General features: G+C 44.3%; 3 protein-coding genes across 10 annotated transcripts; 1 reads left to right on the forward strand and 2 right to left on the reverse strand.

Moving 5' to 3' along the window:
- The first annotated feature begins 6,953 nt into the window (after nt 1-6,953).
- LOC143764561 (membrane-spanning 4-domains subfamily A member 4A-like) lies at nt 6,954-51,064 on the forward strand. 2 transcript variants are annotated; one of them, XM_077250237.1, is made up of 7 exons: nt 6,954-7,067; nt 26,442-26,602; nt 28,098-28,229; nt 39,635-39,691; nt 41,504-41,677; nt 43,000-43,119; nt 48,599-51,064. In XM_077250237.1, the coding sequence occupies exons 2-7, from the start codon at nt 26,459-26,461 to the stop codon at nt 48,668-48,670; spliced, it is 699 nt and encodes a 232-aa protein (XP_077106352.1). In that variant the 5' UTR covers nt 6,954-7,067; nt 26,442-26,458; the 3' UTR covers nt 48,671-51,064. The 2 variants fall into 2 exon arrangements, with proteins under 2 accessions (XP_077106352.1, XP_077106350.1); XM_077250235.1 differs by lacking the exon at nt 6,954-7,067 and adding an exon at nt 25,773-25,870.
- A 7,406-nt stretch (nt 51,065-58,470) lies between these two features.
- PRDM2 (PR/SET domain 2) lies at nt 58,471-187,253 on the reverse strand. Of its 7 annotated transcripts, none has more exons than XM_077250238.1 (9): nt 187,102-187,253; nt 174,208-174,284; nt 162,175-162,292; nt 147,616-147,719; nt 134,445-134,597; nt 120,108-120,237; nt 74,464-74,568; nt 67,890-72,075; nt 58,471-60,213 (listed from the first exon to the last, which is right to left on the reverse strand). In XM_077250238.1, exons 2-9 carry the CDS (start codon nt 174,214-174,216, stop codon nt 60,201-60,203), a joined length of 4,818 nt encoding a protein of 1,605 aa, XP_077106353.1. In that variant the 5' UTR covers nt 174,217-174,284; nt 187,102-187,253; the 3' UTR covers nt 58,471-60,200. The 7 variants fall into 7 exon arrangements, with proteins under 7 accessions (XP_077106353.1, XP_077106354.1, XP_077106357.1 ...); XM_077250239.1 differs by having other exon boundaries at nt 67,884-72,075; nt 187,102-187,240; XM_077250242.1 differs by lacking the exons at nt 162,175-162,292; nt 174,208-174,284; nt 187,102-187,253 and adding an exon at nt 139,117-139,225 and having other exon boundaries at nt 147,616-147,693.
- An 8,168-nt stretch (nt 187,254-195,421) lies between these two features.
- Nucleotides 195,422-241,689, reverse strand: LOC143767854 (uncharacterized). The gene is made up of 5 exons (XM_077256376.1): nt 241,452-241,689; nt 210,092-210,174; nt 201,529-201,658; nt 199,236-199,344; nt 195,422-197,179 (listed from the first exon to the last, which is right to left on the reverse strand). The coding sequence occupies exons 1-5, from the start codon at nt 241,687-241,689 to the stop codon at nt 197,173-197,175; spliced, it is 567 nt and encodes a 188-aa protein (XP_077112491.1). The 3' UTR covers nt 195,422-197,172.
- Between the last annotated feature and the right edge of the window lie 46,669 nt (nt 241,690-288,358).

Consider the following 288,358-nt stretch of genomic DNA (forward strand, 5'->3'; position numbering starts at 1 on the left):
CACCAAGCTGCCTGTGTATCCATGTAACCGATGTAAAACTGCCATGAGCCTATTGTTTGTTATTTTAGGCCTTTGATAGCCTATCTGCGGTCCCTACTTTAAATACTCCTCCACTGACCACCAAGCTGCCTGCCCGTGTATCCATGTAACCGATGTAAAACAGCCATGAGCCTATTGTTTGTTATTTTAGGCCTTTGATAGCCTGTCTGCGGTCCCTACTTTAAATACTCCTCCACTGACCACCAAGCTGCCTGTGTATCCATGTAACCGATGTAAAGCTGCCATGAGCCTATTGTTTGTTATTTTAGGCCTTTGATAGCCTGTCTGCGGTCCCTACTTTAAATACTCCTCCACTGACCACTAAGCTGCCTGCCCGTGTATCCATGTAACCGATGTAAAACAGCCATGAGCCTATTGTTTGTTATTTTAGGCCTTTGATAGCCTGTCTGCGGTCCCTACTTTAAATACTCCTCCACTCACCACCAAGCTGCCTGCCCGTGTATCCATGTAACCGATGTAAAACTGCCATAAGCCTATTGTTTGTTATTTTAGGCCTTTGATAGCCTGTCTGCGGTCCCTACTTTAAATACTCCTCCACTGACCACCAAGCTGCCTGCCCGTGTATCCATGTAACCGATGTAAAACAGCCATGAGCCTATTGTTTGTTATTTTAGGCCTTTGATAGCCTGTCTGCGGTCCCTACTTTAAATACTCCTCCACTGACCACCAAGCTGCCTGCCCGTGTATCCATGTAACCGATGTAAAACTGCAGTATTTTGCTTATAAAAAAGAAAATACTGGAGAGATATCAAATGCAGACATTTTAACATTAAAAACAAAAACACATACAACAAAAAACTGGTACAGTACAAAAATTGTCCACCAGCTACAAAAACTTTCTCCTGCAAGTAGTTAACTGAAAGGTTTTTTTCCATTGAAAACACAGATATGGCATCCACCGAGTGTTGTCCTGTCGCGTCTTCTTTATATTATTGCCAAGAAGCTGCAACTGAATAAAGCTGTGCTTCAACCTTCTGTTCCAAATTACGAATTTTAAAAATGAAATTGGCTGTTCCGGCCTACTAAAGGTGTCTGCCCCTGCCTGGTGTTGTCCTCAACTGAATAAAGCTGAGCTTCTACCTTCTGCCTCTTATTAACTGCTTTTTTTTTATAAAATTGGCTGTTCCGGCCTACTAAAGGTGTCTGCCCCTGCCTGGTGTTGTCCTCAACTGAATAAAGCTGAGCTTCAACCTTCAGTTCCAAATTACCATTTTTAAAGATGCAATTGGCTGTTCCGGCCTACTAAAGGTGTCTGTCTGCCCCTGCCTGGTGTTGTCCTCAACTGAATAAAGCTGAGCTTCAACCTTCAGTTCCAAATTACCATTTTTAAAAATGCAATTGGCTGTTCCGGCCTACTAAAGGGGTCTGCCCCTGCCTGGTGTTGTCCTCAACTGAATAAAGCTGAGCTTCTACCTTCTGCCTCTTACTAACTGCTGTTTTTTAAAAAAAATTGGCTGTTCCGGCCTACTAAAGGTGTCTGTCTGCCCCTGCCTGGTGTTGTCCTCAACTGAACAAAGCTGTGCTTCAACCTTCTGTTCCAAATTACCATTTTTAAAAATGCCATTGGCTGTTCCGGCCTACTAAAGGTGTCTGTCTGCCCCTGCCTGGTGTTGTCCTCAACTGAATAAAGCTGAGCTTCAACCTTCAGTTCCAAATTACCATTTTTAAAAATGCAATTGGCTGTTCCGGCCTACTAAAGGTGTCTGTCTGCCCCTGCCTGGTGTTGTCCTCAACTGAATAAAGCTGAGCTTCAACCTTCAGTTCCAAACATACAACCAAAAACTGGTACAATACAAAAAGTGGCCTCCAGCTACAAAAACTTTCTCCTACAAGTAGTTAAATGACAGTTTTTTTTCCAGTGAAAACACAGATATGGCATCCAACGAGTGTTGTCCTGTCTCGTCTTCTTTATATTATTGCCAAGAAGCTGCAACTGAATAAAGCTGTGCTTCAACCTTCAGTTCCAAATTACCATTTTTAAAAATGCAATTGGCTGTTCCGGCCTACTAAAGGTGTCTGTCTGCCCCTGCCTGGTGTTGTCCTCAACTGAATAAAGCTGAGCTTCAACCTTCAGTTCCAAATTACCATTTTTAAAAATGCAATTGGCTGTTCCGGCCTACTAAAGGTGTCTGTCTGCCCCTGCCTGGTGTTGTCCTCAACTGAATAAAGCGGAGCTTCAACCTTCAGTTCCAAATTACCATTTTTAAAAATGCAATTGGCTGTTCCGGCCTACTAAAGGTGTCTGTCTGCCCCTGCCTGGTGTTGTCCTCAACTGAATAAAGCTGAGCTTCAACCTTCAGTTCCAAATTACCATTTTTAAAAATGCAATTGGCTGTTCCGGCCTACTAAAGGGGTCTGCCCCTGCCTGGTGTTGTCCTCAACTGAATAAAGCTGAGCTTCTACCTTCTGCCTCTTACTAACTGCTGTTTTGTAAAAAAAATTGGCTGTTCCGGCCTACTAAAGGTGTCTGTCTGCCCCTGCCTGGTGTTGTCCTCAACTGAACAAAGCTGTGCTTCAACCTTCTGTTCCAAATTACCATTTTTAAAAATGCCATTGGCTGTTCCGGCCTACTAAAGGGGTCTGCCCCTGCCTGGTGTTGTCCTCAACTGAATAAAGCTGAGCTTCTACCTTCTGCCTCTTACTAACTGCTGTTTTTTAAAAAAAATTGGCTGTTCCGGCCTACTAAAGGTGTCTGTCTGCCCCTGCCTGGTGTTGTCCTCAACTGAACAAAGCTGTGCTTCAACCTTCTGTTCCAAATTACCATTTTTAAAAATGCCATTGGCTGTTCCGGCCTACTAAAGGTGTCTGTCTGCCCCTGCCTGGTGTTGTCCTCAACTGAATAAAGCTGAGCTTCAACCTTCAGTTCCAAATTACCATTTTTAAAAATGCAATTGGCTGTTCCGGCCTACTAAAGGGGTCTGCCCCTGCCTGGTGTTGTCCTCAACTGAATAAAGCTGAGCTTCTACCTTCTGCCTCTTACTAACTGCTGTTTTTTAAAAAAATTGGCTGTTCCGGCCTACTAAAGGTGTCTGTCTGCCCCTGCCTGGTGTTGTCCTCAACTGAACAAAGCTGAGCTTCCACATTCTGGCTTTCGCCCTATACTATCAGATATTAAACTGCATTTGGCCTACTAGTGTGGTTAGGCCCTTGAAACAGTGTCTGCTGCTCTTGGGTTTGCTACTCCACTGAACAAAGCAATGCTGCCTGTTTAGTCCTGTTACCAATTTTGAACTGCATTTAGCCTACTTTATTCTTTGGCCCTATATCTGTTTCCTCCTCATCCTGCCCATTGCCCAGCCACTGCTAGATGAGTCTGCTGGTACATTGACCTAGACCACTACATTCCCCTTGCACTCTACACAGCCAGAATCTGACCCTGCTTAAAGTAAGGTTCCCCTTCCCGCATGTTATACCACCTTACACAGGGACAGAGAGGAAGGTGCAGATGAAAGTGCAGGTTCCTTCATCAGGTGGGGGGGCATACTCGTTGGCGACGTCACTGGCACAGGGCCCCTCAGAGTACGCAAAAGTGTCGCTGCTGGTGGGAGGCGCCCCCGCCATGCAAACACACCGCTGTACTTTGAGGGGCCCTGTGCCAGTGCCAATGCGAACGAGTGGGCCCCCCCTGCTTGCTCAGGATCACAGCACTTGCAACGTTGAAATACTTACCTTTCCCTGCAACACCGCCGTGACGTAGTCCGCATTTCCTGGGCCCACGAAAAACTTGAGCCGGCCCTACTCCCCCCACAACTTTTGCCAAATGACCCCCAATTCCCTATGCCCAACTATTATTATAAAGTTAATTAAGATTGACAAGCTTCAGAAACAAGAATGGATGTTTTTGGCATTAAAATGGGCACTGTAGGTGTTTTCCTGGCCTCCACTCACTGCCGACTATGCTTCCCCATTGACTTGCATTGGGTTTCGTGTTTCGGTCGATCCCCGACTTTTAGCGATAATCGGCCGACTGCACTCGACTCGACTCTGGACAAAATCGGGTTTCACAAAACCCGACTCGATCTTAAAAAAATGAAAGTCGCTCAACTCTACTAACCACACCTCTAACCCAGACACACCCCTAACCCTAATCCCAACCCTAATCCCAACCGTAAATGTAATCCAAACCCTAACCCTAACTTTAGCCCCAACTCTAGCCCTAACCCTAACCCTAGCCCTAACCCTAATGGGAAAATGGAAATAAATACATTTTTTACATTTTTTTAATTTTTCCCTAACTAAGTGGGTGATGAAGGGGGGTTTGATTTACTTTTATAGCGGGTTATTTAGCGGATTTTTATGATTGGCAGCCATCACACACTGAAAGACGCTTTTTATTGCAAAAAATATTTTTTGCGTTACCACATTTTGAGAGCTATAATTTTTCCATATTTGAGACCACAGAGTCATGTGAGATCTTGTTTTTTGTGGGACGAGTTGACGTTTTTATTGGTAACATGTTCGGGCACGGGATATTTTTTTGATCGCTTTTTATTCCGATTTTTGTGAGGCAGAATGACCAAAAACCAGCTATTCATGAATTTCTTTTGGGGGAGGCGTTTATACCGTTCCGCGTTTGGTAAAATTGATAAAGCAGTTTTATTCTTCGGGTCAGTACGATTACAGCGATACCTCATTTATATAATTTTTTTTTGTTTTGGCGCTTTTATACGATAAAAGCTATTTTATAGAAAAAATAATTATTTTGGCATCGCTTTATTCTGAGGACTATAACTTTTTTATTTTTTCGCTCATGATGGTGTATGGCGGCTCGTTTTTTGCGGGACAAGATGACGTTTTCAGCGGTACCATGGTTATTTATATCCGTCTTTTTGATCGCGTGTTATTCCACTTTTTGTTTGGCGGTATGAGAATAAAGCGTTGTTTTTTGCCTCGTTTTTTTTTTTTTTTTTTACAGTGTTCACTGAAGGGGTTAACTAGTGATATAGTTTTATAGGTGGGGTCGTTACGGACGTGGCGATACTAAATATGTGTACTTTTATTGTTTGATTTTTTTTATTATTTAGATAAAGAAATGTATTTATGGGAATAATATTTTTTTTTTATTTATTTATTTAGGATTTTTTTTTTTTTTTTTTTTTTTTTTTTACACATGTGGACATTTTTTTTTTACTTTTTTACTTTGTCCCAGGGGGGGACATTACAGATCGATGATCTGATAGTGTGCACAGCACTCTGTCAGATCACCGATCTCACTTACATCGGTGCAGGCTTACCAGTGTCTGCTCTGAGCAGGCACTCGGTAAGCCACCTCCCTCCCTGCAGGACCCGGATGCCGCGGCCATCTTGGATCCGGGACCTGCGGCGAGGAGGGAGGTAGGAGACCCTCGGAGCAACGAGATCACATCGCGTTGCTCCGGGGTTCTCAGGGAAGCCCGCAGGGAGCCCCCTCCCTGCGCGATGCTTCCCTATACCGCCGGCACACAGCGATCATGTTTGATCGCGGTGTGCCGGGGGTTAATGTGCCGGATGTCAGCTGCGATAGTCAGCTGACACCCGGCCGCGATCGGCCGCGCTCCCCCCGTGAGCGCGGCCGATCGCGTATGACGTACTATTCCATCCTTGGGAAGTAGGGCCCACCCCACATGGACGGAATAGTACGTCTAATGACAGAAAGGGGTTAAAAACATGAAAAAAATAAAACAACATAACAATTTGAATCACACAATTTTCCCCAAAATAAAAATAAAAGGAATGGGAAAAAAACATATTTTGTATTATTAACCCATTATTTATGCATTAGATAAACTATGTATAAAAAATTTGAAGTGCAAAAACTCCAATTTTTTTTCGTTGCCACGCCCCTGCCAAAAATGCAATAAAAAGCTACGTACCTCCAAATGGAAACTCTAAAAACAATAGCTCAAAAAGCAAAAGAAAAGCCACCACAAAGGTCGATCGACAGAAACATAAACAAGTTATGGGACTCGAAAAATAGCGACACAAATGAAAAAAAAAATTTTTTTATTTTTTTTTTACAAATTTCAGAATTTTTTTATGCCACTAAAATAATTAAAAAAAATATAAGTTTGGTATCACCATAATCGTGGGGCATCACGGTGGCGCAGTGGTTAGCACAGCAGCCATGCAGCGCTGGAGTCCTGGGCTCAAACCCCACTAAGGACAACATCTGCAAGGAGTTTGTATGTTCTCCCCGTGTTTGCGTGGGTTTCCTCCAGGGTCTCCAGCCTCCCCCCACACTCCAAAAGACACACTGATAGGGAATTTAGATTGCGAGCCTCAACGGGGACAGCAATGATAATGTGTGTAACCTGTAAAGCGTTGCGGAATATGTTAGAGCTATATAAAAATAAAGATTATTACTATTATTATTATTAATCATATGTACCAGGAGAATCCCATTGCCAGGTCATTATTACCATACATGAACGCTGCAAAATTAAACCCAAAAATACAATGTTAGACTGCATTTTGTTTTTTTCGTAATTTCAAGTTACTGGGAATTTTTTTTATGTCTTTATATACATTATATTGTAAAAAAAAAAATTCACTTTATTCAAAACCACAACTCGTCCTGATGGAAAAATAAAAAAGTTATGAAAAGGGGAGGAAGAAACAAAAATTGGCTGTGGGGGGAAGGGGTTAAACGCAACTAATCTAATGGAATTCTGTATCAGAAAAAAAAAGCATGCTGCGATTATGGATCAAGAATTGTATTATATTTTACCAAAATTACGAGATTTAAAAAAAAAAAAATCTGATGCAGAGTCAGGGGCTGTGGGTTTCCGCCTGGAAATGAACATTGACTGAATGTGTAAATGGAACAGATCCCAGAAGAGTTAAAAAAAACAACTCTTCCCCCCTCAGAGAAGCATCACAGATTCCTTTCTGCAGAAAACAGTCATATGATCACGGTCAGAAAGAGGAAATATCACAGCGAAGTCCTGCAAAACGGGCGAGGAGTCACAGCATTAGGTCCCGTGTATCCAGATCTACACATCGAGTCTGTACAACAGATGCAAAAAAAAGTAAGTGTTAAGTTCTTGGCAGCACTTGGAGGAAAGAACTTTAAGACTTTTGTTCCACTCATTATGTTACATAAGTGTAAGATAGGGCAGAGAAGATGTTTACAAATGAACCAGATCTTACTCTGTAATTTGGCAGCGCCGAACGTCACGGGGTTGTGTGATGCTTTACATAGAAATACAAGTAAACATTCTGCGCAATCATAAATCAGATCAATGCACAGGAAAGGGAAATGTATTAAAGGGAATTTGTCAGTAGGGTCAACCCATCTAAGCCGTCTACATGGACATGTAGGTCATAGGAAACTAAGCAAAATGATACCTTGATATCAGCGATCTGATGTTTCATTCCAGAGAAATCCACGTTTTTCTTAATATGTTAACATGCTTTTAAGATCTATGGGTTGGACATAGATCTCCCTGAAAATCTGCTTCCAGAGCTTACTTTAAAGCATTACCAGTGTGAGACATGTAATGATTGACAGACCACTCTCCTAATTCACATCTCTCCCACTGGTAATATCACCTTTCATTTAAAGTAAGCTCTGAAGTCAGATATTCTGGGAGATCTAGACCCGGCCCATGGATCTTAACAGCTCATTTACATATTAAGAAAAATGTGGATTTCTTGGGAATAAGATATCGGATCACAGATATCAAGGTATTATTTTATTCAACTTTCTATGATCTGCATGCCCATGTAGACTGCTTAAGAGGGTTGATCCAACTGACAGATTCCCTTTAAGGCTTTTGTGCCAATTTTTGGGGGGTCAATGTGTCTCAAATATTGTGGAAAAATATCTGGCTTCTTGCTAATTTACACCACTTTGGACACTTTGGAATTGTGGGTGTCAAAGTGGACAAAGATAGCTTATAGGGGATGAGCAAACATGCTCGGTGATACTCGGATGTCACTCGAGTATCCGGGTGCTTGAATGTGCTCGGCACTCAATAAGCATTGCCTGGGGCTCGGATTTGAAGCTTGAATCCCCACCCCGCATGTTTGGCTCCTGTTGCACAGCTAACGGATTGCCTGTGAGTCACTATAAAGCCATAGCCATCTAGGGAGTGGTATTACTGTGATTAGCTGACCGTATTACGTTAGAAAAGGACAGCCACCATCACGCCCGGCTCACTGACGCCATTGCACAGCTCAGGGGCAATTCTGATTGGTGGGAAAGAGGAGTTATCCTGGACTGTGTGTGCACAGTTTAACTAATCAGAGTCCTCTAGTGGTGATACTGGTGCTGATGCTGAACCATCATACTTAGGCTAGGTTCAGATTGCGTTAGGGCAATCCGTTTAGCGCTAAGCGTGTCACGGGAAGACTAGGTGGGCAAGAGCTAATAACCCGGGCCCCTGCAATTTCCCTCAGACTAGGGAAATCCTGACTGACCCTCTACCTAGAGTTTACACTGATGGTGTGCATGTCTAGGCCTCAACCCTCACCCTGTCTCCCGTTTCAACCCTAGGCTGAAACCACCGCCCACCACCCAGTGAAAAGATTATACACCAATACCCACAGTTAGCACAGACAAGGATAACGGAAAATATACACCATGCCGCAGTCACTCAGGAATACACTAAAAATGCGCAGGGCAAAATAAATACAAATATAGGAAGGAGTAAATAAGACAAAGGGAAATACACCACCAGCAACGATACTCCAACTACTAGCTCACCACTCCAGACCGAGATAACAACGCACAAGACAGAAGCTATAATCGGCGACGCCCAATGTTCAGGAGGACTATTTAAAGGCAGTGGGCATGGCCCAGCTTCCAATCCGAGCACCAGGTAAATTAACCCTGGACCAGCTAGATAAAATCTAGCCGATGCCAATGAGCGCATAGTGGTCAAAAGCGGAATTACCGCTGTCTGTCGAACGACCTGGTCTGAACAGCGTCCGACATGATCCCAGGGCCCTCACGGCTAATAGGACCCAGCTTGTCCGGATGGCGGCGGTGAAAAAACCTGACCAGCTGATCCGCATGAACGTCCGAGGCTGGTACCCAGGACCTCTCCTCAGGCCCATAACCACGCCAGTGTACCAAGTACTGTAAAGTGCGGTGCACTACATGAGAGTCAACCACCTTGGAGACTTCAAACTCCAAATTACCATCCACCAAGACTGGAGGTGGCATAGGCGCCGCGTCCACGTAACCCACCACCTTCTTTAAAAGAGACCTGTGGAACACGTTGTGTATCTTATACTTCGTAGGAAGCTCCAATCGGTACGCTACAGGGTTAATGACGGCGGTGACCCTAAATGGACCAATAAACCGTGGACCCAATTTAAGGGATGGTATTTTGAGTCTTATGTTTTTTGTGGATAACCACACCCAGTCATCCACACTCAGGTCCGGACCTGGCACACGCCTACTGTCAGCCACACGTTTGTACCTAGCACCCACACTCAACAGGCGCTGTTTAACTCTCCTCCAGACTGATGATAATTGTGCTCCTAACTGGTCTTCCTCCGGGACGCCGGAAGAGCCCCCCTGACTCAAAGTACAAAATTGAGGATGAAGTCCGTAAACACAAAAAAACGGAGACTCCCCAGATGACTCCTGGCGGTGATTATTGATGGCAAACTCAGCCAAAGGAAGAAACTTTGACCACTCCTTCTGGTTATCCGAAACAAAGCAGCGTAAGTACTGTTCCAAATTTTGGTTCATACGCTCGGTCTGACCATTTGACTGAGGATGAAACGCCGAAGAATGAGACAACTTGATCCCCAGCCGTGAATAAAATGCTTTCTAAAATTTTGCCACAAACTGAGACCCCCTATCAGAAACGATGTCAGACGGAACCCCACGAAGTCTGACCACCTCCTGCACAAATACCTGAGCCAGAGTCTTAGCGTTAGGCAACGAAGGCAAAGACACAAAGTGCGACATTTTTGAGAACCGATCAACAATTGCGGCGCCCCCACACCGCCGCAGGGCCGAGGGGTACCCGGAGCCGGGCCTCTAGTTCTCAGTCTCGGGGTTGTCACGGTGGCTAGACCCGGTCCGTGGCCCTGTCCGTCAGTGGGGGACGTCCGGTGTAATAGGTGGTAGTAATGATAGCGGTGGAGCGGTGCAGTTGTGGGGTGTAAGTCGCGGTAAATAACGAGGACACCAGGTTGCAGTCTCTTTACCTCTTTACTGGAGATCTCTGAGTCCTCAGTCCAGAACACGGTTCACCAGGCTACGCAAGTCCGGCCGGTCCAATGGCACCTCCAGAGTTCTCCTCTCAGGTGGAAATCTGTGCCTTCCTTCTAGCGCTATGTGTTGTAGTCCTTCCCTGCTGTGCTTACGGAAAGTAACCCCACAACGGTTGTGTCTGTTTCTTAAGTTCCCTCACAACTCGATTTGATGTTCCTCTGTAATCCACCCCTTCCCTGTATTCAGGTTGGAATGGCACCCGTTTGTCAGGTAGGCCTGGAGTTCTTCCGGGACCCTAGAGTCGCCCCTCTCCCGCAATTGCCCCCCAAGACTTCATAGGTGATATGTGGTAGACAGCCCGCCTGAGACCGACTGTCCTGCCGCTGTTTGGAGTATGGCTTGAAGCTGTATTCTAATCCACTCCCTCGGCGTTCCGGCCACCGGTATTGCGCCTCAGCAGGGTGCTGCCTCTTTCAACAAAACCCCTGCTGGTATTCTCCTTCTGCTTGATCTCGTTTCTCACTCAGCACAATCTGTCTCGCTTCTAGTCCTTTCCTTGAGTCCCGCCGCTTCCAGGAGCCTGCGCGGACCCGTTACGTTCTTTCAATGCCAAGCCTCTGCCAGGATCCCACCCCTGGCAGAGACCCTACAGTCTCTCCCTTCACAACACCCCCTGCCACAGGGTGTTGCTCCGTTCAATCCCGTCAGCGTTCTCTCTAACTTTCTGCCTGACCCCCAGTTTACCCACTATGGTGGGGAGTGGCCTAATGAATAGCACCCTTAGCTCCCCCCGGAGGCCCAGCTGTGAAACATATTGGTGTCTGTGATACCTGATTGGAGGAACTCCTTCGGTGCCATCGAACGTACCATGGCTCCCCTTAGCGGCGAAGCCACAGTACTGCAACGACCAGAACTCTGGGGCGCTGCACTCCCCCCTGGTTAAACACAGTACTCCGGGACTGGGAAGAAAAACAACAATACAGATTAGTAAACAGACATACAATTTTGTTGAGTGCAAAACAATAAGTATACTTGAACAGGCTTCCCTTTATGGGAGGTGAGGACACTTTTAACGTTACAAACATGGTCAACATTATAAATTACAGGCTATGCATAACTCCTGTTACCCAACCGGGTATTCTACTTAGTGCAAATTCTGGAACAATAAATTAACATTGCCTTTAGGAAACATACACTCTTAGTTTACCAAGGGCCTTCCTATAATCACATTACAGGGTAAGGTAACTTCACATTCTCCTACTTTGAACCTGCAGGACCGCCTGTCCCTATGGCACCAGACCTACTGCCTCTCCTTTCTTTTACAGGACCGCCCTGTTCATCCAGGGCCTACTGCCTTTCTCTACTATACATGGTATAGACATAACATTCCTTTCGTTTAAAGAACTCTGAGCCAGCTCTACTCGGCTCCTTTAAGGACTCACTCTCTAACCCCTACGGGTTCACTCTCTGTCCTTAGTAACAAAGTAACTTTCAATGGGGACGCGGGGTTTACCTTCTATCCTCACCTTCATTATTACTTTGCTTACTTTCAACTATGCAGACCTCTATCTCTACCCCTACGGGCTCTCTGCATCTTTTCTTTCTGCAAAACATTATTTAGACATTTCAACAAATTCAACACATATAACTTAGCATGTAAAACAGTTACATTTCTTTTCAAGGCATCATTATGGCATTACTGTTCTGCAACAGTATCTCTCTCAAGTTCAGTTTCTCACATCCCCTTTAAGAGGGGACCAAGTCTTTCTAAGGTAGCTCGTCTTCTCAGCCTACCGGCCCATGCAAAGGTTCCGGCATGGTATCTTCGCAAAGTGTCTTTGGCTCAAACAAATAGGGCAAATATCTTCGCAAAGTGTCTTTGGCTAAAACCAGTAGGGAGCACCTTTAAGAAGGTGCAAACTATTTACAAGGGAAGTTCGAATCATGCACCGTCCATGATTTCTGCAGTTTGTATAACTTTTGTGCAACAACTTCAGAAAAGGAAAACAAACAAAGAGGATCCCGAGTCAACAGAGGGATCCATTAACCCTGGGCCGGTTTAGCAGCAACTTAAAGGAACAAAAGACAAACAGTAACTATTTACATTTTCAGGTTTCCGAGGTTTACTCTTTTTCAGGCGGCTCGGGCTCCTGCCCCCCAGCCACCGTGGTGCCAGCGTCCGCGGTTCGAACGTGAAGATGAACTCGACTGGCCAACTCGGTGGCCACAACCAGGCGCACCGTTGCGATGGTGACAAGATCGGGTGCTCCTGGGACCAGGTCCGAGGCGGTAAGGGTCGCGGCTCCAGACATACACCGCCGAACATTCCGTGCATACCACCCGAGCGGGTTCTGGTGGCGGCTGTAGGTCACCGAATCCCCCTTTTGCAATGGTTCTCCACTTCGGCCACAGCAGGGAGCCCTCACTTTACAATGCGCAACAAAAACGTCAGTATCCAATCCTGGCTCGTGTATGAGGCCCCACCCTCTTCTTGCATGGTAGGCCAACACAGTGCCCCGCCTTGTCACGTCTCTGTCATCCCATGCCGGAGGGGGTTGTTGCACTTTCGATGGGCCCATCGACTCGGCCTCTTTCCGGCCTTTCCACTGTAGAATCAAGCACTGTCTATATTGTTCCCATGTAAGCACCGCAAGAGTGGACCCGTTCTCCCGGGATCCATCTGCTCTAAACCAGGGGGTGTCCCACCGAAGAACTACTCCATCTAAGCTCACATCCACAGGCTCCCCCACTCCAGTCGACAGCGGTGGCACCATCCTTCCCAGGTCATCGGGGGATAGCACCATTAGCCCTGCCGAGATAAGTCGCTCCCTACTGCGATAGAGGTGGGTCATGGAAGCGGGCTCGCGGAGGGGAGCAGGGACGCCGGCCATACCTGCGCCCAATATGGTTCCATCGGTGTCGCTCCGGTCCGTTAACGAGGACGCTAGAGTCTGCTGCAGCCCGGACCGGGGCTCCTCCAATGGGATGCTCGGATTCGGCTCCGCTGGCCGTGGTTCCTCCTCCTCTAACTCCGAGGTCGGGATTGGTGGACGCAACTCCGCTGTTGGGTCCGCAGGCTTCCGGTCCATCTCCGTTGAAGAAGGGCAGGCCGGAACTGCTTCTTCCTCGCTCAGGCACTCGCCGTTCATCATCGCTGCCTGATAGTCGGTGGCAGTGCATGCACCTAACTCCGCCATTTCTCTGAGGTTGGGCTTCTCCGTCACCAGCCTCTCGCCGTTGCATATCAAGGGGTGTTTCTCTTCTGCTTTGGGGCAGGTCATTCCTCTGCAGCCAGAAGTGCAGGGGGCGGTAGCCATTTCTCGCGCCACACTGGGAGTCTCCGCCCATAACACGCCCTCCTTCCCCTTGGGTGTAGCAATGGCGGCGCCTTTTGGCGGGAACTTTTGGCGGCTAATGGCGCAGCACAGTCTTTGTAATAAAGTACAGTCCAAGCACAACAAATCACAGTCTCTAGGCACACATGACCTGATTCTTCAGGCTTAAGTAGATCCTGTTCGTGACGCCAAGTCTGCGGCGCCCCCACACCGCCGCAGGGCCGAGGGGTACCCGGAGCCGGGCCTCTAGTTCTCAGTCTCGGGGTTGTCACGGTGGCTAGACCCGGTCCGTGGCCCTGTCCGTCAGTGGGGGACGTCCGGTGTAATAGGTGGTAGTAATGATAGCGGTGGAGCGGTGCAGTTGTGGGGTGTAAGTCGCGGTAAATAACGAGGACACCAGGTTGCAGTCTCTTTACCTCTTTACTGGAGATCTCTGAGTCCTCAGTCCAGAACACGGTTCACCAGGCTACGCAAGTCCGGCCGGTCCAATGGCACCTCCAGAGTTCTCCTCTCAGGTGGAAATCTGTGCCTTCCTTCTAGCGCTATGTGTTGTAGTCCTTCCCTGCTGTGCTTACGGAAAGTAACCCCACAACGGTTGTGTCTGTTTCTTAAGTTCCCTCACAACTCGATTTGATGTTCCTCTGTAATCCACCCCTTCCCTGTATTCAGGTTGGAATGGCACCCGTTTGTCAGGTAGGCCTGGAGTTCTTCCGGGACCCTAGAGTCGCCCCTCTCCCGCAATTGCCCCCCAAGACTTCATAGGTGATATGTGGTAGACAGCCCGCCTGAGACCGACTGTCCTGCCGCTGTTTGGAGTATGGCTTGAAGCTGTATTCTAATCCACTCCCTCGGCGTTCCGGCCACCGGTATTGCGCCTCAGCAGGGTGCTGCCTCTTTCAACAAAACCCCTGCTGGTATTCTCCTTCTGCTTGATCTCGTTTCTCACTCAGCACAATCTGTCTCGCTTCTAGTCCTTTCCTTGAGTCCCGCCGCTTCCAGGAGCCTGCGCGGACCCGTTACGTTCTTTCAATGCCAAGCCTCTGCCAGGATCCCACCCCTGGCAGAGACCCTACAGTCTCTCCCTTCACAACACCCCCTGCCACAGGGTGTTGCTCCGTTCAATCCCGTCAGCGTTCTCTCTAACTTTCTGCCTGACCCCCAGTTTACCCACTATGGTGGGGAGTGGCCTAATGAATAGCACCCTTAGCTCCCCCCGGAGGCCCAGCTGTGAAACATATTGGTGTCTGTGATACCTGATTGGAGGAACTCCTTCGGTGCCATCGAACGTACCATGGCTCCCCTTAGCGGCGAAGCCACAGTACTGCAACGACCAGAACTCTGGGGCGCTGCACAATCACCAAGATGACCGTGTTCCCAGCTGAGGAGGGCAAGTCAGTGATAAAATCCATGGAGATTTCCGTCCATGGCTTACTAGGTACCTCGAGAGGAAGTAGTGTGCCAACAGGACGGGAGCGAGGCATCTTAGTCCTGGCTCACGTGGTGCAAGCTGACACGTATGAGACCACGTCTTGTCGGATCTTGGGCCACCAAAACCGAGGTGACACCAACTCCAAGGTACCCCTAACCCCTGGATGGCCAGCCAGGAGAGCATCATGATGCTCCGCCAAAACCTTTAAGCGGAGATGAAGTGGTACAAACGTTTTGTTGACGGGAAGCTCAGATGGTACCTCCTCCTGGGCCTCGGCAATCTCAGCCTCAACCTCGGTAGTGAGAGCCGAAACAACAACACCCTTTTGGAGGATGGGTACTGGATCTTCCCAAGGCTCTCCCCCCCGGAAAACACCTGGACAAAGCATCCGCCTTAGTGTTTTTAGAACCAGGTCTGTAAGTGACAACAAAGTTGAACTGCGTGAAAAACAATGCCCAGCGAGCCTGCCTGGGAGACAGACGCTTGGCAGACTCCAAATAAAGCAAATTCTTATGGTCGGTAATAACAGTAACCTGATGAACCGACCCCTCCAAGAAGTGTCGCCATTCCTCAAAGGCCAATTTGATTGCCAACAACTCTCTGTTGCCGATATCGTAGTTACGTTCGGTGGGCGACAGTTTCTTGGAAAAATAGGCGCATGGACGCAAACCACTCAAGGATGAGCCTTGTGACAGCACCGCCCCCACACCAACCTCAGATGCATCGACTTCAACAACAAAAGGTTTCGATACATCTGGCTGCACCAGAATGGGAGCCGAAACAAACCTGTTTTTAAGAGATTCAAATGCGCTCACAGCAGCCTCAGGCCAAACAGAGAAATTGGTACCCTTTTTAGTCATGTCAGTTAGCGGTTTAGCAATGATAGAAAAATCCTTGATAAACTTCCTATAGTAGTTAGAAAACCCAAGGAACCGCTGAAGTGCTTTTAGGTTATCAGGCCATTCCCAATGCAACACCGCTTGCACCTTAGCGGCGTCCATTTTAAACCCTGAAGCAGACACAATATAGCCCAAGAAAGGCAACTCCTGTACCGAAAATACACATTTCTCCAGTTTCGCATATAGCTTATTCTCTCTGAGAAGCTGTAACACCTGCCTGACATGATCTAAATGAGTATCACGGTCGCAAGAATATATGAGGATGTCATCTAGGTACACAATAACGAATTTCCCCAAAACATGTGAGAACACATCATTTATGAAATGTTGAAACACTGCTGGTGCGTTTGTCAACCGAAATGGCATCACCAAATTTTCAAAATGACCCTCAGGGGTATTAAAAGCCGTCTTCCACTCATCACCTTGACGGACTCTTATGAGGTTGTACGCCCCCCTGAGGTCAAGCTTGGTAAACCACTTAGCACCTGCCACCTGGTTGAACAAATCCGGTATCAGTGGCATAGGATATGGATCACGAACCGTAATCTGGTTCAACTCCCTGAAATCCAGACACGGGCGTAATCCGCCATCTTTCTTCTTCACGAAGAAGAACCCTGCTGCCACAGGCGAGGATGAAGGCCTGATGTGCCCTTTGCTCAAACTTTCAGCAATGTAATCCTTTAACGCTTGTCTCTCCGGACCAGAGATGTTAAACATCCTTGCTTTAGGCAATTTGGCCCTTTGTTTAAACCTGATAGTACAGTCATAGGGATGATGTGGCAGCAACTCTGAACAACCCTTCTCAGAGAACACATCCACAAAATCCTGAAGTGACTCCAGAACGCTTGAAGTCACAGCAGACACACATGTGGCCAGGCAATTCTCCTGGCAGAACTCGCTCCACTGAATTATGTCCTGAGTTTTCCAGTCAATTACCGGGTTGTGCATAGACAACCATGGAAAACCCAAAACCACCTGAGCAGGAAGATTCCTGAGCACCTTACATGTAACCTGCTCGGAATGTAAAACCCCAATGTGGAGTTTCACCTCAGCCACAAATTCAGTAATCTCACCCTGTGAGAGAGGAGCAGCATTGATGGTGACCACGCGGATAGGATGAGGCAGTTTTTCAATCCTAAAACCTGCTGTGCGTGTTTTTAGAATCTCCTCATCAATGAGATTTGTGGCTGAACCACTATCCACAAAAACAGTAATTGGCAGCTCACTGCCAGCGATAATAACCTTAGCAGGGAGCATGCATTGAGAAACCACCATGGAGGATACACATAAGCTCAGATTGGTCTCCTCCACACCCTCTGAGCTTAGAAGTTTTCCGCTGTTGCGTTTTTCTTAGACAGCTGAGGACAGATGTTAATGAAATGACCTGTTTTACCGCAGTAAAAACAGGCTCCCTGCTTCCTGAGCTCAGGGGCTCAACGCTTCACATGTGACACCCCTGCGATTTGCATAGGCACCGTGGGCTCACCTGCAGCAACCTCACGTGAACCTAAACCCTCTCCCATAGGCGGTGTCTCATGCTCCCCCTGATGCAAACGGCGATCAATGCGGACAACCAGACCCATAGCGGAATCAAGAGAAGCAGGAGTCTCGTACATCAGAAGGACTTTTTTAACCCTTCCAGAAACCCCATGAATAAACTGACTCCGCAGCGCTGGATCATTCCACTGTGTATCGATCGCCCAGCGACGAAATTCAGAACAGTAATCCTCTGCAACTCGCTCCCCCTGGCGAATAGTGCGTATCTTAGATTCTGCTAGAGCCATTCTGTCAGGCTCATCGTAAATGTTTCCAAGAAAGGAAAAAAAACTCTCCACAGAGTCAAATGCAGCAGAATCAGATGGCAAAGAAAACGCCCATGCTTGGGGATCCCCGCTTAACAATGACAATACCAGGCCCACACGCTGAGCCTCATTACCCGAGGAGATCGGGCGCATACGGAAATATAGTTTGTAAGCTTCACAAAAAGAAACAAATTTACTGCGTTCACCAGCAAATTTTTCAGGCAAAAGAAACTTAGGCTCAGCAACTCTACCTGTCGCTCCAGCTTGCACATTAGATACTGCTAGTCCTTGTTGCTGCACTGCCCCCCTCAACTCAGTGACCTGCAGGGACAGCGCCTCCAACTGGCGAGTTATGGAAGTCATGGGATCCATGACAAAACAAAAAAAAAGGAAACCCCCCTTTTTTTTTTTTTCTTTTTTTGTTTTAAAGGCCGATTATAATGTCACGGGAAGACTAGGTGGGCAAGAGCTAATAACCCGGGCCCCTGCAATTTCCCTCAGACTAGGGAAATCCTGACTGATCCTCTACCTAGAGTTTACACTGATGGTGTGCATGTCTAGGCCTCGACCCTCACCCTGTCTCCTGTTTCAACCCTAGGCTGAAATCACCGCCCACCACCCAGTGAAAAGATTATACACCAATACCCACAGTTAGCACAGACAAGGATAACGGAAAATATACACCACGCCGCAGTCACTCAGGAATACACTAAAAATGCGCAGGGCAAAATAAATACAAATATAGGAAGGAGTAAATAAGACAAAGGGAAATACACCACCAGCAACGATACTCCAACTACTAGCTCACCACTCCAGACCGAGATAACAACGCACAAGACAGAAGCTATAATCGGCGACGCCCAATGTTCAGGAGAACTATTTAAAGGCAGTGGGCATGGCCCAGCTTCCAATCCGAGCACCAGGTAAATTAACCCCGGACCAGCTAGATAAAATCTAGCTGACGCCAATGAGCGCATAGTGGTCAAAAGCGGAATTACCGCTGTCTGTCTAACGACCTGGTCTGAACAGCGTCCGACATGACAAAGCGCTAGCGGATTGTGCTAACGCAATGTCTTTTTAGGGGTCGCATTAAACGTCCCCGCTAGCGCAGATCCCCGATCTGCCAGAGCGGGGAACGGACCTCGGGCGCGTCGCGGACGCTGCAAGCAGCGTCCGAGGCGCACCACAAGAGAACGGCACATCGCTAGCGCGTGCCGAAAATGTCACACGCTAGCAATGCGATTTACATTGCTGGCAATGGGAGCGCTAACGGACGCGTTGCACGGCATTAATTTCGCCGTGCAACGCTGTCCGGTAGCGCTCACACTAAAACGCAATCTGAACCTAGCCTAACAGTCCTTCTAAGGGCTAATCCTGTGCTTTTCTGTTTGTATTAGGCTTCTTTTACAAATACCGTGTTTTTTGCCGCCCGTTATTGTGGGGTTTTTTTGATAGGGCGTATTGCCGAAATTTTCAAGGTCTGCCGCAATAACGGACCTCAAAAAATTGCAGATCGCCATTTTCCAGGTTCCCAATACTATAGCAAAAGTATTGGGGAAAAAAAACGGCGGTCCGCAAAACCGGAAGTGATGGCGCACCGCAAAAACAACCTACCGATGTTTTTGCGGCCTCATTGATTTTCAATGGGGCCGTGTCCATAAGGCGTGAAATATATCACGCAAGCTTGATATTTTTTCACAGCCGTAAATACGATCCTCATGGCCTTACGGCATACGACGCTCCTACGAATTTTTGCGGCCCCATAGAAATGCATTGGGGCCACAAAAACGGGCCGAAAAAACACAGCAAGTGTAAAACTAGCTTTAGATACGTTCTGCATTTAGCCTAGGATCAGTTGCAGGGGCAGGGAGAGTGACAGAATAGAGCCTTTAGGCAGGGCTTAGAGCAGTGATGGGCAACCTTTTGAGCTCGGTGTGTCAAAATTCGCCGAAAAACCGAGCATAACTTGGGTGGTGTGTCACCTTGATAAAAAAACATAATTTTGCGACATGTATAGTTTAAATAACAAATATGTATAATTAGAATTAACTTACCTGCTTAGTGACTTCTTTGTTCATCTGTCAGTTGGTTTCTTTTGTTGGTCTTGCTATTATTTAACTTGTGTGGGGTGCCGTGAACTAAGATAAGTGAGGGGGAGGGGGAATTCTTCCAGTGATGGCGAACCTGTGGCACTCCAGCTGTTGCAAAACTACAATTCCCATCATGTCTTCACAGCCAAAGCCTTTGCTTTGAATGGCCAGCCATGATGGGAATTGTAGTTTTGCAACAGCTGGACTGCCACAGGTTCGCCATCACTGATGCCTCCCTCTCACTTATCTCAGTAATGGCCAATGACACCCCACAGTTCACTGGATGATGGTTGCTGTAGTAGTCACAGGGCCTCCAGACAGCAATCACAGGGCCTCCAGACAGCTATCACAGGGCCTCCAGACAGCGATCACAGGGCCTGCAGACAGCTATCACAGGGCCTCCAGACAGCTATCACAGGGCCTCCAGACAGCTATCACAGGGCCTCCAGACAGCAATCACAGGGCCTCCAGACAGCGATCACAGGGCCTCCAGACAGCGATCACAGGGCCTCCAGACAGCGATCACAGGGCCTCCAGACAGCGATCACAGGGCCTCCAGACAGCGATCACAGGGCCTCCAGACAGCGATCACAGGGCCTCCAGACAGCGATCACAGGGCCTCCAGACAGCGATCACAGGGCCTCCAGACAGCGATCACAGGGCCTCCAGACAGCGATCACAGGGCCTCCAGACAGCAATCACAGGGCCTCCAGACAGCGATCACAGGGCCTCCAGACAGCGATCACAGGGCCTCCAGACAGCGATCACAGGGCCTCCAGACAGCGATCACAGGGCCTCCAGACAGCGATCACAGGGCCTCCAGACAGCGATCACAGGGCCTCCAGACAGCGATCACAGGGCCTCCAGACAGCGATCACAGGGCCTCCAGACAGCGATCACAGGGCCTCCAGACAGCAATCACAGGGCCTCCAGACAGCAATCACAGGGCCTCCAGACAGCAATCACAGGGCCTCCAGACAGCTATCACAGGGCCTCCAGACAGCTATCACAGGGCCTCCAGACAGCTATCTCCTCAGGCCTCAGAAATGCAGCCTGGGACTTCTGGTCGGTGCAGCCTGGGACGTCTGGTCGGTGCAGCCTGGGACTTCTGGTCGGCGCAGCAGGGAGCAGCGCAATGTCGCCCAAACAACACAGATCCGACGCAGAGGCCTGGGACTTCCGGGAGCTGCGCCTGGCCTACCGGAAGTCCCAGGCCTAGACGCTCTGCACCGGAGCTCTGTTGTTTGGACCCACAGACCTCCTGCATGGCATCCGATCCGATAAAAAATCGGATCGGATGCCATTGTTTAGCATTCCGATACCGCAAGTATCGGGTATCGGCCGATATTTGCTGTATCGGAATTCCGATACCGAGATCCGATACTTTTGTGGTATCAGGTATCGGTATCGAAACAACATTAATGTGTAAAATAAAGAATTAAAGTAAAAAATATTGCTATACTCACCTCTCCGACGCAGCCTGGACTTCAGCGAGGGAACCGGCAGCGTTGTTTGCTTAAAATTCGCGCTTTAACTTCCTTACTTGAAGTCCCGGCTTGTGATTGGTCGCGCGCCGCCCATGTGACCGCGACGCGACCAATCACAGCAAGCCGTGACGTAATTTTAGGTCCTTCAGGATTTTAAAATTACGTTCCGGCGTTGTGATTGGTTGCGTCGCGGTCACATGGGCGACGCGACCAATCACAAGCCGTGACGTCACGGGAGGCAGGAGACGCGCGCATTTTAAAATGGGCGCGCGCCGCCCATGTGACCGCGACGCGACCAATCACAGCAAGCCGTGACGTAATTTTAGGTCCTTCAGGATTTTAAAATTACGTTCCGGCGTTGTGATTGGTTGCGTCGTGGCCACATGGGCGGCACGCGACCAATCACAAGCCGGGACTTCACGTAAGGAAGGAAAACCGCGATTTTTAAGCAAACAACGCTGCCGGTTCCCTCGGTGAGGTCAAGGCTGCGTCGGAGAGGTGAGTATAGCAATATTTTCTATTTTAATTCTTTATTTTACACATTAATATGGTTCCCAGGGCCTGAAGGAGAGTTTCCTCTCCTTCAGACCCTGGGAAAGAAGCAATTTCTATGGGGCCGCGGCCGGCGTGTCACTGAAAATGACTACGCGTGTCAGCACTGACACGCGTGTCATAGGTTCGCCATCACTGGCTTAGAGCTTTGCAGTCCTTTGCTAAATATAAAGCTGCTGCATGTGACCACATTCTTTTTTTTTTATGAAACAATTGACTATATTGTCATCCATAGGTAGACTATATTGTCATCCATACGTGCTTTGAGTTGCATTACAGTGGTATATAAAGTTTAAAAAAAAGCAAAACGTTTTTTCTGGATTGAATTAGCCACTCATAGAGTTTAACGTGGTTACTTAGTGTTACATTACGGTGGTATATAAAACTAAAAAAAAACTGTTCCAATTTTTTTTTTAATTGATTGAATTAGTCATCCATTGTGTTTAACATGGTTAGTGTTAGGCTACGTCCCCACTGTCAGTATTAGGCAGCGCTTTGGACGCAGGACATGTCCGCTCCGTCCAAAGTGCTTCCGGCTTTTGAATGCAGGTGATTCCGCGTGTGTTCATTGAACCGTGCAGAATCACTGCATCCAATATTGCACTGGTGATATTTATCTTGCGGAGACTGGGAGACAGATGTACGCAGCGTCCAACCCGCAGCATTTACTGACCGTGGCAACATACCCTTACAGTACGATGGTATATAAAACTAAAAAAAAAAAGTTCAAACATTTTTTGTGGATTAAGTTAGTCATCCACAATCTTTAATGCATTGCTTAGTGTTACTTTACTGTAGTATATAAAACTAAAAAAAAAAACATTCAAAGATTGTGGATTTAATAAGTCATTCACAGAGTTTAACGTGATTATTGTTACATTACAGTGGTATATAAAACTGCCAAAAACTGTTCAAAATTTTTTCCTAGATTTAATAAGTAAATTCATCAATTGACTTATTTTGACTGCCCCACCGACCTCCTCGTAGTATCTGCCAGAATAATGCTCAGATTTCCCTTGACTTCCATTATACTCGTTACTCGAAATGAGCAACCCAGCATTAGGAATTGCTCTGTTCGAGTAACGAGCATCCGAGCACATCAGTGTAAAATGTTAAAACTACATTTACCTGTTTAGGAGGTGTGCAAGAGGCCTTTTATCTTTTCTTTTTAATCTTGCTTTATATACAAGTCATTTTACAAGAAAGAATGTTTCCTAACATTTTTTCCTTTAAAATCTGTTTTATCTTCGGTTTTGTATGCTTTATTGTCAGTCCATAAAAGTGGTGGAATACTCTGACAGCATTGTTCCCAGCAGTGACCTGGGAGTCAGAGATGAGTCCAGGCATCTTCCCCATGCTGTTCCCATTTCATTTTAGCCCAATTTCCATCCATTTCAGTGATTTTCCTGCCTCCCAGCCCTCCTGTTAGGGCCTACAGGAAAAATGTTTGAGTTTCCCACTGTTTTTCATTATACTCGTTACTCGAGTCGAGCCCATCTGAGCGTCCGACCTGCACGATTCATGTACGGACCTCGCTTACATTTCGGTGTTCGATCATCACTAGCTATTAGAAATGTAATTAAAGGGTTTGTCTGGACCAAAATTATGTCTGTTGTCACTCAGTGTGACGTCAGACTTATGAATCCCCCAATGCACACACTGGATTCACCGGCTTCTGAGCCAGGACCAGCGGGTATATACGTGTTATACATACTCCCGGCCAGAGCCAGACTAGTGGGTGCCGCCTAGCTCTACATAAGTGTATGGAGTGAGGTTGTGCCTGTAGGACGCAATGACACACAGGAGGCAAAGAAAGGGTTAACAGGGTTTTTATGTAACACAATTACAAATCAAGCAGGGGGTGTTGGGTGTCGAGATCCAACCGCTGCACAGGGGAATCTCGAACCATCTCCGCTGCGGTCTCCCATTCTCCTCCAGCCACAGTGGAACCTGCTCAGCAAAGACGTCGGTCCCAGCGTCTGGCTCAAGCTGATACTGTGCGCTTGGGTACTGCTGCCTTTCCAGACTCTGCCATTGTAGCCAGCACTGTTCAGCAGCGAGCAGGCATTTCAGGGACTAAGTCCTGCTTTTCCCACATTGAGCATGCCCACGGGATGACCTCCCATTGGAGCTCGGGGGTCACATGCTCAGGTCCTGTTGGGGCTCCTATTGGACCATCAGGAAGGTCCCGGGGCAGTACTGCTATAAAAGGTTTGCATGGCTGCTCGGCCATGCGCTAGTGTAAACTTATTAACTTGTGTGTGTGGATGAATGCCTGTCGATGGATGAAAGCTCTGAATCATTCCCATCCCTAGTGTTGTTGCCTGCTCGCATATGGTATAGCAACCTAGCGCCTGACAGTGCTATCCTGCACAATTGCACAAGTTGCTAATCCAGTTAGCAGCAACCGCCAGAGCAGCACCGTGCACAGATAGTGTGCTTTCCTAGCCCTACTAAGGGTGGTTAGTGGCGTCCGCCAGGGTGGCGCTGCACGCACTCTGGTGCGGTAAATATTTAGTTTAATTGATTCCCTTGCACCACAGTAGCGGTGTTGAGCGCAAGAGATCTAGAGGGACTCTTACCCTGAGTCTTGGGGCAGAGTTATGTGTCGCCTTGCTTGCGCTTTCAGTGCGGTATCGCGGCCCTGTGACGCAACAGGGTTCGCTTCCTTCATCCCGGGTTAAGTTAACCCATGTGTACTCACATTATACCACCATATAGTCCGTCATTACCAAGCAGCAGGTGTCTTAACTGCACGGTGGACCCCGGACTGCAAACGCACCTTATATCATCTCTAATTATTATTTGGTGCATTCCGTCAGTCCTAACGGGGTATTATTATAAAGAAAATAACACTTCAGCTTATCAGTCTCTGGGCCTTGGTAGGAGGTAGCTGGAAGATCCCTCGGTGGCGCCGCAGGCGGTGTGAGAAGTCTCCAATCCGATCGCGCAGAAAGGCGATGCACTGGCTCCTTGCGGTGGTGAATCCTCTGGGTCCTTTGGCACGTGATCTCCTGCTCTGGGCACGAGATGTTGTAGATGTGTTGGTCCGCAGCACAGCGGACATAGTAAACAATTCAGCAGACAAGGCCGCAGGAGTAATATGCAGTCCAGCGGTCACGGCCACAGGAGCAGGCCGACACTCAGTTGGCACCGCAGGGAAAGGACTCAGTGGTGCCTCTGCGGTCGTGAGCGGAACGATGTTTTGAAGTCCGTACTGGTCACTGTACGGTGCGGGGGTCTCTCTGGGCCCTGGGTCGTCAGTCAGGATGACACTGCTAATCGGGTGAGGAGGCACGGATAGCTGGCATGGGTAAGTCGAGAGGGAGTCAACCGTCTCTGTGCTCTCACGCTGGTCCCCCGCCAAAAGCCCTGTTTTCCCGCGCACACCGCTATTTATGTCGGACCTGTCCCCTTCAGTCAGGTGTCCTGAACTGCTCCAGTCAGAAATCTCTTCCCCTCACGAAAAAATGGTGACAGCTCTGACAGTTCTGGCCCAGACACGTAAGAGGGACCGTTAGCTTGGCTCTCCTCCCTTCGTGCCCATGGTCGGGCTCTGGCTGGGAGTATGTACTGTATAACGCATACATACTCACTGGTACCAGCTCAGAAACCGGCAAATCCCCACAGCACACAGTGTGTGTGATAGGGGGATTCCTAAGTCTGCAGTCCAACAGAGTGACTGCAGTCTTATCATTTGGGACTGGACAACCCCTTTAAGCATTACATAATACCCAATGAAAGCAATGGGCTTGATTGTAATGCATTGACTTATATGCTGGGTCCTGCACAGTGATTTTTTGTAGCAGCTCTTCACTCTTGAAAGATAGTTGATAGAAAGGAAAATCCTTTTCCAAATAGCTGAATCATGAATTATAGGAATGTTCTGTACATTTACAGCTGTTGTTTCCTGGGCTGGCATGTCATTGTGATGAAAAGGAGAAGTTTATAATTTTTGCTAATAGCATGCGTATGGGTGGAAATTTCCTGCTACCAGTAGCATGAAGCGCTGCTCCGGAGCACACACTGCAGCTCTAACAAGTGTAGGAATTCATGCTCTCAGGTAGGCATTAGCCTCTTCTGGGCACAAAGCTATAATAGCAAATAAACAGTTAATTTAGCAGGCACATATAGTGCGGGCTCACCCAAACAGATCACAATCCTTTCTTCCAGAGCAAACTTTACTCAAATAAGAGGTACAATCCTACCATGTCTTGGTTTACCCGTCACTTCAACCCGAGTTCCAGGAGCTTCGAGCGCCACACAGAAGTGTTCAACTCCATGCACAATCCACACTAAATAGGCTGCAGCTTCCAGACAGTTCTTTACAGCTCCAACACACAGACTGCTCAGCTTTCCTAGCTGACCCATACAGTCTCCATTCAGAGAGAGACTCTGGCATGTCTCTTAAAAGCTATATCTCACATTTTGGCTGGTCACTCACCAGCAGCACTCTCGACTCTGCTCAACAAACAGCAGACTGACACAACCCTAGTGAACACAGTCCATGGTTCTTGGTCAAAGCTTGTCAAGTGCATCTAATCATAACCTACAGTGCTAGGATTTAACCCTGTCCTACCTGGCTTTGCTATACAAGTATAATAAGAATGTCTCTGCTTCTTACATTTGTCTAGTTTTTCCTGGCAGAATCATGTCCAGTCTTGTCATTCTGCAGCAAGTCAGTCCACAAAATAATCAGCCTATGGAGTCTCAAGAAGAAGAAAGTAAATGTGTTCCAGCTGAAATGCCCAAACGCTTTGTAAAATTTTTTCAAGGAGAACCTGAAGTCCTTGGGGTGGGTATATTTTTTTCATACTTGTCATTCACCAACGTTGCATCTTGTCCTCATTCCAAACATGGCCACTTATAGATGAATCCATGTCTTCTTCATGAGTCAAATCGAGCAAAATGCATAAGAGAGACATATAAAAAGAAACGTAAGCTAAGAGACGATAACAATACACAAGGTACGCTTTTCAGGGTGGCACCCATAACTGATAGGAAATGCAAACCAGAGCACTTTTATCAGACGTGGACTCAGTGTTACAAACATGGGTCTCCCATAGCAAACCGACTAAAAACACTCCGAAAAATCTGTATGCCGAAACCTTCGTAAGGGTCAAAAGAAAGAAGTGTTAAAGAAGCACTCCTCTTCCCATCAAAGTTTTTATCCTCTTAATATATATGATAAAATGTTCACTTTGCTATCAATTGAATGTAGTGAGAGAATGAGAGTTTAGTATCCATTTGTGAGTGGCTGATAGGTGACAAGTAATTTAACTGAACTTCCTGATGTCACATAAAATAAGTGAATTTCTCAAAATTTGATTTGGCATAGATTCACCCAATTCATCCAAAAAATTCAACTCGCATCAAATAAATTTGGTGTGAATTGAAACTGCCCCTATTGGAGTTAAAAGAAATGTATAATTTTCGGAAGTCTCTCCAGATCCCAAAGCATAATAAATGGAAGAGGTTGAAAAAATAAAATATTATACTCACCTTGCCGTTCACCGATTCTGCCATTCAACCCCATCCCTGCAGTCCTTTGTTTGCTCCCTACTAAGTCTATGACCTCCAGCGCTGACTATTAGGTTTCACACTTGTCTAACACTGAACATTCCCCACAAATAACATCAATATCTATGACGTCTGTTGATGTGGACATCAGTCATATCGGAGGCCTAGAAGTACTGGAAGGCTGAGGGGAGTGAGTGATGGACTGGGTTGTGAGTTGAGGTGGCATGACCGGTGAAGGGTGACATGAGTAGAACAATTCATTATTTTTAAACCTCTTCTTAGCCCTCAAAAGACTCCAGCAAAATGGCATCCAGCCATTTCAAACAAATAGAATCTCAAAAATGGCATATTCTGAGGAATCCAAAATTCTGGGAAAATTTGTAGTGAATTTGATTTGTTCTGAATCGATTCGCTCATTTCTAGTTGCAATTTGTCCTAAAACAGCCACCTCAATAAATCAGAAAGAGGCAACACCGTAGAAGATCTAGGAGACCCCAACCATCACTAGAACGTAGGATGTGGCTCTCTTCCGAGAGTGTTGTCCCTCCAACTGCTGTTGATAACTACCAAATGAAAATTTGTCTGTAACGGCCCATAAGCTTCATCCAGATGTAAACCTGACAATGATAAGACCAAATGGAGTCATAATACTCCATCATAAAAGAGCTGAAAACTTGACATTCCCTATTCATCGCTATATGTTACACGTCAGGTTGCGAGGGTGAAGAGAAATTGAGAAAATTACTAAACTTTGTTCCCTCCTGTTACAGGTGACACAGTTAATCATAGGAATAAATCACATATTCTTCGGCATCATCTTCACAGTCGCATGTCAACAGCGCCGAATGTTTTTTATAAACGGCTTGACTTACACTGGTGTCCTTTATTGGTCTGGAATTATGGTAAGAAAATGTATGTAGAACAATAATTTTTTTTTCTGGTCAAAATGGTGGATACCAGTTTGGCGAATAATAACCATAATGCATGTATGAACTGTTATGGACCTGGTAGTTAGGAGCACCCGAAATGACCTGATGGTTAAAACTGAAAACCTGGGACAAGCTCTGAGGAGGTGGTAACTCTACTGACCGCAATCCTAATCCTATCACACACACTAGAAATAGCCGTGGAGCGTGCCTAACTCTCCCTAGACGCCTCTTCACAGCCTAAGAGCTAACTACCCCTAAAGATAGAAATAGCAGCCTACCTTGCCTCAGAGAAATTCCCCAAAGTAAAGGTAGCCCCCCACAAATATTGACTGTGAGTTAAGAGGGAAGTGACAAACACAGGAATGAAACAGATTTTAGCAAAGGAGGCTGAATCTTCACTAAATAGACAGAGGATAGGAAAGGGAACTTTGCGGTCAGTATTAAAAACTACAAAAACCACGCAGAGTGTGCAAAAAGACCTACACACCGACTCACGGTGTGGAGGTGCAACTCTGCACCCCCAGAGCTTCCAGCTAGCAAGGAAATATCATAATAGTAAGCTGGACTAGAAACATAGCATGTACTGAGAAATATATTCAAAAACCAATGAACAGCAAATGAACTAGCAGGGACTTAGCTTCTGCTGGAGTAGACAGGTCATCTGAGAAATCCAAGAGAGATCTGAACCAGTACTGAGACATTGGCAGCTGGCATGAACTAACGACCTGGGCAGAGTTAAATAGGGAAGCCAACAGAAGCAATAAGCGAGAGCAGCTGAGAAAGCCAACCTCAAAGATCAGCAGTTCCACTCAAAGCCACCAGAGGGTGTCCAAGGACAGAACTCACCAAAGTACCATTCACGACCACAGGAGGGAGCCCGAGAACGGAATTCACAACAGTACCCCCCCCTTGAGGAGGGGTCACCGAATCCTCAACAGAGCCCCCAATCCGATCAGGACGAGCCAAATGAAAGGCATGAACCAAATCGGCAGCATGGACATCGGAGGCAACAACCCAGGAATTATCCTCCTGACCATAGCCCTTCCATTTAACCAGATACTGAAGCTTCCGTCTCGAAATACAAGAATCCAAAATCTTCTCCACCACATACTCCAACTCCCCCTCAACCAACACCGGAGCAGGAGGATCAACGGAGGGAACCATAGGCGCCACATATCTCCGCAACAACGACCTATGGAACACATTATGGATGGCAAAAGAAGCTGGAAGGGCCAAACGAAATGACACAGGATTGATAATTTCGGAAATCTTATAAGGACCAATGAAACGAGGCTTGAACTTAGGAGACGAAACCTTCATAGGAACATAATGAGAAGACAACCAAACCAAATCCCCAACACGAAGTCGGGGACCAACACAGCGACGGCGGTTAGCAAAACGTTGTGCCTTCTCCTGAGACAGCGTCAAATTGTCCACCACGCGAGTCCAAATTTGCTGCAACCTGTCCACCACAGAATCCACACCAGGACAGTCAGAAGGCTCAACCTGCCCTGAAGAAAAACGAGGATGAAAACCAGAATTACAAAAAAAAATGCGAAACCAAAGTGGCAGAACTAGCCTGATTATTAAGGGCGAACTCGTGCCAATGGCAAGAAGGTCACCCAATCATCCTGATCAGCAGAAACAAAGCATCTCAGATAGGTTTCCAAGGTCTGATTGGTTCGTTCGGTTTGGCCATTTGTCTGAGGATGGAACGCCGAAGAAAAAGACAAATCAATGCCCATCTTAGCACAAAAGGACCGCCAAAACCTAGAAACAAACTGGGAACCTCTGTCCGACACAATGTTCTCCGGAATGCCATGCAAACGAACCACATGCTGAAAAAATAATGGAACCAAATCAGAGGAGGAAGGCAATTTAGGCAAGGGTACCAAATGGACCATCTTAGAAAACCGATCACAAACCACCCAGATGACAGACATCCTTTGAGAGAGAGGTAGATCAGAAATAAAATCCATGGAAATATGCGTCCAGGGCCTCTTCGGGACAGGTAAAGGCAAAAGCAACCCACTGGCACGAGAACAGCAAGGTTTGGCCCGAGCACAAGTCCCACAGGACTGCACAAAAGAACGCACATCCCGTGACAAGGAAGGCCACCAAAAGGACCGAGCAACCAAATCTCTGGTACCAAAAATCCCAGGATGACCAGCCAATACTGAACAATGAACCTCAGAAATAACCCTACTAGTCCATCTATCAGGGACAAAAAGTTTCTCCACTGGACAGCGGTCAGGTCTATCAGCCTGAAACTCCTGCAGCACCCGCCGCAAATCAGGGGAGATGGCAGACAGAATCACCCCCTCTTTGAGAATACCAACCGGCTCAGGGACTCCCGGAGAATCAGGCAAAAAACTCCTAGAAAGGGCATCAGCCTTCACATTCTTAGATCCTGGAAGGTATGAGACCACAAAATCGAAACGGGAGAAAAACAGTGACCATCGAGCCAGTCTAGGATTCAACCGCTTGGCGGACTCGAGGTAAGTCAGATTCTTGTGATCAGTCAGGACCACCACGTGATGTTTGGCTCCCTCAAGCCAATGTCGCCACTCCTCGAATGCCCACTTCATAGCCAACAACTCCCGATTGCCGACATCATAATTACGCTCAGCAGGCGAAAACTTTCTAGAAAAGAAAGCACATGGCTTCATCAAAGAGCCATCAGAACTTCTCTGAGACAAAACAGCCCGTGCCCCAATCTCAGAAGCATCAACCTCGACCTGAAAAGGGAGCAAAACATCTGGCTGACGCAACACAGGGGCCGAAGTAAAACGACGTTTCAGCTCCTGAAAAGCCTCAACGGCCGCAGGGGACCAATTCACCACATCAGCGCCTTTCTTCGTCAAATCATTCAAAGGCTTAACCACACTAGAAAAATTAGCGATGAAGCGACGGTAAAAATTAGCAAAGCCCAGGAACTTCTGAAGACTCTTCACAGATGTAGGTTGAGTCCAATCATAAATGGCCTGAACTTTAACAGGGTCCATCTCGATTGTAGAAGGGGAAAAAATGAAGCCCAAAAAGGAAACCTTCTGAACTCCAAAGAGGCATTTACACCCCTTCACAAACAACGCATTAGCACGAAGGACCTGGAACACCATCCTGACCTGCCTCACATGAGACTCCCAATCATCCGAAAAGACCAAAATATCATCCAAATATACAATCATGAACCTATCCAGATACTTCCGGAAGATGTCGTGCATAAAGGACTGAAACACAGATGGAGCATTAGAAAGCCCGAATGGCATCACCAGGTACTCAAAATGGCCCTCGGGCGTATTAAATGCTGTTTTCCATTCATCGCCCTGTTTAATACGCACAAGATTATACGCCCCTCGAAGGTCAATCTTGGTAAACCAACTAGCCCCCTTAATCCGAGCAAACAAATCAGACAACAGAGGCAAAGGGTACTGAAATTTGACCGTGATTTTATTGAGAAGGCGGTAATCTATACAGGGTCTCAGAGAGTCATCCTTCTTGGCCACAAAAAAGAACCCTGCTCCCAACAGTGACGAAGACGGGCGAATATGCCCTTTCTCCAAGGGCTCCTTTACATAACTCCGCATAGCGGCATGTTCTGGCACAGATAAATTGAACAGTCGGCCCTTAGGGAACTTACTACCAGGAATCAAATTAATAGCGCAATCAGAGTCCCTATGAGGAGGTAGGGCACTGGACTTGGGCTCATCAAATACATCCTGGTAATCTGACAAAAACTCAGGGACCTCAGAAGGAGTGGAAGAAGAAATTGACATCAAAGGAACATCACTATGTATTCCTTGACAACCCCAACTAGACACAGACATTGATTTCCAATCCAGTACTGGATTGTGAACCTGTAACCATGGCAAACCCAAGACGACAACATCATGCAAATTATGCAACACCAAAAAGCGAATATTTTCCTGATGTGCGGGAGCCATGTACATGGTCAGCTGAGTCCAGTACTGAGGTTTATTCCTGGCCAATGGCGTAGCATCAATTCCCCTTAAGGGAATAGGACTCTGAAAGGCTCCAAGGAAAAACCACAGCGCCTGGCAAACTCCAAGTCCATCAAGTTCAGGGCAGCGCCCGAATCCACAAATGCCATAACAGAGTAGGATGACAATGAGCAAATCAGAGTAACAGATAAGAGAAATTTAGGCTGCACAGTACTAATGGTGACAGACCTAGCGAACCTCTTAGTGCGCTTAGGACAATCAGAGATAGCATGAGAGGAGTCACCACAATAAAAACACAGCCCATTCTGACGTCTGTGTTCCTGCCGTTCAGCTCTGGTCAAAGTCCTACCACATTGCATAGGCTCAGGCCTCCGCTCAGAGGACACCGCCAAATGGTGCACAACTTTGCGCTCGCGCAAACACCGATCAATCTGAATGGCCAAAGACATTGATTCATTCAGACCAGCAGGCGTGGGGAACCCCACCATAACATCTTTAAGGGCTTCAGAAAGGCCCTTTCTGAAAATCGCTGCCAGGGCACACTCATTCCATTGTGTAAGCACAGACCTCTTTCTAAACTTCTGGCAATATACTTCTGCTTCATCCTGACCCAGACATAGAGTCAGCAAGATCTTTTCTGCCTGATCCACAGAATTTGGTTCGTCATAAAGCAATCCAAGCGCTAGAAAAAATGCATCTACATTAAGCAATGCAGGATTTCCTGGCTCAAGGGAGAATGCCCAGTCTTGCGGGTCGCCACGCAACAAAGAAATAATAATCTTTACTTGCTGAGTGGGGTCACCAGAGGAGCGGGGTTTCAGAGCAAGAAACAGTCTGCAATTATTTTTGAAATTCAAAAATTTAGATCTATCCCCAGAAAACAGATCAGGAATTGGAATTCTAGGCTCTAACATCGGATTCTGAACTACATAATCTTGAATACTTTGTACCCTTGCAGTGAGTTGATCCACACAAGAGGACAAACCTTGAATATCCATATCTACACCTGAGTCCTGAACCACCCAGAGGTTAAGGGGAAAAGAAAGACAAAACAAGCTGCAAAGAAAAAAAAATTGACTCAGAACTTCTCTTATCCCTCTTTTGAGATGCATTAACACTTTGCTGGCCAGCTGTACTGTTATGGACCTGGTGGTTAGGAGCACCCGAAATGACCTGATGGTTAAAACTGAAAACCTGGGACAAGCTCTGAGGAGGTGGTAACTCTACTGACCGCAATCCTAATCCTATCACACACACTAGAAATAGCCGTGGAGCGTGCCTAACTCTCCCTAGACGCCTCTTCACAGCCTAAGAGCTAACTACCCCTAAAGATAGAAATAGCAGCCTACCTTGCCTCAGAGAAATTCCCCAAAGTAAAGGTAGCCCCCCACAAATATTGACTGTGAGTTAAGAGGGAAGTGACAAACACAGGAATGAAACAGATTTTAGCAAAGGAGGCCGAATCTTCACTAAATAGACAGAGGATAGGAAAGGGAACTTTGCGGTCAGTATTAAAAACTACAAAAACCACGCAGAGTGTGCAAAAAGACCTACACACCGACTCACGGTGTGGAGGTGCAACTCTGCACCTCCAGAGCTTCCAGCTAGCAAGGAAATATCATAATAGCAAGCTGGACTAGAAACATAGCATGTACTGAGAATTATATTCAAAAACCAATGAACAGCAAATGAACTAGCAGGGACTTAGCTTCTGCTGGAGTAGACAGGTCATCTGAGAAATCCAAGAGAGATCTGAACCAGTACTGAGACATTGGCAGCTGGCATGAACTAACGACCTGGGCAGAGTTAAATAGGGAAGCCAGCAGAAGCAATAAGCGAGAGCAGCTGAGAAAGCCAACCTCAAAGATCAGCAGTTCCACTCAAAGCCACCAGAGGGTGTCCAAGGACAGAACTCACCAAAGTACCATTCACGACCACAGGAGGGAGCCCGAGAACGGAATTCACAACAATGAACACAGCCGTAGTGTTACTAAAGGACTATATAAACCACCTGTAATCAGACAGCAACACATCTCCTGCTTTTCCATTGTGTTCTATAAATATACTGTGCTTCTGATGCCGGGGCTGCCATTGCTGGCCCTAGACAGCTGGGCATTTCATTGCCGGTCGCTTTATAATTTATAATGTGCCAATTATCTCCTGCCTATCCATTGTATTCTTATAGAGCTATATTGAACTTCTGCTAGGAACCCTATTCTGCACAGGGTTAATAAACCTGAAGCTGCTCTCAAAAAAGCGACAATGTTTGCACATCTTTTTAAAAAGACACCGTTTTTCCCAAAAAAAGGGATAATTTTTGGACTATTTGTAAAAGGGAACCTGTCACCTGAATTTGGTGGGTCCATTTTTGGGTCATATGGGCGGTGTTTTCGGGTCTTTTATTAACCCCTTTTTTTCCCGCTGGCCATGCGCCAGCGCACTATGTCCCGGAACACAGCAAAATACTTCCGGGAAAGAGCATTGCGGCTTTAAGTCTCCTTATCTCGACATGTTTAACATGTCAGTCTCTGCAAGGAGAAACGATACTTTTTGGATCCCGGTCAGATGCTTCTCATTCAGCCAAACCAGATCTCTACTTTGCACTGACGAGGGGCAGTACCCCAAAACCCACTGTCTGCAAATTGAGATCTGGTTGGGCTCTTATCCTAAGTCATGTGACAAGGCTCGTTAAAGGGTCGACATTGATTGTTAGGATTGCTACTTCCAATAGGTGGCACTAGTGTTCTAATCTTCTTCCTCTCTGAAGAGACAATTTGTGTATTGGAGTTTGAAAGGGGATCCGTACAGTCCTCAGGGTATGACACACGTCTTTTTAGGGCAAACGGAGACTTTGCAGTGCATGCGATTTGCTCTAAGATGAATTTTTGTAGAAAATTTGGCAAAGCTTGCAAATCCCAGTTTTCAAACATTGCTGATCTCTATGAATAACCACTTAAAATGAATACAAACCTCCATTCCCCAAAACGAAGAGAGGGCATATGCTGATCTGAGTTCCTAAACACTGTGAGCATGGGTGAATCGATGGGTCTTGTGTCATAGTTAAATAATAAATTATTGATTAGTGGTACCTACAGTATGTGTATCAGGATCGGACATATAGCTGATACAGCCTGTGCAGCTGCATCGGGGCCCAGAGGTGGAGGGGGGCCCCTGCAGGGCAGCTAATAATGAGGGCAATCTGCTCATGCCCAGATTGCCCTCATCATGTGCGGTGTGTCGGGCAGGGTGCGATCCTGCAGCTCTGCTGCCTACAGGACAAGATGGCAGCGGAGCTGCGGGAACACATCCTCAGCTTCTTGCCCAGCCCTTTCTCAGTGACACAGGTACACATGGCTTGATGACATTAGCATGTAGCTGAGTCACCCGCCAGGGCCTAGGGGTACTCGGTACCGGGTTCGGACGTTATTAAAGGGGAGGTCACGGTGGCTGTGACCCAGTCTTTAAAAGGGATGTGAAAATAATAAAAGTTCGTGACTCCACCTGTGGTTCTCGGTCAGAGGCGACCGACACTGCTTAAAGGGGTCCTCTGGGGGTGATGGTGCTGCAGCAAAGATGGTGTCGCTTCCCACAGATGAAGCGGGGTCCCCAGGGCTCCTGGTGTGTTTGGCCAGAGTGGTGTGGTGCCGGAAAAAAACAGAGGACACATGGTTACAGTCTATTTACCTGGTTTACTGGTTGTAGTAAGCCACAGTCCAAGGTACCAGCAACAGGTGGTGATGTGGTCTGGGCGGCCTGGAGGCAGTGATGGATCCCTCTCCCAGGTGAGGTTTGTAAGCCTTCCTGCTCGCGTTCTTATGCGAGGTCCTTGCTGCCTGTGGCTCCCTTACAAAGTCCTCTCTCTCATGTCGTGGGACAGTACCCCATATGGTGGGCAATGCGAGCCTTGCAATCCTCTGTCCTTCCGGTTCTGCTGTGAGACCTGGAGTGCGACCCAGCCTCGGGCTCCCGGTGCCTGGTTTCTGCGCTTCAGCTCAGAGGGTCACAGTTCCCCTCCAAGCTCCTTTCTTCTCCTTTGCTTCTCCCCTCAAATGCTCACTATCACTGCAACCCTTCTGGTTCTCTTCCGTCCTGGAGCTGCAGCTTCACACGTGGTTGCACGGCCCCACTCTCTGCTCTCACTCCCCTCTCTTCCAACTCCCTAGATCAACTACCTAACTCTTCCTCCAGACCAGAATATATATATTTGGGGAAGATCCAATGAATCCAGGTTCAGAGATCCCCTTTCTGGCCTGGATTCAGAATGTGTTGCATGTAGGTGCTTTACCTGGTAAAAGGGAATCCTTCTTGCCTCCAAGCATGACATTACCCTCCCCGAAGGGAAGGCAACATCACTGTAACAACCGGTTACCTGGGGTGTTACACTGCATATGACTATCATTTAGTTGGCAGCGACAAATTAAGAAGCGATGCCTGAGGGGAACGGACGGAAAGATGAGGACAATGAGGGATGTGGGGGAGAAGACCATGATGGATGTAGGGGAGAGGGCAATGATGGGGGCTGAGAGAGGAAAATGATGGGGTGGGGGAGAGAACTATGCACAAAAGTACCTGATAATGTCTTCTCCCACCCCCATATTCATGATCATGCTATCAAGGACTTATAACAAATGGGGGGTACACAGGACAGGGACTAAGGCTATGTGCACACGTTCAGGATTTGCAACAGAAAATTCTGCTGCATGTCCTAATGTGTTGGCAGGAAGAACGCTGTGTAAAATACATACATACGTACAAAACAGGGTTCTGTGTGATCCGATATGTAAGGGACAGTGCTGTCCATAACAAGAGAGGGCACTGTGTAGTAAGGATATATATATATATATATATATATATATATATATATATATATATATGTGTGTGTGTGCAGCGCCCCAGAGTCCTGGTCATTGCAGTAATGTCGCTCTTCCACCAGGGGGAGTGATATTACGTCTGATGGTACTAAAGGAGTTCACCTGACCAGGTATCACAAGTCACACACTACACTTCACACTCCAGTCCACCAGGGGGAGCCTTGCTTCTATCTATTAGGGCACTCCTCACACACGGGTAAAACTGGTGGGTTGGATAGGAAGTTAGGCAGAAGCTACCTGGGTTTGACCCAGAGAGGACCTGTCAGGCAGACAGGGGGAGAAGGAGGAACATCTGAGCTGCAGACAGAGGGTCCCTGTCAGGGGTGGGATCCTGACAGAGGCTAAGCACGAGATAAAACGTACGGAGCTGCGCCTGCACCCATTGCGGCAGCATCCTAAGAAAGGACACGAAGCAAAGTATATTGTGGAGAGTGAGAAACGAAGTCACAGCACAAGGAGATAATACCGGGAGGAGTTCTGCCCCAAGATCGGCAGCCTCCTTCTGAGGCGCGTAGCCGGTGGCCGGAACACCGAGGGAGTAATTGACTCTACGTATTACTTCAGAGACCGGCAGGACAGTCAATTCCAAGTTGGCTGCCCGACCTTAATACCTAAGAAGACACGGAGGCAAATTGTGGGAGAGGGGCGTCTCTAGGGTGCCTATAAATAAGCTCCAGGCCTACCCCGTCATATGGGTTGTCCTATCCATACCATCTGGGGGACAGAGAGAGAAGATCAGAAACATCCACGAAAGTTGTGAGGACTATCCCGTGGTGCTCAGCAGGGAGGTACTACAACACACAGGCCCTAGTAGGAAGGCTACTGATTTCCACCTGTATAAGGGAACTCTGGATGTGCCTTCGGACCGGCTGGACTCTGCCTGCCCTGTGAACGGTACTCTGGACTGTGGACGCCGAAGTCTTCAGTAAAAGATAATGAGACTGCAACCTTTGTGTCCTCGTTATTCATTGCGCCTTACAACATCCACCATCACCACCTATACATCTGGGAAGCCCTGGGGACATACTTCACCTGTCTAGCTGCCATTCCATCACCCCAGCAGACCCCTAAGCAGCGTCGGTCACCCTGACCAAATACCACAGGTGGCGTCACGAACACCGTACAAACTTCACCTTTAATTGGACGCCCCTCAGAAGGGCCATGGACCGGGTCGGGCCACCGTGACATCCCCAGAAGAGAGAGAGAGATAGACCCGGTACCGAGTACCCCATTGCCCTTACACGTGGGGGAGCTCCATATGTATGTATGTATATATCTGTAGCTTGGTCGCCATAAAAGGAGGGAAGCCTAGACACATTTCTTGCACAAGGGCCTCAAACTGCCAGTGTCCACCCCTGGTGTGAGCCCCAGTATGCCAATACATTGAACACAATTTTACCACTAAAAAAACTAATACCTATATTTGTTGCCCTATGAAAGCAACTCAATTATACTAGCTGCAATTTACAAACTAATAATACATTATCAAACTTTATTATTGTAAAAGAAATCTGCAGTGCCTTCAAAAACTTTCAGACCGTCATCTAATACTGTGTTAGAGTTGGCGGATTGCACTAAATAAAAGAGTAATGAAGAGCAATCGCAACCCGGGGTCCTCTGTGCAGAGATGGAAAACTGCTGCTATAAAGCAATGGTGGAAACAGGCAGCAAGGTGGAAACTTAAACGTACAGTGTAAAAGTGACACACCGCGTGAACAGAACACTACGTGTCCAACTCTGTTACCGCACAGAGAGGAACAGCGTGTTCCTCTGAGAACCTTCTATACACTAGGCTCATGTCCAGTAAGACAGGACCGTGCCCGTGGACCAATCCGGCATTGCCACATCACCAGAGCAGCTGACGTCTGACCACCAATGAAAAGACAGCACGTCACGGACATGCTCAGTACGGCGATCTCCGGACTTCGACTCCAGAGTGCCGGAATGACCCTGAATATTACTGGTTACCATAGGCTTGGCTGAAGAGCCAGCAGTAACCAAACGTACACCACGAGCCTGAGCAAGACACTGGGACTGACGTCTATGCTCCGCAGCAGCCGAACCTGAATGGGAGACCGTAGAGGCAGATAAGGCTTGGGGTGAATCCCGGCACCTAACGTACTGTGTATAATAATTTACATATATGATCAACTTAGAGGGAATTAAGAGTCCGAAAATATATTACAGTAAATTAATAGAAATGAGCAAGCTGTGCGCCACCTAATCAATGTTAAATTGATCACTCTGAGATGATTAGTAATAAGTTTGCCCACCCGTCATGTTTCGCCGGTAGAGACCGGCTTCTTCAGGGGAGAAAGGATTAGCCTACTTCAGTCTCATTTTTCTGCATAACCTCAATATAAAAAGCAAATATGCCAAGTTATAAGGTGGTATATTACAGAGGAAAGAATAGCTGCATTAATCTGACCGTCTCCACATGCTTAATATATTTATTAAACTATTATAAAATGATTGTCTAAATACCTAGAACAGTTTTGACTAATTTTCTGTTCATTTGACAGAATTCTGTTATTTTTTTTTCTAGCATGTAATTTCAGGATCTCTATCAATTGCGGCTTCCTACAAACCATCTTTAAAAATGGTAAGCTGTTAAGTCAATTTATAAAACAATACTCGGCTGCTAATATTTTATGTTTTGTAATTATTTATTCCAAAATGATTGCATAGTTTTAGTTAAAGGCATTCTGTCAATAAGATCAACCACTGCATGTATGGGCATAAACTGTAGGTCTTTGAAATGTAAATCCATGGATATCTTTACACATTTTATCTGTTGCTGCCTTCTGAGAAATTAGCATTGTAATTCATATGCAAATGAAGTGTTTAGTGCTCTTGGTGTGATTGAGCGCTCATCAAACCTCTGCCTTCCAATCTTGTTTCCTCCCAGCACCAGCCTTTCTAGCTTGATCGATAATTACTTTCTGATTTTCTTGGCTGGCTCCTGCCATCACACAGATACTAAGGCCACGGTCACAAGTTCAGTATTTGGTCAGTATTTTACATCAGTATTTGTAAGCCAATTTTCCTCAGGATAGAGGTTGGAAAGAAGGAGTTCCCTTCTCGCCCTTATCCTTTATATCCTCTCATGACCCTGCCTCTTTCCCCTTCCATCCCCAAGTCTGTTTGCACCTTCATGACCAGGCCAAATTGTACAATTCTTACTGCTATAACTTTATAAAGTGATAACTCTGGAACGCTTTAATTGATCCCACTGATTTTTCACCCATCAAGGTGCTCAAAACCACATTCAAGAAGTTTATTAACCCTTCAGGTTCTTCACAGGAATTTTTGGAATATGGACGAAAAAAATTAATTTAACTTTTTGTCACAAAAATTTTACTTTAGACCCAAATTTTTTATATTTTCACAAGGGTAACAGGAAAAAGTAGACCACAAAATTTGTTGTGCAATTTCTCTCGAGCACATCGATACTCCATATGTGGGGAAAAACTACGGTTTGGGTGCATGGCAGGGCTCGGAATGGAAGGAGCATCATTTGACTTTTTTAATGTAAAATTTGCTGGAATAATTAGCGGACCGCATGTTGCGTTTTAAGAGCCCCTGGTGGCCTTAAACAGTGGAAACACCTCACAAGTGACATCATTTTGGAAGCTACTGTTGCTAAAAATAATCACATTAAAAATTGTATTTCTTGGTCTACAGAGCTCTGTGATGGCGTGTTTTTGCGTGTAATGTGCTGTAGATTTTATTGCTACCGTTTTGGAATATGTTAGATCTTTTGATCACTCTTATTGAAATTTTTGGAAGTTGAAAAAAAAAACAGCAATTCTGGTATTGTTTTTAATTTTTCTTACAGGGTTCATGTGCGTGATAAATAATTATTGTATAGTATCTGTTAGAAACACGGCGATATTAAAAATGTATTTTTATTGTGACGTTTGTAGTTTTCCCAAAATAAACCATTTTTTTATTATTAAAGCTCGGCTTTTGTCAGTTTTTCTTTTTCACTTAAAATATATATTTTTCTTTTTTACAAAAATGATTACTCTTATACAGGAACTTAAACATGGAATCCTTCAATCTCATAGATAATACCCGGCACTGCTTATGTAGCTCAGTGCGTTATTCAATCCCTGAGTTACAGATCTCTCATTAGACCAACCCCCTCTGGTTGGATTCAATCGGCTTTTGAACATTCCGGATCTAGAGGCCTGTAATTACCATAGTAGCCCACCGGAACGCTAAAATCTCGTCACGGCAGTAACGATTGGTTGATATAGAGATTGATCCCCCTATACCATGGTCTGTTTTTATGATGGCACACCTTTCACTATTATCTAGTAATCAATAATTTGCCTTTAAACAATATCCAAATGTATATTTTATATGAATTCATGCCCTTATTTTTTATTTTTTTTCTATTTTATTGCAGGTGAACGCGAGCTTAGGGCTAAACATAATCAGCGCCGTAGCAGCAGGGATTTCGGTGATAATACTTGCCTTCATGATATCTGAAACCTCATATCACGGTCATTACTTTTATTCCTCTTACTACTGTGTATACAACAAGCAAAGTGAAACGTGCGAAGGGGAATTCGAACAAATGGTAATTTCCAAATATTTCTAAAAAAAAATTTAAATTGGTATTTTAATCTTAAAGAGAACCGGTCTTCAGGATTTTATACCCCAAACTAATGGCATGTACATAAAGATGCTTTAATGCGGAGTCAATCCTTACCTTTCTTGTAGAAATCCGATTTGTTCTTTTAGAGAACTCAATAGTTGAAATCATATGCTAATTAGTTACAAGTGCAGTGGGCGGGCAAATGCACTTACAGTTCTCCTGCCCCTTCCCACTATTCCCCACCCACTACCTGCCTCATGTCTCCAGGTTTTAAAAGTTAAAACATAAAATAAACAGAATGCATATTCCAGGGCTATGAAAAATATTTGGATATGTATACTCCATGATTAACACTGTAAAAAAAATACCCAAATTGCTGTTTTTGGTCCAATAAAATGGAAGGAAAAATATGTAAATATCAAAATAGTACCAAAAGATTATATGACTATTGATGGAAAAAAGAATGCTATGGATCTCGGAACACAAACAATAAACCACAATATTTTTTATAAGAATTGTATTTTCAAAAAATAGTAAAACATAAAAAAATCTACATTTTACCATATTCACACATGTCATGTTACATGTTATAGACCGGTTTCGATGGGTCTTTTTCATGCAGGCCACTTTTGGAAACAGTCAGTAAACTTTTTGTCAGCTTATCTGAGTTTGTATAATGCATGCGATTGATTACCTCTTTCTATAGCAGATAGATTTCTGTAGGTTGTCAGACAGAGGAAAGGATTTGCCATCTATTCTGAGAGCAGTATAATGAAGAGGTAGAGACCCCGATTGTATCGATGTGTCACTTACTGGGCTGCTTGCTGTAGGTTTTATAAAATCTTGGTTTTATCAGCAGGAGATTATTATTACAGGACTAGTAAACCTGCTTCCGGGTAGTCCAGCCACACCCCCATCACACAGAAAGCTGCCAATCAGTGGTGTGGGCGGGGTTATACAGAGCTCAGCATTGAGAGAACTGCTTGATCTGCAGCAGGGAAAACAATGATGTTATCAAAACTGCATCAAGCAGCCCAGTAAGTGACACATCACTGGAATCAGGGCCTTTGTCCCTATGTCATGCTGCTCTCAGATGAGGCATCAAAAACCTGGTCACGGATTCCCTTTAATATTTCACAAAATGAAAATCAGTAGACCAAGTAAAAGGGAATGCTGGGAGATTTCAGCTCTGAAGTCTGTAGACTTGCGAATGCAGTTCTCTGTTGTGAAGTCTCGAATGATGGATTTCTCCCAATTTGTATGTCCTGTAGCTTGCATCTTATTGCTGTATTTTGACATTGTAGAGTCTCTACCAGGGCATCGGATCAACTCTTTTGCTCCTCGCGGTTTTGGAGTTCTGCATCGCCTTGTCTACATCGGTCTTCGGATGCAAAACTACGTGCAGCGCATCACACAGCGAAGTGGTGAGAATCGCCCGCAATGTACAATTTACACGCCATCCTACTTACTATGCCCACGACAAAGGGCTGAATGTGTCACATGGAGGACGCCGCTGGCATCATCGGACCGTATTGACTAACAATGGGGTCTGTTCGGTCTTGCCTTCATTTTTTGCAGCGCTATTTTTCCCAACCGAATAACATTGATTCTACAATGAAGATTAGAAAGGAGCAGAGACATGTCCTCAGTTACAGATCACTGGGGGGCAACGACAGTGGGGGAAAAGGCAAGGGAATGAGACTGTGTATAGGTCACAGGAGAAACGCTAAAAGGTGGGGTCCATTGGTCTTAACATCATGGCGTATCCTGGAAATATTCCATTGCTTAATGATGTAGGTGAGGTTATATATTTTCAGTTTTTTATTATTTTTATAGTTTTTATTGAATAGTTTATTTTTGGGAGAAATTTTTGATTAAACATTTCTTTAGGTGTATTAAAACTTTTTGCACTTTTTATTTAGCTCCGCTAGGGGATATGAAGCTGTCGGAAAGTTATATACTGGCAGCATATTCCTAAACCATGGCTTTGTTAGGCCCCCGATAGTCAGTTATCCATTGCTATCCTGCAATTACATCATGGGGATACCAATGGCACAATGGGAGCACCTTCTCTCGATCAAACCATTTAAGGGCAGCATAATATATATATATATATATATATATACACTGGAGGACTGGAGTCGATAGAGCTAATAAAATATATTACTTATTGACATACCAGCAAATTTATATTCAATAGCATTTACCGTAACAATAATGAGTACAAATAAGAATCAGTAAAAAGATACCTGGAATAATAGGACATGGATCAGGTCAGGGTACAATAAGATAAGTAATATCACAAGAAAAGTAATTTTATAACTGGTATTTTTGTCGCAGATAAGGAGAGGGCATGTATATCTATCTATCTATCTATCTATCTATCTATATCTATCTATATCTATAACTTACATTTTTCACTCTTTGTTTTATTGCAGCAGCCATTTGTTACATTAAAAAAAAAAAAAATCATTTTTTCTCATTAACCCCTTCCCGACATGTGACGGTATAGTACGTCAGATGTCGGGTCCCCTGCTTTGATGTGCGCTCCGGCGGTGAGTGCACATCAAAGTCGCGACATGTCAGCTGTTTTTTACAGCTGACATGTGCGCGCAATAGCGGCGGGTGAAATCGCGATCACCCGCCGCTATTAACTAGTTAAATGCCGCTGTCAAACGCAGACAGCGGCATTTAACTACTGCATCCGACCCCCGTCACATGATCGGGGGTCGGCGATGCTTGTACATTGTAACCATAGAGGTCCTGGAGACCTCTATGGTTACTGATCGCTGGTGGCTGTGAGCGCCACCCTGTGGTCGGCGCTCACAGCACACCGGCATTTCTGCTGTGTAGCAGCGATCTTATGATCGCTGCTGCATAGCAGAGCCGATCGCGTTGTGCCTGCTTCTAGCCTCCCATGGAGGCTATAGAAGCATGGCAAAAGTAAAAAAAAAAAGTAAAAAATGTGAAAAAAATTAAAAAAAATATAAAAGTTTAAATCACCCCCCTTTCGCCCCAATCAAAATAAATCAATAAAAAAACCCCAACCTACACATATTTGGTATCGCCGCGTTCAGAATCGCCCGATCTATCAATAAAAAAAAGCATTAACCTGATCGCTAAACGGCGTAATGAGAAAAAAAATCAAAACGCCAGATTTACGTTTTTTTGGTCGCCACGACATTGCATTAAAATGCAATAACGGCCGATCAAAAGAACGTATCTGCACCAAAATGCTATCATTAAAAATGCCAGTTCGGCACGCAAAAAATAAGCCCTCACCTGACCCCAGATCACGAAAAATGGTGACGCTACGAGTATCGGAAAATGGCGCAATTTTGTTTTGTTTTTTGCAAAGTTTGGAATTTTTTTTCACCACTTAGGTGAAAAATAACCTAGTCATGTTAGGTGTCTATGAACTCGTACTGACCTGGAGAATCATAATGGCAGGTCAGTTTTAGCATTTAGTGAACCTAGCAAAATATGCAAGCAAAAAACAAGTGTGGGATTGCACTTTTTTTGCAATTTCACTGCACTTGGAATTTTTTTCCCGTTTTCTAGTACACGACATGGTAAAACCAATGATATCGTTCAAAAGTACAACTCGTCCCGCAAAAAATAAGCCCTCACATGGCCAAATTGACGGAAAAATAAAAAAGTTATGGCTCTGGGAAGGAGGGGAGCGAAAAACGAAAACGGAAAAAGCTCCGGGGGTGAAGGGGTTAATGTACACTCTGCACCCCATCTTGACTGAATAAAAAAACAAATTTTGCAAGCGCCATGGGAAGCAAAATGTCCCCACAATATGCTAACTTATGGCAAAACTGGGGGAAGAATTTCTAGAAAATTCATTAAAAAAAGTTATAAGGGTCATAAGTATTCAGACCCTTTGCTCAGACACTCATATTTAAGTCACATGCTGTCCATTTCCTTGTGATCCTCCTTGAGATGGTTCTACTCCTTCATTGGAGTCCAGCTGTGTTTAATTAAACTGATAGGACTTGTTTTTGAAAGGCACACACTTGTCTATATAAGACCTCACAGCTCACAGTGCATGTCAGGCCAAAAGAGAATCATGAGGTCAAAGGAACTGGCCAAGGAGCACAGAGACAGAATTGTGGCAAGGTACAGATCTGGCCAATGTTACAAAAGAATCTCTGCAGTACTCAAGGATCCTAAGAGCATAGTGGTATCCATAAACCTTAAATGGAAGAAGTTTGGGACCACCAGAAATCTTCCTAGACCTGGTCGTCCAGCCAAACTGAGCAACTGTGGGAGAAGAGCCTTGGTGAGAGAGGTAAAGAAGAACCCCAAGATCACTGTGGCTGAGCTCCAGAGATGCAGTAGGGAGATGGGAGAAAATTCAACAAAGTCAACTATCACTGCAGCCCTCCACCAGTCCGGCCTTTATGGCAGAGTGGCCGGACGGAAGCCTCTCCTCAGTGCAAGACATATGAAAGCCTGCATAGAGTTTGCTAAAAACACATGAAGGCCTCCCAGACTATGAGAAATAAGATTCTCTGATCTGATGAGATGAAGATAGACCTTTTTGGTGATAATTCTAAGCGGTATGTGTGGAGAAAACCAGGCACTGCTCATCACCTGCCCAATACAATCCCAACAGTGAAACATGGTGGTGGCAGCATCATGCTATGGTGGTGCTTTTCAGCTGCAGGGACAGGACGACTGGATGCCATTAAAGGAAACATGAATGCAGCTAAGTACAGAGATATCCTGGATGAAAACCTCTTCCAGAGTACTCTGGACCTCAGACTTGGCTGAAGGGTCACCTTCCAACAATGCAATGACCCTAAGCACACAACTAAAATAACAAAGGAGTGTCCTCAGAACTCTGACCGTTCTTGACTGGCCCAGCCAGAGCCCTGACCTAAACCCAATATGTCATCTCTGGAGAGACCTGAAAATGGCTGTCCACCAACATTCACCATCCAACCTGATGGAACTGGAGAGGATCTGCAAGGAAGAATGGCAGAGGATCGCCAAATCCAGGTGTGAAGAACTTGTAGCATCATTCCCAAGAAGACTCATGGCTGTACTATCTCAAAAGGGTGCTGCTACTCAATACTAAGCAAAGGGTCTGAATACTTATGACCATGTGATATTTCAGTTTTTCTTTTTAATAAATTTGCAAAAATTTCTTCATTTCTGTTTTTTTCTGTCAAGATGGGGTGCAGAGTGTACATTAATGAGAAAAAAAATGAACTTTTTTGAATTTAACAAATGGCTGCGATGAAACAAAGAGTGAAAAGTTTAAAGGGGTCTGAATACTTTCCATACCCACTGTATATATAAGATATGAAGTTAGAGACAAACTGCTGCTTATATGTTAGACAACAGAAAAGGTGATACCAAGATTCTTACTTTAGTAACTATGGTTGACATCCCCAATGAAGTCTACACCAGGGAAAAAGAATCTTGTGATAAAAGTATAATCAGTAAAAGTAATTACCCATTGTACAGATCTTGCCTGTACCGCATCCAAAATCCCAAACATGCGTTTCGCATATCATCGCTTCCTCAGGGGCCGACGATATCTCATATATATATATTTCTTGTGATATTAATCTTATTGTACCCTGACCTGATCCGTGTCCCATTATTCTGGGTATCTTTTTACTGATTCTTATCTGTACCCATTATTGTTAGGCCATGTGCACACGTTCAGTATTTTTTATAGCGAAAAAACGCGAAAAAAACGCTTACATATGCCTCCCATTATTTTCAGTGTATTCCGCATTTCTTGTTCAAATGTTGCATTTTTTTTTCCTCGAAAAAAATCGCATTGCGGAAAAAAAAGCAACATGTTCATTAAATTTGCGGAATTGCGGGGATTCCGCACACCTAGGAATGCATTGATCTGCTTACTTTCCGCATGTGGCTATGCCCACCATGCGGGAAGTAAGCAGATCATGTGTGGTTGGTACCCAGGGTGGAGGAGAGGAGACTCTCCTTCACGGACTGGGCACCATATAATTGGTAAAAAAAAAAGAATTAAAATAAAAAATAGTCATATACTCACCTTCTGATGGCCCCCAGAGTCTTCCCGCCTCTCAGCGGTGCATGCTGCCACTTCCGTTCCTATAGATGGTGTGTGTGAAGGACGTGCAATGCACGTGACCGCGACGTAATCGAAGGTCCTGCACACACACACCATCTATAGGAACGGAAGCCGCTGAGGAGATCGGCTGTCTGCAGGTGAGTATAACCATTTTTTTATTTTTTTTATTATTTTTAAACATTCTATCTTTTACAATAGATGCTGCATAAGCAGCATCTATAGTAATATGTTGGTCACACTTGTCAAACACTATGTTTGACAAGTGTGACCAACCTGTCAATCAGTTTTCCAAGAGATGCTACAGATCGCTTGGAAAACTTCAGCATTCTGCAAGCTAATTACGCTTGCAAAATGCTAAAAAAACCGCGAAAAAAACGGGGAGAAAAAAACGCAAAAAAAAATGCGGATTTCTTGCAGAAATTTCCTGAAGAAATCCTGACGTGTGCACATACCCTTACTGCAAATATTATTAAATGTGAATTTGTTGATATTTTAATAAATAGTACATTTATTAGCTATATGGACTCCCGTCCTCCAGTGTGTGTATATATATATATATATATATATATACACACACACACACATACTGTGTATATATATATATATATATATATATATATATATATATATATATATATATTCGTATATATATATCTCACATTGAGTTGTCAAATATAGAGGTACGCTTCCTAAAAAGTTGAACTGGTATATGATTAAAATCACTGCTTTTTACTGGGGTTAAAAACTTGACATTAAGTTTGATGAACAAGACTTTAACGTAGAAGGTATCTTTTCCTATCTAATAAGTATATCTTCTTTTCCAGGCTGTGGTCATCTATCACGCTTCTTTGAATGACCCGAAATCCACATTGTCATCAGAGGTCAAAACATGCTGATAGATTTATATCGGACTCTTATACATAAAATGTGAAGTCAATATAAGACATATACACTATACATGTACCAGTTTACGCCACATGTTGCATTTGGTGGGTTTACATTCTACAGTTCTTTGTCCAATACCATTAACCCAAGTAGCCATAATCACTGCATGTAAAAAATCTTAATTCAACTAATAACTAACAGTAATGTAAGTTAATGTGACATATGAAAAAGATGTGTCCTCAAACTGGAATTTTATTCAGATGATCTCTTTATACTGCTTATTGTTTTCCCACCTATAGCAAAGAAGGATTAAAACAGGGCTAGTCCGGGACAGCCGTCGCGGAGTGGGGGCGCCAAACAACCGTATCTATCAGGGTGCCAACCTCCACTGCTAGGAAGGGGTAGCAGTCTAGTTTAGGGAAATTGTTAGGTCTTTGTTATAGACCGTATTGCATTTTAATGTTTGCACTGGGAAAGGGTATTTTTATAATTATTATACATCAAAGTTTTTGTGTTGAGAAGACACCAAGGAGAGTGGACCTATTCTGTACTACTGCGTTTTCAATATTCAGGATCCAAGACGAAGATTGGAGGAAAGTGGCTTATTGTTAATGCGTTTCAAAGTCAATCTGACTCCATCAGAACAACCACATGAAAAACGACTAGTAAGAATGAATGCAGTTAAATACCTAAAAAAAATTTGAATGAACGCTTTTGGCGCAAAGTCATTTTGGACTTTGAAACGCGTCATCAATAAACCACTTTTCTCCAATCTTGGTCTTGGAGGAAATCCAGCAGCACAGAATAGATTCCCCCACCCTTAGGATATAGGGTACATATAGTAGCTGTATACAGTCAACACATAACTATCCAATGCTGTGTACAGATAGTAGTTCTGTACACAGAGTATACATAATGCCATACAGTGAACACCTAAATACCCCATAGAGTGTACACATAGTAGTTCTATACAGAGTACACATAATCCCATAGTGAACACCTAAATAACCCATACAGTAGTTCTGTACAGTGAATACATAATTCCATACATCATGATTCTATACAGTATATACATAGAAGCTCTATAAAGTGAACACGACAATTCAACACAGTGCCTAAAGCTAAATATACACCACAGCTGTCATTATCGTGTAAGTTTCAATGTAACCTGTCAGAAGGGAAGTGTAGTACAGTCCATATGTCGTAGCGGTCCTTTGCCAATTTGTGACATTTATTTCCACAAGAGATAGAAAATCAATTTTACTGATAATCCTGGCTTATAAAATATTAACCTTAGCTTTTTAGGTTCACCTTTACTAAAGGCATCCTTAATTCTCCATCCATAATGAAATCTTACTATGGCTGTGTACATGAGGCTCCTCTCTGGCAGGATATCAGAAAGGTGTTGCAACTTTACACATTGTACAGGTTTTATACTATTCATGTTCTGACAACTTGTATTGACTTGCACCAGTGAGATAGATCTCAACAGCAAATTTGGGGGTGGAACACTCATGGTGAAGTCAATGTGTGACCTCAATGGTTCTCCATGGAAAGTGACACCATCACAAGAATCTTAACTAAGGCTCGAAATCCTATGTTTTACCTGGCAAATCCAAAAGTCCATGTGGAGACTTAACCTTATGATCCATTGCGCCAAAGAACTAAGAAGAGGATAATTTTCCCACCAGAGTAGACCTCGTGGACAAAAGTATAAAATGGAAGTGGAAAAAAGGCTGGTCCAGGAAACCTCCTGGGACATTTGGGTCTCGCCTTTGTTTATAACCCCAGTTTCCAGTCCTTTGCAAGACACATGGATGCCCTGACCCATGAGACCGTATTTAGCTCTTGTGTTTGCCGAGATTGCGGTGACAACGCAGAGAGGGAGTCCTAAGCTGGTTGACTTTCTCCTCAAGCTAATAGGGGATGAGACCACGCTAAGCTAGGTTCTTCTCCACTGACCCCATTAAAAAAAACTTCCTAGCCACTCAATGTGGGTCATACCCACAGACAATGACGGGTTCGGCTGACAGTCTAATATATAGGGGCGCCGGACAATTGTCGGCAGGTCCAATTTCAGACTTCTGAACATTTTCTTCTCCTGGAGGTAAGAGATGTCTCGCAGCCGCTCTCTCATAGAGAACATCGGAGCGCTCAGCCGAACGAGCGCTCCCATGTGCGTGACAGACAGCCAAGATGGCGACCAACCAAACCATTATTGGCCAACATCCATCTAATGATTATGGCAGGCTTGAATCCAGACAAACTGGTTGGTTACATACCTACATTATAGTAAAGTGTTTAGATTTATACGATTTATATTTTTATATTTTTTTTTAATGAATGATTAATGTGAATATAATTCAGTTTCTAAATCGAATAAATGAATCTGAAAACCAAAAAAAGTGTTTTCTAGTCCTGTATTTTATGTGATGAAAAACAGTCGCGGTCACTGCAATCTATTTGGACGCCTCACAGATGATGGGACAGTTAGAAGAACTTCCATCGACAACCCGCCGTCAACATCACACTAAATGTTCGGTATCACCCGTAGAAAGACTAAAGAAGGATGTGTGGGCTGTAATGAACAGGAGTTAGATATCAAAGATGATCACAGGGAGACTGGGCAGTGATGGGTGCGGCAAACTATACGTAGGGTCATCTGTACATACTGGTCCACTCCAAACATGGAGTGGATGTTGCAGAGTGAAAACACCAGTGGGACCAGAATCGTAGATGTAGAATGTAGATTAATCGAGCAGTATCATTTAACTTTTTGGGGTTTCTCTGATGCTCCGGCACCTCATGGGCTCTACAGATGCAGTCTGCAAACATTTCTGGCAAAATTTGCTCTCTAAAACCTAAATAGTACCCTTTACTTCTGAGCCCTGCCGTGTGGTTAAACAGTAGCTTCCCACGACATATGGTGCATCAACAAATTTGGGATAAATTGTGTAACAAATGGTGGGGTCCATTTTCTCCTAATATCTTGTGAAATAAATTAAAATTTGCAGTGAACATAACATTTTAGTGGTAAAAATATAAGTTTCCATGTTATAAAATTCTGTGTGGCACCCGTAGATTCAAAATACTCACTACACTCCTAGATGAAATCATTGTGCAGTGTAGTTTCCAAAATTGAGAAAGTTTTCTTTTGCACCTCAGGGGCTCTACTAATGGCACCCAGGGCCGGCGTTTGGCACAGGCAGACGCCTGGGGCCCCCACCTAGAAAGGGGGCCCCCACCTAGAAAGGGGGCCCCCTACCTCTGGAGCCCCTGTATGAAGTGCCCAGAGGGTGTACAGCAGTGGCGTCTCTCCCAACCCCCCCTTGAGACCCACTCAGTGCTGTGATTTACTCACTGTGGTCCCAGAGCTCTGTGCTGTTTGCTGTAGGATCAGGTTTCACAGTCACGTACAGCAGGGATCAGCATAGGCTCTGACAACAGTCACTAAATCACTGCTTGTAATCGGACAGGGCAACCTGCTGTCACTACTGTCTGGATGACACAAGACAGGAATATTGTCTGCTGAATCAGGGTATTTATTATATAGAAATAAATGAATTCCCACGTGAAATAATAAAGGTAAAACCATACACATATATAGTACAGGTGTGCATAGGAATCAGCGTTTTTGGGGCATTTTTTTGCAGCCAAAACCTGCTCTCTTGGCAGTAAAAACACTGCTTTCAAAGCACCCATTTTTTAGGGTATGTGCAGAGGATCCGGAAATGGCAGCCCTTTGGATGCAGCGGACATGTGCTGCGTCCAAAGTGCTGCCATCTTTTGAACACAGGTGATTCCGCATGTGTTCATTGATCTGTGTGGAATCCCTGCGTCCTATACATTGCAGGGGTGAGATTTCTCTTGTGGAGACTCGCGTCTACGCCATATAAATTGGCATGCTGCAGCCTGGACAGACGCGCCGCATGTCCGTCTCTGTGGATGTCGGTGCGCGCATAGTAGAGATGGAATTTGTTGAAATCCCATCCACTATACTGTAATATCTGGCCGCTGTGAGTTGGACGCTGTACAAGTACAAAGCAGCTGACCCGCAGCGTTTACTGATTGTGGGCACATACCCTTAGAGCTTTTGCTGTTCGTTTTTTACAGTATGCATTTTGTCTACAGTACATGTTTAATAAAGTTAAGGTACCTTCACACGAAACGACATCGCTAGCGATCCGTGACGTTGCAGCGTCCTGGCTAGCGATATCATTTCGTTTGACACGCAGCAGCGATCAGGATCCTGCTGTGATGTCGCTGGTCGCTGAATAAAGTCCAGAACTTTATTTGGTCGTCCGATCGCTGTGTATCGTTGTGTTTGAAAGCAAAAGCAACGATACCAGCGATGTTTTACACTGGTAACCAGGGTTAACCTGGTTAATCTGTGGTGTTACATAGGACTGCATGTGATACAGTTAGGTCCATATATATTTGGACAGAGACAACATTTTTCTTATTTTGGTTATAGACATTACCACAATGAATTTTAAACAAAACAATTCAGATGCAGTTGAAGTTCAGACTTTCAGCTTTCATTTGAGGGTATCCACATTAAAATCGGATGAAGGGTTTAGGAGTTTCAGCTCCTTAACATGTGCCACCCTGTTTTTAAAGGGACCAAAAGTAATTGGACAATTGACTCCAAGGCTATTTCATGGACAGGTGTGGGCAATCCCTTCGTTATGTCATTCTCAATTAAGCAGATAAAGGGCTGGAGTTGATTTGAGGTGTGGTGCTTGCATTTGGAAGGTTTTGCTGTGAAGTAAACATGCGGTCAAAGGAGCTCTCCATGCAGGTGAAACAAGCCATCCTTAAGCTGCGAAAACAGAAAAAACCCATCCGAGAAATTGCTACAATATTAGGAGTGGCAAAATCAACAGTTTGGTACATCCTGAGAAAGAAAGCACTGGTGAACTCATCAATGCAAAAAGACCTGGGCGCCCACATAAGACAACAGTGGTGGATGATCACAGAATAATCTCCATGGTGAAGAGAAACCCCTTCACAACAGCCAACCAAGTGACCAACACTCTCCCGGAGGTCGGTGTATCAATATCCAAATCTACCATGAAGAGAAGACTGCATGAAAGTAAATACAGAGGGTTCACTGCACGGTGCAAGCCACTCATAGGCATCAAGAATAAAAAGGCTAGACTGGACTTTGCTCATAAACATCAAGACTACAAAGGCTAGACTGGACTTTGCTAAAAAACGTCTAAAAATGCCAGCACAGTTCTGGAAGAACATTCTTTGGACAGATGAAACCAAGATCAACCTCTACCAGAATGATGGAAAGAGAAAAGTATGGCGAAGGCGTGGTACAGCTCATGATCCAAAGCATACCACATCATCTGTAAAACACGGCGGAGGCAGTGTGATGGCTTGGGCATGCATGGCTGCCAGTGGCACTGGGTCACTAGTGTTTATTGATGATGTGACACAGGACAGAAGCAGCCAAATGAATTCTGAGGTATTCAGAGCCGCCATACTGTGTGCTCAGATCCAGCCAAACTGATTGGTCGTCGTTTCATCCTACAGATAGACAATGACCCAAAACATGAAGCCAAAGCAACCCAGGAGTTAATTAAATCAAAGAAGTGGAATATTCTTGAATGGCCAAGTCAGTCACCTGATCTCAACCCAATTGAGCATGCATTTCACTTGTTAAAGACTAAAGTTCAGACAGAAAGGCCCACAAACAAACAGCAACTGAAAACCACCGCAGTGAAGGCCTGGCAGAGCATCAAAAAGGAGGAAACACAGCGTCTGGTGATGTCCATGAGTTCAAGACTTCAGGCAGTCATTGCCAACAAAGGGTTTTCAACCAAGTACTAGAAATGAACATTTTATTTAAAATTATTGAATCTGTCCAATTACTTTTGGTCCCTTTAAAAGCAGGGTGGCACATGTTAAGGAGTTGAAACTCCTAAACCCTTCATCCAATTTTAATGTGGATACCCTCAAATGAAAGCAGAAAGTCTGAACTTCAACTGCATCGGAATTGTTTTGTTTAAAATTCATTGTGGTAATGTTTATAACCAAAATTGGAAAAATGTTGTCTCTGTCCAAATATATATGGACCTAACTGTATATACTAAATTATCTGTACTCAGAGAATTATCTCTGCTATCTCTGGTGTTACATAGGACTGCAGTTGATATCTACTACATTATCTGTTCTCAGAGTTAAGGTACCTTCACACTAAACGACTTTGCAGCGAGAACGGCGACGATCCGTGACGTTGCAGCGTCCTGGATAGCGATATCGTTGTGTTTGACACGCAGCAGCGATCTGGATCCTGCTGTGACATCGCTGGTCGGAGCTAGAAGTCCAGAACTTTATTTCGTCGCTGATCACCCGCTGTCATCGCTGGATCGGTGTTTGTGACACCGATCCAGCGATGTGTTCACTTGTAACCAGGGTAAATATCGGGTTACTAAGTGCAGGGCCGCGCTTAGTAACCCGATGTTTACCCTGGTTACCATTGTAAAAGTAAAAAAAACCACTACATACTCACCTTCTGATGTCTGTCACATCCCCCGCCGCCGGCTAACCTGCACTGAATGTGTCAGCGCCGGCCGGCCGTAGAGCAGAGCACAGCGGTGATGGCCCTGCACTTAGTAACCCGATGTTTACCCTGGTTACCCGGGTGCTGCAGGGGGACTTCGGCATCGTTGAAGACAGTTTCAACGATGCCGAAGTCGTTCCCCTGATCGTTGGTCGCTGGAGAGAGCTGTCTGTGTGACAGCTCCCCAGCGACCACACGACTTACCAACGATCGCATCGCTGGTCGTGATAGTTGGTAAGTCGTTTAGTGTAACGGTACCTTTAGCACTGCTTTATCTGAAGAGATAAAAAAAAAATAAGAGGGGGTTGGGGGCAACTCTTTGTCTTGGGCCCCCAATCTTTTCTGACCCTAGCAACGCCCCTGCGTACAGCTAATAGTGGCAGACCCGTTGGCCGATATAAGGCCCCTAAATCCCTAAATATGGGGGCCACAGTGCAATGTTATTATTTGGGGCCCCCACTTTAAATTTTTGCCTAGGGCCCCACTTTGTCTAAAACCGGCCCTGATGGCACCCACAATCTAATCAAACAAATTTTGTGTTCCAGTAGCCAAATATTGCTCTTTTCTTTCCTTCAGATCCTCATCGTGCGCTCAAACAGTACTATACAATCCCATATTGGGTTTTGCCATTTTTGATAAAAAGTACATAAGAAATTGTGCGGTCCATTTTCTCCCATTATTTCTTGTAAGAATTAAATATATATGGGGCTAAAGTAATATTTTAGCAAACTTTTTTTTTTTTTTTCCCCATTTTGACAGCCCAATCGTATAACAGTTTGGATGCATTTGGGTATGGTTTAAAATGCCCACCGCTCTTGTAGATGAATTTCCTAAGGGGTTTCGCTTTTATGGCACCTCTGGAGCTCTGAAAATTCAACATAGCATCTACAATCTATTCCTGCCAAATTTGTGCTCCAAAAATTACATTCCCCTCAGAACCATTATGTTTTCGACCACATGTGGGGTATCAACACATTCGGGAGAAATTGCATAACGGATTATTGGGTCAATTTTCTGAGAAAATTACAAATCTAGGGCTAAAACATCATTTTGTTTGGGTTCATAATCTCAACACATTACATGTTAACAACTCATATTTCAGTTCATCTTGGTTTAGCTCTAGATTTTTTGCACTTTTTTTCTTTTTTAGCTCGTCATTACTTTTTTATACCTTACCATTGGTGGGTGTCCACAGTTAGGCCCCGATCCACTTGTCCCTTATTCCCATTGAGGTCATTTCTGACATATGGTAAGAGGTTAGAACTGTTCCGACTGGGTACACCTTGGCGCTGGCGAGTATCTGTTCCACTTTCCAGTCTTTCAAAGTCGAGAGTTATGGCTGTATGTATGGGTAATGGCTGAATAATACTGCAAGTCCATGAGGTACTTGCTCACACATCATTTTTAATGACCTTATACTGCAGGTTTAACTGAGTTTTTTTCTTTAAATAATTATACTAAGGAAATGCAAGAAAATAATCAGCGGTAATCTACAGGGACACCCGACTGCAAGTTATTTCCCTGCTATACCACCACAGGGCAGTGACAAGGGGCATCCCCTCTAATAACTCAGGATTCACCAATATGGCGTTTACGTTACATCATTATAGCACAATATTTAATAAGGGTAAGTTCACACTACGCATTTTTTTTCTGTAGCAAAACCTAATCTCTTGGCAGGAAAGAAGCTGCAGAACAAAAATGCATGTTTTCCTTTTTTTTGGGCATTTTTTTTTGCTGTGGTTTTGGCATGCTAGATTTATCGCTTGTGCATGCTGATAAAGTTTAGTGTTGAAAAAAAAATCCTATTCTATGGAATCAGGTTTTGGCCTACTTGTTCTCTGCTCTTTCCTGGCTCCAGTAAAGTCAGAACTGGCAATCAAGTAAAAGGAGGGCAAAACAAGTAGATGGGAAAGGTCACTGTACTGTTTATACACCCCAAGGGTGCGCCGAGTGCTTGGTTGCACAGTCATTTTGTGCTGATCCTATTTAAAGGGAGTTTGGCAGCACGGAATGACTGTTCAAACAAAGTACAGGTGTTTTGGTGTACCCTTGGTGTGGCCAAATAGTTCAGTACACTTTCCCACCTACTCTTTTTCCTTGCAGCCGCGGGGACTTGAACATATTTTTAAAGCACGGATTAGGACCCGAGCACGCTAAGATAACACCTTATCCCAGCATGTTCGCTCATCACTAGCTGTCACGCAGTTATGTTGTAAGAAAAACAGCCAAAGTCCCAGTCGTTTGCGACTTGCATCGGTCTACGGCATTGAAGTCTATCCTTTATAAGGAAGCAGTAAATGAGCTATTGTTTAAATTGAGATTTGGGGGTTAAATGTATTCTTTAGAAATATTTGGCAATTTCTTCTTTCCTGCATCACAATCTGTATTAACAAGAAATAAGCGTGTCATAAGTGGAGGGCAGAGATGTTATCAGTCATTGTCCTCATCAGCCTCTGCTGATGAGGAGTCTGCTGAAAACTGTTCCTGAAAAGACCAGAAGTACAAAACTAAATAAATGCACCAATGGCGAGTGTGAAAATCACAAGATTACTGATTTAGCTTTTTAATAAATATTCTGATCCTGATCTGAAAGAGAGACATTTTTTCTTTATAAAAAACATTATTAAAATATGATGCATGTGTCAGCAGGTTGTGTCTTAGCCATGGCCACCGGCCAATTGATTGAAACAAAAGGTCATTTTCTGATTATAGTTCCCCTTTAAAGGGAATCTGTCAGCAAGTTTTTGCTACCCCATCTGAAAGCACCATTATGTAGAGTCAGAGACCCTGATTCCAATGATATATCTCTTACTTCACTGCTTGTTTCTGTTTTGATTAAAAATAATTTTCTCTTCGGCAGATTTAGCAGTTCTCTGAATGCAGAGCTCTGTATAACCCTGCCCACACCACTGATTGGCTGCTTTCTGTGTACACTGTGCATAGGCAGAAAGCTGCTAATCAGTGGTGGGGGCATGATTGGATTACATTGAAGCAGTTCACTATTGACCATCTTTTTTTTCTTCTATGAAACTGTGATTATACATACATATATATATATATATATATATATATATATATATATATATATATATATATATATATATATATAAACTACACTAAGCAGAACAGTAAGTGACATCACTGGAATCATGGTCTCTGCCTCTACATCATGCTGCTGGTATAAAAAAAAAAAAATACATTTTCAATTTTAAAAAGTTAAGATTTCCAAACATGTTTTCATAAAGTTTTTTTTTTTATTGATTACAAGTATATAAAAGGTATCACGATAGCCCCATCTATAAGGTTAAGTGCTTGAAACAGCATAAAAGTAGTTTTTTCCCCCCATTTTAAAACACATCTGACAATCACAGGATTTCATGCCAGAGTAAAAAATAGCATAAACCACATCTTATGTTGTGTATACCTCTAAGTAAAATATATTTGTCAATGTCGGAACGTTTAAACGCAGCGACAGCCTTAACTGTTCTTCGCAATTTTTGCAAACAGTAAATAATTTCAATAAAATATATTTAAAATCACTTATCAAAACAAAAAAAAACAATAAATGGAGATAACAGCAAACTCCAGCACATGAACATTTTTTTTCTTCTTTTTTTTAAAGATTCACATCCCCAAAAATATAAGAGAACAAAACAAAAAAAAAAAAAAAAAAACACATAATACAACTGACAAGTTCAAAAACAATTTAAATAAATTTTAAATATTTTTTTTTTTGCCTTTTTATATTTAAACTTACTAGAAATGCTTTATACAATTTCTGAACATAAAGTCCCCCGTAAGAGAATGGTAACAAAAAAAAAAAAAACAATAAAAAAGACAAAACTAGGAATGATAGAAAAATGCGAGTGGCACAAATTCACCAAAAACAAGTGTGAACTACAGTCTAGGAGGTAGATTACTTTTTTTTTTCTTTTAGAACTGATAACAGAGGAGAATATTATAGTTGATACTAGCCAGGTTAAATAACGTGAAGTATTACTGCTCTGAATAGTAGTGAAATAGCAAAAAAAAAAAATAATAATAATACAAAAAAAAAGAAAAAAAAGGAAAATAATACAAAAAAAAAAAAAAGAAAAATAATAATAATACAAAAAAAAAAAAGTATATAAAAAAACCTCAAATTTCTTAAAGAGGCAAAACAATGACTTTAGGCTACCCAACAGTACTACGGAAACAGATGAGTGCAATATATTTAATCTCTTACTTACAAGACCATACGTGTTTTCAAAGACCATCATAATAAAAATTGTGGTTTTTTTTGTGGGATGGGGGAGATTTTTTTTAACATTTTACACACCTTTAGACTAAAGTTCTGTGCGATTATAAAAATGTAAAATTGACGTTTTTAAAAAAACCAAAAAACAATTGAATGATAGTCAATAAATACCATTTCCTAGCGCTGGAAATCCTAAAAAGTTAAGAACTGTAATTGAATTTATTCAATATTTATTTATATTTTAGGCTTCAATTGCAGGATTTATAGAGAAAAAAAAGTTTCCAATGGGTTTGGTACTTTTCGGCAAAGTATTTGAGTGAAAACGCAGCAATGTTTGAAAAACCCTGAATTGCCAATTTTTTTTTTTTATTATTATTTAACTTTTTTTTTTTAATTAAAAGTTTTTTTTTTAGGGCAATAGATAAAGTCTATATTCCCTGTATAATATCTCCTTTGTTCCAAGAATAAATCGAACAGAACATCCAATGTGCTCCTGGCAATCGAGCGGCGACGTGTTGAATGTACGGAATCCTCGCGGAATGAACGGTAACGTATTAGCATGCCAAACGTGGAGGAAGCGCAGGAATCACAATGTTACGGTGGATTTTTAGGCGAGTGCGAGATCTGAGTTGCATTCTCTTGCTTCGACTCTGTAGTGCTCATTTTATCTTGATCATGCTACCGTTATGTCAGGTTTTGATGGTCGTCAGAAAAAAAAGGAGGCAAATTAAAACAAACCCCTGCAAACAGAAAAAAAAATAAAGTTATGGTTACTTAACGATATTAAAGTTCATGACTAGTGATGAGCACGCGTGCTGGGATAAGGTGTTATCTAAGCATGCTCGGGTGCTAACCGAGTGTCTTCGGCATGCTCGAATAATATGTTCCAGTCCCTGCAGCTGTTAGACAGCCACAACACATGCAGGGATTGCCTGACACACATGCAATACCAGCATTTCTTGCGGCTGTCTAACAGCCGTGGGGACTCGAAAATATTTTTCGAGCACGTCGAAGTCACTCGGTTAGCACTTGAGCATGCTCAGATAACACCTTATCCCAGCACTTTCGCTCATCATTATTAATGACCAATTAACAGCTACTGTAAAATGGTAATCCAGAGAATTACATTAGCATGGAGTGTTGGAGTTAAAGGGAATTTGTCACCAGGATTTAGCACCTAATCTGAGAGCAGCATAATGTAGAGAAAGAGACCCTGATTCCAGCGATGTCTCACTTACTGGGCGGCTTGCTGTAGTTTTTATAAAAATCATTGTTTTATCAGCAGGAGATAATTAAGGAGGACTAGAAAATCAGCAGCCGGGTAGTCCAACTCCGGGCCCCATCACTGAAGTGGTGTGGGCGGGGTTATACAGGGCTCAGCATTCAGAGAACTGCTAGAACTGCAGCACAGAAAACTGTAGCAAGTGACACATCGTAGGAATCAGGGTCTCTGTTCCTACACCATGCTGCTCATGCTTTGGGTACCAAAAACCAAGCACTGCTCATATACGAGGGTGGTGGCCACTCCTGCACAGCGGCCCACTGGAGGACTCACCTGTTCTCCTGTGGGCCAGTCCAAGCCTGCGAACATGAATGACTGACATCTGAATGTAGCCTAGGAAGCTGAACTATAGCATCTGCTTCTTCTCTCACTTACAATTTTGTGACATGGAAGGCTTATTCTTTTAACTGTATGCTTTAATCTACTTTTTTTTTTTTAGCCTTTATTGTAAGATTTACGAAAAATAAAAAATAGGTTTTTTTTTTCACTGCTGCATTGAAAGAGCTGTAACATTATTTATCCTGAGGGCTTTTTTTTGCAGGCCGAGATGTGTGTATCAGTGACATCATTTGGGGGTAGATTTAACTTATTATTAACCAACTTCTATCACGTTCAAGATAACTGCCATGAAATCTTTTTTCTGTGGTTTTTTTTTTATGTGTGGTTTTTTAGGTTTTACTTCTTTTGTACAGAAAAACTTTTCTCTAATAACCCCCCACAACAGCGCACAGGAGGATGTCATCTCATCCTAATAGGGACAGGAAGCACAAAAGAAATCAAATTGGCCCTCACCCCCTCCTTTCCCCAGTGTTTTTTCCTGTCCCTATAGGGATGAAGAGGTCATCGTATGGTGCTCGGAGCCGGCGGCAGACACCAGGGACTACAGATAAGTCGGATAGCAGGAGATCAGTCGGCTTACCTTCCCTTTCCATCTCCGTGTGCTGTTCCAGGCTCCGGTGGACCCAGGACCTGTTCCCGCAGTCTGCGCCTCCGGGGACAGTCTGGGGGAGTTCTCGGGCGGGACGCCTCTCCGAGTTTTCCAGGCCCATCTCCTCCCTCAGCTCCTGCTGCAGCCGGTAAGCGTATGCTTCCAGCTTCCCTCGTGGCGGCCGGATATGACTTCACTTGCCGGCTGGTCTGCATTGGCGTCACTTCCGGTTTTGCGGTCCACTGTGGAATGCACCAGGAAATTTGAACACCATAGCAGGTGGACACCATCTGGAGATCACTACAGCCGGAATGAGCAGGGGAGGTGTTCATCTGACTGAAGGGAGGCGCTGGTCCAGTCGCCGGGCATAAAAGAGCCCAGGATAGAAGGTCAAGCAAGGTAGGACGAACTGTATTGTAGCATGGAGTCTGGACCTTCCCGCTCTGCATCTGTGGAGCCCAGCGCTGTCCCGGTACCTGTAAGTATACATACCTGTAAGTATACAGGCATTGGATCCCCTCCAAGGTGCAGGTATAGATTTTATAGATTCTTTTTTGCCTTCTCCCCTCTCTTTAAGGGGGACAAGGAACCCGCACCAAGGAGTAAATCCAAGGACACCGGCCGTAGGTGTGCAGTTTGTCAAAGAAGCTTCACATAGGAAGCCCTATGTCAGGACTGTGTTGAGAAAATTCTTAAGGAGGAACAGCCCTCCTTCAGGAATGAAATTAAAGGGATAGTCTGCCAGGAGATACAGTCTTCTTTGGCATCTTTTTCCCAGGCATTACCTGCTCCCAGCGCCCCTCCAACTGCCATGAAGAGAAGGATCTATCAGGAGGAGGATTCCCAGGAGTCCATGCTGGAAGAAGTCCTGGAGGAGGGTGAGCCGAGTCCGGGTCCTGAAATACAGGATAGGAGGTACTTTTCCTCGGAAAACATGAAGGAGATTCTCATGGCTTTTAGGAGAACCATGAAGGTGGAAGACGAAAGACCTACACGTTCAGTGCAGGAGGAAATGTTCTCTGATTAAAAAGGAAGCTTGTGTCCCAGATACACAAAAACATCCGAAAGCTGGTTCTGGAGGAATGGGATTCTCCAGATAAAAAGGCTAACCACCCCCTCAGACTTAAAGGACAGATTTCCGGTTGATGAGGAGACTGTGAAATGCTGGTCCGAGGTACCTAAGGTCGTCCAGGTCATTCATGTCGCATGCATGGCCAAGACTAGGTTGCCATTCGAGGATTCCTCCCAGTTGAAGGATCCCCCTGAGCGCAAGATGGAGGGCCTCCTAAAAGTCATGGGGTGGTGATGTGGCATCCAAGATAAAGCTATGCTCTTTTCCCTTTAAGGGGAAGTATGTGTTTGAGCCGGCCCTAGACGACTTGTTGGAGAAGGCTTCGGACACGAAAAAAATTCCCTGACTGAACCAAAAGGTTCCAGGAAGAAGTCCTTTCAGCCCCCTAAGGAGCAACCTTCCCAGGACAGGGGTAAAAGGGAAGACAGGAAGGTGGAGCTACCCCAAGGGTGGCCGAGGCAAAAATGTATTTTTCTCCCAGGACCAGCATCAAAGTAAACCATGATGCTCAGGGGAGAGTAGAAGGTCACATCTCACATTACCTAATACAATGGCGAGAAATATGCACCAACCAGTGGGTCCTAGAATCCATTCAGGAAGGGGTGAAGATAGAGTTTACCTCCTACCCAATAATGAAATTCTCTGCACAGATGCTCCAGGACACCCTGAAGTCAGGTCTGATAAACTTACTGGCCTCAAGGGCAATTTCACTAGTCCCGGAGATGGAGAAGAACAGGAGTCACTTCTCCCATCTGTTTTTATTAATAAAAAAGCCGAGCGGATCCTTCAACATCATAATACATTTGAAGCCACTGAACCAGTATATCAGATACAGAAGGTTCAAGATGGAGTCCATCAAATCAGCAGTTCCCCAGATAGGGAAGTACTTTGCCATGGCGACAATTGATCAACAGGATGTGTACCATCATGTCACGATTCATCCCAACCATCAGAAGTTCCTAGAAGTTCTCCTAGATTCTCAGGCGAAGACATCTTTTTTGCCCAAACAAATGCAGATCCAACTCAGAGCAAAGATAAATATCTTGAGGAGCAGGTGGTCAGTGTCTATGAGATTCACAATGTTGGTCCTCTGCTCTATGACATCCTGCATCCAGTCAGTAGCCTGGGCCCAGGCGCACACCAGGAACCTTAAGACTAATGTTCTGGCAGAGTGGGATGGATCCCACAGATCACTGAACTAGTAGATGTCGATACCTGTTCGGATAAGGATGTCATTGAACAACCCAAGGAAACTGAACAGGGGAGTTCCTTGGATCCAGATCCCACTGGTCATCATAGAAGTGGATGCCAGAAAGAGCATGGGGCGCCATAGTTTCCCAGACATCCTTCCAGGGTCACTGGTCAGCCAAAATCAGCAGACAGTCCTCGAATTTTAGAGAATTGAAGACAGTGGAAGAGATCCTCAAGGCAGCAACGTCATGATCCGAGGTACCCACGTAAAGATCTATTCGGACAATATGACCACAGTTGCACACCTTTGTCACTAAGGAAGCTCGATACACGAAGACCTGAAAGGCATCTCAGCGAGAATATTTTCTTGGGCCGAAGAAAATCTTCTCTCCGTGTCAGCCTTTGTTATTATTAAGGGAACAGCCAACAAGCGAGCCAACTTCCTAAGCAGAAAGGATTTCCATACAGGAGAGTGGAGTCTGAATCCAAAGGTGTTCCAGATGTTGACCAAGAAATGGGGTTATCAAGAGGTCGATCTATTCATGGGACGTCAGAATGCAAAGGTGACTCGCTATTTCTCACCGAACCCAGACGACATGTGTCTAGGCATAGACGCCTTCGCCCACCAGTGGCGGTTCAATCTGGCTTACACCTTTCCTCCAATCCCAGTCTTACCAAAAGACTCTGAAGAAGATAAGATTGGAGCAGACCAGAGTCATTCTGGTGCTACCCCTATAGCCGAAAAGAAGCTGGTATGGCACCATAACCAGCCTGCGTGTAGACGATCCTCTAATCCTTCCACTAGTCAGAGACCTTCTGCACCAAGGGCCAATCTGCCATCCAGACAGAGAACTTGCATTTGACAGCCTGTCTTCTGAGTTCTCGATTCTAAAAGCCAAAAGGTCTCTCTGAGAGTCATTGACACCCTACAAAAAAGTAGGAAACCAGTAACAAACGCTATATACCAAAAGACCTCGAGGATGTTTGTATCATGTTGTGCACCGGACTGTCCAGATCCTCGACAGCCCGACATCGCCCAAATCCAGTATTTCCAAGAAGAAGGCTTGGAAAAAGGATCCAGTACCCTTAAAATACAGGTGGTGGCATTGAGTTCATACTTCGACCAGACCCTTGCTGAAATCGTTGGGTGAAACTGTTCATGACAGCAGCCACCTAGCTTCGTCCCAGACCAGTCAATCTGGTCCCCAACTGGGACCTGAATATTGTCCTTAAAGGATTAACACTTCCACCATTTGAGCCCCTACCATCAATAATGCTAGACAAGCTGACCTGGAAGATAGCATTCCTCAAGGCAATCACAACAGACAGGCGAGTGGGGGAGTTACAGGCTCTATTTTGATAAATGAACCCTACCTGAGGAGATTAGAAGACCGGCTGGTGTTCCATCTTGACCCTTCATTTCTACCTAAGGTAGTTTCAGATTTTCATAGAAATCAGGGCATAATACTACATTGTTTCTGCCAAAACCCAAAGAACAGAAAAGAAGAAGAGTTCCATTCTCTTGATGTAAGGAGAGTGGTCCTACATTATCTCCACGTAACCAAAGAGTGGAGGAAGGATAACCTCTTCGTTCAACCCTATGGTCAGAATAGGGGAAAGAAAGCATCCAAAGGTACAGTGGCCAATTGAATAAAAAGAGCAATTGCTGAAGCTTAGGTTGATTTGACATCCGTTAAGGATTTATCATTTGGGAGAAAGATTCTCCAGGCGGTTGTCCCTCCCTAGACATTAGTCTTCGGTATTTTTCCTGTGTGCGGTCGTGGGGGGTTACTAGAGTAAATAGAATTAGACTTACTGGTAATTCGGTTTCTAATTACCACAACAGCACAGGTAATTCCATCCCCTTGCTCAATTATTGGATCCTGTAATAATAAATATGATTTAAAGCATTCATACTATTGTGGTCCTTAATAATAACACTGGGGAAAGGAGGTGGGAGGGGTTATTTGACCTCTTTCGTGTTACTTGTCCCTATTAGGATGAGTTGACATCCTCCTGTGTGCTGTCGTGGTGGGTTATTAGAAACCGAATTACCGGTAAGTCTAATTTTATTTTTTGTTTTATTGGTGACAATATTCTTAGACCTAAAACTTTAATTTTTCTGTAGACTGAGGCATTTACACCTTTTTTTTTCCTTTCACGACAAACTGTATTTTTCACTGGTATCTTTTTGGGTAAATACAACATTTTGATCTTGTTCCATTTGTACCAAGTATGAATAACTAACAAATCTAAAAGTTTTTTTTTTTTGTTGTTTTTTTTTTTTAAGTTGGTGAAAACAAATTTGAAAATTATAAAATATTTTTGTTTGTGTCTCAATTTTCTGAGACCCATAACATTTTCAATTTTAGGCATATAGGACTGTGTGAAGGCTTATGTTTTTCCCCTGAGCTGATGTTTTTACTGATACCATTTTAGGGTATATGCAATGTTTTAATCACCTCTTATTGCATCTTAGCAGTGGACAAAAAAAATTCTGGTGTTTACATATTTTTTTCTCATTACACTGTTTAATGATCAGATTAATTTATTTCATATTTTGATAAGTCAGACTTTTATGAACGCAGCTATACCAAATGCCAGCTAAACGCTGGCCTTGACAGGAAAATCTTTATGACAAACTCGGAGGTCTTCAGCAGGCCCTAGGCTGTCATGGCAATCCATTGGCGCCCAGCAAACACATCACGGGCATGTGGAATGATGCAGCCCCCTGCTGGCGCATGTTGAATGCCGCAGTCAGAGACTGACAGCAGCATTTAACATATCACTCCACCCGTATCAGTTAGAGGCAGATGATTCAGCCATCATCTGTCGGGAAAGATCCAGGCTCAGCTTGCAATCCAGCATGAAAGTCAGGGACAGGACATATGATGTATCTGCAGGTCATATGTTGGGAAGGGGTTAAAAAAAAAATCAATATCGCAGACTTTATTAAAAATAAAACTAGTCATCTTGTAATTTTCACACTGGTCACTGGGGCCATTTTAAATACTTTTATTGTTTCTTTTCTTTTTTTTGAAGAGTTTACAGCAGTTTCCTTGTCATCAGAGGCAGGATTACAAAGGGAGGTAACACCTCTATATGCAGCTGATAACACAGGTTCCATCAATCACAATAGTTGATGTCACAGCTGACATGCTCCCCTTTCCTTCACAATGACCTCTGCACAAGCTCTAGATGCTTCAATACAAAAGGTAGGGTCAGATTCTGTTCTTTACTCCTAACGTACATGTTAATGTGGATTTCCTGAAACAGGATGTTCGCATCTAAAGACGCCCTACTGACCAGTGTGAAAATTAGAATACTTCTAATTTTTATTTTTAATAAACAATATTAAAAATTGTGATATTGGGGAAAAAAAAACAACAAAAAACATTAAGACCGAAACCTGTTACAAACAATAGATCGATTTCTGATGGCAAAAAGCTTTTATAAAACTTAAAGCAGTATTTCATCCAAAATGAAACAATGGCCAGAATCTTACTTTTTTTTTTTTTTTTAACAAACCTTGGATTTTTTTTCACCACCTAAATAAGAGAAAACCTAGACATGTTTGGTGTCTATGAACTCGTAATGACCTGGAGAATCATAATGGCAGGTCAGTTTTAGCATTTAACGAACATGGTAAAAAAAAACAACTGTGAGACTGCACTTTTTTTTGCAATTTCACCGCACTTGGGTTCCCCCCCCCCCCACACACATTTTCCAGTACATGACATGGTAAAACCAATAGTGTCATTCAAAAGTACAACTCATCCCGCAAAAAAGCAAGCCCTCACGTGGCCATTTTGACCAAAAAATAAAAGAGTTATGGCTCTGGGAAGAAGGGAAGCAAAAACTGAAAATGTAAAACCAAAAATACCTTTGTCGTTAAGGGGTTAATAATAAGATAATGAAAAACATCTTATGGACTCACATTTACCTTCCATCTTCTCTTTTATCGGAATTGTCTGCAGAGCTTCTTGTTCGGGGTCCACTAACCCTCTCTCTGGACTTCATGCTGAACTTGCCCTTTTTTTTCTTCTTGGCTAGATGCTTGTCTGGTAACTTGCCCTTAGGCATTCGCATATGGAGTTTTCTTTGTGTTTTTCCAAAAGTCTGATGTAGGCCTTGGAGTGTGGCTTTCTTGGTTTTCTTTGCCTCATTAACCATTTGACCCTTGGGTAGTCTTACAGGGCTTGAGTTCCTTACAACAGGCATGGTCTGCTTTTTGGATTTCACTGGCGGAGTAGATTTCACATTCTGCTTAGATTTGATGGGTGCCGTTGGTGGAGGAACGGGGACAGGTGCCAAGCTCCTTGCTCTAGTTTTACCCAAATTTAACTCTGTGCTTTGCATTTGTATCTCGGCATCTGCTGTTCGTCGAACGACGCTGGATTTTTTCTTCTTGTGAGAAGTTGGCTTCTTTGAGTGTTTAGGACTTGTCTTTTTGGTAGGTGGAGAAGCTGGCTTTTTAGGACAACTGAACGAAGCATGTTTGTTTAAGCTTTTAATATAAGTAAACTCTCGATTGCAATAGGGACAAAAATGCGGTGCAGAGTCAGTAGATCTTTGTCTCGCCTTTCTGTTCTTTTGTAAAATTGCCTTCTGAACTAGCTGGTTTTTCCGTTTTATTGCACCCAATTTCAGCTTACCTGAAGACATTTTGCCGATTTCAATAGTAAAATTGAGTTTTTTAGGTTGACCCATCCGCCTAAATGAGTTCTTCTCTGCAGCTTCCAAAACGACCACCCCTACCCCATTTTTAGGCTGCACAATCTGTTTCAAGGGTATGGGATTTTTTTTCGGAGTGTATCTTTTTTTGTCACTGGCAGAAGCACATACTAAGATATGCTTGTGTAATTCGGGCATATTGTCAACACCCTTTCCGCATTTAGTGCAACGTATAGCAGTAGTGAAGGTTTGAGGAATATTGTGGGTGGTAAAGTTGGTTGCCGTAGCCCCAACACCCATGGAATTTTTGTTGTGGTATTGAAAGGGGGGTGGCTTAAAGCTTGGGTAGTGCTGATTAAGTCCCATACGTACATCTGGGTCTTTAGATTTTTCTCCAGCCGCCATAATTTTAATTGTTGTATAAAGTTCTTCAGAAGAATCATTTAGTTCTCCATCATCCTCTGGTGATGGGGTCATGGGGTCCTCATCTATTTTTTCGCTTTGGATTAAATTTGCCTTATTGGGGTCTGTGAAATTCTGCGGCCTAAGTGTCCCGTTTTCAAACTCCCTATGACTGAACTCCTTATCTGCATGCAGGTCCTGCTGATGTTGTTGCAAGTTACAAAGAAAAGCAAACTCCTTTTTGCACAGGGAACATACAAAAATCTTTCCCACCCCATGAAGCAAAGAACGGTGTTCTGAGAGATGTGATACATCCTTAAAAAGTTGCACACAGAATTCACATTTGAAAGGCCATTCCTCGGCATGCACAACCAGATGCTTGGCAAGGTCTTTAATTGACACAAACGGAGAGTCGCAAACATTGCACACGAAGGACCTACTAAAATTTTCACAAACAGAGTCATTTTGTTGACTCAACTGCAAAGAGTCTTCGGCTGGTGCTTCTTCATCATGCTTTTCTTGCTTAAATACAGGTGCAGAGGATTCAGAATTTAAAGATGGAGATACGGCCGAAGACACTATGGACAAAGGTGGAGGAGACGAACAAGATGATGAAGATGACGACGATGAGGATGATGAAGTGGAAGAAGAAGATGATGAAGAGGAAAGGGTAGGTGGACCAGGGGATGTGCACTCGGATGGATCATCCGTTGTGAGAGAAGGAGAAGGAGATACTGTGCGAGAAAGAACTGGAAGTGGGGACTGTGTGCTAGCAGAAAGAGGTGAAGTGCAAGATGGAGTGGGAGGTACACTGCAGGATGAATCTGGGAGTGAAGGAAAATTGGTTGTAAGAAGAGGAGGTGGCAATGAAGGGTCTGTTAAAAATGTAGGGCAGGGGTTAGGCGAATGAGCTTCAGATGGTGTTAGTATAGGTGGGGACTGGCAGACTGATGTGCATGTGCCATCAACTAAAGCAGAAAGGTCTTCTTCCATGGGACTAGAAATGTCTACACTTGAGCCGACATCGAGTTCTGAAACAAGTCTGAGCTCATCTGTTCTGCAGGGAAGAACCAGACATTCTGATTGCGCAACACTTTCCTCTGAAGCCTCTAATCCATCATATTCATTTAACAGAACCTTTTTTAACATACATGTTGTAGGCTTCTTCTTCTTTACACCAATGGTATTCCCTTTATATTCCTTTGCTTCAGTGTCACTGAAGGGCTTCCTACTTATGCTGAGATCAAGTACAGATTCCCAAGGAACCTGCGATCGACTCTTGCTTTCACATTTTTGCTTCATTCCACTGGATAAGTCCAATGGCTGCTGGTTGCACACATTCCCAAAAGAGACATTAGAACTCCAGTCTTTATTGACCTTGGTGTCTTCACATGGGCTCAAATTATCTCTTTCTTCTGGACCAGATAAACTCCAGACAGGCGAGCTGCTTTGACTTTCCAACTTTGGTAATTTCGGGACAAGTCCTTCACTCCAGGTAGTTTTTACTTCTTGCTTGACGTATTCTTTAGGTGCTGGGCTGAGTTGTGGCGAACTGGGAGGAGAGCTGGTTCGCCTTTTGAATCTGTTCGGATTAGACGTCAAGGAAGACACTACTGGGCTCAACTTTGGAATTTCGGCAAGTAGTGATGGGCTTATCTGAGACTTATTGCTTTCTTGCATCTGAAGTAGCTGCTTCAGTTTCGAAGATAAATAAACACTTTTTTCTTTTGGAAAGGGCAGATTATCGCTTACAGAAACACTTAAAGGAATAGTCAGGGAGCAGGAAGGTGTAACCGGCTCAAGCTCCACTTCCGTTTTAATTTTGGATAGTAAAGGAGGGCTTATTGTTCTTCTCTTTTTAGGATCCAAGGTTCCACTGTTCGAAGAGTCACTAAGTGGATTTTGATTATCAGGAACAGTTTGAAAGGTTCTTATATTTTGAGAAACTTCAACCTTGATTGGGGTAAGCAAGCAATTAATTCCTAGTACATCAGCAGTGCTGGTCTCTACCTCTATCACCTCACATGTGCTACTTGCATTGCATGTTGGCAATTTACCATCAATAAAGTAGGTGAGATTCTCAGATATATTGTTGGAGATATCCATAATATAGACATCATCCGCTTCTCCATCTTCCTCAATTTCTGTGTTTGCTACATAAATGTTCTCAACTGGTGGAGACTGCTCAGATTTTAGTTGCGGATCTTCGAGCAGGTGCCCTTTTCGTCTTACACCTTTTGGCATAAGGTGGCGCTCGTGAACTCTGCGCTGGTGTCTTCGCATGTTTGTATGGGTTCCAAAGACTTTCTTACAGTACTTGCAGGGGTGCAATTCTCTGCTTGATTCACCATTTTCCTCCGAAATTACAGAATGAGAAGTTTCTCGGTCAGAATCAGTCATTTTACTTTGTGCTCGAGAACTGCTGTATTCGTCGGTTGCTTTGAGAGAATCTATTATGTGTTTGTGAGCATGACCAAATTCAGCAGAAGTGGACAACACTAAAGATTTCCTTTTAGGGCCGGATTCATGACGCCTTTCATGTCTTCTCCGGTTAATCTGCGTTCCAAAAGCTTTTCCACAGTATCGACACTTAAATGCATGATTAACTGTAGAAACGTGAATATGCATATGTCGTTCTAGCCCTTGTTTAGTAGTGAACTTCCTCTCACAATGCTGGCACGGGAACATAAAAGCCTCTGGAAAATCCCCATTAACATCCCCTTTAGTTTTGGGGATTTTAATAGGTTTCTTTTTCGGCGACCCTTCAGGAGTCTCATCGGATGTACTCCGTAGGTCATCAAGCATCTCCGCACATTCTTCTTCCTGATTTATTGACTCCCTCTCTGAACTTTCTTTCTGTGAGTCATCAATTGGCTCTTGCTCGATGAAGACATCCTCCACGGTCTCGCTGTCTGTTAACTTAGGTAGTTCGGTGGTAGGGATGGAAATCCGATCTGGAAGGACATTGTGATTCACCAATTCTTGGATCACGGCTGTCTGTTCGAGAGAGAGGACCGGAGAGCCTAGTGGCTTTATATCCTCTTCATTTGGAGCTACAAGTAGAAAAGAGATGGTTTGAGACAAACTCAATTATAAAAGTACTATAAATTGAAAAAACTGTAGAAGAGATTGGCAAATCGATTCACAGGACTCCAGCCCATCATTCAGGTCAGTAGTCTGTGGCCGTTGGACAGGAGGCTCGTGAATCTCTTACTTTCTGGGATCCCCGACGCAGCTTTTGATTTGGCTGTTGGCGGGTCATCCTTGCGGAATGACGCACAGATGACGTCACTCCAGCCCAGCTAATCAAAAGAAGAGTCAGGAATGTTGGAGGTAAGGAGTTTTGCACAGCTCCTGTCCAGCGGCCATAGACCACGGACCTGGCAGATGGACAGGAGTCTTGCGAATCGATCCATCCATCTCTAAACTGTAGTGTAACATTGCACCATCAAGTAATAAATAAAATAAGAGACTAAATCACCATCCATTTGGACACATAAGAAATAAGAAACAATGAAGTGTCCAAAGAAAAACAGCAAACAATTCAGAGAGAAACATTAACCCTTTCCAACAGTCCATTATCAATTTCATTTTTCGTTTTTCTTTTTCTCAACATCTTCCAAGAGCTATAACTTTTTTATCTTTCCATCGGAATGGCCCTAGGAGGACAAACTGTAGTTTTAATTGACCATTCACTTTTCCACAATGCACTTATAAAATGGGAAAAATAAATACGGTACATTTATTGTGGAGTGAAATAGTGAAAAAAAAAAACAAAAAAAACAAATTCTGGAATGTTGCTCAGGACTTGTTTTTATGGTGATCACTTTGCGGTAATAATAACCTGGTAACTTCACCCTGCAGGTTACTACAATTACAGCAATACCAAATTCATATATACGGTATATATTTTTTGTTGTATGTCTTTTAAATAGATATAAATTGGGTCCGTGTCACCATTTCTTTGAGACCTATTTTAAAGGGAACCTGTCACCTGAATTTGGCAGGACCTTTTTTCGGTCAGATGGGCGGTGTTTTCGGGTGTTTTATTCACCCCTTCCTTTCCCGCTGGCTGCACGCTGCCCGCAATATTGCCTTGAAGTTTATTCGCTTTCCTCCATAGATCACGCCTGTGCATGCGCCGGCGCACTGTCCCGGAACACAGCAAAATACTTCTGGGACATAGTGCGCCAGCGCATGCACACTAATGCTTTTCGGCTTTGCCCGCAATTGGGCAAAGCATACTGCGCGTGCGCAAGGCAAGATTGCCTTGCGCAGGCGTGATCTACGGAGAAAAGTGAATCAACTTCAAGACAATATTGCGGGCAGTGTGCGGCCAGCGGGAAAGGAAGGGGTGAATAAAACACCCGAAAACACCACCCATCGGACCGAAAAAAGGTCCCGCCAAATTCAGGTGACAGGTTCCCTTTAATTCTCCGCCAACGGAGTTAGGTGAGGGATTGCTTTTTGAGAGATAGGCTGTATTTTTTTTTCAGCTACGATTTTGGGAGACATATGACCTTTTGATTGCTTTTAATTCTATTTTTTATGGGGAGGGGGTGGGAAGATAACTGAAAAATGTAAATTCTGCTTTTTTATTCATGTGAAGAAAGAGAAAAAGATAGGAAATTAAAATATCTAATGTTCAATGTTTTTTATGAAAAAAAAGGTTATTTGAACTATTTTTTAACCTTTTTTTTTCACTAGTTCCCATAGGGGACGTGAACATGCGTTCACTTTATCGCAAGTACACTACAGTGCAATACTTCTGTATTGCAGTCTGATGTACATCTGGCGATCTACTATGGCTTCCTGTGACAAGGCTTCATAGACGTACTAATGAGAGAACACAGAGGCCTAAATAGACCCGGACTACTAAAGCACCCCATTAAAACATCACAGGGGAAGCAATGGGGCGACAGTAGGGTCCCCTCCAGTTTCTAACCAGTCACTATCTTAATCACTGCAGTCAGAAGCAGTCGGCTCAGCTCCTGAGCCTGCTCTATACAGTGGGACTTCCTGACCAGTCACCTACATTTACATCACGTCATTAAGGGTGTAAGAAGATCTGTCAGTTCTCTTGATATGTCGGCTTACAAAATACCTTCGACTACAAGATGGCTTAGTTGAACATTCCCAGGTAACACTCTACACAAAATATTATGCAAATCAGGGCTGTGGAGTCAGAGTCATGGAGTCGGAGCCCATTTTGGTGGAGTCGGTGTCATGGAAATTAAGGAGTCGGAGTCGGATATTTGGCTTACCGACTCCACAGCCCTGATGCAAATAGGGAATGATGGGAGATTTCAGCTCAGAAGTCAGCAGAATTGTGAATGCAGCTCTGGATTCTAATACCCAATGTAAAGCGATAAATTATGGATAACAATGTGAACATATAAAAGATGCAAGAAGTTGAAGGAATGCAATTTAGTTGGTCTTACCGTCGGGTGAATCTTTCATAGCGGCAGAAGCTATGTCTGAGCCACTCTTCTTTTCTTGCTTGTTTAGGTTTAACTTGTTTTTAGCATGGAGTGACCTCCTCCTTCCTGCAATAAGAAACAAGAAAATACATGTAACGTAATTCCTGACATATGTAAACTAAAAAAGAAGCGTGATATGGAAACGTCAAACATACACAGCATGGTCGGGGTAACTTTTTTACATACACGCAGACGCCATATACAGGTCCTTCTCAAAAAATTAGCATATAGTGTTAAATTTCATTATTTACCATAATGTAATGATTACAATTAAACTTTCATATATTATAGATTCATTATCCACCAACTGAAATTTGTCAGATCTTTTATTGTTTTAATACTGATGATTTTGGCATACAACTCCTGAAAACCCAAAAAACCTGTCTCAATAAATTAGCATATCAAGAAAAGGTTCTCTAAACGACCTATTACCCTAATCTTCTGAATCAACTAATTAACTCTAAACACATGCAAAAGATACCTGAGGCTTTTAAAAACTCCCTGCCTGGTTCATTACTCAAAACCCCCATCATGGGTAAGACTAGCGACCTGACAGATGTCAAGAAGGCCATCATTGACACCCTCAAGCAAGAGGGTAAGACCCAGAAAGAAATTTCTCAACAAATAGGCTGTTCCCAGAGTGCTGTATCAAGGCACCTCAATGGTAAGTCTGTTGGAAGGAAACAATGTGGCAGAAAACGCTGTACAACGAGAAGAGGTGACCGGACCCTGAGGAAGATTGTGGACTGAGTCTGGTGTGGAAACATCCAGAGCCACCGTGCACAGGCGTGTGCAGGAAATGGGCTACAGGTGCCGCATTCCCCAGGTAAAGCCACTTTTGAACCATAAACAGCGGCAGAAGCGCCTGACCTGGGCTACAGAGAAGCAGCACTGGACTGTTGCTACGTGGTCCCAAGTACTTTTTTCTGATGAAAGCAAATTTTGCATGTCATTCGGAAATCAAGGTGCCAGAGTCTGGAGGAAGACTGGGGAGAAGGAAATGCCAAAATGCCTGAAGTCCAGTGTCAAGTACCCACAGTCAGTGATGGTGTGGGGTGCCATGTCAGCTGCTGGTGTTGGTCCACTGTGTTTCATCAAGGGCAGGGTCAATGCAGCTAGCTATCAGGAGATTTTGGAGCACTTCATGCTTCCATCGGCTGAAATGCTTTATGGAGATGAAGATTTCATTTTTCAGCACGACCTGGCACCTGCTCACAGTGCCAAAACCACTGGTAAATGGTTTACTGACCATGGTATTACTGTGCTCAATTGGCCTGCCAACTCTCCTGACCTGAACCCCATAGAGAATCTGTGGGATATTGTGAAGAGAAAGTTGAGAGACGCAAGACCCAACACTCTGGATGAGCTTAAGGCCGCTATTGAAGCATCCTGGGCCTCCATAACATCTCAGCAGTGTCACAGGCTGATTGCCTCCATGCCACGCCGCATTGAAGCAGTCATTTCTGCCAAAGGATTCCCGACCAAGTATTGAGTGCATAACTGAACATTATTATTTGATTGTTTTTTTGTTTGTTATTAAAAAACACTTTTATTTGATTGGACGGGTGAAATATGCTAATTTATTGAGACAGGTTTTTTGGGTTTTCAGGAGTTGTATGCCAAAATCATCAGTATTAAAACAATAAAAGACCTGACAAATTTCAGTTGGTGGATAATGAATCTATAATATATGAAAGTTTAATTGTAATCATTACATTATGGTAAATAATGAAATTTAACACTATATGCTAATTTTTTGAGAAGGACCTGTAATGTCTGGCGAGACCATGATGATGCCTGGGCTAGGTAAGTAAGAATGGTGTAGGCACAAGAGGCGAAAGGGAGATACCAGATTTCATAAATCCCCAAACTGTATAAATTGGAAGAGGAAGGTAGTAGGAGATGACTACAGAAGAGAAACACATTCATATGCAAATACTTATAGGTGTGTCTCCATAGCTAAGGATCCTTCCCTGAACAGATCCATGACAACAACCCTTCAAAGTACAGGATGTAAGACTGCGGCAATATTTGCGAAATTCCCCATGAAATATATATATATATATATATATATATATATAAAAAATCACCTAAAAATAAAGTTCTTGACAAAAACAAAGAAAATAAAGTTTGAGCAAACTGCAAATTAGCAAAAAAAAATTATTAAGGTGGGCAAAAGGACAAGGTATCAGATCTCATACTTACCTCTGTACAAATTACTTTGTTTTCAGTTCATTGTGGAGAGCTATTGTAGAGCTACTCCTCTTTTTTTTAACCCTATGTTCCCTCCAGATGTTAGGTTGGTGATTGATAGCAGCGTTTAAAATTATTAAACAGCAGCGATTGGAGCTAACTCAGGTTGCTACTGTTACAGGCAAATGACTGTAACGACGACTGAGCCCACTCAAAACATGCACACCTTGCCAGTGACTAACTATAGGTACGTCAGGGTGTGCAAAGGGGTTTATCCATTGACAAATTAGGTCTATTGTCCATTTTACGATCATATCATCAGCCACCTACCACAAGAATAAATTAGATATTCTCCTGCTTTGTTTGGAGTGTTCTCTGCAGAGCTTGGATACTCCATACTGGAATCCACTGCTATATACATGGTCCTGTATGTATAGGGCTATTGTGACAACTATTATAGTTAAATTAAGCAACCAAAACAGGAGAAGGTTAAGGTCCTCAAAGACAGTAGACTACCATTGATGGGTTCAGCTGACAGTCTAATGTATATGGAGGCACCAGACATATTATGTTGGGGGAGAGAAGGTTTGACAAGTCCGATTTTGGACTGCCGATCCTTGTTTTCGAAGAGATAAGCCCCCAACAGAGATATGTAGCAGCCGCATTCTCACCGAGAACATAGGAGTGCTCCGGTTGTATGGGAGAGATGGAGGAGACCGCTTTTTGCCACATGTTCAGCTGAACCATCATTTGGCTGGATGAAGTGTTCGGGGAGCTTAAGTTGCCTTTCATAAAGAAATATCATGAGGATATTAACGTTACAGAATCTCCAAGGAAATCTCAGATGTGTTGCATAACTAAGTGGAGGTAGCTGTGAGGTGGCCCTCATGAAAACGTCTTAAAACCTTTTAGTCCATGCTTACCTTACTAGCTAGGCCATGTGCCAATAATTCTTCGGTTTCACAAATGTGTTTTTCGGGGCTGCACAGAGCTGGGCTCTACCATATTTGGTTGTCATGAGTAACCCAAACTTTAGAATTACGCGAAATATTTTCGCTACGATACATGTTGCATCAAAATCGAAGAGGATAGTCTTGACATTTTCTCAGGATTGAATAGAAGTATGTGACTTGGAAAAGCTAGCTGCTATTAAAGCAAATACAACCAAACAATGTGAGAAGGTGTGACCAGAGCAGATGTCCTCCTCCCATGCTCCAGATGTCCATTATTATACACCTACAGTGGGGAAAATAAGTATTTGATACACTGCCGATATTGCAAGTATTCCCACCTACAAAGAATGGAGAGGGCTGTACTTTTTAATCATAGGTAAACTTCAACTGTGAGAGACAGGATCTAAAAATAAAAAAAACAGAAAATCACATTGCATGATTTTTACATAATTTGCAATTTATTGCATAAAATAAGTATTTGATCTCCTACCAACCAGCAAGAATTCTGCCTCTCACAGACCTGTTAGTTTTTCTTGAGGAAGCCTCCTACTCTGCACTTATAACCTGTATTAATTGCACCTGTTTGAACTCGTTACCTGTATGAAAGACACATGTCCACACAATCAATCACACTGCAACCTCTCCACCATGGCCAAGACCAAAGAGCTGTCTAAGGACACAGGGACAAAATTATAGACATGTACAAGGCTGGGATAGGTTACAGGTAGGGTTGATTGAATAGCTTCAGATAAGTGATTATCCGAATAGCTGCATTGGTAACCTGGATATCTATAGCACGCCCGATAATCAGCTGTTCGACGCCACACTTGCATGTGTCGCGGCTGTGCGACAGTCGCAACACATGCATAGAGAGGCTGTTTGTTGGGCTATCCATGCATGTGTTGTGACTGTCTCACAGCCGCGACACATGCAGCTGCGGAGCCGAACAGCTGATTATCGGGAGCGCTCCAGGTATCCGGTTACCGATGCAGATATTCGGTAAGCGCTATAGCTATTCAAATAAGCACTTACAGTGGGGCAAAAAAGTATTTAGTCAGTCAGCAATAGTGCAAGTTCCACCACTTAAAAAGATGAGAGGCGTCTGTAATTTACATCATAGGTAGACCTCAACTATGGGAGACAAACAGAAAAACAAATCCAGAAAATCACATTGTCTGTTTTTTTAACATTTTATTTGCATATTACGGTGGAAAATAAGTATTTGGTCAGAAACAAAATTTCATCTCAATACTTTGTAATATATCCTTTGTTGGCAATGACAGAGGTCAAACGTTTTCTGTAAGTCTTCACAAGGTTGCCACACACTGTTGTTGGTACGTTGGCCCATTCCTCCATGCAGATCTCCTCTAGAGCAGTGATGTTTTTGGCTTTTCGCTTGGCAACACGGACTTTCAACTCCCTCCAAAGGTTTTCTATAGGGTTGAGATCTGGAGACTGGCTAGGCCACTCCAGGACCTTGAAATGCTTCTTACGAAGCCACTCCTTCGTTGCCCTGGCGGTGTGCTTTGGATCATTGTCATGTTGAAAGACCCAGCCACGTTTCATCTTCAGTGCCCTTGCTGATGGAAGGAGGTTTGCACTCAAAATCTCACGATACATGGCCCCATTCATTCTTTCATGTACCCGGATCAGTCGTCCTGGCCCCTTTGCAGAGAAACAGCCCCAAAGCATGATGTTTCCACCACCATGCTTTACAGTAGGTATGGTGTTTGATGGATGCAACTCAGTATTCTTTTTCCTCCAAACACGACAAGTTGTGTTTCTACCAAACAGTTCCAGTTTGGTTTCATCAGACCATAGGACATTCTCCCAAAACTCCTCTGGATCATCCAAATGCTCTCTAGCAAACTTCAGACGGGCCCGGACATGTACTGGCTTAAGCAGTGGGACACGTCTGGCACTGCAGGATCTGAGTCCATGGTGGCGTAGTGTGTTACTTATGGTAGGCCTTGTTACATTGGTCCCAGCTCTCTGCAGTTCATTCACTAGGTCCCCCCGCGTGGTTCTGGGATTTTTGCTCACCGTTCTTGTGATCATTCTGACCCCACGGGGTGGGATTTTGCGTGGAGCCCCAGATCGAGGGAGATTATCAGTGGTCTTGAATGTCTTCCATTTTGTAATTATTGCTCCCACTGTTGATTTCTTCACTCCAAGCTGGTTGGCTATTGCTGATTCAGTCTTCCCAGCCTGGTGCAGGGCTACAATTTTGTTTCTGGTGTCCTTTGACAGCTCTTTGGTCTTCACCATAGTGGAGTTTGGAGTCAGACTGTTTGAGGGTGTGCACAGGTGTCTTTTTATACTGAAAACAAGTTTAAACAGGTGTCATTACTACAGGTAATGAGTGGAGGAAAGAGGAGACTCTTAAAGAAGAAGTTACAGGTCTGTGAGAGCCAGAAATCTTGATTGTTTGTTTCTGACCAAATACTTATTTTCCACCATAATATGCAAATAAAATGTTAAAAAAACAGACAATGTGATTTTCTGGATTTTTTTTCTCAGTTTGTCTCCCATAGTTGAGGTCTACCTATGATGTAAATTACAGACGCCTCTCATCTTTTTAAGTGGTGGAACTTACACTATTGCTGACTGACTAAATACTTTTTTGCCCCACTGTATCTGAAGCTATTCAATCAACCCAAGTTACAGGACAATAGGCAAGCAGCTTGGTGAGAAGGTAACAACTGTTGGCACAATTATTAGAAAACGGAAGAAACACAAGATGACTGTCAGTTTTTTTGGTCTTGGGCTCCATGCATGATCTCGCCTCGTGGGGTAAGCATGATTCTAAGAAAGGTCAGGAATCAGCCCAAAACTACACAGGAGGACCTGGTAATTGTCCTGAAGAGAGCTGGGACCATAGTCTCAAACATTACCATTCGTAAGACACTACACGGTCATGGATTAAAATCTTGCAGGGCATCTAAGGTCCCCCCTGCTCACACGAACACATGTCCAGTCCCATTTGAAGTTCACCAATGACCATCTGTAAGATCCAGAGGAGGCACAGGAGAAGGTCATGTGGTCAGATGAGACCAAAATAGAACTTTTTGGTATCAACTCCACTCAGCGTGTTTGGAGGAAGAAGAAGGAGGAGTACAATCTCAAAAACACTGTCCCAACAGTGAAGGATGGTGGGGAAAACATCATACTCTGGGGTGCTTTTCTGCAAAGTGGACAGGATGATTGCACCACATTGAAGGGAAGATGGATGGGGTCATTTATTGTGTGCTTTTTGCCAATAACCTCCTTCCCTCAGTAAGGGCATTGAAGATGGATCGTGGTTGGGTCTTCCAGCATGACAAGGACCCAAAACACACAGCCAGGGCAACTAAGGAATGGCTCTGCAAGAAGCATTTCAAGGTCCTGGGGTGGTCTAGTGTCATGAATCCCCAATGGCTAGGGATAGCACAGGATAAGCAAAGTATAATAAATATCGGACGAGCTCTAGGGTGATGGAACCTGGGCTGACCGCTGCCCTACGCCTGACAAACGCAACTAGAGATAGCCAGGGAGCGTGCCTACGTTGGTTCTAGACGCCACGCACCAGCCTAAGAGCTAACTAGTACTGCAGAGAAAACAAAGACCTCACTTGCCTCCAGAGGAATTAACCCCAAAGATATAGTTGCCCCCCACATGTATTGACGGTGAAATGAGAGGAAGGCACACACATAGAGATGATGTATATAGCTTTAGCAAATAGAGGCCCGCTGAAAACTAGAAAGCAGAATGACACAAAAGGGGACTGAGCGGTCAGCAAAAAACCCTAATCAAAAAACCATCCTGAGATTACAAGAACCCATGTGCCAACTCATGGCACATGGGGAGAACCTCAGTCCACTAGAGCAACCAGCTAACAAAGAGACATTCTAAGCAAGCTGGACAAAAAACCAAACAACTGAAAATCAGCACTTAGCTTATCCTGAAAGATCTGGGAGCAGGTAGGCAGGAACCAAGCAGAGCACATCTGAACACATTGATAGCCGGCAAGGGAAATGACAGAAAGGCCAGGTAAAATAGGAAACACCCAGCCTCTGATGGACAGATGGAAACCAAAGGCCGCAACCCACCAAAGTCACCCAGTACCAGCAGTAACCACCAGAGGGAGCCCGCAAACAGAATCCACAACAGTACCCCCCCTTGAGGAGGGGTCACCGAACCCTCACGAGAACCCCCAGGGCGATCAGGGTGAGCTCTATGGAAGGCGCGGACCAAATCAGTCGCATGAACATCGGAGGCGACCACCCAGGAATTGTCCTCCTGACCATAACCCTTCCACTTAACCAAATACTGGAGTTTGCGTCTGGAAACACGAGAATCCAAGATCTTTTCAACAACATACTCCAATTCTCCCTCCACCAGCACCGGAGCAGGAGGCTCGACCGAAGGAACAACAGGCACCTCATACCTCCGCAACAACGACCGGATGGAACACATTATGAATAGCGAACGATGCTGGGAGATCCAAACGGAAAGATACAGGATTAAGAATCTCCGAGATCCTATAAGGACCGATGAACCGAGGCTTGAACTTAGGAGAAGAGACCTTCATAGGGACAAAACGAGAAGACAACCACACCAAGTCCCCAACAAGAAGTCGGGGACCCACGCGGCGACGGCGATTAGCAAACTGCTGAGTCTTCTCCTGAGATAACTTCAAATTGTCCACCACCTGATTCCAAATGTGATGTAGCCTGTCCACCACCACGTCCACTCCAGGACAATCCGAAGACTCCACCTGACCAGAGGAAAAACGAGGATGAAACCCCGAATTACAAAAAAAAGGAGAGACCAACGTGGCCGAACTAGCCCGATTATTAAGAGCAAATTCGGCCAGTGGCAAAAACGCAACCCAGTCATCCTGATCAGCAGAAACAAAACACCTCAAATAAGTTTCCAAGGTCTGATTAGTTCGCTCCGTCTGGCCATTCGTCTGAGGATGGAATGCAGACGAGAAAGACAAATCAATGCCCATCTTGGCACAAAACGTCCGCCAAAATCTAGACACAAACTGGGATCCCCTGTCAGAAACTATATTCTCCGGAATCCCATGCAAACGAACCACGTTCTGAAAAAACAAAGGAACCAACTCAGAGGAGGAGGGCAACTTAGGCAAGGGCACCAAATGAACCATCTTAGAAAAGCGGTCACACACAACCCAGATAACGGACATTTTCTGTGAAACCAGGAGATCAGAAATAAAATCCATGGAAATGTGCGTCCAAGGCCTCTTCGGGATGGGCAAGGACAACAACAACCCACTAGCCCGTGAACAGCAAGGCTTAGCTCGAGCACACACTTCACAAGACTGCACAAAGGTACGCACATCCCTAGACAAGGAAGGCCACCAAAAAGACCTGGCCACCAAGTCTCTTGTACCAAATATTCCAGGATGACCAGCCAACACAGAAGAATGGACCTCGGAGATGACTCTACTGGTCCAATCATCCGGAACAAACAGTCTTTCTGGTGGACATCGATCCGGTTTATCCACCTGAAACTCCTGCAATGCGCGTCGCAAGTCTGGGGATACGGCGGACAATATTACCCCATCCCTAAGGATACCAGCAGGCCCAGTGTCTCCAGGAGAGTCAGGCACAAAACTCCTGGAAAGCGCATCTGCCTTCACATTCTTTGAACCTGGCAGGTATGAAACCACGAAATTGAAACGAGAAAAAAATAACGACCAACGAGCCTGTCTAGGATTCAAACGCCTGGCAGACTCAAGGTAAATGAGATTCTTGTGATCAGTCAAGACCACCACGCGATGTTTAGCACCCTCAAGCCAATGACGCCACTCCTCAAATGCCCACTTCATGGCCAAAAGCTCCCGATTACCCACATCATAACTGCGCTCGGCGGGCGAGAATTTTCTAGAGAAGAAAGCACATGGCTTCATCACCGAGCCATTAGAACTTCTCTGTGACAAAACCGCCCCCGCTCCAATCTCGGAAGCATCAACCTCCACCTGGAAAGGAAGTGAAACATCTGGTTGACAACACAGGAGCAGAAGAAAACCGGCGCTTAAGTTCCTGAAAGGCCTCCACGGCCGCAGGAGACCAATCAGCAACATCAGCACCCTTTTTAGTCAAATCAGTCAAAGGTTTAACAATACTGGAAAAATTAGCAATGAACCGACGATAAAAATTAGCAAACCCCAAGAACTTCTGAAGGCTCTTAACAGATGTAGGTTGTGTCCAGTCACAAATAGCCTGAACCTTAACGGGATCCATCTCAATAGTAGAAGGAGAAAAAATGTACCCCAAAAAAGAAATCTTCTGGACTCCGAAGAGACACTTTGAGCCCTTCACAAACAGAGAATTGGCCCGCAAAACCTGAAACACCTTCCTGACCTGTAGAACATGAGACTCCCAGTCATCAGAAAACACCAAAATATCATCCAAATACACAATCATAAACTTATCCAGATATTCACGGAAAATATTGTGCATAAAGGACTGAAAGACTGACGGAGCATTGGAGAGTCCAAAAGGCATTACCAAATACTCAAAATGGCCCTCAGGCGTATTAAATGCGGTTTTCCACTCATCACCCTGTTTTATCCGCACCAGATTATACGCACCACGAAGATCTATTTTAGTGAACCACCTAGCCCCCTTAATGCGAGCAAACAAATCAGTAAATAATGGCAATGGATACTGGTATTTGACTGTAATCTTATTCAGAAGGCGATAATCTATACAAGGCCTCAGGGAACCATCTTTTTTGCCACGAAAAAAAAACCTGCTCCCAGAGGGGACGAAGATGGACGAATATGTCCCTTTTCCAAGGACTCCTTAATATAATTCCGCATAGCAGTATGCTCTGGCAGTGACAGATTAAATAAACGACCCTTAGGGAACTTACTGCCAGGAATCAATTCTATAGCACAGTCACACTCTCTATGGGGAGGGAGCGAATTGAGCTTAGGCTCCTCAAAAACATCTCTATAATCCGACAAAAACGCAGGGATCTCCGAAGGAGTAGATGAAGCGATAGAAATCGGAGGTGCATCATCATGAACCCCCTGACATCCCCAGCTTAGCACAGACATTGTTTTCCAGTCCAGGACAGGATTATGAGTTTGTAACCATGGCAGACCAAGCACTAGTACATCATGTAAATTATACAGTACAAGGAAGCGAATCACCTCCTGATGAACGGGAGTCATGCGCATGGTCACTTGTGTCCAATACTGCGGTTTATTCATAGCCAATGGTGTAGAATCAATTCCTTTCAGAGGAATAGGAACTTCCAGAGGCTCTAGACTAAAACCGCAGCGTTTAGCAAATGACCAATCCATAAGACTCAGGGCAGCGCCTGAATCCACATAGGCATCGACGGAAATGGAAGACAGTGAAAAAATCAGAGTCACAGACAAAATGAACTTAGACTGCAGAGTATCAATGGCAAAAGATTTATCAACCCTTTTTGTGCGTTTAGAGCATGCTGATATAACATGAGCTGAATCACCACAATAAAAACACAAACCATTTTTCCGCCTATAATTTTGCCGTTCACTTCTGGACTGAATTCTATCACATTGCATAGTCTCAGGTGCCTGTTCAGAAGACACCGCCAACTGGTGCACGGGTTTGCGCTCCCGTAAACGCCGATCAATCTGAATGGCCATAGCCATAGACTCATTCAGACCTGTAGGCGCAGGGAACCCCACCATAATATCCTTAATGGCCTCAGAAAGACCATTTCTGAAGTTTGCAGCCAGGGCGCACTCATTCCACTGAGTAAGCACCGACCATTTCCGAAATTTCTGACAATATATTTCCGCTTCATCATGCCCCTGAGAGAGGGCTAATAAAGCCTTTTCAGCCTGAATCTCTAGGTTAGGTTCCTCATAGAGTAATCCCAATGCCAGAAAAAACGCATCCACACTGAGCAATGCAGGATCCCCTGGTGCCAATGCAAATGCCCAATTCTGAGGGTCGCCCCGTAGGAACGATATAACAATCTTGACCTGTTGAGCAGGGTCTCCAGAGGAGCGAGATTTCAAAGAGAGAAACAATTTACAATTGTTCCTGAAGTTCAGGAAGGTAAATCTATCTCCAGAAAAAAACTCTGGAATAGGAATTCTAGGTTCAGACATGGGAGTGTGAACAACGAAATCCTGTATGTTTTGAACCTTTGCCGCGAGATTACTCAGGCTGGAAGCCAAACTCTGGACATCCATGATAAACAGCTAAGATCAGAGCCATTCAAGGGTTAAGAGGAGGTAAGAAGCAGCTAGACAGCAATTAAGGGCTAGGCAGCAAAACTCTGAAGGAAAAAAAAAAAAAAAAAAAATTTTTCCTTGAACACTTCTTTTTCTCCTGCTTCAGCCCAAACAATTAACACTTTGTGGGCCGGCTATACTGTCATGAATCCCCAATGGCTAGGGATAGCACAGGATAAGCAAAGTATAATAAATATCGGACGAGCTCTAGGGTGATGGAACCTGGGCTGACCGCTGCCCTACGCCTGACAAACGCAACTAGAGATAGCCAGGGAGCGTGCCTACGTTGGTTCTAGACGCCACGCACCAGCCTAAGAGCTAACTAGTACTGCAGAGAAAACAAAGACCTCACTTGCCTCCAGAGGAATTAACCCCAAAGATATAGTTGCCCCCCACATGTATTGACGGTGAAATGAGAGGAAGGCACACACATAGAGATGATGTATATAGCTTTAGCAAATAGAGGCCCGCTGAAAACTAGAAAGCAGAATGACACAAAAGGGGACTGAGCGGTCAGCAAAAAACCCTAATCAAAAAACCATCCTGAGATTACAAGAACCCATGTGCCAACTCATGGCACATGGGGAGAACCTCAGTCCACTAGAGCAACCAGCTAACAAAGAGACATTCTAAGCAAGCTGGATAAAAAACCAAACAACTGAAAATCAGCACTTAGCTTATCCTGAAAGATCTGGGAGCAGGTAGGCAGGAACCAAGCAGAGCACATCTGAACACATTGATAGCCGGCAAGGGAAATGACAGAAAGGCCAGGTAAAATAGGAAACACCCAGCCTCTGATGGACAGATGGAAACCAAAGGCCGCAACCCACCAAAGTCACCCAGTACCAGCAGTAACCACCAGAGGGAGCCCGCAAACAGAATCCACAACAGTCTAGCCAGTCTCGAAACTTGAACCCAATGGAAAATCTTTGGAGGAGGCTGAAACTGAATGTTGCCCCGCGACCACTCCAAGACTTGTAATATCTGGAGAAGATCTGTATGGAGGAGTGGGCCAAAAGCCCTGCTGCGGTGTGTGAAAACATAGTCAAGAACTACAGGAAACATCTGACCTCTGTAAATGCAAACAAAGGTTTCTGTACCAAATAGTTCTGTTTTTCTACTGCATTACATGCAATAAAAATGCAAATTAAATTATGTAAAAATCCTAGTGTACCTACGATAAAAATTATAGACCTCCATTTTTTTTAGGTGGGGAAACTTGCAAAAATCTGCAGTTTATCAAATGTTTATTTTCCCCACTGAATATAAAGTTGTGTGTGTCTTTTAGCGGCATTGAGATTGGGTTGGATTTTTAGCAGGTGACAATAATCGGGACGGAGTATTTACAGATTAGTTGTGTATATTTAATATTTCATGTTAATCCAACCTTTCAAATGTTATATACGTAACGGAACATATTTGTGCCAACTGATGGATTATTCTATTGTGGGGTTTCAGCTATATTGGTTCCTTTTTTGTTTTCAATAAATTAGTATTTTTGAGTCTAAGCAAAAACAAAAGAATTTGTGAGAATTTCTAGGGTCCACCAACATCCATACATGTAACTGTGCCTGGTACTACAGCCCATCCCAATCTCTGGAAACCTGATAATCAGTAAAATGGATGGAGTGCCATCACTTATTGGAGGGTCTAATATTTTACCAAATACTACGGTAACGGAACGTCCATTAATTTGTCAAGCTGAAGTATCCCTCAAATTCTCTTGCTCTCCAGAGGACTTGGCAAGTCTTTCAATTACACAGACCATCGATTTCAATAGTAATCCATTAAATACATAGTTATTGCCTCCACTGGCGACTGCTTGCTCCCCGGTATTCCAATAGATTAAAGCAGATCGATAGAGGTCTCAGCCACAACACATCTTCTAATTACCTTATCTTTGGAGACCTTTCCAACAAATAATTAACCAATACTTTACAAGTACCAGACAATCAATTCATGCAGCTTGAATTAAGGGCAGCAGGAATCAGGAACCGGCTAAATAATTGCATACATAGAAATCATAGAATGGTAGAGTTGGAAGGGACCTCCAGGGTCATCGTGTCCAGCCCCCCGCTCAATGGTGGATTCACTAAACCATCTCAGACAGAGATATTTAAACTACGGTATCTTCTTCCTTTCAGTTTAATTCCATTGCTTCTCGTGTATCCATTTGCAAATGAGAACAATGATGATCCATCTACACTGTGAAAGCCCTTCAGATATTTGTAGACAGCTATTAAGTCTCCTCTTAGCCTTATTTTTTGCAAACTAAACATTCCCAGATCCTCTAACCGTTCCTTGTAGGACATAGTTTGCAGTCAGCTCACCATCCTGGTAGCTCTTCTCTGAACTTGCTGAACAGGTTTGTTTTATTCTGATATGCCCTGCCATTTGAGAGAAAACCTGCTTTTAGAAACCGGCAAGGGACAATGCGACTATGATGACCAGTCCAAGAGGTGGCTCTTCCCACTCCGTCCCCCATGACTGACAGGTGTTTGTTTCACTGTGTGTATATGAAGAGGCTTATCGGTTTAGAGGAGAACAGGGAGAAGCCGTTGGGGACCTGCCTCTTGGGCTAGTCATCCCATCTCCTGCTCCTGGCGGTTTTTAAAAGTTAACTTTCCCCGAAACCCTAGAGTTTGAGAGTAAAATATACATGACTGCAGAAATGGAGCCAGTCTCTGATTCATATTGCCCTGGGTTAGGCGGCATGACCCACCTGTAAGGTTTTCTTTAAACTTCCAACACAATAAAAGACCCAATTCAATTGACAACAAATGTTACAAACATCTGGTGAACTTGGATTAATCAGGAAAGATGTTTTTTGCTCAACTGTTCAAAAGAAGCATTGAAAAAGATACTTAGGCCTTTTTCGAAGTATATCTATATAAATTTTAAAGAAAGAAAACATGAATCATATTGGTGAAAAACACTTTTGTTTCTTTCAAATTTATACAGATATACCTTGAAAAAGGCCTAATAGGGTCGAAACGTTGGCCATTTGAATTTATCGGTTTTCAAATGGGTCCTTGAATGAAATTTCCTCGAGCTTAACATTTTGAGTGCCCAAGTATCTTTTTGAACTTGGATTGATGTCACCTTTCCCTCCCATAAAACATTTCATGCTGAGAAGGATGGATTAAAACCGCTTCATTTGGACAGATACGTTCTTTCCATAATTCTGCTAGTTCAATATTGCAAGCAAACATCTGCTTGTGACGCACCAATGTACACCTTTATATAACAGATGATGTCGGTGCTCGCACATTATCTAGGTGTCGCGCGGCCCGACTCGCTTGCCATTCATCACACAATTAACCTTGATTGCTCTCTTTGTGGCCTTACAATTCTTCTCTGGAAGATGGCGAAGACAAATTCTAAACAGGTGCTGGATAATATCTCCGCATTAAAAAACATACAGGGACGCGGCTTATTATACAAGCAGCACTTATTTTGCGGTATTTATTTGCTTTACGTAACTATAAGCAGAGTGATGTATTACTTTCTCCTTATTTAACAGAAACACTGAGTATGGAGGAAAGATATCTGAAGTTCATAGTCATCATTACAGCTATAGTCAGGTCTTTACTGTACAGACTGGAGCAGGTCATTTTCACTCAAGGAGGGTTATACTTGTTGAATGATATCCAAGAAGTATTGTTTCTCCTTGTGGAGATTGACATGCTAAGCATGCCGAGATGAGGAGACTTAAAGCCCCAATGCTTGTTGAAAGACAAAGAACTTACTGAGGGGCTACCTAAACTCCTGGCTGATGTAATTACATGATAAAAGGTATGCAAATTGCCTCTTCAGAGAGGAAGAGGACTAGGGTTCAAGTCCACTTCCTCTCTGAAGAGGCAATTCCCATATTTAATTTCCCATACGAGCCTTGCATGGCTTATAAACCTCCTCACACTGACACTCCAGGCACGGCATGTCACTTTCCACAAGGAGAAATGTTACCCCAGTCAGAGTCTCTCATACAGCCAAGTCAAATCTCATCCTTTGCACTGAGGAGGGGCAACACTCCGAAACATTGTGTCTGCAAATTGAGATTCTGGTTTGGCTTTTATCCTAAGTCATGTGACAAGGCTCGATAAAGAGTCGATATTGACTTTTATGATTTCTACATCCAATAGGTGGCTCTGGAGTTCTACTCGTCTTCGTCTCTGAAAAGGCAATTTGCATATTTAATTTCACTGAGGAGCATTGCATGGTTTATAAGCTGTAGCGTTGGGAGTCCCAGCACGCTTCCCATCCTCCTTTCCCTGCAGGGACATCGACTCACTCATTGCCCTGGCCCTCGTACTGAACATCTTCTTCCTATTTCTGACTCCCCGGGGTCTGTACAAGCATGATCATAAAGAGACACCGTCATAAATTGACCTCAACCAATGGCTGGGAGACACATATCATTTAAAGCACCTCCACCTGTTGGGAGGTGCCTGAGCAACTTTAGTCAGTTGTTTGCATGCTTGCTAGTTTCTCAGGTCTCCAGTGCCTGTATTCTCAGTATACCTGTCTTGCCTACCCACGCTTGCCGTGCCTGCTTGTATTTCAGTTTGTATCCTCCAGTATACCTGTCCTGTCTACCAGTACCTGCCTGCACCTGCTGTGCCAGTCTATACACCAGCCATAACTGCCTGCACCTATTGTGTCAGTCTGTCTATCAACCGTACCTGAACTGTCTTCCAGTATACCAGCCTGTACTAGCCAAGTCTACACATTACTGGCCGTTCCAGCTTCCTGCCCCTTTTGGGGGCCAGCTGCTAGGTGTCCAAGGTCTGTCCTGGAGTCCATCTGAAACCAAGTCTAACAACACCTTCAGGGGCTCTATTGAAGAGTCAGTTGTTCGCCTAGTTACGCCCCTTCAGGCTCTCCTCCGTCCACGGAACAGTGGTTCCATCACTATACCCGTTACATAAGCCTCCTTCCACTGCCATGCCAGACCTGGAATGTCACTCTCCACCAAGAGAGACGTTACTCCTTAGACCCACCATAAAAAGTGGTCTGTCAGCACAAAGTGACTGTACAAACCAAGCACTTCCCCCTCCCCCCAAGCGGTTTTGCATCTTTCTCCTATAAAGCCAGAGCTGTCAATCAAGGAAAAGGACAACAAAAAAATGTGGAAAGGAGCATTGAACTGCTTAGCTACACCAAGGATGCGCCTAGCGCCTGTGTTTAATTTGGTCAATTTGTGCTGCTGTGGTCGAAATTCCCACCACCTCTCCAAAGAACGTGGCATGCGTCAGTGTCCCTTTCTCGCGGTAGACGCAGGTGCCATTGGTGGGATAGACCATAATAGTACAAGACTGGAATACTCCTTTAAATAAGTGAACTCTCCTCTTCTTTGCTTACCAGGCATAGCTCTGTACTTTTGTGCAGCTCAGTCTCATTTAAAGGGAAAGGCACAGCCCCTGCCAACAGTGCCAAACCGCACCTGGTAAATTATGAATGGGATGCAACGCTCACTGGAGCATCACTGTCCTTATAAACAGCATAAGAATTGGCTTACCTCCCATACGTTTGGCATGTTGCCTGTACCCAAGCATAATACATGATAAATTGCAGTATTAAAATACACCAGTATATATTATAAATGTATATATATGCATACACACACACCCGGCCTGTAATTTTCTTCTGCAGAAAATAATTATTTTAAACCTATAAATAAAATTTTCTGCCCAGTTTATTTCTGAACATGCAATAATCAAATCTACTTAAGCATGAAAGCTGCGCAGCTCTTTTGATCCTCGGCTGGATGAAAAGCGGCATATTCTGCCACCGGTGTCTGACTGGTTTGATGTGAAAATGAATGTACAAAGCAGCATAATGTATCACCAGCAAGGAGGAGAGAGCAGTCACTGAATATTCATCCCGGACGGCTTTACGACAGCTATGGCTTCAAATGTTCCCAAAGACACAATTCACAGGCCGGTCACTGACATCTGGGTGAGATCGGTAACAACTGCTAGGTCCATTGTTACAGCTCAAGAGGAGTCCGTCGCCCAGCTTTCTACATTTATGAAGGGTGAATCTCAATGGAACCTTAACAGATCCTATTAAAAAAAGGGAGTTCATCGGGTGCCCTTCAGATCTGGCATAAGCCTTCAGAGTAATTAAAACAAATGAATGGAGCAGTCCACCTTAAGGTTTGGGTTTCGCCCTACAAATGAGGCTTCTTCCAGGGCTTGTTTTAATTACTTTTGCGAGCATAATCAATACCTTGTCACTGCTTCTTATCCAGTCTAGCGGATGTACAGGTCCTTCTCAAAAAATTAGCATATAGTGTTAAATTTCATTATTTACCATAATGTAATGATTACAATTAAACTTTCATATATTATAGATTCATTATCCACCAACTGAAATTTGTCAGGTCTTTTATTGTTTTCATACTGATGATTTTGGCATACAACTCCTGATAACCCAAAAAACCTGTCTCAATAAATTAGCATATCAAGAAAAGGTTCTCTAAACGACCTATTACCCTAATCTTCTGAATCAACTAATTAACTCTAAACACATGCAAAAGATACCTGAGGCTTTTAAAAACTCCCTGCCTGGTTCATTACTCAAAACCCCCATCATGGGTAAGACTAGCGACCTGACAGATGTCAAGAAGGCCATCATTGACACCCTCAAGCAAGAGGGTAAGACCCAGAAAGAAATTTCTCAACAAATAGGCTGTTCCCAGAGTGCTGTATCAAGGCACCTCAATGGTAAGTCTGTTGGAAGGAAACAATGTGGCAGAAAACGCTGTACAACGAGAAGAGGTGACAGGACCCTGAGGAAGATTGTGAAGAGGACCGATTCCAGACCTTGGGGAACCTGAGGAAGCAGTGGACTGAGTCTGGTGTGGAAACATCCAGAGCCACCGTGCACAGGCGTGTGCAGGAAATGGGCTACAGGTGCCGCATTCCCCAGGTAAAGCCACTTTTGAACCATAAACAGCGGCAGAAGCGCCTGACCTGGGCTACAGAGAAGCAGCACTGGACTGTTGCTAAGTGGTCCCAAGTACTTTTTTCTGATGAAAGCAAATTTTGCATGTCATTCGGAAATCAAGGTGCCAGAGTCTGGAGGAAGACTGGGGAGAAGGAAATGCCAAAATGCCTGAAGTCCAGTGTCAAGTACCCACAGTCAGTGATGGTGTGGGGTGCCATGTCAGCTGCTGGTGTTAGTCCACTGTGTTTCATCAAGGGCAGGGTCAATGCAGCTAGCTATCAGGAGATTTTGGAGCACTTCATGCTTCCATCGGCTGAAATGCTTTATGGAGATGAAGATTTCATTTTTCAGCACGACCTGGCACCTGCTCACAGTGCCAAAACCACTGGTAAATGGTTTACTGACCATGGTATTACTGTGCTCAATTGGCCTGCCAACTCTCCTGACCTGAACCCCATAGAGAATCTGTGGGATATTGTGAAGAGAAAGTTGAGAGACGCAAGACCCAACACTCTGGATGAGCTTAAGGCCGCTATTGAAGCATCCTGGGCCTCCATAACATCTCAGCAGTGTCACAGGCTGATTGCCTCCATGCCACGCCGCATTGAAGCAGTCATTTCTGCCAAAGGATTCCCGACCAAGTATTGAGTGCATAACTGAACATTATTATTTGATGGCTTTTTTGTTTGTTATTAAAAAACACTTTTATTTGATTGGACGGGTGAAATATGCTAATTTATTGAGACAGGTTTTTTGGGTTATCAGGAATTGTATGCCAAAATCATCAGTATTAAAACAATAAAAGACCTGACAAATTTCAGTTGGTGGATAATGAATCTATAATATATGAAAGTTTAATTGTAATCATTACATTATGGTAAATAATGAAATTTAACACTATATGCTAATTTTTTGAGAAGGACCTGTATACTATATTTCGTTTTATTGGTTTAGGCACCTTATCACCTGGATTTAACCACAGGGATACCTGCTGTTTCCCTACGGATTTTCTACTGGACTGATTACTAGGAAGTCAAGGACTGTTCACATTATCCTTTATCTGTATTAGGTGGTGAGCTTGCTCTCATTTCTACCCAATGTTGTAGCATAAAAAAACATAAAAAAAAAAATCACAGAAGACACCTCGGCAGACGTGCTGCCGAGAACAAGGATTGTTAAGCAAGCGTTTTGGTCGCTCGTCAGGTGTTTGGCAGCTTGTATAGACAGGGCGATAGCATTTCCAGATTATCGGCCAGTGTGAATGCAGCCTTATATTTGCTGTGTTTTTTTTTCCTCTATTTCTAATAAGGGGAAACTTTCCAAAGTGATAAATCAAATGTCTATGTCACTGAGGAAAGGAGCAGATTATCAAAATTACTCAGATAAAGAAGTCAGTATTGTTCTGCTCCTCCTGTGAGATCTTCAGGACAAAGCATTGCTCAGATACAGAACAATGCTTGGGGTCAGTAGCGAGCGGAGCTGTGAAGAATGAGCATTGTCTTTGCTGCATTGTCCTATGATATATGCCTTGATAAAATTCATTGCTGGTTTTATATCTGCATATAATGTGTCACAAGTGAATTACAGAATATAGTGAAGTCCTTGGGCGACCATAGCAGAGAAACAGATATGATGACAATTACAGCATTCAAGGGAACTGGTATTCGGCTTTCCTGGACTCGAACGCCAACTGGACACATGCAAAAATAAAGAGCTGTAGAAAAGGGTTAGTAGAAGAGTTTCCATGAAGGGGTCAAGGAAAAACCACCCAACCACCCCATGAGACAAAATGAAGGCTATATTGACAAACTTGCCAAGTCTCTCGAGATGAAAAGGTCCCCCTAGAGATAGAAAGGCCTTCTCCTAGAAGTAGGTGGAAAGACCTCTCCCAAGATGCAAAGGAATTCCTCTAGACGCAAAGGCCTCTCAAGAGATGGAAAGGTCTTCTCCTAGATGTAGGTGGAAAGCCCTCTGCCGAGGTGGAAAGGGCTCTCCCGAGGTGGAAAGGCGTTCCCTTAGATGCAAAGGCCTCTACCTAGATGTAGATGGAAAGGCCTCTCCCGAGATGGAAAGGCCTCTCCCAAGATGCAGATGGAAAGGCATCTCCCGAGATGGAAAGGCCTCTGCCAGAAAACAGGTGACCTCCCCAACTCTGTAAAGACTGAGAAATCTATTAGTGACCAATGTGAATTCTAGAAACTCACTGCAGATCATTGCATGGGACTGCCCTCAGGAAAGAAGAGAATTATAACTGCAGAGAGAAGAAGAGGAAAGTATCTGCAAAATATGGTTTATATTACTTAAAAAGGTTGTGCAAAGTTTGGAAGTTATCCCTTATCAATTGAATGAGGGATAACTTCCTGATTTCTAGTGACATCCGACCACTGGGAATCCCACCAAAACCGAAAATCTGAGCAATGAAAAGCCTCATGTGAATGGAATGGTGGTCGATCATGTGCATTGCTGCTCCATTCATTCTCCACGACAGTGCCAAAGATTGCCGAGCGCAGCGTTCAAGTGGTCTTTTGGCCATTATGAATGAATGGAGCAGCAGTGCAAGATTGACCACCACTTTAGTCACACGTTCTCAAGGGGGTCAAAGCAGTTGAATCCTCACCTATCAAGAAGTTATCTATCCTATGAATAGGGGGTAACTTCCAACCTGTTACAACCCAGTTTAAGGGAGTCTGGCAAGCGGTCTGAATTAATTTAGGGGGTATGAATGCCCTTATGTGCTCTTGTCTGGGGTAGGGATTACTTTATTGGGTCAACCTTTGGGTTTATACTATATGACGAGACATAGCTGGGAGCTCTTACTTTACAATGTCAGAATTTTTAACAGCTAAAAAAGCAAACTAAGAACTCAAAAACTTACATTTTGCAAGTAACTTTTTGGAGTAGTTGCCCTTTCAAACAGCCTGAGCAAACATCATGTTTGGAGGACACTATTTGCAAATTCGCATATGAAAACTGGGTCTTAGAAGGAATTCCAAAGTCAAATACTGCTTGCTGGAGGAACAAGATAGACCACTGAATACTTTACAGAAACGTCTGGAGGCATTGTCTGCTCATATTACACTACACAGCGGACAGCAAGCATGATTCTTCACTAAAGTACATGTGGCGGGGTTGACACAACCTTAAAGGGACATTGCACCTAAAAATAAATGTACTTGCCCAAAGTATTTGCCAGCATACCAGATTTTCTTCAGTTCCTGAAACATTTATGTTGAAACACTGGTGCAATTTCCTCCTGATCCCCTCCACTTGTGGATGACAGCTGAAGGGTGGGACTTTGCCCATGGGCTGGGTTTTACGGGACTGGTCTAATGTTGCAAAAGAAGTAGTGGAGGATGGTCCCTGCTGCAGCCAAACATAGTTTGTGAGAAGTAGGAGGGAGAAGAGCTGGTTTCTTGGGGATGTTTTTGCAGTTTCTATTTAAATATTTCTCAAATTTTTTATTTTGAACACGAGACATTATATTGTCAAAAGGAAAGCAGGAGAGAGTAGCAATGTTCTCATTATTCAGCCCCTCCGACCTCTCGATTCACAAAGCATATGTATCAGGCTGTGTTTACGCTGGACATATACGTTCAAGTATCATCGACTGTCAATTTAGTGGGCATCTGGAAAGCGACAGGCACTGCTGACTTTGCGTCCATGGCCACCTGTCAGGTAACAAGTGTGCATCTTATTCTCATTATTAGGTCCTGCTAATATCAAGTAGACGTCTCTTAATGCTGCGGTAACAGCGCCTCTCACCTAACAATGTGGAAGGAGCTGGATAAACCCATTAAGGCAAGCAGTTGCCCAAAATTGCCAAAAAGTTTCCCACCAGCAAGAATAGTCATGACAAAAACAAATGAGCTGTGACTTAAGCTAGCCATACACGATGGATCACGGTTGGCCGAACGATGCTTTGGTCGATCATTCTGCCGACAGCCATCTTGGCCATCCCCCTCCCATACATAGGAGTGCTAGCTCAGCCGATCGTTCCTCAGGGAGAACAAAGCAACTGACAGCACAAAGTCAGACATACCCAAACAATAACTACCCCAACAATTAATTGGCCAGCACCCCATATGCATCTTGGATATCTCTGGGTACGGCCTACTTTAATTTAATGTATATGGGCCATTACTTAGTCAATCCCCCTCTGCTCCCGCACCACCACACTGGTGATCCTCCCTGACCTGCAATCCATCCAATCCCAGGTCTCATCGGTCATGTGCTGTATATACAATTATCACCGCTAAGGCCAGTGACTTACTGCAGTGGTCAAGTGACCAATGGACGTGACGTCAACGCTTGAGCCGATGGAAATTAATGAAGCAGTGGTACAGAGAATAGGCATTAAACAAGTAATAGTTGTCTTAACATTTCATAACAATCCTGCTTTTGGAAAACCCCAGACAACTCCAGATAAGATACCGTATTTTAAAATTGCTAGGAGCCAGAAATCTCCCATCGCCGCAAGATATTGAAGTGGTTGTAGACTACTAGGACAACCGAATTCTTGATCAAAATGTTGGACCCGGCTAAAATAATGACATCGATATTCCCCTCCCGTGCCGGCGCCGTTCCAGGGGTGTCGGCACTCGCTGTCGTGTGGTGTTTTGACATGAGATGCCGGTGCCCAATCAGAACTGATGTCACGGTCTCCGTCTTCAGACAAATCGACCATGAAGAGGAAGTCCAGGCTGCAGTTGATCCCTGGCTTCTTCATCATGCTCAATTCGTAAGAAGGCGGGGACAGTGATGACAGCGCTGATTGGACGCTGGCGTCATGTGTCACAACACCGCACGCAAGCTGTTGGGAAAGCAACTGCCGACACCATGGGAACAACACCATCACGGGAGGCCAGTATAAGCTTTATTATTTCGTTTGGGCCAAGCAATGGGAATGAGAAGAAGCTGTCCACGTTGTGGACAACTTCTTTAAGGGTGCATTTACAATGGCCGATTATCGTGAACACTCGTTTCCCTATAATCTTGCCGTGTAAAAAGGCTGCCAATCGCCTGACATACAAGAAAAACTATCGTCAAGTGAATTGGCTTTTAAGCCGGCTCAAAAATCGTCACTCTCGGCAGCACATTGTCCTATGCAGATATGGTATGTGCTGCCGAGAACAATGACAGTCTGCGCATACTGAATCATTTATTACTGCTTATTCTGAGTGCATCGGAAGCACGGTCGACCCATCTAATCAGGCTATTAAACGACCGCCGGTTATGCATGTCATGGTTCAGGTCCATAAATATGCCTACGAATGTCTGGTGGTTTCAACTATCCCAAAATCCCAACCCTATAGAAAATCTTTAAGATATCATGGCCCGACAAACACAATCTGATACAACAATTATTCCAAATCTACGCACAAAGTCCCGACAGATAATTCAGCCATTGACATAATAGAAGCCATGAGACCGTCAGAACAGAAGCCAATCTCCATCTCCAACGTGCGATTTGACCCAGTTACTAAAAACAGCTCAACATATACACGCGACATGGAGGAGGAAAGGAAAATACAGAAAAGGGTAGAGGTTAAACTACGGCACATTGCGTCATGTATGATGATCAACGCTTCATTGTAAGGAACATACAGACGCTTTTGTCAAAGGTTTCCTCTCCTCTATATATAGTCTGCTAAATGACACTTCTTGCCTCCTCCAGCAAGTGCTCAAGACTCAAGAGGAAAATAAATGCAGTCAAAGCCAGCTAAGACTTACGCTGCAGTAATGGCCTTCACCATGTGAAAGAGACAGAACAGCTTCAGACATGAAAGGGGGACGAAATTATGAAACGCTCGTTTTAGACAAATGCGTCAACCTAAAGGATTCAGCATTTACACTGTGCTGCCTTATAACATGGGGGCATATATTATTATCAATGTATATCCATGCCCTCCCTACGTTATACAGTGGCTCTATCCAAAAGCCCCACTGTACAGCCATGTTCACACGCTCAGTATTTGGTCAGTTTTTTACCTCAGAACGTGTAAGCCAAAACCAAGAGTGGGTAATAAATACAGAAGTGGTGACGGGTTTCTATTATACTTTTCCTCTGGTTGTTCCACTCCTGGTTTTGGTTTACAAATACTGAGGTAAAATACTGACCAAACACTCAACATGTGCACATGGCCTAATACTTTTAAAGTTTCACAAATCATATCCTTGAGGCCATGTTCACACACTCAGTATTTGGTCAGTTTTTTACCTCAATTTGTAAGCCAAGACCAGGAGTGGGTGATAAATACAGAAGTGGTGACGTGTTTCTATTATACTTTTCCTCTGATTGTTCCACTCCTGGTTTTGGCTTACAAATACGGAGGTAAAATACTGACCAAATACTGAACATGTGAATGTCACCTATAGTGGACATGCAACTAGTAGTCAAAAGTGGCATCCTAAAGGGGGTCACTATCAGCTTTAGGTCAAACATGCCCCAATAAAAAATATCAAAGGAGAATTTTATATATACCATGGAGGAAGAGTCGGGTGCTAAGAAAGTAGAAGAGCCAAGACATGGATAACTGAAGAGGACTCAAAGAATTTAAAAACTATGGAAATCTCAACTTGCGTAACCACTAAGTTTCATAGTAGCAATCTTCATTCACCATCAGACCTCCTGATATCCATTTTGAAACCTGATCTAAATTTCAGACTTTTCTCTTGTGGGAGAGTCCCTCAAGTAACAGTCTGGAAGTGAGGTCTGTGTATACTCAGGGTGATGCTGTGTACACTGCTGATATATTAGCACAGCTTCTATCCTTCACGTATTTAATCTCCATATCCTTTTCTCCATTTTCTATAATCAGTACAGCTTCTATCCTGCACTTATTTCCTCTGCATATCCTTTTCTTCATTTTCTATAATCTGTAAAGCTTCTATCCTGCACTTATTTCCTCTGCATATCCTTTTCCCATTTTCTATAATCTATACAGCTTCTATCCTGCAATTATTTCCTCTGCATATCCTTTTCTCCATTTTCTATAATCAGTACAGCTTCTATCCTGCACTTATTTCCTCTGCGTATCATTTTCTCCACTTAGTATAATCTGTAGAGCGTCTACCTTGCACTTATTTCCTCTATTTCCTTTTCTCCATTTTCTATAATCAGTACAGCTTCTATGCTGCATTTATTTCCTCTGCATATCCTTTTCTCCATTTTCTATAATCAGTACAGCTTCTATCCTGCATTTATTTCCTCTGCATATCATTTTCTCCATTTTCTATAATCAGTGCATCTTCTATCCTGCATTTATTTCCTCTGCATATCCTTTTCTCTATGTTCTATAATCAGTACAGCTTCTATCCTGCATTTATTTCCTCTGCATATCCTTTTCCCATTTTCTATAATCTATACAGCTTCTATCCTGCACTTATTTCCTCTGCATATCCTTTTCTCCATTTTCTATAATCAGTACAGCTTCTATCCTGCATTTATTTCCTCTGCATATCCTTTTCTCCATTTTCTATAATCAGTACAGCTTCTATCCCGCATTTATTTCCTCTGCATATCCTTTTTTCAATTTTCTATAATCAGTGCAGCTTCTATCCTGCATTTATTTCCTCTGCATATCCTTTTCTCCATTTTCTATAAATCAGTACAGCTTCTATCCTGCACTTATTTCCTCTGCATATCATTTTCTCCACTTTGTATAATCTGTAGAGCGTCTACCTTGCACTTATTTCCTCTATTTCCTTTCTCCATTTTCTATAATCAGTGCAGCTTCTATCCTGCATTTATTTCCTCTGCATATCCCTTTCTCCATTTTCTATAATCAGTACAGCTTCTTTCCTGCACTTATTTCCTCTGCATATCCCTTTCTCCACTTTGTATAATCTGTAGAGCGTCTACCTTGCACTTATTTCCTCCATTTCCTTTTCTCCATTTTCTATAATCAGTACAGCTTCTATCCTGCATTTATTTCCTCTGCATATCCTTTTCTCCATTTTCTATAATCAGTACAGCTTCTATCCTGCATTTATTTCCTCTGCATATCCTTTTCTCCATTTTCTATAATCAGTACAGCTTCTATCCTGCACTTATTTACTCTCCATATCTTTTTTCTCAATTTTCTCTAACAGGTTTGTTTTGCCCTCTGTGAGGCTGGATATTGTTCCCTTCACCCTCTGCTGTTATTTCTAACATCCCAATCACACATCCAAGCTTTGTGGACTTGTTTTACCCTTTTTTATTTTGTGGACAGGACACCTACCAATCTTTGGGCCTTTTCACATGACCGTATTTTGCGGATCAAACTCGCCCATTCTGCAAAAAGACTGGGCAGTACATGGATGACATCCATGTGCGGTCCTTTTTCTGCTGACTCGGAGGCACTTCGGAAGTCTCAAATGTGTCTTCTACTTATACAAGAAAAATGGAACACACGCGGATGGCAAAAAGTTGCCACATAGTCCCACAAAAAGGATCAAAAGCGGATCCAGCAAACTGATGACAATCAAGTGTTTTCCACATAAAAAATAACCCTGACACGCGACTCAGGCCAAAGAGTAAATTCCCATGAATATTTCCTTAGTTTATGAGCAGTAACAGAAGGGACGTGGACTAATTGCAGCCCATGGATGATTTTACACATGGACCTGTGTAATCCCGCATAAACCACTGAGTGGAAGCTGTCAATATACAATGTACACAGAAAGCAGCCAATCAGTGGTGGGGGCGGGATTACAGAGAAGGGGGACTAGAAGGCACGAGACACTTAGTCCTGTAGTGATAATCTCCTGCTGATAAAACACTGATTTTACTGAAACAGTAAAACACAGCCCGGTAAGTGACACATCGCTGGAATCAGGTTCTCTGACCCTACATCATGCCGCTCTCAGATTAAATAGCAAAACCTGCTGACAGATTATCTTTAACACTTTGGGAGAGATCTTTTCTGTACCAAGAAGAACATCTGTAGCCAGAGTTTGTCCCTCAAACGTCATTTTGTAAGACTGTACGTGCATGACGTAGAGGTTATAAGCTTTACAAGAAAATGTCTGAGAAGGGATTACGAAAAACACTTCATAGACAAGTGGTAAGTGACATTAGCCATAATAAGACAAAAAAAAATAAGGACCAATAAAAAAATTAAAAAATCTTAAAAAGGAGTTTTCCACAACAATGTTATTAATGACATAGGCCAAATGTCTGGAACGCCACGGTGTAATCACACTATTTAGTGGCCACTAAACAGAGCGATGATCAGCTCCATATGCCGCTAACATCCAGAGCTTTCCCGCCACCGACCTGACATTGAGGACCTATACTTAAGGGTAGTCCATCAAAATCACTGACGAGAAAATCCCTTTTAATCACTTTGACCTTCAGTGTTAGGTCATGGCAGGAGACGGCTGCATCGACCACATGACTGCCGCTGCCGAGCAAAGATCAGCGGAGGATTGACTATGGGAGTAATGTTTTTATCATATTTGCTGCCATTTATTTTTTATCAAATCCGACATAGTCCTTCAAAGGCTCAATACAACTCGGAGGTTCATAACTCCTACGTAAGAGCAAGCCCAAATCCTTAGAACCCCTTAGGCCATGTTCACATGCGGTTTTATTTTTCTTGATGCACTTTTTTTTAACGCAAATTAAAAACTGCTTTTTAAAGTAGATGCAAAAGCTTTATGCTGTGTGCACATGTTCCGGATTTTTTGCGTGTTTTTTTGCGATACAAACGCATCCTTCAAGCATTCCATTAATAGAATGCAATCCGCAATTCTTGTGCACGTTTCACGGAAAAAAAACGCATCGCGGTAGAAAAAGCAGCATGTTCATTCATTTTGCGGATTTCCAGCTATTTAATGCATTGGGAAGCTCCGGAAAAAAAACGCGAAAAATCCGCACAAAAAACGTGACAAAAACACAATAAAAGTCCGGTTTTGTTTAGGAAATTTCTGCAAAGAATCCTGACGTGTGCACATAGCCTTTAGCTGTCAGAAATCTCATGCACATGTTTTGTTTTTGTTTTTTTTTAATTCCCCTTGATTACATTTGAGAAACCTGCAGCAAATTAATTTTTTTGCAGTGTTTTTTTTTTTTTTTTTTTAACCGATAAAGAGCGATGAGAAAGTGCAAAAAAAAAAAAAGCTGCAAAAAAACAAAACAAATATTTTTTGGGGTGAATAAAATTTACTTTATTAAACAATGTACTGTAGACAAAACAAAAAACTAATCAGCACTCAAAAAACAAAGCAAACAAAAAAGGTGGCAAAAATGCGTTAGCTTCACAATGAAGGTCACATTGTCATTCGCTTTCCCATGAAGGTCACATTCTGTTTGCTGGTAACAAGTTTGGGAAGACAGGAGGTCAAAGGACTATTTTGGACTTGTGTAACGGGAGTAACCGGGTGCCCTGGAGATCTAATGGTGGTCAACACAAAGTCAATAGAAAAGCCTTAGCTCCGACTTCCAGTAAGGACGTACTACTGCACTCAGCATGCATAGGATGTACAAGAAGCGAGCATTACTTATACATACAGGATCTCACTCCATATAAAAACATCATGACCTACATACGATGGATGCTGCACGTCACCAATCCCTTAGTCATACGCGAAACCGAGAAGTTACGACCTCTCGTAACATCACGATTTCTAAGCCAAACAGTGGGAGGACTTCATTCTGCTCTCACACGGCGGCTCCTAATTGTGCAGCTCAGTTAGGACTTTATGACTCAAATGCTTAAAGGAATTGTCCAGGTAAAAAAAATAATAAAGAAAAGTGGTTTTACTCCGTTTACAGTAAAAATGAGCGCAATGTCTGGAACACTCCGGCGTTTGAAGATCCGACCGGGGACTATGAGAAGAGACTGGACTAGTCTGACGCTGCCCTCGTCCGGTTTCACGCATTACTGCAGTTGATTGACAGGTCTCTCCATGTGTGCGCGTGGAGATAGACTGTCAATCAAGTCGAGTTGTGAAGGAAGCCATCCGGAGGCAGCACCGGACTAGTCGGGTCTCCCTCTATGGTCCGCGGCCGGATTGTCAAACTAGGTTTTCTCCAAAACTACTGAGCGTTTCCAAGAAAAACATCCCTAACTGCAATGGAGGCAATCAAGTGACAGGTTCACTTTAAGAAGATGGAGGAAATATCATAAAATAGCAAAATAATCTATACTCTCCCATTAAATCCACCACTGCTCCAGCACCACCACTCCGGTGTGCCCTGCTGGTCTTTGTTGACCTTTCAATTTTGATGGCATTGCAGACTATCCTCATGCCATACACCACTGCGGGCAGTGATTGGCTGCAGGGCTCATACAGAAAAATGGGGACATCATCAACGTAGCAAGGTTGATAAATTTCTCTCTCTCTCTCTCTCTCTCTCTCCTCCGTCCCAGCACAGAAAATTTCGTATTGCACATTCCAAATCCCGTGCAAATCCCTACTGCGCACAAGCGATAACATGACGATAGGCGTTCCCTCCCCTAAGACCTATGTCATCACTCTGCCCACGCTCATTCATTGGCTGAAAAAATGGCGCTAAACGCATCATACGAAACGCGACTTTGCCGCCAAGATCGCGTACCGCATGGCCGACCCCGCACAGGGATCGGGTCGGGTTTCATGAGACGCCGACTTTGCCAAAAGTCGGCGACTTATGAAAATGCACGACCCGTTTCGCTCAACCCTACTCTCTTGTTTTTTATACCATTCCCTACTGGCGGATTTTCCTCGGATGTCGAAAAACTCCTTAAAGAAAACGGCTTCAAGCTTGAAATATCAGCACCGGTCCCGGCAGATGTGTTTCTGGCTGACTGCCTGGCTCCTTTCAATACGCAAGCCAGGCTTCTTCTTGACATCGGCCATGTCCAAAAAATGGGGTTGACTTGGCAATTGAAATAAACCTGTCAGCCAGGCCCTTCATACACATCTTTGACACAGGGAGGAGGCTGTCTCCGGACTAAGAAGCCAGAAGTGGACTTACTAGGATCCGGTCGATATATATCGCCATCCTGCCAACTTTCTTAATTAAAGTACATTAGGAAGTAGGATCTATTTTCCATTAAAACATGTCAAAATTACTTTATATCCAGGGAATGTCTTAAAAATTTGACTCTGATCTACTGGTAAAGTTCTGACTTTGTGGAAGAATTAGTCATTGTGCAAAAAATACGTTTTTCATTAAAGGCATAGATTATTTTAACTCTATGATGCTGGAACAATTTTCGGCATCTTAATTCACTCAAAAATATTTGGAGCCTTGAGTTACCTGCCACTACACAGATACTGAACACCAGCCACTGTTAGCACATGATGCTTGAGCAATAAGGTTGGTACAGTACTAATAGCTCCATTTTTATTATTGGTAGGCTTTGCCAATATTAACGATGAAATATCTGTTGATCCGAGCCATAAAGGCAAATAAAACATAAAAAATTCTAATAGCTTTTCTATACAGCAAAAGTAGGAGAGAGGAATTTATTTTATGTATCAGCACTACAATTTTGGCTGCTCATGACTTTCTTGACCTTAAAGAGGACCCATCAACTTCTCAGAAACTTTCTAGTAAAAGACGACAAAGTATAAATCCCTTGCAAATATGTAGAATTATGAAAATTAAAACATTTCCTCACCAATTTAATGGTGAAAGTCTGGGCCCTTTAAGAGGAGACTGAAGTTAGCTCAAATTGGGATCTCCACTGTCTTACTATTTAACAGTGTGAGATTTCCTGCTTCTGAGCTGGTAGATACAATTGTATGGGGGTGAAACCTTGTAAATACAGGAGTTTCTTACTTCTGCTGAATGTAGTTATGTGCGGCAGTGTAAGATGGATCTCTGTATAATATGGAGCAGAAACAGGAGGATAGAAGCAGCAATACAGGCAAATCCTACAGTCTGCTCTGACTGGTTTGGCTGTTGCTGGCTGGCTCTCTACAGCAGGTAATAGGAGATTCTGATCAACCCTTTACAGGCAGCCGTGTCCTCCTCTTTGCAGATTAAGCCTTTCGAAACAGTTATGTTCCCCTCCTGCAGATTGACTCTTTAGAGGCAACGGTATACCCTTCCTTTATCTTTCCTCCAGTCAGAATCCCCAAAGTCCTTAGAAGTGTTTTTCACTTTTTAAAAAATGTACCCCAACAAATCATAGTAGTAGAAAAACAAATATAGTTGTCAGCCCCACACCCCACCACTGCTATGTCAGCTGTGGCACTGACATCACGACTACAACACAAATCACCACTGCAGTCAATTACCAAGTTTGCTGGCTCATGCCATAAACAACAGAGCCTCTGAACTCAGTGACTGGCTGCAGCGGTGAGGATTGCTGTAATCTTGACATCACAGCACAGGAAGTACACTGTAGCAGTGGTGGGAGACCCTCTGGACTGAGGGACTGTGATTACTCTCTCAGTTTGTTTGTTTTTTCCAAATACTACAGCGGGGAAAATAAGTATTTGATACACTGACAATTTTGCAAGTTTTCCCACCAGCAAAGAATGGAGCGGTCTGTAATTTTTTCTGTCCATACACTCAGGGCCGTATTTAGAGTTTCTGCTGCCCTAGGCACTTTTAGAGCAAACCCCCCCCCCCATCGGTGAGTATGACACTATTGGCGGGGACTTTGGCAAGAATCGCTGATGTGAAAGTCGCCTTTTGCAGCAGATGGGGCAGTTTTTCTGCATCTGCCACGTAACGGATCACTTACGGCAACACTGCGTTCAGCCTCATTCATTCCCTATGGTATCTGCGGCACTTGCCATGATCTGGCAAATGTGGTACCATACCTCCCAACTTTTGAAGAAGGGAAGGAGGCACAAAGTGTGCGGTGCGCGTAGCGCGCCGCAGCAAATTTTAGGCCACGCCTCTGACCACACCCATTTCACAACTAGTCACACCCATATCCACGTCCCAACCACAGCCATATTAGCACTGCTGATCACAATGTTTTATATACAATAATTATAAACGAAAAAATATGGCCACACAGTGCTCCATACTGTATAATGGCCACACATGATGCTCCATACTGTATAATGATCCCACATGATGCTCCATACTGTATAACGGCCACACATGATGCTCCATACTGTATAATGACCGCACATGATGCTCCATACTGTATAATGGCCACACATGATGCTCCATACTGTATAATGACCACACATGATGCTCAATACTGTATAACGGCCACACATGATGCTCCATACTGTATAATGATCCCACATGATGCTCAATACTGTATAACGGCCACACATGATGCTCCATACTGTATAATGACCGCACATGATGCTCCATACTGTATAACGGCCACACACAGTTCTCCATACTGTATAACGGCCACACATGATGCTCCATACTGTATAATTGCCATGGGCCACACATGATGCTCCATACTGTATAACGGCCACACATGATGCTCAATACTGTATAATGGCCACACACAGTTCTCCATGATACTGTATAATGACCCCCCCTCCTGTATGCATGGCTCACACTCCCCCCCGTATGCATGGCTCATATTCACACACCCCCCTGTATGCATGGCTCATATTCACACACCCCCCTGTATGCATGGCTCATATTCACCCCCCCCCCTGTATGCATGGCTCATATTCACCCCCCCCCCCTGTATGTATGGCTCATATTCACCCCCCCCTGTATGCATGGCTCATATTCACCCCCCCCCCCTGTATGTATGGCTCATATTCACCCCCCCTGTATGCATGGCTCATATTACACCCCCCCCCTGTATGCATGGCTCATTCACCCCCCCCCCCCCTGTATGCATGGCTCATATTCACCCCCCCCTGTATGCATGGCTCATATTCACCCCCCCCCTGTATGCATGGCTCATATTCACCCCCCCCCTGTATGTATGGCTCATATTCACCCCCCCCTGTATGCATGGCTCATATTCACCCCCCCCCCCCTGTATGTATGGCTCATATTCACCCCCCCCCCCCTGTATGTATGGCTCATATTCACCCCCCCCCCCTGTATGCATGGCTCATATTACACAGGAATGCAGGACTTGGATGGCGTGTGGGGAGTTTGCCAGTTAGCCAGACCGGGACCGCTCGGTTCTGCTACATCTGCGCAGCACTCACCTTCAGGTGCCCGTTGAAGTCGTGCGGGTCCCGGTCCGGCTGACTGTCATGCGATTCCTCCAGCGTCAGCATCGGGGCAGAGGAGCGGCTGAACTCGTCCATGAAGATGCGAGCGTCAGCCTCCTCCTTCTCTAGCCCCATGCCTCCTCCGAGCTGCAGCGCGAGAAGACACTTCCTGGATGGTGCAGCTGCTCTCCACGCCCCCCCCTCCCTGCTATCCGCCCGGTGTGAGTTGTGACTTGTGAGTATTGTCTTCCGGGAGGGCAGGTGGGACTCGGAGGAGGGGGGCGGGGGGAGCGGGAGGGGGGAGCGGGGGGGGGGCGGGGCGGTCATTCGCTTGTGACCTGGAGCTAAAAAAAAAAAAAACCTTGCTCAGGTGCCGCCCCCCGCAATGTCGCCGCCCTAGGCACGTGCCCTCGAGTGCCTAGTGGCAAATACGGCCCTGCCTGTGAGAGACAGTATCTAAGAATAAAAAACATAATCACATTGTATGATTTTTACATAATTAATTTGCATTTTATTGCATGATACAATAGAAAAACAGAACTTTTAATATTTGGTACAGAAACCTTTGTTTGCAATTACAGAGGTCAGACGTTTCCTGTAGTTCTTGACGTTAATTGCCCTGGCTGTGTGTTTCATGCCATTGTCATGCTGGAAGACCCAGACATAACCCATCTTCAATGCTCTTACTCAGGGAAGGAGGTTGGCCAAAATCTCGTGATACATGACCCCATTCATCCTCTCTTCAGTACAGTGCAGTCGTCTTGTCCCCTTTGCAGAAAAGCACACTCAAAATACGATGTTTCCCCCACTATGCTTCACGGTTGTGATGTTGTTCTTGGGGTTGTACTCATCCTTTTTCTTCCTACAAACCCGGCGAGTGGAGTTGATGCCAGAAAGTTCTATTTTGGTCTCATCTGACCACATGACCTTCTCCATGCCTTGCCTCCTCCGGATCATTCAGATGGTCATTGGCGAGCTTCAAACAGGCCTGGACATGTGCTGCTGTGAGCAGGGGGACTAGTGGGATTTTAATCCATGATGGCGTAGTATGTTACTAATGGCAATGTTTGAGACTGTGGTTCCAGCTCTCTTCAGGTCATTGACCATGTCCTCCCATGTAGTTCTGGGCTGATTCCTGACCTTTCTCAGAATCAGCCTTACCCCACAAGGCGAGATCTTGCATGGAGCCAGACCAAGGAAGATTGACAGTCATCTTGTGTTTCTTCCATTTTCTAATAATTGTGCCAACAGAACAGTTGTTGCCTTCTCACCGTTCTACTTGCCTATTGTCCTGTAGCCCATTCCAGCTTTGTACAGGTCTACAGTTTTGTCCCTGGTGTCCTTAGACAGCTCTTTGGTCTTGGCCATGGTGGAGAGGTTGGAATGTGATTGAGTGTATGCAGGGCCGTATTTGCCACTAGGCACTCGAGGGCACGTGCCTAGGGCGGCGACATTGCGGGGGCGGCACCTGAGCAAGGTTGTTTTTTTTTTTTTTTTTTAGCCCCAGGTCACAAGCGAATGACCGCCCCGCCCCCCGCCCCCTCCCCGCTCCCCCCGCCCGCCTCCCCCGCCCCCCTCCCCCGCCCCCCTCCTCCGAGTCCCACCTGCCCTCCCGGAAGACAATACTCACAAGTCACAACTCACAGGGAGGGGGGGGCGTGGAGAGCAGCTGCACCATCCAGGAAGTGTCTTCTCGCGCTGCAGCTCGGAGGAGGCATGGGGCTAGAGAAGGAGGAGGCTGACGCTCGCATCTTCATGGACGAGTTCAGCCGCTCCTCTGCCCCGATGCTGACGCTGGAGGAATCGCATGACAGTCAGCCGGACCGGGACCCGCACGACTTCAACGGGCACCTGAAGGTGAGTGCTGCGCAGATGTAGCAGAACCGAGCGGTCCCGGTCTGGCTAACTGGCAAACTCCCCACACGCCATCCAAGTCCTGCATTCCTGTGTAATATGAGCCATGCATACAGGGGGGGGGGTGAATATGAGCCATACATACAGGGGGGGGGGGGTGAATATGAGCCATACATACAGGGGGGGGGTGAATATGAGCCATGCATACAGGGGGGGGTGAATATGAGCCATACATACAGGGGGGGGTGAATATGAGCCATGCATACAGGGGGGGGGTGAATATGAGCCATGCATACAGGGGGGGGTGAATATGAGCCATGCATACAGGGGGGGGGGGGGTGAATGAGCCATGCATACAGGGGGGGGGGGTGTAATATGAGCCATGCATACAGGGGGGGGTGAATATGAGCCATACATACAGGGGGGGGGGTGAATATGAGCCATGCATACAGGGGGGGGTGAATATGAGCCATACATACAGGGGGGGGGGGGTGAATATGAGCCATGCATACAGGGGGGGGTGAATATGAGCCATACATACAGGGGGGGGGGTGAATATGAGCCATGCATACAGGGGGGGGGGTGAATATGAGCCATGCATACAGGGGGGGGGGTGAATATGAGCCATACATACAGGGGGGGGTGAATATGAGCCATACATACAGGGGGGGGGGGGTGAATATGAGCCATACATACAGGGGGGGGGGGTGAATGAGCCATGCATACAGGGGGGGGTGAATATGACCCCTGCATACAGGGGGGGGGTGAATGAGCCATGCATACAGGGGGGGGGGGTGTAATATGAGCCATGCATACAGGGGGGGGGGTGAATATGAGCCATACATACAGGGGGGGGGGGTGAATGAGCCATGCATACAGGGGGGGTGAATATGAGCCATGCATACGGGGGGGGGGGTGAATGAGCCATGCATACAGGGGGGGGGGGTGAATGAGCCATGCATACAGGGGGGGGGGGGGTGAATGAGCCATGCATACAGGGGGGGGGGGTGAATGAGCCATGCATACAGGGGGGGGGGGTGAATGAGCCATGCATACAGGGGGGGGGGTGAATGAGCCATGCATACAGGGGGGGGGGTGAATATGAGCCATACATACGGGGGGGGGGGTGAATGAGCCATGCATACAGGGGGGGGGGGTGAATGAGCCATGCATACAGGGGGGGGTGAATATGAGCCATGCATACAGGGGGGGGTGAATGAGCCATGCATACAGGAGGGGGGGTGAATATGAGCCATGCATACAGGAGGGGGGGGTGAATATGAGCCATGCATACAGGGGGGGGGGGGTGAATATGAGCCATGCATACAGGGGTGTGTGTGAATATGAGCCATGCATACAGGGGGGGGTGTGAATATGAGCCATGCATACGGGGGGGGAGTGTGAGCCATGCATACAGGAGGGGGGGTCATTATACAGTATCATGGAGAACTGTGTGTGGCCATTATACAGTATTGAGCATCATGTGTGGCCGTTATACAGTATGGAGCATCATGTGTGGCCCATGGCAATTATACAGTATGGAGCATCATGTGTGGCCGTTATACAGTATGGAGAACTGTGTGTGGCCGTTATACAGTATGGAGCATCATGTGCGGTCATTATACAGTATGGAGCATCATGTGTGGCCGTTATACAGTATTGAGCATCATGTGGGATCATTATACAGTATGGAGCATCATGTGTGGCCGTTATACAGTATTGAGCATCATGTGTGGTCATTATACAGTATGGAGCATCATGTGTGGCCATTATACAGTATGGAGCATCATGTGCGGTCATTATACAGTATGGAGCATCATGTGTGGCCGTTATACAGTATGGAGCATCATGTGGGATCATTATACAGTATGGAGCATCATGTGTGGCCATTATACAGTATGGAGCACTGTGTGGCCATATTTTTTCGTTTATAATTATTGTATATAAAACATTGTGATCAGCAGTGCTAATATGGCTGTGGTTGGGACGTGGATATGGGTGTGACTAGTTGTGAAATGGGTGTGGTCAGAGGCGTGGCCTAAAATTTGCTGCGGCGCGCTACGCGCACCGCACACTTTGTGCCTCCTTCCCTTCTTCAAAAGTTGGGAGGTATGGTACCACATTTGCCAGATCATGGCAAGTGCCGCAGATACCATAGGGAATGAATGAGGCTGAACGCAGTGTTGCCGTAAGTGATCCGTTACGTGGCAGATGCAGAAAAACTGCCCCATCTGCTGCAAAAGGCGACTTTCACATCAGCGATTCTTGCCAAAGTCCCTGCCAATAGTGTCATACTCACCGATGGGGGGGGGGGGGGGGCGCGGCTCTAAAAGTGCCTAGGGCAGCAGAAACTCTAAATACGGCCCTGCTCACAGGTGAAGTGTACCGAATTACCGATGATAAAAAATTACAGAACTCTCCACTCTTTGTAGGTGGGAAAACTTGCAAAATTGGCAGTGTATCAAATACTTATTTTCCCCACTGTATCTGATCAGTTGGGGGTACATGTCTCTAAAAGTGGAAAACTCCTTTAATACTCAGCACAGTCCAGTCATCCTGTGGATACATCTACATTTTACACTATTAGTTTAAAAAAAAAGTTGTGCAAATTAGGTGGAACGTAAAACTCCGGGTAAATTCTGAAAAGTTGAATACCAAGGTCACGCAAATAAATCCTGGTTATAGAGCATGGAACATGAAACATCTGTCACCTCTGAGCTCCAGCTCCCTCCCCATAAGTGCTACTACTTTTGTCATTTTTAACAAAAATGGAATATAGACAAGTTTTTAAGATTAGACGAGTGCCCTCTACTCCTTACACAAAATTCTCATGTTTTATTATTATTGTTATTATTATTATATTCACCCTGCACCCCTGAGCATTTGTTTTTGGTTTCAAATCCACCACCAAGTTCCAGAAATATTGGCCTTTTTGTTTTGTGCTATTTTTTATGTTTTTTTTCCAAGGGGGCATTTCTCATAGGGTAATAATGCAGAGCAGCCTAAAGACACGCCGGTGAACAACATCCCCTTGTAAAGACCATAAAAACTGGCAATAAATAAAAATGTCCATATCTATGGAACTAAATGACTGATTAACAAATAAACAAACAAGGAAAAAGTAGAATACAATACTCTGGGGAACATTGAAAATAAAATAAGAGTAAAAATTATAATACCAAAGTGATAATATGTGGCCAATTCACACAGCAGGACCGGGACGCCAAGTCTTCCTCTGTACTGTGCAGAAATAAGGCGAATGTTCTCACTAGAAGTTTTTTGATACGTACATTTGATCTGAAGCACATACATATTCAATGGGTGGATGGCCTGTCTATAATTTATATGTAAATATAGAAGTTATTGAGAACGTTATTCTGCACCGCCAGTAAAAACAGAGCATTGTCTCCTTACGACACTTGGGCACTCTCCACAGGGAGAGATCTTACCCCTTAGACCCATGTCAGAGGCCTCTCATACAGCCAAATCAGCCCCTTGCTTAGCACTGAGGAGGAGCAAATACCCCCGAACATGGTCTAATTTTTATCCTAAGCCATGTGGCAAGGTTTGTTATAGGGTCAATTTTGACTTTTAGGATTGGTACCTCAAATAAGTAGCACTAGGTACAAGGCCTCAAGACAATTTGCCTACATAACTAAGAAACAGCTAGTGCGCCGCTGGAAAAGATGACGGCTCATAGGTAGAAGCATAGTTACTTTATCAGGATCAAACAGGCGCCCTCATCAGGCTGTATAATATCTGGTCTGATGAAGGCAACCACTGAGCGCAGAAACGGGTAACCTCAATAAAAAAAAAAAAACAGTTCTTCTACCATTGAGTACGGTAAGTAGCACTCCGTGGTTTCTTGTTTTTTTTCTACTCCCCCCCCCCCCCCCATCAAGAGGAAAATGCCCCTGTAAATCAGTATTTTTCCCCCTCCATGAATGCTATAAAAAATAAATCACTTCTATATGCCTTGATATAAAGTCAGCGTACATGGTGGTACAGTGTGGATCCACCGATTTCTAAAGGTGCCCTATAAGAGAAAATGGACTGTTGTTTTTGCAGTGTTGTCAATGCCACCCTTCTTGGGAGAGCGACGCGACATTGTTGTGACACTTCCCAGCTGCAGCCAATCAGCTGCAGCTCATCACTATTCCGTCAGAACGGAAGAAATAGTGAAGACTGCAGGTGACCAGCGGACGCCCATTGGCTGCGGTCGGAGCTTTGGAAGCCACATTGGAGCTCTTCGTCAGGACAGGACACCACAGCTTGGAAGTGTGATTGCCTTTCCAACTTACCTCCGAGCAAAAGCCCAAATCCTTGTAACCATTGGCTTCCCTCTCCAGAAAAGACAGCTGCTAATGGCGGTCATTACATCTCCTACATAGAAAGAAAGTCCGCCTTCTTAGGGTAAGTTCACACAGGGCGTTTTTGCTGCGTTTTTTTCTGCAGCAAAAACGGATCATCTAGGCAGGAAATAAGCTGCGCCAAAAACACAGGTTTAGGTGCATTTTTTGCGGCGTTTTTTTGCCGTGTTTTTTGTGCTTTTTTTTTTTTTTTTTACTCTTGGTGCATGCCAATAAAGTTGAGCGCACACAGAGAAAAAAAAACAACTTCCTGTAGATAGAATGAATAGATTGATAGAATAGATAGAATTATTAGATTGATAGGATAGAATGGATGGATAGATAGAATGAATAGATACATTACCTGTATAGATGCGCCTTTTCTGGGCAGCTGCAGGCAGCTATTTTTAGGCTGGGGGGCCTATATCAATGGCCCCTTACCAGCCTGAGAATACCAGCCCCCAGCTGTGAGCTTTAGCAAGGCTGGTTGTCAAAAATGGGGGGGAGCCCATGCTGTTTGTTTAAATTATTTATTTAAATAATTAAAAAGGGTGAGGACCCCAATATTCTTAATAACTAGCCTTGCTGAAGCTGACAGCTGGAGGTTGCAGCCCCCAGCTGTGAGTTTTGTCTGGCTGGTTATCAAAATCAGGGAGGAACCTAAGCCAGATTTTTATTTTTTTTATTATTTATTTATAGCGCAAGAGCGGCAGATAAAAACGCCCATCCGCCGCTCCTGCTCTCACTGTAATTAGCGGCAGTAGGTGTCAGATGATGGGAGCAGTAGTCCCATCAGCTGACACCAGTGATCGGAGGTGAAGTTTATACCTCCGATCACAGCTAATCGCTCCTGCTGTCTTCTGACAGCGTGGGAACCGCAGCTCTCTGACCGGCAGGGATGATTTCCCCCCCTGATCAGAAGCGGTGTTTGCCACGCTGTCATGCATATGACTGCGTGGGAAACACTAATGTCGGGTAGGGGAGGTCCGCTGCTGGATGACAGGCTGCATGAACGCATCATACAGCCTGCCATCTAGGTGTAGCAGAGCCGGGTGTGATCATGTCACATCCGGCTCTCCTTGACTTCTGCAGCAGCTACGCTGCAAGAAAAGTCAACCTTGCGTATTTGACGCGTTTTTTCACCATCCATTCAAGTCAATGGGTGAAAAACGCTGAAAAAAACGCTGAAAGAAGTGACATGTCCTATGTAAAAAAAACGCTGCAAAGCACAAAATACTGATCACACAAAAACCCAATGTGTGCATGAGATTTCTGAAATCTCATAGGCTTTGTTGGTACTGTAAAAGCAGCTGAAAATTAGCATTAAAAAACGCAGCAAAAACGCCCTGTGTGATCTTACCCTTAAAAGCATGAATGGCACATCCATACGGAGAAGTTTTAGGAGAGGAACATTACAAGGCCGAGTTATTAGTCCGGAGAGCTGTAACGACAGGCGGTCACCCAGATCTTTTAGGGACAAAGTAAGGGCTCGTTCAGATAAAGACACGTAGAAACCGGACAGCACTCGGACCAATGTTACTCAATACGGCCGTTCGGATGACATTTTTTTTCAAGTTCAAGTAAAACAAGATGGCAGCACTCATTTCCATTCCGTATTGCCGATTTCAAGCGCGCAAAAAAAAATCTGATGCCGTGTATCTCTCTTCTGTGAAACATCCGACTGTTGCGGATACATTGAGTTATTTTTTTGAGCCTGGATGTAAAAACAGGGATGACACACGGATGTAAAATACGGACACACGGCTTAAATACAGAAGAAAATGGGACAATTCCAGAGCTCGTCTGACTCCGGCCTAAGGAATGTAATGGGGAATGGTCTCCTCAGACGGAGCTGTGACTAATCGTGACTGAGGGATCCGGCCTCGTATGAACACTCCGTTTAGTAATGTGCCGGCATCGATTTACATGTGACTTGTTAAATTGGAATTTCACATTTCTTCTCAGGAGGTTGAGCAACAGACTGCTTGATAACTAGATTAAAATACTTCACAGATCACCATTTCCTTGTTCCCCAACTAGGCCCTGCCCCTGACAGCATCCAAAAGCCAAATATACAGAATATTCCCAGCACATCTTCACACCTACTTGGGGAAGTGTTATATACATATAAAATCGTGATTTCATATAGCCTAAGGAACTTAATAAAACTAAATTGTAACAAAAAAAATTTATATAATATACCGGTATCTATATATATTATATATATATATATATATATATATATATATATATATATATATATATATATATATATATATATATATATATATATATATATATATAAATAATCAAAAAAGAAGGCAGCACAGCACTCCATTATTTCCAAAAGATGCAGGGTTTATTCAGACCCACATATCAGTGCCAGTGTTTTTGATACTATGAGAAGTGGACGACCGGTTTACAGGTTGCCTGGAGGCTTTGCACCCGTGGATAAGTAATACTGTTGTGCTGTTCCTTTTTTATGAAAATATATACATATATATATATATATATATATATATATATATACACACATATACACACAGTACAGACCAAAAGTTTGGACACACCTCATTTAAAGATTTTTCTGTATTTTCATGACTATGCAAATTGTAAATTCACACTGAAGGCATCAAAACTATGAATTAACACATGTGGAATTATATACTTAACAAAAATGTGTGAAACAACTGAAAATGTGTCTTATATTCTAGGTTCTTCAAAGTAGCCATCTTTTGCTTTGATGACTGCTTTGCATACTCTTGGCATTCTCTTGATGAGCTTCAAGAGGTAGTCACTGGGAATGGTTTTCACTTCACAGATGTGCCCTGTCAGGTTTAATAAGTGGGATTTCTTGCCTTATAAATGGGGTTGGAACATCAGTTGTGTTGTGCAGAAGTCTGGTGGATACACAGCTGATAGTCCTACTGAGTAGACTGTTAGAATGTGTATTATGGCAAGAAAAAAGCAGCTAAGTATAGAAAATCGAGTGGCCATCATTACTTTAATTCAGTCAGTCAGTCAGTCTGAAAAATTGGGAAAACTTTGAAAGTGTCCCCAAGTGCAGTTGCAAAAACCATCAAGCGCTACAAAGAAACTGGCTCACATGAGGACCGCCCCAGGAAAGGAAGACCAAGAGTCACCTCTGCTTCTGAGGATAGGTTTATCCAAGTCACCAGCCTCATAAATCGCTGGTTAACAGCAGCTCAGATTAGAGACCAGGTCAATGCCACACAGAGTTCTAGCAGCAGACACATCTCTACAACAACTGTTAAGAGGAGACTTTGTGCAGCAGACCTTCATGGTAAAATAGCTGCTAGGAAACCACTGCTAAGGACAGGCAACAAGCAGAAGAGACTTGTTTGGGCTAAAGAACACAAGCAATGGACATTAGACCAGTGGAAATCTGTGCTTTGGTCTGATGAGTCCAAATTTGAGATCTTTGGTTCCAACCACAGTGTCTTTGTGCGACGCATAAAAGGTGAACGGATGGAGTCTACATGCCTGGTTCCCACCATGAAGCATGGAGGAGGAGGTGTGATGGTGTGGGGGTGCTTTGCTGGTGACACTGTTTGGGATTTATTCAAAATTGAAGGCCTACTGTACCAGCATGGCTACCACAGCATCTTGCAGCGGCATGCTATTCTATCTGGTTTGCGTTTAGTTGGACCATCATTTATTTTTCAACAGGTCAATGACCCCAAACACACCTCCAGGCTGTGTAAGGGCTATTTGACCAAGAAGAAGAGTGATGGGGTGCTACGCCAGATGACCTGGCCTCCACAGTCACCAGATCTGAACCCAATCGAGATGGTTTGGGGTGAGCTGGACCACAGAGTGAAGGCAAAAGGGCCAACAAGTGCTAAGCATCTCTAGGAACTCCTTCAAGATTGTTGGAAGACCATTCCCGGTGGCTACCTCTTGAAGCTCATCAAGAAAATGCCAAGAGTGTGCAAAGCAGTCATCAAAGCAAAAGGTGGCTACTTTGAAGAACCTAGAATATAAGACATAATTTCAGTTGTTTCACACTTTTTTGTTAAGTATGTAATTCCACATGTGTTAATTCATAGTTTTGATGCCTTCAGTGTGAATTTACAATTTTCATAATCATGAAAATACAGAAAAATCTTTAAATGAGTAGGTGTGTCCAAACTTTTGGTCTGTACTGATTATATATATATATATACATACACACACACACACACACATACACACACATACATACATACAGCTACATTTCTTGGGAAGCAATGCTTGAACAAAATTTTAAAATAAATAATTTAGTATTTGGTGTCGCGTGTGCGTAACGATGCAAACTAATAAGATGAAAGAAATTAAATAATAAGTGGCAGAATTCCGTTTTTGTTTTTTTCTTTTTGGTCACTTCGCCCCCCCAAAAAATGGAGTAAGGAGAGAGCAAAAGCTAATTTTGACCCCAGAATCGTAACGATAACAATGTCAGTTTGTGCCACAAAAAACAAGATCTTATACAAGTCTATGGACCATAAAATAAAAAAGTTGCAACTCTTGGAAGATGAAGAGGAAAAAAAAAAATTTATATATATATATATATATATATATATATATATATATATATATATATATATATATATATATATATATATATATATATTATTTATCTCTCTCTCTATATATATATCGCACATGTATAGCTATGCACACATACATATATATGTGTGAGTATATGTAATCATAGGTATGTAGATATATTCTGTCTGTTATACACATGCGCACACATAGATATGCACAGATATACACTTATGTGTGCATAGACACTTAACATGTATTATATATCTACGTGTATATACACATATATATGTATACATACACCTAAAATATGGTGTGTGTGTGTGTGTGTGTGTGTGTGTGTGTGTGTGTGTGTGTGTGTGTGTGTGTATATATATGTATATACACACACACCGACACACACACACCGACACACACACACACGCGCGCAGAGTCAATGCATGCAAAGTGTCTATAAACATATTCATGTATATATATATATATATATATATATATATATATATATATATATATATATATATATATATATATATATATATATATATATCTATACATATACATACATGCACACACACGCATCGCATATTGCTGATAATGTCTGTAAAGCGCTGTGCAATTAGTGGCGCTATATAAGTGAGTGAAATAAATAGGTATTAGGTGTCTGTATAAGTACACATACTAAAATATATATATATATATATATATATATATATATATATATATATATATATATATATATATATATATAATTTTATTACACAGACATAACAGTGAATCACACACATGACCAGCACAATGTATGCACACACGGTATAGGACATATACACGGTGTATATACTATATATACGGTACACATCAGACGGTTGGGTAATCCTGTCCAGAAGTATACGGCTGACGATCTGGTGTCACAACAGCTGATGAGAGGAGGAAATCGAGAGACTGTGCGTGGTGCGGAGCAGGCCGTGGCAATGGCTGTGGTAATCCTAATGTGACACCTCGCTCCTCTACTGTCCTGGGCCCTCTGATGTGTAGAGGAAGCTGAGTGGCCAGAAGCTGGCGGCCCCCCACATCCCCGGCAATGACGCCACCGCCACAAGTTCACTTGCCATCCCAACTCCTGTGCCAGGATGACACAGACAGGGGGCTGCCAGCTCACCGCTCCGCACAGCAGCAGCAGAGCCGGGGGGAAGGCAGAAAATACACACCAAACACAAAAGACAAAAACTCAGCCTTCAGCCCCTTCTCCATGGCTGCAGTGAGCGGAGGGAGGCGCGGGCAGTCTGCGGAGCTGGCACTTACACATCATATGATTCAGCTGGAGGGATCGTGCAGACAGCGCAGTCTGGGAAAGGTCACAGCGACATCCAGGCGCACACACTCCGTGGGGACATCTCGCCCCTGCCCCCGCCTCCCCCATAAGTCAGCCCTGCTTACCCCTCCTGGATTTGGGCGAGCTCTTCTTGCTCCTGTGGCTGGCAGCTCTCTCTTCCTCTATGGCAGCTGCTATCTCAGGGTTGTCTACTCCATTGTACCAGACTAAGAGCTCCTCTCCTGGCTCAATTGGCTGCAAGAATCACAGAGACAGATATAACACCAATCAGAGGGGAGGTTGTTAGTACATTGCAGGAGGAGAGCGAAGAAGCAGGCGCAGGGCCAGAGGGCGTGGAGGCAGCAATGGGGCGCACACACAGCTGTACTCTGCACTGGCCCTGGACTCACCAAACAGGAAGAGCAGAGCAGCCTGGAGGCCGGAGGAGGGGAGGACGGCCTGCTGCCGGGGAGACCACCCAGCTATGGCTGCAGCCCCTCTGCTGGAAGGAGGACTGCATGATCCCAAGAAGGGTTACACCAGGGACTCACTATCCTTAACCCAAATTATGGCATGTAAAAAAGGGGTGATGTAGCGGCCATATTCGTGTCACTTCAAATTTAAAATAAATTACACAAATTAATGGAAAAAAAAAATGGACACGTTTTTGTAAAATTTGCTTTTGGAAAGCTGGGTGGTGGTACTGCTGCATGGCTTTATTTGTTTTTAAGCATGGCATAAAAATAAAAAGCTAAAAAAGGTGTAAAGAATAAAGTGTAAAGAATAAAGTGCAAATAATAGCTTTGAAAAGTTGGGTAGCATTATGGACTTTTTTTTTTAAAAGACAAAACATGCATTTAAAGTGGGGTTACAAGCATTTTTTGAGCTGTTGCTGAATTTATTTTACTCATTTATATGGCACCAATAAATAATATAGCAGCGCTTTATAGACATCATCACTGTCCCCATCGGGGCTCACAATCTAGATTACCTATCAGTATGTCTTTGGAGTGTGGGAGGAAACCGGAGTACCCGGAGGAAACCCACGCAAACACGGGGAGAACATACAAACTCCTAGCAGATCTTTTTCTTGGTCCGATTTGAACCCAGGACACCAGTGCTGCAGAGAAACAGTGCTAACCACTGAGCCACCCTGCTGCCCTATATATAGTAACGTGCTAACCACTGAGCCACCATGCTGCCCTATACATAGTTAGGTGCTAACCACTGAGCTACCATGATGCCCTATACATAGTAAGGTGCTAACCACTGAGCCACCATGCTGCCCTATACACAGTATGGTGCTAACCACTGATCCACTGTGCTGCCCTATACATAGAACAGTACTAACCACTGAGCCACCATGCTGCCCTATACATAGTACAGTGCTAACCACTGAGCCACCATGAAGCCCATATGTTGTACCACTTTGTACATTCAGTCTTATGTTTTAAAAAACGAACCTTCAAAATCCTACAAAAATGCAAAACACGGTATATAGCCCCATATAGGAGGGGGCAGGAATAGGCGGAGCTGTATGTAGGCCCCCCATGACTGTGCTTGGGCATGGGGCTCTTTTTAAAATAAAATTGGGTAAATTTGATTGGCTGTTAGGGGTGTGGGAGGGGTTGTGAGTGGGGGTGGTGGGGGGGCTATATAAGCAGAAAGTGCGGGAAAACGGGGCACACTGGCAGTTAGGAAGTTCCGAAAGTGACAGAGCAGCGCACCCCCTACTGTTTGCATTACCTCAGGAACATGGAATCGGTGGATGCTTTGGTCGGTCGTCTCCGGGAGGCTGCCAGGTCCAGGAGAGGCGGTTGGCTGGAGGAGCAGCTGACGGCGCTGCTCGGTTCAGCCGGAGTTCAGGAGGCAAGCAGCAGGAGAGGCCGGCGCACGAGGCCCCCTCAACGACTCTCACCAGAGGTGAGCGCGCGCGGTCGGCGCAGGCCTAGGAGCCCCTCCGGGGACCCTGCGGAGGCTGGGTGTAGCGGTGTGGCGTCCCCCCGCTGCGCCCCCTCCGGCAGGAATCCTCCACGCCGGCCGGCTGGCGCTTGCAGCAGGAGTGGAGTGCAGAGTGGAGGAGCGGCGCCGGATGTTACTGCTGCAGCGGCGCGGTCCCCGGCACAGAGGACCAGAAGATCAGCAGTGGCAGGACCGGAGCCCCGGGGGAACAACATGGCGGCCAGAGCAAGTGGCAGCGTTTCTTCGGCAGCAGGCTCCAGCGGTATGGAGGATCCTTCCAACAGCAGTGGACGGGGGACGGCAGGAGCAGGAATGTCCAGAGGGCGCACAGGACGTCGGCCGGCGGGTGAAGCTGTGTCGCAGGCGGCGACTGCGCAGAGAACAACGACAGACAGGTACATGACAGGAAGAGCGGCGGGCAGTGATGGACCCCTGCCTGGCAGGAGGAGTGGTCAGGTGCCAGAAGGGGAGCTGAGGTCTTCAGGACAAGTACGGTCCAGGTCTGGGAGAAGGTCGGTCGAGCGTGGAGCAGCTGACGCTCCGGTCCCCCCTGGTGACGTGGAGGCCAGGGGCGCGGGCCGGGAGCAGCACGACGGTGCTGAAGAATCTCTTTCTGACGGCGATCAGGATGTTGGGGATGAGCGGCAGGATCCAGGACGAACGGATGGCAGGGACACAGCACCTGTGCAGCTTGGTGAGTTTCACTCCATGTCTAGTTTGTCGCCCAGAGGGGCTTTTGATGGGGAGGCTAGAGTTGATCAGGCGTCGGGGAGGCGGGCGCCTGCTATTGGGAGGAGCAGTGGTTTGTCGGAGCCCGCGCTGCGGGATGTATTGGCGAGTGTTTCGCAGCTTTTGAGCAGCTTGCAGAGCGGGGCGGGAAGAGAGGCGGGGGGTATCACCAGCCAGGGCATGGACCCCCGGGTCTGGGGCGGTGGAGCCGTCCGTAATTGATACGGGGTGTTTGTTAACGGGCGAGCAGTCGCCATCGGTGTCTGGTGTGTCAATGTCCGTGCAAACGGAAAAGAATAAAGGAGATGCGGTGAAGTTGGATGATAGAGCTAAAGGCGAGGTTTACGTCTGTTTTGAAGGGCCGTTGGGGGCTCATTTGAAGAAGGAGGTTAAGGAAAAGATCTGGCGCGATGATTATGTGGAGATATTTTCATTACTCCCGCTAGAGAAGTTTAATCTTGACAAAGGAAAGAAGGATGATAGTAAAAAAGAGGAAGAGGAGAAGAGGAGGTGGCGACTTATGCCGCAGACGTTTGTTAACTGGTTACAAGCGTTTGCTATATTAGCGAGTGTCATAGGTGAGAAGGCCCCTGAGAATTGTTCCGGTTTATTTTGTTATCTGGATGCGATTGGGGAGGCGCAACGTACATATGGTGGACAGGCGTGGTTGCGCTATGATGAACAGTTCAGGCAGAGGAAGGCGGTTCGGCCTGAGATACGTTGGGATCAGAAGGACATAGGGCTCTGGTTAAAAGTTATGGCTCCAAGTAGGTACGGGCAGTCCTTTCATGGGAGCAGAAGCAATGCCGGCCAGCAGGCGGGACACAGCAGCAGTGGTCAGGGAGGACAGGGAGCTAAGGAAAAAACGGGAACTTGCTAGCAATTTAATGAGGGCTAGTGTAAATTCGGTAACACCTGCAAGTTTAAACATGTGTGTTCCCATTGCAACGGAGGTTCGCACGGGGCTTCCAAATGCTTCAAGAAAGCAAGAGGCAAGCCGGCAGTGGGTACCGGTCAAGGGGGTGACTCCGGTGAGGTTGGAAAAGATGGTCCCCTTTCTAAGTAGGTATACGGATCGGGAGAAGGCTAGTGTTATTACACAGGGTTTTGCGGATGGTTTTCGTATTCCTCCCCCGGAACATGTTGTTCCATTTGCGCTTAAAAATTTGAGGTCGGCTATGGTTCATGCAGGTGTGGTGAGTGACAAGTTGAATAAGGAGGTGGAGTTAGGGCGAATTGCTGGGCCGTTTCCTTGTTTACCGATTGACGGGATGATCATTTCCCCGTCGGGGGTGGTTCCCAAAAAAGAGCTGAATAAATTTCGCCTAATTCATCACTTGTCATACCCGAAGGGGTTGTCTGTGAATGATGGCATTTCTCAGGATTTGTGTTCGGTTGTTTATACGTCATTTGATATGGCAGTTCACTGGGTGCGTTTCTATGGGCCGGGAGCTATGTTGGCAAAGACAGATGTGGAATCTGCCTTTCGTTTGCTTCCTATTCATCCGGATAGTATACCGTTGTTGGGTATGTTTTGGAATGGTAGTTATTACGTGGACAGATGTCTCCCGATGGGTTGTGCCATTTCGTGTTCCCTGTTCGAGACGTTTAATACCTTTCTGGAATGGGTTGTTAGAGAGGTGGCTGGTGTCTCATCTGTCATTCATTATATGGATTACTTTTTGTTCATAGGTCCTCCGGATTCGAATGTGTGTAGGAATTTACTGGCTGCTATGGAGTGGGTGGCGGATCATTTTGGCGTTCCCCTTGCTAAGGATAAAACCGAGGGCCCTTGTACGGTTTTGTGTTTTCTTGGGATCTTGATAGACTCAGAAAACATGGAATGCCGGTTGCCTGATGATAAATTGTTGGCTCTGAAGCAGGAGGTGGGTCGCGTGGTTAGGCTCAAGAAGGTCACATTGAAAGAGTTGCAGTCTTTGCTTGGTCGGCTGAACTTTGCGTGCAGGATCCTGCCCATGGGACGTATATTTTGTCGGACGTTGTCCAGGGCGACGGCGGGGGTGCGTGCTCCGCATCACTTCATTCGACTGGGTCAGGAGCATAAGGACGACTTGTTGGTATGGCATAATGATGCAGCAGGTAGTGTTGGTTACGGGGCCTATTGCGCTGGTCATTGGAGCGTTGGAGCGTGGCCAGATTCCTGGCACGCGAGCGGTTTCACGAAGGATCTTGCTCTGTTGGAGTTGTTTCCCATTGTGGTGGCGGTGTTCATTTGGGGGGACGCGTTTGCAAATCGCAGAATTAGATTTCATTGCGACAACATGAGTGTGGTGGCGGTGATCAATTCGCTATCGGCATAGTCTCCGCCAGTGATAAAGTTGGTAAGAGAGCTGGTTTTAAGATGTTTGAGGATCAATACTTGGATTTCGGCGGTGCATGTCCCGGGCGTTCAGAATTCGTTAGCAGATGCATTATCTCGTTTACAGTGGGAGCGTTTCCGGGAGCTGGCACCAGAAGCGGACGCAGCAGGAGCGGTATGCCCTTCGCACTTGTGGCGGATTCCTATGGAGGAGCGGGACGGTTGATTCGGGCTTCGGTTACGAATCAGACTTGGGCGGCATATGAAGCTTCCTGGCAGGTTTGGCGTAGTTCGGTCTTGGACAGGTGGGATGTGGAGTCCGACGAGGACAGGTTTTTAGCTGTTTTGTTTTTGGTCGGTAGGGCAGCTGAGGCAGGTTGGTCGGTTTCCAAAGTTAAGAAGTTTGTGACTGGGTTAGCCTTTGGTTTTAAGTTGGAGGGCTCGGTAGACGTGCCGAAAATTTTTTTAGTGCGGCAGGCATTAAAAGGTTATCGTAGGGATATTAGAAGTGTTGATGGGCGCAGGCCTATATCGTTTCAGGTTCTTGAACGTTTGGGTGTTGTTTTGGTTGATGTGTGTTGCTCTCATTTCGAAGCGGTGTTGTTTCGGTTGGCTTTTTCCCTGGCCTTTTTTGGGGCATTACGAGTGGGGGAGTTGGTCTCACGCAGCAGGGTTATTGCGGGTGGTTTATTGGCTCAGGATGTGGATTTTTGGACGGGGGGGCATCGCTTTTTGGATCCGGCGTTCCGGATCTGGGGGTCGGAAAAAGGGTTGTTTTAGGTAAGGTTACGGGGTCAGTTATGTGCCCTGAACAATGTTTACGGGAGTATTGGAGTTTATGGGCTGGTCGTGTGGGCCCACTGTTGTGCCATCAGGATGGGGTGTTCTTGTCCCGTTTCCAATTCATTGCAGTTATGCATAGATGCTTGAGGGCCTTGGGGTTTTCGCGGGATGAATTTGGATCGCATTCCTTCAGGATTGGGGCAGCGTCGGAGGCGGATAGCCTAGGCTTGGGGCCTGAGGTTATAAAGCGTATTGGACGCTGGAGTTCAAGCCGTTATTTGTCTTATACTCGGCATTAAAGTTTTTTGTTTCTTGTAACTGGCCTTATTTTAACGGTTACGGTTATTGTATATTGCAGGTCCGGATCCTTATCTTGTCTGGATTTTCGGACATTCTTTTGTTTATTGGGGGGCGCTCCGAGCGGACGCCAGGCCTGACAGTAGGCAATTGGGTTTCAGCCGTATGGATGCTTTAGTTCGGTGGCTCGGTTTTCGGGGTATGGTGTTGAACAGGGCTATGCATTATTTTTCTCGTGCTGCCCGCTTGGACAGAGCACCTGATATTGTGGTGTTTCATTTGGGTGGGAATGATTTAGGCGCCAAACAGGTGAAGGATTTGATACAGGATATTCGTTCTGATTTTCTCCGGTTGTGGGTGTCCTTCTCTGGGGTATTAACGGTATGGTCAGATATTGTCCCCCGTAAAAAATGGAGGGGTGCGCGGTCTGTAAAAAGGAAAACAGGGCTCGTGTGAAGTTAAATAGAGCTATTAGCAAGTTTGTATCCAGAAATGGAGGTATATGTGTGCGGCATTTCGATTTAGAGTCAGGTGTTGGTGAATTTTGGAAGGAAGACGGGGTGCACCTGAACGAGATCGGCATTGATTTATGGGCCTTGTCCATTCAGGAAGGAATTGAAAAGGCGTTGGTGGCTTTGGGGCACTCGCAGGCCTGAGGTGTTCAGGGCTGCGAGTTTCTGGCGGGGGGTTGGGGTTCTTGGAGTTTATGTGGATTCAGCGGCGAAGGAATTTGAAGGAAATTCCAGACAGTCAAACGGGTTTGGTGTTCTGGCATTTTGGTTACAGGCTCTGGATGGGGTGTTTACCCTGGGAGCTGGTGGTGGTTAATTTTTTCCCTAAAACGGGAATTATGGTGCCCTCGAGCTGGTGGTACGGCTGGGGGTAAAATTGAGGTTTTATGTTTTTTGGTTTTGCCAAAACAATTTAAGCCAGAATTTTCCAAGGGCTCCAAGAACCCTCCCCTCTAATTTGCATAATTTATGCTAATGTTGAATACAATGTTCTTGTTTGTTTGTTAATAAACTGGCCGCTGTGGCCATAATTATCCAAAAGAATTTTGGTGTCATGTTTTATTTGTTTTGTGATTGAGTTTATCACAATTGGTGGGTGGGGGTTGTATAATAAGGGGAGCCATATTGGCCATACACGGTCAAGTTAAAAACTCAAGGTCCCCTGTGACCACTCCACCATCACTTCTATTATTCTGACTAATGGTGACAGCAAATACTAAAGAGACAAAAATTATCTATCCGCACCCCTTCTTGTCCACACACAATGGATTTTCCCCTAACACAGAACATATAAGGTCTGATTCATTAAAGGGGCTGTCCAGGCTTGGGGCTCAAGTCAGCAGCCACTCTACGTGACAGCAAAGAGGTGAATCCGCACTGTGCTCGGTCAGGATTCACCTGGGCCGGGAACGAGCAGTCATGTGAGAGCAAGTATGTGATTTGTATACTTCTGGCCACATTCTGACTAGACGTGCCCGGCCTCTCTCAAGTCACGTCTAGTTGGCATGTGCCCACCAGTTTCCTAACGCATCCTGACAGCGCACACACTGTGCTCTGTGATCAACCACAAGTCTGCAGTCACATAGAGAGAGCCCCAAGCCTGGACAATCCCTTTAAACACCTTCACGAATCGACCCCTTAGACTCAACGACACTTGGACACCCAGTAATTAAATCCTAGCAATATTTTCCCATGAGTGGGGCACGGCTTTGCAATCTATTGCAATAAATAAATCTGATCGGGATATAGTGTTTTTGTTCCTTTTTATGCGTTTTTGGTGCAGATTTGAAGCATTTTACTGAGGATTTTTTAGTACAGAAAAGCTTTGATTCTGTATTTATGAACGGTTTTACTTTTCTTACAAATGTTTATAGCTGGCGCTTTTTCAAGCACCCCATATAGAAGCCTAAAAGGGGGGGGGGGGAAACAGTGGGTAGGAGCTTCACAAAATTATATACACTTTGCTTGGACAGTTAAATGGTGCAGATTTTCAGCACAAAAAATAATGCAGAGGAAGCATGACTTGAACCCTAAAAATATGTTCACGTGATTAAAAAAAAACAAAAAATGTGTTGCGGATATGCTGCGTATTTTACCTTAAAGGGGTATTTGCATCTCCAAGATTCTATCCAAATATGTAGTAGGTTTAATAATAATAACAATAATAAATTATTATTATTTATATAGCACCATTGATATAATAATATTTATATAGCACCATTGATATAATAATAATTATTATTATTATTACGGTATTATTATAGCACCATTGATATAAAAATAATAATAAATAATAATAACAATAATAATTATTAATATTATTTATATAGCACCATTGATAATGATAATAATAATTATTATTATTATATCAATGGTGCTATATAAATAATAATAATAATAATAATAATAATAGCAAATATCTCCAATAGAAATGTAGTATAGTTCTTCTGTTTCGCTATGTCTCTTTCCCCATGTGCAGGCACTGCAGGACCTTAGGTATTTATGGTTACGACCAGTAGCATCTAGCTAACTCACTATATCGATGGTCATAACCATGGATACCTAAAGTCCTGCAATGAGGAAAGAGACATAGTGAATCAGAAGAACTATACTACATTTTTAAGTGAAGATATTTGCCAATAGTACTATTATTACAACCAATACATATTGGGATAGGATCTTGGAGATGTAAATACCCCTTTAATGAATGCAAAGCGAGAATTCATGCGCTTTTGATATGAAATCCATGTCGATTTCAGAGCAGAATTTTCTTTTTTCAGCATGAGGATGAAAAGGGCTAATCCAAGCAAGGTTCTCTGTACACACTGCAACCAGATAGCAAAACTGCGGAATAATTTTGGCACTTTTTTGGCTAATAGAAGAGCATACTGGCATATCCAGTTGACATAGTACGCGCGGTCACCTAAGGTTAGCTGTCACATAGGTCACATGTCTAAGACATTTTCCATGATGATTTGAAAAAAAAAAAAAAAAGATCATCCACACTGCCGAATTTCCCTGCAGAAATTGACCTCTGAAGCGGATTTTTAAATTTGCAGCATGTCAATTCTGTGGATTTCACCCTTTTCATTGATAAAGTGAAAAATCCTCAGAAAACCTCTGCCAAAATCCAATACAAGCAAAATTTCAGCCAGAATTCACAACTAATTTTTTACATCGCGTATGGACATTTCAGGCAGACAAAAACACCGCTCTGCAGCGAGATCAGAGAGGAGACCAGGCTGTCTGTCATTACATGTCTCAAACAGGAGAAAGCATGTTGTAATATATTGTGGGGGGCGTGTTCTTTTTCCCCCTGTATGTTGCCGCTTGTCTATGATTGGTCAATCTCATACAAGGGAAGAAGTACACACCTCCAGAGATAAATCACTGTAAACACCCCCCCTTTGGCTTGACCGGTGGTATTTTCATTTTTGCGTTTTCGTTTTTCGCTCCTCTTCTTCCCAGAGCCATAACTTTTTTATTTTTTGGTCAATATGGCCAAGTGAGGGCTTGTTTTTTGCAGGACGAGTCATACTTTTGAACAATACCATTGGTTTTACCATGTCGTGTCTGGAAAAACGGGAACAAATTTCCAAGTGTGGTGAAATTGCAAAAAAAGTGCAATCCCACAGTTGTTTTTATTCATTTTTTTTACCATGTTCCCTAAATGCTGAAACTGACCTGCCATTATGATTCTCCAGGTCAGTACGAGTTCATAGACACCAAACATGTATAGGTTCTTTTTTATTTAAGTGGTGAAAAAAATTCCAAACTTTGTTAAAACCCCCCCAAAAATTGCGCCATTTTCCGAGAACCATAATGTCTCCATTTTTCGTGATCTGGGGCCGGGTGAGGTCTTATTTTTTGCGTGCCGAGCTGACGTTTTTAACGATACCATGTTGGTGCAGATCTGAACTTTTGATCGCCCGCTATTTCATTTTGATGCAATGTCGCGGCGACCAAAAAAACGTAATTCTGGCGTTCAGACTTTTTCTCACTACGCCATTTAGCGATCAGGTTATTTTTTTTTTTTAATGGATAGATCGGGCGATTCTGAACGCCGAGATACCAAATATGTGCAAGTTTCATTTTTGTATTGTTTTATTTTGAATGGGGCAAAAGGGGGGTGATTTAAACTTATGTATTTTTTATTTTTTATATATTTTTAAAAAACATTTTTTTTTTAAACTTTTGGCATGCTTCAATAGCCTCTATGGGAGACTAGAAGTTGGCATAGCCTGATCGGCTCAGATCGCCTGTATGTAGCAGAATTACTCACTGTCAACTGTTTTGTGTGATCCCATCCCCACCACTGATTACCCGCTTTCTGCCTATGCACAGTGTACACAGAAAGCTGACAAATCATTGTTTTGGGCGAAGGTATACAGGGATCAAAATTCAGAGCTTTGCTAGAAATGTAGCAGAGAAAACTATGATTGTATCAAAATGACAGCATGCAGCTCAGTAAGTGACACATCGCTGGAATCAGGGTCTAAGCCCCTACATCATGCTGTTCTCAGATTACAGAGCAAAAATAGCAGTCTCCCTTGTAAAATAAAAAAACCTATACTCCCTGCACTGGCATCATCCCAGCGATGTCCGCACCGAGTCTCCCGACGCTCGCACGACACTTTTGCCACATGAGCGCTGATGGACCGCTTTGCTCACACATCCATTACACATCTGATGGGAGTGTGAGCGCTGCAGCCCATCAGTGGCAGCAGGATGCTATGCCATCAGAGCGCTGCAGACAGTGTTAAGAGAGGGTTTTCCATGTAGAGGTCAAACTTTTTAATACGGCTCCATAAATTTACAATAGCATGGGTCCTTAGCCTCCCCCTGGTCCAGGCATCAACACGGAAGTGGTGTGTGCGCCGTTTGAAGGTAGCCTGTGACTGGCTGCAGCGGTCAGGTAATTAGAAGATCCCATCATAGGATGTTTTTTGGTCATGAGACATGCAGGTGTGGGGACTCGAACATAATTGAGTATTTTCGGCGTGCTTGAAAATTAAGACAAGAGCATGCTCAGATAACACCTTATCCGGGCATGCGCGCTCATCATTAGGTGTAAACGATCAATTTAATACGACCATGTGCTTATCAGTTATCCGGCAGAACCCAGACACCAAAATAACACCAAAAAAAATATGACCTTGCAAAACGACCGCTCTTCTACAACGGCGAGGCTGTGATTGGCATCTTAAGTGCGGAGTCTGCAGCTGAGCAGACAGATCAGATCCCAGCTCAAGTGTTGGGGGGGGGGGGGGAATGATCAAAGGAGAAGTCATTCTGAGATCCTCCATGGTCGAACGCGACGTCTGCTACTAATGTTTTACTACGAGGCAGTTAAAATATAGGATTTTAATTAACAAGTGCGAACTTTCACCCCAGAATAAGATATTTATTGTAAAATATTAACTGGGTTTCTCCTGGTTTAATTGTACGCTCAAAAGGAAGGGAACTGAAAAAGGGGCATTACAGGCAAAACCAAAAATTCTGTCTATACTTTACCCTTTGGTTCCTACCCTGTCCATTTAATAAAGATGACCCCTTAACACATGGCTGAGTCCTAATTTATTTTTATTTATTTATTTATTTTAATTGAAAGCCTGAATTTGTGATCTAAACCCGAGTGTGCTTAAAAAAAGTGACAAAAATTAAATTTTCATTAAAAACATTGCTTCTACAGGCGTTTTTGTTTCCCTGCGCATTCAGAGTCTGTGAACATAAATCACCTGAGAAGAGTTCAGAAAAAGACAGATAAGAGTTATAAACGCCCAATAAGACAGTCCTAATGTGCTTACTGAAGGATTCTCAGTTAACTCATTCTGCAGCCATGAAACCCAATTGCAAAAATGATATTTGAGCCCCAATTGTGCGCAGTTAAACCAATATCCATCGACAACCCCTTTAACTAAAACAGTCATGTGAGAAGGCGACAGATTCTCTGTCAGTATCAATCTACAATATATAACTTTTTTTTTTTGGTTAGTTACAACAAGTTATTGTTTGACGAGTTCTGTAACTAGAAAGTTGTATCTGCACGTTGGAAGCAATTACGAGGAGTACACTAGGGAGGTAATCAATAACCCGGGGTCAGGTGAGGACCCAGTTTCATGGTCATGTCTCAGGTCGTGACTCTTTCCTTTCAAGAAGTTCAGTGATTTCTGTGTCACCCAAGTTAATACCAATATGGCTGACACCACCACTACTCATGCTTTTCGAGACCGCCACTTCTCGACACCACCACTACTCATGGTTTTCAAGACCACCACTTTTGGACACCACCACTACACATGCTTTTCGAGACCACCAATTTTCGACAGAACCACTACTCAAGCTTTTCGAGACTGACACTTTTCGACACCACCATTACTCATGCTTTTCGAGACCGCCACTTCTCGACACCACCACTACTCATGGTTTTCAAGACCACCACTTTTGGACACCACCACTACACATACTTTTCGAGACCACCAATTTTCGACACCACCATTACTCATGCTTTTCGAGACCGCCACTTTCTCGACACCACCACTACTCATGCTTTTTGAGAATGCCACTGACACCATCCCTACTCATGCTTTTTGAGACCGCCACTTTCTCGACACCACCACTACTCATGCTTTTCGAGACCCCTCACTTTTCTACACCACCACTCCTGCTTTTCAAGACTGCCACTACTAATGCTTTTCGAGACTGCCAATTTTCGACACCACCATTACTCCTGCTGTTAGAGACCGACACTTTTTGACACCACCACTTTCCGACACCACCACTACTCATGCTTTTCGAGACCGCCACTTTCTCGACACCACCACTTCTCGACACCCCCACTACTCATGCTTTTTTTAGACCTCCACTTTGACACCATCACTACTCATGCTTTTCGAGACCGCCATTTTCTCGACATCAACACTACACAAGCTTTTCGAGACCACCACTTTTTGACACCACTACTACACATGCTTTTCGAGACCCCCACTATTCAACACCACCACTACTCATGCTTTTCAAGACCGCCACGTTTTGACACCAACACTATTCATTATTTTCCAGACCAACCACTTTGACACCTCTACACAGCTTTTCAAGACTCCTGAATTTAACATCTGCCTAGTAATTTAGGCTGCCGTAGGTGTATGAGGCCTCCCGGATAGATGCATTTTCTTTTGTTGCATATACTGTTAGTGATTCATTTATGTTCATCTTACCATGAAGGAAAGGCAACATTTCCAATTATGTGATAGTGATTCAATAGGATCTAGGGTCTTACTGAAGCAGATCTGACCACAAATTGAACAATACAAACTGCTTACATTGTGTAAAGAGATCTTAGACCTGATGAGGCTGGTGTACTTTCTATGATATCAATGTCAGAATGTGTGCATAACCCTTTTTGGGAAAGTTTCAACTCTATATCCTGTTTTACAGCTCCTCAGTGTCCCTCCTTCCTGCTGCTGATGAGATCTTAAACAGCTTTTTTTTTTTTTTTAACCAAAAAGGATGCTGTGTTTTGGTCTTGTAAATTTTAATATCCGCTGGTGTCTAAAAACAGATTCCATGTGGATGTAATACGGATAACAATATAGATGCCAAATCATCCGTTTTTTTAAGCATGAAAATCAGACTTTTGTAATACACTCGAGTGAGCTTAGCATTTAGCTGGGCTCATAAAATACTCGTTTTTAATCAGAATAAAAGTCCTTCTGGCACGGGTTTCCAAAGTAAATACACCAGCCTCATCAGGTCTATTGAATAACGTATGTGCTTTGCATTGCGAAATCTGGTGATTGATCCGGACAGAGCTAGGTAGCAGTAGTTGTTATGGCAGGTCCAACCCACCCAATATATATAACTAATATATATATAGGGATATAACTAAAGTATATAAAGATATAATTAAAGATTTATTTAACTATACACTTTAAAGGGAATCAGTCACCAAGTTTTTATAACCTAATCTGACAGCAGCACAACGTAGGGGCAGAAACCCACATTACAGTAATGTGTTACTTACTGGGCTGCCTGCTGTAGTTTTGATAAAAATAAATGTTTTATCAGCAGGAGATTATCACTAAAGAACTAGTAAACGTATGAAATCTGTGAAACCCTGCCCCACTGCTGAAAGCAGCCAATCAGTGGTGTGGGCGGGGTTATACAATGCTCAGTATTCATAGAACTGCTTGATCTGCAGCAGAGAAAACAGGGATTATATCAACACTACAGCAAGCAGCCCAGTAAGTGATACATCGCTGGAATCAGAGTCTCTAAGATAGGGTAGCAAATGCCTGGTGAAATGTTCCTTTTAAGAGCTTAAATAGATATAATAAAGCCCAAAACTGACCACATCATACCTTCAGCGTTTTATAGTAGATGGCTCTGTTGATTTCCAGGGGGCAGAGGTTTTGCTCCTTTGCTGAGCGAGCCCAGTTCACATATCGCAACCAGTTGCCTTTTTGTGGATCTGTGGCATCAACACACATCCAGCCCAAGTTCGGATAATACACCTAGAACACAAGGGAACAAATCAAACTTTGGTGCAGAAAATACAAAAACAGAGCAAAAACTTTGCCTGACCCGTCTCTTCCCCCCCCCCCAAATAAAAAAAAAAACAGCAGCTGGTGGTAACACTTAGCATGGGTTTCACAACTGTGCAGATGGCAGCTTCAAGAGTGGCGCAAGCAAACATAATATATCCAAAGAGCAGCCCAGGAACAATGCGGAAAAATCACAGGCATGTCAACACTGTAGCAAACGCAAAATAGGACCTGTCTAAATTTCCATTGAAACCAATAAATGCCCCTATAAGGGTTGTCGTCCAAATAATAATATACCCCCCAAGTCCCGAACCAATGAATAATTAGGCAGATTTTCAGCCTAAAGAGAAGCTATCGTCAGAAAATGCTTTTGTGTAACATGTATTTACAAAAAAAAACAAACAAAAAAAAAAAAAAAAACAGAAAATAGTGTTGTTTTTTTTAATTAGAATTTTTTATTTAAAGAAAAAAAAAATACTAGAATTAGTACTATTAATAGTCATAGAATTGCAATTTTCACACTGGCCAATGAGGCTTTTTTAGACTGTCAATTTAGAAGGAGTTTTTAGCAGCTTTATAATCAACACATAGCTGATAACACAGGATCCACTAATCACAGCTGACCTCGATACCCTCCCTTCACGATGACCTTACCATATGGTCATTAAATGCTTCAATACAAAACATAGGGCCGGGATCTGACCATTGTAACTAAATGCATGTGTTGTTTCCTGAAACAAGGAAGCTGGAGTCCCAGTAGTCACTGTGAAAAATCGCAAGATTTATATTATTATTTAGATTGTGATATTTTTTTTCCAGAAATATCGAAAAGGAAAAACAATAGGTCATTTTCTGGTTTTAGACTCCCTTTAAAGTGAATCTGTCTGTAGGATCCATCCTCGTATGCCGTCTATATGAGAATGTAGGCAGGGCCGGCGTCAGCACCCATCGCATCCAGGCAAGTGCCAGCGCCCTGAACAGGCGGGGGGGACCCACTCACCATCGGAGACAGTGGCGCGATGGGGGCGATGATGTCACGTCTGTGCGCCCTCGGCCTGAACAGTCATAGTTAAGAGAGCCGGAAGATGCTGACGCTGAGGAATCCGGAGCAGAGCAGCGGCCAGCGAGGAGACGTGCATACCGTATTTCATTTTTTTAAAATATTTTTTTAAAATATATGGAGCATTATATGGGGCCCATTATATGTAGAGCATTATATGGGTCCATCACACACTGAAGCATCATATATGGAGCATTATATGGGGCCCATCATACACTGGAGCATCATATGGGGCCCATTATATATGGAGCAATATATGGGGCTCATTATACTGTATGGAGCAATATATGGGGCTCATTATTCTGTATGGAGCAATATATGGGGCTCATTATTCTGTATGGAGCGCTATGTGGTGCCCATAATACTGTATAGAGAACTATACTCTCCGGTTTCTGAGCTATTGATATCGCTCATGTAATGTAAGAAGTAAGTGAAATCTTTGGCATTGTACTATACCTATATTTATCTGCCATATATGTGCATCATGAATTATGGTATGTGTTAAAGGGGCCCACTGAGACACTTTCGCTTGGGGCCCACAAAAACCTGGAGCCTGCCCTGCATGAAGGCCATAGAAAACGGAATAAAGTGATACCATGAATCTACGATCTGATGTCTTATACCAGAGAAATTCACATTTTTCTTAATATGTAAATGAGCTGTTAAGATCTCTAGGCCGGACATAGATCTCCCCAAGAATCTGCCTCCAGAGATTATTGTAAATGAAAGGAGGCGTTACCAGTGCGAGACATGTAATGACTGAATCTGCCATTCTGATCTACATGTCTCACACTGATAACACCAACTCTTTTACAATAAGCTCTGGAGGCAGATTCTCAGGGACATCAGTAAGCAGACTGTTTTATTGATATCAATTTAGGTACAACATTTTGATAACTTTTTATTGCATTTTTTTTAGGGTGTACTGGTGACAACAACAACAACAACAAAAAGTTTACATTTTGGTTTTGATATATATTTTTTTCTTGTTCCAGCTATTACCATATGGGTTAATTAAATTTATATTTTTGATAGACCAGAATTTTATGTACTGGCTCATACCAAATATTTATATTTTTTTTATTTTTAATGGGGAAAAAGAGGGGCAATTTTGATTTTTATATTTTTCAAAAACTTTTTTTATTTATCCGATTGCTTATTCTCTTATTCTTCACACTGCAAGATAATGCACAATGTCCTATGAAGCTCAGCCATATTGAAGATCAGCTACAAAGGTACCAAGAGGACAGTGACTGGACCCTTCTCAGGTCCCCTTGTCGCCATGCGGGGGGACGATGGGACACAGTGCCCATGATGACCACTGAGATTGACAGCAGGGTTATATGGCTAACAGCAGGGATCGGAGCTCACTTCTGTTAGTGACAGATCCAGACTATGTAATCTAACTGACATCAGGATCTGAGCCCCCTCCACACGCAGTCAACCCTAAAATCATGTACACGTAGTGATATTAAGTTAAGGGATTAAACTTAAAAAAAACCTTCCAATGGTTGCAATGGCTGTTCTTTCTCCTTTGATCGTCGCCCAACATACAGTATGTTATGGTGGTAAGTAGATGGCCCCTTACACATTGGACTGGGTGGGATCAGCTGACAGTGTAAGGTGTATGGCAGATTCTGGACTCAGACTTGACAGTGATGTTGGGGGAGAGAAGTATCTGGCTTCTTGGGTTTCCAGTGACCGATTCTTTTGTTCTATGGGAACTAACCAGAGCCAAGTATGGAGGAGTTGGAGAAATAGATCTAATGTGTTAAATGGGAACTATCCTATAGAAGTCAGATGGGACTTTTTAGAACAGTTGTCCATGCATGAAGCACATAATAATTGCATCCAGGGTTGGGACAGATCAAAACTCTTGGCAACCATTGACTGTCAAAGCTGAACTCGTGCACAAAATCAGTCTAATGTGTATGGAGGCCTTTACCGCAACTTCGGCCAAACCTACCAAGATCGATGGATTCAGCCGAAAGTCTAATAGGTATGGGACCACATACAAATTATGTTGGGGGAGAGAAGGATCTGACATGTCTAATATCAGACTGCAGATACTTTCCTTCTAGGCGAAATAAGCTGCTGTCAGATAAGTCTGGCAGCCGTGCTCTCATAAACAACACAGGGGAGCTCTCTGGAAACTGAGCACTCCAGTGTACGAGAGAGCCAGGAGAGATAGCTGACAATCGCACAAGTCATCTATCAGGTGGCCGTCATCTAAAGTGTATGGGTGCCTTAAGTCTTAAACATCTGAGGCCTATAACAGTTCATCTGCAGATCAGTGTCAGAACTTGCTTATTTTAGAAGTATCTGCTCTATGACCATCACATTTTTAAGAGATCTACCCAAAATGTACCTTGATCTTCCAATGTTCTGCACATAAATTTCTTACTTTGTTTAATAAGGCAACCTCTTTCAAAACCCCCTAGTAGGCCATGAAGAAGCGAGAAACAGAGGTCCCCCTTTATTAGTCTGTGTGAAGAGCAATGCTCTCTGGTGGCTCAGGCCCATCCATATATTCCATGGTGAGCCATTCATCTATATTTCCTCTGCCTCTGAGCGCTGGTTCAGCTTTGAACGTGAAAGGGGGATTTCGTATTGAGATATTCATCTTGAGGGACCCAATGAGAAAGCCAATAGCGCCAGTCCTGAGACTCCTTGGAGAGTCACTTAGGACTCTTCCTTCTATGTAAGAAGTCCAATCATGAGTAGAGTTGAGAACATTTTTCAAAATTCGGTTACGATTATGATCGGCGGCAAATATTGTTTTTTGCAATATTCGGCAAATCACTGAATACATTCGGAACCGATCATCAAATTCGGCACAAATAGAGTACGAATATGGCAAATTCAGATTCAGCGCCCGATTCCGAACATATTCGCTCAACTCTAATCATGAGGCCATTAGCTGAACTTCTTTAGGCCACAAGACATAGAAGACACAGAGACTAATGGTAATTTGGGCCACACATAAGGTTATCCAACAATTTCTTGACCATGACCTCAACAATTCTCACACAGGGTCATTTTTTTTCCCAACTACATGCAAGATACTCTCCAAAGAGATGATCAAGATTAATGGAAACTGTTGAAAATAAGTGGTTTGCATTGTTTCCATTCATTCCAACGTATGGTTTCGAGCTGGCATAAGTCAATCTCTTAATATTACAGTCTGTATTATAGATGAAGCTTTTCCAAACCTAAATTTAAGCAAGAAACCCCTTTAAGCATGACAATCTAACAAAGAATATACTACATGGACATCTTTCTAAATTTTACTGGCTCCAATCATCAGTTCAGGTAGCAGATGCATTTTTAGGAACAGCCATAGTCACAAAAGACTTAAACAAAAGCAAGCAATGCAGCCAGGCAATGAGTGAAGGCAGCAGCACAGGGTTACACAGGTATGGATATTACCAGCAGGCAGAGAAAGGTAAGGAATCCACCTTAAAGAGCTTTAGTTAGGCCACATCTGGAGTAATGCATTCATTTCTGTAGACCACATCTCCAGAGTGGTATTAACAAACTAGAAAAAGAAAGAAGAGCAACTAGATGGTGCATGGTCTTCAGGAAAAACGCATGAAAATTGAATAAAAAAATGAAACCCTACAATGGTGACCGTTAACTTGTGACTACACTAAGCTGAGAACAGAAACCTGAGGTTAGAAAGTAATCATGGATATTCTTAAAAGGGGTTGTCCATCTTGTCCGGGATTGGTAAAAAAAGAGTCTACTGATTTCCTTGAAAGAGCATTTGTCGGAATTAATTTTGAAGTTTGCCGAGCTGCAATACCAAACCCAACCCGTGGACAATCCTGGACAAGTCTTTTAAGCATCATGGATGTAAACCATACAGAAATCACTATGTTAACTATTTGCATACAGACAAGTCAGAAACCAAACCTCAAACTCATTTAGATGCCATGGTATAAGGGTGTAACTATGGGGGATGCAAAGGTTACAGTTGTACCTCGGGATCGGTAATGGAGGCAAGTCAAAGGCCATTCAGGTCCATATGAGGACTTCTATACTTTAAGTGGCCAGTGACCACTTTGGGGGACAAGTCTGATACCAGGTTACGTCTCAATAAAGTATAATCTAATTCTGGTCAATCAGAAAAATAATGTAACCCATTTCCTGTTGCAAATGGTCAAGCCAGACATTTCAGCTATGGAAAAATTTTGTTTCTAGTTGCAGGGGTGGTCCAGGTTTATCACGAAAGTCTGCAGATAATTGAGTGAGGTTGTGCATGTCTAGTCAGAATGTGATCGGTTGGGCTCTTCGCCAGAACTGGAAAATCCTGACAGCGCACACTGTGCGTGCTTGGGAGGAGTCAAAAGTCTGCAGTCATATAGAATGACTAAAGACTTTCATGAAAAACCTAGACAAGCACTTTAATAAGCATAGGAATTAATGTTCATTAAAGGGGGATGTCCACTACTTGGGCAACCATTTCTTACATAATGGATTCCCCGGTTTAAAATTTAAAAAAAGGAAGCTCAACTCCCACACCGGTCTGGTGACTTTCCAGCAATGTCAACGCTGGGTCTGCTGAAGCTCACGTGACATTGTTATAACGCGTGAGCGATGCACCAGATAAGATGCCGGTCATGGGCAGCTTTACCAAAACTTTCCTCAGACATCTAGGGAAGGTGCAGAACAATGTCATGCAAGCACCAGGAAACCGAGCGTTAATCGGCACAGTAGGGCTGGTCCAACAATGTAATTTGTAATACACGCGCTCTCTCACCTTCCCCATACATATAAGCGCTCAGCTATGAAGGGCGTTCATGCGTTTTCAATGAGAAGAGAGGAAAAAACTGCTGGCAGACAGTTCTGGCAGCGGCTATCCCTCCGGAAAAATAATAGAATTAGGTGTTGAAATCCTAACTGCCCGCTCCTATTCTTTCATAAAAGAAGAGTCAGGAGACCCCCAGAGATATCAAACCTGTCTGATCCACTGAAATCGGCAGGCTCTGATGACTTTCATCTAATGTTTAGTCGAATGCATGCATCCCTTACACGAGGTGTTTAAGACAACCACATCTCTAGCCAGATGGGACAAGATTACGTGGGGCCATTTTGCCCCATCTACTTTTAACTCCCCACTAGTGATGAGCGAAAGTGCTCGAATAACGTGTTATCTGACCATGCTCTTGTGTTATCCGAGTATCTTCAGAATACTCAGGTAATCTGTTAGAGTGCCTGCGGCTTCACGTTTTGCGGCTGTTGGACAACCCTAACAAGAGGATATTTATTTTAATTACTTATTTGTTTTGATCATTTATATAGCACCATTAATTCCACAGCGCTTTACAAGCATTATTGCCCAATTGTTGCGCCTCTCTACCTGCCACAAAACATGCAGCCGCAGGCACTCGAACATATTATTCGAGTACAAACATCCGAGCATGCTCCGATAACACATTGTCCAAGCACGTTCACTCATCACTACTCCCCACCAAACACGTTCTCCAGGGCTGTGGGTCACTTGAACTGCCAGTGCATGATCACAGTCACGCTGTCACCCAATATACTGTGGGTGATGTAATCGCTCCCCCGCACCACCTAGGGGACTCGGAGAGAGGCATTATACGGAGATTACGTCATGATTAAAACGTTATTTTTTCGGCATAGGCGCACTAAGTTCACACTAGGCATTTTTTATGCAAATTTTCAGCTGCGTTTGACAGTACCAGCTACATCTATGAGATTTCAGAAATCTCATGCACACACATTGCTTTTTTGCCATCACTATTTTGTGCTGTGCATGTTTTTTGCATAATAGGGCATGTCACTTCTTTAATGATTTTTTCAGCATTTTTCACCCATTGACATGAATGGGTGGGGAAAAATACACTGAAAATCCACAGCAAAAATGCAGGTATCAGAATGTGCAGCATTTTTTTGTGCCAAAACCTGATTCTGTAGAATAGAACTTTTTTGCACTAAACTTTATCAGCATGCAGAAAAGGCAAATCTAGCATGCCAAAACCGCAGCAAAAAAAAAAAAAGCGGAAAAAAATGCAAGAAAAAACAAGCAAAACCTGTTTTTTCCGCAGCTTCTTTCCTGCCAAGACATTAGGTTTTGCTGCAGAAAAAAACGCCTAGTATGAACTTACACTAAGTCAGCTGGCTACATAGGGTTTTAGCACTATTTACTTGCAGATTAACCCAATATGTGCAGGTAAATAGCGTTTTTTGGGTGAGGTTAGGTTACACGTAAAAGATTGAGGTCCCCAGTTCTGGTTCTCTTGGTTAGAAGGAAAGTTTTAAATGTTCAGGTTGTGGAATCCCAAAATGTTTTAATATTCTTTTTGCAATCCTTCATATTTAGGCTAGCACTAGCTTGGGTTTTTGTAATACAAATGACGGATAGGAAGTTTATAGGTTCTCTTAAAGGGAAGCTTTCATCAGAAATGACAGTGTTTGAAATCAGGTTAATCAGGTTTTTGTGTTACATGTATTTTTGTTTTACATCGTTTTCAGGGGTAAATAATATCAAAGTATTCCAAAACGAAAAAATTAGTAATCTTGCAATTTTCACCCTGACCAATAAGAGCTATTTTAGACTCATACTTCCTATCTTTTTAGCAAAAGTTTTCAGCAGTCTCGTTATCATCAGAGGCAGGATTACAGTGACAGGTATCACCTCTATACACAGCAGATAGCACAGGATTCACTAATCACAATAGTCGATGACACGGCTCCCTTCACAAGCACCTCTGCACACGCTCATACAAAAGATATGACTATGTGCATTTTTTGTTTCCTGAAACAAGAAGAAATAGGAGTCTAAAAAAATCCCAAATAGTCCGAAAATGGCAACATTACTTGTATTTTGTTTTTTTTTTTACATTCCATATCACAATTTGTATTAAAAATACATTTAGCATAAAGCCTGATTTAAACAGGTCACTTTCTGATGACACAGTCGCTTTAAAGATGTATAGTATGGGTATACAGAATGTAATGGGTGCACTTTTATCCTGTTTGATGTTGAAGGTAACTGCAGCACAAGGACATTTTCCAATTACGGAGTCGGCTTTGTGAGCACTTTGTCTTTGCAGGACACTGTTCCAAAGCTTTCTGGGTTTCATACGCTTCATTTATATCAAACGTTCCTCCGCACGCAGCTCCGTTTGGGATCTGAAAAGAAGGAGTCGTCTCCGAGACATTAGAATGACCTTGTCTCGTGAATAAGTATTCACGCTGTGAAATTCTGGTGTGGAGCAAACATCAAATGCCGTGAGCTCTTGGGATTTGATTTGGGAAATGAAATGCAATATAAATGACTTTTCTGTCCTCTACATACCGTGCGCCCCATATAAGTAGCAAGAGAGTGCTGAACCCTCCCGCAGCTCCCAACACGAGCAAACATCTCACATCATCACATGAGAACTAATGGAAGGGTCAATCAGAGCGATCGGAACAACCGGTAAGGTCAGAACAATTGCTGCCTATACGGACTAGAGCCTCGGGACTGCTCTACGACACAGGAAAGGTTCTTGGATGATACCCCCTTTTTATCACTACCCCATCTACAGGGAGATTACTGCATCCTGATATTTACGGCTCCTGTTTCAATAAGGCCTGTAGAATTTCAGCTGCAGTGAGCTCCCCCTAGTGGTGACTACTTTCGGTCAAAATTTTAGTTCCAGTAAAAACAAACTGATAAGTTACTGATCGGTGAGGGTCCAAATAGCTAGGTAGATTGGAGAATATTTATCCCAGATCACGAACTCCATTGCTAAATGAAGTAGCAGGCCTGGTGCCTCTCTATTCATTCTCTATAGGTCTGCTGGAAAAAGCCAAGCACAGGGAGTAAATGGAGATGGGGGTTGAGCATCTACACTGTTCTATTCGAATAGGCATAAAAGTTCCCTGTTCTGCATATCATTGCAGGCCCTAGAGGCTGGATCCCCACCGATCAGCAAGTTACCACCCATCCTGCGGGTAATGCAATAACTTATTTTCACCAAACAAACCCTTTAAAAAGGGGTTTTCCCAGGACTATTTTATTTTTTAACCATCGGCTAACTAACTTACCTGCCAACTGCCTGTTCTACTCGGTGCAAGGCTCAGAGAGGTCACTGACCGCTCCTCCCAGCAATTCTACAGCTTTATGTCAACAGAGCAGCACTTCTTCCGGGCTGCTCTATCTATGGACATCATACCGTTTGACAGCCGGCTCCCCGCAGTTAGGCAGTAGGGAGCCACCTATCAATCAGCATGACCGACAGTCACGCCCTATCAAACAGAGCAGAGCGGAAGAGTAGCTGGTCTGTCGATGGGACGTCAGCGGAAGCCACACAATCGCCCCGGGAGCAGCCTGTGACTGCATTGTGAAAGCAGGGATCAGCACTGAGCAGAACAGGCAGGTTGCTGGTAACTACCTGCCTGTTAGTTCTTAGGCCCACAGTAAAAAAAAAAGTCCCGGACAACCCCTTTAAAGAAGTTGTCCACTACTTGGAAAAACTTCATCTCATACCACTCGCTTGGCGCCCATAAAATATCAAAGCCTATACTCACCTCCGCTGCCGTTTCAGCGGTGTCAGCAGTGGCTCTTCCTGGGGCTCTCGTGCGGTATCTCAATTTGGACAAATGGAACATGAAGAGGAAGTGAGAGATCAGCTGCAGCCCGGACTTCCTCTTCATGATCGATTTGTCCGAAGGCGGAGACAGTGACGCATGTGTAATGTGTCACAACACCGCACAATCGCCCGGGAGAGAGCAACTGCTGACACTGCTGGAACAGCGCCGGCACGGGAGGAGAGTATAGGCCTTATTATTTTATGGGGGCCAAATATTTTGATCAAGAATGGGTTGTCCTAGTACATGAGAAGTAGCCGGCACAGTGCACTTCACTAATATCTGCATTTTGCTGAACAGTGGGCCCTCAGAGTCAATCTTACTGGTAGGCCCATGGCATTCCAGTCCGACACTGGCTGGGGCAATGATTTGTAGACCAGATTGATATTACTGCAACAAATAAAGACCCGGACATATAAGGTGGGCTGAAACTCTCCCAATTGGAGTCTTACCCATCGAACATGGTTTATTCACTGGATAAGCCATAAATGTCTAATGAGTGAGTACATAATCATGCTTGTGGACAGTTCACCGCTTCCCAAAAAATAAGTACACCCCTCTCCTGTTCTTATGAACATTATAACTAGAAGAAAAAAATTCAAGAAAACTTGTGGTTTACTTACCTTTACCCATTCAATAACGTACCACAACCAATCACCCAAAAATATATAAAACCATTAAAAAAAATAGAATTGGCGAAGACACAAATCTTCTCAGTTCCCACATCAGCTGTGAAAATGGAGGGGGCTGGTTTAGCTACTGAAATAGGCAGACAGCCACCTCCACTGCTCCGAACTTAATTTTTGGTCACACAATCCCTTTAAATCTGACATTGGTGGAACACAGCAGATTAAAGCAAATATTCGGTAATTGTAAGATTATACAGTACACACCAAAAGTTTGGATACACCTTCTCATTTAAAGATTTTTCTGTATTTTCATGACTATGAAAATTGTACATTCACACTGAAGACATCAAAACTATGAATTAACACATGTGGAATTATATACTTAACAAAAAGTTGTGAAACAACTGAAATTATGTCTTATATTCTAGGTTCTTCAAAGTAGCCATCTTTTGCTTTGATGACTGCTTTGCACACTCTTGGCATTCTCTTGATGAGCTTCAAGAGGTAGTCACTGGGAATGGTTTTCACTTCACAGGTGTGCCCTGTCAGGTTTAATAAGTGGGATTTCTTGCCTTATAAATGGGGTTGGGACCATCAGTTGTGTTGTGCAGAAGTCTGGTGGATACACAGCTGATAGTCCTACTGAATAGACTGTTAGAATTTGTATTATGGCAAGAAAAAAGCAGCTAAGTAAAGAAAAACGAGTGGCCATCATTACTTTAAGAAATGAAGGTCAGTCAGTCCGAAAAATTGAGAAAACTTTGAAAGTGTCCCCAAGTGCAGTGGCAAAAACCATCAAGCGCTACAAAGAAACTGGCTCACATGAGGACCGCCCCAGGAAAGGAAGACCAAGAGTCACCTCTGCTTCTGAGGATAGGTTTATCCGAGTCACCAGCCTCAGAAATCGCAGGTTAACAGCAGCTCAGATTAGAGACCAGGTCAATGCCACACAGAGTTCTAGCTGCTCTACAACAACTGTTAAGAGGAGACTTTGTGCAGCAGGCGTTCATGGTAAAATAGCTGCTAGGAAACCACTGCTAAGGACAGGCAACAAGCAGAAGAGACTTGTTTGGGCTAAAGAACACAAGGAATGGACATTAGACCAGTGGAAATCTGTGCTTTGGTCTGATGAGTCCATAATTTGAGATCTTTGGTTCCAACCACCGTGTCTTTGTGCGACGCAGAAAAGGTGGACGCATGGACTCTACATGCCTGGTTCCCACCATGAAGCATGGAGGAGGAGGTGTGATGGTGTGGGGGTGCTATGCTGGTGACACTGTTGGGGATTTATTCAAAATTGAAGGCATACTGAACCAGCATGGCTACCACAGCATCTTGCAGCGGCATGCTATTCCATCTGGTTTGCGTTTAGTTGGACCATCATTTATTCTTCACCAGGACAATGACCTCAAACACACCTCCAGGCAGGGGTGGATTAAGGGTAGCCAGGGCCCCGGGCTGTTCAGATACTGTGGGCCCCCCGGTCATGTGACGGGGTCATGTGATGGGGTCATGCGACGGGGTCATCATATACCTGAACCAGATTATTTCATAAAAATAGTTGCTTTGTGAAACTATAACCTGTCAAACATCCATTGATCTAGTCAATTTACCCTTCAGTTAGGAAGAAAAAAAAAACAAACAAAAAAAAAAACAAAACACGAGTTCGCCTCACCTGTCCGCGCTCCTTCGGCGAAGCTCACTCACAGGCGACTGACAATGACATCAGACGCCGGCGACGTGTGCGCTGCGGCTGACGTCAGCTGCCAGCCTCCAATTGGCTGGCGGCTGTTAACTATTTAATAGCGTTAAACTGCCGCAGCGCCGGAAGAGGACCGGTGAGCAGATGAGACGGGGCACAATGTGGGCCCCCTCTGCCCACCAGGCCCATACGCCAGTCAGGGCAGTAATGCCCTGATGGTGGCGGTCAATCTGAGCGGTTGCCCAGGGCCCCACACCTCTGGGCCACCGCCCAGATTGACCTCCAGGCTGTGTAAGGGTTATTTGACCAAGAAGGAGAGTGATGGGGTGCTACGCCAGATGACCTGGCCCCCACAGTCACCAGACCTGAACCCAATCGAGATGGTTTGGGGTGAGCTGGACTGCAGAGTGAAGGCAAAAGGGCCAACACGTGCTAAGCATCTCTGGGAACTCCTTCAAGATTGTTGGAAGACCATTCCCGGTGACTACCTCTTTAAGCTCATCAAGAGAATGCCAAGAGTGTGTAAAGCAGTCATCAAAGCAAAAGGTGGCTACTTTGAAGAACCTAGAATTTAAGACATATTTTCAGTTGTTTCACACTTTTTTGTTAAGTATATAATTCCACATGTGTTAATTCATAGTTTTGATGCCTTCAGTGTGAATGTACAATTTTCATAGTCATGAAAATACAGAAAAATCTTTAAATGAGAAGGTGTGTCCAAACATTTGGTCTGTACTGTATACAAGTCATTTTGGCAGAAATCTTTGGAGACAATATAGGATATTATTACATGATAGGCGGCTAGAACATCTTCTGAAATTAGATTTCATGATTTATTTCAAATAGATGACTTTTTCTTTTTTTTTACCTTCAGACAAAATTTCCTATTGCAGGGCCTAAAATATAAATCCGAATTTCAGCTCCTGTCACTTTATATGCTGGACGAACTCAAAGGAAAAAAATAACACTCCCCGTGTAGCAAGTCATCCCTACCTCCCACATGTAGACATTGTTCTTCACTTGAGAACGCTTCTTCTTCTCTCCAGCAAAAGGTCCAAATTTCTTGCCTCTTGGAAGTAACTTTCTGGCCCAAATACCTAGAATAATAATGGGTGTCACATTTACAACTTGATATCTGTCTCCTGATCTTATCTCCATCCCTATATATCCCCAGCTTTCTAATATTACTTTTCATTAGAATATAAGAAAATTGATATAAACCTCCTGAGGAAGCAAGAATATTGCATGCGAAACGCGCGTTGGTGCTTTTGTGTATACCTGGTGACCTGGCTCGGCACATTCCACTGAGTAAGAGCGCTTTTTTGTCCTCTGATAAATAATTAGGGATATGTTGGAGGGGGGAAGGGGGGTGGAAATCTATGACCATAGTGTCTATTACTTATCATTGCACACATCCTTTGTTTGTTGTTTATTGGGTTCAATTATATGTTGTTTATTGTCCAACGTGCTTCATATGTGATTATATATTATACTTATAGTTGCATTCATTTTTATCAGAATCCCCTCTTTTTTCTTTTTTTAGATCTCTGTTTACTGTCAGCCAATGGGAACATTAAAAACCATATAATTTTTATCACAGCCGAGCGCTTGCTACAATTATGTACCACTAGATATCATCCCAGAGCTTCCAGAAGATATTCTAAATACGCTGCTTTTTTTTTTTTTTTTACAACTGGAGTCATATGGACAATTTGTATTCTGCTTTTCTAACTTTTATATTAGTGAGAATACATGATCAAAAGGCCACAAAGCTCAACATCCCTCCAATGCTTGACAAAAAAACCAGTTTCAAACTCTGACCACTAGAGGTCGCCAGTGATTGCAGCAAGCACCGTACTTTAGTATAAGTTCACACAATAGGGGCCAAAAGTAGAGAATATGAAAGTACCAAAGGAACTGCCGGTCCCCTGCGGTACACGAGACTCCTACCCCAGCAGCCAAAATATACACAAGACTGCCACATAAGCCTCATTAATTATTGACAAAACTAATGATATATATATATATATATATATATATATATATATATATATATATATATATATATATATATATATATATATATATATATATATATATACACACACACACATACAAACATATGCATATATATACATATGTACACACACAAACATATGCATATATATACACAGCAGCAGGGACTCTAACATATTTTTCGAGCACGCTGAAGTCACTCTTGTTAGCCCCAAGCATGCTCAGATAACACCTTATCCCAGCACGTTCGCTCATCACTAGTGTGCACAGATGCATTTGACATCTCTTATCAGAGCATATTAAGGATCATCCAAGCGAAAGAGGACTCACAGGGAAATCAGCAGTTGGGAATATTTCGGATCAGTCACGTTAGGCATATGGAGACTCCTCCGACATCTAACATACAGCTGAAATGTCCAGATCGGATAATGAGTGCGGTCAGATCACGTGGTACATTCTCCATCCTGCATAACATGGGTGGTATCGGCGTAGCAGAAGAGCAAATCCCACCAGTGATGAGGATTACCATGAGCGATAATGGAGGTGAATCTTCCTTCTTCTTTCATCGTACTAGGGCCATCAGCCTCTACACATGGCACGGCTCCTGGTGTTCCTGCTCTCTAGGGTCTTTTTCAATATTAGACTCTGGTGTCGTTGACTCGGGGGGAGTTCCGCAAGTCTAGAGACAAGGCGCCAGGATGGCTACACAATGCCCCAGAGGTGAAATCAGGCAGGATTCTATGTGGCACCTGCCAGTAACAACCTGGTAATTGTGATTCCATATCAACCCTCCGATTAAAGTTTTGCCAACACTTTCAGCATCTTCTCCATGATTAGTGCAGTATACAAGTGCTATAAGTGCAGTTCAAACAAACAGAAGCCATGACAAACCCTATAGCAGTCAATGCAGTCAGTCACTGGTGGGATCCATCACGAGTGGAAGCCATGACTGGCCCTATAGCAGTCAGTCACTGGTAAGATCGATCACGAGTGGAAGCCACGACGGACCCTATAGCGGTCAGTCACTGGTAGGATCCATCACGAGTAGAAGCCATGACCGACCCTATAGCAGTCAGTCACTGGTAGGATCCATCACGAGTGGAAGCCATGACGGACCCTATATCATTCAGTCACTGGTAGGATCCATCACGAGTGGAAGCCATGACCGACCCTATAGCAGTCAGTCACTGGTAGGAACATTTTTTATTACCTTTTGTGCATTACTGCCCTTTTCCAAGATGGCGTCTTTGGTCTCATGTGCACTGTGTCTTCCTGCTATAAAACTCCACCCCAGCCTTCAGTCTGTGCTAGAGTATTCTGCCTTGCATCCATCTCCTGACTCTGGTGACTCCCTGGCTATATACATGCTCCTGTGAACCTGTGTGGTGATCCTGCTACTCAGCTCTGAGTTCCTGCTGCATACACCAGTTTCCAGTAATCTGCTGCTCGTGTTTACTTCCATCTGCATTTGCTGGACATGTAAGCTGTTGCTGCCCTGCAAAAACCTGAGACTTTTTCCCAGGCCTCCCTGGTTGAGCTAAGATATTATTTGAACTGCCTTATAAGCATATCTATCTGTGTTTGGAGTAAAACAAGGACTTATTCGTGTCAAGTATCCTCAAGAATAATTGTGCTTCATAGACTTTCTGCGTGATTGCATTTTCCTCTGAAGTTTCCTATAGACTGCTAAGCTGCGTTTAATATTTACACCAAGTGTTGTGGACTTGAGTTTCTCTCTGCACCTGCTTGAATCACCGTGTTATAATATAGACTTTACCACTTATAAAACTGTGTCCTGTAGTTGTCTTGTTCCACGCAAAGAGTCTCCTGAGTTATCCCCTATAATTATTACACCATCTCGAGTGGAAGCCATGACTGGCCCTATAGCAGTCAGTCACTGGTGGGATCCATGACGAGTGGAAGCCATGACCGACCCTATAGCAGTCAGTCACTGGTCGGATCCTTTACGAGTGGAAGCCATGACACAGTCACCACAAGACCACCACCTGTAAATGTTTATGGTGACCGTTATAAATTTTATGTTGGCCCTATACAGGCAAGCATAATAAATATTTTCATCTTTAAAAAAAAAAAAAAAAAAAAATTTACTAGACTCAACAGACCTTCATTATAAATACGACCATGTTCCGGTGTCACAGTGCCCAACAATTCCCAATCTATAATGGGGGTCTACCATTTTGGGGGCCATCAATCATACTCAGATGACAAATAATGCTACATGCAGTGTTGTTCCTACCATCACATCTGATGGACTTTGCAACACAGGCTTAACTATAAATGCGAACACAGCCTTGTTCACATTCTGAGTTTCTGCTGCGCTTTTCTTACAGAGGAGAAAACACCAAGGTTACTTACCGGTAACCGTTTTTTCCGGAACCCATGACGGCACACCTGAGAGAGGGGATCCGCCCAGTCAGGACAGGAAACCCTACTGAAAATAAAAGGGCGGTACCTCTCTGTCGCTTCAGTTGGTTTTCAGAGCATAAGAGGCCCCACTGGTTAGTACACATGGCAAATCCATCACCACATCATATGAACTATAAACACCCAAAACTATAGTGCACACCGAAAAGGTGATAAAGGGGGGGAATATACAGGTGCCGTCATGGGTTCCGGAAAAACCGACTACCGGTAAGTAACCTTGGTGTTTTCCCTTTCCCCATGATGGCACACCTGAGAGACTTTTGTAGAATGAAACCTTAGGGAGGGACCACCGCTTGAAGTACCCTTCTACCAAAGGTTAGGTCAGCAGAGGAGGAAAGGTCTAGCCGGAAGTGTTTGAAAAAAGTTGAGGGTGAGGACCAGGTAGCGGCCTTGCAAATTTGGTCAATCGATACCTCAGCTTTCTCTGCCCAGGAGGTAGCCACGGCTCTGGTGGAGTGAGCCTTGATGCCATCAGGAACCGGAGTGCCACTCGCAGAATAGGATAGACTAATGGCCTCCCTGATCCATCTAGCAATGGTAATTTTAGCTACCCCACACCTTTTTTTACTACCCTGAAAGGCTACAAATATGGTTTGGTTTTTCCTCCACTGACTAGTCATGGTCATGTATTGTAACATAGATCTCCTTACATCTAACATATGGAACTTTTGTTCCCCAGGATTTTTAGGATTATTACAAAATGATGGTAAAGTAATCTCCTGACTCCTATGGAAGTTTAGGACCACCTTGGGGAGAAACGCCGGGTCAGGTCTTAGAATTATCCTGACGTCAAAAACCTGAGTATAAGGAGGGCATATCGACAGAGCTTGTAAATCACCTACCCTACGGGCCGATGTTAGGGCTACCAGTAGGACTGTTTTCAGGGTGAGTAATTTAGGTGACAACTCCTGCAAAGGCTCAAAAGGGTCTTTTGTTAAGGCTTCTAAGACTAAATTTAGATCCCAAGGTGGGATTTTTGGGATAATAACCGGCCTAGACCTGCCACAGGATTTTATGAATCGTGAAACCCACCTATCTGATGCTAGGTTGCAGTTGTATAGGGCCCCCAAGGCTGAAACTTGAACCTCAAGGGTGCTAGTTGCTAACCTGAGTTGCAACCCTGCCTGCAGGAACTCTAGGATGGGTCCCACTGGAGCTACATCCCCCAACGGTTCACCCAGGAAGTCAAGAAACGTTTTCCACGTCCTACCGTAGATTCTAGATGTTCTAGGCTTTCTGCTTTTCAAAAGGGTGGAGACTAACCCTGGTGAGAATCCTTGGCGACTCACTAACGCCCTCTCAAATTCCAGGCTGCCAGATGGAAGCCCTTCACCTGAGAGTGGGTCACTGGTTCCTGGGTTAACAGGTCCGGAACTTCTGGTAGAATCCATGGGTCTGTTAATGACATCTGCCTTAGAAGGGAGAACCATGGCCTTCTTGGCCAGAATGGAGCTATAAGTATTATTTTTGCTCGGTCTTCTCTGATCTTCTGGACTACTGTTGGAATCATCACTATCAGGGGGAATGCGTAGGCCAGAGAGAACCTCCATAGTATTAGCAGGGCATCTACTGCAAAAGGATGTTCTCTTAGGTTTAGGGAGCAAAATTTTTTGACTTTTTTGTTGTGTGAGGTGGCAAATAAGTCTATTTCTGGTGTACCCCAGGCTTGTATTATTTGTTGGAACACCTCGGGGTTCAAGGACCATTCCCCCTGTCTCAGACCTCTGCGACTCAGGAAATCTGCCTGTGTGTTTTCTACACCCCTTATGTGTAGTGCTGTAAGGGATGACAGGTGTTGTTCTGCCAACTGGAAAAGTAGATTTGACACCTCCATGAGGCCCCGGGACCTGGCACCCCCCTTGGTGATTGATATAAGCCACCACTGCTTGATTGTCCGTCATGATTCGAGTATGGCAGCCGTGGAGCAAGGGGAGAAAATGTTTCAAGGCCTTTTCCACTGCCCATAGTTCTTTTTCATTTGAGCCATGATTCCTTTCTTGGAAGGACCAGGTTCCTTGTACTGAATGAGACCTCAGATGAGCCCCCCAACCTATACCGCTTGCGTCGGTCGTGATGATGTCTTCGACCGGTTTCTGCCACTGGACCCCCAATGTGAGATGTTCCCTCACAGTCCACCAACTTAGGGAATCTCTTACGCCCTGAGAAAGACATAGATTTCCTTCCAAATGCCCTCTTAACAGTTTCTGAGCTGACAGAACTTGCCACTGCAATTGTCTCAGGTGAAATTGTGCCCATCCTACAGCCAGAATGCAAGACGTTAATGAGCCTAGTAGGAACATTGCTTTTCTTAGAGTCATCGCTGGCTGATGTATTGCTGTACTGGTCAAGTTGATTATTTTGGCTACTTTGTTCTCTGGAAGGAGGCAGAGTTGACGCTCGGTGTCCAGTATTAATCCTAGGAAGGACTGCACTTTTAGGGCTTGTTTCCACATGCGAGAATCACGTCCGTGTCTCGCATGTAGAAACCAAGCTCTGGTGTCTGCACTCCGGAGCAGAGCGTGCGGCCGCATAGGAACACATGGAGCCGCACAGCTCCGCTCCTGAGTGCCGGCGCCAGAGCTTGGTTTCTACATGCGAGACACGGACGTGATTCTCGCATGTGGAAACAAGCCCTTACTGGAACTAACTTTGATTTGGGGATATTTATTATCCATCCCAGCTCTATTAGAGTTGATGTTACAACTGTTACTTGATGGGAGCAATGGGTCTCTGTCCTCCCTACCACAAGGAAGTAGTCCAGGTATGGGACAATCACCACATCCCGGGATCGGAGGTATGACATTACTTCTACCATCACCTTGGTGAAGACCCTGGGAGCTGTAGACAGGCCGAATGGTAGGGCTGTATATTGGTAATGCTTCACTTGGTTTTGTATGTAGAGCGCTACTCAAGTATTTACAATAATCCTGATGTATTGGGATATGATAATATGCATCTTTTAAGTCTATTACTGCCATGAAGCAGTGAGGGAACAGAAGTTTTGTGGTCGTGTTGATAGACTCCATCTTGAAGGAGTAGTTCTCTACTGATTGATTGACCTGAAGCGACGGAGAGGTACCGCCCTTTTATTTTCAGTAGGGGTTCCTGTCCTGACTGGGCTGATCCCCTCTCTCAGGTGTGCCGTCATGGGGGAAGGGAAAAAAAAAAAAAGCTGTGTTTTACATCAAAAATATGTAATATTTCTAAAATCTCAGGAGCACTGTGCGTTTGTTTCCTTGAGTATTTTGAGCAGCGGTGATTTTTTTCCCCTCAATCTGCTGCATATCAATTCTTTCAATTTTTTTGCAGCGTTTTTCAACCATTCAAGATAATGGTAAAAAAAAAAAAAAAAAAACATTTTAAGCAACGTTCTAGTTTTTGGTACAGGAATAATTACAATTGTAATGGTTAATTAATTTTAACCATTACAATTAATGTGTCTTTACTCTTGTCCCTCTCCTTTTTGTTTTTTTGCAGACTGATTTTCAGCAAAAGAAAAAAAACCTGAGTCACGTCCTACTTTGATCCGTGTTATGAATCAACGTCGCTTTAATAACCCAGTACTATAAAAAGGTATAAATGAAATATACACTGCGCTCCCAGGCAACATGTTTCTTGACAAAAGACCATGCAGGTCTGACACATGTTGCCTTGGGAGAGCATCGGATATTTCTTTTCTGCTTTTTTAAATTTTTATACTGTTGTGTTCAACCATTTTTGTGCCTTTTAAACTACTGGATTAATAAAAGCAATTTTTTTAAAAAGAGGTGAGTGTCGGCTATTGTTTGGACTGTTAAAAAAAATGCAACAAGGATTGTAAAAACCAACAAACGGATCAAAAATGAATCCGGCACATTGAAAATAAACAATAATGAGAAAACAAAAAGATTTTTTCTGCGGGGGAAAAAAACAAAACAAAAAGTCGTAGTTACTCACCGATAACGGTGTTTCTCAGAGACCATGACAGCACTACCAGAGAGAGGGGATCTGCCCTTCAGGGACAGGAAACCTACAGGATAAAAGGGCGGTACCTCTCCCCTGCATCAGTTTTGTTTACAGAGCATCGGAGGTCCTCCAGGTTAGTCACAACAAAAAAATATACAATTTAACGTATCTCTTAGCAAGTAAACACCGTGTCTATATGGAAAACCACTTCACACAAAATAATGTGCTCACCGCACACGTGATGAGGGGGGGAATAAGCAGGTGCTGTCATGGGCTCTGAGAAACACCGTTATCGGTGAGTAACTGACTTTCTCAGTCGCCCATGACAGCACTACCAGAGAGAATTTCAGAGATCTTGCTTAGGGAGGGACCACAGCCTGTAGAACCCTTCTTCCGAAGGTCAGGTCAGATGAAGAGGCTAGGTCTAAGCGGTAGTGTCTGAAAAAGGTTGAAGGTGATGACCAGGTGGCCGCTTTACAGAATTGATCTAATGGTACCTCCGACCTTTCGGCCCAGGAGGTCGCCATAGCCCTCGTAGAGAGGGCCTTTAGTCCCTCTGGAACAGCGTTTCCGGTGGATGAGTACGCCAAGGCTATTGCGTCTGTCACCCATCGAGCAATAGTGCCTTTAGAAGCTTTGAGTCCTTTTCTGGGCCCCTGGAAGCAGATAAAAAGAGACCCTTCCTTCCTATGCTGCTGGGTGATCCTAAGGTATTGGGCTAGACATCTTTTCACATCTAGTGTGTGGAATTTTTCTTCCTTCTTATTCCTAGGGTCTGGACAAAAAGAAGGAAGTATTATTTCCTGGGATCTATGGAATGAGGATGCAACTTTTGGCAAATAGGCAGGGTCTGTTTTTAGTATAACTATCATCCAGGATTTGTGTAAATGGAGGGTTTGCAGATAGGGCTTGGAGGTCACTTATTCTACGGGCCGAAGTCAGGGCTATTAGGAGGGCCGTTTTAAGTGAAAGAATCTTAAGAGGAAGTGATTCTAAGGGCTCGAACGGGGATTCTGTTAGGGCTGACAATACTAAATTCAAATCCCAAGATGGTAACCTCCGTGTAGTTACGGGTTTAGACCTTGCAGCTGCTCTGACGAACCGTACTACCCAAGGGTTGGCGGCTATGTTTTCACAGTATAGGGCTCCCAGAGCTGCTATTTGTACCTTTAATGTACTTACTGAAAGGCCTAGGTCTAACCCTTTTTGTAAAAACTCTAGTATTTCAGTGATTGGGACCCCGTCCTGCAATCTTACCCCCGAGGATGATAGGAATTTTTTCCAGGTTTTACCGTAAATTTTTGTAGTTACAGGTTTTCTACTTTTCATTAGAGTGGACACTAGTTTGTCAGAAAACCCTCTTTCCCTCAATAGTGACCTCTCAAATACCATGCTGTCAGATGTAAATTCTCTGACTGGGGGTGGAACACCGGTCCCTGAGACAGGAGGTCCGGAAGATCCGGAAGGACCCAGGGATCGGTGATTGATAGCATCCTCAGCCATGAGAACCAGGCTCTCCTGGGCCAGAAGGGGGCTATTAGGATGAGTCTGGATCTGTCCTGCCTGACCTTCCGCAGGACTGCTGGAATGAGAATGGTGGGGGGAAACGCATATGCCAGTGTTTGTGTCCAGGGAATTGTGAACGCATCCACAGCCTGGGGGTTCCCCCTGGAGTCCAGGGAGCAGAAGGCTTCCACCTTCCTGTTGTGAGAGTTGGCAAAGAGGTCTATCACGGGGACTCCCCATAGATCTGTGATTTTGTTGAAAATCCCCTGATTTAGAGACCACTCTCCCTGCCTTAATTGGGTACGACTTAAGAAGGCCGCTTTCTGGTTTTCTACCCCCTTTATGTGTAGGGCCAATAGGGAAAGAAAATTGTTTTGAACCAGGCTGAAAATTTCGGAGGTGGTCCTCATTAATGTTTGGGATCTGGTTCCCCCCTGGTGGTTTAGGTAAGCTACCACTACTCTGTTGTCCGAGAATACTCGGACATGGTGACCTTGTAGCTCATTTAGAAAATACAGTAAGGCATGGTTTACCGCTCTCCGTTCTTTTTGATTTGAGGAAGACACGAGCTCCTGATTTGTCCATAGCCCCTGAGCGATTCTGTTGCCCAGGTGAGCCCCCCACCCTGCGGGACTCGCGTCTGTAGTGAGTATCTGAGATGTCTCTATCACCCAGGGAACTCCCTTTGACAAGTTGTTGAGATTTAACCACCAGGCTAGGGAACGAATAGCAGGCAAACCTAGAGTCATGCGACCTTCTAACCGCCCTCCCAGCAGTCTTTGGTTTTTTAAGACATCCCACTGGAGGGGTCTTGTGTGGAGCTGCGCCCACTGAACTGCTGGAAGGCAAGCAGAGAGGGACCCCAGTAGTGACATCGCCTTCCTTAGGGTCATGGTAGGGTTCGCACGTGCTTCTGACACTAAGTGAATTATTTTTTGTTTTTTCTCGTGTGGAAGGAGACACATCTGAGAATTTGAGTCTAAGATGAGACCCAAAAATTCTTGAACCCTGGCTGGTTCCAGCTTCGACTTCTGGAGGTTCACTAGCCACCCCAATTTTTTCAAAACGTCTATGACTCTGTCGCGTTGTTGGCAGCAGAGTTCGGCCGAACTGCTCACGATCAAAAAGTCGTCTAGATATGGAATAATCAAGACATTTTCCTCTCTCAGATGCGCAATCATCTCTGCTATCAGCTTGGTGAAGACACGAGGGGCAATTGATATACCAAATGGGAGAGCCTTGTATTGGTATTCCTGTGTCTGTCCTTTCATGACTACCGCTAGTCTGAGGAATTGCTGAGAAGTCTTGTGGATGGGAACGTGATAATATGCATTGCTGAGATCTAGAACTATCATAAAACAGTTTGGAAACAGATTTTTTATTGTTGACTTTATTGACTCCATTTTGAACCTCTGATTTTTTACATAGGTATTCAACTTCCGTAAGTTTATTATGGTTCGGAAGGTTCCGTCTGGTTTGTGCACCAGAAACAATGGAGAATAAAATCCCTTTCCCCTCTCCAGAGGGGGGACTTCTTGGATGACAGATTTGTTTAGTAGTTTTATGATTTCTAGCTCCAGGGCTTCTTGCTGTAGGGGAGACGACCTCAACGGTGTTACCACATAGTTCCTTGGGGGTAAGGATAGAAAGTTTATGTGAAGCCCTTCTCGTATTAGATTTATAATCCAAGAGCTGGACGAAATTTTCTCCCAGGCCGGAAGGAATTGAGATAATCTCCCTCCCACCCTGGGAGAGATGTCACTTGGAGGGGGGTTTTTTATCGCGAGTTACCAAAAAGGAACCCTCTATCCTTCCTTCTCCCGTCGTCCCATCGGGTTTGATCTCTTGGTGGTCTCCTTTTAAAAAATTTCCTGTTCCGAAAGGGCCGCTTATTATATGTTGGGGCGAGGACAGGAAACCCTTTCTTTTTATCACCCGCTTTTTGCAGGATATCATCCAGAGTTTCTCCGAAGAGGAATTTGCCCTCACACGGAATGGAACAAAGTTTCTGTTTAGTTTGCAAGTCCCCTGGCCAGGTTTTCAGCCACAAGGTTCTACGTGCTGCATTTGAAAGGGCTGCGGATTTAGATGATAGTTTAATTGAGTCAGCCGAAGAATCCGCCAGAAACGCCGCAGCTCCCCTAATCATAGGGATAGACTCTAAGATTTTATTTCTCAGGACCCCATCTCTGAGCTGTTTTTCTAGGTTATCAACCCAGATCATTAGAGACCGTGACATGCAAGCTGTCGCTATGGTAGGTCTTAGGCATCCTCCTGCTGACTCCCAGGCCCCTTTGAGAAAGGTATCTGCCCTCTTATCGAGAGGGTCTTTCAGGGTTCCCATGTCCTCGAACGGTAGGGCAAACTTTTTTGAGGGTTTAGCCACCGCAACATCTTGTTTGGGGGCTTTATCCCATGTAGCAGAAGCCTCATCTTCAAAGGGTATTTCCTTTTAATAGAGGGGACCGATGCGTTCCTTTCCGGTTTCTCCCACTCCTTTTTAATTAATGCCTGTATATTCTCGTTAAGGGGAATACTTTACGCTTCCTTTGAGATAGTCCCCCAAACATAATGTCCTGAACGGTTTTGTCAGGACGGGCGTCCAGAACCCCCATTGTAGATCTTATCGCCTTAACAAGGCCATCGACCTCCTCTAGGGGGAAACAATGACGACCTCCACTCTCGTTATCCGAAGAGGAGGAAGAAGAGTCATGCGTATCTGAGCTCTTACTCCTGGAATAGGAAGGGTCAGAATCCGCAGGGGAAATAGGTTGTTTTTTAGTAGCCTTCCCACTTTTAAAGGAGCTATACGCAGTCTCAACTTCCGATTTAATTACGGACCGTAATTCGGAAGCAAAGTTTGGGGTCTCCTCACAGAGGACTCGTTCTATACCAGACCCACATAGCTTTTTGTCCCACGTCTGTGACAAAGCTGTTTCACATAGGGGGCAGGTTCTATGCTTCATCTTCTCCGTTCTCTTCCTTGCCTAGGATAGATAGAGAAGGGGAACCCTAGTTACAAAAGGTGAACTTTCACGAAGATCACTCACCAATCTGACGCAGCCACAGGTACCAGTTCTGGAGGAGGAGTGGTCGTCTGAGAAGCATCCGTGGGAGGCAGCTGATTTACCACACTGGAGCTTTTACTGCGCTGAGTGGAATGGCTATCAGACCGAGAGCTTCGATTGCCTGCCGAAATCCGTTTTTCCTGAACGTCCAATTTCTGCCGACGGCGCTGTTGTTGCTGCTGCTGCGGCGGCGGTGGCAGCGGCGGATGGAGCTGCTGGTCGCTGTCCTCCATGGTATTACCGTGGAACAGCCTGCAGCCAGGAGCCTCCGTCGCCTTCTCCATATAAGCGCTATTAACCCCCTTCACCTGTGGCTGCCGAAAGAGGAAGCGTCCATTTTTTTTTTTTTCTCTTTTTCCTTCTTACTGCGCATGCCCGCAGCCAGCAACCCGGAAATGGAGTATTCCGGTTCTGGGGCAGCGCCATCTTGGTGCAGCCACTCACAGCGTCGCCCCTGAACCGGAAGTTCCACTACTACCTCCGGTGCGGCGCCATCTTGGATTTCGGCGTTTTTCTCACAGCAGCATGAAGCCCCAGGCTCCCATCAGAGCGGCGGCTGCGCTTCCCCCCGCACACACTACCGGACCCCTCAGTCGGAGCTGTGGCGGCTTCGGATACCGGACCAGCCGTGGCAGGGGCGTCCCCACCGCCAGAAGTCGGACTGGCCGGCCCCGGTCCTCGTCGGTCGGTTCTTCACGCAGGTACCGTCCAAGGAGGTTCCCCGTCAGGGACAGGAAACCAAACTGATGCAGGGGAGAGGTACCGCCCTTTTATCCTGTAGGTTTCCTGTCCCTGAAGGGCGGATCCCCTCTCTCTGGTAGTGCTGTCATGGGCGACTGAGAAAACCAGTTTTACACTACCAGCAAAGTAAATGAGATTTCCGAGATGTCATGCACATGATGCTTTTTTTCTTCCTTGCAGATTTGAACCATCAGCATTTTCTCTGGTCTGCAGCTGGTCAATTCTTTTGCACTGTTTTTTACCCATTGAAATGTCAAAATCATGCGTATTTTACGTTGCCGATTTCCTGACAACACTTTTTTTGCAGCAGAACAATCTGGATGAAATACTCAATGTCTGCACACAGCACGGATCAGCATTCTATCAGTTCTAAAACATTACAGATGAGAATTGATATTTCATCACACCAGAGAGAAAGACCCATCACAGAAACCTTGTTCAAGGGGTCCTTCACTGCGGCCACTTACACTACAAATGTTTCTAATAGACACGCTCTAGGAGTTAAAGATCCTATCCCAATATTTAGTAAATGTAATAATAATATTAGCAAATCCCTCCAATTAGAAATGTAGTGTAGTTCTTCTGATTAACTATATCTCTTTCCTCATGTGCAGACATGGCAGGACCTCACGTAACCATGGTTCCGACCACTAGCAACTAGCTAAATAACGGTCACTGTATCAGTGGTCATAACCATGGAAACTCAAGGTCCTGCAATGCCTGCGCATGAGGAAAGAGATACAGTGAATCAGAAGAACTATACTACATTACTAAATGGAGGTATTTGCTAATATTATTACACTTACTACATATTGGGATAGGATCTGGGAGATGGGAATACCTCTTTAAGGCTCAATTAAACATCCGTGTTAATCAGTATGAGATTGGACCGCAGTGCGCGGACTGGCCGCCGCTCTCCTAACCTCATTAGAAATACATGAAGTTGTCATGTCATGGGAGACTTGTGCCAGTCTGTGCATTAGCGGTCTGATCTCGGACCGGTGTGCATGGACATCTGATTGAGCCTTCTCCTCTTCTAGAGAATTGAAGGGGTCTTCCCATTGCAGTAAGGGGTAAGATACTGCTAGAATACGCCATCACTTAATGATCACTTGAGGTCTGACCGCTGGGACACCGACTAATCCCGAGAACGAAGAGGCCGCGGACTACAATCCCACCACAGAGTTTCCTTTTACAGGGGCCACTTTAGAGGTAGCAGGCACCATTCAAATGCAAAAAAAACAAAACAGAAAAAGATGCAGCACGAAAGCAGAGCTGCTCTTTTTTTATTCTCAAGATGACCAGGGGGCCTCAAAGATCATTCCTCCAGTGATCACTAGTGGGGCCTTCCCAAAATCTGAAGTTATCATCTACCCATAGGACAGGGGATAACTTGCTGATCACTGGGGGGGTCTGACTCAAGGGACCACCCTCAACGATCCCCAGAATGGGACTTGGCAAAGCTCCGTCTCCAAAAGGACACCTGACCTTCACTCCTTTCATGGCCTATGTTTCTTCTGGAGTAAGTCCCACAAACGATGAATGTTACCGAGGTCAAACATGGACCCCCTCTAATCCATTCCGGCAGGGCTCCTCAGAGGCTCGGTCTTGGAGTTACGGAGCCCTGTTTACAGGATCAGCAGAGGAACCCCAGAGATTTGGGGAAAACCTCTAAGTGACGATATAGGGTAGCGATAAGCTATGATGTATGAAAATGGTAACACCACCAACGATGATTATTAGACGAGAACATCATGGCGTTACCTGATCACAGTAATGGATGACACAAACTAAGAAAAAAAATAAAATCACTGCAGTTTTCTGAACTCACCCAGTCTCAACTGATGAACAGCGGAGGGGGCGAGCAGTACTTCCTCGGGAAGCCCCCTATGAACATGTTCAGGCACTTCAGCCAACGTCTCCGCTACCTCTGGAGGTTTTACTGCATCCTACAAGTCAAAGCAGGAATACAACAGCTAATTACCATCAGTAAACATGTAACTGGTCATTAGAAGCCCCCCCAAGGAAAATGTACCAGATCGGTAACTCTCAGATATCCCACCTAATAGAGATCACAAAAAAATGGTGACCTTCCCATCCTCTGACCATCCAAGAGGCAGACAAGTCCACCAACATTGGTCGATCACGAGCACTGCCGCTCAATTAATGGGGGTCCCGGAGATGGGCGAGTGCTGCATTGTGCTGGTCTTCCGCACTATTATAAGAATGAATGGAAAAGCTGTGCACATGGTCGACCACTGCTCCATTCACACAGGGCTCTATAGCAGTCCGATTCTCAGGATCCTGGTGGAACCAAACAGTCGGAACCCAGCAATTGGAAAGTTAGGGGCTAACTTCAAAATTTGGAAATACCCCTGGAAAAATATTGTCCACTACGTCGATATGTCAAAAATATCCATTCAATTAAAGGGAATCTGTCAGCAGGTTTTTGGTATAATCAGAGAGCACCATTATGTAGGGGCTGAGACACCGTTTCAGGAAATGTGTCACTTACTGGGCAGTTTCAATAAAATCAGTGTTCTATCAGCAGGAGATTATCACTACAGGACCAGGAGTCTCGTGCCACATTGTCCTGCTGTTCTGTATAATCCCGCCCCCACCACTGATTGGTAGCTCGCTTAGAAAGCTACCAATCAGTATTGTGGGCGGGGTTATACAGGGCTCAATTTAAGCTCCGCTAGATCTGCAGCACAGAAAATTGTGATTCTATGCTGCACCCAGTAAACTACATCACACATCGCTGGAATCAGGGTCTCTGCCCCTACATTACGCTGCTGTCAGATTAAATAGCAAAAACCTGCTGACACCTCAATCTCCCCTGTAAAATGGAAATTTGTGTTACCAACTCGTACAACCTGTAGGCGGCAGGGAATCGATGCACATTTATTTAGCTGTCATTGCTGCACCCGCCAGAGCCTGATCAGGATCAATGTAACCTCTAATTACACTTCTCTCCCATCAGTCCCGAGTACAGCGAGGACATATCGCAGGACTCGCTCCGGCTGAGGACACATTTCCCAGCATTTATGCCTTTGACAGTCAGATGTTTTCATGCCAAACATCACAGATGAGAGAATGAAGAGGGAAAAAATTACAGCTCAGAAGTCTCTTATGAATGAGAAATGAAACATAAGGCGGGAGGTTACTGGTGCGGAAAGAAAATGCTGTCAGCAGCTACGAAAAAAAGAAAAATGCAAACATTATACAATGTAAGCAGTGATGTCACAGTACAGAGATAATACACAGTGATGTCACAGTACAGGGATAATACACAGTGATGTCACAGTACAGGGATAATACACGCAGTGATGTCACAGTACAGGGATAATACACACAGTGATGTCACAGTACAGGGATAATACACACAGTGATGTCACAGTACAGGGATAATATACACTGATGTCACAGTACAGGAATAATACACACAGTGATGTCACAAAGACACAAAAGAGCACAGTGAGGTCAAAAATACTCTGTTGTAAAAAAAAAAAAAAAAAAAAAAAAATCACAGTAATCAGCAAGTGCTAGTCAAAAGATGTAAAGAAAACAGGGTATTTAGTTGATACGTTTTTTTGCAAAAAAATGTATACTAAGCTGCTCCACCAAATCGTCAAGGTATACCCTTATAGAGCAGTCCTAACTAATGTATAGATAGGTAATGTATAGGTACTTTACCGATGATCAGGTTTTAAATACATCAGATAGGGATTCTATACATTAGTTAGGACTGCTCTATAAGGGTATACCTTGACGATTTGGTGGAGCAGCTTAGTATACATTTTTTTTGCAAAAAAACGTATCAACTAAATACCCTGTTTTCTTTACATCTTTTGACTAGCACTTGCTGATTACTGTGATTTTTTTTTTTTTTTTTACAACAGAGTATTTTTGACCTCACTGTGCTCTTGTGTCTTCAAGTTTTCTGGTGGTGTGAACAGGTTCCTACAGACTTGTTCAATGTGCAAGTGGCCCATGTGTTTCTGGTTCTACAGTGATGTCACAGTACAGGGATAATATACACTGATGTCACAGTACAGGGATAATACACGCAGTGACGTCACAGTACAGGGATAATATACACAGTGACGTCACAGTACAGGGATAATACACACAATGACGTCACAGTACAGGAATAATACACACAGTGACGTCACAGTACAAGGATAATGCACGCAGTGACGTCACAGTACAGGAATAATACAGACAGTGATGTCACAGTACAGGGATAATACACACAGTTACGTCACAGTACAGAGATAATACACAGTGACGTCACAGTACAGGGATAATATACACAGTGATGTCACAGTACAGAGATAATATACACAGTGATGTCACAGTACAGGGATAATACACACAGTGATGTCACAGTACAGGGATAATACACAGTGATGTCACAGTACAGGGATAATAAGTAGGGTGATGTCACAGTACAGCGATAATAAGATAATAAATACAGTGATGTCACAGCACAGGGATAATACACACAGTGATGTCACAGTACAGACATAATACACACAGTGATGTCACAGTACAGGGATAATACACGCAGTGACGTCACAGTACAGGAATAATACACACAGTGACGTCACAGTACAGGGATAATATACACAGTGACGTCACAGTACAGGGATAATACACACAGTGACGTCACAGTACAGGAATAATACACACAGTGATGTCACAGTACAGGGATAATACACTCAGTGATGTCACAGTACAGGGATAATACACACAGTGATGTCACAGTACAAGGATAATACACGCAGTGACGTCACAGTACAGGAATAATACACACAGTGACGTCACAGTACAGGGATAATATACACAGTGACGTCACAGTACAGGGATAATATACACAGTGACGTCACAGTACAGGGATAATACACACAGTGATGTCACAGTACAGGGATAATACACACAGTGATGTCACAGTACAGAGATAATACACACAGTGATGTCACAGTACAGGGATAATATATAGGGTGATGTCACAGTACAGAGATAAATAAGGTAACGTCACAGTACAGAGATAATAAGATAATAAACACAGTGATGCCACAGTACAAGGATAACAAAATGGTGTCACTCGTACAAATAAAAAAAAATAAACCTTCATACAGCTTGTGTTGTGTTGTGTTTCTGGGAAAATGGTGACACAAACCACATTTTCTTTTTTTTTTTTCTACAAACTTTAGAATTATTCCACTAAAATAATTTAAAAAAAACCACTTAGGGTATGTGCACATGTTAAGTATTTGGTGTACAAATTTCTGCCCCATTTCGCATCTCTTGGCAGGTAAAAAGCAGCATAAATTAGGTTCTTTTTTTACATGCATTTTTGTTGCAGATTTTTCCCCACTCATTAGCATGTGTAAGATCTGCAGCAAAAACGCTGACAGAATCGACATGCTGAAGATTTAAATCTGCAAGTCAAAAATAAGAAAAGTGTGGATGAGACTTCAGGATTCTCATTCATTTTGCTGACAGCAGGAAACCCTTCAGGTTTTGTGAGAAGTCTGTGCATAAACAAAATGTGACAAATCTGCAATGTGTGCACAGGCCCTAAGCTTGTTTATGAAAAAATACATAATTATAAATGTAACAGTGGGGAGAATTAAACTGTTCAGGAATAGTTTACCCAAAACATTGGCTGAGCATTGAGTTTGTAGGACACTTTTTACTTTCACACTTTGGTCAGCCATTGAGTTGGTTAGGTATTGTTCATTTTCACACCTTGGTCAGCCACCATTTACTTTAGTGCAGTTTAATTAAATTAATAATGTGTGTAATCTTAACTGACATTCTTAGGTGAGGAGACCAAGACATTATGGTTTAAACTTGGGAAAATAACAAAAATAAATGTGTATACTGCTGTGCATGCTTTTGTTTCACTAAAAATGCAGCACAACCTGATACCTGATTTTTTTTTGCACTTACTCATTGCTTCCTAGGAGTGAAAAAAAATGCTGCAAGAAGTGACATGCTGCAGTTTTCAAAAACGCAGAGGTTTTCCAATTCAGTCAGGAAATAAAAAAACAATGGGCATGAGATTTCAGAAGCCTCATAGCTTTTGGTGGTACTGTAAAATGCAGCTTAAAATTTGCATTAAAAAAAATGAAGCAAAAACGCAATGTGTGAACATAGTCTAACTAGGGGGAAAATGAATGGTAACAGTCTATTTGATAACAGACTGATACTTCAATTGTTAAAACTGTCCAAATATAAACCCTTTTTAGGAGTAGTTGCCTACCTCACTGGTGTTTATAAACGGAAAAAGCTGTGGCAAACATCCATTTAGGGAGTGTGAAGATCCTTTTTCTTTTCTAAATGAAGAAGAATAAGGTTTTCGCAACCATTCCAAAAATTATCCCTTTATTTAGGAAGCATAAACGGGCTGTTTTGAAAGTGAACTAATGGTTTTTCGACAATGAACAAAAAAACGGTCTTTACTTACCGGTAATAGGATTTTACAGAGTCCACGACAGCACCCTTACGAGAGAGGGGATCCGCCCACCATCTGGACAGGAACCTACAGGATTTAAAGGGGCGGTCCCCCTCACCACTCCAGTTTGTGTTTCAGAGTATAAGGGACACCACCCATTGAGTTAGTACATAATCATATATACTTAAACATTACTAAATACCATCACCTCTAAAAGAGTGATAACTAATGGCACACTACCCAAAGAGTGCAGAAACCAGTGATTAACTACGGGGGGGGGAATGTGCGGGTGCTGTCGTGGACTCTGTAAAATCCTATTACCGGTAAGTAAAGACCGGTTTTCCTATCGCCACGACAGCACCCTTACGAGAGACTTTCAAAGACTAATCACCTGGGAGGGACCACAGCACTGAGTACTGAACGGCCAAAGTCTAAATTGGCCTTACATGATAGATCAAGACGGTAATGATTATAAAAGGTGGAAGGAGATGACCACGTTGCCGCCTTACATATCACATCTATGGAGACGTCCGTTTTCCCAGGATGAGGCCATGGCTCTAGTGGAGTGGGCCTTGATGCCTTCTGGAGGATTTTGACCTTTGGCAGTATAGGCAAGACATATTGCATCCCTGATCCATCTGGCAATAGAACCTTTAGTAACACTCATCCCCTTCCTTGGATTCTGAAAGGAGACAAACAGAGCCCTACTCTGCCTCCAGGGTTCTGTTTTGTGTAGGTACTCTAATACAGTTCTTCTAACGTCTAACATATGACATTTTTGTTCTTCTGCTGAAACTGGGTTATCACAAAAAGAAGGCAAATATATTTCCTGACTCCTATGGAATCTAGAGGGTACCTTCGGTAGGTATGCTGGGTCAGGTTTCAAGACTAGCCTACCTGAAAGATCATTAGATAAGGAGGGTCTACTGACAACGCTTGCATATCACTCACTCTTCTAGCAGAAGTCAAGGCTACTAGCAGGGCCGTCTTTAAAGTTAAATTTTTTATGGAGACAGAATCTAACGGTTCAAAGGGGGGTTCTGTTAAAGCGTCTAAAACCAAATTTAGATCCCATGGCGGTAATCTAACAATATGAACGGGGTTACTCCGATCCATAGCTTTCATAAACCTAGATACCCATCTATTTCCTGCTACATTGCTGTTATACAATGCCCCCAGAGCAGATACCTGGACCCTAAGGGTATTTACCGCCAAACCCAACTCACGGCCTTTCTGTAAAAACTCCAGAATAGCCGGAATTGGAATTTTATCCGTAAAGGGCTGTTGGTGAAAGGCAAGAAATTTTTTCCAGACCTTACAGTAAATTTTAGTAGTAATTTCCTTTCGGCTACTTAAAAGGGTGGATATTAAAGCATCAGAAAATCCCCTCCTTTTCAATAATTCCCTCTCAAATTCCACGCCGTGAGATGCAGAGATTCCACATTGGGATAACGGAATGGACCCTGAGAAAGAAGATCTGGGATTACGGGCAACACCCAGGGGTCGGTCACTGACATTGCCCTGAGTAAGGAGAACCATGCCCTTCTGGGCCAGAAGGGGGCAATCAGTATTACCCTCGCCCTCTCCTTCCTGATCTTCCTGAGAACTAGCGGAATCAGACATAGTGGGGGAAATGCATAGGCTAGAGGGAACCCCCAATGAATCTGGAGGGAGTCCACTACGGAAGGGTTGTCCGCTACCCGAAGGGATGCAAACTTCCTGGTCTGTCTGTTTTCCCTCGTAGCAAACAGATCTGACTGGTGATCCCCACAGACCCACTATCTGTTTGAAAACTAGCCGATTTAGAACCCATTCTCCCTGACGTAGAGAATGACGGCTGAGGTAGTCTGCCTGTATGTTGTGTTCTCCTCGAATGTGAACCGCTGAAAGAGAGCGAAAATGAGTCTTGGCCATATTGAAAATGTCTGTGGTGGTGATCATCAGAGACTTCGACCTTGTCCCTCCCTGATGATTGAGGTATGCTACAACTGTCGTGTTGTCCGACTGGACTCTTACATGGGAGTCCTGAAGTAACGGCAGCCATCTGAGCAGGGTATTTTTTACTGCCGTGAGCTCCTTCCAATTGGAGGATTCTTGGGCTTCTAAGGGAGACCATTGCCCTTGAGTCCAAACATCTCCTATGTGAGCTCCCCATCCTATTGGACTGGCGTCGGTAGTGATCGTGTTGTCTGGTACTATTTCCCAACAAACCCCGTTTGACAAATGTTCTATGTCCAGCCACCATTTTAGACTGTTTAGAGTGGTGGTAGATAGTCTGAGATTTCCGCCTAACTGACCTTGAAGGCTCTTCTCTGTATCCAAGACCTGGGCTTGTAGTACCCGAGTGTGGAATTGAGCCCACTGAACAGCCGGTATACACGCTGTTAACGATCCCAACAGGGACATTGCATCTCTCAAGGTCAGATTTGGTCTTTTTATCACCGTGCTGACTTTGTGTATGACCTTCTGCTTCTTTTCTTCGGGAAGAAAACACAGCTGTTTCTCTGAATTTAGCAGAATACCCAAAAAGGTTTGAATAGTCGATGGCCTTAGTTTTGACTTCTCTAGGTTGACCAACCAACCTAGGTCCTGTAGGGAAGATATTATACAGTTTAGGCGATCTTTACACTGGACAAATGAATTACCCACTACTAGGAAGTCATCCAAGTAGGGTATAACTAAAGTATCTTGCTCTCTGACATAGGCCATTACTTCCGCAATGACCTTAGTAAACACCCTTGGTGCCATAGATAATCCAAATGGCATTGCCGTAAACTGAAAGTGCCTGACCTGATTGTTTAGGCGCACCGCCATTCTGAGGAACCGTTGGTGATCTTTGTGAATGGGCAGATGGTAGTATGCATCTTTTAAATCCAGGACTGTCATATAACACCTGGGAAAAAGAAGTTTAGTTGCCGATTTAATTGATTCCATTTTAAAGGCATGGTATTGTAAAAATTTGTTCAGTTTTCGTAAATTTATGATGGTTCGAAAGGAACCATCAGGTTTGTGGATTAAGAATAAGGGGGAATAGAACCCTTCTCCCTCCTGATCTTTCGGAACCTCTACAATAACTTCCTTTTGTCTCAACATTTGAATCTCTTTTTCCAGGGCCTTCTGTTGGTTTAAGGAACCAGGGGCAGTCAATATAAAATAATCTGAAGGTCTTTCCCGGAACTCTAACTTTAATCCCGACCTAACTATACCCAGGATCCAATTACTGGAAGCTATACTGCTCCATTGAGCATAATAATGCTTTAATCTGCCCCCTACTGGAAGGTCCGATTTATTGGTAATTTCGCCTACGTCTTGAAGAAGATGAGGTGTTGAAGTCTGAACTTCTCTTCTTCGGCTCCGCCGGCTCCCAATTCCGGGCTGGGTAAGGTCTCCGGTATGGGAAACGCCTCTTGAAGGTATTCCTAAAGGTAGGATTGAACACTTTAGGGAAACCTTTCTTCCTATCATCAGCCTTAGCTAGGATGTCATCTAGCACTGGCCCAAACAAGTACTCACCCCTACACGGAATAGTACATAATTTAGCTCTAGCCTGCGCGTCTCCCTTCCAGGTTTTAAGCCATAAGGCTTGCCGGGCAGCGTTTGAGAGTCCTGCTGATCTGGCTGCAAGTTTTAGGGAGTCCACCGAGGCGTCCGCCAAGTATGCTACACCTTCCCGAATCTGCGATAGTGAATCCAGTAGCTTGTCACGAGGCACCTTAGTTTTTAGCTGCTCCTCCAGCTGGGCTACCCAGACCATAACTGATCTGGCAGTGCAGGTGCCGGCAATTGCCGGTTTGAAAGCCCCCGACGATGCTTCCCACACTTTTTTAAGGAACATGTCCGCTTTCCTATCCGCAGGGTCTTTTAGAAGGCCTACAGCCTCTAGCGGTAAGGTGGTTGATTTAGATGTGGAAGCTACCGCCGCATCCACTTTAGGAATTTTAACCCATTCCGCCAGGACTTTGTCATCAAAGGGGTACCTTCACTTAGCTGATGATGGCAGGAAACCCTTATCCTGCTTCTCCCGCTCTCGCTTAACAAGATCTTTTACCGTATCCACTACCGGAAACGATTTACGGCTCCTTTGGCACAACCCTGCAAACATTAGATCTTGGGTTGACCTTGGCTCCTTGTTCTCTACGACCCCCATGGTGGTACGAACTGCTTTAACTAGTGCGTCCATTCCATCCACAGAAAAGCAGGGTCTCCCCTCTTCATCCGAAGAGGATGGTGATGAGGAACGTGAGCATTCACCCTCTTGCATAGACGGGCTTGATCCTGGCGATACTTCCCTGGATCTCTCATGCCGACTGCTTTTCAGGGAACTGCTAATCTCCTCCCTTATAACAGCCCTGAGGTCTGATGCACGAAGGGGAGCCTCCTCTTCCAAGGTCTGACAAATACAAGTTTGGCAGAGCCTTTTCTGATAACTATCAGGCAGGGGAATCGCACATAAGGCACATTGCTTGTGCTTGGATTTAGCCGATTTTTTGGCCTAAAACAAAGCACAAGGACAGACAAGCTATATCAGCTACTTGGTTTTTTCTGAAAAACACTCACCAAGGCTGACTGTATTGTACCGGTCTCTGAGGAGGGGAATCCATACGTGACGTCGGGGCACCTGCCTGCTCCTGCCCCCGTACCACGCTGCTGCTGCTCCTGGAGCGACTGCTGTCCTTCTTACGCTGATCAGGCACCTCCACCTGAAGGTGCTCTGTATCCGCAACTGAAGACATAATGCCGCACATTCTTCTGCAGACACCGCTGCTTAATACAGGCAGCCGCGCCTCCTCCCCCAGCATAACCCGGAAGTCTTACCATCCACTTCCGGGTCCTCTGTATGAAGGACGCTGAGCCGGCGCCGCGCGCTTACAGACAGCGCTGCGGTATTCACGCGACCCAGGGCGGCGTGCCCGGCCCCTGGGAACGCGTACCCACGACCAGACGAGGAGGGGTCTGAAAAAGAACACCCCCGACGCTGCTTCCAGAGTCCCCGATTCTGCCGTTCTCAGGGAAACCGCGCAGAGGCATGGTGGACCCGGGTAAGAGAATCTTCCTGCAGGCTCCCGCCATCCGGACAGGAACCCAAACTGGAGTGGTGAGGGGGACCGCCCCTTTAAATCCTGTAGGTTCCTGTCCAGATGGTGGGCGGATCCCCTCTCTCGTAAGGGTGCTGTCGTGGCGATAGGAAAAATTGTCCCTTTTCCGTGATTCGCAATATGACTCCAGTGTCTCTACCACCACAGTACTAACTGGAAAAAGTTGTCCTGGTGAAGTATCTTCCTTAGGTTGGAGGCACACTGGCTTTGGATGCGAGAGCATATATAAGATATGCTACTGACTCTTGGCTCTTGCTCGGTTGTGAGCGGGAGCCGAGTGTCATGCTGCGGTGCTCCGATCCATGTATGACAGGATCAGACCACAGCTGTGGAGGAGACGGAGAAAGTAATTTCTCCATCTCCTCTGTGTAGTGTGACTATAAAAATGGCTATTTTGAGTCCATATTAAAATATACAGAATCCAATCAGACCATGAGAGCGCAGCATTGCTGGTCATACATTTACAGACAGAGAGACAATGCTCATAGTGATACCCTCTTGAGAACTGTTTACTTATTGTCTGAAGCCCTTTCACCTCACAAACAGTTCTATGTTTCTGTTTGTTGTTATAAAACATGAAGGTTTATTTAACCTCTGTCTGTAGTGGAGTTATCTAATCCTTGTGGCTTTTATATTCTATGGGTTTATTGCCCATTGTCTGATGATTCCATGGTATCTCGATTTCATCCTATCTTGAAAGCTGGCCACTTGAAGGGCTGGGTGAAACTAGAGTTACTACATAGTGTAAATCACTATATAAGACCAGAGAAACATGACTAAGACAGAAGCATATACTGGGGTACCTGTACATGTACAGTGTTGTGATACCTGCATAAGTGGGGACACCCATGCAGTGTTGTGAATTTCCCAGGGTTTGCTTCTCTGATATTACAGATGGATTATGTTTAAAAGCCTCTTGGTGATTATGCGAGTATACTGTATGTACTTAATCATCATATATATTTAATCTTTATATGTACTTAACCTTTGTATGTTAAAATATACAAAAGTGTATGCAATCATACTATTCAATTATACTATTCCTTTAATTTGTATTTTAAAATAAAATTGTGTTATATCGCAGGAGGTAGCCTTCTTTAAAGCCGTATCTGAACCTTAGTGTTAAAAACTTGGCAATACACTCTGCTGCCAGCGTTGGTTTGATTCGCACGGAATTCAGGTGATATCCAAGTGCAGTGAGATGTTTCACTCGCATCCATAGACTTGTTTGGGTGAGCCAAGTCTCACATTGTTCTTTCATGCCTAATTGGCATGAGAAAATAAACGCAGATCTGAGCTGCCCCATAGCATTCAGCCGTGTTCTACGTTAGTGTGATTCTGACATTAGTTACACCCTGGGGTGCTGCGAGTCAGGGGCCTCAAGTGTAGAACAGAAACAAGCGTTGTGGAAGGAATCGAAATTCCCTTATGTACAACAATAAGTGTTGTGGAGGAGGTGGACTGAACCCAGACATAGGCCGGAGTCACATTAGCACATCACATCTGATACAAGAGCATGGGATGCGATATGCTAATGACCCTCAGCGTGATCCGAGTGTCAGTGCTCTGTGCTGCGAACCTCTCGCATGCGAGGATCGCAGCACAGCTGTGGAGGAAACAGAGAAATTACTTTCTGCATTTCTTCCATTGCCGGCATCTGAAAGAATTGTACCCATAGACTTATATGGGTGCGTGCGATCCGATTCAGGGATGCAATCGTCGCATGTTGCAATGCCGAATCGGCATGAGAAAATAATCGCAGATGTGAGCTGTCCCATAGGTTAACATTCGACTGAGTTCAACCCGATATTTTAGCGGATTGTACTCGCCCGATTAGATCGCAAGTGGGAGCGAGCCCTAAAGCTGGTGGTGTCGCTGTCAGAAGCCACATCATCCTGCTGGAACTTAAATAACCTGTGTGACATATATTACACTACGCCTCCTGCTTCCTCTACACTTATATGAGTACCAGAGTCCAAGGAGGCCAAATGTGACTTGTTTTGTACCGATACTGCCAAGGATGGCCGCTGCCGGCAGTGCTAGTGGAGCAGCGCCTAGCGGATCCAACATTTTTAACCATAGTATGGAGTTTTTTCTCTCATGCCAGCTCGTCCATTGCCACTTTTTCGTTTAACATGTATTTTGGACACAAGTTTACCATTTACAATTTTTTTAAATGGAGGTTAATATTAACCCTTTATTCCACATTCAGAATTGTGATACTTTCTTAGTTTTACCTCTGTGACCGTATTCTATCTCACTACAGGACATTGTACAGATCTCTGGTTGCTTTTACACTTACCTGATTCATCGTGTGCTGCTGGTGGTTTCAAAGAAGCCACACATCCCAAAGTCGTCACGTCCCGGATTACATGTGCGCTGAAAGATTAAAAACAAAAATGTTAAAGTTGTATTGACAATTTTGTAACAATCCGACCTCATTCAGACATTCATTTTTATTTTTTGCATACGAGAAAAGAATACAAACAATTTCTCACCTATGGGCTTGTTCATAGTTTTATCCATTTTTGTTCCATGGGGTTTTTTTTTTAATTCACTGGCATAAATTTTTCTTGAATGCAAAGAAAAATAAATATTAAGTATTCCAAGCTTTTCCTACCCATTGGGGTATGAGCACACCCGTTGGGGAAAAAAAAGTGTTAAAAAATAAGTAAAAAAACAAAAAACAAACAAACCATGCACTGTAATGTCAAGAAGTCATTGCTGTACATACGATCAGTCGTTTTTACTTTTTTAACCTCTTCAGGCTTCAAAAGCCATGAAGTGTCTGAAAGAAGTGAACCGACCATTATTTTACATGTAATATAAATTGTTTTGTTTTTTTTAAAAAAAAGACGCTAATGGTAAAGCCACCGCCCAAAAAAAAAAAAAACCCACACAACTAAAAATACATCAATTAAAAAGCTTCAGTAAAGTGTCTACCGCTTCAAAAACCATGCAGGTACGTCAGCGCCTAAAAGATGTTGTGCCCGCCTACACTTTGGGTATGTTCACACATTGAAAAAAAAAGGGTTCTATGATACCAACAAAGTGATTGAGATTTCTCAATGCTGCATATTTTTTCCTTGCAGGTTAAAAGCAGTGTCGAGTCTGCAGCATGTCAACTTTTTCAGGGTACAATAAAAAAAAAAACATTAAAAAAAGTTTAAAAGAACGCACACAGATTTTTCAGCTGAACGTGTGCACATACCCCATATGTTATATATATATATATATATATATAATTGTCTAAGGGTCACTTCCGTCTGTCTGTCACAGATATTCATTGGTCACGGCCGCTGTCCGTCACAGAAATCCAAGTCGCTGATTGGTCCCGGCAAAACGCCCACGACCAATCAGCGACGGGCACAGTCCAGCAGCGAAATGGCCACTGCTTACTGCCCTGCACTCAGTGTCCCGCTCCATACTCCCCTCCAGTCACCGCTCACACAGGGCTAATGGCAGCATTAACGGACCGCGTTATGCCGCGGGTAACACACTCCGTTAACGCTGCTATTAACCCTGTGTGACCAACTTTTAACTATTGATGCTGCCTATGCGGCATCAATAGTAAAAAGATCTAATGTTAAAAATAATAATAATTAAAAAAAAAAGTTATTCTCACCTTCCGACGTGGCCCTCTGTCCTCGGCAGTGCAAGCGGCAGGTTCCGCTGCCGAGAATGCTATGCGAGAAGGACCTGCCATGACGTCATGGTCATGTGACCACGACGTCATCATAGGTCCTGCGCTCATACCAACTCTGGGACCGGAAGCTGCCGCGTGCACCGCACACCGGCGCCAGGACTTCAAGGGGCCTTCGGAAGGTGAGCATATGTTTATTTTTTATTTTAAGTCTTTTTTAACCATGCATATAGAGCCCACATTGCCATATACTACGTGGGCTGTGTTACATATTGCGTGGGCTCTGTTATATGCTACATCTCTGTGCTATACACTATGTAGCTGGGCAATATACTAAATCGCTGTGCTTTATACTACGTAACCTGTGCTATATACTCCATGCGCAGTGTTATATACTACGACTGTGTTATATACACTACGTAGCTGTGCAATATACTACGTGACTGTGCAATATACAACGTGACTGTGCAATATACTACGTGGCTGTGCAATATACTACGTGCTCTGTGTTATATACTATGTGGCTGTGCAATATACTACGTGGCTGTGCAATATGCAACGTGGCTGTGCAATATGCAACGTGGCTGTGCAATATGCAACGTGGCTGTGCAATATGCAACGTGGCTGTGCAATATGCAACGTGGCTGTGCAATATACTACGTGACTGTGCACTATACTACGTGACTGCAATATACAATGTGACTGCACTATACAACGTGGCTGTGCTATATACTACGTGACTGTGCTATATACTACGTGGCTGTGCTATATACTACGTGCTCTGTTATATATAACGTGGCGGTGCAATATACTACATGACTGTGCAATATACTACGTGGCCTGTGCTATATACTACCTACATATTCTAGAATACCAGATACGTTAGAATCGGGCCACCATCTAGTGTTGCACATAATCTATTAGTGAGGGAAATGAGAATCAAACTCTTGATTTGTTAGTATCCTTTGGTGACGCTTTTCTAAGGAAAAAGGTAGTTCTTCAGCAGATGTCTGACTTGTAGAGTTGAACCTTGGTACCAATCTAAATACTGAAGGTAGACTTGGCCACTGCCTTCCATCAGGGGCGTAGCTAGGGTTTCAACTTAGGGGGGGCGAAACATCTGAGTGGGCCCCTAACCAGCTAACCCTGATTACAGCTACGGTTGCGCACTCTAGTTGTGAATATAGGGGAACCTCAGAATATGACCCTACTGTTATTGAAAATAAATCTATATACAAAAATGAACGTTGACTTTACCGCCATATTGTGACCATATGCAACTTTGATGGTCACAATACTCTGAGTCCCCCTATAACAACGATGTTTAAGTGCCCACTTAACATTTAATAATGTCCCCTAAGTTCCCTCATGTACTGCTCCATTATACACAGTATGGTGAGCTTAAAGCTTCCCTATACACAGTATAAAGCCCCCACAGCTCCCCTATACACAGTATGATGATTCTATAACTCCCCGATACACCGTATGATGTTCTCACTGCTTCCCTTTACACAGTATGATGTTCCCACTGCTCCCCTTTACACAGTATGAGCCCAATGCTCCCTTATACACAGCATAATGCTGACAGAACTCCACTATAGAAAGTATAATGCCCCCCAGAGATCCCCTATATACAGTGTAATGGGCCAACAGCTCCCATATGCACAATATGCCTTCACAGTTCCCTATACACAGTATGACGGGCCCGCAGCTCCCTTATCACAGTATGATGGGCCCGCAGCTCCCTTACACACAGTATGATGGGCTTGCAGCTCCCTTATACACAGTATGATGGTCCCGCAGCTCCCTTATACACAGTATGATGGGCCCGCAGCTCCCGTATACACAGTATGATGGACCCACAGCTCCCGTATACACAGTATGATGGGCCCACAGCTCCCGTATACACAGTATGATGGGCCCACAGCTCCCTTATACACAGTGTGATGGGCCCGCAGATCCCGTATACACAGTATGATGGACCCACAGCTCCCTTATACACAGTATGATGGGCCCGCAGCTCCCGTATACACAGTATGATGGGCCCACAGCTCCCTTATACACAGTGTGATGGGCCCGCAGATCCCGTATACACAGTATGATGGACTTACAGCTTCTGTATACATAGTATGATTGGCCCGCTGCTCCCATATACACAGTATGATGGGCCCGCAGCTCCCGTATACACAGTACGATGGGCCCGCAGCTCCCGTATACACAGTACGATGGGCCCGCAGCTCCCTTATACACAGTATGATGGGCCCGCAGCTCCCTTATACACAGTATGATGGGCCCGCAGCTCCCTTATACACAGTATGATGGGCCCGCAGCTCCCGTATACACAGTATGATGGACCCGTAGCTCCCTTATACACAGTACGATGGGCCCGCAGCTCCCTTATACACAGTATGATGGTCCCGCAGCTCCCTTATACACAGTGTGATGGGCCCGCAGATCCCGTATACACAGTATGATGGACCCACAGCTCCCTTATACACAGTATGATGGGCCCGCAGCTCCCGTATACACAGTATGATGGGCCCACAGCTCCCTTATACACAGTGTGATGGGCCCGCAGATCCCGTATACACAGTATGATGGACTTACAGCTTCTGTATACATAGTATGATTGGCCCGCTGCTCCCATATACACAGTATGATGGGCCCGCAGCTCCCGTATACACAGTACGATGGGCCCGCAGCTCCCGTATACACAGTACGATGGGCCCGCAGCTCCCGTATACACAGTACGATGGGCCCGCAGCTCCCTTATACACAGTATGATGGGCCCGCAGCTCCCTTATACACAGTATGATGGGCCCGCAGCTCCCGTATACACAGTATGATGGACCCGTAGCTCCCTTATACACAGTACGATGGGCCCGCAGCTCCCTTATACACAGTATGATGGTCCCGCAGCTCCCTTATACACAGTGTGATGGGCCCGCAGATCCCGTATACACTGTCTGATGGGCCTGCAGCTCCCGTATACACAGTATGATGGACTTACAGCTTCTGTATACATAGTATGATTGGCCCGCTGCTCCCATATACACAGTATGGTGGACTCACAGCTCCCGGTCATGATTTGGATGCCCCGGCCATTTACTCATCCTCCGGCGTATTCACTATTTTGTGGCACTGCTGCAGTGCCGCAGCTCAAACTTGTGAGCGCAGCTTCTGACAGGCCAGAAGTTAGAAGCTATGTCACAGGCGCTCAATGTAAGACTATGAGGCTATGTGCACTTGTTGCGGATTCGTGTGCGGATTTACCGTGGATTTCCTGTGTTTTTTGTGCAGATTTCACTTGCGGAATCCTATACAGGAGCAGGTGTAAAACGCTGCTAATCCGCAAAAAGAATTGACATGCTTTGGAAAATACAACGCAGCATTTCCGCGCAGTATTTTCCGCATCATGGGCACTGCGGATTTGGTTTTCCATAGGTATACACCGTAAACCAGATGGAAAACTGATGCAGATCCACAGCGGCCAATCCGCACCGTGTGCACATAGCCTGAGAGTGAGAAAGAGGCCAGAACGAGGCTCCCACAGACTCACACTGATTAGTGACCTCTGCACTGCTCGATGAAACACTGGAGCCTCGGACAGGTCACAAACTGCAGGAGATGGAGCCGAGCGGAGACAAAAACAGATGAAAACGCCAGAAGGTGAGTATCAGATAGGGGACGTGGATTTTCAGCACCGCTCCAGCAATGAAATAAAAGATAATGCCGGAGTGGTGCTGTAAATGTGATGCAGCTCTTGGTTACTGTATGCGGGCTCCTTATACTAATACTCATAAAAGACCCAGGTGGTACGCATCAAAAGCCCCCTACCCCTCATCTCCAGCCTCCCCAGACAGCAAATATTACATGATGGAGTACATATAATATCAGAACAAAACATTATAATATTCAGCCCCCAGTGCCCTGTCCCCCCTCCCCCACTTCAGCCCCAATGCCCCCATCATCTCACATCCACACCTCAGTGCCCTGCCCCACCTCACCCACCTTCTGCCCTCACAATACCCCCATGGTCTCACATTCACCCCCCAGTACCCTGTCCCCTCTCACTCACTTTCTGCCCCCACAATACCCCAGCGGTCTCACAGTGACATACCTGAATTTAATAAACCTAATAAGTTCCATCCCCACTTACTGATAAAAGTTTGGAGGCAAGGACCAGGAAGTGTCTAGGTGAAATGCAAGATGTGGACACTAGGACCCAGCGTGCCTGAGCCAATCCCAGCGTGCACAGAGTGAAGAAAAACTGCAACCAGGAAAAGCTTCATGATCAGGTCAGAGGGGCGAAACCATTCACTGCAGGAGGGAGACTGCAGCCGCCACTGTGCTAGCAGCCTGCAGAGTCTCCGTCAGACGGGAGCAGACATTATACTGCTCTGCTCCTGTGACGAGGCAGAGCACCGCATAGAAGCGGCCCTGGCTCCCAGTGGGCCCCTTCATGTGACAGGGCCCGGGGCGACGGCCCCCTCTGCCCCCCCAGTAGCTACGCTACTGCCTTCCATTAATGTCTATGGAAACAGATTAGGGCGTATATGGCTCCCTAAACGTCTACAGCATATATGGCGCCCCAAACATCTACGGCGTATACGCCACCCTAAGGGTATGTACGCACGTCGAGTATTTGCTTGCAGAAATTTCTGCAGCTTTTTTTGCATCTCTTGGCAGCAAAATGCTGTGGGAAAAAAGAAAAAAAAAAAAAACAAGATGTGGTACTCTTTAGCCCTGCGTTTTTGACTGATTAGAGTGTAGTCAAAGGTAAAAACGCGGAAAAAAATGAATTGACAAAAAATTTGAGTGTACATAAATCACTCCAGGGTAGACGACTGATCGACACGTGACAATGTTTGAAAATGATGACTCAACCGAAAACTGCAAACCTTAAATGATGATCACAATTGCAAATCTCCCCCTCCCAAAAACAACAAAAAAAAAAAACACAACAGGTGAACACATGAAAGACTTCAAAAAGGTGAAAATGGAAAGATGAATTGGTTAAAAAAAAGTGAAAATGCCAAAAACGTGACAATAAACAGCCACAATAATGAATCGGTCCCTATAAACTCTCCAGAACTCATACGATAGCAGATGTCAGGAAGAATAAAGAGGATGTTATATTTCAGAACAAAGGGGGGCCTTTTGTTTTTTAATGGATATAAACCACCATCAGAAGTTTTTGTCATCGGTTAAAGTACATTTACACAAAAATAGAAAGGCTGCAATTGTTATGCAATTCTAAATTTAGAAATAAATTCAGCAAGATCCTGAAGTAAAAGTCGGTACAAATTTAAGGGGCACCATAAACAATAAATGGTTGTTGGTCAAACGTTGATCATTCGGTTGGCACCTCTCTCTCACAACCTTTCCATGCTCTTGCTTTGCTGAGGGCTCCTGTGTTCTCTACTAGGGCCACAGTCCTCTGGTGGTCGATTATCTTGGGGAGATCAAAAGGATCGCCAGTCCAATATTTGAACATGATGTTTCAGCAGAATCCGAAGGCCCCCACAAACATTTGACTGTCAGCCAAGCCTGCCATTATCGGCCAAAATTAGTTTAATGAATGTGGGGCCCCTAAGAGTTTCTTATTTACATAAGAGCTATACCTTTGTGGTCCTATGATGAGAAGCGGAAGAAAAAAGTGCACAGAAAAAAGTGCACCCCCAATCATAGAAAATGCTAAAAAAAATAAAAAAAAAAAGATATGGCTTTATTGAAAAATAAAGAGTGCAAACAAACATCAAATAAAAAACATAAAGAAATTACAACACACAGGGAAAGGACACAATACAAGTGCTAATAATAAAGAAAAAATATAGTTCCAAATATGAAAGTCACATAAAAAAAAAAAAATATTGAACTTACAGAAGATACGGTGATCTGTCCTTCGAAAGATAATATTTACGCACTGTCAAGAATGGTGGCTTCTCGGTGATTAATGTGTGGCTTTACAGCATGAACCAAAAGGAAACAGTCTAGGAACCCTGATAAAAACCATGTTAAAGAGTAATTTCCATCTTCGGTACCATACTTATGGCGTATCCACTGTGGAGGGGGCCTCTCTAGCTAAATAAATGGAGAATGAGGCTTCCAGGATTTGGTGAAGGGGTTAGCAGACCCTCTGTTCTGCTGATGAGGGTCCTATTGAATGGGAGGCATGATTGAAGGAGTCATTACAAAAAAAAAACAGAGTGACTTTGAAATGTAAAATGGGAAATGTATCTTATGCTCCACTTGTTGTTTGTTTTCATTTGCTAAGAAAAATTGAAACAAAGTCTTTTTTTTTTTGGAACTTGCAGAGAACGACGTTATCTAAAATGCTTTCATATTTTTTATACATTTTGTATCTTTTTAGAAGGAGGAATATCCAGAAACCAATTACTGTAGAGATGATTAAAATTTGGATACAACCCAAGAATCACACCTTACTCTGTACTATATTTACCCATTGAAAAAGCAGCTCCCTGTAGCAGATGTCAAGTAACACAAGAGAGACCGTCTGCTCCATCACACTCTGCCTCCCGCAAGTCACAGGAGGATATTATAGACTGGGGAGGCCGCTCGGTCGAGAACACCGAGAGTCGCTACAGAGAAAAATCAAAGCAAACTCTTTGAAAATCCATTAAAAGCCTGATCAGTTGCAGCCAGGACAGGGTTAAATATTGCACTTAATATGATAAGAGTTTGTAAATCTATCTGTAGTTTTTATTTAATAACATTACAAGGTTTACAAATAAAATAGTAAAATAAATAAAATAAATGCTACAGTGGATGCAAACATTTTGTTTGCAATATCTCAGACATATGCTATATGGATTCCAATGTCAAATCAAAATTGGCGATCTAGGGGTAGATATGAAAAAAAAAAAAAAAAAAAATGGACAGCACACGGATGCTATATACACGTCTGAATGAGCCCTAATGGTTCATTCAAATATCAGTGAGAGTTTTCTCATATGGAAAAAATGGTGCGAATTTCTCTAGTGTTTATGATCTGAGTATCAGTTTTTACAGTCAGATTTTGGTCAGTGCTTCATCGTTTTTTCTTGGATGAAAAAAAAAAAATAAATCTGATAGAGCGGTCTCAAACTTCTCCTATTAAACAATCCAGGAAAAGCAAAAAAAAAAAAAAAAACAGTACACGGATGGCATTTGAGTGCTATCCAAATTTTTCACAGATCCATAGACTTACATGGGCGAGTTTTAGCCGACATTCTGATCAAAATCAGATAGCACTCGAATGAGAGAAACGGACGTCTGAAATCAGCCCCTAAACTAATATATTTAGCCCTGTAAATTGAGCTATTGTCTATACAGGCACAGACATTCTGGGAATGAGCTAGAGGCCGACACAGACATTCTAGGGAGGAGCTAGAGGCCGACACAGACATTCTAGGGAGGAGCTAGAGGCCGACACAGACATTCTAAGGAGGAGCTAGAGGCAGACACAGACATTCTAGGGAGGAGCTAGAGACAGACACAGACATTCTAGGGAGGAGCTAGAGGCAGACAGACATTCTAGGGAGGAGCTAGAGACAGACACAGACATTCTAGGGAGGAGCTAGAAGCCGACAGACATTCTAGGGAGGAGCTAGAGGCCGACACAGATATTCTAGGGAGGAGCTAGAGGCAGACAGACATTCTAGGGAGGAACTAGAGGCAGGCACAGACATTCTAGGGAGGAGCTAGAGGCAGGCACAGACATTCTAGGGAGGAGCTAGAGACAGACACAGACATTCTAGGGAGGAGCTAGAGGCCGACACAGACATTCTAGGGAGGAGCTAGAGGCCGACACAGACATTCTAGGGAGGAGCTAGAGGCAGACAGACATTCTAGGGAGGAGCTAGAGACAGACACAGACATTCTAGGGAGGAGCTAGAAGCCGACAGACATTCTAGGGAGGAGCTAGAGGCCGACACAGATATTCTAGGGAGGAGCTAGAGGCAGACAGACATTCTAGGGAGGAACTAGAGGCAGGCACAGACATTCTAGGGAGGAGCTAGAGGCAGGCACAGACATTCTAGGGAGGAGCTAGAGACAGACACAGACATTCTAGGGAGGAGCTAGAGGCCAACACAGACATTCTAGGGAAGAGCTGGAGGCAGACACAGACATTCTAGGGAAGAGCTGGAGGCAGACACAGACATTCTAGGGAAGAGCTGGAGGCAGACACAGACATTCTGCTGCCAGTTCAACTCACAATAGTTACACTTTAATTATGCTCTCCATAGAACTTTATGAGCACCAATATCAATTCCTATTTCAGTAATGTGAACATGTTTTCAGCAAATACAGATTCTACCCATAGAGAGTGAAAGATCAATCCACGAGGAGAAAGAAATAGGATTTCTCTGATAAAATAATCAATTTTATAAAATAGTTTGTGTACTATTGATTGGGGGGGGATGGTTACTCATTACAGTATTCCATACAAATCAGTGGATTGTCGATGTAATACAGAACAGAAATCAATAGCGAAATATCAAAAGCACTGAGTTTTTAAGACTTTGGGGTTTTTATACCAATGTCCAGCAGATGATGAGTCCCCTATTCTAGCAGAGGGTCTGACTGCTAGAATGGGGAACTCCCGCCAGGAAAACTATGGAGAAAAACTCCTGCCATTCCAATAACCTTAATGGATGTACCGTAAATAGCCAAAAACATTAATGATACTAAAAATGGTGATGCCTGCCTGGACTGTCATAAAAATGGCTAATTTTTTTTTTTTTTTTTTTTTTTTAACACCAAAATTCTGGCAAAAAAAACACCTGTTTTATCAATTGGGGCCTTAGCTTTGAAAAAGCAATAAATGTTTATTGATGAAGTCCAGCCCATGCTAGGACAATCTGATATGACCTTGGTGTAAGGACTAGCTCACACCACCGTATCTTCTGTCCGAGTGCCATCCAACAAAACATTGGATAACACTCGGACCTGTGTTAATTCATGGGGCCATACACGAGTCTAATTTGCTTTTCCTCCCACTCAGCTGAAAAAAAAAAAAAAAAAAATTATATATATATATATATATATATATATATATATATATATATATATATATATATATATATATATATATATATATATACATATATATATACATATATATACACACATACACATACATACATACAAGAGGAAAATTCATGGGTGATAGTTACCGTATGCATTACCGTGCCGTAATTGCAATGGTAGGTTTTGAAAGGGGCCATATTTTGGGTCTGGTATTTAGGAGGGACCAAAAGAGTTGGGGTGGGAAGGGTCGCTCCAATACCTCCAGTCCCAGTTTTGCAGGCCCTTCAAAAAGGCAGCTGTAGTAGGCTCAGGTGAGTCTAATGTGTGGGAACTGGAAAGCAACCAATAAACGTCAGCATACTGAGCCTAATGTAGGACCTGATTTGCTTTCTGGGTGAGACCTTGTTGTTGCTTTGCCTCAATTTAGAAAGATAATTGTTATCTTGTTTGTGCCAGAAAAAGGCTGTTTTTCATTGAAACAACTGTGAAAGTTGTTTCTTTTGTCTATCAGAGAGCGTGAAGCCCTACAGTATTAGAATATTACATATATCTGGAAAGGATAAGAAAAGCCAAAATACGCACAAAAAAACAGCATATAATGATATATTGATCTTATACTCCATTTTTGCAAAAGAAACTGACATTAGAGATCACTACAAAGGGGGTGGTGCCCTACCTAAATGCATTCTCCATACAAATCAAAAGGCTGGCCCTTTGTCTTACAAAACAGCCAGCAGTAACATCTATAGGCCTGGGAACGACTTGGTTAATAACAGACTGTCTGTACAGTTCACCACATTCCTTCCTGCCTGCAAGATACCTGCTGCATCTGCTAACCCCAAACTGTCGGCAAAGGCAAACAATAGGACTTGGGCTACAAATTCTACACAACAGTTGAGAAAATTACAATTTCAAAAAGTGCTACACTTCACTTTAAAAAAAAAAAAAAAGTATTTTTTCTTAAAGAAAAAAACTGTTGTAATATACATTTGTTTTTAAAATTTTACAAAACATATTAAGAGGATTTTTGACAAATTGTATTAAAAGGCCAACAGAAGACAAAACATATTTTAGGAGCACAATTCAGAAGAACTGTCATAACACCCTCCTGCGATATGTATCTTCGAATTTGTATTCTGGGGGTAGAATGCAGAGGGATATGACATGGAGCCTTTGTCAAGTAGAATTATTAAAATTCTGCTGTGCCACATTGTCTAGTCCAGACATTCAAGGACCTCCTGCCGCTGCAAAGCTTCAGGACGAGAGGAGACACTTAAAAGACGAATTCACAATTTACACCCATGCTACATTCAGAATGAGACGTTTCACACATTTTCCATTGAGCAGAGACACCCTGGAAATGGTCGCCTTTCTTTAGAAAGCAAACACCCTAATTACAGTTTATACCTATATAATATTGCGCCTCCACAGGGTTATATTTATTTACACAAATTCTGAAATCATTTTGTACATCGTTTAATACACTATTAATTCATCTCCCCTTTTCTTAAACCCCCTACACAATGGCAAATTTGTATCCATTTGCTGTTATTTTAGTTGACATGTATCTTTTTATTATTATTTTAAACTGAATAAAAAAAGGACAATACAGGCATGATTTCTCTAAACGGAGTACAGAAAAAAATCCTGCAATCAAAATTATGATTTAAATTTTTTTTTTTTTAAATCATGTTTTCATTTATCTAAATGGAACACACAAAAAATAATAAAGCAGCAGTCAAAAGTATGATTTATTTATTTATTTTTAAACATTTTTTATTGAAGTGTTAACACTATCCAAAGATTTGGATGCCTAAAATATGATAGATAGATAGATAGATAGATAGATAGATAGATAGATAGATAGATGATATAGAGGAAGGTGTGTCTGTCACAAAGCTGCCAGGGTGCTGAAAATACCCAATTGATACATTGTGTTCTACTAAGTATTTCTGTAGCATAAACAAACAGGCATGTAACATAAACATTCAATATTTACTTTATAAACAAAGTCAAATCAATATTCTATTTTTTTTTTTATTCCTTTTTTAAATTCATAAAAATGGAATAAGAATTGCAGTTTGGAATGGGTTCTTTTTTTTTCCGGAAGGGGGACAATGAAAAACAAATAAATAAATAAATAAAGTAAGACCTTTCTACAAAGTGTGGAACAAAAAAAAAAAAAAAAGCCTAAAGCCTGAACAAAGCCACAGCTCACACATGTCATCACCTATAGATTTCCTGCACAAGCCCTGCTGCTGCTGCTGCTGCTGTATACAAGGCTGCAACTCCAGTAAAAGTCATGTACACAGCATCCAGGGAGTGGAGAGTAAGTGCAGGAATATTAATTGCACAGACCATAATCCTGGCTCTGATGATGATGATCAGGATTGTTTGACAACTTCCCGGGGGTTTCAGTGCCCCCCACTGTGTTTTTGGACCCTGCTCAGTGCCCCCTTCCCCTCCCCCTCTGCGGTGCATGCAGCCGCAGTACCTGGAGCAGTGATCGAGGACACCTACCTGTCCCAGGTTCGGTCCCTGGCAGCCTGCAGGAGTCTCCCATTGACAGCAGCAGCCGATCAGTGCAGCTTCTATTCTCTTCCTCAGCACACACAGGCCTGCACACACTGAATAGTGCTCCCAGCATGCTCAGCTTCAGCACCAGCTGGGGCTCATCTTAAAGGGGCTATGTCTATTTACTGTGTTAAAAGGGAAACCAAGTCGGTGTTTAGAAAATGGGGAAGATTCGCAAATTTTCCAACTGGGAAATCAAGTTTGCATGGGAACTGAGTTATTAGGATACAGTAGATCCTAGATGGCATGGATGCTATTAATATTTTTTTTAAGCCGTCACCCAGCTTTCCCAGACTTGTGAATGGCAATCTGCCTAGTTATCCAACAATGTAGGTCTTGCTTACAATCATCCATCACTGCTGTTATATAGTAAAACTTTCACCCAGCTTTCCCGGACTTCTGAATGGCAATCTGCCTAGTTATCCAACAATGTAGGTCTTGCTTGCAATCATCCATCACTGCTGTTATATATTAAAACCTTCACCCAGCTTTCCCGGACTTCTGAATGGCAATCTGCCTAATTATCCAACAAAGCAGGTCTTGCTTGCAATCATTCATCACTGCTGTTATATATTAAAACATTCACCCAGCTTTCCTAGTCTCCTTAATGGAAATTTACTGAGATATCCAACACTAAAGATCTAAGTCTAAAATTATTAAACAGTGTTGTTATATTCTAAAAGCTTTACCCAACTTTCCCAGTCTCCTGAATGGCAAAATGCTTAGTTATCCAACAACATAGGTCTGGTTACGCAATTATTTTTCACTAGTATTGCATTTTGAAAGATTTACCCAGCTTTCGTAGAGCCTTGAATGGTAAACTATAGATTTATCCAATAATATAGATCTGGGTATATTGGTATATATATGGGTTATATTTTAAAAACCGTCACCCAGCTTTCCCAGACTCCTGAATGGCAATTTACAGAGATATTCAACAATATAGGTCTAGTTTGCAATTATTCATTACCGATATTCTATATTAAAAGCTTCACCCAGCTTTCCCAGATTCCTGAATGGCAATTTAGAGAGATATCCAACAATATACAGTAGGTTTAGTTTGCAATTATTCAATACTGCTATTATATTTTAAAACCTTCACCCAACTTTTCCAGATTCCTGAATGGCAATCTGCTTAATTATACATCAATAAATGTCTAGTTACACCATTATTTATCACTGATCCTATATTGTAAGAGCTTCACCCAGCTTTCCCAGAGTTCTGAATGGTAATTTATCAATTTATCCAACAATAAAGGTCTGGATACATAATCATTCATCACTGCTATTGTATTTTAAAAAGCTTCATCCAGCTTTCCCAGACTCCTGAAAAGCAATCTGCCGAGACTCCAGGACCCAGGTGCGATTGCAACCTCTGGACTTATTAAAGTAACGACCCTGGTTTGGGTTGCAATCCTTCATCAATGCTATTATATTTTAAAACCTTCACCCAACTTTTCCAGGCTCCTCAATGGCAATCTGCCTACTTATCCAACACAAAAATCTAGTTACACCATTATTTATCACTGCTATAAAATTTTAAGAGCCTCACCAAGCTTTCCCAGACTCCTGAATGGCAATTTACTGATATATCCAACAATAAAGGTCTTATTACACAATTATATTGATCAATGCTATTATATTTTAAAACCTTCTCTCAACTTTCCCAGACTCCTGAATGGCAATCTGTCTAGTTATCCAACAATATTATTATCCATCAATTATTTAGCACTAATATTATATTTTGAAAGGTTCACCCTGCTTTACCAGAGCCCTAAATGGTAAAGTATTCATTTATCCAACAATAAATGACTGAGTACTTATTCATCAATGTTATTATATTTTACAACCTTCAGCCAGCTTTTACAGGCTCCTGAATGGCGATCTGCCTAATTATCCAAAAATATAAAACACAATTTTTCACTAACAACCCACAGTGCCATAACCGTACAATAGCACAGACCAAACATTGCACAAATTAAATCAAAATCAAAAAATAAAACACAGAATAAAAAATATGCAAAGAGAAATATATACTTACAGGTTTTGAAAGCAGGTTTCTCCTCAGTGACTTGTCTTGTCTGATAGCCTTGTGAAAGACAATGCCAAACCCCTTTTTTTCTCTCTATATATAGTGGGGTTTTTTTGTCTAGACAAAGTCTAGACAATGTTTTGCATTTTTTAGTGGAAAACGCATGCGTCATACAACGCACCACGACGCAAGTACTTGCGTCGTCTGCGTTGTCAATACAAGTCAATGGGAAAAAAGGCGCATCGACGACGCAAACACGACGCAAACGCGACGCATGCGTTTTTTACAAAGTCTGCGCCGCCCAAAAAATGCAACATGTTGCGTTTGCCACGCCCTGACAGGTGCGCCCTAACGCCGCATGCGGCGTACAACGCACCAAAACGCATGACAACGCATGTACATGCGGCGCCATGCGGCCCCAATGTTAAAGATAGGGCCGCACGCCGCATGCGTTTTGGTGCGGCGACGACGCTGCGGCGCACACCGCAAATGTGAACGTAGCCTTACACATTTATTCATTACCGCTTTTATATTTGAAAACCTTCACCTAGCTTTCCCAGACTCCTTAATGGAAATTTACTTAGGTATCCAACAATAAAGGTCTAAGTATGAAATCATTAATCACTGCAAAACTAAGCTGATTTTTTTAGAGAAAAAAAAAAAAGCTGGGCGCTACCCTGAAGAGGTGCGGTGATGGTGACGGTTTTATTTGGCATCACCCAGCTTTCCCAGCAGAATCAATTGGATAACATTTTGAGTGTCATCAAATAAAGAGCTCCTAGTTTATTAGTAATTTAATTTAAAGCTTGTTTAACCCTTCTGGTCCCAACTGCAAGGGACCGTAAAGGCAGAGGACCCAGTCCTGATTGTGTATTTTCTGAGGTTTCTTTTGTAGACAGGGTTCCAATTGATATTATTTAGACAATAGAGATATCCATCTTTTTTTCTTGCATGTGAAAAAAAAACAATTTCCATCAGTCTTTGGTTAGTTTTTGCCATCAGTATCTCTCATATGTAGCAAAAACTGATGGAGGTTTCTCCATTTTTTTCCTTGCAGTAGTGATGAGTGAGCGTGCTGGGATAAGGTGTTATCTGAGCATGCTCGGGTGCTAACAGAGTATCTTCGGCGTGCTCTAATAATATGTTTGATTCCCCGTGACTGCATATCTCACGGCTGATAGACTGATGCAACACATGCAGGGATTGCCTAACAATCAGACAATCATTGCATGTGTTGTGGCTGTCCCCTCCTAGCTAGGCAACCCTCGAATCACATCTATTGATATGGTGTTGGGACTGCAACATAAGTTTTGAAATTTTTCAAAATTTTTTAGATTTAGAATATAGGATAGCAGTATATAGTGTGACTAAGAAAGGATCCAGGGATCTGGCGCTTTCACTGCAGGTCATATAAAAACATTTGAAAATCAAGCGCGTTTCGCCTGACAAGCAGCCTTCTTCAGGGGGTCTGGGGTTTTTTTCTCATTTCCTAAGGGATTTGCATTTATCGCATATTTGTATATAGCAGAAATGGTCAATTTATCTGAAGGTCAAGTGCCCTAGGAAGGCTAAAAAAATATGTAAAAAAGTTAAAATTAAAAAAATATATATTTAAATATAAAAAACATGAAAATGAATAATGGCTCTTTCCTTAAAGGGAATCTGTTTTGCTATTTAATCTGACAGCAGCATGGTGTAGGGACAGAGACCCTGATTCCAGTGATGTGTGATTTAGTTTACTAGGTGCAGCAGTTGTGATATAATCACAGTTTTCTCTGCTACAGATCTAGAAATGTTGATCCCTGTATAAAACCACCCACAACATTTACTGACAGCTTTCTGTGTACACTGTGCATAGGCAGAAAGTTGCTACTCAGTGTTGAAGGAATCCCTACGACTATTACTATGTGAGCACAGGTCCTTAAGCTTGTAGCATCCTGGTGAGTAAAATGGTTGATCTGTCATCTGTGTGCTCCTGCATTCCTTCTACCACCACTGAAAGAAGAACCACTATGTCACAAGGGCCATTATCATCATATTCTTAAAGGGACGGGAAGCAGAACATCTTTCACCATTCCAAGTCATCAAATTCTTTGAGCAATATTGTATTTGTGTGTAAGGGATGTAACCCTCCTAAAAAAAAAATCAGAGGGTAATTGTAGAAGTTGAAGCTAGATTTACTCAAAAAACAGCTTTAAAGCAAACTCGTCAGCACATTTTTACATATAATAGCGGTGCAGCTGTATACGCGCTTATCCCAAAATAAAATGATACCTTTTTTTTTCTAGATCTGATGTACCTGTCTTGAAAGATCTAGTGTAGAAGCCAAATGCAAATCAGGTTAAGGCCATGTCTGCGCGCTTGGATTGCTTCTACCAGTTGCATTGACACGCCCCCAGTGCACTTCTTGCCTGATTTGCATATAACTTCTACAGTAGATTTCTCATGATTGGCACACAAAAAAGGTATTTTTTTCAGGGATAAGTGCCTACACAGTGGTGCTGATACTACTGTCATATTTAAAGCTTTGCTGAAATGTTCCCTTTAATCCCTGTGATCATCGCTTGCTAATTATCTTTTTGCAGTCTACACACTCATATGCATAAATAAAATTGGTCCTATGTTTCTGAAAAGTAAAACAGTGTCATGTGAGTACAATGTGATTTTTTTATCACCTAGCATCAGTATGACATCTGTGTGACACACATTTTTAACATGAGCTTTTACATACTGTAATTCTCTATGTAATTTCAAGCTAGTTGAGTAACTAATGAAACAATCTCTTATACAGATGATAGATGGATATAAAGATGTAACTGAGATATAAAATCAGTGCAGCTTACTGTACATGTGTTTAGCTCATCATTAAATAAATAAAAGAAAAAAATTGCGTGGGATCCCACTTTATTTTTATTAACCAGCTGAGGGAAAGTTGACAGCTGGGGGCTGATTTTCATAGTCTGACTGAGAAGGGGATAATAAACATGGAGCTTCCCAGGCTACTAATAATAGCTCACAGATGTATACTTAGCTTTTACTGGTTATTAACACCCTAAAAAATGATGTGGGGTCCCCGGTATAATTAATAACCAGCAAAGGCTAGGCAGACAGCTGCAATTATATTAATATTGTATGAAAGGTGTTGTGAATTCTGTTTGTGGGCTCCCCCGGTGGTGTTTTATGGTATTGCCACTTATTTGCCTTCTTCTATCCTTGATCACCTGTTGACACCCATTAGGGGAGTTTCCTATTTAAGCCTGCTTGGCTGCTGGTCTGATGCCGGCCAACAATGTATCAGTAGCATTCTGTTGCATTCTCCTGCCTCAAGTTCCAGTTCAGCTAAGTTGAATTTTGTTCCTAGTTAATGCTATTTTTTGTCCAGCTATCTGCAATGTGACTCTCTGTAGCTGGAAGCTCTCGTGGACTGAAATTGCCACTCCAGTGGCATGAGTTGTCACTGGAGTTTTAAAGTAATTTCAGGATGGTGTTTTTGAGTAGTGTTTTGAAGTTGACCGTGAAGTAACTCTTTCCTGTACTTCTTCTATCTAGTAAGCGGACCTCACTGTGCTAAATCTGCTGTTCATCCTACGTATGTCTTTTCCTCTTGACTCACCGTCAATATTTGTGGGGGCCTGCTATCTCCTTTTGGGGTTCATCTCTGGAGGTAAGGCAGGCCTGTATATTCCTCTGATAGGGGTAGTTAGATCTCCGGCTGGCGCGTGGTGTCTAGGGCATCGTAGGAAACACTCCCCGGCTACTTCCAGTGTTGTGTCAGGTTCAGGTCACGGTCACTTTAGTTTCCATCACCCGAGAGCTAGTCCGTTTGTTATTTTTGATTTCCCTGCCATTGGGAAAATCATAACAGAAAGGGCCACGGATATTGGCCCCAATCCCAGTCTGAAAACATCAGCTGCCCCAGAAATCGTGCATCCATTAGATGCACCAATTATGGCACTTAGCCTCGCTGTTCTCACTTGCCCTGGTGCGGTGATAGTATTGGGGTTGATGTCAGCTTTGTAATGTCAAGCCCATGGATTAGTAATGGAGAGGCATCTATAAGACACCCCCACAAGTCACATAAAAGGCGACCGCTCAGCCTGGCATCCAGGAGACACTGAGCTGCGTGTGCGAAAGCAGCTTCAGTGCCAAGTGTTGATGCCAGTAAGGTGACTGAAGTACATAGGTGAACTCCGATGACCTCACTGACGTCGCCGATCACTGCCTGAGAAATTCTCATGCAGCGAGCGGCAACGTCACTGATTTGACCACGTCATTTTTTCAGGGGTCACCTCTTGTTAATAATCAGTAAAGGCTAAGTAGACAGCTGTGAGCTGATATTAATAGCCTGGGAAGTTCCATGTTTATTATCCCCTTCCCAGACTATAAACATCAACCCCCAGCTGTCGGCTTTCCCTCAGCTGGTGAAGAATAATATAGGGAACCACACTCCATTTTTTTTATTATCTATATATCTCTTCTGTTCTATTCTGATGGGTCACACTGTGAATTTACTGTACTCAGCTGATAAAATATTGGGTTTCCTATATGATGGGTGAGTAAAAAAATTGGATGGCACATGCACGGTCTGTGTGCCCTGTGATTTTTTTTTCTTTTTGATGCAGTGACCCCTGTTACAGGTAGGGGGCACTGCATGGTCTCCCCAGAATAAGCATGGAGGTGTATTGAGGCCATGGGAATGCATGGCAGTCGCAGGCATAACTATGGTGATAAGACAAAATCCGGCATTATTGTGAATGGCCGGTATGTGTGTCGCAGAGGAAGATACTCTGCACTGTCAGCCTGAAGTAAGGTTGTTCTGGGACCTGTAGTCCTACAAGTAATTGTGTTGTTTTAGAGGGAGGCTGGCAGGGCTAGTTCTGAGAGCTGGGTGGGTCGAACTAGCCACACACACACACACACACCACCCACCTATGGACCTGAATGGATCTTGGCTGGAAGGTCCTGTGAAAGGAAAGGCCTGGGTGTTGGGAGGTCCAGAGTGGGGACCGGATCCCTGAATAGCACCTGGTGAGGCCGTGATCCTGTGTGTTGGGAGGTCCAGAGTGGTGACCGGATCCCTGAATAGCACCTGGTGAGGCCATGATCCTGAGTGGCTTGGGTGTTGGGAGGTCCAGAGTGGGGACCGGATCCCTGAATAGCACCTGGTGAGGCCTTGATCCTGAGTGGCTTCTGTGTTGGGGGGTCCTGGGAGTAGGACCGGATCCCTGAAGAGCACGAGGTGAGGCCAAGGACCTGCAGAGCCGGTGACGGCTACTGTGTTGGGGAAGCTACTGTCCTTCGGTGGGTTTGGAACCGACTGGTGTATGCCTGTCAGGCAAGTTGGTGATCCCCATAAGGCAGCTTTCCCAGGGAGAGAGGACTGACAAGGAGTCAGCAGGTGGAGCAGGAGCTCCCGTAAGGTACCACAGACTGTTGGTGCTTATTGTGTTCCATGAACTAATGAACTGTGCGGCATGCAGTCACCCATGGCAACTGGACAACATAAGGTCCAGCATGTTTAATGTCTGTGAGATGAAGCTGTATATGAAGTGATGTAATGATCTGTTCGTGGTTGCGGTTTATATCTGAATAAACCGGATAGACTGTTTTGTGTTAAAAAAAAAAAACCGTACCCGTGTGCATTTATCCTGTTGCCAAGTGAGTATTCCCCTACCCGCTAGTGAGCGCTATCTCACATCTTGCACCTATTGACTTGCATTGGCGATTCTCATCTGAAATACAAGACCACTTGCAATTTTTTGAGAAAAAAGTCGCAGATGAGCACAGAATCATTGACGAACATTAGTTGATTTTTTTTAATCAGATTGCACTCGTCCCTTTTCAGTGTAGATGAGTATGAGCCATAAGGGATGGAGCCATTGGAAAGAGAAGTCATCCTGGCTGTGCCATAATCCCTAACAGTCTGGTATGATTGATGCCTATAAGGGCAGGGTATATCATCAAAAGCCCCCCTGCGCATGCTCGGTTGTTTTCTATTTTTCGCCCATGCTAAGAGTAGCCGCTCACATTTATTAATTTTGCTAAAGAGTTTTACCTTCTTAGAAATCTTTCCAAATTATAGTACACACATTGGGCAAAACACCAGCCAGGGCAAATCTACCCAGCCTCACTGCACCTGCGCATGATCTAGAAGACTACGTCCAGGGAATTTTGGACAAATGTTTTCCATTTTGATGAGATCATATGCTGTTAGGCAATAAAACAACATTTGGATTACACATATCACTTTATTATCAGTCACTGCTCATGGTGATCGGGACCTCCGTGGGAAACCAATGGTCATAAGTAACGCCATCCTGTGCACAACAGGCTCAATTGCCAGCAATCAGAAGCCAATGTCATATTCCCATCAAGCATTTCAGTTTATGGATACACATTATCACACATAGGGGTGGGGGGTTGCATCGGTTCGGCCTCTTCATCTCTTGGCCATACAGCTTACAATCAGTATTGGAGGACCTATCCTGTCTTACATTAGCAGACAACCAATTGATGCGAATGGGGACCAGGTGTAATTCCTTGTTTGTCCTCCGGAGGTGCTACAGGTAAACATAATACTCAATGCCAGGTTTATCTACTGGTCTCTGGGGGTCAAACATTGTGATCAGCTTATTGTTAAGGGACGCTAGGGATTGTCCAAGAAGGGGAACCCCTTTAAGCACATTAGTTGCTTATATGGTCACAGTTTATTCCTACTACATTAGGACATATAACAATTATGAAATGGGGGAAGACATACAGGATTGTGACGTGTTATTTGTGTAATGGGATGGAGGATCGAGGAAAATATTTTGATAGAAAATTCTAAAAAAAAAGGGAGCGCCATAATAAGCAGGGCTTATACAAATGATTTTCTGGTGTGGGTGCAGCTTATACAAATGATTTTCTGGTGTGGGTGGGGCTTATACAAATGATTTTCTGGTGTGGGTGGGGCTTAAACAAATGATTTTCTGGTGTGGGTGGAGCTTATACAAATGCTTTTCCGGTGTGGGTGGAGCTTATACAAAAGCTTTCCCTGGTGTGGGTGGGGCTTATAACTGGCTTTTCCTGTGTGGGTAGGGCTTATACAAAGTCTTCTCATGTGTGGGTGGGGCTTATAGAATACTGTTTCCTGGGTGTAATTTATGCACATGGATCTTTATTTTTAACACTATTCTTCATATTTTCTCTATAGCAAACGCTGCTACAGGGAAGATATGAATACCGGCTTCAGCACCATGTGGGGGGGACAGAGCTTACTGTAGCCCTGTCTCCTGCACGCACACGGACCCCAGACGGAGAGTGTCCGTGTGAGGTCCGTGTTTTACGCGGACCCATTGACTCTATTGGGTCCGTGTAATCCGTGCGCTCCCACGAACACTGACATGTCTCCGTGTTTGGCACACGGAGACACGGTCCGCAAAAAATCAGTGACATCTGAACAGATGCATTGATTTTTATGGGTCTACGTGTGTCAGTGTCTCCGGTACGTGAGGAAACTGTCACCTCACGTACCGGAATCACTGACGTGTGAAACCGGCCTTATACTGTGTGGGCGGGGCTTATTTGATCATGGGTGGGAATTCACATTTTGGGAGTCACACAGATGGCCTCACTGCCTTGCCTGTGTATCATAAGTCATAAAGTTAGAATTATGTGAGTCCCGTTTCAACCAAAGGTTAAAAAAAAATGTAAAATTTATAAAACGAAACAATGGCTACCTATATAAATAATAACGAAGCATTGTATAGCAATGTATATGGATGGAGTCAGGTGAACTTCCCGCTTTGCAGGTGTCTCCTTCACGTGGAATAAATATATCTTTGTGACAACTTTATTAGTCCGTTCTTCGCCATCTCCAGTGGCGTCTTCATCTGTTGTCAGCATCACACTCAGGATACGTGTTTTATGCCTATAATTCACAGTCAGAAGGTTGTATGCTCCTGTACAGAATAAATGATCCCTTTCAGGTTCCCTCTTTCACCTCAGGGCCTGCGGAAACAAAAGCCGCATATATCACCATGAACTTACATATTTATATAGGTTGCAAGATACACAGTTCAGCACTAATGGTGCTGGCAGATCTCCAGACATTTTGGCAAAGGATATAGGAAGGGCAAACACCCCTGATATCAGTCATGCGAGGTGACTGTCAGAGACGTAGCCTGACGCTACAAGTCAGGGGCCTAGGTATAGGGGGTGCAGAGGTAGCATGTACACCTGGACGCGGTGCCTCAGGGGGCTCACGGGCCCCGCTGCCATAATAAGACTTCAGTATTATAAATGACACCTGATCGGAGAGGGGGTGGGGTGCTGGTTACAGATTTTGCATTCGTCTAGTTATAACGCTGCTGCAAGGCATACAGTCATTCTGTGAAGATAAACCCAGGCAGGAGGGATGCAACGAAGACTCATCCACTCGTAATACTCAAAACCACCACAAGGTGGCAGCATAATTGTAACTAAAAGACTGTTCAGACAGAGTCTTTTGATGCATTTTTTTTAAAGTGGATCCACTCCAAAATCATACCTCTAAAACAGCAAAAAAAGAATGCTTGGAAATCTTTTCCTATTCGTTCCTATAGGAAATCTACATTGATCATATGATGATGATGAGGGTTTTTTTTAAGCATTTTTGCTTTAGTTAAAAGGTTTTTAAAAAAAAAGCCTGGTGGAAAGAAGAAAGTGCCTCTTACTTAAAGCAAGTTCTGAAAGAAACCGGTACAAACTAGGAAGAGTCCAATCAGAAGGCTGCAAAAATGCATCAGGAAAACTCTTCCAAAACATCAGATCACACTCGGACCGATGTTATTCTATGGCGACATTCTCAAGGCCGTTTTTTCCTCGGACTGAGACGATCCAAAAATATAAATCACAGCATGTCCAAGTTTGCTCCAATTATTGGATCGCACTCGCCCATGCAAGTCAATGGATCTGTTGAAAACATCGGACTGCACTCGGATGACATCTGAGTGCAGTATGGTTTTCATAGATTGCCAGAATGGAGAAGATGGAGACATTTTTTTTCTCTCCTCATCTGAAAAAATCTGATCACACTGATCAGAGTATGATTTGCATAATCGACCCCATTTTCTCAGGTGAGAGAATACTCTGTCATGTGACTCTAGCCTTAAGAAAAGCCATCAATATCTATTTAATGGGGGGCTGAATTCTTGATCCTTAAAGGGTTTTTCCCACAAACAAAGTTAATTTTAATCAGCATCTTAATCAATAGATCTTGGAATAATAATAATTTTCACAATTGGATGTGTTTAATGTTCCTGTGCTGAGATAATCTTATAAATGTGCCCCTGCTGTGTACTGTGTAATGGCCGTGTCTGACCATACCCATAGCTACTATGCATCTTCGTTTAAGAGAACATATAGTATGAAGAGCTGCCTTGGATTCATCTGGTCTCCGGCTCTTCCCAGCGCTGCTCTAGGTAACTGATAGGTTTCTTGCTGCGTGGTGCAGCAGCGCTGGGGCAGGTGCCAGACTATTCTGCTCTTGGTCTATGGTCCGCAGCTAGAATGTTAAAATATATTTTCTCTGAAATGCTATGGCATATACCTGGCAGCCATTGTTTAGACAGGATCTGATTCATGCTGCCTGTGGTCTGTACAGCATGAATCAGCTAACAGGTTCCCTTTAAATTTCCAAATTCTCTGCCACTCAGGGAGCCACCACTAGGGGGAGCTAAACGCATATGGCTATATATGACTAATATTGCTGCATAAACTTATTTGCAGGGAGCTCCCACTAGTGGTGACTGCAGGTAGCTGCTTTGATAAACACACGTGAAGTGGAACGTACTATAGTACTTGGCCTTAGGTCCGTTCCCACCACCACCCCCATAACATGGTCATGTTCCATAAAGTATGCAATGTTTGAAACATGTTTGGCATGAAATGTCATTCATTGTTCCCATATACAGTGATCCTTCTCCAAAAGGCATCTAGAGGTTTCACTGTATTATAAAAGTTCACCAATAGTTATTGCATCGTTTTCTTCAATTAGATTTTGTAGAGTTTTTTTTTTTTTACTTACGAGTATCTTCCCATTTTCCGAATAATTAGAATGGTGATCATGGCACTTATTCCAAAGATGGATACGATGCCAGCTACTATTCCAACCAATGTGCCCAAATCAAGGCCACCTGCCAAACATAACAAAAAATCATCAGTCCTTGTAACAAAACATGCGGAGATGCCAAACCCTGACAGTGAGGGGATCTCCAGGATCCACAGTGTTGTACAAGTGCTTATAGATGCACCAGATCCCAGAACCGCAGGACTAGGGGATCCCTATTGGTTCCACATGCCTCAATAAACTGAATGGAAAGGTTACAAAATAGAGCAAACCTTTAAAAATAGGTTCACCATAAATACATGTCGATATATTCACTGCTGACATTTAGGGAGCGATTCACCAAAGCTTTTTCACCAGAATTGTGTAAAAATCTTTGAAAAGTCAAAATTTTTTTGCGCAGCGTGAAGTTGCAAATTTTCAACTTTTGGTGTTTTCACGCTATTTTTGCCCATCTCTGCTAAAGTGAATCAAGCTGGGGTGGGACATCCCAATCAGGAGCCTCACACTCCATCCCTTCCCAATCAGGAGCCTCACACTCCATCCCATCCCAATCAGGAGCATCACACTCCATCCCGGCCCTATCAGGAGCATCACACTCCATCCCATCCCAATCAGGAGCCTCACACTCCATCCCATCCCAATCAGGAGCATCACACTCCATCCCATCCCAATCAGGAGCCTCACACTCCATCCCATCCCAATCAGGAGCATCACACTCCATCCCATCCCAATCAGGAACATCACATTCCATCCCATCCCAATCAGGAGCATCACACTCCATCCCGTCCCTATCAGGAGCATCACACTCCATCCCATCCCAATCAGGAGCCTCACACTCCATCCCATCCCAATCAGGAGCCTCACACTCCATCCCATCCCAATCAGGAGCATCACACTCCATCCCATCCCAATCAGGAGCCTCACACTCCATCCCATCCCAATCAGGAGCCTCACACTCCATCCCATCCCAATCAGGAGCCTCACACTCCATCCCATCCCAATCAGGAGCATCACACTCCATCCCGTCCCTATCAGGAGCATCACACTCCATCCCATCCCAATCAGGAGCATCACACTCCATCCCATCCCAATCAGGAGCATCACACTCCATCCCATCCCAATCAGGAGTATCACACTCCATCCCATCCCAATCAGGAGCATCACACTCCATCCCATCCCAATCATGAGCATCACACTCCATCCCATCCCAATCAGGAGCATCACACTCCATCCCATCCCAATCAGGAGCCTCATACTCCATCTATTCCCAATCAGGAGCCTCACCCTCCATCCCTCTCCTGGTCTTGATGAATCGAACTTCTAAACTTTTTAAAAATGTTGTAATCATCATGATTTTCATAGCTATAGATATCTACAGTGGCTTGCAAAAGTATTCACCTCCCTTAGCATTTTCCGTGTTTTGCTACCTCACATCCTGTGAAGGAAATAACAAATCTGACAAAATAACTGTAAGGTTCAGTGCCCAATATCTATTCACACTCCTAAAGTCAGTACTTTGTAGAGCCTCCTTTTGCAGCAATTACAGCTGCCAGTCGCTTTGAATAAGTCTCTGAGCTTCAACATTTTACCACTGGAATTTTTGACCATTTCTCAAAGCAAAACTGCCCCAGCTCCTTCAGGTTAGTTTCCTCTGGTGAACAGCAATCTTCAAATCTGACCACAGATTCTCAACTGGAATAAGGTCTGGGCTTTGACTAGACCACTGCAAAACATTTACATATTTCCCCTTAAAACCACTCGGTGTTGCTTTAGCAGTATGCTTTGGGTCACTGTCTTGTTGGAAGGTGAACCTTCATCCCAGTTTCAAATTACTGTCAGACTGAAACAGGTTTTGCTCAAGAATATCCCTGTATTTCGCACCATCCATCTTCCCCTCAACTTAGATCATTTTCCCTGTCCCTGCTGTCGAAAAACATCCCCACAGCATGATGCTGCCACCACCATGTTTCACTTTAGGGATGGTGTTCTTGGGGTGATGAGCTGTGTTGGTTTGGTGCCAGATGTAGCATTTACCTGGTGTGGGTGAATACTTTCACAAGCCACTGTACAAGACTTAAAATTTTTGGGAAAAGCAGGAATCTAATCCACAAATGTATCCCTAAATGCAAAGCAGCACAGAACATTGATGCACAGCTGAATGTTGACCGCTTCCTCTAGCAACTAGCAGAATTGTGAATTCAGCTCTGGGGTATGTTGCAGGCTGTGGCTCAGGAGCTGTAAAACATCATACCTTCAGGATCTTCAATAACTACTGTATTATATGTTGTGTTTTCCAAGCTCTGTGTGTCTGTTTCCGCAGTGACGGATCTGGCTGTGCTGCTACCATACAGACTGGTCACATTAAGGTCTGTCTCAAGAGTCTAAATAAGAAAAGATTAATAAGAAAATTCAGGTTGAAATTTCACCTAGAAGGGCAACATTTGTCTTAAAGGGGGTTGTTCAGAAATTTCAGTTGGTGGACTTGTAAGAGGGTGAACTGTAGTCCCACTGAGAGAGCACTAGGACCCTGTGGTTTTTGCCTGCTGCAGCAAGGGACAGACACTGCGAGACTCCCGGAGACAATGTGTGCTGGTGGGTGGGGTCTGGTGTCCTGTGTGTAAAGTGTCAGATAAGGAAGAGAGAGAAGAAAAAGGCGGCAAGAGGAGAAGAAGCTACAGTGATATAGCAAGAGACTGTGTGAATTTACTGCGAGTGTGTTGGAGAAAAAGCTTTTGAGAGACTTTTTGTTGCTAACGTTTTCTGGAGAAGAGCTAACCTTTTATTTTGGAAGACTGAGACTTCACTGGAAACTCAGTACGTATTTGAGAGTTTGTGGAGTCCCTGTGCATTGAGTGGAGAAATAAGTTTGGACAGACTGCTGATATAGAGAAGGACGGGTTGTTGTGAAAGCATTTCTAGGAGCTACAGAAGCAGAGACAAAATCGTGAGGCCACCAAACTAAGTCCCCGGCGTTTGGGCTCGGCATCGGCCGACAAGACAGAGGAGCTTGCTGTAATTTATTGGCGCTGAAGATTTGGACTGGCTGCAGCCTGTGCAGATTCCTGCCTGAGACGAGATCTATCTCAGGATACGGTACCATAGTCATAGATACCTGGGTATCCCTGTTCAGTGTTTAATCGTTAATATTAGATGTGTATAAGTTATACTCAGTGTGCCATTCCAGGGGCTCCCTTGATTGCACTACAATCAATTTACACTTGTTCTTGTGTTGAGTTGTTCTGTTAGGTAAATTGATTATTAGTCTGTTGGAGCATACACTTCTCAGGAGACCTTGGAGTGGCACCGTGATTTCAGCTGATGCTGAATTGGTGTATCTTTGGGGTGCATCTGCCTTGGTATTCTCCATACTACCTTAGTTATTTTGCCTTTGAGTAAACAACTGTTGGAGATTTCTGCCTTAGTCTTGGTTTGTGACTCACTGGATCTTATTCGGACCTCTGGTCATTACATTTTTGGCGTAGTCGGCAGGATCCAGTGTTTGTCATGGACGAGGGCGAGGATAGAAATGACCCCGCTGTATCCGCATCTTCCTCGGGGGTTGGGGTTCCCCTGGCAGCCGCGGCGACTCCGGGAGGGTATGTGCCTGTAGGAGCTTTACTTCAGCACATGCCGAAATACGACGGGCGCAATATGGCGTTGCAAGATTGGGCCGAGAGGATACGGAGCATTCTGCGCATGTGTAATTTGACCCCCGCGTTACGCGCTGAGCTGGCATTAAATGCACTGGAGGGCGATATTAGGCGTATGGTGATGGTGCGCCCAGAATCAGAGAGGGATACGTTAGAAAAGATTTTGGAACTGTTAGAGGGGAGTTTGGGGGGCCGAGCGCGTGTGGCCCAGCTTCGGTCTCTATTCTTTAATAGTCCCCAGAGAGAGTGTGAGTCCCTGATGCAGTACTCTAATATCTTGCAAGAGACGTTGAATGAGATGCAGCGACTAGACCCGGGGGCCATGGGAGCGTTCCGGGAGGTAGACCACCTGCTCCGGGATCAATTCATCACCGGTTTAGCCAATAGACTTTTCCGGGACAAACTGTTGGAAATGGCCCGGGTTGCACCAGAATTATCTTTCTGGCAGATTTACCGAGCTGCAGTGGAAAGGGAAGAGAAATCTGCCCATGTGCCCGAGGGGTCAGTGAACAGTGCCCAGCTGGAGGAAGGTGGGTCGTCAGGGTCAGGGGGAGAGGGGCTGGTAAGCGTGGTACAAGCTTTGCGTGCTGAGGTGAAGGAGTTGAAGCTAAAATTGTCTCAACTGACAGTTGATCCTGCCTCTACCCCCTCACGGGGGCCTCCTGCCCCACCCCCTGGAACGGTGACCCCACAAATGACCAGGTCGTCCTATCAGAATGAGTCAAGCCCTCGTCCACGCGGAACAATCACCTGCTGGAAGTGTGGGCGCCAGGGACACATCTCTCGTTACTGCCGGACGCTTGCAGCCCCAGAAACCCCGTCGCCGGCTTTAAACTTACGGCCGCTGCCATGAGAGGGCAAGCAGCAGCGGCCCCACCAGAACAAAGCCCTCGACGGAATGAGCAAGATTTGTTTGCATGTAGTCCAGTGATAGAAGCAGAGTTTGAAGGGTGGAAGATGAGGTGCTTGGTTGACACGGGATCCGAATGTACTATAATGCCTCTAGAAGTATATGAGAGATACTTCAGTCGACTAGTGATTCCAGAGGATGGCCGAGTGATACGACTGACCGCCGCATATAATGGCCAACTGTCAGTCAAGGGGATCGTGTGGATGCAACTAAAAATGTTTGGTCAAGAGCTGGGGCAGAAAGGGGTAGTACTGGTGGATCACCACCCTAGAAGAGGGATGGAGGTGACGCTCGGAATGAACGTGCTGCGAGACTTGAATCACCAGATGTATGCCAGTGAAGGACCCCGATACTGGGCCCGTGCGACAAGACACCGACCCACACAGAGAATTCTACACCGTCTAGTGCTGAGTTGCGACTTGCTGAAAAGTGCGGTCCCAGGTGGCCGGGTGGGCCGGGTTCGAGTGCCATCGTGGGCCCCGATCCTGCTGGGACCCAGACAAGAGGAACTCTTAATGCTGCCGGTGGGAGCTGCACAGAGATTGAATGGGCTTGAAGTTCTACTTGAGCCCGCCCAAGAGAGTTCCTCATTTGCCAAGGTACATGTGGCCCGGTCTTTGGCGATTGTGAAGAATGGACGAGTGCCGGTCCGATGCATCAATGTTTTAGATGAAGCTGTTGCAATTCCCGCTGGAACCATACTGGCTGAACTGTTTGTGCCGGCAGAGAAGGTGCCGGAAAATGCAGGATTCGAACTGCGACCAGACCAACAGTCATCCTGGACATTTGCGGTCGAGGTAGGCCGGACTGAGCCTCCTACGGAGGAATGGAATGGTCATGTGATCATGGAGCAGATGGGAGTGGATCGGGAGAAGCTGACCCCCGTGCAGTTGGAGCAGTTGGAGAGAGTTTTGTGGGAACATCAAGAGACCTTTTCCCGACATGGAGAGGACTTCGGGTGTACCCAGACGATTGAGCATGAGATTCCAACGGGGGATACTCCACCCATTAGAGAAAGATATCGTCAAATTCCTCCGGGGCTCTATCAAGAGGTGAAAAGCATGGTGGCCAGTATGCTGGACAACCAAGTGATCCGAGAGAGCCGGAGTCCCTGGGCGGCCCCTGTAGTCTTGGTCCGCAAGAAAGATGGGACACTCCGATTTTGTGTGGACTATCGGAAATTGAACGCCCACACCGTACGGGACGCATATCCTTTACCCCGTATTGAAGAATCCCTGTCGGCCCTGGGTCGGGCCAAGTATTTCTCAACGTTGGATTTGGCAAGCGGGTACTGGCAGGTCCCAATGGCTGAAAAAGAGCGGGCCAAGACGGCATTTGTCTTGCCAATGGGGCTCTTTGAGTTCAACCGGATGCCCTTTGGCCTCGCTACCGCCCCGGGAACCTTCCAACGCCTGATGGAACATTGCTTAGGCGATCTAAATTTTGAATCAGTCCTGATATATCTAGACGACATTGTGGTGTTCGGAACCTCATTTGAAGATCATCTGGAGAAGCTGCGTCAAGTTCTCCGGCGGCTCAAGAGCTACGGCCTGAAAATAAAGCCAAAAAAATGTCAACTGTTACGAAACCAGATTGAATATTTGGGGCATCTGGTGACCCCGGACGGGGTACTACCGATAGCCAGTAAGATTAAGGCGGTACAAGAGTGGCCACCTCCTTGTGACCTGCGGGAAGTGCGGGCCTTCCTGGGCCTAGCAGGATACTATCGGCGGTTTGTGCCTAAATTCTCTCAAGTGGTGAGTCCCTTGAACGAACTTTTGAGAGGGACAGCGCTGGGTCCTCGAAATCGCACCATTCCATGGGGACCCCTACAGAAAAAGGCATTTGATGAAGTGAAAACCGCCCTAACGAGTGCCCGATTGCTGGCATACGCCCGGTTTGACACCCCTTTTTTGTTGTATACCGATGGTAGTCTTCATGGGTTGGGGGCAGTACTAGCACAGGTGCAGGACGGCCGAGAGCGAGTGATTTCTTATGGCAGCAGGTCTTTAAGAGACTCCGAGCGAAATCCGGCTAACTACAGCTCATTTCGGCTGGAATTGCTGGCCCTGGTGTGGGCAATGACAGAACGCTTCGCCGAGTATCTTACAGGAGCTGAGGTGCTAGTGACAGATAACAACCCGCTAGCTCACTTAGAGAATGCAAAACTGGGAGCGTTGGAGCAGTGGTGGGTCGCCAGACTAGCCAAGTTCAATTACCGCATTAAATTTCGCTCGGGTCGAGAAAACGGCAATGCAGATGCATTGTCAAGAGTGCCCCTTGGGTCATCAGGGGAAGATGTTGACGAACAACTTGAGGACACTGAAACTCCAGCTTTGGGGCAAATACCTATCTTCCAAAGTGTGGTACACTCAAGTGGGGTGGCCACCGGGATGCCCTGTGTCCTGGGTAAAACACCCTCAGATTGGACAAAAGTCCAGGACGAGTGTCCGGACGTTGCACTTGTGCGCCGTTGGGTACAAAACAAGGTCTGGCCCCGTGCAGAGGACAAGGCTCAGTTGTCCATGGAAGGAATGAAACTCCTTCGACAATGGGATAAATTGTGTGTGGAACAAGGTCTTTTGTATCGTAAGGTGTACCTGCCATCAGAGCTGCAGCATCGGTACCAACTGATAATTCCTGTGGGGATGGGTCCAGTGGTCGCTCGTGAGGCGCATGAGAAGGGGGCCCATTTTGGAAGTGAAAAGACACTTCAGTGGTTGCAGCGAGTCCTCTACTGCCCTGAGTTGGGAGGGATGGTGGCAGACGCGTGTCGGCAGTGCCGAATTTGTGGGCTCAACAAAAGCCCTGAGCAGCGGGCTCCCACACAGTCTATTAAGACTTCAGCTCCGCTGGAGCTACTCATGATTGACTACGTGTTGATAGGGTACTCTACGTCAGGGTACTCCTATTGCCTGGTGATGACAGATCACTTTACCAAGTATGCTGTAGCGGTGCCGACAAGAGATCAGACGGCCAAGTCGGCGGCTGAGGCCGTGTGCCGACATTTCTTCCAAGTGTTCGGGTGTCCGCATCGAGTACATTCAGATCAAGGGGCCTGCTTTCAGGGGACGCTGATGAAGGAGTTGCACCAGCTCTATGGTATCGAGCAGTCGAGAACAACGCCTTACCACCCTCAGGGTAACGGGGCGTGTGAGCGTTTTAATCGGACCTTGTTGCAAATGTTGAGGTCCTTAGAGAGTCAGCAACAGACACGCTGGCCTGAGTATCTTCCCGAATTGATGTGGGCTTACAATAACAGGGTGCACAGTACTACTGGTTACTCGCCACACATGTTGATGTTTGGTAGACCTGGCCGAGACATTGAGGATTTGAACATGCCAGATCCCTCCTCCATCCCCCTTCGGACTGCCTCCGAGTGGGTACGAGAGCATCAGCGGCGGTTGAGGGTGGTGCATCAGGTGGTGGGCGACCGCCTTCGCCAGGTGGTTCATAGGGACACGCGACCCGTGCAAACAGAATTGTTCTCTCCGGGAGATAGAGTGTTGGTGAGGACAAAACGACGGTCAGGAAAGCTGAGTGACCGATGGGAGGCGATACCGTATCTGATAACAGGTGAGTCCTGAGATTCCAGTGTACGAGGTCGAACCGGTGGGGACAGGGGGGCCAACCCGTAATTTGCACCGTAACATGCTACAACGGTGCTGGTTTGAAGATTTGGCGCCCATCCCCCTAGAGCCAGAGGCCATGTCCCAAGGGGCGGGTACTCTGAATGATCTTGAATTTGATGGTGTGCTTACTCCTGCACCTGTTTATTTGCCCCCTGTGACCAATCTGGCCTTGTGTGATGAGAATGTTGGGAATGTGGAGGATGCTGTTGAGGAGAGCGCATCAGGTAAACTGCTTGGTCCTGACGAGCCGCAGGAGGAGACAACTCCACTTGCGTCCACTGACACGACCACGGAAGAGACTTTAGCTCCCTCTAGGGTTGCACCTGTTGATGTAGGACTCAGGAGAACTACACGATCTATGGCAGGAATACCGCCACAGCGATATGCTCAGGATGAATTTGAGTGGGAAGGTGTGTCGAGGACGCCAACCTCTAGTGGGTTGGCATGTAAGAGGGTGAACTGTAGTCCCACTGAGAGAGCACTAGGACCCTGTGGTTTTTGCCTGTTGCAGCAAGGGACAGACACTGCGAGACTCCCGGAGACAATGTGTGCTGGTGGGTGGGGTCTGGTGTCCTGTGTGTAAAGTGTCAGATAAGGAAGAGAGAGAAGAAAAAGGCGGCAAGAGGAGAAGAAGCTACAGTGATATAGCAAGAGACTGTGTGAATTTACTGCGAGTGTGTTGGAGAAAAAGCTTTTGAGAGACTTTTTGTTGCTAACGTTTTCTGGAGAAGAGCTAACCTTTTATTTTGGAAGACTGAGACTTCACTGGAAACTCAGTACGTATTTGAGAGTTTGTGGAGTCCCTGTGCATTGAGTGGAGAAATAAGTTTGGACAGACTGCTGATATAGAGACGGACGGGTTGTTGTGGAAGCATTTCTAGGAGCTACAGAAGCAGAGACAACATCGTGAGGCCACCAAACTAAGTCCCCGGCGTTTGGGCTCGACATCGGCCGACAAGACAGAGGAGCTTGCTGTAATTTATTGTCGCTGAAGATTTGGACTGGCTGCAGCCTGTGCAGATTCCTGCCTGAGACGAGATCTATCTCAGGATACGGTACCATAGTCATAGATACCCGGGTATCCCTGTTCAGAGTGTTTAATCGTTAATATTAGATGTGTATAAGTTATACTCAGTGTGCCATTCCAGGGGCTCCCTTGATTGCACTACAATCAATTTACACTTGTTCTTGTGTTGAGTTGTTCTGTTAGGTAAATTGATTATTAGTCTGTTGGAGCATACACTTCTCAGGAGACCTTGGAGTGGCACAGTGATTTCAGCTGATGCTGAATTGGTGTATCTTTGGGGTGCATCTGCCTTGGTATTCTCCATACTACCTTAGTTATTTTGCCTTTGAGTAAACAACTGTTGGAGATTTCTGCCTTAGTCTTGGTTTGTGACTCACTGGATCTTATTCGGACCTCTGGTCATTACAGACTTTCCTAAGAAATGTTGCAGATTTCAGCAAAATCATTCAGCACTCAGGTATTGTGGAGTAATTAACTGTTTTACCAGGCACATACAGTAACCATTATCTTCTTCATCATCAATATGGAAGATTACACCCTTTGGTTGTCTTGGTCCGCGTGCCAGACTGGAACAGCCAGATGGCCGGATGTGGCCCATGGGCCACGGTCATACGATGCAGTCTAGAGGAACTACTACAAATATCAATATACTGGAACAGCTAACAGTGTCATCTGCTGTCCGGCTCCAACATAGCTGTAGCTGTTTCTCCAACCATCAGTGTAGAACCATTCAGCATCTAACCCTCAGCGATCATCACCGATCAACATAAGACATGATGTGGCCCTCTACTTCAGCTACGTACAGGACTGTGCATGGATATACAATTAAGGGTAGGACATCAATATTTGGTTGGAGAACTATCAGCACCCCTGCTGAGTGAAGGTGGGGGCTGTTACAGATAATAAGTGGGTATAATGTGAGATAGACTGGTGATAAGCTGAGAAGGTGGTGAGTGTCACTCAGCTGATTGGCAGGAATTATGGATTTAGACCCCCATAAATATTGATGACCCGTTTAAAGGGAATGTGTCACATTGTTTTTGTTACCCCATCTGGGAGCAGCTTCATATAGAGGCAGAGACCCTGAATCCAGATATATGTCACTTACTGGGCTGCTTGCTGCAGTTTTGATAAAAATCACAGTTTTCTCTTCTGCAGATCTACCAGTTATCTGAATGCTGAGCTCTGTGTAACCCCGCCCACACCTGTGATTGGTGTAGACTGTGAATTGGTAGAAAGCTGCCAATAACTGTTGGGGGAGGGGTTGTACAGAGCTGAAAAATATAGAGGAGTACATGACAGAAGGTGCTTTTAAAACTGTGATTGTGTGAAAACTACATCAAGCAGCCCAGTAAGTGATACCTCACTGTAATCACGGTCTCTGTCTCTATATCACGCTGCTCTCAGTTTAGGTGGCAAAAACCTCCGGACAGATTCCCTTTAAGGACTCTTTACATAGGTCATAACCGGGTGTATGGGCAATTTATAGAAATCACACAGTGTTCCTTAACCTTAAATATAGTGGGAGTCAGGATAGAGAAAAAGGATTGTTCTGGATCTTACGAGCTGAATGTTTTTTTGCATTCTGTACTCACTTGAGTTTGAGTTTCTGTTGAGTCTGTGAAGGTTTTCTCTGTAACATCCAATGTTTCTGCTTCATTATCCTGTAAAGTTACAACTGAAAACACAAAATATTAATTAAAGACAAACCGCAGATATATGGAATTGGAATAATTTCATTTTCTGGGCCTTACTGATACTTCTGGGAAGGAATAACTTCTGCATCCAAAAGGAAGTATGTGAGGTAAAATACAGATTTATTCAAACAGAGATGACACGTTTCTGATGAAGAGCGATCCTTACTAATAGCAGATACTAAACTCGGTTATGCTGCAGGACAAGGATGGGAAGGAAACAGGTACAACATAAAAAGAGCCTGACAAAATGGTGTCTTGTTAACAGTCCCAAGAGAAAGAGGGAGAGAGAGTCCCTATTGACTTGTATGGGGTTCGGGGTCAAGTTTGGGTACAGTTCTGGTACCAGAACCGAACCTTGGAATAAAGTTCACTCAAACCCGACGAACCCGAACGTCCACATGTCCGCACATCCCTACTCTTATTCAATTTGGCACACCTTACTCCAGAAGGCCAGAGGTTTAAAGAGTAATCGTCTTTTATTATTATATAATTTATATATTTTTCTATTACTGAGATAGGAGGTGGCTGTTGGTGCCCATAAAGTTCTATGGAGAACTGTAACTGTTGTTTCAGAACCTGCAGAAGAATGTCTGTGTCTGCCTCTAGCTCTTCCCTAGAATGTCTGTGTCTGCCTCTAGCTCCTCCCTAGAATGTCTGTGTCTGCCTCTAGCTCCTCCCTAGAATGTCTGTATCTGCCTCTAGCTCCTTCCTAGAATGTCTGTGTCTGCCTCTAGCTCCTCCCTAGAATGTCTGTATCTGTCTCTAGCTCCTCACAAGAATGTCTGTGTCTGCCTCCAGCTCCTCCCTAGAATGTCTGTGTTAGCATCTAGCTCCTCCCTAGAATGTCTGTGTCTGCCTCTAGCTCCTCCCCAGAATGTCTGTGTCTGCCCCTAGCTCATTCCCAGAATGTCTGTCGGCCTCTAGCTCTTCCCTAGAATGTCTGTGTCTGCCTCTAGCTCTTCACTAGAATGTATGTCGGCCTCTAGCTCCTCCCTAGAATGTCTGTGTTGGCCTCTAACTCCTCTCTAGAATGTCTGTTTGCCTCTAGCAACTTCCTAGAATGTCTGTGCCTGCCTCTAGATCCTCCCTAGTATGTCCGTGCCTGCCTCTAGCTCCTCCCTTGAATGTCTGTGTCTGCCTCTAGCTCCTCCCTAGAATGTCTGTGTCTGCCTCTAGATCCTCCCTAGTATGTCCGTGCCTGCCTCTAGCTCCTCCCTTGAATGTCTGTGTCTGCCTCTAGCTCCTCCCTAGAATGTCTGTGTCTGCCCCTAGCTCATTCCCAGAATGTCTGTCGGCCTCTAGCTCCTCCCTAGAATGTCTGTGTCTGCCTCTAGCTCCTCCCCAGAATGTCTGTGTCTGCCCCTAGCTCATTCCCAGAATGTCTGTCAGCCTCTAGCTCCTCCCTAGAATGTCTGTGTCTGCCTCTAGCTCCTCCCTAGAATGTCTGTGTCGGCCTCTAACTCCTCCCTAGAATGTCTGTGTCTGCCTCTAGCTCCTCCCCAGAATGTCTGTGTCTGCCTCTAGCTCTTCCCTAGAATGTCTGTCAGCCTCTAGCTCCTCCCTAGAATGTCTGTGTCTGCCTCTAGCTCCTCCCTAGAATGTCTGTGTCGGCCTCTAACTCCTCCCTAGGATGTCTGTTTGCCTCTAGCAACTTCCTAGAATGTCTGTATCAGCCTCTAGCTCCTCCCTAGAATGTTTGTGCCTGCCTCTAGCTCCTCCCTAGATGTCTGTGTCTGCCTCTAGCTCCTCCCTAGAATGTCTGTACCTGCCTCTAAATCCTCCCTAAAATGTCTGTCTGCCTCTAGCTCCTACCCAGAATGTCTGTGTCTGCTTCTAGCTCCTCCCCAGAATGTCTGTCTACCTCTAGCTCCTCCCTAGAATGTCTGTGTCTGCCTCTAGCTCCTCCCTAGAATGTCTGTGTCTGCCTCTAGCTCCTCCCTAGAATGTCTGTCAGCCTCTAGCTCCTCCCTAGAATGTTTGTACCTGCCTCTAGCTCCTCCCTAGATGTCTGTGTCTGCCTCTAGCTCCTCCCTAGAATGTCTGTGTCGGCCTCTAACTCCTCCCTAGGATGTCTGTTTGCCTCTAGCAACTTCCTAGAATGTCTGTATCAGCCTCTAGCTCCTCCCTAGAATGTTTGTGCCTGCCTCTAGCTCCTCCCTAGATGTCTGTGTCTGCCTCTAGCTCCTCCCTAGAATGTCTGTACCTGCCTCTAAATCCTCCCTAAAATGTCTGTGTCTGCCTCTAGCTCCTACCCAGAATGTCTGTGTCTGCTTCTAGCTCCTCCCCAGAATGTCTGTCTACCTCTAGCTCCTCCCTAGAATGTCTGTGTCTGCCTCTAGCTCTTCCCTAGAATGTCTGTGTCTGCCTCTAGCTCCTCCCTAGAATGTCTGTCTGCCTCTATCTTCTCCCTAGAATGTCTGTGTCTGCCTCTAGCTCCTCCCTAGAATGTCTGTGTCTGCCTCTAGATCCTCCCTAGTATGTCCGTGCCTGCCTCTAGCTCCTCCCTTGAATGTCTGTGTCTGCCTCTAGCTCCTCCCTAGAATGTCTGTGTCTGCCTCTAGCTCCTCCCTAGAATGTCACTGTCTGCCTCTAGCTCCTCCCTAGAATGTCTGTGTCTGCCTCTAGCTCCTCCCTAGAATGTCTGTGTCCGCCTCTAGCTCCTCCCCAGAATGTCTGTGTCGGCCTCTAGCTCTTCCCCAGAATGTCTGTCTGCCTCTAGCTCCTCCCTAGAATGTCTGTGTCTGCCTCTAGCTCCTCCCCAGAATGTCTGTGTCGGCCTCTAGCTCTTACCTAGAATGTTTGTCTGCCTCTAGCTCCTTCCTAGAATATCTGTGTCTGCCTCTAGCTCCTTCCTAGAATATCTGTGTCTGCCTCTAGACCCTCCAACGTCCATAGAATTTTAAAAGCACCAACTGTCATCTCTCATCTCGGTAATAACACGATCTGTCTTCACTGAATACCAATTCTACTTATGAATTGAAAGTGAAGGATCCATTCTGGAGGATAAAAAGGCAGATTTCTCAGATAAGATATACTACAAAGTTTCTTATTTTCATTTTTACTATTGATTTAAAAAATAAAATGACGATTATTCTTTAAGACTAGTTGCAACTAAAACACCCAAGAATCATGAATCTTTAGATTTTGGTAGCCACAAAATCGTAAATGTTGACTGAATACAGGCAACGCCAGATGAGAGGGAGAGGCCAAAACTATTGTTTGGCCCAGGGACCTATTTGAGAATGTTATGACCTTCACACCTACTTAAAGGCCTTTTTTCCGCCTTCTTCTTCCAATCAATCAGTTTCACACTAGAGATCACTGCCCTATATTAACGTCTTCGAAATGTGGTATTACACGTTGCCTATTCTGAAAAGCCAAAAATATCCTAGGCAATTGCTTTATATAGAGGGACCCCTATCAGTGCACCCTACGAAGTCAGTCTAAATATAGGGGTGCAGAAGAAGCAGTTGCCTGTTGGAGGGATGAAAAAGGCCCCTCTGTCAGTTAAGAAAACACCAGTAGTATACAAGTCACAACTTTGTCTCCTTGACTAATTTCATACTAAAATAAAAAATGCAGGAAAACATTGTTAAAAAAATAAAAACTAATTCACAATACAACATCCTCCCCCTTTTCAGTTCTGACCTGCCCACGAGGAGTCACCCGAGCTGGAGATCTTCTGTGTATAGATGGCAAGGGCTGTTTCTTTGGTTAATATAAAAGTATTACTCGTGGTAAAAAAAAAATAGTATCTCACTTTTGGAGTTAATTCACAATACCACACCCTACCCCTTTGCAAGTCTGCCCCGCCCATGAGGAGTCACCTAAGGTTGGAGGCATTGAGTCTATGGACCACATGGGATGCTTCTCTGTTTTCCATGTAAATTATTACTCTTGGTCAAAAAATAAAATTCATGTGCTTGTTATTTTCATACACAGTGTTCAGTGCTGCAAAAGTATTACTTATGCTTCTATTATTAACTATTAACAGTCTGTTTAAATAATAATCAGCAAATTCCTCTACCGCCACCATCTATATAAAGCCCAGGGAAATATTGAGCATCAGAAAACCTAGTCCGTCTGTGTACTCCCGGGTAAAATCAGCTGCTATTATGTCAGTGAGAAGAACATATCATTTTTATAGGCGGCTCACCCTGCATGCCAGGGAAAGACGGAAAAAAAACATTCTTAGTTACAAGAAACCTCAGTCTCTGCAAACAAGTTTTCCTTTTACTGTGGATGGTCAGTAACTGGGGTGGAACACAAATGTTTACATGGAAGCGGCAAACGAAAAGTGATTTATAGAGTTGAGAATACGTCAATTATTATTAAACTTTCTTCTATAAAAAGTATTCACCCACCCTAACCTTTTTTCATTTTCTTTTTTCACTAAATTAAATTAAAGAGATTCAATGATTGTTTCACATATTAACAGAAGAAAATGATACATTCACTTTTCTTTTATAGGATTAGTTGAAACAATTCAGCATTTGCTGAAACGTGCAGCTTCAAAAACCAATTGGTTCTTTCGATGTACACATAGAATCTACTTGTTTCCATGGTAACAGACTACAAATAAACTTGGTGTAGTCTGATCCTGCAAGCTACCTGCGATTTATACCCTACTTCTGTTTATTCATGGTCCATTGGGGTTCTATCGGTTATTTTTATATTTTTGACTGCAAGAATGATGCAGTTTGTAGAGCTAAACTTGTTGTCAACGAATACTGGAACAAAGCTCCATTAAAACTCAATGGTGTCTATTGGTAACAGTTTGGAAACAAAAACAATATAAGCTATGAAACTAGTGTGAATAATGTCATGATCCAGGCCGGGGTTTGTTTCTTGTTATTTTCTCCCCGTTCTGGTCATGCGGGGGTTAACTTTCTCTGCCTTGTTTTGGGCTCTGTGTGGCTATTTCAGTCTGCTGTGGCCTGGAGACCAATCTCAGTGATAGATCATGCTCCCAGGCTAGAGCAGCTGACCCCTTGATACCGTGTTTGTCCTCTGCCCGTGTACTCTGTTCATGTGACTTCCCTTTAAATGTATGGTCAATGATAATGTAAGCTGCTGCTGCAGTGCAGTATAGCGCAACCTCCACCAGGGGATGCTGGTGAGGTAAGAGAGGTTGCACACACAGCGCAACAACACTGAGCAGCAGCACAAGCACCACCAAGTGGCGAAAGAGTGGTCAGACGAGCCAAATCTGAAACTGTCAGAACCGTCAGGACAAGAAGAACCAGAGGTCACAGCAATACACATGGTCAAATACAAGACAGAAGTCAAAGCCAGATGGGAGCAGATATAACCGAGACGAGAGACAGTAAAACAGGTCAGATGACAAGCCAGGTCACATACCAAGAGGTCCAAGAACAGGGAGCGAACACTAAGACAAAGCAAGGTGGCAGGAAAGGGAAGTCACAGGAACAGAGTACATGGGCAGAGGACAAACACGGTATCAAGGGGTCAGTTGCTCTAGCCTGGGAGCATGAACTATCACTGATATTGGCCTGCAGGCCACAGCAGTCTGAAATAGCCACGCAGTACCCTTAATGAGGCAGAGACGGTTAACCCCCGCATAACCAGACAGGGGAGAAAATAACAAGAAACAAACCCCGGCCTGGATCATGACAAATAATGGCTATAGCAGGTCATAGGCATAGAAGTGTGCTATTGATGAGATCATTCTTTTTTTTGCATCTCTCATCTCTATTGCTGGCATCCAATTTTTTCAGAAAAAGAAAAGTAAATGTCATGTCTGTAGCATTTAGGCATATTGAAATTTTGAAGATGAGGATTCTGGAGAAAAGATCCACAATTCCCAAGCGTTGCCAAGAAATGTGGAGACTGGAGATGCATGAATGGGATTTTTATTCATACTACGCGGAACCTGGTCGACTCCTTCTTTAGGTTCAATAAAACAGGAAATTCCTCCTCCGTTAAGTAGGGAATGGAGATGACATATACAACATAAATCATTATTAAAATTAATAAATGAATTATCACTTACAAAGAATTCAGTATATATTGTTAAAATATATATATATATATATATATATATATATATATATATATATATATATATATATATATATATATATTACATTTTAAGTGGTTGCTCAGGACAGACATATCGAGGACCAATCCACGGGATTGGTTTCGGGTTCACCCACTGTTTCCATTTGGCAGCCATAGGAGCATGTTGGGTGTCTGGCCTCCACCTGTCTTACATTGACTACCTATCAGTCCTCAACAACCAATTTAAAGTACATATTTTCTTTGCATCAGTCATTATTAGCATTAACAGTTATGGACCTTGTGCACTGGGCACAGGCATGGATAACAGAATAACGCCTTCCCCAAACTATTCACACTAAGCTGTAAGCTACAATTGTCCTCAATGACTAGTGCTGACGTGTTAAGATTTCTTGTTACTGGAACTAAGGGGTTGAGACCGAGTCCTGGAAACAAGCCTATAGCATTATCACCCCCCCTTCCCCACCAAACTGTACAGGGGGCACGGGCACAATGCAGTCAGGCGGGTAACATTCTTCTGGTATTCATGAAACCCAGACTCGTCCATCAGATTCCGGATAGAGAAGTGCAATCTATCACTGCACAGAACACATTTCCACTCCTCCAGAGTCCAATAGTGGTGGCTTTATACCACTACATCCGACGCGCGGCATTGTGCTTGGTGATGTAAGGCTGCATGCAGCTGCTCAGCCATGAAGCTCTCAAAGAGGGAACAGTTTTTTGTGCTGGTAATTTTACATAGTTGGTCTGTACTTCTTAGTTGCAACACAAAGTTCGCTAGGTGTCGCTGCTACATCTCAGTGCAATACAAGTGAACGGGATGAGATTGGGACCCCGAGGGTACCGTGACTGTGACCAACAAGTCACAAGAAGTCCAACTGCTTCAGATTTGTTGCCATTTGCTTGTCTCAGGATTGCACTGACTCGTACAGCGCTGCGATCTTTGCTCGTGTGACAGATTCACAGCCAAAGTCGTCGTGTAGCTCCGGCCTTATACTAATTCTCCAAACATCTAATATCCAACAATTTAGGTTTCAAATGTTGGTAATTATGTTGGTATTGTTTATAGTTTATAACCATGGAGATAAATAGATGTGCGTAGAAGCTGTGGACAGTTGGATATGAACTTTATTTTTATTTTATTTTTTGCAATAAAAGCTGCTTGCAAAAGTGGTCACACCCATTAAACAGCTTCTTTTTCACAAATATTTACCACTTCAAGCCTTTTCACGTTTCTTTAAATATTTGGTGTATTAAAAGTGACCCCAGGAAATGATTCAGCTACAGAGACAGAGCACTGAGCGGAGAATAGTGGCGGCATTGTCCCGCTCCATGGCTACTGTGCAAATATTTTTGTACAAGCCTGCGTCCTGTCTTATGTCTCCGACTTGGAACAGCACTAGCGCTTTCTCTTACCTTTTCTGTATAATCTGAGTACATGAAGCTGATCATACGGGTAGTATCAGGCGATAGTAGAAAAAATAACAAGCTCGGGGAAAAATCTTTTTAAGTCGGTCGTCTCATCACCTTAGTTACGTTAGAACTTTTACTTTGTAATAAAGAGTTAAAATAAAAATTAAAAAACTTCTACTTTTTAATAAAGACTTAAAATAAAAAAAAATAAAAAAACCTACAAATGAAACTACTTGTTTGCTTGCCTATCCCGAATCATGCATTTATGTATCGTTCTGTATCAGGAACACAAGGACAAGGACTACATTCTGTTATTAAACATTTCAGGCTGGAAAGTAAACGAACGGATAAGAGAACGGAAGGAATCTCTGAGAGGATACAGTGTTCCCACCTCGGGTTGCTCCACACTATTGTCCTTGTCTTCTGAGTTCGGTTGGAAATATTTATGGAAATTGGTGCGTAGAGAAAAGGTGGTGTCCCCCAAATCACCTATCTAGGGTGTACTTACATTTTTGTAAAACATTTTTAATCAATGCAGAGTCATTCTTTAGATGATAAACAGTGCGCATTATGTAATCAGTAAAGATCTGAAAAATTGTTTGGGTGTTTCTAAAGGCATAATAAGTGATAACCTCTAAAAACTTATTATCTATGGGGTCCCAGCTTAAAACCCTCATAGTGGGCAGCAGATAGAATAAATACCAAAATAAATCCAAATACACAAATGAGGTAAGTAGCTTGTTGTGAATTCCGCTCTTGGGCTCCCTCCGGTGGTTGTAAGTAGCACTTTTGTGAGTTCTGCTCTTGGGCTCCCTCCGGTGGTTTTGAGTGGTATGGCTGCTTCTTGGATTTAGCATCAGCAGCTGCTTCCACTGATCGTCTTTCTGGCTTGGCTATTTTAGTCTGGCCTTATCCCTCAATCAATGCCAGTTGTCAATTGTTCCTGCTTGGAGTCACGGCTCTTTTGGATTTCCCTGACACTCTGACCTGTTCAGCAAAGATAAGTCCTTGCTTGTCCTTTTGCAGCCCTCATGTTGTGGACTTTATTGTTCAGCACATTCTATGTTTTGCTCATTTGTCCAGCTTATCAGTATGGATCTATTCAGCTAAGCTGGAAGCTCTGGGCAGCAGATTTTGCCCTCCACACCTTTAGTCAGGTGTGGAGATTTTTGCATTTCTCTGCAGTGGACTTTTTCTAGTTTTTATTACGGACCGCACAGTGTTCTGTCCTGTACTATCTATCTAGCTAGAAGTGGCCTCCTTTGCTAAATCTTGTTTCATTCTATGTATGTCATTTCCTTCTCCACTCACAGTCATTATTTGTGGGGGGCTGTCTATCCTTTGGGGATTCTCTCTGAGGCAAGATAGCTTTCCTGTTTCTACCTTTAGGGGTAGCTAGTTCTCCGGCTGTGACGAGGTGTCCAGGGAGTGACAGGAACATCCCACGGCTACTGCTAGTGTTGTGTTAAGATCAGGAACTGCGGTCCGTATAGTTACCACCTGCTCAGAGCTAGTCGCATGTCGTTCGTAAATCACCAGTCCATAACAGTACAACTGGCAAAAAATGAGTTGAATGCATCTCAAAAGAAGGAAAAGAAAAAGAGTTCTGAGCCATTTTTTTTTCTTTAGTCTGTTTTGTCTTTTTCCTTCCTCTTAATCTCTGGGTGGTTCAGGATTTGGGCGCGGGCATAGATGTTCAGGGTTTGTTTTCTCGTGTGGATCAGCTTGCTGCAAGAGTACAGAGTATCCAAGATTATGTTGTTCAGACTCCGGTTTTAGAGCCTAGAATTCCTACTCCAGATTTGTTTTATGGGGATAGATCCAAGTTTTTGAACTTTAAAAATAACTGCAAATTATTTTTTGCTCTGAAACCCCGTTCCTCTGGTGATCCCATTCAGCAAGTTAAAATAGTTATTTCTTTGCTGCGTGGTGACCCTCAGGACTGGGCATTCTCCCTTGAGTCAGGGGATCTGGCATTGCTTAATGTAGATGCATTTTTTCAATCGCTCGGATTATTGTATGACGAACCTAACTCTGTGGATCATGCGGAAAAAACCTTGTTGGCCCTGTGTCAGGGTCAGGAAGCGGCAGAATTATACTGCCAGAAATTTAGAAAATGGTCTGTGCTCACTAAATGGAATGAGGACGCTCTGGCAGCAATTTTCAGAAAGGGTCTTTCTGAAGCCCTTAAAGATGTTATGGTGGGGTTCCCCACGCCGGTTGGTTTGAGCGAATCTATGTCTCTAGCCATTCAGATTGATCGGCGCCTGCGCGAGCGCAAAGTGGTGCACCATATGGCAGCGTCCTCTGAACAGAGTCCTGAGCCTATGCAATGTGATAGGATTTTGACTAGAGCAGAACAGAGGGGATACAGACGTCAGAATGGGCTGTGTTTTTACTGTGGTGATTCTGCTCATGTTATTTCTGTTTGCCCTAAGCGTATTAAGAGGGTAGCTAGATCTGTTACCATCAGTACTGTACAGCCTAAATATCTCCTGTCTGTGACCCTGATTTGCTCATTGTCATCCTTTTCTGTCATGGCATTTGTGGATTCAGGTGCTGCCCTGAACTTAATGGACTTAGAATTCGCCAGGCGCTGTGGTTTTTCTTTGTAGCCTTTGCAGAGCCCTATTCCTTTGAGGGGTATTGATGCTACACCGTTGGCCAAGAATAAACCTCAGTATTGGACTCAGCTGACTATGTGCATGGCTCCAGCACATCAGGAAGATTGCCGTTTTCTGGTGTTCCATAACTTGCATGATGTTGCTGTACTGGGTTTTCCATGGTTACAAGTACACAATCCAGTGCTGGATTGGAAATCTATGTCTGTGACTAGTTGGGGTTGTCAAGGGGTACATAGTGACGTTCCTTTGATGTCAATTTCCTCTTCCCCCTCTTCTGATGTTCCTGAATTTTTGTCAGATTTCCAGGATGTATTCGATGAGCCCAAGTCCAGTTCCCTTCCTCCACATAGGGACTGTGATTGTGCTATTGAATTGATTCCTGGCTGCAAGTTCCCTAAGGGCCGACTTTTCAATCTATCTGTGCCAGAGCATGCTGCCATGCGGAGCTATGTGAAGGAGTCTTTGGAGAAGGGGCATATTCGGCCGTCTTCGTCACCATTGGGAGCGGGATTCTTTTTTGTTGCCAAGAAGGATGGCTCCTTGAGACGCTGTATTGATTATCGCCTTCTTAATAAGATCACGATCAAATTCCAATACCCTTTACCTTTGCTTTCAGATTTGTTTGCTCGGATTAAGGGGGCTAGTTGGTTTACCAAGATTGACCTTCGAGGGGCATATAATCTTGTTCGTATTAAACAGGGTGACGAATGGAAAACTGCATTTAATACGCCCGAAGGCCATTTTGAATACCTTGTGATGCCTTTCGGGCTTTCTAATGCTCCTTCTGTATTTCAGTCCTTCATGCATGATATTTTCCGCAATTATCTTGATAAATTCTTGATTGTGTATTTGGATGATATTTAGATTTTTTCTGATGATTGGGAGTCTCATGTGAAGCAGGTCAGGATGGTATTCCAGATCCTTTGTGATAATGCCATATTTGTGAAGGGGTCTAAGTGCCTATTTGGAGTTCAGAAGGTCTCTTTTTTGGGGTTTATTTTTTCTCCTTCGTCTATAGAAATGGATCCTGTTAAGGTCCAAGCCATTCATGACTGGATTCAGCCCACATCTGTGAAGAGCCTTCAGAAATTTCTGGGCTTTGCTAATTTTTATCGCCGTTTCATTGCCAACTTCTCCAGTGTGGTTAAACCCCTGACTGATTTGACGAAGAAAGGCGCTGGTGTGACGAATTGGTCCTCTGCGGCTGTTGAGGCCTTTCAGGAGCTTAAACGCCGATTTACTTCTGCCCCTGTTTTGCGTCAGCCGGATGTTTCTCTTCCTTTTCAGGTTGAGGTTGACGCTTCTGAGATTGGGGCAGGGGCCGTTTTGTCACAGAGGAATTCTGATGGTTCCTTGATGAAACCATGTGCCTTCTTTTCCCGAAAGTTTTCGCCTGCGGAACGCAATTATGATGTCGGTAATCGGGAATTGCTGGCTATGAAGTGGGCATTTGAGGAGTGGCGACATTGGCTTGAGGGAGCCAGGCACCGCGTTGTGGTCTTGACCGATCATAAGAATCTGATTTACCTCGAGTCGGCCAAGCGGCTCAACCCTAGACAGGCTCGATGGTCCCTGTTTTTCTCCCGTTTCGATTTTGTGGTCTCATATCTTCCAGGATCTAAGAATGTTAAGGCGGATGCCCTCTCTAGGAGTTTTTTGCCTGATTCTCCTGGAGTTCTTGAGCCAGTTGGCATTCTTAGGGAAGGGGTGGTTCTTTCTGCCATCTCCCCTGATTTACGGCGGGTGCTTCAGGAATTTCAGGCTGATAAACCTGACCGCTGTCCTATGGGGAAGCTGTTTGTTCCTGATAGATGGACAAGTAAGGTAATTTCTGAGGTCCATTGTTCGGTGTTGGCCGGTCATCCTGGGATTTTTGGTACCAGAGATTTGGTTGCTAGGTCCTTTTGGTGGCCTTCCTTGTTGCGGGATGTGCGTTCTTTTGTGCAGTCCTGTGGGACTTGTGCCCGGGCTAAGCCTTGCTGTTCCCGTGCTAGTGGGTTGCTTTTGCCTGTCCCTGAGAGGCCCTGGACGCATTTTTCCATGGATTTTATTTCGGATCTTCCTGTGTCCCAGAGGATGTCTGTTATCTGGGTGGTTTGTGACCGGTTCTCTAAAATGGTCCATTTGGTACCTTTGCCTAAATTGCCTTCCTCCTCTGATTTGGTTCCATTGTTCTTTCAGCATGTGGTTCGTTTGCATGGCATTCCAGAAAATATTGTGTCTGACAGAGGTTCCCAGTTTGTTTCCAGGTTTTGGCGGGCCTTTTGTGCAAGGATGGGCATTAATTTGTCTTTTTCTTCGGCATTCCATCCTCAGACAAATGGCCAAACTGAGCGAACTAATCAAACCATGGAAACCTATTTGAGATGCTTTGTGTCTGCTGATCAGGATGATTGGATGGCTTTCTTGCCATTGGCCGAGTTTGCCCTTAATAATCGGGCCAGTTCGGCTACTCTGGTTTCGCCTTTTTTTTTTAATTTTGGTTTCCATCCTCGTTTTTCTTCAGGGCAGGTTGAGCCTTCTGATTGTCCTGGTGTAGATTCTGTGATGGACAGGTTACAGCAGATTTGGACTCATGTGGTAGACAATTTGACGTTGTCTCAGGAAAAGGCTCAGCGTTTTTGCTAACCGCCGTCGGTGTGTTGGTCCTCGGCTTCGGGTGGTGGATTTAGTTTGGTTATCTTCTCGTCATGTTCCTATGAAGGTTTCTTCCCCTAAGTTCAAGCCTCGGTTTATTGGTCCTTATAAGATTTCTGAGATTATCAATCCAGTGTCTTTTCGTTTGGCCCTTCCAGCCTCTTTTGCCATCCACAATGTTTTCCATAGATCTTTGTTGCGGAGATATGTGGTACCCGTTGTTCCCTCTGTTGATCCTCCTGCCCCGGTGTTGGTTGAGGGGGAGTTGGAATATGTGGTTGAGAAAATATTGGATTCTCGTTTTTCGAGGCGGAGGCTTCAGTATCTTGTCAAGTGGAAGGGTTATGGCCAGGAGGATAATTCTTGAGTGGTTGCCTCCGATGTTCATGCCGCCGATTTGGTTCGTGCTTTTCACTTGGCTCGTCCTGATCTGCCTGGGGGCTCTGGTGAGGGTTCGGTGACCCCTCCTCAAGGGGGGGGTACTGTGGTACTGTTGTGAATTCAGCTCTTGGGCTCCCTCCGGTGGTTGTAAGTAGCACTTTTGTGAGTTCTGCTCTTGGGCTCCCTCCGGTGGTTTTGAGTGGTATGGCTGCTTCTTGGATTTAGCATCAGCAGCTGCTTCCACTGATCGTCTTTCTGGCTCGGCTATTTTAGTCTGGCCTTATCCCTCAATCAATGCCAGTTGTCAATTGTTCCTGCTTGGAGTCACGGCTCTTTTGGATTTCCCTGACACTCTGACCTGTTCAGCAAAGATAAGTCCTTGCTTGTCCTTTTGCAGTCCTCTTGTTGTGGACTTTATTGTTCAGCACATTCTATGTTTTGCTCATTTGTCCAGCTTATCAGTATGGATCTATTCAGCTAAGCTGGAAGCTCTGGGTAGCAGATTTTGCCCTCCACACCTTTAGTCAGGTGTGGAGAATTTTTCTCTGCGGTGGACTTTTTCTAGTTTTTATTACGGACTGCACAGTGTTCTGTCCTGTACTATCTATCTAGCTAGAAGTGGCCTCCTTTGCTAAATCTTGTTTCATTCTATGTATGTCATTTCCTTCTCCACTCACAGTCATTATTTGTGGGGGGCTGTCTATCCTTTGGGGATTCTCTCTGAGGCAAGATAGCTTTCCTGTTTCTACCTTTAGGGGTAGCTAGTTCTCCGGCTGTGACGAGGTGTCCAGGGAGTGACAGGAACATCCCACGGCTACTGCTAGTGTTGTGTTAAGATCAGGAACTGCGGTCCGTATAGTTACCACCTGCTCAGAGCTAGTCGCATGTCATTCCTAAATCACCAGTCCATAACAGTAGCTACTATATAAGATGACTGAGAGCACTGTCCCATTGTCCCTGATGAAGCTATATGCGAAACGCGCGTCGGGGTACTAGTTAGTGTGGTCTTCTATGTGATCCATTGATGATGACGAGTGGTGGATATTTGTGTTTTTGAGAGTGTGTGCAGTTGGGTTGCTCCTCATAATTTTGGCATAACATTTTGGTATTACTTTACTGTTCTCAGAACACTTTTGTGACCTGTGGGGGTGCTGTAGTAATATTAAATACTTGCTTGGCCTCATGCAAATTAAATCTGAATATCAGGAGGTGAGTGTTCAGCTTATTTTATACACACCCTTTTAATAGAACAAAAAAAAAATAAGCCAATCCCTTACAAAAAAAATCTTTAAAATTTATAGTTTACCAGTTATTTGCGGTCACTGTTCAGATTAAGCTGTTGTGTGTGTAGACAAGGAAATATATGAATTCTTATCATTATGTGACTGGTATCCTGAATTTTACACCAGTATTCGCCCTTTGCAGTCTTTAATTTTCAGATATGCTTTCACTTTACGGCGGCACTCAGTCAGAGCGGGAAGCAGACTGCGAGGGACCTGACGGACACCGGAATGTGAGTATGTACTGTTTTTTTTTTTTTACATTTACGATGGTAACCAGGGTAAACATCGGGTTACTAAGCGCGGCCCTGCGCTTAGTAACCCGATGTTTACCCTGGTTACCCGGGGCCTTCGGCATCGTTGGTCGCTGGAGAGCTGTCTGTGTGACAGCTCCCCAGCGACCACACAACGACTTTCCAACGATCACGGCCAGGTCGTATCGCTGGTCGTGATCGTTGGAAAGTTGCAGAGTGTGACAGTACCCTAACAGTCTTTCTTGTTTTGCCTAGTATTGACTTTAGCAGTTTTTCAGAGTGCAAAATGAGGCCTGAGAGAGTGAAGAAGTGGGTCATAAGTGGAAATAGTAGCAGAAGCCTTTATGAGACAACTTTAAAGAGGCTTTCCTGTTATCTGACTGCAAGTTGAAGTTTGTTTATGAAAAAAATAAAAAATGCTGCTTTACACACCCTCCCCAGATCCAGCATGGCTCCCGGTGTCTGTTATTGTCTCCTGGGCTTATGTCATGTCGACATTGCTGAAGCCAATAACTGGGAACAGCGGCTCTTAGTTACTTGTGCCATTTACTCAGGAGACGCCCAGTTTTTGGCTGCTGCTCTGTCAATTTGATGACAGTGCTGCAGACAATTATAAGCATCGGGAGCAGCTGAGACTCACCATTGGACCCAGGGAGGGTGAGAAAGGCACAGTTTGCATTCTTCTAAAACAAACTGCAGCCACGAGAACAAAGGTATTACGAAACTGGAAAATTCATTTAAAGCAAACCTTTCATGCAGATATAGGGTTAATCTACAGGTAAATAACCTGTCGAGCAGATATAGGGTTAATCTACAGGTAAATAACCTGTCGAGCAGATATAGGGTTAATCTACAACTAAATAGCGTTACACTGAAAGTGCTGCTACCGGAAGAAAATGAACTTTTTTGCTCCAGAGGCCGCCGGCTTTCAGTCATAGAGGTGTGCACACAGCGGCTACAATCACTGCTCACTACATTGTAAGCATGCTCCAGCACTACTTTGATTGACAGCTCACTCTGCTCAGATGCACAGCAAAGCCTGCTGTCAATCTAAGTTTCAGGGCGTGGTTACAGCCACCGGTCACTGTGTACTGTAGCTGCTCCAGCATGCCTCTGTGACTGAAAGCCGGGGGCTCATGGAAGGAATAAAGTTCATTTTCTTTCAGTGCAGCAGCCTTATAGTTTTATAAGTCTATTAACCTGCATATTAACCCTACATCTGCAGTTTAACAGCGTTTTGGGACATGATCGGAAACTTTGTTTTCCATTGTCGCCCCACGTAAACATGGCACACTATATCATTGACAATAATCTGCCCTTATAAAAGGACATTTGCACTCCACTGCTGATGGGGCAGTGGGGGAGGTTTCCGCTGCTGCACATTACCTGCTAATACTGAGATTCTTTCAAATTTTAGAAAGTCTTAAAGAAGAGACAAACCTAATAAAGATACTACTTTAGCCAACTTTGTTTCCCTTTATAACTCTTTGGGTAGTAATTTGAGTCTTAACAGGGTGAACTGAGAAGACAATATTTATGGGTTCTACTGCTATTTTTCATTATTTATTTCTTTTCCAATAAAGCAAATTATTACTGCTGTGGTTCGTGTTTTCTGTTAGATAATCAGACCCTGGTCAACCATTTTTTTGGGTGCAGTGGTCACCATAACATACAATCTGCTATGCTAGGTTTATTATGTTGACAGTGGCCAGCAAAGAAAATAAAGCTAATTAATTCGCGGTCACCAGGTCAGCAAATAATAACTTTGCAATTCATGGAATGTTGAATGCAGTGCAAATTCATTGTCATAAGGGTTTTAGAAAGATGTATGTATATATCTATATATATATATATACTGTATATTGCTCAAAAAAATAAAGGGAACACTAAAATCCCACATCCTAGATATCACTGATTGAAAAATTCCAGTTGTAAATCGTTATTCATTACATAGTGGAATGTGGTGAGAACAATAAAACCTAAAAATGATCAACGTAAATAACAACTAATATCCCACAGAGGTCTGGAGTTGGAATGATGCTCAAAATCAAAGTGGAAAATGAAGCTACAGGCTGATCCAACATCAGTGGAAATGCCTCAAGACAAGAAAATGATGCTCACTAGTGTGCCTGGCTTCCACGTGCCTGTATGACCTCCCTACAATGCCTGGGCATGCTCCTGATGAGGCGGCGGATGGTCTCCTGAGGGATCTACTCTCAGACCTGGACTAAAGCAGCTGCCAACTCCTGGACAGTCTGTGGTGCAACGTGACGTTGGTGGATGGTGCGAGACATGAGACAGATGTGTTCAATCGGATTCAGGTCTGGGGAGCAGGTGAGCCAGTCCATAGCTTCAATGCCTTCATCTTGCAGGAACTGCTGACACACTCCAGCCACATGAGGTCTGGCATTGTCCTGCATTAAGAGGAACCCAGGGCCAACCGCACCAGCATATGGTCTCACAAGGAGTCTGAGGATCTCATCTTGCTATCTAATGGCAGTCAGGAAACCTCTGGTGAACACATGGAGGGCTGTGTGGCCCTCCAAAGAAATGCCACCCCACACCATTATTGACCCCCTCCAAACCGGTCATGCTGAAGGATGTTGCAGGAAGCAGATCGCTCTCCACAGCATCTCCAGACTCTGTCACGTCTGTCACATGTGCTCAGTGTGAACCTGCTTTCTTCTGTGAAGAGCACAGGGTGCCAGTGGTGAATTCTGGTGTTCTGTGGCAAGTGTCCTGCACGGCGTTGGGCTGTGAGCACAACCCCCATCTGTGGACGTCGGGCACTCAGACCATCCTCATGGAGTCGGTTTATAACCGTTTTTGCAGACACATGCACATTTGTGGCCTGCTGGAGGTCATTTTGCAGGGCTCTGACAGTGCTCCTCCTGTTCCTCCTTGCACAAAGGCTGAGTAGCGGTCCTGCTGCTGGGTTGTTGCCCTCCTACGGCCCCCTCCACATCTCCTGGTGTACTGGCCTGTCTCCTGGTAGCGTCTCCAGCCTCTGGACACTACGTTGACAGACACAGCAAGGCTTCTTGCCACAGCTCGCATTGATGTGCCATCCTGGATGAGCTGCACTACCTGAGCCACTTGTGTGGGTTGTAGAGTCCGTCTCATGCTACTTCGAGTGTGAAAGCACAACCAACATTCAAAAGTGAGCAAAACATCAGCCAGAAAGCATTGGTACTGAGATGTGGTCTGTGGTCCCCACCTGCAGAACCACTCCTTTATTGAGCGTGTCTTGATAATTGCCAATAATTTCCATCTGTTGTCTATTACATGTGCACAACAACATGTGAAATTAATTGTCAAACAGCATTGCTTCCTAAGTGGACAGTGTGATTTCACAGAAGTTTGATTTACTTGGAATTATATTCTGTTGTTTAAGTGTTCCCTTTATTTTTTTGAGCAGTGTTTATGTATGTATATATATATATATATATATATATATATATATATATATATATACAGTATATATATTAAAATATATATTTTCAGTAGGTTTTTCAGTTTCAGCATATTTGGTTTACTTAAATCAATATCTGTGTTGAATTACTATTATTTTTTTAATTTTCCCATATATTTTACATATCATTCTGTATTAAAAATAAAAAATAGAAGGGGACGTTGTACCAGGATGGGGGACAATATACCAGGATGGGGGACATAATACTAGAATGGGCACATTATACCAGGATGGGGGACATTATACCAGGATGGGGGACATTATATCAGCATGTGGGATATTATACCAGAATGGGCACATTATACCAGAATGGGGATGTTATACCAGAATGAGCACATTATGCCAGGATGGGGACATTATACCAGGATGGAGACATTATACTAGGATGGGGGACAATATACCAGAATGGGCACATAATACTAGAATGGGCACATTATACCAGGATGGGGGACATTATATCAGCATGTGGGACATTATACCAGAATGGGCACATTATACCAGAATGGGGATGTTATACCAGAATGAGCACATTATACCAGGATGGGGACATTATACCAGGATGGAGACATTATACTAAGATGGGGGACATTATACCAGAATGGGGACATAATACCAGCATGAGGGACATTATAACAGAATGGGCACATTATACCATAATGGGGATGTTATACCAGGTTGGGGGGCATTATACCAGTGTGGGGGACACTATACCAGGAAGGGGGATACTATACCAGGAAGGGGCTCTGGATGGGGAAAAATATTATAACATGGAGTCCAGGATGGGTGAAATTATTACACTGGGGGTGAACATGCATGTCATTATAGGATCTAGTGAAGGAACAGATGATTGGCCTCGGGGAGACCAAAACATCCAACACCGCGGAGACACCATCACGTGTTTCTCAACGCAGTGATCCACAACACTGCCCCCATCCCTTATGGGAAATATGCAAATGCATGTAGGATAGCTTTGGAGACACCATCACATGTTTCTCAACGCAAGCAGTGAATAGCCAGACCTTTCCCCGGGAAGGAACAACCACGGGAAGGGCAGCATCCAGTAAAGGAAAACATCCAATACAGGAAAACCACCTATGCCAAGCAAGGTATCCATCCACAGACAGCTGTTTCGGGGGGTTTGCCCCTCATCAGTGTAGAGTAGGAATCTGGCTATTAGGAGCAGTGTCTAGTAAAAGGCTGTGAAGGAACAGATGATTGGCCTCGGGGAGACCAAAACATCCAACACCGCGGAGACACCATCACGTGTTTCTCAACGCAGTGATCCAGAACACTGCCCCCATCCCTTATGGGAAATATGCAAATGCATGTAGGATAGCTTTGGAGACACCATCACGTGTTTCTCAACGCAAGCAGTGAATAGCCAGACCTTTCCCCGGGAAGGAACAACCACGGGAAGGGCAGCATCCAGTAAAGGAAAACATCCAATACAGGAAAACCACCTATGCCAAGCATGGTATCCATCCACAGACAGCTGTTTCGGGGTGTTTGCCCCTCATCAGTGTGGAGTAGGAATCTGGCTATTAGGAGCAGTGCCTAGCAAAAGGCTGTGAAGGAACAGATGATTGGCCTTGGGGAGACCAAAACATCCAACACCGCGGAGACACCATCACGTGTTTCTCAACGCAGTGATCCAGAACACTGCCCCCATCCCTTATGGGAAATATGCAAATGCATGTAGGATAGCTGCGGAGACACCATCACGTGTTTCTCAATGCAAGCAGTGAATAGCCAGACCTTTCCCCGGGAAGGAACAACCACGGGAAGGGCAGCATCCAGTAAAGGAAAACATCCAATACAGGAAAACCACCTATGCCAAGCATGGTATCCATCCACAGACAGCTGTTTCGGGGTGTTTGCCCCTCATCAGTGTGGAGTAGGAATCTGGCTATTAGGAGCAGTGCCTAGTAAAAGGCTGTGAAGGAACAGATGATTGGCCTCGGGGAGACCAAAACATCCAACACCGCGGAGACACCATCACGTGTTTCTCAACGCAGTGATCCAGAACACTGCCCCCATCCCTTATGGGAAATATGCAAATGCATGTAGGATAGCTGCGGAGACACCATCACGTGTTTCTCAACGCAAGCAGTGAATAGCCAGACCTTTCCCCGGGAAGGAACAACCACGGGAAGGGCAGCATCCAGTAAAGGAAAACATCCAATACAGGAAAACCACCTATGCCAAGCATGGTATCCATCCACAGACAGCTGTTTCGGGGTGTTTGCCCCTCATCAGTGTGGAGTAGGAATCTGGCTATTAGGAGCAGTGCTGTTGTGAATTTGGTTTCTGGGCTCCCCCGGTGGTTTCTGGTGGTACTGCACTTTTGTGCTTCATCTCCTCTGTTCACCTGTTTCCATCAGGATGTGGGAGTTTTCTATTTAACCTTGCTCCTCAGTCATTTTTATGCCGGCCAACAATGTTACCAGAAGCCTTTCTGTTGCATGTTCCTGCTCCTAGACTACTATCAGCTAAGTTGGACTTGTAGTCCTAAGTTTGTTTTGCATTTTTGTTCCAGTTCTCTGTGATTGATTATTTCTGAGGCTGGAAGCTCTTGTGAGCTGAAATTGCCACTCTGGTGTCATGAGTTGATATTAGAGTCTTAAAGTAATTTCAGGATGGTGTTTTGAAAGGGTTTTCAGCTGACTGTGAAGTTCCCTTTTCTGTCTTCCTACTATCTAGTAAGCGGACCTCAATTTGCTAAACCTATCTTCATACTTCGTATGTCAATTTTCCTCTGAAATCACCGACAATATATGTGGGGGCTACTGTCTGCCTTTTGGGGAAAATTTCTCTAGAGGTAAGCCAGGTCTGTATTTTTCTCTGCTAGGGTCAGTCAGTTCTCCGGCTGGCGCTGGGCGTCTAGGGATAAAACGTAGGCACGCTACCCGGCCACTGTTAGTTGTGCGGTAGGTTTAGCTCACAGTCAGCTCGAGTTCCCATCTTCCAAGAGCTAGTCCTTTTGTATGCTTTACTATGTTCTCTTGCCATTGAGAACCATGACAGTTTGGCCGGCCAGGGGTTAAAATAATTGGCAGAAGAAAGGAGAGAAAAGAACTCTGCAGAGAATTTTTTTTTTTTCCTGAGTTTGCTCATTAGTTGATTCACTTGCATCTCTGCTTACTGCAGCCTTCGTCTCTCTCTCCTTCTAATCCTTGAATGGTTCTGATTTCACCTGATTAATATGGATCCTCAGAGTTTAGCTACAGGTTTGGATAATCTCGCTGTGAAGGTTCAAAGGTTACAGGATTTTGTTATTCATGCTCCTATATCTGAACCTAGAATTCCTTTACCTGAATTTTTCTCCGGGGATAGATCTCGCTTCCAGAATTTCAAACATAATTGTAAATTATATATATCAAAATGATCCGCGCTGGGTTCTCCAGTTTTGTAGCCACTAGATACCTCCAAAAAACAATAAGTATTTGCACCTTTTATATGACTTTAAAAACTATTAAAAAATATATTTGTGTTGTGTTTTAAAATAACTCCACCGTGGAGCACGACATTACCATAAGAAAATTCTGAGCAAGATAATAAATTGAATTTTTACCTGGTGCGGTATAATTGTAAATTATTTTTGTCTCTGAGATCTCGCTCCGCTGGAGATCCTGCACAGCAGGTCAGGATTGTAATTTCCTTGCTCCGGGGCGACCCTCAGGACTGGGCATTTGCTTTGGCACCAGGGGATCCTGCGTTGCTCAATGTGGATGCGTTTTTCCTGGCTTTGGGGTTGCTTTATGAGGAACCTCATTTAGAGATTCAGGCTGAAAAAGCCTTAATGGCCCTGTCTCAAGGGCAAGATGAGGCTGAAATATACTGCCAAAAATTTCGTAAGTGGTCTGTGCTTACTCAGTGGAATGAGTGCGCCCTGGCGGCGAATTTCAGAGAGGGTCTCTCTGATGCCATTAAGGATGTTATGGTGGGGTTCCCTGTGCCTACAGGTCTGAATGAGTCCATGACAATGGCTATTCAGATTGATCGGCGTTTGCGGGAGCGCAAACCTGTGCACCATTTGGCGGTGTCTACTGAGAAGGCGCCAGAGATTATGCAATGTGATAGAATTCTGTCCAGAAGCGAACGACAGAATTTTAGGCGAAAAAATGGGTTATGCTTCTATTGTGGTGATTCAACTCATGTTATATCAGCATGCTCTAAACGTACTAAGAAGGTTGATAAGTCTGTTTCAATTGGCACTTTACAGTCTAAGTTTATTCTATCTGTGACCCTGATTTGCTCTTTATCGTCTATTACCGCGGACGCCTATGTCGACTCTGGCGCCGCTTTGAGTCTTATGGATTGGTCCTTTGCCAAACGCTGTGGGTTTGATTTAGAGCCTCTGGAAGTTCCTATACCTCTGAAGGGTATTGACTCCACGCCATTGGCTAGTAATAAACCACAATACTGGACACAAGTGACTATGCGTATTAATCCGGATCACCAGGAGATTATTCGCTTCCTTGTGTTGTATAATCTACATGATGTGTTGGTGCTTGGATTGCCATGGCTGCAATCTCATAACCCAGTCCTCGACTGGAAAGCAATGTCTGTGTTAAGCTGGGGATGTCAGGGGACTCATGGGGACGTACCTTTGGTTTCCATTTCGTCATCTATTCCCTCTGAGATTCCGGAATTTTTATCTGATTATCGTGACGTTTTTGAGGAGCCTAAAATTGGTTCACTACCTCCGCACAGAGAGTGCGATTGTACTATAGATCTGATTCCGGGCAGTAAGTTTCCAAAGGGTCGTTTATTTAATCTATCTGTGCCTGAACATGCTGCTATGCGGGAATATATTAAGGAGTCCTTGGAAAAGGGACATATTCGTCCTTCGTCATCTCCCTTAGGAGCCGGTTTTTTCTTTGTATCTAAAAAAGATGGCTCTTTGAGGCCGTGTATTGATTATCGGCTTTTGAATAAAATCACGGTTAAATATCAGTATCCTTTGCCACTGCTTACTGATTTGTTTGCTCGAATAAGGGGGGCCAAGTGGTTCTCTAAGATTGATCTTCGTGGGGCGTATAATTTAGTGCGAATTAAGCAGGGGGATGAGTGGAAAACCGCATTTAATACGCCTGAGGGCCATTTTGAGTATTTAGTAATGCCTTTTGGTCTTTCAAATGCCCCTTCAGTCTTTCAGTCCTTTATGCATGACATTTTCCGTGAATATTTGGATAAATTTTTGATTGTGTATCTGGATGATATTTTGATTTTTTCGGATGACTGGGACTCTCATGTCCAACAGGTCAGGAGGGTTTTTCAGGTTTTGCGCTCTAATTCCTTGTGTGTAAAGGGTTCTAAATGCGTTTTTGGGGTTCAAAAGATTTCGTTTTTGGGGTACATTTTTTCCCCCTCTTCCATTGAGATGGACCCTGTCAAGGTTCAGGCTATTTGTGATTGGACGCAACCCTCTTCTCTTAAGAGCCTTCAGAAGTTTTTGGGCTTTGCTAATTTTTATCGTCGATTTATAACTGGTTTTTCTGATGTCGCTAAACCGTTGACTGATTTGACTAAGAAGGGTGCTGATGTTGCTGAGTGGTCCCCTGCTGCTGTGGAGGCCTTTCGGGAGCTTAAGCGCCGCTTTTCTTCCGCCCCTGTATTGCGTCAGCCTGATGTTACTCTTCCTTTTCAGGTTGAGGTCGACGCTTCAGAAATCGGAGCTGGGGCGGTTTTGTCGCAGAAAAGTTCCGACTGCTCCGTGATGAGACCTTGTGCGTTCTTTTCTCGTAAGTTTTCGCCCGCTGAGCGAAATTATGATATTGGTAATCGGGAGCTCTTGGCTATGAAGTGGGCTTTTGAGGAGTGGCGTCATTGGCTTGAGGGGGCTAGACATCAGGTGGTGGTATTGACCGACCACAAGAATTTAATTTATCTTGAGTCCGCCAGGCGCCTGAATCCTAGACAGGCGCGCTGGTCGTTATTTTTCTCTCGATTTAATTTTGTGGTTTCTTACCTACCGGGTTCTAAAAATGTGAAGGCGGATGCCCTTTCTAGGAGTTTTGAGCCTGATTCCCCTGGTAATTCTGAACCTACAGGTATCCTTAAGGATGGAGTGATATTATCTGCTGTTTCCCCAGATTTGCGACGGGTCTTGCAGGAGTTTCAGGCGGATAGACCTGATCGTTGCCCGCCTGGTAGATTGTTTGTTCCTGATGATTGGACCAGTAGAGTCATCTCGGAGGTCCATTCTTCTGCGTTAGCAGGTCATCCTGGAATCTTTGGTACCAGGGATTTGGTGGCTAGGTCCTTCTGGTGGCCTTCCCTGTCGCGAGATGTGCGAGGTTTTGTGCAGTCTTGTGATGTTTGTGCTCGGGCCAAGCCTTGTTGTTCTCGGGCTAGTGGATTGTTGTTATCCTTGCCTATTCCGAAGAGGCCTTGGACTCACATCTCCATGGATTTTATTTCTGATCTCCCTGTTTCTCAGAGGATGTCTGTCATCTGGGTGGTGTGTGACCGTTTCTCTAAGATGGTCCATTTGGTTCCCTTGCCTAAATTGCCTTCCTCATCCGAGCTGGTTCCTCTGTTTTTTCAAAATGTGGTGCGCTTGCATGGTATTCCGGAGAATATCGTTTCTGACAGGGGAACCCAATTCGTGTCTAGATTTTGGCGAGCGTTCTGTGCTAGGATGGGCATTGATTTGTCTTTTTCATCTGCTTTCCACCCTCAGACTAATGGCCAGACCGAGCGAACTAATCAGACCTTGGAGACTTATTTGAGGTGTTTTGTGTCTGCGGATCAGGATGATTGGGTTGCCTTTTTGCCCTTGGCGGAGTTTGCCCTCAATAATCGGGCTAGTTCTGCCACCTTGGTTTCTCCTTTCTTCTGTAATTCGGGGTTTCATCCTCGTTTCTCTTCCGGTCAGGTGGAGTCTTCGGATTGTCCTGGAGTGGATGCTGTGGTGGAGAGGTTGCATCAGATTTGGGGGCATGTGGTGGACAATCGAAGTTGTCCCAGGAGAAGACTCAGCATTTTGCCAACCGCCGTCGTCGTGTTGGTCCTCGTCTTTGTGTTGGGGACTTGGTGTGGTTATCTTCTCGTTTTGTCCCTATGAAGGTTTCTTCTCCTAAGTTTAAGCCTCGGTTCATCGGCCCGTACAAGATATTGGAGATTCTTAACCCTGTGTCCTTTCGTTTGGACCTCCCTGCATCTTTTTCTATTCATAATGTCTTCCATCGGTCATTGTTGCGCAGGTATGAGGTACCGGTTGTGCCTTCCGTTGAGCCTCCTGCTCCGGTGTTGGTTGAGGGTGAGTTGGAGTACGTTGTCGAGAAGATCTTGGACTCCCGTGTTTCCAGACGGAGACTTCAGTATCTGGTCAAGTGGAAGGGCTACGGTCAGGAGGATAACTCTTGGGTGACAGCCTCTGATGTTCATGCCTCCGATTTGGTCCGTGCCTTTCATAGGGCTCATCCTGATCGCCCTGGTGGTTCTGGTGAGGGTTCGGTGCCCCCTCCTTGAGGGGGGGGTACTGTTGTGAATTTGGTTTCTGGGCTCCCCCGGTGGTTTCTGGTGGTACTGCACTTTTGTGCTTCATCTCCTCTGTTCACCTGTTTCCATCAGGATGTGGGAGTTTTCTATTTAACCTTGCTCCTCAGTCATTTTTATGCCGGCCAACAATGTTACCAGAAGCCTTTCTGTTGCATGTTCCTGCTCCTAGACTACTATCAGCTAAGTTGGACTTGTAGTCCTAAGTTTGTTTTGCATTTTTGTTCCAGTTCTCTGTGATTGATTATTTCTGAGGCTGGAAGCTCTTGTGAGCTGAAATTGCCACTCTGGTGTCATGAGTTGATATTAGAGTCTTAAAGTAATTTCAGGATGGTGTTTTGAAAGGGTTTTCAGCTGACTGTGAAGTTCCCTTTTCTGTCTTCCTACTATCTAGTAAGCGGACCTCAATTTGCTAAACCTATCTTCATACTTCGTATGTCAATTTTCCTCTGAAATCACCGACAATATATGTGGGGGCTACTGTCTGCCTTTTGGGGAAAATTTCTCTAGAGGTAAGCCAGGTCTGTATTTTCCTCTGCTAGGGTCAGTCAGTTCTCCGGCTGGCGCTGGGCGTCTAGGGATAAAACGTAGGCACGCTACCCGGCCACTGTTAGTTGTGCGGTAGGTTTAGCTCACAGTCAGCTCGAGTTCCCATCTTCCAAGAGCTAGTCCTTTTGTATGCTTTACTATGTTCTCTTGCCATTGAGAACCATGACACAGTGCCTAGTAAAAGGCTGTGAAGGAACAGATGATTGGCCTCGGGGAGACCAAAACATCCAACACCGCGGAGACACCATCACGTGTTTCTCAACGCAGTGATCCAGAACACTGCCCCCATCCCTTATGGGAAATATGCAAATGCATGTAGGATAGCTGCGGAGACACCATCACGTGTTTCTCAACGCAAGCAGTGAATAGCCAGACCTTTCCCCGGGAAGGAACAACCACGGGAAGGGCAGCATCCAGTAAAGGAAAACATCCAATACAGGAAAACCACCTATGCCAAGCATGGTATCCATCCACAGACAGCTGTTTCGGGGTGTTTGCCCCTCATCAGTGTGGAGTAGGAATCTGGCTATTAGGAGCAGTGCCTAGTAAAAGGCTGTGAAGGAACAGATGATTGGCCTCAGGGAGACCAAAACATCCAACACCGCGGAGACACCATCACGTGTTTCTCAACGCAGTGATCCAGAACACTGCCCCCATCCCTTATGGGAAATATGCAAATGCATGTAGGATAGCTGCGGAGACACCATCACGTGTTTCTCAACGCAAGCAGTGAATAGCCAGACCTTTCCCCGGGAAGGAACAACCACGGGAAGGGCAGCATCCAGTAAAGGAAAACATCCAATACAGGAAAACCACCTATGCCAAGCATGGTATCCATCCACAGACAGCTGTTTCGGGGTGTTTGCCCCTCATCAGTGTGGAGTAGGAATCTGGCTATTAGGAGCAGTGCCTAGTAAAAGGCTGTGAAGGAACAGATGATTGGCCTCGGGGAGACCAAAACATCCAACACCGCGGAGACACCATCACGTGTTTCTCAACGCAGTGATCCAGAACACTGCCCCCATCCCTTATGGGAAATATGCAAATGCATGTAGGATAGCTGCGGAGACACCATCACGTGTTTCTCAACGCAAGCAGTGAATAGCCAGACCTTTCCCCGGGAAGGAACAACCACGGGAAGGGCAGCATCCAGTAAAGGAAAACATCCAATACAGGAAAACCACCTATGCCAAGCATGGTATCCATCCACAGACAGCTGTTTCGGGGTGTTTGCCCCTCATCAGTGTGGAGTAGGAATCTGGCTATTAGGAGCAGTGCCTAGTAAAAGGCTGTGAAGGAACAGATGATTGGCCTCGGGGAGACCAAAACATCCAACACCGCGGAGACACCATCACGTGTTTCTCAACGCAGTGATCCAGAACACTGCCCCCATCCCTTATGGGAAATATGCAAATGCATGTAGGATAGCTGCGGAGACACCATCACGTGTTTCTCAACGCAAGCAGTGAATAGCCAGACCTTTCCCCGGGAAGGAACAACCACGGGAAGGGCAGCATCCAGTAAAGGAAAACATCCAATACAGGAAAACCACCTATGCCAAGCATGGTATCCATCCACAGACAGCTGTTTCGGGGTGTTTGCCCCTCATCAGTGTGGAGTAGGAATCTGGCTATTAGGAGCAGTGCCTAGTAAAAGGCTGTGAAGGAACAGATGATTGGCCTCGGGGAGACCAAAACATCCAACACCGCGGAGACACCATCACGTGTTTCTCAACGCAGTGATCCAGAACACTGCCCCTGGATCACTGCGTTGAGAAACACGTGATGGTGTCTCCGCGGTGTTGGATGTTTTGGTCTCCCCGAGGCCAATCATCTGTTCCTTCACAGCCTTTTACTAGGCACTGCTCCTAATAGCCAGATTCCTACTCCACACTGATGAGGGGCAAACACCTCGAAACAGCTGTCTGTGGATGGATACCATGCTTGGCATAGGTGGTTTTCCTGTATTGGATGTTTTCCTTTACTGGATGCTGCCCTTCCCGTGGTTGTTCCTTCCCGGGGAAAGGTCTGGCTATTCGCTGCTTCCGTTGAGAAACACGTGATGGTGTCTCCGCAGCTATCCTACATGCATTATAGGATCTAGAACGCAACAATACCTATACATCTGACCAACATGCAGGTGGGGGCTCAGGTCCAAATTTTGTACTGTGTGGGTCCCATCAGACTCTGGTTATGCCACTAGAAGCATCTAATGAGCATGTGCAAAGGTTATTGTGAAGGGAGGGGGAGCAGGGTCAGCTGGGGTATTGCCTATTGTGGATTCTGTTTTATCAGATCTGGCTAGAGGTGTTACCTGTCATTGTGTTCCCACCTCTGCTGATAATGAGCCTGCTGAAAGCTCTTCACAAAAGGACAGGAAGTATGGGTTTAAAATAGCCCCAGTGGCCAGTGTGAAAATTGCAAGATTATATATAATTATTTTTTCTAAATACATGTAACACAAAAAAATGATTTAAGCAATAGGTCATTTTCTGATGATAGCTGCTTCTTTTTAATTAATCCTCACATTCAAAAAGAAGTCTACATTTCTCGTACAGTGGCCACTGCTGGGCATATGTAGTATTGCAATTTGGCCATGGCTGACCATGGAAGGGTTGGGTCTCAATATTTTAGGTTCTAACAGGGGAAACCTTTTTATAACATCCATATGTCTTACTTGAAACCCCTAAATTTGCTTTAGTGACAATATACGTTAATTTACAGTTACCCTGTTAGTTGTGATGGTTATGGCGTCAATCCCTTGCACTGAATGACACTTTTTTTATGTCGAATTCTGCTTTTAAAAATCAACAGGGTCCAAAATATATACAGAGACCTGAATGGGAATTATTCAGCCGGTATAACGTCTAGATGTTTTTCCAACCATTCCCGGCATTCCTTACCCAACTGTTCTCATCGGCCACATAATAGGTCTTTCAGCTGCTCCTTCCCTCTGTGTGACCAGCGAGCGCGCACATAAGGTGAGGACTATTGATGTCCCGGAGGACCCGGCGATGGCGCACTTTGGATTTCTATGTCAGGGTTATTTCCATGTTTTTAGGAAAGTGACTCTTCTGTGAATACGGTATAAATGGCTGTTTCAAAGAAATGGCTCCTGACTGTGAATCTTTCCATTTCTGTATTTATCAATATTTCTATATAATTACTTATATACATATCATACAGTCAGTCCAATTCAATGGAGTCTTTGGAAAAGAAGAAAAAAATTTTCATTATTTTTTTGCTACTAGGTGGTGAGAATCTGAGCAAGGACTCTCCTCTACTGAGAAAAAGTGAGCCAGGAATTAAGGGAAAAAAGGGAGAGAGGGAAAAGTAAGACCCGGATCCCACTGGTGGTGCCATTCCAGCCTTTGCTAAGAGGTTGCGGCTCTTCCTATTTTATCCTCCAGCACATACATTATATACGGACATTGCCCCAGCCATTGGTATCAGACCAAGTTTCCACATTCTAAATAGGGATTGCGGTGGTCATTCGGTGGCCCCTGACATCATCTCTTCAGGAGACCATCAGCGGGATGCAGAGGGCAGGGGTCAGTATGCCTACTTTTACTGGATTACCACCATGGTTTGCCTCTGTCAATTTTAAAAGCAAAGTCGAGAACCCCTTTAAACAAGACACATGGAAAACAGAGAAAAATGATGCCTCCTTTTGGTTAAAGTTATTACTACAGCCTACCAGAAACCACGTAGGATAGGAGTTCAGTAATAATTAGTATCTATATACTGTATCTATCTAACTATCCATCTATCCATCCCTCCCTTCCTCTATATATCCATCCATCCATCCATCCATCTATCTATCCATCCATTCATTTTATGCCTCCCTATATCTATATATCCATCCATCCCTCTATCTATATATCCATCCATCCATCCATCCCACCTAGCTATATATCGATCCATCCAACAAACCATCTCTCCATCCATCCATCCCTCTATCTATTTATCTATCCATCATCCCTCTATATATCCATCCATCCATCCATCATCTATACATCCATCCATCCCTCTATCTATATATCTATCCATCCATCCCACCTAGCTATATATCCATCCATCCAACCAACCATCTCTCCATCCATCCCTCTATCTATATATCTATCCATCCATCCTTCCCTCTATATGTCTATCCATCCATCCAGCTATATATCCATCCATCCATCCATCCATCTCTCCATCCATCCATCCATCCATCCATCCATCCCTCTATCTATATATCTATCCATCTATCTATCTATCTATCTATCTATCTATCTATCTATTATCTATCTATCTATCCATCCATCTAGCTATATATCTCTCCATCCCTCCCTCTATATATCCATCCATCTCTCCATCCATCCTTCCCTCTATCTATGTATCTATCCATCCATCATCCCTCCCTCTAACTATTTATCCCTCCATCTCTCCATCCATTCATCCATCCATTTATCCCTCCCTCTATTTATCCATCCATTTATCCCTCCCTCTATCTATATATCTATCCATCCATCCATCTCTCCATCCATTTATCCCTCCATCTATATATCCACTCATCCATCTCTCCCTCTATGTATCCATACATATATCATCTGTCTATCTATGTATTATCTATCTATATATCGAACGATAGACTAAGATTGACAATAATCGATTTCTGATGTTAGCATAAGAACAAATAAATTATATATATAACGATTCCGTGATTTTCTTTGACTAATTCAATCAACTTTTAAATAGACGCAGTGTATACTCTATAAAGGGGACACACTATAGACAGTAATCCACAACCTGTAGTTCTCCAGCTGTGATGCTGGGAGTCGTAGTTTAGCTATCCGATATTCCCAGGTTGCAAACCGCTGCAGATGACTAGCACAAAGCCGCCCATAGTCTTGGCTGAAAGCTCCAAGGAACTGAATCCTACTTGGAGAACCTGGAACTTCTATGATAATGAATTACCTATTTGTGCAATTCTTTAACAGAGACAAAAGTTCCTAAAAAAGTTTGTAAAACTTTTTTTTCTTCGTTGTGCAGCTCCTATAGCACAGCTGGGAATTCTGCATTATTACATGTATACAGCAGGGCAGTTACTTCCCAACTTTCTTACCTTCTGCACATGCTGCTCTCAGTGCCAGGCCAATTAGCAGACAAAGCAGGCCCTGTGCCTTCAGCATGTCTTCAGTAGTGGAAGGCACAATGTTCTGTAGGGAGGCACAGGCTGAAGTCCTGAAGAAATGTGATTTGGGCGCTACTGGTACAACCACATTATAGGCTGGAAATGCAGGGGGAATGGCCGGTACTGGGGAGTTTGGGGTGGGGGTTGTATGAGGTGGTCTTAGAGGCATCTGATCCTCCCAGCAATCCCTGTATGGTCAGCATTAAACATGATCTCACCCTGGGATAGCTGATACAGGGATCCAGCTGCCAGTGATTCCTGATGACATGCCTATTGTCCTAGGGGAACCCTAAAAATCCCCTTTTTTTGCAGGAATTCTCCATGTGAATTTACTTATATGGCAGTAAACCATCAAAAATATGAGTCCTACAAACTCATTGCTTTTTTGCCCTCAGCTGAGAGCCACATGTGAATATCCAGTATTAAACCATCGGAGGCGCTATTCATCTACATCATCTCTCTGGCGTAAGAGTGGCCAAGTGAGTTCGCACTTATATGCTGCACATAATTGGAAAATAAAGAAACCACATGTTTTTTCACTTTTTTCCCAGATTTCACAATAGAAGATACATACTGTACATTACTAAGAAAAGATCTCTTGGTCCTGACAAGGTTGGTGTTCTTACTTTGAAAATTCATATGTGAAAGGCTATACAAGCCACAAATTTAAGGGAGTTTTATGAGTCCGTCTCTAGCTGGATGAAATGCTCCTATTGTTAGGCAGGAAAACATTCACAAAGCCATTCTTTCATGGATTATCAAAGTAAGTACACCAGCCTCCTCAAGTCTCAAAGGGGAGACAGATTAAATAACATATGCAGAGATTATGTTGAGAAATTTTGGTGACCCGTCCCTTTTCTTACCTCTTTTTCTATCTAATACCTATCTAAATGTTAATGTTTAATCACGACCTGTGTTTTTATTACTATTTACATCATTTTTTTTTGCAAAAATAGGACTGTCATCATAAATTGCATTTATTTTTCTCTTTTATGATGTGTAAAGTCTGAAGTGCCTGGAACTTTTATATTAATTTATATATATGTTACAACAAATCTCTCTGTATTTTTATGTACCTGGGAATGTGCCATATAAGCTTACATGTAAAGTCATCAGATGTTATGTAAAAAAAGTATTATTATTTACTTTTTGCATATGCTAATGTTTTACATAAGGGTCAATATTTTAATTTTCTATCCATCTATCTATGTATCTACAGTGGGGAAAATAAGTATTTTATCCACAGCCGATTTTGGAAGTTTTCCCACCTACACAGAATAGAGAGGTCTGTAATTTTTATCGTAGGTTCACTTCACCTGTGAGAGACAGAATCTAAAAATAAAAACCAGAAAATCACACTGTATAATTTTTAAATAATTATATGAAATAATTATTTAAATACCTACCAACGAGCAAGTATTCTGGCTCTCACAGACCTGTTGGCTTTTCTTTAACCCCTTTCTGCCATTGGACGTACTATTCCGTCCATGTGGGGTGGGCCCTACTTCCCAAGGACGGAATAGTACATCCAGCGCGATCGGCGGCGCTCACGGGGGGAGCGCGGCCGATCGCGGCCGGGTGTCAGCTGCCTATCGCAGCTGACATCCGGCACTATGTGCCAGGAGCGGTCATGGACCGCCCCCGGCTCATTAACCCCCGGCACACCGCGATCAAACATGATCGCGGTGTGCCGGCGGTACAGGGAAGCATCGCGCAGGGAGGGGGCTCCCTGCGTGCTTCCCTGAGACCCCCGGAGCAATGCGATGTGATCGCGTTGCTCCGAGGGTCTCCTACCTCCTTCCTCGCTGCAGGTCCCGGATCCAAGATGGCCGCGGCATCCGGATCCTGCAGGGAGGGAGGTGGCTTACCGAGTGCCTGCTCAGTGCAGGCGCTAGTAAGCCTGCTTTGCTCTAAGTCAGATCGGTGATCTGACAGAGTGCTGTGCAAACTGTCAGATCACCGATCTGTGATGTCCCCTCCTAGGACAAAGTAAAAAAGTAAAAAAAAAATGTCCACATGTGTAAAAAACAAATAAAAAAAAATTCCTAAATAAATAAATAAATAATAAAAAAAAATTATTCCCATAAATACATATCTTTATCTAAATAAAAAAAAAATCAAACAATAAAAGGATACATATTTAGTATTGCCGCGTCTGTAACGACCCCACCTATAAAACTATATCACTAGTTAACCCCTTTAGTGAACACCGTAAAAAAAAAAAAAAAAAAAAGAGGCAAAAAACAACGCTTTATTCTCATACCGCCAAACAAAAAGTGGAATAACACGCGATCAAAAAGACGGATATAAATAACCATGGTACCGCTGAAAACGTCATCTTGTTCCGCAAAAAACGAGCCACTATACACCATCATCAGCAAAAAAATAAAAAAGTTATAGTCCTCAGAATAAAGCGATGCCAAAATAATAATTTTTTCTATAAAATAGCTTTTATCGTATAAAAGCGCCAAAACATAAAAAAATGATATAAATGAGGTATCGCTGGAATCGGACTGACCCAAAGAATAAAACTGCCTTATCAATTTTACCAAACGCGGAACGGTATAAACGCCTCCCCCAAAAGAAATTAATGAATAGCTGGTTTTTGGTCATTCTGCCTCACAAAAATCGGAATAAAAAGCGATCAAAAAATCTCCCGTGCCCGAACATGTTACCAATAAAAACGTCAACTCGTCACGGAAAAAACAAGACCTCACATGACTCTGTGGACTCAAATATGGAAAAATTATAGCTCTCAAAATGTGGTAACGCAAAAAATATTTTTTGCAATAAAAAGAGTCTTTCAGTGTGTGACGGCTGCCAATCATAAAAATCCGCTAAAAAAAACGCTATAAAAGTAAATCAAACCCCCCTTCATCACCCGCTTAGTTAGGGAAAAATTAAAAAAAATTAAAAAAAATGTATTTATTTCCATTTTCCCATTAGGGCTAGGGTTAGGGTTAGGGCTAGGGTTAGGGCTAGGGTTAGGGTTAGGGCTAGGGTTAGGGTTGGGGCAAGGGTTAGGGCTAGGGCTAGGGTTAGGGTTAGGGCTAGTGTTAGGGTTAGGGTTAGGGCTAGGGTTAGGGTTAGGGCTGGGGCTAGGGTTGGGGCTAGGGTTAAGGCTACATTTAGGGTTGGGGCTAAAGTTAGGGTTAGGGTTGGGGCTAAAGTTAGGGTTAGGATTACATTTACGGTTGGGAATAGGGTTGGGATTAGGGTTAGGGGTGTGTCTGGGTTAGAGGTGTGGTTAGGGTTACCATTGGGATTAGGGTTAGGGGTGTGTTTGGATTAGGGTTTCAGTTATAATTGGGGGGTTTCCACTGTTGAGGCACATCAGGGGCTCTCCAAACGCGACATGGCGTCCGATTTCTATTCCAGCCAATTCTGCGTTGAAAAAGTAAAACAGTGCTCCTTCCCTTCCAAGCTCTCCCGTGCGCCCAAACAGGGGTTTACCCCAACATATGGGGTATCAGCGTACTCGGAACACATTGGAGAACAACTTTTGCGATCCAATTTCTCCTGTTACCCTTGGGAAAATACAAAACTAGGGGCTAAAAAATAATTTTTGTGGAAAAAAAAATATTTTTTATTTGCATGGCTCTGCGTTATAAACTGTAGTGAAACACTTGGGGGTTCAAAGCTCTCACAACACATCTAGATGAGTTCCTTAGGGGGTCTACTTTCCAAAATAGTGTCACTTGTGGGGGGTTTCTACTGTTTAGGTACATTAGGGGCTCTGCAAACGCAATGTGACGCCTGCAGACCAATCCATCTAAGTCTGCATTGCAAATGATGCTCCTTCCCTTCCGAGCTCTGCTATGCGCTCAAACGGTGGTTCCCCCCAGATATCAGGTATCAACGTACTCAGGACAAATTGGACAACAATATATAGGGTCCAATTTCTCCTGTTACCCTTGGAAAAATACAAAACTGGGGGCTAAAAAATAATTTTTGTGGAAAAAAAATATTTTTTATTTGCACGGCTCTGCCTTATAAGCTGTAGTGAAACACTTGGGGGTTCAAAGCTCTCACAACACATCTAGATGAGTTCCTTAGGGGGTCTACTTTCCAAAATAGTGTCACTTGTGTTTTTTTTTACTGTTTAGGTACATTAGGGGCTCTGCAAACGCAATGTGACGCCTGCAGACCATTCCATCTAAGTCTGCATTCCAAATGGCGCTCTATCCCTTCCGAGCCCTCCCATGCGCCCAAACGGTGGTTCCCCCCCACATATGGGGTATCAGCGTACTCAGGACAAATTGGACAACAACTTTTGGGGTCCAATTTCTCCTGTTACCCTCGGGAAAATACAAAACTGGGGCTAAAAAATAATTTTTGTGGGAAAAAAATTTTGTTTTATTTTTACGGCTCTGCATTGTAAACTTCTGTGAAGCACTTGGTGGGTCAAAGTGCTCACCACACCTCTAGATAAGTTCCTTAGGGGGTCTACTTTCCAAAATGGTGTCACTTGTGGGGGTTTCAATGTTTATGCACATCAGGGGCTCTCCAAACGCAACATGGCGTCCCATCTCAATTCCAGTCAATTTTGCATTGAAAAGTCAAATGGCGCTCCTTCGCTTCCGAGCTCTGTCATGCGCCCAAACAGTGGTTTACCCCCACATATGGGGTATCGGCGTACTCAGGACAAATTGTACAACATCTTTTGGGGTCCATTTTCTCCTGTTACCCTTGGTAAAATAAAACAAATTGGAGCTGAAGTAAATTTTGTGTGAAAAAAAGTTAAATGTTCATTTTTATTTAAACATTCCAAAAATTCCTGTGAAACACCTGAAGGGTTAATAAACTTTTTGAATGTGGTTTTGAGCACCTTGAGGGGTGCAGTTTTTAGAATGGTGTCACACTTGGGTATTTTCTATCATATAGACCCCTCAAAATGATTTCAAATGAGATGTGGTCCCTAAAAAAAAATGGTGTTGTAAAAATGAGAAATTGCTGGTCAACTTTTAACCCTTATAACTCCCTAGCAAAAAAATGCTGATGTAAAGTAGACATGTGGGAAATGTTACTTATTAAGTATTTTGTGTGACATATCACTGTGATTTAATTGCATACAAATTCAAAGTTGGAAAATTGCGAAATTTTCTAAATTTTCGCCAAATTTCCATTTTTTTCACAAATAAATGCAGGTAATATCAAAGAAATTTTACCACTATCATGAAGTACAATATGTCACGAGAAAACTATGTCAGAATCACCAGCATCCGTTGAAGCGTTCCAGAGTTATAACCTCATAAAGGGACAGTGGTCAGAATTGTAAAAATTGGCCCGGTCATTAACGTGCAAACCACCCTTGGGGGTGAAGGGGTTAAGAAGCCTCCTACTCTGCACTCATTACCTGTATTAATTGCACCAGTTTGAACTCGTCACCTGTATAAAAGACACCTGTCCACACACTTAATCAATCACACTTCAACCTCTCCACCATGGCCAAGACCAAAGAGCTGTCTAAGGACACCAGTGACAAAATTGTAGCCCTGCACAAGGCCGGATGGGCTACAGGACAATTGGCAATCAGCTTGATGAGAAGGCAACAACTGTTGGCGCAATTAGTAGAAAATGGAAGAAGCACAAGATGACTGTCAATCTTTTTTGGTCTGGGGCTCCATGCAGGGTCTCGCCTTGTGAAGGTCAGGAATCAACCCAGAACTACAAGGAAGGACCTACACAATGACCTGAAGAGAGCTGGGACCACAGTCTCAAACATTACCATTAGTAACACACTACCCTGCTATTGATTAAAATCCTACAGGGCACTCAAGGTCCCCCCTGCTCATACCAGCACATGTCCAGGCCCATTTGAAGTTCACCAATGACCATCTGGATGATCCAGAGGAGGCATGGGAGAAGGTCATAAGGTAACACATGTTGCTGAGATGCATTTAGCATAAGTAGTACACCTGTTGTTACGCCCGCTGCTCCGGATACTCACATGATCTCCTCTGCTCCCCGGCGCGACGCTCTGTGGATCCCGCACCGTTCCTTACCAGCGCTTCCTGGTTCCCACCGCATGGTGTCGGCCGCACGATCCTTCACCTCCTTTTGCCGAAAGGAGGCCGTGACCCAGTAGCTCCGCCCTGTCATGGCGGCCTCCATCGGGTACTTCAGGATGCCTCCTGCTTTGGTAAGCGCCTGATTATCTTACCTGTATGCCCGGTTACCGGCATACTTGCTGGCAATTGTGCTGCACTATAGTCAGGTCCCCTTATAGCTTCTCAGTGCCTTGTCCCCATTGCAGCTGGTCCTGTTCTCTCCTGTCATTTAGCCTCCCAGTACTCTGTCCCAGTTTCTGGTTACCCTGTCCCCTTTTGTTTTACAGGGTGCGTCCTCTGTGGCTCCTGGCGTTCATCCTAGCCACTTCCACCGCAGATCCTCATACTCTGTCCTGTTCCCTCCCTCCTCATCTCTTGTTCTGCCATCCCTCCGACTCCTGACCCATCCTCCTGGTCCCTGGTACCCTCTGTCTCTCCCTGGACCATCGTTTCATTTTTTGTTTGTCCACTGTGAGTCACACCTTTGGTACCAGCAGTTTGGATATTAACCCCTTTGGGCCTGCCCCTATCACTCCCTGTATAGGGGGTGGGATCACTTGGTTAGATCACCCACAGGGCTCTGGTATCCCGACCCAGAGGGTCCACTCCAGGACGTGTAATACCTGTAAGATGGCTCCCAGGGCATGAACATTGTCCCCTGGTCCTGGAATGGACAGAGCCTTAACCTCGTCCTCTGGTCTTGGTGCAGCCAGTGTCTGAACCTTGACCCCTGGTCCCATAGTGGTCAGTCCTGTTCCCGAAGTCCCCCGGTCCCAGTGCGGCTAGTGCATGAACACTAATCCCCGGACCATTAGTGGCCCATCCCTCATCCTGAATCCTTGACCGGCATGTCTGAACTAAGCCCTAAAGTAGTGTCAGCGTACCTTATCCCTCGGGTCAGCAGCTGCAGTACGGGGTTCTGTGCAGGAGTAGCACCTGACAGCTACCTGCCACACAAGTCTGACCTCTCCACTAGAGACTCCAGTGAACACCAAGGTAGCCACTTAGTTAGATCCTTTCCTGGGTAGGCCCGATCCTGTGGCACAGTGGGTCCACAAATCCATGTGTTTCACTGTGGGCGGACCCGTCGCTCGGCCCAGCAATGACCGCAACAGTTTGTTTGGCCATGGGCCCCGCTGTTTCTCAGTCCTGTTTGTGCTCAGAGCTGTGTCAGTGGCTGCGCAACCAGCGAGAGAGCCAGGAAAAGATAGTTTTATTTGATGACACTAGATGCCCGATTAGAAGCCCTGACGTATGGACAATCTGAAACTTGCGCTGCCTTAATAGAACCAGTCCTGTCTGATCGCCTCGGTACTAGGATGATCTGAAGCAGTGGCAAGCATCCTGGAGCAGTGCATGCAGCATTTTGAAGCAATTTTCCGCATATCAAGCGAAGGTGGGATTCCTAATGTCCTACTTATCAGGAGATACATTGGCATGGCTCATTCCCTATGGGAGAAAGGGGATCCTATCACCTCTGACCTGCAGGCCTTCCTGATGCTCTTCTGAATGGTCTCTGACAAATCAAACTCAAAATCTCCTGAAAAAACTTCCTTACCCAGCTTCCAGGAGCCGACAAGATGGGTGATGAGTGTGAGGAAACCGTCATATCTGGCCCTGTCCTTTCAAAGACCACCCATTTGTCAGCCTGTTGAGGCAGCTACCAGTGAAGAATCCGTGAAGGTCAACTGTGTTTGGCAGGCTAAGCAGAAGCCGGAACTCAGTCATGAGATGTGATTGGGCTATTTCTGCGGTTGTGCGGAACATCCTGACTGTCTTTGTCCAATGAAGATTAAACACCAAAACCTTGGGAGAGTAGGAAAGGCTGCCCTTGACTGAAGTATTCCCTCTCCACAGATGACTATGACTGTATCCGTGGCAAGTCGAGGCTTCTTTAGGTGGGAGAGTTCATGCTGCAAGCCGTGAAGTGTCAATGTCGTATTCCCATCTGACAGCTCCAGAATCCAATGAGGGTGTTGTCAGGTGAAGGACAAGCCCTACTCAGAAGTAGTCAAGTCATGTCTAAACAGCTTAAACTCCAGATCAGAGTGTTATACACGGAGAAGATCACCTTACATGTGCTGTCTGCCATTACCATCGGTCATCCAGAGCTGAGAACTTAGGTAGCCATTCTAGTCTGGAGACATAGCATGGAGCTTCATTGGGGACAGCCAATTCGCAAGAGGTGTCTCATCCCCATACGTCCAGGTCAGCCAGAAGTGTTGCCATCTTCTCCACCAGGTATGCTATTTGCCGAACCACTGTGTGTTGGCATCTCTAAAGAAACAGAAGGAGTCCCGATGATTGTTCCAATGATCTGGCCCCAGTAACCGTCTAACCTCGTAGATGTTTTGTTTTGGAGACCTGGTTGAAGACAGACCCAGAGCAGGTATCTTCCATCTCTAATAGTCTTGGTGAAGAGAATGCAAAGGCAGTAGCTTCTGCCAAGTCTCTGCAATCCACCAACTAGGCAGATGAACTCCAGTTGGTCTTTGAATTCTCCAGGGTGGTAACTGATCTCGATGTACAGAGAGACACTTCCCAATGCCCAGTTCCTGGTACTACACCCTCTTCGTCCTATGAGGATGACATGATGGTGAGATATCACTTTTCTTCTAGTGGACAGAAGTCGTGGTCCTGAAGAGAAGTTATGAGAGTCCGTGAAGAGGTGTCGGCCTTCAACTTCTCTGCTGAGAGTCCTCACGGGCTTGAAGATGAGGGGGCGTAGGGGGGATACTGTAACGCTGCTGCCGGCGCTCCTGCATGGTGTCCCCTTCCCTCTTCATGCAGGGATGCTGGCTTACTTACCGTCCCAGCCCCATGGCATTGTCCCCAGCGTTCTACTGCTTCCCTGTCACTTTCTATTCTGTGTGCGTGCGCCACAATCTGGTAACGTGCCTAGTATGTGCGTGCCTGTGTTTCGTCCCTTGGTCCTGGAGCAGCTAATGCCTGAACCTAATCCCTAGGTCCTGGAGCAGCCAGTGCCAGAGCGTGAATGCTGTCCCCTGGTCCTCAAGCAGCCAGTGCCTGAACATTATTCCCTGGTCCCGGAGTGACCAGTCCTGTTCCCGAAGTCCCCTTGTCCCCGGACGGTCAGTGCATGAACACTATTTCACGATCCATGAGTGGCCTAACCCTGATCCTGAATCCACAACCGGCATTTCAGAACTAAGCCCCTGGGGTCAGCAGCTGCTATTGGGTTCTGCCCAAGAGTGGCACCTGGCAGCTACCTGCTGCACAAGCCTGACCTCACCCCTAGAGGCTACAATGAACACCAAGTTAGCCGCTTAGTTACACTCCTTCCTGGGTAGGCCCAGTCCCGTGGCACAGTGGGCACACAAATCCACGTGCAACACAGCTAGGCGTATCAGTCTGCTCGACCCAGCCATGACTGCAACAGCTATGTTTGGAGGAAGAAGAAGGATGAGTAGAACCCCAATAACACCGTCCCAACCGTGAAACATAAAACTTTTGGGATGCTTTTCTGCAAAGCGGACAGGATGACTGCACCGTATTGAAGGGAGGATGGCTGGGGTCATGTATTGGAACATTTTGGCCAACAGCCTCCTCTCCTCAGTAACAGCACTGAAGATGGGTCTTCCAGCATGACCATGACCTAAAACACACATCCAGGGCAACTAAGTAGTGGCTGCGTGAGAAGCATTTCAAGGTCCTGTAGTGGCCTGGCCAGTCTCCATACCTGAATCTAAAAGAAAATCTTTGGAATGAGCTGAAACTCAATTTTGCCCACCGACTGCCCCAAAACCTGAAAGATCTGGAGAAGATCTGTATGGAGGAGTGGGCCAAAATCCCTGCTGCAGTGTGTGCAAACTTGGTCAAGAACCTCAGGAGATGTCTGACCTCTGTAATTACAAACAAAGGTTTCTGTACCAAATATTAACTTCTGTTTTTCTATTGTATCAAATACTTATTTCATACAATAAAATGCAAATTAATTATGCAAAAATCATACAATCTGATTTTCTGTTTTTTTATTTTTATATTCTGTCTCTCACAGTTGAAGTGTACCTACGATAAAAATTACAGACCTCTCCATCCTTTGTAGGTGGGGAAACTTGCAAAATCGTATCAAATACTTATTTTCCCCACTGCATCTATCTCATATCTATCTATCTTGCAGATATGGGAAATAAAAAAAAAATTTATTTTTTAATTTGCTCTGCCAATATCTTGGAGTGCTGTCTATTTTGGGATTTTTGTTTATGGTGGCAGCGCTGGGTTGTTGCACCCAATCATGGAGACTCTGCTTTTTTCTACAGCAAGGGTGCCTTTACACCTACAGATATCTGACTTATTTTTTTTTGCATACAATCAAAAATTACAAGATAAACTGCACCTCCTCATGTAGCCAGAGTCCTACAGGACACTATTTAGGATGAACATCACAACCAGGGCGTTCATCCCTGAAAAAAGTCCATAACAAGTAGTAAAAAGGACAGTGCCTCAAACGTTGGTGAAAAAGAATCACATTTTATTCCGCCTCCTGTGGCAACATTTCGATCTAAAAGATCTTGATGCTTGAGAAAGATCTTTTGGATCAACAGGAGGCGGAATAAAATGTGATTCTTTTTCACCAACGTTTGAGGCGCTGTCCTTTTTACTACTTGGTATCTAATTTTTTGCTTAGTCAGACTAATATCAATCTAATTTGTTGTGACTGATCCGATTGAAATAAGTCTGTCTTTAGCTGGCCATACACATGACAACAAATTTGTCAAAAAAGGAATGATTTTGAACAAATCAACACATCTGTTGCATTTCTGAAGAAGAACAGGGTGAAAGTGATTTGGTGACCGTCTCCTAATCTGAACCCAACCGAACACCTATGGGGAGTTCTGAAGAGACAAGTTGTCATCGCTCTCCGCCCAGCATCAAGGCTCAAAAAGAGCTCGTTCTTGAAAAATGGAAAAAAGATAAAATTTGTAATATGTCACCAACTTGTTCATTCCATGCCTAGAAGACTTGGTGCTGTCCTTAAAAATCATGAAGGTCATACAAATTACTTGATGTAGTAACGTTTGATGTGAGTTGTATACATTTGAACATCAACTAATTTGAGTAAAACTGAAGATTTTGTCATGGAAGTTGGATTATGTTAGATGTTAAAGAAATGTTCTATGTACAGTTAGGTCCATATATATTTGGACAGAGACAACATTTTTCTTATTTTGGTTATAGACATTACCATAATGAATTTTAAACAAAACAATTCAGATGCAGTTGAAGTTCAGACTTTCAGCTTTCATTTGAGGGTATCCACATTAAAATTGGATGAAGGGTTTAGGAGTTTCAGCTCCTTACCATGTGCCACCCTGTTTTTAAAGGGACCAAAAGTAATTGGACAATTGACTCCAAGGCTATTTCATGGGCAGGTGTGGGCAATCCCTTCATTATGTCATTCTCAATTAAGCAGATAAAGGGCCTGGAGTTGATTTGAGGTGTGGTGTTTGCATTTGGAAGGTTTTGCTGTGAAGTAAACATGCGGTCAAAGGAGCTCTCCATGCAGGTGAAACAAGCCATCCTTAAGCTGCGAAAACAGAAAAAACCCATCCGAGAAATTGCTACAATATTAGGAGTGGCAAAATATACAGTTTGGTACATCCTGAGAAAGAAAGAAAGCACTGGTGAACTCATCAATGCAAAAAGACCTGGGCGCCCACGAAAGACAACAGTGGTGGATGATCGCAGAATAATCTCCATGGTGAAGAGAAACCCCTTCACAACAGCCAACCAAGTGAACAACACTCTCCAGGAGGTCGGCGTATCAATATCCAAATCTACCATAAAGAGAAGACTGCATGAAAGTAAATACAGCGGGTTCACTGCACGGTGCAAGCCACTCATAAGTGTCAAGAATAAAAAGGCTAGACTGGAATTTGCTAAAAAACATCTAAAAAAGCCAGCACAGTTCTGGAAGAACATTTTTTGGACAGATGAAACCAAGATCAACCTCTACCAGAATGATGGAAAGAGAAAAGTATGGCGAAGGCGTGGTACAGCTCATGATCTAAAGCATACCACATCATCTGTAAAACACGGCGGAGGCAGTGTGATGGGTTGGGCATGCATGGCTGCCAGTGGCACTGGGTCACTAGTGTTTATTGATGATGTGACACAGGACAGAAGCAGCCGAATGAATTCTGAGGTATTCAGAGCCATACTGTGTGCTCAGATCCAGCCAAATGCAGCCAAACTGATTGGTCGTCGTTTCATACTACAGATGGACAATGACCCAAAACATAAAGCCAAAGAAACCCAGGAGTTTATTAAAGCAAAGAAGTGGAATATTCCTGAATGGCCAAGTGAGTCACCTGATCTCAACCCAATTGAGCATGCATTTCACTTGTTAAAGACTAAACTTCAGACAGAAAGGCCCACAAACAAACAGCATCTGAAAACCACAGCAGTGAAGGCCTGGCAGAGCATCAAAAAGGAGGAAACACAGAGTCTGGTGATGTCCATGAGTTCAAGACTTCAGGCAGTCATTGCCAACAAAGGGTTTTCAACCAAGCACTAAAAATAAACATTTTATTTAAAAAATTATTGAATCTGTCCAATTACTTTTGGTCCCTTTAAAAACAGGGTGGCACATGTTAAGAAGCTGAAACTTCTAAACCCTTCATCCAATTTTAATGTGGATACCCTCAAATGAAAGCTGAAAGTCTGAACTTCAACTGCATCTGAATTGTTTTGTTTAAAATTCATTGTGGTAATGTCTATAACCAAAATAAGAAAAATGTTGTCTCTGTCCAAATATATATGGACCTAACTGTAACTCGGTCTTGATAAATATTTTAGAAATGTGTCTTGTGTTCAGTGAGGTATTGATTAAAATCTTACGTTTCAAAGGGGGTGTACTCATTTTGCTGAGCACTATATCATAGAATCATAATAGAATGTTAGAGTTGGAAGGGACCTCCAGGGTCATCGTGTCCAACCCCCTGCTTAATGCAGGATTCACTAAACCATGTCAGACAGATGTCTGTCCAACCTCTGTGTGAAGACTTCCATTAAAGGAGAACTCACCACCTCTCGTGGCCGCCTGTTCCATTCATTGATCGCCCTCACTATATGATTTTGAACTTTTACTACGTGGTGATATAGGAAAGGATTCTCTACAGTGATGGTGATGGCGTATTATGGCATTGAAATATAAGACTAGATTATATAAAAACAGATGGTATTGAGAGTTATAAATCATCTTGTGTTAAATAATGTATAATTAATCGAATGTAGAACTCGACCGGTGTCTTTTTTTTTTTTTTTTTTCGCCATAGAGAGCGACAATCAACACTTTTGTTCAAAGTAAGTGACAAGCGTGGATCTGCACATCGAGGATTGTTGTCGTCTTCTGAGTCGTTTATTTATCAAAAGGGAAAACTCATTTGCGCTGGTATTTCTCCGTTAATAATTGATTAAATTCATTAAATTAATCATTAAATTAGTTGAATTAAATATAAAGTCTTCTTTAACGTGCAGATTTCCACGTTGAGCTCTTATTACGCAGGCCCAGTAGAGGGCACAGTAACACCGACATTTGTCATCACCTTCAATATTCTCATGTATCAGACGATATCAGAATTGCAAGTTTTTCATCCATTCTATAATGTAACACGTTCGCAATGATTTCTCCTATTGCCGTTTTCGATTTCCTCTGCACCCCTCTTCCCCTCCTAAGCCGTCAGCATTTCTATTGAATACTTTCTGGATTATTAACAATGTTGCATCTTGACCTTGTGCACAAAGAGCAAGGTGTGTCTTTTATTCTACAACTTCGACCAGGAAAAAATTCTTTATAATGTATTAGATGGTGGCCCGATTCTAACGCATCGGGTATTCTAGAATATGTATGCGTAGTGTATAGCACAGCCTATGTAGTATATTGCACAGCCCACGCAGTACATTGTGCAGCCCACGCAGTACATTGTGCAGCCCACGCAGTACATTGCGCAGCCCACACAGTACATTGCGCAGCCCACGCAGTACATTGCGCAGCCCACGCAGTACATTGCCCAGCCCACATAGTACATTGCGCAGCCCACGTAGTACATTGCGCAGCCCACGTTGTATATTGCGCAGCCCACGTTGTATATTGCGCAGCCCACGTTGTATATTGTGCAGCCCACGCAGTACATTGCGCAGCCCACGCAGTACATTGCGCAGCCCACGTAGTACATTGCGCAGCCCAGGTTGTATATTGCGCAGCCCACGTTGTATATTGTGCAGCCCACGTTGTATATTGCGCAGCCCACGCAGTACATTGCGCAGCCCACGCAGTACATTGTGCAGCCCATGCAGTACATTGCGCAGCCAACGCAGTACATTGCGCAGCCAGCGCAGTACATTGTGCAGCCCATGTAGTACACTGCGCAGCCCACGTTGTATATTGCGCAGCCCACGTTGTATATTGCGCAGCCCACGCAGTACATTGTGCAGCCCACGTAGTACATTGCGCAGCCCACGTAGTACATTGCGCAGCCCACGTTGTATATTGCGCAGCCCACGTTGTATATTGCACAGCCCACGTAGTATATTGCGCAGCCCACGTAGTATATTGCGCAGTCCATGTTGTATATTGCGCAGGCCACGTTGTATATTGCGCAGCCCATGTAGTATATTGCGCAGCCTACATTGTGCAGCCCACATTGTATATTGCGCAGCCCACGTTGTATATTGCGCAGCCCACATTGTATATTGCCCAGCCCACGTAGTATATTGCGCAGTCCACGTAGTATATTGTGCAGCCCACGTTGTAATGCGTACGTTATGCGTTTACATTAGAATTAGTTTTATTTGCCAAAAAAGCAGCAAAAACGCATGTTTGCGTTTTTTCCCCCAGCTTTTTTTTTTTTAATTTCCTCATTGCTTTCCATAATGAAAAAATCCTGAAAGAAATGACATGCTGCAGATTGTTAAGAAAACGCAGCAATTTTCCAAATCAGTCAGGACCTTTTTGAAATCTCATAGTTTTTGCTGGTATTTAAAAAAAACAGCTTTTAATTTGCATAAACAAATGCGGCGAAAAAAATGCTACAGTATTGCAACATGTAAACATAGCCGTAAGGAATCATGGTGCAACGCTCTATGTCGAATAGGAGCTATAAGACTATGGCCTCTTTGAATCATGGCTCCTGCGGGTAGTCGGTACGACGGATGCTTCCGGGAATCTGTCTGTAGTAACGAACCGTGTACAGACTGTGATCACCCCTGAGATAACGCAGATTGGACTCTGTCGTGTTTTAAATTTTTTGCATTGATTTTCAGGTTTTTTTTTGGAATTCAGACTTCAGATGTTGGTTTTGTTTCCATTGATTGTCGATTCAGAAAATTTCGCAATTTATATAATTAATGATTTCTAACATGAATCCTTCTTTAATACAGATCCAATATGTGATTTAAGTGTTCCCGTCATTTCTCTGAGCAGTATATATAGAGTAATATATAGTACAGACCAAAAGTTTGGACACACCTTCTCATTTAAAGATTTTTATGTATTTTCATGACTATGAAAATTGTAAATTCACACTGAAGGCATCAAAACTATGAATTAACACATGTGGAATTATGTAATTAACAAAAAAGTGTGAAACAACTGAAATTATGTCTTATATTCTAGGTTCTTCAAAGTAGCCACCTTTTGTTTTGATGACTGCTTTGCACACTCTTGGCATTCTCTTGATGAGCTTCAAGAGGTAGTCACCGGAAATGGTTTTCACTTCACAGGTGTGCCCTGTCAGGTTTAATAAGTGAGATTTCTTGCCTTATAAATGGGGTTGGGACCATCAGTTGTGTTGAGCAGAAGTCTGGTGGATACACAGCTGATAGTCCTACTGAATAGACTGTTAGAATTTGTATTATGGCAAGAAAAAAAGCAGATAAGTAAAGAAAAACGAGTGGCCATCATTACTTTAAGAAATGAAGGTCAGTCAGTCTGAAAAATTGGGAAAACTTTGAAAGTGTCCCCAAGTGCAGTGGCAAAAACCATCAAGCACTACAAAGAAACTGGCTCACATGAGGACCGCCCCAGGAAAGGAAGACCAAGAGTCACCTCTGCTTCTGAGGATAAGTTTATCCAAGTCACCAGCCTCAGAAATCGCAGGTTAACAGCAGCTCAGATTAGAGACCAGGTCAATGCCACATAGAGTTCTAACAGCAGACACATCTCTACAACAACTGTTAAGAGGAGACTTTGTGCAGCAGGCCTTCATGGTAAAATAGCTGCTAGGAAACCAATGCTAAGGACAGTGTCATGTCTCATGACTTGGGAAATCATTCAATGTTTGCATTGCTTGTGTTCTATCCTTCTTTCTAGGCAGAAGTTTGCTTTTCCTTGTATTTTGTCCCAACTCTCTCACTGTAGTCCTGTGATGTATGTTTGTTCACGCCCTTATTCTCCATTTTGTTATCATCCTTCCATCTGCATGCATCCTATTACATGTCCTCTGTTGAATATTCCTTTTTACCTGCTGCTTTCATCATAATACAAGAATTTCAGTTAAAGCAATCCTCTTTTCCTGGAGTCTTCTTACATGAGAACGTGGCTGAGTTAAACTGTCTGATTAAATCGGTATGAACGTGAGTACAGGTCAATACGGAAGCGCCCAAAAGAATAGGTCTATCCAGGCACCACTGCGTTCTACATACCCATGAGTCAGAATAGTAAAAAGGAATATTCTGCCTTCAGAGACAGTAACTCAAGGTCTGTGCTGAACCTCAGTGGAAAAGGACATTTCCCAGATACACAGTAACCCAGTTCCCAGCCAGACCCCAGCGTGCATAGAAGCACACACTGCAGATAAACAGTGAGAAGTATAACCCTCATCATCCACTCTTCCTGCCTGCAATCAAATCATGTCTGAAGCGAGGTATACTATGTCCCTACCAGACTTACAAACACAGGAAAGAGACCCAGATCCCCATCCACCAGCTAGTGAAAGAGGAAAACGTACAGTCAAACCTACATGGAAAGTCATGGAGAATTTAGAGACTGAAAAATGTGTTGTATATAGTGATGTCTTCACTATGGGAGAAAGTGCTGAGTCACATAGACACTGTATCAAGGCCTGCTTCTCATGAGTTACCACTTGAGGGAGCCCTAGAACAATTATGCACAGCATACCAAAGGTATATGGAGAAGACTGACCAATACATTATTCTCCTGAAGAAACTGAATCTGCCAGAGACTTTAAAAGAATTGCAAAGTTTCCAGCAGCTTAATTCTGAAAGAGACTACACCGTACGCGACATTAAGACAAAGATAGAGGCTAAAATAGCACGGACACCAGATGCATCATCTCGCTCATCCAAATCGTCTAAGCACTCAAAACGCTCATCTAGGTCAAGTTCATCAAAATATTCCACTCTCAGCCAGCAGCTTATAAGGGCACGTGCTAAGGCAGAAACGTCTAAGATACAAGCAGCCTTTGCGCAAAGGAGAGCAGAAATGGACGCAGCCACAGCACAAAAGAGAGCAGAAATGGCAGAAATGGATGCAGCCACAGCACAAAAGAGAGCAGAAATGGATGCGGATGCAGCACGCAAGGAAGCTCTGGAGAAGGAATGTGAGCACGCAACAGCCATGGCGGAGTTAAGGATCCTGGAGCGAGCTATCAGTGGGAGAGACAGCATCAGTTTGTGTGAAGTGGAGGCAGAGGACCCTATTGAACGCACAAGAGACTATGTGCTAAGCCAAAATGGCGAACCGCAGATCATCACTAACACTCCTGATGGCGTTCATGCTTCTCCAGGGCACCAGGATGCTGATCCACTTACAGAACCCTACACTCAAGGTCAGTACAATGCTCCCAAACTTGAACTTCCTTCGTATTCCGGTATGCGCCAAGACCCTGCATCTCATCAAACTCCACAGGCTATTATCTGCACGCAACCCAATATACCGGCAGGTCATTATACTCTCGACAACCGCATAGTGCCAGCTCCGCATGTAGCAGAGACTATACCCACCAAACCGGTTGCTGGACTAAATGCATATGCCACTCCATATCCACGTTTCAAGGCCAAGACGTCTCCACTCCTATGTACAACACCGCTCAGCCCACATTCGTGCATCCTAAGTCAGAAAGAACAGACATGTCCGACTTCGCAAGGTACATAATTCGCCGCGAACTTACTAAAACCGGTCTCACAAGGTTTGACGACCAACCTGAAAATTACAGAGGTTGGAAAAATGCCTTTAGAACCGTAACTAGTGACCTAGCGTTCACTGCTGCCGAAGAGCTGGACCTGCTAATCAGATGGCTAGGACCACAATCCACAGAACGTGTCAAGAGACTCAGGTCTGTACATATCAGTAATCCAATGGCTGGTCTCATGGCTGCATGGGAAAGACTAGAGAAAAACTTTGGCAGTCCAGAAGCCATAGAGGATGCACTGTTCAAGCGTCTACAGAGTTTTCCAAAGATATCAAGCAAGGACAGTTCAAAGTTCCTAGAGCTCAGTGACTTGCTGTTAGAGCTCCAGCTGGCCAAGGCAGACACCCACCTACCTGGCCTCAGCTATCTGGACACTGCTCGTGGAGTAAATCCCATTATCTCCAAGCTACCGTACAATGTACAAGAAAAGTGGACTACACTAGGGTCAAAATACAAGAAAGACCATCAAGTGTCATTTCCTTCGTTCTCCTACTTCTGTAAGTTTATAAAAGATGTGGCAGAGCGTAAGAACGACCCAAGCTTTTCCTACGAAGAATCCAGTGGCCCAGCTTCACCTCCTTCTAAATACGTGAGCGCACGCTCGAATGACAGAAACCGCAGGGGTCCAGTGTCAGTGAAGAAGATGGATATTCTTCCCTTACCAACATCAGCCCCAGGCAAGAGTAACAAGGGTGAAAAGATAGAGAACCCAAATCGTGAGTGTCCCATCCACAAGAAGCCACATCCCTTAAAAAAGTGCATCGGCTTCAGGAAGAAACCGCTCCAAGAACGCAAGGAGCTTCTAAAGAAGTTCGGGGTATGCTACAGATGTTGTGCTTCTACTGAACACCTTGCTAAAGACTGCAAAACTACAATTAAGTGCATGGAGTGTGACAGTGAGGACCACGTACAAGCACTCCACCCATTCCGTCCCGACGCTACACTTACTCCTTCCCCCACCACGAGCCATGGCGGGGAGGTCGCAGCTCAAACTGCAAGCCATACCACAATATCTTCTTCATGCACAGAAGTCTGCGGAGAAGACCTCTGGGACAAGTCCTGTGCGAAGATTTGCCTGGTGAACGTATATCCCAACGGTCACCCAGAGAAAGCCGTAAAGGTGTACGTCCTTCTGGATGATCAGAGCAACCGATCACTTGCAAGGTCAGAACTCTTTGATATGTTTAACTTAAAGGGAAATGCTTACCCTTACACCTTAGGTACCTGCAGTGGTGTTACAGAGGTTTATGGGAGAAGGGCCAGTGGTCTTACAGCGACATCTCTCGAGAACACCGTCGAGATACCGTTACCTACACTGGTCGAGTGCAACCAGATTCCATCCAATCGAGAAGAGATCCCAATGCCAGAGGCTGCTCTTCATCACCAACATCTCAAGGGGATAGCAAACAAGATACCAGCCCTCAACAACAGTGCAGATATCCTGATTCTGCTTGGCAGAGACATTCTCCGGCTGCACAAGGTGCGTCAGCAAATTAACGGACCACACGATGCACCATTTGCCCAACGCTTAGATCTAGGCTGGGTAATCATAGGCAATGTTTGCATACATAAGATGAAGAGACCTAACAACATCTCCTCTTACAAAACACACATCTTGTCAAATGGTCGCAGCACTCATTTCCAACCATGCCCACATCACTACTGGGTGAAAGAGAAAGTGAGCAACACCAAGTGGCAACAGGAATCCTTCAACAACATGAACACACTCCAATCCTGGGAAGAAAACCTCGGGTCATCAGTGTTCGATTCCACAAGTAATGACAACAAGTTGGCACCCACAAGGGAAGATAAAGAATTTATAAAGGTTATGGATAAAGAATTTGTTCAAGACGACTCCAACAGTTGGGTAGCTCCTTTACCCTTTCGTTTCCCAAGAGTGAGGTTGCCGAACAACCTGCAGCAAGCAACTGCAAGGTTCTCATCCTTAAAGCGTACCCTAAAGAGGAAACCAGAGATGGAGAAGCATTTCATTGACTTTATGCAGAACATCTTTGACAGAAATCATGCTGAACCTGCGCCACCACTGAGGGAGGGAGAAGAATGTTGGTATCTTCCATCCTTTGGTGTCTATCACCCTCGCAAGCCTAACCAGATCAGAGTGGTGTTTGACTCCAGTGCTCAGTTTGAAGGCCTCTCTCTCAATAACCTGCTCCTAACTGGGCCCAACCTGAACAACAGCCTCCTTGGAGTATTGATCCGCTTCAGACAAGAACCTGTTGCCATAATGGCCGACATTCAGCAGATGTTTCATTGCTTCATCGTGAAAGAAGACAACAGAAACTATCTTAGGTTCCTATGGCACAAAGACAACAATGTCAACAATCAGGTCATAGACTACCGGATGAAGGTCCATGTCTTCGGCAACAGTCCCTCACCTGCTGTGGCGATCTATGGACTGAGACGGACAGCCCAGGAAGGTGAGAGAGAGTACGGATCCGATGCTCGGCAATTTGTAGAGAAGAACTTCTACGTGGACGATGGGCTCAAGTCCTTGCCCACAAGTGAAGATGCAATTGACCTACTCTCCAGGACACAGGAAATGCTATCCACATCAAATCTCAGACTCCACAAGATTATCTCTAACAGTCAAGATGTAATGAACGCGTTTCCATCTGAGGACCACGCCACAAACCTAAAGGACCTCAACTTGGGTTCTGATATTTCTCCAGCCACACTTCTCACACAGAAGATTGGAGCTGCTACAGTTCCGCCTGGGAACTTCGATAACAAGGACATTTACAGACGTCAGTGGAGGCAAGTACAACACCTGGCTAACGTGTTTTGGCATCGATGGAAGACCAAATATTTGCACTTGCTTCAAAACCGTCACAAATGGCAGACGCCCAGTCTCAATGTCCAAGAAGGAGACCTTGTTCTCTTAAAGGATAAAGAGGCTCATCGTAATGACTGGCCAATGGGACTTATCACCAAGGTCCTACCCGGTGAGGACGGAAAGACTCGTAAGGTAGAAGTTAAGGTGACAAAAGGGGGCTCTACCCGAACCTCTTTCCGCCCGGTCACTGAACTCGTGCTGCTTCTACGAAAGGAGGACATCACATGAACTGAACATGCTCCTGGACGTTGCTCACGGTGGGGAGCATTCCTCTTCATTCCCCAGTTTATTGAACTGTTACATTCCCATTGGATTCTGGGTTGGTGGAAGAGTTGGCATGTTTGCGGCTTCCCCAACCTGAAGATGGGTTTAATATATTTGGACTTATCTTTCGGTTTGATCTACGGGTCGACAACAACGAGTTTGGACTTTAAAATCTTTGATGTTTATTATTGCATGCATGTTTTCTTTCCTCTTACCTTTTCAGGTTCGAACGACTTCGAAGAATTACGGACATCGTGAAATCCAAGGATTTCAGACGGGGAGTGTCATGTCTCACGACTTGGGAAATCATTCAATGTTTGCATTGCTTGTGTTCTATCCTTCTTTCTAGGCAGAAGTTTGCTTTTCCTTGTATTTTGTCCCAACTCTCTCACTGTAGTCCTGTGATGTATGTTTGTTCACGCCCTTATTCTCCATTTTGTTATCATCCTTCCATCTGCATGCATCCTATTACATATCCTCTGTTGAATATTCCTTTTTACCTGCTGCTTTCATCATAATACAAGAATTTCAGTTAAAGCAATCCTCTTTTCCTGGAGTCTTCTTACATGAGAACGTGGCTGAGTTAAGCTATCTGATAAATCGGTATGAACGTGAGTACAGGTCAATACGGAAGCGCCCAAAAGAATAGGTCTATCCAGGCACCACTGCGTTCTACATACCCATGAGTCAGAATAGACAGGTAGCAAGCAGGAGAGACTTGTTTGGGCTAAAGAACACAAGGAATGGACATTAGACCAGTGGAAATCTGTGCTTTGGTCTGATGAGTCCAAATTTGAGATCTTTGGTTCCAAGCACCGTGTCTTTGTGCGACGCAGAAAAGGTGAACAGATGGACTCTACATGCCTGGTTCCCACCGTGAAGCATGGAGGAGGAGGTGTGATGGTGTGGGGGTGCTTTGCTGGTGACACTGTTGGGGATTTATTCAAAATTTAAGACATACTGAACCATCATGGCTACCACAGCATCTTGCAGCGGCATGCTATTCCATCTGGTTTGCGTTTAGTTGGACCATCATTTATTTTTCAACAGGACAATGACCCCAAACACACCTCCAGGCTGTGTAAGGGCTTTTTGACCAAGAAGGAGAGTGATGGGGTGCTACGCCAGATGACCTGGCCTCCACAGTCACCAGACTGAACCCAATCGAGATGGTTTGGGGTGAGCTGGACCGCAGTGTGAAGGTAAAGGGCCAACAAGTGCTAAGCATCTCTGGGAACTCCTTCAAGATTGTTGGAAGACCATTCCCGATGACTACCTCTTGAAGCTCATCAAGAGAATGCCAAGAGTGTGCAAAGCAGTCATCAAAGCAAAAGGTGGCTACTTTGAAGAACCTAGAATATAAGACATATTTTCAGTTGTTTCACACTTTATTGTTAAGTATATAATTCCACATGTGTTAATTCATAGTTTTGATGCCTTCAGTGTGAATGTACAATTTTCATAGTCATGAAAATACAGAAAAATCTTTAAATGAGAAGGTGTGTCCAGACTTTTTGTCTGTACTGTATATACACATGTGAATGATAATGATATCAGCCGCTCTTTTTACTATCTGCACTTTTATAACATTGGAATATTAGGTTTATTGTTTCGTTCCATCACACGTGCACGTTCTGTTCTTTCTCCTATGCTAATCGCCTGTGAATATTATAACCTCGCACATCTTTCCATTTCTCCTGCGGTTATTTCTAGTACAAAAACAACAATCAATGTAAATCGGAATCCAAAATAACATCCAATAACCAATAGAGGGCGATGTCTTCATAAATAGTTCCTTAGAAGTGAATAACTGTTGCTCATTTACCTGAGCGCTGCCTCTGCCGTATATATCGCCAATGCAAACTGCTATTTAAAATAGAATGTAAATCTGGGTTACAACCTTCATAACCACCAACATCTGGGAAATCAGCCAAATTATGCTGTGATACTTCCCCATTCCATTATTGCTGGTACTCGTATGGCCCCTAATATATCAAAACTTTCCTAGAGTCACAAACAGCAAAATTCTGCCTTGTTATTTAGTGACACATAACTTTAATATTGTTTAAAGCTGAGTTGTCAATTGTTATAAATATGTAGTATGTTACCTGGTGTAAATGCCGCTGTTCTCCTGAATCCGGTGATGGTTCCTGCGACTCTCCGTTCCTAAGATATGGCCTCCTGTTCCCCATATATAAGTCTTGCCTTTTTATCCAAGTAAGCATAGTCTTTACTTCTCCTCTGGGGACGTCTTCTTAAAGACCACACCCAGTTGACTATCAAGATTAGATTAATCTCAGGCCATATCTCAGGATTGAAGAGAAAAACATCTCCGGATTCAGTAGAAAAGCGCCATTTACACCAGGTAAAGAAAATGACATATTTATGGAAAGAGACAGGTCATCGTTAAAGGAAACCTGTCTGGTCCCCCATGCCCTCGAACTCAACAACATTCACCTATGTAGGGCTAAACTTCCTGCCTAACCAGACTTGTATAACATTATTAAGTGAAAACGAGGTTTGCATGAGCTGACGATGACGTCGGCTCCTGCACAGGGGCGTTATAACATGGAAAGAGGGCTGACTAGTCAGGGGCAACTAAGACCCCATCATCTAGTCACAGCCCTCATTAGTATAGGAAACGAGGACGATATAAATTTTTTCTTAAAACCTTGTTTCCACGGAATAATGTTACACAGGGCCGGTTAGGCAGGGAATTTAGTCCTACATAGGTGAATGTTGTTGGGTTGGAGGGCATGGGGGACCTGATAGGTACCCTTTACAGAGAATTGTATGCTAATCAGGGCATAGATGGTCTGTGATTTGCATCTACACTGAATTATGTGACTCCTGTCTTGATTGGTCTGGATGATATGTACTGAGTCGCACATCTTGTGCCTGCGCAGATAAAGCACGGGCCTGCACAGGAGCACTTTGCTTTGCACTACTAGCGGGAAAGCAAAAACCTGTAATCTGTAAGCACCTATTAACCAGAAGGGACGTCGGCGCCGGCGCCTGCGCTTTGTTCTGCCTTAGAACCTAACGTAGATCATCTCACAGACATGACACAAACAGTAAATTTGGGCTGACTTTGACTTACATTTTTGGGCCCATGGAAAGGTTGGTGGTAACCCCCCGGCCCCCCACAGTGGAAACTGTAATGGTGTTCATGTTGGTTGTCAGCAAATCTTTCCAGAAAGAATCATATTAAATAAATGATTACATAGAATTGCGACAAAGTGGAAAATTCAGTGACTTATTTATCGGAGAGTTTTCATTTATGTGGAAAAGGCTCTTAAAATATTTATTGACCTTGTGGAGCAGCTGCAATTTCAATTTCTCCTTCTTACACAATTTTATTTTTCTATACTTTCTAAACATTCAATCATGAACAGCCTTGGGTCAGGTATGCAAGGCAGAGAAAGAAATGAAGGAGGGAAAGAAAGAAGGAGGGAGGGAGGAAAGGAAGGAGGGAAAGAGGGAGGGAGAAAAAAGGGAGGTAAGGAGGGAAAGAAGGAGGGGGAGAGAGAAAGGAGTAAAGGAAGGAGGGAAGGAAGGAGGGAAAGAGGGAGGGGAGGGAGAAAGTGAGTAAAGCAAGGAGGGAAAGACGGAAGGAGGGGGAGGAAAGGAAGGAGGGAAAGAGAGAAGGAGGGAGGGAGGAGAAGAAGGAGGGAAAGAGGGAGGGAGAAAAAAGAAGGGAGGCATGGAAGGAAGCAGGGAAAGAAGGAGGAGGAGGGAGAAAGTGAGTAAAGGAAGGAGGGAAAGAGGGAGGGGGAGGGAGAAAGTGAGTAAAGGAAGGAGGGAAATAGGGAGGGAAGGAAGGAGGGAAAGAGGGAGGGGAGGGACAAAGTGAGTAAAGGAAGGAGGTAAAGAGGGAGGGAAGGAAGGAGGGAAAGAGGGAGGGGAGGGAGAAAGGGAGAAAAGGAAGGAAGGAAAGAGGGAAGGAGGGGGAGGAAAGTAAGGAGGGAAAGAGGGAGGGAGCAAACAAGAAGGGAGGGATGGAAGGAGGGAAAGAAGGATGGGGAGGACGAAAGGGAGAAAAGGAAGGAGGGAAAGAAAGGAGGGGGAGGGAGGAAAGGAAGGAGGGACAGAGAGAGGGAGAAAACTGAAGGGAGGGATGGAAGGAAGGAGGGAAATAAGGAGGGGAGGGAGAAAGTGAGTAAAAGAGGGAGGGAAGGAAGGAGGGAAAGAGGGAGGGAGAAAAAAGAAGGGAGGGAAGGAAGGAGGAGAGACAGGAAGGGAAAGACGGAAGAAAAAAGCAAAGAAGTAAGAGGAAGGGAGGAGGGAAGGTAGAGAGGGAAGGAAGAAAGGAGGAAGGGAAAGAAGGAAGAGAGAAAAAAGGAACAAGAAGGGAAGGAAAGAAGAAAGGGGAAGGAGGGGGTGAGGAAGGAAGGCAGGCGTGAGGGAGGGATGGAAGAAAGCAGGGAGTGAGGGAGTAAGTGAGGGAGAAAGGCAGGGAAGGAGTGAGTGAGAGAAAGGAGAAAAGAAAGAGAAAGAAAGTTTTTTTTTATTATATTACCCGTCTAGAACATTGGTTGTTTTTTTTCTGCTATTACCCGTCTAGAACATTGGTTGTTTTTTTTCTGCTATTACCCGTCTAGAACATTGGTTGTTTTTTTTCTGCTATTACCCGTCTAGAACATTGGTTGTTTTTTTTCTGATATTACCAGTCTAGAACAATGGTTCAGTGCTATATTATGTACATTATAAGGTACGCATTGACGTTGCAGTTGGGCTCATATACTGTACATAGACCAATCTATGAGCTAAGTACATTTTCCTATAGCAATGTTGCATTTCCAATTTTTCAAAATTTCACATGTACATAATATAGCACTTGTATTATTATTTATTTATTTATTATTATTATATGTTCTACGGCAGTAATGCAGTTCCAATTTTCTAGATGTACCATTCTAAACAATCCAGAGTGCAGCTTTATATTTTCTTAGAATTGTAATATTAGCTGGCACAGAGCAGTTAACCCTCTGCCTGACGCCGATTTTTGCATTATGCTTTTGTTTTCTTTCCTCCCCTTTTTCGCAGAGTCATAACTTTTCGAACAATAAGTAGGAGCTTAGTATTAGGCTTAGCTGCAAGTGTAAAAATTACTAGGTTTCAGAATTTATTATTTTTTTATATAAAGTTAGTGATATGGAAAATTGAATAAAATATCAAAAATGTAAAAAATTATACTGAATATAAAAATCTGCTTTAATCAATAATGATAACACCTTCCTTTTAATTCTAAGAAAATAGCAACACTTTATGATTATGAATCAAATTTGCATTTTTTTTGCCATAGTCAAACTGGCACTGAACTGAAGGCAGTGAAGGTTTTCTGCAGTTAAAAAAGAGGTTTCTTTTGAGAAACAGTGCCACTTTTGTACAGTGGCAGCGACTGGTATTGCATATCAGTTTAATGTAGCTGTTTTGTGATACCATTCATAACCATGGAGAAAGGCGGCTTGTTTCTGGAATAATAACATACTGTTTAATACATTACAACCCCTTCTTTTCTATGAATTATTACTATTATTAGCAGGTAAATATTACATGAGACAGAGAATGTCTTTTTCTAGATATAATCTGCACTGGGAAGAGTAGTGTTTTGTCTACACTCCGGCACTTGCTGCTCTACTTAATGAAACAAATGAATAATGTCGACACTTTCCCCAGAGAACAAGTGAACACTGCAATTACACTAAGATTCATAAAAACGTCCTCAGCGTTATCTGTACTGATTTATTGGTTTGATAAACTCTGTAAGTGGTGAGTGTATAAAATATAGCAATGTATACTGCATACTGTACTCCACCTACTTGGTAGCAAGATAAAGAAGTGACTTCTGTACATAACACAGAGTTCATTGTGTATATGTGATGGATGGATGGATGGATGGATGGATGGATGGATGGATGGATGGATGGATGGATGGATGGATATGAGATACACAGAACAGATAGATGGATAGATACAGTTGTGAAAAAGTGCTTGCCCTCTTCCTGATTTCCTATTCTTTTGCATGTTTATCACTCTTAAATGTTTCAGATCACCAAACAAATGTAAATATTAGACAAAGATAACACCAGTAATCACAAAATGCAGTTTATAAATAAAGGTCTTTATTATAAAGCAAAAAAGAAATCCAAACCTTCAGGGCCCTGTGTGAAAAAGAGATTGCCCTCTAAACCTAATAACTGGTTCGGCCGCCCTTAGCAGCAACAACTGCAACTGTGATAACTGGCAATGAGTCTTTTACAACACTCGGGAGGAATTTTGGCTCACTCATCTTTGCAGAATTGTTGTATTTCAGCCATAAAAGAGGGTTTCCGAGCATGAACTGCCTCTTTAAGATCATGTCACAGCATCTTAAGCGGATTAAAGTCAGGACTTTGATTTGGCCACTCCAAAGTCTTGATTTTGTTTTTTCTTAAGCCATTCAGAGGTTGACTTGTTTGTGTGTTTTGGATCATTTTCCTCCTGCAAAACCCAAGTGCACATCAGCTTGAGGTGACGAACAGATGGCTGGACATTCTCCTTCAGGATTTTTTGGTATACAGCAGAAGTCATCATTTAATTTACCACAGCAAGTCTTGCAGGCCATGAAGCATCAAAACAGGCCCAGACCATCACACTATTACCACCATATTTTACTGTTGGTATTATGTTCCTTTTCTGAAATAGTATGTTATTTCTACGCCAGATGTAATGGACATATACCTTCCAAAAAGGTTCAACTTTTGTGTCGTCAGTCCAAAGTATTCTTCCAAAAATCTTGTGTGTCATCAAGGTGTTTTCTGGCAAAAGTGAGACGAGTCTTTATGTTCTTATTGCTTAGCACTGGTTTTGGTCTTTGAACTCTGCCATGCAGATGGTTTTTGCCTAGTCTCTTTTTTATGGTGGAGTCATGAACACGGACCTTAACTGAGGCAAGTGAGGCCTACAGTTCTTTGGATGATGTTGTAGGAAATTGTGTGACCTCTTGGATGAGTCTTCGCTTCGCTCTTGAGGTAATTTTGGTCGGCCGGCCACTCCTGGGAAGGTTCGCCACTGTTCTATGTTTTCACCATCTGTGGACAATGGCTCTCACTGTAGTTCACTGGAGTCCCAAAGCTTGAGAAAAGGCTTTATAACATTTTCCAGACTGATTTATCTCAATTACTTTGTTTCTCATTTCTTCCAGAACTTCTTTAGATATCGGCATGATGTCTAGCTTTTGATGACCTTTTGGTCTTATTCACATTGTTAGAAAGGTCCTATTTAAGTGATTTCTTGTTTGAGACCACGTGTGGCTATAATCAGGCCTGCATATGGCTAGGAAATTTGAACTCAGAGTCCCAAAGATGTGATAAACCACAAATATTTTATGTTTTAAGGGGAGGCGGTCAATCACTTTTTCACACAGGACCCTGAAGGTTTGGATTTCTTTTTCTCTTAATAATAAAGACCTTCATTTAAAAAATGCATTTTGTGTTTACTTGTGTTATCTTTCTCAAATATGTAGATTTGTTTGGTGATCTGAAAAATTTAAGTGTGACAAACATGTAAAAGAATAGGAAATCAGGAAGAAGACTAACACTTTTTCACACAACTGTAGATAGATACATAGATAATCTCATATCTATCTATCATATATCTATCTATTATGTTGCTAGCAAAAGTGCTTTCTGGACAAAAACACAATTTTTCTTTGTGATATGGTAGAAGCAGTGATGTCATAACTACAGTATATGACCGCTGCAGCCAATCACTGCGCTGAACAGTCCTGTGTCATGTATCTCAACATAGCATATGGCAGCTGAGGCCAGTTATTGTCAGCAGCAGGGAGGCAGCACTGGTGCAGGTGGTGTCTGATTCTGGTTTTAGTATTTTTAGACTTGCGCACTAAAACATGTGTATGTGGAAAACCTAATGAAGCTGTTTAGCAGTATTAGGCTACATTCACATAGAGCTTTTTGGAGGTGGAAAAATTCAATGAGTTTTTCAAGAGTAATCCACTTCAGGAATTGCTCTCTTTTTTCTGTGTTTCTTGAAGTTTTAAAGATATTTTTTAAATATATTTTTTCTCCACTAAGTATTTTGCAGCCTTTTGACTTCACAGCCTCAAGTTTCAAAGTTGATTCCATGAGGGATCAGCCTCAGAGAAGTGAGACATGTCACTTCTTTTTGTCTTTATTGAAGTAATGTTCTGCAACGTCAACATAACAGTGCGCATGCGCCTGCCATAGGGATAATGACTGTGGGCCGGCGCGTGCGCACTGCTATGTTGATGTTGTAGTAGAATTCTTGAATAAAATGGTGACGGAGTCAACACGTGCGCATACCGTGATATCCAGTGCCATTTTCTTGAAGACACTGTGTCTGCAAATTCGCAAACACAGTGTTGTCAATAAAATGTCGCCGTAGTGTGGTATATGCATGCGCTGACTCCGGTGCTACACTACGCCGTAGCCATAGCAGTTTGCACATGCCGGCCATAGGGATAATGGTGACGGCTGGCGCGTGTGCACTGCTTTGTTGACGTTGTACTACAAGTCTTCAATAAAAATGGTGCCGGAGTCGACGCGTGTGCAGTGCCCCAGAGTCCTGGTCGTTGCAGTACTGACGCTCCGCCGCTAAGGGGAGTGATGGTACGTCTGATGGCACTTAAGGAGTTCACCTGACCAGGTATCACAGACACCAATACACTTCATAGTCTGGCCTCCAGGGGGAGCAAAGGGCACTATGTATTAGGCCACTCCTCACAATCTGGTAAAACTGGGGGTTGGATAGAAAGTTAGACAGAAGCTGACTGGGTTGGAACCAGGCAACATCCTGTAGCAGAGGGTGTTGCAGAGGAAGATTCAGGGGGGTCCCTGTCAGGGGAGGGATCCTGACAGAGGCCTAGCGAACAAGACAGAACGTTAAGGAACCGCGCCTGCACTACATCGCGGCAGTATCTCAAGAAAGGACAAGAAGCGAGGTTTATTGTGAAGAGTGAGAAACGAGATCAAAGCAAAAAGGAGATAACACCAGTAGGAGTCGTGCCGTAAGATCGAGGCAACATCCTACTGAGGCGCGTAGACGGTGGCCGGAACGCCAAGGAAGTATTGGACTCCAAGCATTACTTCAAACCAATGGCAGGACAGTTAATTATAGGTTGGCTGTCTCACCTAAATCACCTAAGCAGACATAGGGGGCAACTGTGGGAGAGGGGCATCACTAGGGTCCCGGAAGAACTCCAGGCCTACCCGTCATACGGGTGCGTCCTAGCCATATCATCTGGGGGACGGAGAAGAACATCAGAACAGATATAAGTTGTGGGAAAGAATATCAGAAACAGACACAACAGTTGTGAGGACTATCCCGTGGTGCTCAGCAGGGAAGTACTACAACACACAGGTGCTAGAAGGTAGGCACAGATTTCCACCTGCAAAGGGAGCTCTGGAGGTGCCATCGGACTGGCCGGTCTCAGCCAGCCCTGTTAACAGTACTCTGGATTGAGGATCTTGAAGCCTCCAGTAAAGAGGTAAAGAGACTGCAACTCTGTGTCCTCGTTATTCACCGCGACCTGCACCACGCACCACCATCTACACCTTTCATTGGACGTCCCTTAGCAGGGTCACGGACCGGGTCTAGCCACCGTGACAACCCCAGAACTGAGAAAGAGAGGTCCGGTACCGAGTACCCCGCGGCCCTGCGTCTGGGGGCGCTCCACGTGCATATCCAACGATATCCAGTGCCATTTTGTTGAAGACACTGTGTATGCGAATTAAATAAAATGGCGCCTTAGTGCGGTATGCACACGCGCTGACTCCCACGCTATGCACACGCTCCAGTGCCACACTGCGCAGGAGCCACCCATCCGGCTTCAGATGGACACATCCACTGTTGTATATAAGATATGTTCAAAGTTGGAGTAATGTACCACTGAGGACAACTGTGTAAAATGTTAAGTTCCTCGGGAGCTAGAATTAAAATTCCACAAAAAGTTAATTTCCTCATATTTTTAGGTCTTTTATTGGACCATAGAGAAGGGAAAGCAAGTAACATCTGATTAAACCATCATTTTCCCCATCACTATGATGTTTTCACAGCTACGCAGACGTCTTCCAGTTTTCAGCAACATCAGCAATGGTGTCATCTTAGATCAAGCAATTTTTCTAACGGCAGCACAGTGACAACACCAGGACTTAGTCATTTTAGCTGTTGATTCAGCTGACACTTCCAGTCAAAAAAGAGGTGAGAACATCAAATGTGATGCTTTGACCCACAAATGTAACTGTGATAAAAGGGCTATCCAATCCATCTATCTATCAATCAATCAGTCTATCTACATTAGTATTCAGGTACTTTTCAGTCTTGCTAATAAATGTCTTTTTTCATTGTGTTAAAATTCATCACATGAGTGATAATTTAGGATGTGTGCTCCATTCTTCTCTGTTAGGTCTCACTTAAGTGGATTTAATAAGCAGCGGGTAAGGGTGAAGGGAAGGGCAATATAGGACCAAGAACTATGGCACATTGAACTAGATTTTCTGGATGACATGTGAAACAATGAAGACTAAAATGACAGGCTATGCTGGACAGCAGGCTGACTAGTGGAGCAGGACATGCCAGAAACCAGAGGGACAGAGGTATAGACAAACAATGGAGCTGAAGATGTATAGGGTCCAGAAAGTGCTGCAGCGTTATGTATTCAAGACCAGATAACAGTTTGTTATGCTTACATCTGATAAAGAGTTAAATACCAGGTCTGGAACGGGATGTTGATGCCAGTTGTAGAAGCCAAAGGAGTTTGCAGAGATGACAGCAGCAAGTCAACAAGTCCAGATAATTGTTTGTTATGCTGAGCAGATGAAGGGTTAAACTGCAGGTTTGTGCTGACATGTAGATGCAAGATGTAGAAGCCACAGGAGTTTGCAGAGATGATTGCAGCATAATGTCGGCAAGATCAGATAACAGTTTGTTATGCTTACAGCAGAAGGAGGGTTAAACAGCAGGTCCGAGGCAGGAAGTAGATGCAGGTTGTAGAAACCACAGTAGTTTGTAGAGATGATTGGAGCTGAGAGAACTGGATAATGGCAAAATCTTACGCAAACTGTAACTAAACACAACACTGACTGAATACTTAAATACACATGTGTTACTAAGTTAACCTTAAAAGGGCTTGGGTGATGATGTCAGTGAGGTTCGCCAGACAACTTGTAAAACCCGATATGTAGCACAGCAAGGAGTGACAGCCATAGAGGAAGGGAGCAGAGCCCAGCCTTGAAGCTGAGACAGGTGCTTAACATTCTCCCGATTTTGGTAAGTCCAGATCAGGGCCATCTCTAAGTAATTAAGGCCATCAAGCAGAGTTACCTTTGCAATGCCTTGGCTTGATAGGTGGAGAGCATGTTGTGCAGATCAGCAGGGAACATCCAAAGCTAGTGTGTTTCCTTCAGAAACCAATATGATGTGATTGCTACATCTGAACCCATGGTCATAGGTAAGATCAGAACTGATACCATTCCTAGTCGTCTTCACAGGCAGGGAGATCTCCATTTTACTGTGTGTGTGTAAAGGGAAAAATAGAATATTTTAAGCTTACATTAGATCAAAAAGTTAAAAATCTTGGCAACCAACCTGAATACCTTTTTTTATATCTAAAGTTGACATTACCCTCCTCTCACAGAAGAATAAGGAGCTTTCCAAACCAACATGGATTTGAAAATAAAGAGCGCTATATATGTTAAAGCAAAAGTTTGCCCTATAATGCTAGAGTCTAAGGCTTACTATCCAACTGTCCTGGAACATCCGGGAGACTCCTGGAAAAATGGAAGACATCACAAGACTCAGGAAGAGCTTGACAAATCTTTCAAGGTCCACCAAAATCACCATGAAACATATCCAAATATTCCAGCAGATTGTTTGTGCTTGGGCTGGACTCAGCACTTCTGAAAAGTTTGGAGACGTTTCACATAGATTTTGGTAGAACTTGGAGGATTTATCAAACTAATGGAGGCATTACCATAATAAAGTGGTATGGCTATAGGAAAAAAGTCCTCCTGGATAAAAAAAAAAGAAAATAGATGTTGAGTACGGTATAAGGGATAGGTTTACTCTAATGCTACAGATTGGCATATGGGGCTCCCTGGGCCGTGTGGATAGTGAAATATAAAGGTGAGGGAGCCCTATCAAACTATGAAGCTCGATTTTGCCACCATGACTAGAGAAGGTGTGTTTCGTCCTACACCCCATCTCCCAGACTCTTTAGCCAATTTCCGGATACCTTATTTGCTGACAATGCAATTCTTCTGACGACAGGAGTCCAGTTGGTCACCACCTATTAACAAAAAGAATGACACAAACCAAGGGCCCTATAACAGCCACATGGACATCATGATTGGTAATTTGGGGTGCTGGTAAAGGTACTCTAATATAAATTGTCAGTTTGCAGATTTATGGTGGTTGTAACGCATGTCACCACTTACGGACAAGCCGTGAGGTGGAGTAGTCAAATATTACGGGGTCAGATATCAAGAGAGTACGTAGCAAACAAAAGGGAAAAGACAAATGCAAAGTCAGGTCATGGTCCAAGGTCAGAATACCAGAAAAATAGCAGATCAGAGCAAAGGGGTTGTGCAAACGGATGGTCAGATCCAAAATCCAAAGTCAGGCAGCAATAGATCAATAAACAGAGAGCAGAATTACCAAGAAAACAACACCCCCAAATGAATGCTATGATTGGCAGAGATCTGTGGCTGAGAGCTCAGCTAAGTAGCATAGTAATCATTTGGAAACAGGGAGCACCTGCAAGAAGCCCAGCACCTCCATGTCTGGGATTTGACAGCTGAGCTGTCAATCAAAGTACCAACAGCTCAGCACACCCATGCACCAGATTGGACGACTGAGCTGTCTATCAACGAACTGACCGCTTAGCATGCCACTGCATTCAATTGGATGACTGAGCTGTCACCCACTGTGCCCATAACACACTGAGGGGAGGAATCATAAAAGTGGTTACATATGTTAAAATATAGAGAATTTTGTAAGAGGCCATGTCAAAATTTCTAATGGAGTATCCTACAGGAAAATGTGTTCAGGGGTGCCCCCATAAAACCTAAGCTGCCAATCAAAAACTCTTTGGAGAAATTCCAACGCATTCCAACCCATTTTATTAAATGTTTCCAGGGTGCTGGATGTAAAGGTCTCCACCGTGGAAGTGATTGTGATAAGTCCACTCGGTGCTAGCATAAGGCAAGCAATGTTTTCATTACAGTTAATGGGATTGATGGTCAGATAATGGTCGGTGTCAAGAGGTTCGCAATTAAAAACTTTAACGCTGCATTAATTCTTTGCTTCTATACTTCAGCTAAATTTTAATGACTTTGTGTGATTAGCATGGCAGAATCGCATGCACTATAAATAGGTAACTCCGACTTCTTTGTGCTGAGATCATTTAGCAAGCTGATCTAATTTTTCCTGACATTTCACTCACTTTATTAGCAAAGCGAATGAAATGTCAAATGAAGTAATGTCACAATGTTCCGCGCCAGTAAAGGGTCCTGCAAATACGGCAGCTACTCAGGCAGAAGATAGAAAAAAAATTTTGATGAATACACAGGGAAACTTTTATGTTCCTGATGTGAAGTTAACAGGATGAGTAGCAAAAATGTAAAAAAAAAATTCAATATTTGTGAATGAAATTTATTTATTTATTTTTTTTAATAATGTCTTTGGAACGTCATCGAGGGCTGGATTATAGTGCGATCACAAGGGGCAAGTACCTCCACCAACTTGGGGTTTTAGGAAAAATTTGATGCCTAGTTTTCTACATCTCTATCCTGCATTACACAGGTGACCTATGGATTTTACTGAGCACTATTTAATGCCTTATTTTACCTGTGGTGGCGCTGCAGGGCAAGTACACACTTAGGGGCCTATTCCTTAAGGTGTTGGCACCAAGTATTTTTGGGCAACTTCGAAGTTTTGTGTGAATTGCAATTTTGGGCATTTTCACACTAATTTTGAACAGCATTGAACAGCTCTTTGACCTTTCCCGGCGCCTGCGCACTGCAGTACTTTGCTCTGCCTTCAACAGGGCAGAGGAGTGTGCCTGCGCAGGAGCGCGGTGCCGAGGAGACGCGTCATTCACACGAAGCAAGCTGGAGGGCGGCATCGCATCGCAAGAGGATGGGAGGCACCAGACCAAGACCAGCGACACCCCTCAGACCGGACCTCCCCCCAGGTGAGTATAATAAAAGGTCTTTTTCTTCTCTTTCAAATCGAATTGGGGCCAGATACACAACATTATAGATTGCTGTACATCAGCCCTGAAAGGTGATGGCCGTATGTCTTATCTGCCAAAACTAGTGACAGGTTCCCTTTAACTATTTGAGTTTTGCCTGTTAATTATTTCATTAATATTTATGGCTATTTTGTTATCTATGTCAGCCATTACATGTCTCACACTGGCAACGTCCCTATTAATTTAAAATGTGCTCTGGAGGCAGATTCTCTGGGAGATCTGTGTCCTGCCCATAGATCTTAAATGGAATCTGCCAGAAGGTTTCTACTATGTAATCTTTAAAGCACCATGATATAGCGGAAAGCTCCTGATTCCAGCGATGTGTCACTTACTACGCTATGTCCAGAGAAAAGAAAGCGGATTGGCACATACCATCCCATGCAACAAAATCCTTTATTGTGGCATCATCATACCAACAGCAAGCAAATAAAACAGTGGAGCAAATACAGACGATGATCGTTTCACACTAACATTGCGCTTCAACAGATCATGACCTGTTGAAGCGTAATGTAAGCGTGAAACGATCGTCGTCTGTATTTGCTCCTCTGTTTTATCCACCTGTTGTTGGTATGATGATGCCACAATAAAGGATTTTGTTGCACGGGACGGTATGTGCCAATCCGCTTTCTTTTCTATGGACATACAGATTCTTTTCCTTTGGAAGTGATACCCGTAATCCCTGGTGTGTGTGCAGCTTCATCAAACTGAGGTCATACAGCTGTGCCTTTGTCCTGCTTCTCTTCTATGGTGTACTTACTAGGCTATGTTTTGCTGTTTTAAAGGGAACCTGTCACCTGAATTTGGTGGGACCTTTTTTCGGTCTGATGGGCGGTGTTTTCCGGTGTTTTATTCACCCCTTCCTTTCCCGCTGGCTGCACGCTGGCCGCAATATTGGCTTGAAGTAGATTCGCTGTCCTCCGTAGAACATGCCTGCGCAAGGCAATCTTGACTTGCGCACGCGTAGTATGCTTTGCCCAACTGTGGGCAAAGCTGAAAAGCATTAGCGCGCATGCGCACTATGTCCCGGAACACAGCGAAATACTTCCGACACATAGTGCGCCGGCGCATGCGCACTAATGCTTTTCGGCTTTGCCCGCAGTTGGGCAAAGCATACTGCGTGTGCGCAAGACAAGATTGCATTGCGCAGGCGTGTTCTACGGAGGACAGCGAATCAACTTCAAGCCAATATTGCAGCTAGCGTGCAGCCAGCGGGAAAGGAAGGGGTGAATAAAACACCCGAAAACACCACCCATCGGACCGTAAAAAGGTCCTGCCAAATTCAGGTGACAGGTTCCCTTTAATAAAAATCAGACACTACTCCAAGCTGTTGTCAGATTACATAGCAAAAACCTGCTGACAGATTCCTTTTAACAGCTCATTTACATATAAAAATGTGAATCACTACGGAATAAGACATCGGATGGCAGATATCAAGTTTCAGTTTCTTCAACTAGGTGGCTTAGGAGGGTTGAATCTACAGATTCCCTCTAATGAATCGGCCCCTTATTGCCAGGTTTCCCACAGATTACAGCTGATCGCTGGGGGGGTTCAGTAGAGTGGCACTTTGTGAGGTGGTGAGTTCTCCTTCAATGGAAGTCTTCAAACAGAGGCTGGACAGACATCTGTCTGAGATGATTTAGTGAGTCCTGCATTGAGCAGGGGGTTGGACCAGACGACCCTGGAGGTCCCTTCCAACTCTAACATTCTATGATTCTATGATCAGTTTATTTGTCCAGAGGCCATTCTAATAAGTAGGGTTTATAATGCCTACAGTGGACAACCCCATGTTACCCTCAACTTAACTCTGTGGACCCATTGGGGAAAGAACATCACAAGTTTCCGCCAGTGTGCCAGTGGTGAGACCCCAATAAAGAACCTCATATGTCAGTTTCCTATGACTTTCGGGTTGGGAATCTTGGTGGCCACCACTGACCTTCTAGGTTTTTCGGTTGGTTTAGGCTACAGTCCTATTTCGGCTCTCCTTCTCACTTTGCACTGTAAACACTGGGGTCTCTCAATCCTTTACAAGATCTTTTCCGCCAGGATTCTTGGCAACTTTATAATTTAATTGATCGGGTCGAGTTCTTCAATAAGCTGTCATTGCATGGGATGAATGAGGCTTCCTATGCCGCGCACCTGAACAAGCAGGGTTATTTCACTCATTTATCTTCATGACCCAAACACATACTGGAACATTTCCTAATAAAAAATCCCCTTCTCTATTAATGATTCGGCAGCCTCATTCATTTGACCAGCGAATGTCGAAAAATGGTGTTACCTTCAGTTTCCCAAACACACACAGGCCTATCAATCACTGTAGAGCCGCCGAGGCCTGGCTTGTTTCAGCCATCACAGAGGTTAATGACAAGCTGCTTTTTATAGTTACATGCACCAGTATATTTCATGGTCGCCTTTATTGGTCTGCCGGGATGTCATCTATCTCCTGCTGAGTGGGGTTCATCTACAAATAGAGAAAATGCAAATAAAGACTGCAATAATGCTTTGTTCTGTCATTTTTGCATTTGCAAGTCACTGTTTGTTTCCAGCAAGGTCAATTCATCATGAGATGAGGTGACAGTATCCTCTCCGGCGATGGCAAGGTTTTCAATCAATTTGAGAAATCCTCCGGGCAAGTTATTTTATTATTATTATTATGTTTTATGGGTACACCGTACATTAAACCGTTTCTTCACTGCAGTCAAGGACTTACGTTAAAAGGGTTAAAGGTGTTCCTACATTTTCAATCTTCAGGAGCACTTTGCTTCCCAGCCTCCCAGCTTCCTGCATGGCGGGGGAGCACTGTGCTCCTGAAGATTGACAGTTCTGACAAGCAGCATGGTTGTGCTGCTGATCCATCTTTGTTTCTGCACCTCTGGAGTAGCGGAGGGGTCCGAAAGCTGGCCGGATCCAGCCAGCTACAGAGCAGCGCTTACAAGCCCTAAATCAAAGATCTTGTAAGCGTGCACTCCTTTCCTAGGAATCCAGCTACCTCTGGTAGAATGCAAAGGAGGACGGTAACTTACGCAGCAAGCGGAAAACTATACAATGAAAAATCCCTCTTTTTGTGAGAATGGAGATGATATTTAATAAGATGTACATTGCAAAACTCTTTTGTTTACAAGTACTTTGTAATTTTACACCATTTACCCAAGATGAGACAACCCCTTTCATATTGTGACTGAATTTTACATATGTCAGGACCAAGAGGTGGCTCCCACCAAAAACCCGCCTACTGCTTGGTGTTATATTTTGACAGTGGGAAAAGGAGGCCCTGGGTTCAATGTTTGTGGGAAAATTAAGAGTTAAGAAAATTAAGACAGTGCTGCCTGGATGATGATAAATCATTGTAGATTGAAGTATGTATATATGCATTTATTATGTAATATGTATGCAGTATATACATAGTATGTGTGTAGTATGATGTGTGTATGTAGTATGCATGTAGTATGATGTATGTAGTCTGCATGTAGTATGTATGTAGTATAATATACAGTATATAATCATAGCCCAAAGTGTTGGCAGCCTTGAAATTGTACCAGAAAAAGAAGTATTTCTCTGAGAAAATTATTGCACTTATCCATGTTTTGTTATGCACATGTTTATTTCCTTCCTATGTATTGTAACAACAGCAAAAAAACTGAAAAAAGGCAAATTGGACATAATTTCACACAAAATCCCCAAAATGGGCAGAACAAAATTGTTGGCACCCTTCCAAAATTGTGGGTAAATAACTTTATTTCAAGCATGTGATGCTCGTTCAAACTCACCTGTGACAAGTAACAGGTGTGGGCAATATGAAAATCACACCTGAAACCAGATAAAAAGGGTAGAAGTTGACTCAATCTTTGCATTGAGTGTCTGTGTGTGCCACACTAAGGATGGAGGACAGGAAGAGGAGAAGAGAACTGTCTGAGGACTTGAGAACAAAAATTGTTGAAAAATATCAACAATTTTAAGGTTACAAGTCCATCTCCAGAGATCATGATGTTCCTTTGTCCACGGTGTGCAACATAATCAAGTAGTTTATGACCTATGGCACTGTAGCTAATCTCCCTGGAACTGGACGGCAGAGAAAAATTGCAATGCAGGATAGTCCGTATGGTGGATAAGCAGCCCCAATCAAGTTCAAAAGAAATTCGAGCTGTCCTGCAGGCTTGGGGTGCATCAGTGTCCATGTGAACTATCTGTCAACATTTGAATGAAATGAAACACTTTGGCAGGAGACCCAGGAGGACCCCACTGCTGACACAGAGACATAAAAATCTAGAAATCCTTCTGGGAGAGCGTATTGTGGACACTTGAGACCAGTATAGTGCTTTTTGGTAAAGCACATCATTCTATTGTTTACTGAAAACTGAATGAGGCCTACAAAGAGAAGAACGCAGTACCTACAGTCAAATATGGTGGAGGTTAAAAGATGTTTTGGAGTTGTTTTGCCTCCTCTGGCTCTGGATGCCTTGACTGTGTGCAAGGCATCATTAAAATCTGAAGATTACCATCGGATTTTGGGGCACAATATAGTACCCAGTGTCAGAAACCTGAGTTTGTATCCTAGGTCATCGGTCTTCCAGTAGGACAATGACCCCAAAAATACTTCAAGAAGCACCCAGAAATGAATGGAAACAAAGCTGGAGAGTTCAGAAGTGGCCGGCAATGAGTCTGGAATGGATCTAAATCTCATTGAAAACCTGTGGAGAGATCTGAAAATTGCTGTTGGGGAAGGCGCCTTCAAATTTGAGAGACTTGGAGCAGTTTGTAAAAGAAGAGTCCCAGCTGAGAGTTGTAAGAAGCTTGTTGATGATTATAGGAAGCGATTGATTGTAGTTATCTATTCCAAAGAGTGTGCAACCAAATATTAAGTTTAAGGAGCCAACAAATTTCTTTGGCCTATTATTGTGCTTTTGTTTAAATTTTGTCCAATTTCTAGCAGCTATTTAGCATATGATTAGTTAAGCAGATTCTTGTCCTGTCAGTGCATTGTTACTGTTTTACAGGGTGGGCCATGTATATGGATACACCTAAATAAAATGGGAATGGTTGGTGATATCAACTTCCTGTTTGTGGCATATTAGTATATGGGAGGGGGAAAACTTTTCAAGATGGGTGGTGACCATGGCGGCCATTTTGAAGTCGGCCATTTTGGTTCGAACTTTATTTTTTCCAATGGGAAGAGGGTCATTAAACTTATTGAGAATTTCACAAGAAAAACAATGGTGTGCTTGGTTTTAACGTAACTTTATTCTTTCATGAGTTATTTATAGGTTTCTCTTTGTTTACAGCCATTGACATGTCGCAGAGGGTAACACGTGAGGAGCAGATAGAAATTGTGTTGATGGGGTGAGCCATTTATATGGATATACCTAAATCAAATGGGAATGGTGGAAGTTTTCTTATGTAGGGTGTCTTGCATTGAAATCTGTTGCAATTACCCGGGTACCACGTTCACCAGTACTTGCGACTTTGTGTTGGTATATCACACAAAATGCCCCCAAAAATAAATTTTAGTTTGTGGGTGTAACATGATGGGTCTTAAAAAATGTGGAAAATTTCATGGGGTATGAATACTTTTTAAGGCAATATATTCCAGCAGGAAGCAATGTGATCCAACATAACACGGTACCTACAAACATCAGTTGGGTATAAAAAATAATTTACTTTAAAGTATGTAAATGTTATCATTATTTTAAAACTGATATTATTCTATAAATGACAAATATTAAACATACAAAATTACTGACAACGAGGAGCGCAGAATTGATTTCCCGGTTCCATCCACCCTAAGTGGCCGTGTACAGCTTGACACAATATCAGTTAAAAGGCAGAATATCTTATTATAATAATCATAATGATAATTCATGTATTCATCCATTAAAAGCCATTCGCTCTTATGTGACAGATTTACTATTGGGTGATTGGCTTAATTAATATATCAATCATTCTGAGATAGATTCTCTTTTAATGGATGTATGCATGAATTCTTATGGGATATTCCTCCTTTAAATTGATATTGTGTCATGCTGTGCCTGGATGACCAATTACGATGAGGGGACTATGCTTCTGTGTTTTTTAGTGTCATGTCCGGACGTCAATTCTGCCGCCATGTTTCTAAGTAATTTTGTATATTTAAAGGGAATCTGTAATTTAATTCATACGGCCCAAATCATAGGAAGCAAGGATTATAGCCTGGCTGCGTGATTGTGGAGCGGCCCCCAAACGCAGGGCAGCAGGGTACTCGGTACCGGGTCCCTCGGTCTCGGTTCTAGGGGTGTCACGGTGGCCCGACCCGGTCCGTGGCCCTGCTAAGGGGCGCCCAAATAAAGGTGTAGGTGAGAGTTTGTCAAGTGTTCGTGACGCCACCTGTGGTATTCGGTCAGGGTGACCGACGCTGCTAGGGGTCCGCTGGGGTGATGGAATGGCAGCTAGATGTTGCAACTTCCCACAGGTGAAGTATGTATCCAGGGCTTCCCTTGATGAGTAGATGGTAATGGTGTAGGTCGCAGTAAATGATGAGGACACAGGGTTGCAGTCTCTTTACCTTTTTACTGAAGGCTTCGGCATCCACAATCCAGAGCACTGCTAACAGGGCTGGCTGAGACCGGCCGGTCCGAAGGCACATCCAGAGTTCCCTTTACAGGTGGAAATCAGTGCCTACCTACTAGCGCCTGTGTGTTGTAGTACTTCCCTGCTGAGCACCACGGGATAGTCCTCACAACTGTCGTGTATGTTTCTGTTCTTTCTCTCCGTCCCCCAGATGGTTTGGATAGAACGCACCCGTATGACGGGGTAGGCCTGGAGTTATTTTATAGGGACCCTAAAGACGCCCCTCTCCCACAATTGCCTCCGTTGTCTTCATTAGGTGTAAAGGTGAGACAGCCAACCTAGAGTTAACTGCCCTGCCGTAGTTCAAAGTAATGCGTAGAGCCTATTACTTCCTCGGAACTCTCCCAGGCTGCTTTCTGACTAACTTTCTATCCAACCCCCAGTTTTACCAGAGTGTGAGGAGTAGCCTAATACATAGAACCTATTGCTCCCCCTTGTGGTCGGAGTGTGAAGTGTTGTGTGTGACTGTGATACCTGGTCAGGTGAACTCCTTTAGTGCCATCAGACGTACCATCACTCCCCCTGGTGGAGGAGCGACGTTACTGCAATGACCAGACTCTGGGGCGCTGCACTCCCCCCCGTTAAATCCAGTACTCCCGGACTGGAAAAAGAACAACAATACATGTTAGCAAAAGACATACAAAATTTTTGGAAATGCTGTAAACAATTAAACATATAACAGTGCTCCCCTTTATGGGAGGTGAGAACACTTGAACATTGCGAAAATCTTGGTCATGCACAGTTCATGACTCTCAGTTCAGTAAGTGCAACTTGAAACAGCAGGGATCCCGGGTAAACAAAGGGATCCCTTTTGAAAGTTTTGGAGCAATTCACTCTCCATTACTCCATTGTCCATTTTAAACCTGTAACAAAGATATATATACAAACATTTTTAACCAAACAGCAGCACCCATTAATACTTCCAAGTTTTGTAGTGAATTGGGGTTTAATTCTTGGTGCTACGTATAGACCTCCTCAGTGCCGGGGTTGCTAGTGACCTAACAGGACCCGCTGTGCTTGCTATTGCTGGTGTAGTGCACTGTCTTCTAGCTACACTTCTAGTGAGTCTGGGTAGCACTGGTATGCTAGAGCTCTCAGGACCACTGCTACTAATTGTGGGCATAGCAGATTCACCGATAGCAGAGGGAGGACTTGCCGATTCAACTGTTGGTACGGCATCTTCTGTCGGAATCTGCTGTGGTTGAGTTACAGCCGAAATCGCGTCGGCTATGGGAATCTGTTGGTGCAGAGTCTCTTCTGGCTCCAAATGATCTGGCATCACATTTGGTTCCGGCGGCTTCGGCTGACGAAACGTTAAGACAGGTACCACGATGGCCTGATTTATTCGAGTCCAAGACTGGGGAAAATTGCCAAGAACAGTGTGTATCTGCAGCGCCCCAGAGTCCTGGTCGTTGCAGTACTGTGGCTCTGCCACTAAGGGGAGCCATGGTATGTTCGATGGCACTGAAGGAGTTCCTCCAATCAGGTATCACAGACACCAATATGTTTCACAGCAGGGCCTCCGGGGGGAGCTAAGGGTGCTATTCATTAGGCCACTCCCCACCATAGTGGGTAAACTGGGGGTCAGGCAGGAAGTTAGAGAGAACGCTGACGGGATTGAACGGAGCAACACCTTGTGGCAGAGGGTGTTGTGAAGGGAGAGACTGTAGGGTCTCTGCCAGGGGTGGGATCCTGGCAGAGGCTTGGCATTGAGAGAACGTAACGGGACCGTGCCTGCTCAGCTTAGCGGCGGTGCCCAAGAAAGGGCTAGAAGCGAGGCAGATTGTGCTGAGTGAGAAACGAGATCAAGCAGAAGGAGAATACCAGCAGGGGTTTTGTTGAAAGAAGCAGCACCCTGCTGAGGCGCAATACCGGTGGCCGGAACGCCGAGGGAGTGGATTAGAATTCAGCTTCAAGCCATACTCCAAACAGCGGCAGGACAGTCGGTCTCAGGCGGGCTGTCTACCACATATCACCTATGAAGTCTTGGGGGGCAATTGCGGGAGAGGGGCGTCTCTAGGGTCCCGGAAGAACTCCAGGCCTACCTGACAAACGGGTGCCATTCCAACCTGAATACAGGGAGGGGTGGATTACAGAGGAACATCAAATCGAGTTGTGAGGGAACTTAAGAAACAGACACAACCGTTGTGGGGTCACTTTCCGTGAGCACAGCAGGGAAGGACTACAACACATAGCGCTAGAAGGAAGGCACAGATTTCCACCTGAGCGGAGGACTCTGGAGGTGCCATTGGACCGGCCGGACTTGCGCAGCCTGGTGAACCGTATTCTGGACTGAGGACTCAGAGATCTCCAGTAAAGAGGTAAAGAGACTGCAACCTGGTGTCCTCGTTATTTACCGCGACCTGCACCCCACAACTGCACCGCTACACCACCATTAGCACCACTTATTTCACCGGACGTCCCCCACTGACGGACAGGGCCACGGACCGGGTCTAGCCACCGTGACAACCCCAGGACTGAGACCTAGAGGCCCGGCTCCGGGTACCCCTCGGCCCTGCGGCGGTGTGGGGGCGTGCCGCAGACTATCTTCTCCTCTTCTACAGGTGGAGATGTTCCCGGATCTGTTTCCCTATCTTTCAACTTATCAGGGCATACTTTGAGGTGGTCTCTGGATATTGCTGTCGAAGTTTCGCCACCATCTTTGCTGATGAGATAGACCTTCGTATTGTCGAAATCGGATGGCAGGATGGTATAGGGCTCCGCTTCCCATTGGTCGTCAAGTTTGTGTAGTCTCCTCTTCCGTTTGAGTACTTGTTCACCTGGCGACAAGGGAATTGCAGGAGCATGCTGGTTGTAGTCCCTTTCTTGTTTTTGTCTGGCTTGGGCTAGACTTCTTTCCACGCATTCCTGCATTTTGCGGTGCCTTTGCTGCCTTTCTGTATCCCAATCTGCATCTGACGAGGTATCTTCAGGGGTTAGGACCCCCATGTCTAGATCAACAGGCAACTTACTAGATCTCCCTCGCATCAGATATGCTGGAGTGCAGTTGGTGGAATTCTCTGGGATGTGGTTGTACATGTCTACCAAGTCAGGCAACTTTGTTGGCCACAAGTTCCGTTCCTCCACAGGCAAGGTCTTCAGTAAGTCGATTACCACTTGGTTCATCTTCTCGCACATCCCGTTAGTTTGTGGGTGATACGGTGTTGTTCTGATCTTCTTACACCCGTATAAATTGCAGAATTCCTGAAACACCGCCGCTTCAAATGCTGGCCCTTTTATCGGTCCTGATCTTGTTACACCCGTACAGATTGCAGAACTCCTGGAACACCTCCGCTTCGAATGCTGGCCCCTGATCGGTCAGTACCTTCTCCGGGTACCCATGTGGTCTACAGAAGTACTGCTGGAAGGTTTTGGCGGCCGTCCTGGCCGTCAGATCTTTGACAGGCACCACTACCAGAAATCTAGAGTAGTGGTCCACGATGGTGAGCGCGTAAACATAGCCTGACCGGCTGGGTGTTAACTTCACATGATCTAGTGCGACCAGTTCAAGCGGCCGTTTGGTGATGATAGGCTGTCACGGTCCTTCCTGCGCTGGCTACATGGGCCACACTCTCGACACCACTTTTCGATGGCTTTCTTCATGCCAACCCAGTAGAACCTCCCAAGGAGTAGACTCTCCAGCTTCCTCCATCCGAAGTGTCCTGCCCCATCGTGGTACGCTCCCAGAACCATTGGCGCATCTTGCCTTGGGACTACTATCTGCCATACCAACTCATGAGTGCGTGGGTCTATGCTTCTTCAGCATAGCTTACCATCGTGGATAAACAGTTTGCCTCTCCCCTTCCACAGTTGTTGTGTCTCTTGTGGATCATCCGGATCGGGGTGCGAACCTGCCTGCGTCAGGAGCTCTTTCACCCTACGGACCGCGGGGTCACCATCCTGGGTCTCTGCCCATCTGTGTTGGGGCAGGGGATTCGGCGTGGCGTCCTGCTTGTTCTTGTGCCTGTTCTCCACTGGGTGGCCTTGGGGGGATGGAAAGCGGGCAACTCTATCTCTTCAAGTGCTTCCGGGTCTTCTCCCGTTTCTGTCAAGTTAGGCATCCTGGACAATGCATCGGCATTCGCATTCTTGTGCCCTGCCCGGTACTTGATGGTGAAGTCGTAATTGGACAACCGGGCCATCCACCGCTGTTGCAAGGCACCAAGTTTTGCTGTGTCCAAGTGTGTTAGTGGATTATTATCCGTGAAGACGGTGAATTCGGCTGAGGCCAGGTAGTGCTTGAACCTCTCCGTCACTGCCCAAATGATGGCGAGGAACTCCAGCTTAAAGGAACTGTAATTGTCCGGGTTCCTTTCAGTGGGACGAAGTTTCCTGCTGGCGTAAGCAATTACCCTCTCCTTGCCTTTCTGGACCTGGGACAACACGGCTCCCAGTCCCATGTTGCTGGCATCCGTATACAGCACAAATGATTGGTCATATTCAGGGTAGGCCAGTACCTCTTCTCCCGTCAGCGCCAACTTTAAGCAAGTGAAGGATCCCTCCAGTCCGTCGTTCCAATCAAATGGGGTATTCTTACCCTTGGTTTTCCTGGATTGGCCCACCAACAGGTCTTGCAGTGGCGTGGTTTTCTTGGTGAAGTCCTTGATAAACCTACTGTAGTA

The sequence above is a fragment of the Ranitomeya variabilis genome, chromosome 4 (assembly GCF_051348905.1).
Source record: "Ranitomeya variabilis isolate aRanVar5 chromosome 4, aRanVar5.hap1, whole genome shotgun sequence".
Lineage (NCBI taxonomy): Eukaryota > Metazoa > Chordata > Amphibia > Anura > Dendrobatidae > Ranitomeya > Ranitomeya variabilis.

Excerpts from the sequence above, each read along its gene's own strand:
- LOC143764561 (XM_077250235.1), top strand. Across the intron at positions 28,230-39,634 it reads TTTATTGGTCTGGAATTATG|CATGTAATTTCAGGATCTCT; the intron begins GTAAGAAAATGT and ends TTTTTTTTCTAG. Across the intron at positions 39,692-41,503 it reads ACAAACCATCTTTAAAAATG|GTGAACGCGAGCTTAGGGCT; the intron begins GTAAGCTGTTAA and ends ATTTTATTGCAG.
- PRDM2 (XM_077250238.1), bottom strand. Across the intron at positions 147,720-162,174 it reads TGTTCATCAGTTGAGACTGG|GTATTTGGGCCAGAAAGTTA; the intron begins GTGAGTTCAGAA and ends TTATTATTCTAG. Across the intron at positions 72,076-74,463 it reads TATGAAAGATTCACCCGACG|CTCCAAATGAAGAGGATATA; the intron begins GTAAGACCAACT and ends TTCTACTTGTAG.
- LOC143767854 (XM_077256376.1), bottom strand. The coding sequence starts at position 241,689 with ATGCCTCTAAGACCACCTCATACAACCCCCACCCCAAACTCCCCAGTA. Across the intron at positions 210,175-241,451 it reads GAGAGCAGCATGTGCAGAAG|TTGTAACTTTACAGGATAAT; the intron begins GTAAGAAAGTTG and ends TTGTGTTTTCAG. Across the intron at positions 199,345-201,528 it reads AGTTATTGAAGATCCTGAAG|GTGGCCTTGATTTGGGCACA; the intron begins GTATGATGTTTT and ends TATGTTTGGCAG.